Source organism: Larimichthys crocea, chromosome XV (genome assembly GCF_000972845.2).
Source record: "Larimichthys crocea isolate SSNF chromosome XV, L_crocea_2.0, whole genome shotgun sequence".
NCBI classification, from domain to species: domain Eukaryota; kingdom Metazoa; phylum Chordata; class Actinopteri; family Sciaenidae; genus Larimichthys; species Larimichthys crocea.
The window spans coordinates 20,223,280-20,452,882 of NC_040025.1; the positions used below are offsets into that span (position 1 = coordinate 20,223,280).

A 229,603-nucleotide genomic window follows, 5' to 3' on the forward strand; every position below is an offset into this window, starting at 1 on the left:
TTTGTTGTTGTTTTTTAAATTATTATTAGGTGTTACAAATATTTAGACTATTTACTTGTGGCTTTGATGTCTTTAATAACCAACTGTCATGTCCTGCGAGAAATGAATCTAACTATGAATAACAGCTTTAATATTTTCAGATTTAAAATAAAAGCGAGAGATCTGACAACCCATCAAATACCACTGCACTCAGGGGAACCACGCGCGCAGCACGCGCCACGGGGACCAGATGGCTGTCTGTTACCGAGCCTTCAACTCCCCCCTCTCCCCACCCCACCCCACCCCAACATCCAGCTATCGACCCCACCCCCCACACGGCCTTCCTGCTCCACACCAGTACAGCCTAAAAAGCTGATCCTCCCTGTCCCACCGTGGAACTATCCATCTCTCATCCATGCGCGCGCAAACACACACACACACACACACACACACGCACACAAACAAACATACACACACACACACACACACGCACTGCATTGAACAACTATAAACTTTACACGCAGGACACATGATCTCCACGCGGTTTTTAGCGTGGGTACCCCATCTGCATGCTTCTTAGTTGTTAGTGTCCAACTGAAACAAACCACCACCCCCCTCCCGTTTGGAAAGTCCATGTTGCAATTGTCTCCTTCAGCTTGACTCCTGGATATTTTAGCGTCCAAGCTATCATTGGATGCTTGTTTATCAATATTAATATTATATGGTGATGACGAAACAAAGCTTAGTCTGTTGATGGAAGATGAAAGATGTTTGTCTGGAAGAGCAGACTCCGTGACTCCGTCAACAAGGTTTCATTTTGATGAAAGAATATCACGTTGAATATCAAATAGTTGACGCTGGAAAACACACATTGGGAATCTTAAAAAGCACATAGTGCATGTTGACTGAACTTCCCAACATAGAAGCACATACGCAATTACAACACTGCTAAATATATGAAAGCAGTCTGCAGTTAAATTTCTTAGTCTAATACAAGCTTTAAATGTTTTTCTCTCTATACTGCAGTTTGATTATGGCGCAATATGAATGTTTACAACAGTTAACACGGGGTTGCATTTGGGGGCGATTCAGTTGTGTATATTCTGGAGTATCTAATAAAATAATAAATAAAAACTAATAAAATTTGCAGAGTTTAGATGTAAAGGTCAGCATCGTGTGGATGTTGCTGTGCTGATGTAACAAAGACAAACCTTGTCCCTGAAACTGAGAGGCACACTTGCTGCACGCGCCCCTCACCGTCCCGCTGGGATGGAGGGATGATGATGGGGGTGGGTGGGGGTCGGGGTGTACACTTCTCAGTTTTGCTCTTACGGTTAGAGTCCTCTTTTGTCTTTTGGAGCAAATTCGGCGTCGGTAACCCATCTGTGCAGGCCGGATAACAGGGAGCCTTTGTCTGAAAATGTTCCAACACTTCAGGGGAATTAAGAGTCACACTCGGGCTGCGCGGGGATGATGGAGGGGGGAAACAGCAAACAGGACCTCCACCATCACCACCACCACCAGCTGACTTTTGCCGCAGCGTGATGTGTGCTTTGAGAAAACAGACGGCTTCGATGATTTTTCAAGAGTTTCAAACAATGAAGAACCTTATTCAACTCAACTATCAACATATTCTATGTCCACATGTGTCTGTTTCAATGTCCAAAAAAGAAGGTGATATAATGTTTTAAGGCTGTGGTGTTTATCCATTATTCTTCTCAGTATGTATGAACACAATCTTGAGAGCAACACACCAGGCTGTACTGCTCCAACACTGCTCTTGTGGGAGTAAAATAGGTCAAAGTAAGAAAATCCCAGTTACAAAATAGGGAAACCAAACATTCATGTGTGACAGTTTAATTGTCCTTTACGGGAGGCTTCTCTTTGTTTGAACCAAGTCAAAGTTATCACTCTTGATACTTGAATTTGTGTACAATCTTGAGTAATTCATTATGATATGATGAAGTAAATTCAGTTATTTTAGTTATTTAGTCACTTTTTTGTGAGATTTTGTACTCTATCAAAACAAAATGAGAATGTGGTAACTGAAAAGAAATGGGCTTGCAAATACATAGACAACATTTGAACATTGGACAATTAGACAACACTGGAGTTAAAAGAAAGGTCTTCAGTCTCTTACTCTGCCAGAAGGACAGAAGGGTTTCTAATTTGTGGCAGCAAGTGGTGGTTTTACTTGTAGTTGAGTGCAGAGCATCAAACTGGACACAACTCATAAGGTTTAAATAATACGTTAACTTAATCGACAGAGCAACTTGGACTAATGAGAATTCATTTTCTCTTTAACTTAAGTTGCTCTTTGGTTCGTTAATTGAACTTGGTGGTACCCCATCTGTTATGAAATCTTTTACCGGTGATCATTATAACTCACTGCAGTGAAACACCCTTGCCTTGGTTCGAACACATGGCACAGAGCTTTCTCCTGTTAAATCTGTCTCATCAAATTACATTCTTATTAATTAATTAATTGAAAGCTACATACATTTCTGCTCTTGGCAGATGCTGTGATCCAAATTCACGTTCACCAGACTTGATTATTGTCACTGCCTCGTGTTCATCTTCAGATGTTCAGAATTTGGCATGCTCTAATTTTAACTAAAACTAGAAAATGTAACCATATTACACCAATTTTAGCTTCCCTTTATCGGCTCCTTTTTTTGCTTTCAGCTAGCTGCTTATTTTTGATCATCTTCCATCAGGTTGGTCTCAATCTATAGATGAATGGCTGAATGCTGTCCTCTTTCCAGGTATTCATGGTGTAGAGGAGGTCATCTGGCTCAGATCCTATCTGTTGGTAACACCTGAAGTGGCTCAACATCCTCCTGGATCCATGTTTTTCACATAGTAGTTAGGTAGTCTATTCTGTACACACGTCTGTCCATACTCCTCCCTCTCCCTCATTTTTTCTGTTCAATGTGTTTTGGAGGATATTTGTCCTTAATCTGAATCCATGGTCTAAGGACAGAGGGGGAGGTTTCCTGTACAGACTGAAAATCCCCTTGTGACAAATTTGTAATTTGTGGTATCCTCTATAGCAGGGGTGTCAAACTGGTCCACAAAGGGGCCGTGTGGCTGCAGGTTTTAGTTCCAACCAACCAAGAGCACACAGTTTGACCAATCAACTCTCTGAAGACTGAGATCAGTTGATTAAATGAGTCAAGTCTGGTGTGCTGCTGTTTGGTTGGAAGGAAAACCTGCAGCCACACAGCCCCTTTGTGGACCAGTTCGACACCCCTGCTCTATAGTGTCGATCAAGCTCCAAAAAGACTGGATACTACAATTAACACAATGCAACTCAATAGCAGGTTTCATTAGACCCAGCTTGTCTTTTATTGTCTGTTCTTTCCATATCTACAAATTATACTGTAGAATTTCTCCTAAAAACTCAAAGTCTTAGGCTCAAGCAGAGGATCTGGAAAAGCTCTATCCAGAGAAAAATCCTTCAATGACCATGGTAACTAGGGTATGGTTAAGGATAGAAATAGGTTGTGTAGTAAAAGTTTGTGACAAGATACAAACTCCTCCACAAAACTCAGGTGTATTAGCACCCAAACACCTGACTGCTGTGGTCCTGCACGACGTCCACTACATATATTATTGCTATCATTATTGCTATCATATCTCCATTACAGTCTATAGTTAGTTATTGATTTGCTGCTGCTGTGCATCTTTGTCTCTGTCTGTCTCTCTATCTCAATATTTATCTATCTAATCCCCAAATTGTTAGACCATGTAACATGTTTTCTATCAGTTCCACATTAAAAGCATAATGTATATTACGTTTATGTGTACAGCAGTGCACCATGGCATTTTCTGAATGTTCTGAACATTTTCTGAACTGTTTTTTTCTCCTCGGGGTTGAGAAGAGGTTTGTGTTTTTCTCACCTGCAAATTATGGCAATGTCACGTTACATGACTCTTTACACAACGGGTAAAAAAGAAAAGTTAAACTAACAGTCACATGCTCACACACATGACTCTTCTTATTGCCTTTGCACTTTTAACTCTGTTTACCCTGGCGCTCTAAGGTTTATTAAAAATTCTGTTGTCTGGACCTTCATTGTGTTGTGTTGGCCCTTGCTGGATTCATGCAGACACACCCACTCATATCTGATGATGACACCATATTTGAACAGTCATCTTTTTTTTATCAGTGGTTTAAATACATTTTCAATCTACTACATGTATTTTTAAATTACTTGCTATAGTACACTGTTGCCCATAAAGTTGGAATCATTTTGTTTTGAGACACATTCCTCTTTTTATTTCTATTTATACACATAATTGTGGTTTAATTTCACTGTGATATGTTTGAAAGAGATTGTTTAATAAAGTTTTGAACTTTATCTATCAAGAATAAATCACATTGTCACAATTTCATCAGAAGAGCTGAAAATACTTTATTTCACCTTTATGGGCAACAGTTTATATGTATTGCTGGCATTTAATCAATCTTATTTTATCCTCTTGATCTTGTGTCTTGTAATCTTATATAGATAGATTACACTGGGGAACACAATTTTGGTTGAGTTAGGTCTGACAGCTGTTTCTACTCATTTTTGGGTGCGGAATACAAAAATGATCTCAGTTTTTCCTCTATCACGTCAAATTTTTGAACTACAGGACCCTGTTTACTTAAAAAATATGAAAAATACTGTACTTCACATATATGTGCTTGTTTTCACTAAACAAAAATAACAGTCTGTGCAATGATCTTTTTGCTCTCGCCAAACCATGGGGATACCAAATGCCAACTTTTCACGTGTTCCTTTGGTCCACATCCGTAAACTCTCGACATACTGCTTGCACACTTTGTGAGGGGCCCATGGCTTGTCTTGATCACTGAGTTTTACTTTAAAATATGCAAAATATGCTTGTTTGACAAATGCACTGATGTTTGCCCTCTGACTTAGAATGGTGAAACTACCACAAATATAGCAAAAGGAGTCAGGGTTGTTTACGACGAGAAGTAGCAGGAGCAGACATGATCTGGAACAAAGGAAATATATACCTATGTAAATAAAACACTAAGATGGAATAGTTACAAGCTTTGAAAACTACAAAAACAGCATAAAACGGAATAGAACTTACAAAGGTATGCCCATGGTTACAAGGTTAAGAGAAAAGCCAGGACAAATCCTTTTAATTCCTACTATGCTAGCTTTCTGTTTGCAGATATTGATAGTATATTGTGACTGCACAAACAAGTTGCCACGTAGCTGTAGATTAGTCCATTCATAATCAGCTGGCAAGTCTTACTACAGCTAATCAGTGGAGTTTTGCTTATCTGGAGGGTAAGCTGTTGAGAAAAAACTTGACGTGCTAGAAAAAAACTGACTTTTTTGCTTGCCAATTTTAGTTTTAATCAGCATGAAAATTTAACTTTTTTCAAATTGTTCCCCAATGTTATTTTTCTCTATGTGGTGGGCTAAGACTCTCTTTGAAGGAGATTATTTTGACTCAAAATAAGTACATTTAACCTCCATAGGAACAAGGAACATCACAGTGATACTAAGCTCACCCATACACACACATTTAAATCAATCCAATCCAGCCAGAAGCAATTTGGGGTTCAGTATCTTACTCAAGGACACTTTGACTGGACTGGGGGAGCCAGGAATTGAACCCTTAACTTCAATCTACATATAATCAAACATTGAAAGAGTTACTGTTCACTAAAATAATGCCCTCTGGTCATAACAGTTGAGACAGGACTTTATTCTGTTAAAATATCTTTAAGTTAAACTCATACACTGTATGGAACCACAAAGCGGGAGATGACAACTTTAGGAGATATACACTTTTGACTCGTCTGAACATTAGAATGCATTTCTGCACACCATTTGTCTTCCATTACTTCTACTGAAGTTGCAATGACAATAGACCTGTATAAATGGACCATAACTGTGGTTTGTATAGTGACTTGTCCTGCATTATTACTGCCCATTTTCTGAAGAACACCATATCTCTTCTCACATACATTTCCTACCTCACCGGGTGCCACTGGTTTTAGGTCATCTCAGTTTGACAGTCAACTTGGAGAGACATAAAAAATGTGTTTGAGATATAATCCATATTTTATCACTGTTGTTGGTCCATTCAGCAGTTCTCCAACATTCAAGATTTATGTCTTATCTCAAGATAATAAATACAACTACATCATCAGAAAATCATGAATGTTGTGAAAAGAATTATGTAAATTTGACTATTGCATTCAAAAACTTGTGGTTCAAATCCACAATGTTGGACCACCATTAGATGCTCCAATAAGAAGTTGTCAGGAGTCAATGCTCTTGGCTGTATTACCACAGGAGAATAACATCATGTCAAATAAAAATAAATAAGTATTAGGGCACTTATCTCTCTTTCAGGTCTATACAAACGCAAATACAAATGCTGCTTAAAGTTAAGAAATCAAACCCCATGTTATTTATTTTATTTCATTTTTTGGAACAAGTTTACCCTTTGTTAGCCTGTATATCAGTGAACAAAAAATATGAACAAAGTCATATGTCATATGGTGTCGTATGTTTACAAATAATACTATACACTGTATACAAAGATAATAATTTAGAAAGTCGAGTATTAGAATGGTTCATTATTATTCTGTTTGGCCTTGATATGATATAATTATAATTGCTGGAGAATGTTGTTTTCACAGTGCACAGTTCATTTTCTGCTTCCTTCATAGGCTTTTTGATGACAGAGGGAGAAGGACGTAATGCTTCCTTCATAGGCTTTTTGATGACAGAGGGAGAAGGACGTAATTAAGATATGTTTTTTTGTGTGTTTCCTATATGCTATAGGATAAAGAATAAAGACATTAAAAAACAGAAGTATCATTTAGTAACAGTGGTAAATTCAGGATGCAAGATATGACACAAATCCAAGGAAGCCTTGGTGTTATTTGTGGTGTTACACTTGGTATTAAATTGTGAGATTCCAAACATTATTATTGAAAAATCACACAAATGTTGTTGTTTTTTGTTTGTTTTTAGGAAATGTTACATATTGTAGAATCACTGTGTTTGGGTTGTGTCATATTTATCATTTCATCCACAGTTACAGTCATCTCAGTGTGTGTCCCAACCAGCCCAACTTCTTCCCACCACTTTGGCGGCAACTAGAGAGGCGCCTCACATCAGCAACAATGGAGCAGCTGCTCGTCAGCATCAATAGGCTTAGGCTGACCTGTGGCTTTATGCGTTTGCGCGCCTTTTTTATTCCATTCATACAACTGAGATTCCTCTCACGGAGAGTCTTGGGTTCAATGATAAACTTTAGATCCTCAGACCACAAAACCAAAGATCAAACAACACAATCATATTCGTTGAGAGTACATTTATTGAAAAGCTTTTGTCAGCGACAAAACAGTGGAAGTGTCACAAAACATGTTTTTCTTACATAATGTCAATGAACGATAATAATAATAACAATAATCATATTTAACACACAGTGTTTACAGACTATTCTTTTGCACAGACCAAAATACTTTTAAGTCCATTGTGCAAACCTCAAACAAAATAACCCTTGGGGTTTTACAAAAGTGTTGTCTACAACCCATATCTCTGAAACCCCAAAGAGGATTGCATTTAAAAACGTTCATAGACTTCAGTTTCTTTGAGATCTGTGCCCGTGTGCCTTTTGGCATTATACGCAAAATGAGCCAATAGCTGAATTAAATTATCATACAGCAACTCCAAACATTCTCAATGGCTAAAACTACTTTCATTGAAATACAAATAGCATAAATAACATCACAAAATACATAACATGCATGAGATAAATGTCCATGTAATCTACCAAGGTCTCCACATGGCTGCGCTGACAGCCTGTGGGCCTGGCTGCGCTCTGCTGGGAGCCACTGCGCCGCTGCTGATGCCGCGGGACTGGCTCTCCAGTCTGGAGTTGAAGCTGGATTTAAGGCTCTGGAGTCTCTGTTGGATCTGAGGGAAAGTCCTGGAGCTCTGAGCGCAACAGTTCAGGCAGGTTGGGGTGACGGTAGCGGACGTGGACTGCTGTACAAACTCGTTCACCCGCCGACACGCGTCTTGATCCAGGCTCGTTTTGGGAAGCAGAGCGGAGACGCGCTGGAGGCAGGCTTTGTAGCCTTCTTTGTAACTGTCTGCGGAATCTGGAGGGAGAAAATATTTGATTAGTGGCTTGAATTTCATGTGTTGGCTTTAAATTCAAATAAGATAGTTTGTGCAATGTAGTTCAGGAGACGATGCTTACCTTTGACAGGGGTAGAAGGGAGATCTCTGAGGAAACGGACGGTCATTTCCAGAATATCAGCTTTCTCCAGTTTGGAGTAGCGTGCGTTGTCTTTGCCAACCAGAGGAAGAATCAGACTTTTCAAGTGACTGAGACTGTCGTTGATACGAGCACGTCTTCTCTTCTCCAGCAGAGGTTTAAGAGTCTAGAAGAGATGAGGAAAAGTCGTTATTCAGCTGCACTTTTAAAAGTCAAAGCAGAAAAAAAACCCCAGTAACATTAACAGCTTTAGTTTCTCTCTTTCCCTTACCTTTCTCAATTCGTTGGCTTGTTTTCTCTGGGCCACGGTGGACCTGGCAGTGAGAGGCTGGTTGGCCTCAGTAGTGATGCTGGGACTCATTTCGTTTGTTGCTTGTTGTTGTGCTTTTTTTTTAGGGGAGATACTTGCTCTTGGAGCGGCTGAGCTCGAGTGTGCCGCAGAGCTGGAGAGCCTCCTATTTATATGGCTCCAGCGCGTCAGAGGGGAGGGAACACACGCCACTGTGCTGGGGGTTTGACATTAGGGGAGGGTGGGGGGTGATACCTCTGGGAAATGAGAGGAGCTCCTGTCTGGACCATCTGGTCCCACTGGGCGACTGCGTCCACCGCTGGTATGCAGAGTTTCGTCATGATGTGTTTTATTGGGTTTAAAATGTAAAGCTTGAACGTTCATGTAGATCAAGTTACGCACGACAGCCATACACCGATGTTGTTTTGTCCTTCACATAAGCTGCATCAGATCGATGTTGTTTCGCAACTTTCTGTAATAAAGATTGCTTCTTTATTTCGTCTAGCTTTGTCATTAATTAACAATATTTCTATTTATTATCATCTTTATTTACTGCATCCACATTTTCACGGCAGATGGGCGTGAAATCCCCTAAATATCATCTTAGTTTGATGAGATACCAGAAAATTAACAATTAAAAAGTTAGATGAATATAATAATAACATAATATAATCAAAACACGTGCATTCACTCGGTTTATTCGTGACTCATGTATATAGGACTGGACTTGCCTTCGCGCCACAACAAAAGAAACACAGAACCAGATAGTGATTCGGAGGTGACAGGACTAATCTATTCCTACAATTAATAAACCAGATACCCAAGCCACGCTATCTATGGATTAACATCTGCTTATGGACCCTCAGCAGCTTGTTTCCAATATCAACAATACCGTGTTTACCTGGAGCATTGTGGGAGGAGACAGAGTGACGTGAACAACCTGCAACACAAGCAGAGAAGGGTGTCCATCTAGGGCGTACGGATATAGTGTATGAATACTATTCAAGCCATGCAACACACGAGGATGGATAACACGATGAAAGAGAGAGCAATGATTCAGTAAAAGACTGGAGTTATTTTGTGCCACTCTCTAAAATAGTCGGTAAACACATCATGGAATACACCATTGCACATGTTGTAATCGTAAACCAATCATTTTATTTCATCATCTTCGCAGAGTTTCAGTCAACCTCTGCTTAAACCAAACACAGCGCGCTGAGCTGCCAGTAGGATTCACGCGTTCGGCACGCGCCACCACCGCGCAACAGATGGGAAACCCCTCTTTCCGCTCATCGTCCGTCTACACACACACACACACACACACACACACACACCCATCCCCCATCCCTCCACTCTGCTGCTGCTCCCATCAGCATCCCGGCTCCTGCTCCAGTTCTTGTGCCCCCTCACCATCGATGTGCTTCAACTATGTTTTTTGTGTGTGTGTGTGTGTGTGTGTGTGTGTGTTTTGTCTTTTTTGGAGGGAGGGAGGCTTGGTCACAGTTCAAAAACACAATGGCGCAATTGTGCATTATGTTAATACGAATCAAAGCAAGTAGAGACAACACAGCACAATAAAACATTATAAGGAAGTCTTACAACGACGAGTTATATGTTTAAATTTAGAAAAGATTTAAATGGTGATGGAGCCAAATAGCCTACAAGATACATATACAAATTCAGTTGTGCATCGGTTTGTCCTGAATAGCACATTTCAGACATGGCAAATAACTTTTATGCACGGAATTTACGCGGGGAAATGATCAACACACTGAATTATCCATTCATTTTTAAGTTGATTTATTTACAGATATGTAGTTCGACAAGCTTGCATCATTTTTGTAGAGGTAAGGAAGCTCCTCGACTACAAGCTGTCCAGCTTTAGCTGGAGGGTTTCTAACCCTCTTTTCTTCACCAAACATTATAGATGCGTGGTTTTGCACGCGTCCTGCCCCATGGGGCCCCCAAATAACTGCCATCAAGTCCAGTCTGGGAACTGGCCCTTCAAGATAAGACCTAAAAAAAAAAAAAAGTCTAAGAGAGGCTTCGGTTGGGACCTTTTTTGTCGTGGTTTGAGCGTGGGTATCCATCTGTGCAAGCTGAGAGCACAGTGATCCTTTGTTACAGGACTATAGACAAGTGGATTCACAAAGAATTTTACAGCAACTCTATGGGAAAGAGATATGATTAGCGTCTTTGTTTCCTTCCAGTTAAACTACAGACTATTGAACTCAGTGCTGTACTGTTTATGCCAGACTTAAGTCAGATAAAGAAAAGAAAACTTTAAATGTATTATTACATGTCACTGCCCATTACTGATTGTTAAGAATTATTAGAAACAACAACGTCAGCTTTTGTTTTTCCAAAGTATAATCTGGTGCAAAGGTAAAAAGTGTCTTATGTATTCCCAGGAAACATCTTAAACATCTAAATCTTACATTTCTAATAAGTGGCAATTGGGTCGTATAAACGGCATGAGACTGACACGAGCCAAAGCGTTCGGGCAGATGGAGCCTGCGCAGGTTCACTGATGCGTGAAACCAAACGCGTCGACTCGGCTCTCCGCTGTACTCAAGGTGATCGTCTCCACCAGGCTTCCAGACTTTTAGGTTTTCCAGTCTTCAAATCGTGACTGCAGCTGAAAGGATGTCTGGCATCCCAAGCCAAAATCTACGCCAACATTATCAACAACATCATACTGAAGCATCTGACACAGCATCGAGACAAACAAGTTTGAACTTCCTGGTGTTATTAATGCGTAATTAAAGCCTTAAAATACATGTTTCCACCTTAAAACACTTAAAGTGTACACTAGATTTTGAATCATATAATATAATGACATCACTGTTATATTTTTTCTGGAATGCCTAAAGGTGTGGTGTGTTTTAGCTGCAGCTCCCTGTTGTCAATAACTAGGATGGACTTTAAAGTATTTATTTCACAGAGTATCTTTTTCTTCAGTTATCATCTCAAAACTCAGTAAGACACTTGATCTTATGTCAGTGTATTAAAAAGAAGTGTGTGCATCACTGACTCTGAACTGTTTAATTCATTTACTTTTTAAAAAGCTTATTACTACAGGTCTGTGAAAGATAAACTGTTTTAAAACATCTATAGTGTAAAACATTATGATGCAAGTGTATAAATGAATCTAAATGTTGTTATTGTCTGCATGGTTTAATATATCACAATTAGTTTTTCATTTGTGACAGTGTAAGGGGAAACAATGAGAAATATAGAAGTCTTTATAAAGCTTGCAACACACGGTGACTGTAACTAACCAAATCTTAAATTCCTGGTACTAATAATGATTCACAAATACACTGAGGAGCACAATGGTATGTTCTGAAAATAATCATATTGAGATTGATATTTGAAAACCAGTTTTAGATTATAAAGCCAAATTATACAGAGTAACATCCTCTGTATTACTACAGACTTTTGAATCGTTAAATACGTAGTTTGAAAAAATATTAATTGAATTCTTAAAATCATCAAATCGAAACTCTGCATGTGACATTTAGCTGTCAAGTCTCAAGTCACAGACCAAGACTGATGGGTAGACTGAGCTGGTTTTGTTTTACAAACTGTTTGATTTAAAGGTTTTATGTGATAAGACAATTTTCATAACAGAAAAGAGGATAATCAAGCAACAAACAACACTAAGACCAAAAAGATGTGCGTAAAATCAGCATGTCTGGGGTTATTGTTGTCATATTGGTGACAAACTGAACTGATCCAAGTCAACATTTCTGCTCTCATCTCTCCTTACTATCTGTGTGGCATGTACACACAATAGAGAAACTGAAAAGGACTAGAACAAGATGATTTACAACTTTTAATTGTGCAAACAAACGTGTGTTTCCATATTAATGTGTGGACACTTTAAAGGGAAAAAACTTGTTGAAGTCTTGGATTGCAGTTTGATTCAGCTGTATATTGGAGGATAATGTGCAACAGTAACACTCACTGCTGATGTGACACCGAGCTGTTCCCTTAATGAAAGGTGGAATTAGTGAGTTAATCACTAATTCACTCTTTGGTTTAGATATTTTTCCACAGCAGCTAAATTCAGACTGTTCAGACATACAATGACTCTTTACTTTAAGTGTTTTTTCAGTATGATTTTCTCTCCACTCTTACTTTATTGAACTGAACGGAGCATAAACATCTGCTTGGACATGGAATTTTTAATTAGATGGATTGAATTTCCACCAGAAAAATGAGCCTAACCGACTCTTCCATCCCCAATATCAATAGCTTGGCCCGACACTGACAACGGTTTTCTCTTGGTTCTCATGTCTCCACTTTTGTATTCGCTGGACAGCACGAGTTTCCACACAAGCACAAAACAGCACAGACAAAGGAGATAACTATACTAATAACTATTTCCCTTTAGAATCTCTACAGAACTTTTATTCATCATTAATTATTCAAAGGTACAGACTTTCCTGTAAGTTATTGAGCTATAAGATGTATACCATGTCACCACAAGACTGCATGCTGGCCCACACTGCTTAAATCATTCTTCCTTTACAACTACTTAACATGTCAATGTTTTTGTGCACTTACTAGCTCTTTCCATAGATTTCAACCTAATTTTTAACACTCAGACTGTTGATCTGGCAAACTTGAAACCTGTTCTCTATTCATACCGACTGATAACATTACAGGTCGGAAAATAACACTAATGTTACCAAGTTGTTTTTCTAAAGTAAGGGTCATCTTTACAGTGAATAGGAAGTCCCAAACCTGAAAAAGCTTACTGAAGAGACCACAAGCAAAGATTCATTAATTAACACAATAGAAACCAAGAGGAGTATCAATATCAACATAAAGAAAAGAAAAGTGGCTGTGATTTAAGGGATCTTTATACTTCTTTCTCTGGTGACATCTTAAAGGCTTCATGTGTGACTTTGTGTCTCTGATCAAGAGGGGTCAGGTGTAGGTGACTGGTTGACAGTTTTGCTCCATGTGGTGGTGCTTTGTAAGGTGATCACTATCCATGGTGCTGAAGTGGTAGTGGGTGTTTTCAAAACCGTCTGTGGTTCTCGATTCTGGCTCTGAAGTCACCCGTTATGTTTGTCATTGTTTGGATGTTGTTCTCTAGAAGCTCAGGACAACAAATACAGCAAGAAACAGGTGATAACTTTCCTTTTGATTTGTCCAAAATGACATTTTACCTACCTAAAAAATGAAATGGACCTTATCCTGAGGGGAATGCCCTGCAAAACTCAACACTCCAACACCAACACAGCAGATCTAGAATAATCTAAGATGGGTTTCCATATGAAACAATCAAATAAGATACCTGTTTTGCTCATGTGCTGATTATCCTATTCTGAGTGACACAAAACAAATAGTAGTTAAATAGTTTTAGGATAAGACTCTGAAAAATGGATGTAATGAATGAAATGTTTCTAATTTCATGTTTATAATTGAGGTTATAGTGGGGGGTGGTGTTGTACATGATTATATTGACTGAGAGGTGTTTCTAATACAGTATATTTCCCCTTTCATGTATATAAACTTAAAATGTATGTATGTGATGTAAAATGTATCCTCATAACAGTAGAAGTCGTGGCAGGGATGTTGTATTGGATTGCATTTTTTGTATAGAAAGCTATTCCTGTCTGCCATGCTTACATGAGGGCTGTACATTGGGTGCATGTCAATATCTGAAGCTTTAAAGAATAGATACTTTAATATACTTTATATTTTAAAATCTTTAACTGCAAACAGCTAAACAGACACTGGACAGAAGTGTTGAAAGGAGAGATGCCCTTTGTTTGGCTTCAGAGAGGGGGTGGAGGTAGCTATGAAGGAAGTAAAGATCTATAAATATAAATCATTTTACAGTCTAAATAAAAATAAATAAAATAAAAAATAGTGGAATATTAGTTTCATTTTTTTTCCACACAGCATTGTTTTGATGTTTGTTTTGTTCTGTCAAAGCACTGATGAAACATTGTCACTTCTCCCTCTGGGGATGCAAAAAGTAGACCTATCAACATTTGCCAAGAAGCTTCCCACGCCTAAACCAACGCCGTTTTCATAAAGCATCTGAAGCATCTGCTGCACCAGTGACGAAAAATACAAACTTCTCCTGCACGAAGTCCTTTTGACGTCACTAATTATGGCCTGAAATCTGCGACAGCATCCCTACAGGTCACATACGTCACATCCATGAAATCAGACGCTAACAAAAGATCTTATCGATACATTTTATATATATATTCTTTAAATAAAACATTACTAATCAAGCAGCCCAAACAATGCAGAACATTTTACCAGTTTTTGCCCCATATCAATTTGGTATACAGGTCTATACGTTAGAAAGCGTTTAAAGTCGTAAAAATAAATCCAAGTGTTTAAAAAGATATTTCAAATTATTTCAATTCATATTTGATAATCCAAACGTGTTAATAATTCATTTAACATTTAAAATATATAATATAAATCAGGGTCTGTTGTGTCTATTGAACATTGTCGAAGCCAGAGCTGTAGGTTAATACAAACATTCATCATGTACAACTTAATACATGAAAACAACAAATATGCTGTAAAACAGAGACAGAGACGAACATTTCAACACTAACTGTGATTTCATAACTTTCATAACAGACGATTTGTCATTTATTCCGCCTATTGTCACTGTTCCCCTGTTGTTGTTGGGTTTTTTTTTTAAAGTCTATCACAGTGTTGAGTAGCATCGAGTCTGGCGTCGTTTTCTGGGGCGGTGAGCCTCTTTTTGTCTGATTGTACATTGCATAAATCAGAGGGATAACTCAGACAGGATTTGAATATCCGGCCAAGCCTAACCAAGCCAAAAGCCAAGCTGGAAGGCACAGCACACATCTGGTGGCGCACATTTGTTTTGCTCTTCAAAGTTGACAAAGGTAAACTTGTAGCGTCCCATAGGCAGCTCTGACAGACAGACTCCGCGTTCATGCACCTCAATGTGCAGCCAGCAGTCTGTTAATGTTCATGGATCATGCGTAAATGACAAAAACAAAGACAACATACTAAAACCTTTACATATACTGCGGTTTATTTCTTCGTCTTTTCGTAAATAACAGAGGATATTTGTGGATTGGAGCTTGCCACAGCGACAGGAGAGGTATTGGACAAGCGGCTTGTTGGCGGGGTTTTTGAATATTGGATTTCTGACTGAATGCATTGTGCTGGCTTATCAGGGGCACGAGAACAGCACGAGCCAGGCGAACAAAAGCAGCAGATGGCTTTCCTGCTCCGATGAATTATTTTGAAGTTACAGAGACACAGGGGCCATTAAGAGTTGTCCGGAGGGAAATTAAAGAGTAGGGGGGGTTAATCACGAACAAGACATTTACATTAAGATATACTTTATCTCAGCAAAGCCTAATATAATATATTAGAAAATATTATCGAAGTGGTGCACTGTTTAGAAAGTATTACTCATTCTGTTGCTGTAATGTGTGATATATATTTGTAACACATGTTACTATATTTATTTATTTTTTTACCACAAATGACAGTGGAATAAAAGAAGAATAAAGAGGTCACACTGGCCCAAATAGGAAAAGTGGTCCTCAAGTGCTCAATATGTAGTTGAGTAAAGATGTAGAAGATGATGGTGTATTTCAGCCTTTCTGGAAAGAAAGTGATGCATTTAATTACATTTTTAATAGAAAAGGAAACTGACAACAACAAATAAGCAGTTCAATTGCACCTCTACTGCTCCAACTACTCTTGCAAAGAGACTCAATCTTTAAAACAACAACAAATGAAATCAGCCTAAAAAGCAAAAAAAAAAAAGAAAAAAAAAAAGACAAACATCAGATCTGCCTTTATAACACTTAAAATGTTGATATTATTTTACATTTTTATATATTTCTCTCTTTAGGAGTGCAGCTGAGCCAAGCCATAAGAGGAGGGCGTGGCCTGCGTGAGGTGTCCGCCCACAACGTGAACGCGTCTCTGTCATTGAGCCCCAAACCTCGTGTTGGAAAAGGGCGCTCAATACAACTGCAGCCTTCAACCAGCGACGACCTGCAAGCTCTGCTGCGTGGCCTTTAAACGACGAGCATGTGGGACAATCAAATCACATCATGGTATGTTATTTTTAACTTTTATAATGTAATATATTGTAATAATGTTTATTTGATATTATATTTATACCTGTTTGCTATGTGATTATGCACAGTATATAAAGAGGGCTTATTTAACCGCAAGACGTGATTCTCAGTTACTTATCCATACCTATCTCAGTTTGCTGTTTAAATGTGATAAATGTTTATGGTTTTATGTGTAAAATATTTCAGTATTTGCTGTCATTCTATCTGAGCTTTAATAATTTGATGTTAAATGACATCAATAACCAAGGCTGAATTAACTGTAACACGACTGTGACTGTTTGGGATAAATTTACACCTACATATGATCTCTTTTTATATCTATTTTATATTTATTCTGACTTGTGATGCACAGTCAAATAACTGAGGAACTTTCCACGAAATAAACCTTAAGATAATTTACTAAAACTGTAAAATAAAGTCCAGACACAGATAAAAACCTTAAACTTCACATTACCACATTACCAGTAACAGCAGAGTGCTCTAAAGCTTTTTTGACCTTTCACTGTACACACTGCCTTGTTAAAAATGCCTGTCTTGTCAAATTAGTTGTTCTCGCTAATGAGTCTGAGTGTGAGAAAGTCTGACCATAGAAATTCTCACTGCAGCTCACGGATGACTGGGTCGCTGTGGGAGAGACATCAGGCCTGTATGGTAAGTTCAAGATGACAGAAGACATCTAAACTCATGTCTCAAGGCTGTGAGAAAAAGAGGAAGAAGAAGATGTCCAGAAGAAGATGCTAGAACTCAGAAATCAAGAGGAGTTATGTAACTATTAGAAGTATATAACTATAAGTCATGCAGAGAATCAGTCTGCCTTTTGATATATGTACATCAGTCTAAAGCCTGTTTACTGACAGGATATGAAAAAGACTGATGTCTGTCATGTGTATTTTCAACACAACATTCATTCTTGTTAAAAGGTGTTAAATATAAAACAGACAATACTAGAGCTGTTTATGGCCTGAAACAGCTGATAAACCATAGAAAAGGAGGCATGTAAAGTTTAAGATTGTGATATTAAGGGTTGAGAGTGAAAAAGAGGAAATCTAAAAAATATGAGTGAGATCTCTGTTCAGTAAAACGCAAAGCAAACAGGATAAATATCTGCAAAGTAACTAAGAGAGACTTTTAAAAGAACACAGCTGCAGTGTTTATTTACTGGATATAACTATTCACTAATACAAATGTATTGCAATATTAAATATAAAATCCTGGCACAGAGAATGTTTGACAACTGACAGATTTAAGGTGTTTTCCTAATGTTTCAAATGTGATTAGAAAGAAAGAAAGAAAGAAAGAAAGAAAGAAAGAAAGAAAGAAAGAGATAAAGAAAGAAAGAAAGAAAGAAAGAAAGAAAGAAAGAAAGAAAGAAAGAAAGAAAGAAAGAAAGAAAGAAAGTGGATGGGATGATGAATAAAGACGTTTATTCTCTTTGTGTGTGTTGTCTTCTTTCATTTGCTTAATAAAGTTTATTTTGTCTGGTCTCTTCTTTCATAAACAAAGTGTACCGTTTATTATCGATTATGGCGAACAACAGTTTCACCGTTATCCTCTATTTCTATTTTATATGTGATTCATTACTATTGTTATAATAATTATTAGTGTTTTAGCCTGAAGACAGGTCTCTCTCTTTGTGCTTCAACATGCACTGAAGGCATCCTCCCTGCACGCGCCCAGGTTCACTCAGGCGAAAGCAATTAGTTCACGGCACGCGCCAACCAGATGGGCTGCTGTTGAGCTGCGCGAGGAACTGCTCGGTATACCGTAACTTGGTCATAACCATGTTATGTGTTTTTTTTTAACTGTGTGTGTTTTTTATTATTATTATCATTGTGACGTCCTAACATATACATAAATAGAGATTTGAGAATAAAAAGAAACAAGTTATTATTATTATTATTTTCTATTATTATTCTATTATTCTTATTATCCTCATCACATTCTTAACATACAAACTGTAGCTCAACATTTCTAATGGTCACTTACAACACTATAAGGAAGGGTGTAATAATCTATGATAAAATGTAAAGGTTCAGCCATGAAAGCGTTAAATGATCTCAGTAGCAGGCTTGTTTGAAGAGTTTGAACTAAAATTTGTGAGCACATTAGTAAATAGTTAGTAAACTTTTATCATCGACTTTGGAGGTTTTCACTTGACTGTACTGTTTGAATGTGTTTACCAGACAGACAGAGGGTTATAAGCAGCATGAACTTGAGCAGGAAATGCCCTAATTTGAATGTTCCCGCGCAGCAGCAGATGTGACCACACAATAGATGGGGGCCCACGCCTGAATAATTCAGCCCTATTTGAATAACTGTCGCATGTCGGACGCGTGCAAGAAATCTCCCAGCTTTCCCAGGCTTTGCAGGAAAAACCGTTGGCAGCCCCCTTTTCCACTTCAATAGGGATGTATAGCTTCTCATCGCTTGAAGTAGTGGGAGAGTCTTTAACAAACACTGGGAAAAGACTCCAGCTCACCTACACATGATTAAATCCTGTGTTACACCCTTCATTATACTACTGTAAGGCTGCAGCTGCACCAAGGACGACTTCTGGGTTTTATGTCTGGGATTCATTTGCCAAACTGGGCAATGCATAAATAATTTATGAAACATAAAGGACAGTATAGTTTGTAGCAATTAAGTAATTAATACCTAATTTCAAACAGGTTTTTACAAAATGTCAAATCATAGTTATAATTAATTTGTGTCATTACAGATTTTAAACTGGGTCTAAACAAACGGTGAATCTATTTTTTTTACATTATTATTATTATAATTATTATAATTATTATTCCTAAATGCAAAATCATGATGATAATTCAATTAATTATATTAGAAATAAACTCAGTTATATCACTGCTTTCAGAGAGAGAGTCATGTCTAGTCAGATATATTGAAAACAAATAAATAATATTCCTATACTAATAAATAAAAATAAGATGTCTGCTATTATATTGTTTAAAGGACTTATTACATATATGTATTTTTTTTATTTATTTACAGTAGGCCTATCCTTCCTGTAATGTAAGATGTGTATGCAGGATATTCTAGACTATAATGGCATTGATGTAGTCCACTCGACATCGTTTTAGGGAGTTATTATTGTCCACTTCCTTATGGGAATTGTACCTCGTGGGAATTTCCCCTCTCCTCCCCCAAATCAGCGCGCGGTGTCCATGACAGTTGGACCAGTGCAACAGATGGGCTGGAGAGGCACGCGTCGAGCACGAGACTCACCCATTACATTGCACCCCCCTCTCTCCAACCCCACTTCACCACCCCCCCTCTATACTCCACAGCAATCCCACCCACATCAGGCGGAAGCTGCTTGAGCAGAAAACTCAATCAACCTGATCTGACAGTGAGGAGGCAGAAAGTGCTGAACCTATGTGAGGATACAAGTTTTCTGATTATGAAGTTAGCCTCCAAATCATCACGTTAAAATATAAGACGAATATATATTAACCCATAAAACAGACTGAACACAAGCAATATACTGGTTTGAGTTTAATATTTTTACAGGGTTTAAATATTGTGCAATATTGGTGTATTCAAAGCACTAAAGCTGATTCATAAAAAAACATTTTATTACAAGTCACCATTCTGCATATGTATATGTTTAATGTCTTAACGTGCATGAGATATGGGGGGTTAAGAGAAGTTGGTACTGAATGATGACTTGACACCTGAGCACCTCCACAGGTGGAGCGACACCTCAGTGAATATGAAGCTTTCCTGCCACCGTTTGGTGATTAAAAGTATTACAGTGCATCACTATGTCAGGTTCATGGTAATAATCTGTGTTCATCAGGTCTGCTTTCTTATAAAACTCTGAGTAAAATCTGGGTATAAAAGGTTTTAACTCAGTTATTTGACTAAATGAGTGAAGTATTTATGTAATTTACCTCCAGCTGTAAAAAGGCACACTCAGGTCATGTACTGAAGAAAAATTATCTCACAGTGCACAAAGTAGTCCTGCATTCAATGTTTTACTTGAGTAAAAGCAGGCTACATAAGCATTATCCGAAAAGATTCAAAAGTAAAAGTACCCATTATAAAAACAGCCCTATTCATAGCCTATATTACAATTTATTGTCCCATATTAACCCATAAATGTGTAAGCAGTATTTTCCTGTTGTAGCTAGTTGATATATTTTTGAACTGTAAGTGCATAAAATAGAGATGCTGTTAACGTAAATGTTTGTATAAAATTACTTGAGTAAATGTTATTACTTACTTTACACCACTGCAAACATCGCATTGCAATACAAATCTCCCAGAAGTAAATGGTTCCACACGTTTGCAGGATTGATATAGGTCTATTAAGGTTCCATCCCATTTATTGCAGTAGAGCCAACATGCACCACAGCAGCACCCTCTGTTTGACCTGAATGGAACGGGACCTTAATTAGTATCATTGGTAACACCAGTGTTTACCCTACTATTTCATGTCAATACGCCTGAAGTGAAAAGGTCTATTGTTCTGTTTTAAATGTAAATTATATGCATAGAGATTAGAGATGGTTTATTACCACAATCATATTTAATTTTATTAAATAAACACTAAACGTCTACTGGTTAAGAATAAACTTTTCCCATTGTAATACACTATATTATTTATATATATATATATATATATATATTTATTATATTATATGATATTATATTATATTATATTATATTATATTATATTATACAAGAGCAGACAATGATGTAACATGTAAAATGAACTTCTACAGATCAGAGTATGGAGTGACTGGTAGCTGAAGAGGTGTCAGTTCACCTCGTGGGTTGGACATTGCCGAGGTGCCCTTGAGCAAGGCACAGCTCTACGACCTCTCCACATTTGCATGTCTTTAAGCCCTTTGTTTATGTGCGATTGTATTTTAGGCCTATATGTACAAAATATGAATGGGAAAAAAAATCTCCATTGAGAGATCAATAAACAGACAAAAGCAAATTAAAATGAGTGTAAAACTTTTCCAGAAGCTCAGTTTCACAGAAGGCCACCAGATGGACCTCTCCAGTGTTCAGACTGCGCCTGTCCAGTGATGGTGATTTCACTCCCTTATGTAAAATTAATGCAGGTGAGGCTGCATGCAAACAAGACTGGGCGTGTGTCCAAACAGTCCATTCCTGAATTAGTATTTGGCCGGGGGCCTACGCTTGACTGAAACCCACCACCAGAGTTGTATAACTTTCTCTGTAGGACTATACTCGGGAGTTTTAAGTAGCATGTTCGTACGGCCCCTTTAACTTCTGAGCCGATTTCCAGAAAGCAACAACCTGTAACAGGCTCAGCGATCCTCCCCCTGATGGATTATTTAGCAGGTGCTGAGTCCCATGTCGCCATCTGCTATAGGAAGAAAAACGCTGCGGAATATTCTCTGAGGCACATGATACATGTTAGCACACTGGGGTAAACAAACAAGTTAAAGAAAAGTTGTTTACTGGATCATTAAAATTTTTTTAAAAAAGTTTGCATCAGAGCGAGAAGAAGCGGATAACCGAGCCACAGACAACAGGTTAGTTTATCACCCAGGTAACGAATAATGGACTGAGTTTTATTTCAACATGTAAAAATTGCGTATTAAAACGTGAATGAACTGAAACGGATCTTGCTTTGGATCGTTTTTTTTTTGGCTCTGGGAAAAATGTGGAGCGATAATTAAGCTGTCCCATAAAACTGACCCGGGTGACTGTGATGATCTTTGTAAATACAATGCTGACCCTCTCCGCACGGTGAACTGATCGGGCTCAACTCAGGCAACCAGAGGCAGGAGGCGTCCAATCTGCAGCAGTCATGGTGGTGGAGGGTGACAGGACGCTGCTGGCCGCAAGACAAGGAGATGTGCAGACTCTAAAAGTGCAATTAGCGGCAAAAGCGCTTACCGGCGACGTCAAGGACATGATGGGGGCTTCACCGGTCCACCACGCAGCCCGTGCCGGGAAACTAAACTGCCTGCGTTTCCTAGTGGAGGAAGCAGGACTGTCGGGCAACTGCGTGGCGAACAACGGGGCAAGCCCGGCGCATGACGCAGCAGCCACCGGCAACCTGGCCTGCTTACAGTGGCTGCTGACCCAGGGTGGCTGTCAGCCAGAGGTGAGTGACATGAGCTATAGCTGGACACCTTGAACTGTAGCAGACAGTAGTCTAATTCTCTATTTCCTGTGACCTGGCTGCCAATTCTCAGTAGTGTAGCCTATATCTGGCAATCCCTCCCCCACTATGTACCCAATCCCCCCCTAAATGACTGTGCATTCATGCCTTAAACGTTTCCCAACAGCATCTGAAACAACATTTACACCATCATGAAACACTTAACCCATACTAATAAAATTCCATTGGTATAGCAGCTCATTAAGCCAGAGTGAGCCGTGTGGTCTTTTTCATAAAAGAATATAGTTTAAATACATTTAAATGAGGCTTTTACAGTCTTTCTGTGTTGCTGTTTAAAGAGGCACTTTTCACAAGTTAACCACAGTTCAGTTTCAGTTGAACTCGGGGCTAATAAATATGGTTTATGACACCAATAGGTCACTTCCAGTTTCCAGTGTCCTGACTATGAAGTATATGAATAAATATGTAAAGAAAAGAGAGCCTACGATATTCTAACACTCGGAGGAAAATACAGAAATAAAATGTGATTCACAAAACTTCAACATGTGTCATATGAAAGCCATTAGACAATGTTAGGGTATCTTTGAGACTTCATTATGCTGCACTGCCTCAAGTTCCCATGGTAATGAAATATGCAAAACTGGATTTGCAAATGTAATATCTTTTATACAGCACATACAGTAATCATGCAGGCTTCAAACAGATATACATAATGACAGTGCAGTTTGTTATGACAATGAGGAAGCTGTTTGGTAAAAACCTTCATATGATGGATTAAACCTTATGAGCCCTTATGACTTAATTACCTAATTCTCTGCTGGTAGTAAAATGCCAAGTACTCACACCAGGAAAGGAATGTCACAGGCATTTTAAAGAAGTCTTAGTAAAAGCTCTGATATAGTTGCACCACCAATGTGCATACATTTGTCACCATCGTAGTCTGATGTGCCTCTAATTCTAATATTTTACTAAAAAACAATCCAGACATCCATTTTCAATACTTGCTTATACTATGTAGTGTATCCCAGCATGTTCTGGGTGAAAGGCAGAGTACTCCTTGGACAGGTCATTGTAGTAGGAAACTCGTGCACACGTGGAGACGATGCACAGACAACTAGGTCACATTCAACACCTTCTTAGTCTGAGGTAACAGTTTCATTGACTGAGCCACTATTGCCGACCCATATTATGTCTTCTATTACTCGAAAATGATTTAGACTGACACAACAGAAACAGACGTACCAAGTTAATCGGTCACTCCTTCTAACCTCTAGTAATCTGTGATTCTAAATTTGAAAAAACAAGAGTAATAAGAGCTCTATCTTCTATTTACTGTCTCCATTACTTTAGAGGGCAGGCTTGACAGAGCACAGGAGAGTGACAAAGAACGGCCCACGCCACCAACTGACTGATAAGATACTTGGCTGACATTTAGTAAAACCTATCGATTACCACTTGTGGTGCAATCTGCTTGATGGGTGGTCAAAGCTAGTCTCCACTTTTCACCATTGTGACTTTTGCCTTGTGTTGCAGTACTCTGATACCGATTTTATCTGACGTTAATGATGTTCATTTGTGACACTCCACTGCTTCAGACTACAGCTTTAGCCACTTCACTGATAAGCCTCAAGTATTAATACACAGGGATGGACAGACAGAAATACAATTCTTTTTTATTTTATTTTGGTCCCTATCCTGACACAAATATTAAAATGTAACCTTAACTTCATGTCTCTTCGGAGGGATGGATGAAAGAGTGGCAGTCAAAAAACAGATCATAATGCAAATAGTTTAAATACATTTAAATGAGGCTTGATCATAATCTGTTTATTGGACACTTGAGAAATGACCATAATAAATCATTTTCGGCTGTAATATCTGGGACCTTTCAGATTATCTTTTCTTTTTGACTGATTCAGTTTATTACACTGTAGGTTAGAGTGCTTGTTGTAGGTTTCCACAATCAAGGGATATATCTGCACATGAGATAAGCAAGGTATTTACTTTTTCAGACATGCTACTCTTAAGCCCAATTATTCAAGCAAAACATAAACCTATATGTTTATATGACCCTTTGTCTCCCATAGCACAATACGTTCTGTATTTGAGTCCCTTTATCTTAATTTCACTGGTGAATACTACATAGCACATAAGAACAATTCATTGCTAAAATGAGCTCTTGTATAGTGAAACCAGACAGGTTGCTAGCTTCCTAACATCTTCTCTAATCTCTGGATGCCAACTAGTGTTCTAATGTTCTGGTGGGTACAGCCTTCTCAAAACTGAGCTATTAAATGCTAATTTAATAATGTGGAATTAAAATACAATTAAATGGGTAAAATGAAGAGGAGACTTAAATGCAGAACGCCAGATTTCACCTCTCTTCCTCTTGTATTTAATTGACAGCACAGGGACAGTTCTGGTGCCACCGTTCTCCACCTTGCATCCCGCTTCAGCCACCATGAGGTCACTGACTGGCTACTGAAGAGCGGCGAGGTGGATCCTGGGACCTCCACTGATACAGGCGCCCTACCTGTTCACTACGCTGCTGCCAAGGGAGACCTGCCCTCTCTCCGACTGTTACTAGGGCACAGCCCAAAGTAAGAGCTACATGGTTTGGTTGTTACAGCTGCCTGCAAGCTTTCTTAACATCTTGCTGCTGTCTGATAGCGATTTAATTTGGTGCGCAAATCTTTAAAAGCAGGCTAGGTGTCACTGATTTTGTGTCTAGAAATGTGACACAAAGATCAATAGCCATAACTGTAAAGCAGGTTCAACAGAGTTAGGATAAACAGTCCAAATCAGTTTTAAAGTACATTATTAGTTATTTTTAGTAGGATATAAAGCTAAACTTTCATACCTGCTCCAATACCCCCTTCATCTGCAAAGAGTGCAGCGTAAATTTGATTTTAAAAGAGCTTTTAGAGAATGACAAAGCTGCAAACAACTCATTTTACTCTAGTCAGTTTTCTCTGACCGTTTGTAACTGAGACAGGTCGCAGTAGATCCACGGTTCAGATTCAGATTTCAGGTTCTTGGTACTTTAGTAGTCTGACATTGATAAATGATCTAGCAGATTACAAAGGTCAACAAGAATGATCAGAGATTTGGTCAATAGATCAGCTTTGGGCTTGTCTTTTAAGTAGCACAGATGTTGAATTAAGTGAGCGGCAACCTGAACTTTACTTTTTGATACCTGTGGAGTGAGCTAAATACTTTGTGTTCAAATTCCATTTAGAGAAAAAACCTCTAAGTGACTTTAACTTTCCTTAAATACTGCACTCTACCATAACCCCCTCATAATTGTGACACAAGTCTGTACAGCTGCATGAGAGTCATATTAACAATCAAATGTGTGTGTTCCATTTTTACCAACCTTTTAATGTTATTTTTTCAGTTAATCGATTGGTCTATAAAACAACAGAAAACTGTGAAAAAAGCTCATCACAATATCATGTGTGTCATTAAATGTCGTGTTTTGTCTGACAAACAAGTAAAGCAGCAAATATTACATTTAAGAACCTGAACCATCATCAAAAATTTCTATTAATTGATCAATCATAATCATAATCTCTTGTAGGAAAGTGTGTGTATTAAGTCCTTGATTAATATCATGCCTACGCAGTGCATTGTACAGATAACACCCTTCCATATGGACCATTACATGGCAGTGGACACCGGTGAGGCGTTTGAACAACTCAGTTGTCCTTTCTGGGAAGTAGCACTGACACCAACATCACAGAGTGTCTATAAGCAACAATCAGGTCATTTGTAGGTAATATAAAGTAAAAAGAAATGAGGCAGGGTTAGGATCACTGCACTCCCATTTCAGTCACCTTAGTAGGTTTTTCTATAGCAAACACTAGAAAAATAGTTTTTGACTGCAATAAGATGTGTGATCACGATGCAGCCATCTAAGTGCAGATTTGGCAGCATCATTGTCCCCATAACGCCTGTTACGCAACTATGACCAAATGTTTGACATAAATATAACAGTACCATTCAGAGTATTAAGAGAAGAAGTACATTGCTAAAGCTCTTCATTCTGATTCAGTACACACATAGTGTATTATCATCAGATCACTTTTGTATTAGTCCAGGTATACAAAGGGATTTGTGTTTGACATTGCCAAGTGGGTGAGTGGACTAATCGGTTGATTAGCTAGTTATTTGTGATCTACAACCACTCAGTGCCATATGCATAGTATGTGTAATCTGTAATACCACATGTTACTATGGTTTAATGACATAAAACATGCAGCATTTAACTGACACATCCAGCGAATGAACTGGGATGGTCCAGTATCTTTCTCAGGAGTGTCTCAGTAGCATGTCTGTTGACTGATGCCTCCCTACAAAGTGATACGCCATGAATGCTTAATGTTTTTATTTGAGTGATATTTAAATTAATTTAATGGATCTCTGTGGGTAATGTTAAGTTAGCAAGGCTACCGGCCTTGTTTGGTTTGTTTTCATGTCTTAATTATTGATAGCAGCACCTGTCTGGTTATAAAAGAATAAAAAAAGGAAAATATGGAGATAACCGTGAAGCCTATCGATGTTCTTTGTGCTTTGTGTCCACTTCAGCTATCAACAATGCTCACTAACTGCTGCCATAAATAAATACAAACATAATGAATTTATGATTTTGTCTTTAATTGCTTTGACCGTAGCAGGTTGAGCAGCTTGTCTGGGCACTAACCCTGTGCTTTCACCTCCAATATTGTCCGGTTGCACCCCAGACAGGTGCAGAGCTGCTGAAAATTTAATGAGGCTCAGGGACATGGTAGCTCACTGATAGCTGGGCCCCATTCACTCTTCTCCACCACCACTCCCACTGTTGCTGTTTACCACCATCTCCACGGTGACACACAGTAGCGCCAACCAGCGATAAGATAATGAGGAAAACAAATCCGTTTGAATAGACGGGGCTGCTTTCTAGTCACTCGCCTCAGGCATTGTTTAGAATGGTACTTTGCAGGAGAGAGATAGCATTCTTATTTCAGGGTTTATTACAAGCTGCAAATTTGTATCAGTGAATTTTAAGAGGTAACTGGGTAGCACAGAGGTTGTTCTACTTGAAAAACCACAAAGACAACATAACCCCATCTGTTACATCATCACTTTAGTAACTGCCAGCCTATTGACAGTAAAACATAATGAGAGTATTGTTGCACAGAGGTAATAGTACACATGCAACAGGTAGTAAACAGTAAACAAGCAACACCAACCACATATAAAGTCTTTTGTTTGCAGCATTACACTAAACCTACACAACGGCTTAATTTTATTTTCAACACAGCATCTAGAGCAACTACAACCACTGAAGTGTATTCTCAAGTAAAACTATCTATAAAAATATATGTACCTAAAAGCTAGTGCTGAGTTTCATATGCATTTTTATTGTATTGTCATTGCAAATTGGACAAAAGTATTACAAAAGTGAAACACAACAAATGTACTCTCTGGCTGCAGCCTTCTCTTCTCTGCAGTGTTGTACTCATGTAGCGATCACAGTCTTTTTTGTGTAACAATTAGTGCCACACAGATGCGGCTTTGTTTCCCGATATCTTGGTGTTTGTTAGATTTATAAGCCTCCATCTGAATTGGTAGCTCGTTCGCCCGTCCATCCCAGAGAACCAAAACCAACAGGCTCATGTGCTGTGTCTCTGCTGATAGCCTCAGCACACAATAGAGTGAATGAATGGGAGAAAGAGGGTGCAGACAGGTTATGCAATCAATTAGTGCAGATTAAGATCTTTGGCCCAAACAGTTGCGAAGGCTTGACCTCTGCATTAGGGTGGTGTTAGCTGTCTAAATTTCAGCTGGAAACACACAAAGCGGACTCATGGGGAAATCACCAGTCTTATACTTTTCTTTCACTTCTCTTGTATACAGAACAGGAACTTTAACAGGAATATGTACGACATAACTTGAATTATTCATATTGTCCAGCACAAATTAATTTATACTGACATTAATTTCCTCACTCTCAGAGAAGATCTTGTTCTAAAGTGAGGCAGGAGTTTATCCTGTATCCAAGTAACTGATGCAAGACAAAACTTCAGTGCTCACATAGATAAGAAAAGGCAGAAAAGTAAAGACAGCTTTAAATATGAATAAAAACGAAAAAAATTGTGATAAAGATGGCTATTAAGCACTTGGGGTATTTAGCCTTTAAACAGTGATGCTTATTGTGTATCGATGAAGCAGCACTACTCACAAAAAGGTTCAGTTATGATCTGTAAAGCTTTAAGTTGTTAGTTCTTATATTAGGCGGTGGTCACGGTCAGTTTTAAGTTTAGACATAAAGAGCAAGGGGTGAATAGGTGAGGGGAGTTTTTCCCTCAGCCAATGGTTGAGCTGCATTTATGTTTTCTGCACTAATCTTCTTAATAACTTCTTGGTACAAGTGGGGTAAAACCTACTTTCTTTTCTCTTTTACAACAAGAGGTTTAAGCTGAAAACGTGCAATGTAACGTGCCATTCTGAGATGTTTTTGGGCAAAGAGACCACAATATTACCACAGTATTACAACTGTGCTCTTGTATTTTCTATGATTTTTTAAAAATTATTATTTCATTCAAATTCACTAGATAAACTGGCAAAATGCATGGCTATTGAAGGTTGTTTTATCTAGTTTTGATTATGTGTAGCTTGAGTGGTAAATACATACTAACCCCCCCCCCTATAGTGTTCTCCTTGTGTAGGACCATATCAAATGTCACCGTGTGATCCGTACACGTTTGTTGTCTGTGTTTTAATTTTGCTGTCCTCTACTGTTAACAGCTATAGCCTCCAAAAGTAGATATACAGTAAATAAGAGCTGTGTGTAATCAAATTTTAATTTACATTTCTAAATCTAATTTTCACAAAACAAGAAACAGATGTAGCTAAATAAAGCGAATAAATTCTCCCACAACTCTCTTCATTATTTAGACGGGAAAAGCCATTAAAAAGCTAACACAGCTTTATCAGGCAAGAAGACCATTAGTGCAACATCAGTTACTTTGCTAGTAATGAAGACAACCTTGGTCTTTGTTACCGTGTACGTGGAGGGAAGGGAGGGGGCAGTGTACAGGCAATTACTGAGGTAAATTAGTCATCGGAGCTGAACTGGAAATATATCAAATGTCTGCTACTTTAGCGTGTGTTTTTTCTACTTTGAGTGACAAAGTGACTCACAAGGTAGCACCCCTTGTGCCACTTGCTAGCTCTGTCGTCACACAAGGCTAACCTCTTTCTCAGCTCTTTGAAATCTACACCTGTTCTCCAAAAGCACTTCTTTAGTGGAGTGTTCAAGCCGTTTCACTTTGAGAGATGTGACAAAGGCGGCATGTGCTTCGTCAGAATCGAATCCTTACCTTACCCTCAAATACGCTCAACTCTGTCACTCTCACAAAGTTTGTGGTTAGGGTTAATGACAGAAAGTCTCCTACACGGACCCCAATGAGCAGGTGAACTTCAGCCCACTTTGGTTACATTCTTGAATTATTAACTTGTCTGCCCACTTCCTGATGACAGAACCACAGATTACTTCCCCCCCCTTTTATTCTGAAATATTTAAGACATGCTTGTCATTACTTGATTCCCTTGATCATTTGATTGTTGATTCTAAAATGTTTCCTGAAAGACATGTCTCTGTCTTAAACACAGGCATATGTCTTTTCTGGCTCCAGGCCTGATTATTATAAGCAGATACATCAGATACAATATGTGTTGTTATGTTGTTTTAATGTGGGGCCATTAGTCACCAGAGTTTTGGCCTTGAGCCACATCCATTTGAGGGAAAGTCTAGAAGGATCATGTTTGTATCTACAAGATCCACATGTACACTTAAACCCTGCCTCTCATTTCCCTCACCTTCTTCACCTACTCAGCCTGTCTTGGCCACTGACACAACCCTTCGCAAAGCCAGTGGAGTGATAATCCTCTTAGGAGACTCATTGCTCATTTGTCAGTGTCCAAATAAAGCACAACCTTATGGGATTTAGTAGGGGAAGCACTCCCTGACATCCCACATTGAGTGGAAAGATCCAGGACGAGGAGGGTTACAGGCATTGGATGAGCTTTTGCATGAGAGGCGGGGCTAAGGCCCGTTGGAAGTGACAGGGAGCAGGATTTGGCCCAGCGTTACTGCTGTCTGCTCTCAAAATAGCCATGTGACACTGACCAACGGATGTTTTCCTGTCACAGTTACTTTAAACTACATCAAACCTTTTACATAAATAAAAAACACACATTTGTTTCCGTTACACAGCAGAATAAACAATGATTTGAATTCAGTATCTGAAGATGTAGTGGCTAATTATGAATGGATATTTTTAGGAATAAGTTTCTGAATATGATGGTAGAAGTGTCACTTATACAGCACTATAATGAACATAAAAAAGGCTTTCCTCTTTTTATTTTGAAAATATAGTCATCAAATGCCATTAAAATAAAGGTTATAGTGTTTATTTTGAAATACAAAGTCTTGAAACAAAAACGTTAAGACTTGAATCCTTGTGACTTTTTAAATGGGATTTAGGATGTTTTGTTTTTTGAAACTAAAAGGGCAGATTTCACAATAAGCCCAAACTGTAATTATGAATCAAGTGACAGAAGACTGTCTACGCACAACAACAGATGTGTCGTATTTTTAAATGGGGTATATGTCATTGTTTTGCATTCAATTTAAATGCTGTCAATTGTTATTTGAAACCCAAGCTCTCCTCTTTCGCTTATTAGGCCTGATAATGATGGCTGCAAATAATCAGTGTGTTCATTCTACTTAACAAAACTGTATGTATAAATATTAGTTACTCGAGACGATGATTTACCTTACTGTTTGGTTTCCCGACAGTGTTGTCAACTCCCAAACTAAGAATGGTGCCACGCCGCTCTACCTGGCTTGCCAGGAGGGTCAACTGGAGGTCGTCCAGTATCTGGTCAAGGATTGTGGGGCGGATCCGAGCATCAGAGCCAATGACGGGATGACACCTCTACATGCTGCTGCCCAAATGGGCCACAACACAGTCATCGTCTGGCTGGTATGTTAGAATGTCAGGACACTATGAGTCAAATCCTGTAAACAAATACAGAGATATGAATAAGTTGTTATTCCAGTGTTATTTAAAGTATATTTCTTTAGCTGAGTTGGAGCCGGTGACCTCCTCATTAACATCTGTAGAACTTTGTTGCAGGATTTCACTCATTGTCTAAAATCTAAAGTCTTATTGCTTGCTACTTGCTACTTCTACTGCTTTATAACAATTTCTGTTATTTACTCATTCTCCAAAAAGCAGGTTTTATTCATTTCTTTGCAGTTTTACCAGATGACTGTAACTGTGTCATCCTCCTCTGCCCTTTCAGATAAGCTTCACAGAGATCGGCCTGACAGACAGGGACAGTGACGGGGCCACAGCTATGCACTTTGCAGCCAGTCGGGGCCACGCAAAGGTGCTCAGCTGGCTGCTGCTGCACGGCGGAGATATTGTCATGGACACCTGGGGAGGGACCCCGCTTCACGATGCTGCAGAGAACGGTGAACTGGAGGTGTGTGTTTGTTTCTTACTTTATGTGTGTGCCATGCTCACCCCCCATAGATACAGGTAGCATCATAAGTCTTCTTAATTTCCTCTAATAGTTAGCATTCCCCCAATTTAAATGTAGCCTCTCTGACCTGACCCTGACCCTCGTTCTGTTCAGGACTTCTTCTATTTATACATTAACCAGGACTTTACCTTACCCTGCCAGTCTTAGCAACAAAATCATATTAGAGAAGTGAACTTGTGAGAAGTAGGAACTCACGTACACATCATATGATTTAAGGCATCTGAAACACAGTATTATATAACATTATCTGTGTCCATCTGTTATAGTTCATTATATTAAACATATAGTTTTGGTCAAACTAGTCTTTGAATCACATATAGAGCTTTCCAGTTTTGTTATTAGTTTGCCAATTATCTCTCAAACATCAAATATAGTAGAAATGGAACAGAAAAAGCTTTCTGAAGATTTAAAGAAAGATTTACTGTTTGATTTGCACATTTTTAAATCCAATGTTGGCGTGACTTTGTGCACAATGCTGGCTGTCCTGGTCCTTTTTAATAGTACTGGTAATATGAGCAATAGCAGAGACGATGTAGCCGACAGTTATGTAAACGGTATTCATAAAAGTCATGAAGGAGCATTATCATTCTTTCTATAAACACTCTGAGCTGCTACTTTGACTAACGATCCAAGTCTGGTGAGTCAGCTGTTTCAGCTCAACCTTGAATGTAGAGAAAAATACATTTTCGGTCTGATATTTGCATCGCATTAGAAAAGTTTGATATCTTAACTCAAAGGACATTGACTCAAACTCTGACTTACAGGGTGTTCGCCCAGGAAGAGAGAACATTATTAAGAAACTAACTGAAACATGAGTCAATATGACAACACAAAGCTCTCTCAGTCTAAAAGCAACAAGCGTAGTCTGGCTTTCACCTGTAACTTGGAGGTTTTAAGACAGATGTTTCTTTTGATTACTGAACAGAAGTGCTTTGTTTGAGAGAGGAAGAGGACATTTTCCACCAAAAGTGAAGCATCTTAAACATGTTCTCTTTTCACTTTTTTTTTTTTTACATGGTTTCTATAGATTTAATTACCTGCCATGTTTTGTGCAAATTAAATTTATTTCTGACTGATGGAAGCTGATTTTAAGTACAGCAACCACCTTTACTGACACTGTCATTTGATCTATATCTGACCTCTCTGTCTCTCTCATGTCACTCTCCAGTGCTGTCAGATCCTTGTGGTCAATGGGGTAGACCTGGGCATCAGGGACCAGGACGGCTTCACAGCAGCAGACCTGGCTGAATACAACGGCCACTCCCAGTGTGCCAAGTATCTGCGCACTGTGGAGAACATGGTAAGAAATACGGCAGTGCCCAACATGTCTTACTGCCATGCATTTGACCTCTGACCAGTGAGGATCAAAGTATTTTAATCTACACATCTACATCAAAGAAATAAACCATAAGTAGCAAAAAACTGAATTTAAAACTGAATTATTTGTACACCATGAAATGTATCACACACGAATTTGGAGTTTCCTAACTGAATTATGTGCTATTCACTATTTAAAAACTCTTTTTGGGAACCCCACACTCAGACTGGAGTGTGGGGATCCAAAACAGAGAACTGGGACAAACAAATCTGAGGGGTCACAAGGTAATGAAAAGGAATAAAAAGGAAAAATATATATATATTTCTGTTAAACCAAACTATGTTATCGCAGTTTATTTGTGAAATAAAAAAAAGATGTAAGTGTCCATGAAAATATACCTCTTTGGTTGAATTGTTTAATTTACTACATGAAGAGCTGTGAAAGGGTCTTAAGTAGACCTTACCTCATTTTAAGTGTGAGAATGTTTCTGTCAGATCATTAAACAATATCTCAGATACAGCTGGTTTGATTCTGATCAAACTTGGTGACAGATGTCTTACCTTGCAGCATTTATGAATACCGATGGGTCAAATGGGAGCTCTATTACAATCATCACTAGAAAACATACGGTATTTGTGGAATTTGACAGCGTGTGAACTGTTGTCTTGTCTGTCAAACTTCCACTTCCTCCCACTCTGCATGAAATTATGAGTTGTCATGTCTATATACTCTATATATGCTCTATGCTCCATCCAAATTTTGCATAATATTAGCAATTACCTTTAAATTAAATATTCCTGTAATAATTAGTGATTCTAATTATCTTACTGTCTGTCTCATTCTAATTCATCTGTCCCAAATGCAAACTTGCAAAACACATGACTGTGGAAACAGCTGTCTCTGAGCCAACATGTCCCTTGACTGACATCAGTTTATCTCTGCTAATTACTAGAGCTATTCACACATGACATACTGTACAGTGGCCTCTACGGCTTCAACCCACTGAAATCCCCAAGCGGCCAGAGGAATAATAACTCCTCCACACTGAAGTCTCTTCGGAGTGTGGGAAACATATTTCCTCTCTCTTGTACTCGTCCCATTAGGGACATTCGGCCAACTGAGTGCTGCGCTGTGGGAAAAGCAGATGGCTCCAGAGCCTTTCTGATCAGCTGTGAGATGTTTCATTAGTGTGCAGTAATTAAACTCATAATGCTGTTCTCCCCATGTAATCCCTCAGGGACTGCGGGGTAGTGGGATTTAAGAACTGATGAATGAACAAGTACATAATTTATATTAATGGTAATTCATTTATCTGTCTTGTGTAACGACATTGTATCCTTTTACATCTAAATTACATGAGGCAGCAATGTTTTAATAATTTGTGAATACCGAGAAGGAATATATATATATATTTTTTTAAATACATTTTGTTGCTTTTTTATCCACATTTCAACAAAACAAACTGATGCTTGTGTTCGTGATCTGCATCCTTTGACAGAGTGTGGAGCACCGTGTTTTGTCTCGGGATCCTTCAACAGACCTAGAGTACAAGCAGCCGGACTCGGGACTCTCGTCACCAAACACCACCATGCCCCCTACCAGCCAAACGGCACACTTTGACATCGGTTCACCATCCAGCTCCCTGTCAAACTACGACTCAGCCAACTCTAGCCAGTCCAGCACCGGGGAGAAGAGGAGCAGCTTAACAGCATCACGAGGCCCACACACTCAGCTGAACACAGCACACACAGGTCTACTTTTCATTTTAATTGATTCCAAATGATGTCCCATTCTGTTTCTAAATTTCAATTTCAAAGGTCGATGAGTTCAGCAGTTATCTTTCTTTTTGTATCAGCTCACAATGAGAATCCTCGACTGCTGTTTCCTTTACATGCTAAATGTAGCATCTCAACCGTGGTGGAACAATCAGCTACTTACTGAAGTAGAGCTAACATCATGCATCAGTTTGCTTCCTTTTGTTCGATATCACAGGTGCATAGTATACTGATGCTGCACCCTAGTGGTTTGTGTACAGATAGTTTTTGTTTTGGATGGAGAGGTGGGCGATCATTAGAGTAACCTATATTTCTCTTTCATGTTTGAGCTGTGGACTATTAATGCTTTGTCTTGTTAATTTAAAATCAGCATTAAACCTGTGCGAAACTCAGTAAGTCTACATTGAACATGTCTACATGTACTGTGTCACAGGTGCATCAGAGTCAGCCATTTCAGACATGCAGGCATATATGGATATGCTGAACCCAGACATTGGCTCTGATATGCCCAAGAAGAATGAGATACCTGCTGATGTCGACTCCAAGCTCCCGCCACCACCAACCTATCCACCCCCACCTCCTCCACAGTCTCAACCGGTGCCCCCTCCACCCCCGAGCTACCCAGCACCACAGCCACCGAAAGAGCCATCTTCAGCAGAGTTCCTGACAGTGAAAAGCAACTTGCGGCATGTTGAGAATAAGAAGGAGGTAAGTGTCTCTAGAATTCTTTTCTTTTTAAAATTTTCGTTGGATCAGGTCATCAAATGGTTTTACTGCAAAAATAGTTATTTTGATGTCACCCTTTATTATTTGATGTCACCCTTATTTATACTCATCAGACAATGTAGTAATTCCTAGTCTTTCTTATATGGGATCTTGTATGGCACAAGGCATTATATTATGTGCAATTGTAGCTCCCTATATTTTATTAAAACTGCAGCTATCCCACAATTTGAGACAAATAAAGTGTCTCACAGTAGCTGTTGGGGGAGCTTGTGACATGATGACTGATATGGAACAACCCTAAAGAAGAACAAGAAGGTTCTGGTGTTTGGGATAAATTGGCCATTAGCTGCCATTTTCCCTTGTGTCTAATCAGTCGGGCAATTGCTCTTGTGGAACAATGTGCCTTGTCTGGGTGAACACAGTGCTGTTATTGTATTAGCATGGCTAACAAGACTAACAAAGATACTCATTACTGTGGCAGGTCCTCTGGGTTGACACACACAATACTTGTTGTGATGGGTTTGATCTTAATTCCAGTAATTAATCTGGCTTCAGATCACTCAAAAGAAGCGTTTAAAGAGCTGACAAGAAGAAGCAATTATAACCAGCATCAACATTAGCTTCAGTGCTGCTTGTGGTGGTTCAAAATACATTAAAACTCACTGTAAAATTGTTACTCTGATTTAATTGTAACCAAGTTGTTCAGAAAACATTGTAATTACAGCAAAGCTGATCAAAAGAGCTGAAAGAACTTTCACCTCATGAAGAATTTATTCTCCGATTGTTACCATGTCTTTCAGAATGATAACAGCAAAACTGTCCAGTCATATTTTTTGTTTTAATCAGCCTAATTAAAGGTTTTTTAGTGCTGTACTGTTTCATCTAAAAGCAGGAGTGCATTTTAAAGTCAGGGAGCTGCAATCTGTTGTTCAGGAAAAAAGCCAGAAGCTGTATGTGTATATCTGCGATGCAAAGTAAGCTGTTGTTAGTTGGTGTAAAGTCCACAGGTAGTGATAGTGTCCTGTCTCCAGGGTGAGCGCTGTGTGTGTGTGTGTTTGTGTGTGCACGCATGCGCCATCAGCAATACAGGGGAGAGTTTTTAATTAGTGCCACCCCCTCTCCTCTCTCCACCCTGAGCCTGTACCCAGGTGATCAGCCCGGGGCGCGCCCTCATTAACAATTTACCAAAAGCCAGTGCTCAGAACACACACGCACATGCGTACACACACACACGCACACAATTAAGATTAGCGTGTACCATATACATTGGGAAAAACAATCTACCTTGGGCACCATAGTAACAGGGAACAGTAACCCCATCCAGGGACACGGCCAATCAGATGGACCAATCTCACAACCTGTAGTCAGCTTGGTGTCTAGAAAACAGTGTAGGAAAACTTGTTGAATGCATAAGTGCAGTAAGTGTGAGAAGTTTCAGGTTTGTGTTTTTGTTTGTTTGTTACTATAGAGGCCTCCTCTGCTGCTGCTTCTGTTTCTTTCACCTCATTTGTCTGTGTTTGGTTTGACTAAAGGCAAATTTTTCCTGTGGAGCAGCCACGTGAAACATTTGCCTCTCACGTTTTTTTTATTCTTAAAACCTACTGCAGTCCCTCCAGAAAACTCGGACTGTACATCTGCGATTAGTGTATATTTTCTGCCATTTTCTGTGGCTAATTTGGGCCACTGAAGGCTAGAATATTCTAATGCTCCTGAAGCCTGAGAAATTTGAGTGCGGTCAGCCATGTTGAGGGCAGCACCTGGGTCTTTGTGTTTTGCATAAGAGCCACTGGACAGTGTTGGGAGTGGTTGATTTGCGGACTGGTGGTGACATCATTGCCACTGCTGCGGCTGGCCTGATAGGTTATTGATGAGGCCTGTGGGTAAAGTGAGAGGGCAGGTAGAGTGACAGGCGTAGCGCTGAGCGGAGAGGAGGTGACGCTCTGGGTTTGGTGACAGCTATTCTCTGTGCTGCACTGGGCTTTGTGGATGAGGCTCTGTGCGGACTGGAGGAAAGCTGCAGGAGAGGACTCTTAATGCTAAGGTAAGGTGTTTTTAAATCAGAGAGCTTTGTTTTTACCAGAGGCAAAAGATCCTTTGAATTGTTTTGCGTATTTTGGCTTATCAACAGGCTCTTGAGCTGTTATAACTGCTGTGTGGTTAGATATTGAATCTATTGTCTTGTTTTCATTGTGTAATTGTGTTCTTTGCTTTTCTGTTAGATGATGTTGAATAAATAGATGTTGTAAAATATGTATGTGACTTTTTATTAAAATGACAAGCAGCCTACTAGTGTGTGACCTTTTAATAGTCTGAGGCTTTTGTAAAACCACATGCAATGTCAGACCGCAAATAGACCTTTAATAATGCATCCCAAAGCATTAGTCTGTATTAGCAACTAAATAACAATGACTTTATGCTGACAGACAGATCCATATATAATGGGAAGGCTGTCTGTCTGTCTGTTTGTGTACAAATGCTTTGTACATTTGCTATTGTTGGCCCACCTCCCTGGAGGATGACAATCAAACCATCTGTAGTGCTCCCCTGCTCACATTACGCTCCCAACCTGATGAGTGCTCAGGGACCATTTCTTTGACAGCAGACATGAGTCAACAAAACTAAACAGGCTTACAAGAACTCAGAACATGACACCATAATAGTGGAGAGGTCAGGGGTCAGCTGTTGATTTATTCTGCTTGGACATCTGCTTAATGTCTGAGGCTCTCTAAGGTCTGGATTTCATGAAAAGTCATGGTCTCTGTAGGCAGGTAATTCCTGACAGGGAAAAGATTTAATGCAAATTTTTTTAAGCTGAGTACTAAATGCAAATGTGACGCTTTTTGCATTAGGAAAATGTATCCACAGATTCACCTAACAAAGTATTAGTTAGTCATCTACACACCCGCACATCCACTGCAAACATCCAGTTCCTTCTAAATGCATACAGTGAAAACTCACAGAATGACAGGAGTTTGATGTCCTACTTTTACAGCTTTAGTTGTCTGAGATGTCACAATGGAAAGTGAGAGGGCTCAATTGAAAGGGCTAAGTTAGTGACCTCTCACCCTGCTTTGTGGACAGGACGGGGTCTCCTACTCTCTTGATGTAAAAGCTGCATATGTACTCATATGTTTTGTGGCCCTGTGCACTCCTCACGCAAAATATAAATGCTAATGTTTTACTGGAACTGAATAAAAGCCTTGTTCTGTTATTCAAATAAGGCTGCTTTGGTCACACGAGAGAGATAATCTGGCAACAAAAGTGTTACAGTGTGTCTTAGGCACAAATGACATGTTCTTTCCAAAAGCACAATTTGAAAGAAAAAAACATCATTGATTCGGTTGTTGTTTTTTTATGTCAAATAAATACTTATGTTGACAACTATCATTTTAGAATCCTAACCTTAACACATTTATTTGAGTAATTTTTCTTCTTTAGAAATGAATGCCAGATCAATTAACTACCTTAATTTCAGCTAAAACGATAATTTTCATCACTACTAATTTTCCAGATTGTTTTCTTGATTAATTAATTGTTCTCTGTGAAATACCAGAAAATGATGAGAGCTTGTTATGTCCAACACCTTTAAACCGCAAATCTACATCTAAAGTTTATTATCACAAAAGACTTAAAGGTCCTCAAAACAAAAATCTATAATTCTCTTACAAGTTTCTTTCCTGCCTATGGGATAAAGTTTAAAGTATCATTGCTGTGCTAATATAAACTACATTTTAAGAAAAACATGGAAGCTAATGGAAGCTAATGAGTTAAATTAAAAGTATTTCATTGTCATTGTGTCATCTCTTACGCAGCTGACTCCTGGAGAAAGCCACGATAAACTGCGGCGTGTGGATTCAAACAGAAAGTCAAGGAGCTTCAGCAAACAGCCCAGCACTGGGGACTACTACAAGACCCTGGGCAGCGACACAGCCGAGCCCCAAGAGACTAAAAGCATGGCGCCCAACGAGGAGGTAAGCCAGATCTTTGATGTTTACGACAACATCAATATGTTGTAGTGTTGTGACATTTGAATTTCAGGAAATATATAAAATTATCATAAATAAACTTGTGCTGATGACTGAAAGGAACCAGTATTTTAGGTGTAAGGGGTTTATTATGTTTTCCATGGCAGTACATGAGAGCCCACGCATTGAAATATTATGGCTTGTTCCTCCAGGGGACATTAGCTGCCATTGATTCATGTGTATTATAAAAAAAAAATAAACAGGTCATCATGTAACGCTGTGTTTACTGATGGTCATCTGACACCCACTCATAAAAAAATAATAATCTCTTAAAACTATTTGGGTTTGTGTGGGCATCTCAGCCGATGATAAAAGGTTCTATTCAGGTTGAGGTTTATCTGGGTGATGTGTGTCTGCCTTATAGGTTACCACACTGTCTGCATTATTTGCCTGTACATTATGCCACTCAGCATATTACGTAATTCTGTGTCCTCTCGAGCTTTTGTTTGCCAACCGGTGCAAACTGCCACCTCATTTCCATTGCCTCTTGAGTCTCCACCCAATTGTACAAACTGTCCAAGAACTTACAATGGAACGAACTCAGGACTATCCCAGACAACAGAGCATCTTGTTTTGTAATACGTTTTTTTTACGTTTTATGAACTATTTTATGTTAGTGACAGCTTGTTATATCATTATGACTTATTCTATTAATTTTTTCCAATGAAAGAAATAAAGAAATTGAGGAGTTAAACCTGCAAAGAAGTCTGTGAAATAACATAACATAGCATAAATATAGTGGTAAATATGTAAAAGGTTAATTTAGTTCAGGTATCATGTGGGAGAACATAAAAATTGTGATTAATTATATTTCACATTAAGGAATAAAAGCTCACACGTGTACATTGTATTGAGCTATCACAATAGCCATACAAAGTGTCCAAATATTGAGGAAAACTGGAAGAATTTTAAACATACTGTGAATATTTTATTGAGGCTTGATTGGTATCTGAGTAACTGAGTCTGGGTAAGTTATACATGTTGAGTTTACATTTCCCTGAGCTGCCTTTAGTTATTGTTGATCTAATGTGCGACAGTTTTCTTATTAAAGGAGGAGCACAAAGAGTCTGTTAGACTCTCATCAATGTCCCTGGGGACTTGTTCTTATAACCTCATGGGTATCGGCAGTGGTGGTGTTCTGAGTGATACAGGGTACAATCCACATTGAGCCAATTAAGGCCACAGTGGGGCCTCTCCTGGTCTCAGAGGCACCCTAACAGATGGACCGGTGTAATCGATGGCAGCAGCGGCACGTGCTGCCAAGACCCATCTGGACACACCAACTCCCCCCTTAACTCTCTGGGGGGTTTGAAAGTAAAAGGGGGCAACAATGATGAGCACGCGTCTGAAGAATAAAGGAGGGGTGGGGTCGAGTTAAATGTCACGGTCCATTAATTTGCTTCCAGCAGAGTTATGGCACGCTTTCAGGGCGTGTCAGGCACGTGCTTAGGGATGGGGGGTAGGCGTTGGGGTTGAGGCACTATCACTTGCAGTGACAGATGGCTTTTTTCCCCTCAGATTTCCCCCCAGAGATTAGGTCATATTAGCTCTGTTATTAGCAACAGGGTATTATGTCTTTATGAGTTGATTAAAGATGGCAGGGAGCAGAGGGAGGGCACGTCTAATAGGGCTGCTTACATCTGTCACTGTTGACAGTCTCTGTGCAAGCATTCCCTGCTCTTTCAGCCCAGCAAGCTTTAACTGGCATGCCTATACAAGGAGGGGAAATGAATTCACTGTCACTGCTTCATGTTTGATTCTTTCAATTAATTAATTAATAAAGATGTGTTGTGTATATGTTATGGTTTTTATCTTCAAAAGGCAGATGTAATAATTGTTTCATACTTTTTATTTTTGTTATTATCATTTTACATAGAGGTTTTAACAGGATTTTAATTATCGACCTTCAAGTGGTGTTTAAATGTAAATGGGCAATAACATTTCATGAGCCACCTGTCACATCCTTCTTATCAGTGACCAGATATTGGCCAAGAGAGTCGTAACACAGTGTGGTTGCTAGGAGAAACCCTGCAGGGGTGACTACAACAAGCTAACGCATATAAAATATGACTGACTTTTTCTCTGTCTCCATTCAGGGCTCCGTCTTATTGGAGGAGCCTACAGACAGCCCCGCCCACAGCTCTGAGAATGGCACCACAGAAGAATCAGTCGCACCTCCACCTCCTCCACCTCCACCCCCTCTTCCCCCAAGCAACCCAACGCCAACACCCCCTCCGCCTCCTCCACTGCCCCCGGAGACGCCAACCACCCAGAATAACTCAGCCAGTTGCACTTCCACCAACCAGCGACGCCCTTCTTCCTCATCAGGAAGTGAGTGTCTCTTTTTTTTTTCCTGGTCTCCATCCTTTGTTTTCCAACTTTTTCTGGTACTTAAGGTCTCTTAATGGTTCTAAATTAATGGGGGGATTTAGGCTTATAGGCTTTATTGTAGAATTGCTCCTAGAAAGCAGAGCCCATAGTATCAGTGGGTACAATGTAATCTCACTGGGTAAAGATGAGTTGAGTCTGACCCTGGCATCCTAAATAACAGATTATAAATTAATGATGTAGGGCTACCATTACCCTAAGAACTGGTTTAGTGTTCAGCCATTTCCTTAAGTGCCCCTCACTGCTCTGTAAGCTGCTGTCTGACAGTGTACATGTTCTAGTCAGTCTAGTTTTCAGACTGTCCATGGTTCCCATGGGTCTGAAAAGTGCAACATCTCTCTCCAAAATACACAATCTAAGTCCTAAAATTTCGCCTAACAAGATATAAAAATTGAAAAGTTGTTAAATTTGATTAGGCCCAACAATGTCTGACCCAAGTTCAACATTATATATTTACTATCACAATTTCTCACAGGCATGGCTCAAAGGTCTTTACAGAAAGATCTAACCAATTAATAATTAACCACAAGACAAAATTAAGTAAATAATTATATAACAAATATCAAACCTGGAAGCTAATTAATTACAACACACTAGCAGTTTAGTTTAAAAATGGATCCAAGATGGCTGGGCATGCAACAGATGTCAAACAGCAGTAACATGAAGAGTCACAAGAGATAGAACATGACATTTTTTTCTCTTCTGGTAGGAATTAACAATATTATATAATGCTTTTGAGCCCATAGTGTTCTTCTGCTAATATTGCCCAATCATTTTTCTCCCCATTAACTCCTTAATCTGTGTTTCTATTTACATGTTCCTTCTTTCACCTGCTCCATCTCCACCTGTTTCTCTCCGTTTTTGTTTGTTTTGGGTTTTTTTCCCTCTTTTTGCCTGCCATGGTCTGTCCTCTGTCCTCACTGCTGCCCTGTCAAGGCGGGAATAGGTCTGCCTCTCAGGCAAAGGCAGGGGCACCGAAACAAATGAAGAGTAAGTACGGATAGCAAACTAGTCTTTCAGATAAGTTGGTTCAAGCTGTTACACATAATAATAGTAATAATATATATACTAAAATGCCCCAAAACTGATATAGTATTTTAAAATCATAAGATAGCTTCTAAAGTAATCATAAACACTCACAGAAAAATCACTGTGTCACATCGCTAAACTTTAAAAAAAAAAATTTTTTTTACAATATTAAAAATGAACCATTAGAGTAGAAAGTCTTTCTGGTGAACCACAGATAATCATACATTTTTAGGTACTCCATTCCGTAAAAAAATTAATATTAAATATTAAATACTTAATATTTTCATTCCCTTGAAAAATGTATTGCAATACAGTGAAGAGAAACAAAGAAGACAACATACTTTACGAAATACTGAAGCTCATTATCTTAAACAAAGGTTTAAGTGAAGGATCAATTGCAGTATGGCTTCAGCTTTGTGTCGTAGCTGACAAGCATCTCATAGGAGAATACACAGGATGTTGATTTTATAAACCAGCAATAAACATCAACTTCTATTAAGTTGTAAACTATTAGGTACCTTTTTACAATCTGTGTTTTATCTTTACGCTTTGTTCACCAAATATCCAATTGTCTAATCTATTTATGCGCCATGTGCTCCCTAATGGTAGGATAGCAGTAAAAATAAGTTAAAGTGTAGTGTGTGCTCACTAATGGCATAATTTGTGCTTTAACGTTAATCAGGTAATAAACAGGCTGTTTGGTGGTCATAAAGCCACTGACTCATCTAAGAGCTCAAAATGAGTTTACAGCGTAGACATTAGTTGAAACGACGGCAACCAACCAGGTGGCTGATTGAACATGCCATTGCAACAATGTAGATGGTTTTAGGTTCTGTATTGTTTTCTATTGATCAACAGGGGAAGGAGATTATACTTTTTATATTGTGCATGGCAGATCTTTATCTGAAGTGCTAATCTGCAGTGTGGTGATCACTAATGACATGAATTGTTCTACAGTGTTAACTAGGTAATAAACAGGCAGTTTGGTGGTCATAAAATTTAAAGCCACCAACACATCTGAGAGCTCGAGATGAGTTTACAGCTCCAGTGCTCATTGTGACGACAGCAGCACACCAGGTGGCTGATTGAAAATACTGCTACAACATTGTAGACGGTTAAGATGTATTGTCTTCTACTGTTTAACATAATAGATCATACTTTTCATATTACATAAACAGGATATCTCTTGCTCTCTCTCTCTCTCTCTCTCTCTCTCTCTGAAATCCTCTTAAATTGTTAATCCAGAGCAGAAAACCTTTTTGTTCCGTGATGCCCATCATGAGACTATTTGTCAAATGTTCTCTACATGTCACAGCTCCACCCTCCTTTACACTCCACACCCCTAGCCTAAACAGAATATAACGAAAGCACACAACGTTTGACTGTAAAACACAGTGATAGAAAGGTATATTGAAACAGATATGAGTTTTATTTTAGCATTTAAAACGCGTTAGATTGTGGATAATCAGGTGGTCTGGAGCTCTGCAATGAAGATTTGTCAGGAGAAAATGAGTAAAGGTAGGCTGTGTATATGTTGGAAAAATTAGAAATTATACTTTTTTTTGTGAGTAAGAATATTCTTTCACTTCACAACGAGAGTTCTGATAGCACTCATTGCACCTGGCAATGAAGATTTATTGAACAATGTAAACTGTTTAAAGAGCTCTCACATGTCGTAAAAGTGTGTCCGGGATCAGTGGCAGTTTCCTTTTATCCATAGACTGTTCAGAGGCTACAGTTTGAGTGTGTACAACTGCATATTGTATGAGGCTCGGGAGGGGAGGAGGGGGTGTCAGTCACCAGTTTCTTTCTCTGTAATCCACTAAATGTGAGGTGAGACTGAATGCATGTCATGCATGTGTGTATGATTGAATTGTGTGTTAGGTTTGCTGCGGTGAGAACAAGCTGGAGATTGAAGGGTGACTCTGTGTTGTGCGTGTGTGTACAAGCGTGCACATTAGTGTGTTAATTCCTGGTCGGCTTGCCAATGGCTCGCTGTCACTTCCAGTTACTGGTGATTCCTTTAGATTTCCCCCGACTGTGACGATGGGTCTTTAATAGAAAGCTGCTCCCTCCACCCCATAAGAGAGAGATAGTGAGAGGGAGAGCAAGAGAGCGTGAGGAGGGGTGGCAGGCTAGCGAGGTTTTGTGTCCAGCTAGACCATTGTGGTCGACTCAACAGGGAACATTTTTAACGAGAGGACTGTTTTTTTTGTTTTGTTTGTTTTTTAAAATCTAAGTAGAAAATGAGTAATTAATGAGGGACTGAGGATATTTAATTCATTGGAGGTTCAATAAAACAGGTGAGGTAGTTGTTTGCTCTCAGTGTATTTGGGGCAAATTATGTGAGGTTTAAATTTGGTAAAAATGAATTAATGTGTAGCTGCTATAATTGTTAGTTGTACTTTACATTATAACGTTTGATTTGAGGCTTTTTCCAGCCACATCTTAAATCTTTTGTTGCATAGATCAAACTAAAATAACAGCTAAAGTGCTATTGGAGTTTGCAGTTTGAATATATGTTTCTATTTGGTTTACCATTTGTTAATGTTACCTTTTTTAAATGTTTTGAAAAACATTGGTCTCACGAGGAAGCACTACTATGACATTGCAACAATTTCTTTCAATTTGTCTCTCCTTAAAAAGTAAAAACAAAGGTCCTTTGTAATAGCATTACCATTAGAAATCATGTTTGAAGTCTGTCTGAATTTGTTGCATTGTTCTCTATAATCAGATTATGCTCTATGAAAGCTGAATGTATATAATTTACCACAGGCCTGCTTTTTAAAAAAAGTCTAAAGTTCAGCAGTGGCTTAGCAGTGTATATGTCAGGTGACACTCTGAAAGAGATTGTGTGCCTCGTCTCTTTGGGTTCACTGTAGTAAAATAATTATAAATTGCTCCTCCCAATCTTATCCTCGTTGACTGTAAATGTTGCCTAATGTGTTGAATTCTCTTTCGTTTCATGTGCATTGTCTTTGAATGTTTGGCAGCTGGGAATCAAACTGAGTAATCCAAATTGTGTCAAACCATTTCAGAGAGACATTTCCTCTGTAAACCTTGAATAACAAGAGTTATAAATGTGAATGACAATCAAATTAAACAAATCTAAAAAAGTATCAAGCCTATCAATGAAAGACAGCAACTCAGTACACCATAATGACCTCCCATCACTGTCCAACATCCTCCAGGTTAGCATTGTTACCTGACTGATCGGATGAAATATTTAACACTGAAATGCCACCCAACCCTTCTCTTGCCTTCTCTTCTTCAATGTATCTCTCTCACTCTCTGTTTCTCTCTTCCTCTCTTCTATCTTTCTACCCGGTTTCACTTTTCTGCTCCATCCTTTTGTCTCCAGGCACAAAATCTTTCAACATGATGTCCCCCACTGGCGACAACTCGGAGCTGCTGGCAGAGATCAAAGCAGGGAAGAGCCTCAAGCCCACACCTCACAGTAAAGGCTATACCACTGTCTATTCCAGCAGTGGACCCACAGGCAACAATGTAGGCCCAAGTTTTGATAAGTTTGGAAACTGTACAATGTTGGGACAATAGGACACCAGAGCTCTGACCTCAGTGAATAGATCATGTGGACTGCAGTGCCATACTTAGCCACTGTAAAGCTACTATCCTGCAAAATAAAGGGTGACTAGTCGAAAGTGTCAGAATCTGGAAGAAGTGTTGACCATGCGATATGCCATTTCTAAAACATTAGTGGTACTGGTTAAAAAAAATCCACAAGTTATCAGTTTTGTCACATCTCCATTTTCACCTGTCCATCTCTGTCTTTTTTTTTCTCCAGGGAAACACTGCATCTCCACCAGAGACCCGTGCATCCAGCCCACCACCTAAGCCGCCATCCCCTCCACCATCCAATATGTCTGTCACCTCGCCACCCATTACCCCTAGTCCCAGCCCCAGTCCAACTGGCCCTGGACCTGCTAGGACCATGTCAAACTCTACAAGCAATGAGCACCTGCCTACCAACTCTGTTGTCAATGGGAACAGTGGTGGCAGAGCAGGAGCAGAATCGGTGCGGAAGATGAGCCTTGCAGATGTGGAGGCGCTAGTGCCCACTCATGACGAACAGGGGAAAGCGATTCCTGAATGGAAGAGGCAGGTGATGGTGCGAAAGCTTCAAGTCAAGATGCAAGAGGAGGAGGAGCACAAGCGCAAGGTAGGCAAGATGTTCCAAGGTTAGAGAAAGGCCTTGAGGTGTTCTCTTGTCCAAGCTATCCCATTTGTGGTCCCATAATTTTAAAATTCTCTGTAGACTTGATTATATATGGCTTCAGGACCAAATACTAAACACAAAGGGGATAGCTGGTGCTTGTATTTGAGTGTGTTTTTTTGTGATTTGTGATGACGTATAAATGCATTGTTAGTATTCACGTACAACATGAGATTTGCTGCAGTTAATATAAGGTTAAACATTCAATGGGAGTCCAGGCTACAAGTTCATTTAGCATCTATGCTTTCTGGAAATTAAAGTTTAAGGAAAAAGTGGCAGTAAGATCACTTTTTGAGCATTTTTAAATTACATTGCTTGCTTTGCAAACAAGCGTTTCTAAATTTGATTATTTGGCTTTAGAATAAATGACATCTCCCTCTTAGTTTCTCTCTTGATGAATTGTTACTGCAGTGTGGTAATATGTGTGTTTAGACAAGGTATTCATTAGTGATTCAGTCACTGTAGTAATCTGAACGTTTATTAGTCCTGTGTAATACAAGAAGGACTCCATGCAATGTGATTTGATTGATTAAATTTGACTGATTAATCATTTATTGCTATCAAGGATTGCAATCTCCAACAGGTAGAAATTTCTTTCCAATGTCCAACATGTGTTTTGTTTATTGAACTGGCTGCCCGGCCTAATAGTATTTAGCTATGCTGTAGATTTAGTTTCCTTTGTAAATACCACATTGGAAAATACCTTATTAGTAAGCGCATGAATTAAAATGGCATTGGACCTAGCCCGCTCTAAATGTAGACATCTATGTGCTCATTCTAATGCTCACTTTAGTGATTTAGTGCTCACTTTTTTGTTTCCCAATTCATCTGTATGCATGTTTTTTTGTGACGTCATTAATAGAAAGATACTCTTTGGGGTGCAGTGAATTGAATACTTGGCTACAATGACCATCACAACATTAACACACTTGACTAATGGTTTCACAGTGTGGGCTGGTGTTTGATGATGGAGTTTTATGGCTCCAAGTTTTTTACATGCTGATTCAGTGGTGTGATGCCGGCCCATTCACACTACATGTCAACCAAGAATAACAAAAATAGTAATTAAAAAAGGAAAAAACAACTACATTTGTATATCATTTTACTCCTAAAATATATTTTGCACATTTTATTGGCAAAATACTGTCAATACAAATGTGCGCACATTTATTGGCAGTATTTTGCAGTATCAACCTGAATGGCATCTCCTTCAATAAATTGTTTTTCTTATTCTTTTCTTTTTTTTTTCTTTCTTTCTTTTTTGTTTTTGTTTTTTTACTTACAGGCAGATCATGATACGTTAAAGAGTAACTCCACACCGAGTTCCTTAATCCCCCCCAAAAAAAACTTGCTGCACTGACCTCTTTGGGTTGACAGTTTCAACTCTGTTGCACCTCTAACCACAGTCTCCTATCACTGTTGGGTGTGTCTGTCTGTTGCGCTGGTGCCAGTACTCAATAATGAGGTAACACTGCACTGTAGTGCTATGTTACATCATATTTGGGTTGCAGACAGATGAAAAATTCAACAGCTGAATTTCAGTAAAAAGCAGAATTCTCAGCATTTTTATAGTTACTCTTCAAACTAAACAACATAAAAAACTGAAAATAAAAATGGGAGAGAGAAACTGCAAAGAGGGTTGCGCAAATGTAGATGTAAAAGATCTGCAGTGTCAAGTGCCTAAAAAATACAAATGTAGACTTGTTGCAAACCACTTAATATACTAATATTAATTTTGGTATAATAATTAATATAGAGTTTGCTAATTTATTAGAAAAGGACAAAACTTTCTGTTCTCTTTGACTCAAAATTAAAAGTAGAAAGTTCTGTGCTTGTAATGAGGCAGTGCCATTGCACCACTAAATCCATGTAAATCCTGTGTGTCAAGATGGATTTGCACTGAAGCGTGTGTTCAAAACCAGGAACTTCAAGCTGAAGGAATCCTTCCTTCCCTTTCTTCTTGTCTCTTGGTCTCCTTTGACCTCTGATTTAGTTTATGGCCAACGGACACTACCAGCCTCAGGAATGGCACTACTCCCACGCCCACAATGCCATTTTGGGCCCATTTGGTGAACTGATGACAGAGGAGGACCTAAACCGTATTGAGAAGCAAATTGAGAATCTGCAGGTCATGCACAAGGTCTCAGAAGTTGAGAAGGAGCTGGAAGAACTAGAAAGGGAGCTTCACCAGCTTTTACCAGTTTCTGCTGCTCTCAATCGAGGCTATTTCTCCGTCAATCCAAAGCAGGTACATGGCCAAACTGAAGATCTTCCAGCCTGGTGTAGCAAGATTTCTACCCTGCTCAAGAGTATGGCCATTCTTCTTGCTACACTGGGGGGTAAGGAAATAGACATCTTGGATCTTATATGTCCTGGATATTCTCAAGAAGAGGTAAGGAATGGGAGCACAAGTCAGTCACCAGGAGGATCAGTTTACACTGGATTTATTGGACGGTCTCAGTCCTTCTCAACAAGAGAGGATGTGGAGAATGAAATAAAGCAGTGTGGAGTTTCAGTGAAGAACCTCAAGGCCAATTATGAAATTCAGAATCAGTCTCAGTCTACAGATAACAAAGCAAATAAGGTATATAAACGCAAGAGGTCACTCCCTGTGGTAAGTGAGCCCAGTTATCGTCCAGAGACAATTTGCGAGGATGTCCCTTGTCCCACTGCTGAGGTCCCACAGTCCCAAACTAATGGACATTTACCCTCAGTGGAGGAATCAGTCTTACCACTTGTTGAAGAACCAGTTATTGTTGCATCTCATGCTCCTCAGACATATGATGCACCTGCTGAGATAATGGCTCCAACTGATATTGAACAGTTCAACCAGGTTCTTTCTGCAGACCCTATTTTAAATAATGATCAACTAACAAGAAGCCTGGAGGTACAGACAGATCTGAGCTTCGTTCAGGAATGCATTGAAATGAGGAAAGAGAGAATCGTCTTCCTGTTCCTTGAACACTGGCGGAAGTACACTATCTCTGAATCTTATCGGACTAAATATTCTGGCAGGAGAGGAAATCATTTAGACGTAGCGTGGGAGGACTACAACCAATTCACTGCACAGATTGGTGAGGATATGCAGAGTGAAGATGACAAACTCCTACTTTTCATGAAATCAAAGCAAGTAGTTGGGAATCTTATTGGTCACTGGAGGACAATCATGAGTCAAGTGCCCACGCGCCAGATCCGCAGGCTGAGTCGTGCTCAGATGATCTACTGGCCAGAGCACTTCTTGCCACACATAAATGGGTCACCTGTGAATTATGAAAGTCTAACCCTTGACCTCTTCATGCTTGGATACTTCCAGTTGCTAGAAATGAACATGTCTCGCAGTGAGCGCAAATTCCGCCACCTCTTGTGCTATGAGATGTTTGATCGTCTTGGTAGCCATAAATGGGAGGTCATACGGCAGTTTCACAAAGAGGTCATGGAGGAAATTGAAAAAGGGAAGCGAGACTGGGGAGATGGGTTTGAAGACATAAAATTAAAGTATTTTGGAGACTGTAATGAAGGTGGAGGTGTGATGACGGCTTCTCTACATTCCATGTCTCCCGACCTGTCCATTATGCCAATGCAAGAGCCACTCCCTCCCCCACCTTCACATCCTCCACCCCCTCCACCACCAACCCATCCTGCACCCCCACCTCCAAATCAACAGTCTACTTCCCCACCAGCCTCTAAATTAGATGTTTCTCCATCATCACCACCTGCTGCATCCAACAATGGTGTATCTGACAATGGCCACTGTGTGGAGCAGAAAACCCAGAAAGACTCACTGAAGGACAATGCTCAGGGGGATGTAAAAACCAGCGAGGCAGTGGTTTCTAATGGAAGTAGTGAAGCACCAGCAAAAGATGAGACACAACAAGTCACAGCTGAAAGCTCAGGACCAGTGAAAGATGTTCCACCGGTTACTGTTAAAATAATAGAGGAGCCTCATGTTGATAAAGCTCCACCCAGAGATGAATGTGATGAAAATTCAATTAAAGTGATCTATGAGCTAAAAGAGTTCAGCAATGAGGAGATCATCAGATACATCGATCGAAGCTTTATTTTTTGGAAAGAAAAGGAAGCTGAGCTTTTTGATATCTGACAACTTTGCGGACTAAGGATCTACTAAAAGTCCTGTTCACCCATACAACCAAAAACAAAATCCATAAAGCGCAGGATCAGGGAAACTAACCTGCAAAGTGGAGTATGCTGAGAAAGGAAACTAATCTAGTGTGTTAGCTTTTAGGCCATGTCACATAAGAGACTTAACTGCAGCAAAGCAACGAGCATACACTTAGCTGTACTGGACTTTACCATTTGCAAATGTTGAAGTGGATGAAAAGCCTGTGATGTCAAAAGATAGAAAAAATTGCTACATCCATTTCATTTTAAATTGTGTTGAACCAAGAGCCTTTTGAATAGTATGTTTGATTGCCATGGTACACTACTTCTAGAAAAAGAAGTTTTTAAAGAAAAAGATTTGCCATAAAAGTCATGAAGTATGTTTGTTTAGAACATCTTTGTAATAAAGGGCATACCTGGTAAAACTCTGCACACTTTCAGATTGCGTTTTATGTTGAGATAGCCTCAGTGATTTGGTATCTCAGAAGGGCAAGGGATTAATTTCAACATGGAGAAAAAAAAGGTTTATTTTAAGTGATCTTTGTTGTTTGAAACTGAAGACAACGATATTAAGTCTTCAGTGGTTTGCAAGAGTTTAAGGTTGCTTTGTGGTTTACCAATGGCCCTTGTCTTTAGTTCTGTGACCTCATGATTTTGTTTGTACAATGTGTGCCTTTCAGTAAATAATTACAAAGATTAATATGTATGGTAAATCAAAGGTCTGGAGAAATAGCTTGAAGTTTGTCATTTTATTAGTAATTCAGAACTCCAAAATATGCAAATTTTATCATTAAATAAAAGCATTCACTTGATAAAGCTATTACCATAGAAATAAAACATCAAATTATTCGCATGTAGTCTTTTTGTTACTCTATTTATAATTTGTGTTTTTGAGAGAGATAGTTCAACTTTCGGTAATTTAAATTTGTGTTACGTTATTATTTGGTTTCTACATTGCTGTTAAAAATAAAGTTTGTTGACATTTTTGGGATTATATGATTTCAGTAGTTCTTTCCAAAGTCTTTTTACTCAATTGAAACACATGGCCAACAATTATATGAATAGACATCAAGCCAAATTGAAACAGCCGGTATGAAACACCAAACTCCTGAGTGTGTAATCCTCTGCTGCAACACTTATAGCTCTGAAGAACTACACTATCCTCATAGTGTCTCTTCTGTAGCATCAAGATTACCTTCAAATAACCCTCTTAGCACAACCTGCTGTCATGCTATCTGTGGCTTACAGGGGCCATAAGGAGGTTACGTGACTCTTGATCAATTCACAGAGAAGGTAGTCAGCTGATATATTACAGATTACAGTATTTGTTTTACATTTATTCGATGGAAATAGTACAGTAATGTGTGTGGTGTTTTTTAGACCGACATTTAACAACCCTTTTAATCTGCCAACCTTGTACGCTGCACAAGAGCAAGTATTTCCATTTACAATATTGCTTGCACATGTGCATTTGTCAACACAAATCCAGACAATGAATTTTAAATTGATGCTGTAATTCAAAGCCCACTTCAACAGAATTAACTATATAGTGGTTTGTGCATTACTGTCACTGTTGTATGTCCAGGAATTCACGTGGATAGACGTTTCTGCTTTTAATAGTTGATTCAACTATAGGTCAGCTCAGGCATGGAATAGACCCCATATTATAGGTTGGATCTGCATTTCAGACTCAGCCTTTACCCACACAGCCTCAACCAACTAGTAAAAATACAAGTTGTAATTACTAAGGAGCTAATCCTTTAAATTACCACAAATAATTGACAAATTGCCACTAACCACCAGCAAATTATTTCTCTAATATCCTAATAATAAAACGTACACCATAAATGTTTGTGGATACCAAGGTCAACTTGCCTTTTACTCATTTTGGACAGATGAACTTGGCTGAGGATCTTACAACAACCAGACAATTCACACAATCTAACACTGCTAATTCACAAAGTCATAATCCAAAAAGGTGCACAGGCACAATCACTGGTCAAATTTGCCTGTTAAAAATTTGTATTGCAGCTGTTTTTGACCGTAATAGATGCTTGCCAGGATAATACAATAATGGCTATACTCTCCGGCTCACATAGACGTAGTCTGTATTGGTGCAATGGGGGACATGGATCTAATCCCAGGTATTCAGGTTCATCTGGGCTCCTTCCAGTGCTGTAGTCATTTCTCAAAGACAGTTGTGTGGATGGAGAATTTTACTTATTGTATTAAGTGGTATTTTTTTTAGTTCAATGAGCAGGGTGTTACAATGTAAGTCACTGGTAAAGTACTTACACTCATGTAAGTTGGTTTATATAAATGCACTAACTAAACACTACATTGTACATCAACAATATCACATATTAATTTGTGTATGTTCCCTTCCTTCCACATTCAATGGTGTAACAAATGCTCCAAATTCTAAAATCTGCAACACAGTGTAAAGCAGCTACCATTCAGTACTAAAACCTTCTGTAATCAAGTCATTTTCAATCACATGATACAGTGGTTTAACCATATGCAATCTAAAAATATGATGTAGAAAGAAAGTAGGGGATATGACAGCTGTGCCAAACAAACATTTTTCCCAAAACATGACAAAACTATGGTGAGAATCTATCACTGAGCCTACATAAACTATGTTAAAGATAAGAATTAAATCTGTGACTCACTGGTCTTATTTTGGTGTTAGCACAATCCACATTTGACCATGTGAATTAATTCACCAAACCAAATTTGCACATCAAAGCAAATCTATCATCTAATTTTTCTTTGGGTTTTTTTTTTTTATTTCTCTGTAATTCCCAGGGGAATCATTAAAAATTCACTGTGTAGATAATCTTACCTGAATTCATGTTTGCCAGAGCAAGTGAAAAGCTTTAGTAAGAGGAATGCAAAAGGGTAATGTATCTTGTCAAGCGAAGATGAGAAATCCAAGATGGCCGCCCCCCTTCCACCTCCGATTACAGCCTGAAAGAGAGAAAAGGATCCAGTTACTGTTTGTGTGCACTGTCTGATAGAAGGTCCTAAAAACCATGTCCTGTCCATTTAAAATGCTTTATTTTAAAGAAACAGGAGAGGAGTATTGTGAGCTCTGTTTGCTAATGTAAGTACATACATCAGATTACACAGAAAGCCACATGCAGTGTTCAGTCTCTTCAGTGTTCCATGAAGGCTATTGGTCAAGAATTGACATTTGAGAATGTGGATATCGGTTGGACTAATGGGTCGGACTAACGTTTCGTTATAGTTTTTTCTCTATGCTGATGTTCTCCTGCTCTCTATAGCATGTGGAGAGGCTTTATGTGAGACACCTCAATGCCACATTTGAATGAGATTTTCAAAGCAACATGTTTTTAAAAAGTATTACAACCATCTAGAATCTCTAGTTAACTGCAGTAAGCAGGTTTAGTGAATTATCTGGATATCTTTGTTGAGTAAGACCCTGGAAATGCCAAAAATACAACACAAATGAATGTAAGGATTTAAAAACTGAAACGAGCGGGTAATGACTGTTTTATGGTTGTTTTGGATGTTTCTGATGTAATATAGAATTGCGGGATTCAGTTTAATGCATCCAACTTCTATAAAAATGAATCGTGTTTGATATATATTTTCTAATTATTTTAGCTCTATCACTCAGCACTAACTGAGAGAATGGAGGGCTTGAATGTTCAATTACCGATAAAAATGTATCAATGGGTTGATGATGATTGAACCTGTGACGTTACAGGATACTGATCATTTTTCTAATTATATGCTCATGAAGGTGTCCTGCAACAATAAGGACAGTGTCCTAAATGTATTGCATCTTACAAGTAAATTAGGGTTGTTTGGGTGCCGGTTAGCTCAGTGGGTAGAGTTGGGCACTCTTTGTACAGAGGCTCAGTCCTTGCTGCAGTGGCTCAGAGTTTGAATTCAAACTGTGGCCATTTGCTGCATGTCATTTCCCCTCTCTCTCTGTCTTTCTCTCTCCCCAATTTCATTATTCTTCAGCTGCTACTATACAATAAAGGTTCAAAAAGCCCCAAATTATCTTAAAAAAAAAAAAAATTAGGGTTGTCAAGTAGCCAAGTATTTAGCATACTCTAGATCCTGGTCTGTTTGGCATACATATACATTAGACAATTCATGTTTAAAAGACAACATAAATGTTACTATTTGAGAGTAATCTCTTCACTGGGTGAGGCCATGCAAAGCAGGCTAGGAGGACTGCTTTAACAAGTAAAATCCTTTACTGACTCGTATGGGCTCCTATCTCTGTCTCTGTCTCTGTCTCTCCCCTGCCCCTTTGTCCCCATACAGGCTGAGGAGGAGGCTGCACGCCTGGCATCCATGCCAGCGTGGAGGAGAGACATGATGAAAAAGAAAATGGACGAAGAGAGGTGATTCACAAAGCTGTTTTTATTTCAGATTTATTATATCCTGGATTTATTATAGCCTGTGCTCAATGTTTTTGTGTACGACAGTGTGTCTCTTTGCCTAGAAACCCTTCAAAATAGATGTGTAAAGTTATTGCTAAAGTGTACTTTGTTCAAAATAGATGTGTAAAGTTATTGCTAAAGTGTACTTTGTACAATAATCTAGACTTTGAACCAAAATCTAGACTGCATTTAGGCACAGTATCAGTTCAGACGCTTGCCTGCAATTAAATCTGAATTGTCAAAAGGAAATTTTACAACAGGCTGGAAGTGATCCAGAGAATTTAGTTGGCAGCAACAGCATCCAACAGTTCCTGCTGAGTTTTTTGTTGGTTGCAGATTAATGCTGCCTCATCCACAGGTGGGGATCTGGAGGCTGTACATGATGCTGAAGTAAACCTGATTTGCCCTTAAACAATCCTGAGATGCATACAATGGCACAGTATCTTAATAGAAGCGTACATTGTCCACTGTCTACTGTCATTAACAAGTGCATCTCTTTGTGACTAGTGTCTATATAAGCTGTGGCATTCAAACAGGAAAACATTGTCTGTACCATTACACCAGCAGAATGCCCCATTTATTCCAGACAGAAAGGACCCATGGACACAAAAGAAAGTGTATGTTGTTGAACAAGGTGTTCCTGAACTGTACGAGCATTCAGTTTTCAATATGTTTTTCTATTCGTAGTAACCTTGCCTTGAATAATTGATGCAGTCCTCCTGACATCTCTTACCAGTGATTATATTCACTCAAAGAATTCCTGCTTTGCAAAACAAATGCACTGTACAATACAAAGTCTTATTTCTAAAACTGGAACTAACATATCTGGCACAAATACTCACAGTACAGTATGTTTAAAGACAACCAGTGTAACATCTGTTTCCCACTTGTATGTAATGTAACGCAGGCAGTAACTAAATTTTTGGCTTACACAGTTTATTACTGAGATAGTTTGTAAATCAGCTGAGGATGGTAACAATGTTCACAATGGCTTTATTAATTCATTTTAATTTATTGTACTGACACCTAATCAACACAGTTGCTTTGACAACACGTGGACCTGGTTTACATTCAAGATTATTTAATTGTGAGATGCAAAGTTTGTTGTGGACAGAAAGATATCCAATGTATTGTTTTTAATGTTTATCCAAAAGAAAAGATGACAAATATCAGAACCCTCTATAAAACTGTGTGCTACAGTGTTGACCTTTATTGTTTCTTGATTTCTGTATACACTGATTGTTCAACTACAACATCCCTGCTTAATTTTCATTATGTGTATTCTCTTTTTATTTTTACATTGGAAAGATTTATTATAATTTTGGAATAACCGTTGCTGATGTTTAAGAGATTTATATGTTTTCTTCTTGCCCTTATGCTCTCCTGATGTGACAGGGAACAAAAAAGGTAAGACAAAAAATATTTATGGCACACTGTCAACTGTTGTTTACATATCATTGATCTTCTTTAAAATGTGTTAAATGATAAAAAAAAAAAAAAACAAGTCTCCAGAATTTCTCAATTTGACTTGAAAACAATGTTTTCATTAATATGTTTTCCATCTGGTGGACAAAAGCTGTTTATGCAGACGAATCCAAACTCAAAACAACAGAAACAACTCTTGGCCATATGTTTACAAAATGATTATGTGTTAAACTCAGAGTATAATAACTAAAAGTTACTTGTAGTAACTTGTTTTGGTTTTATTGTTGTACATCTACAGGGGGCGCTCTTCTCTGTTGCTCTGTTAGTTTTTAGTTATCCTAGTGAGAATTAATGTGGACAGGTAATCTACTAAAGGAAAGGGCTAAACACACACACATCCATTTACTCCTATAGACAGGCTAACAGACCCCGCACACTCACCTGGCACTTTAAACACTCTCTCTGTGGGCTCAGGTAATGGCGCACACAGCCTGTGTACTCGTAGTATCACCTGACAAACCGTGAAATGAAATGGTTAGCTAACACTGACATGTTTCTGAAGCATAGCTACAGTTAACCAGCCTTTTTGATATTTCTCCCAAACCGTCTTGTAAGGTTCATTTACTCAGGAAAGCGGCGGCCGCTGCACTTTCGACACAAATTACCTTGCGCGTTTTTTCAAATGATTCCCACGTGGCCTGAGCAGCCAATCACACGCGCCGAATATAGTGACGACATAGCACAACTTTTTGACTTTTTACCCTTACTAAACATCTTTCCGCTTTCACTGGAGACATGGTGGCTTTTTGTAGCAACAGGTGTGGAAAGTAACTAAGTATTCAGATTAGACATTAAAACCATCATTTTATAAAATAAAATATATTCTTAAAGAGTTTGCTTTTAATTAGCAGTTCCATCATATAGTGATTTCCACTGTAAACTCCTGACATGGTTAAACTCCATTAGTTATTAGTTAGTTATTCAGTTAAATAACTAACAAAACTAACAACTACTCTGTGCTCCTTTACACCTTTCTCAGCTTATGTCCTCCTCTGTATGTCGCTTTGGATAAAAGTGTCTGCTAAATGCAATGTAATGTAATGTAATGTAAAAAACTAGCTACAACAGTAAAATGCCAATTAAGCACTGATGCATCAGTATAAAATGTAATGTAAGTAATGTCCTATATCATAATTTCTTTAATATTATAAGTACATTTTGTCTGTACTTTTAGCTAAGCAGAATTTTGATGCCTTTTACTTATAATGAAGTGTTTTCATGCTGTTAGCTTTACATAAAGGATGAAAATACTTATTCTATCAAACACATAGCTGGACAAACACAAGTGTAATCGATGTCTTTAAAAACATTCAGTTGACCTTGTTTCAGGGTTCTGGTAATGTACATACTGTCTCAATTGTATGCTGGCTTTACTAGGAGACCTGGTGGAACTGCGTCATTGTTAAAGAAATTTGATCCTGCTATGGCAAGTCAAAATGTCGGCCATGAAAAGCTCTATGAAGGAAGGAAGATAAATGCATAAATACACCATATTGCCAAAAGTATGAGGTCCACTACACCAAAAGTGCCGGAAATATGTTAAGCAATCAATGATGTAGACACACAAAGCCAGATCCATAAAGAAATGTTCTGCCCAATTTGCTTTTGAACAACTAGACTGGTCTGCAGAAGCTCTGGACTCAAACACCTTTGAGATAAAGTGGAACACCAACTAAAGAGTCAGGCCTTATCACTGCACATCGGTGCCTGACGTCAGTGCATTTGTGGCTGAATGGGAGCAAATTCATGCAGCCAGGTTCCATGGTTTTTACAGAAGGGTGGGAGCTGTTATATAGGCCTCCACTCATCTGGATATTTACACCTGAGCCACACCACTTTTGGCAATGAAGTGTAATAATAGAGGAAAAGACACTTAAGAGAATCTAACAGGAGTGCTAAGTGTATCTCTATTGTAACGCCCCTTTTTGTAAACGTGTTTAGTTGGAGATTTGATGACTGCTTCTGATGAAAAATTTTAACTTCTGCTTTGTTTCTTTGTCTACTTTCTTCATGGACCTATCTAGAAAAGCAGAACAGCAGGCCAAACAGGCGAAGGAGATAGAGGAGAAGACAGAGCTGGAACGACTACGGACCCTAGGCTACGATGAGACCAAGCTGGCCCCCTGGCAGCGACAGATCATTCTGAAGAAAGGGGATATAGCCAAACAGTGAACTGGGCCGTCTCCCTCCTCCTCTGCCCCGCAGCACTCCCCACCCTGACACACCCTACCCCAAGGCCTTCACTGAACACCTCCCCCTTCCTTGATTTTGCACCCTGCACTGTACATTGGACAGTGGGGGAGAGCTTGTCTCATCTTAAACCCTGTCTCACTCTTGGGCCTCCATAAACATAGGACCATGTTGTGGTTGCTGCTGTCCACACCGGCTTTGAGGCTCAGCTTGGGTGAAACAACAGTGGTTAAGACCTCCCATTAAAAGTCTCATGGACAGAAACGGCTCGTCTTTTAGTGCTAACAATAGCTGTGACATGCACTGATTCTCCTCACATAAGACATTTGCTGTAACTGCATGTGTCCTTCACTAAATTTAGATTATCTGTAGTTTCTATCTATATGCTTTCCTGGAAATCAATAGAAGCTATCTCACATAGAGGAGTCATTTCCTGTTATATTTCCCCTTTGTTAGCTACACTCACTGTTATGTAATGAATGGAAAAGTAGCTCCGTAACAGTTGTGTCATCTCAAGATGACATGGACATACTCAGCAAAGGCTTATTAAACCCTGAAGCAGCTAATGCACTCTGTATGTAGACATCTTTATCATGCTATATACTTAGTCATGAGATTTTTGTATCAAGCTCATAGAAGCACTTTCCAAAAATGGCTTCATTTGACTGCCAGAGTTGTAACCCTAACACTGCTCAAACCTATCGGTTTCTTTAGACGAACTTATTGTCATTTCTCTGTGGATTTGGAATATTAATATATATCCTATTTTAAATAATGTAAAGATTATGTAGCTGTGCAAATTGAATTTTATTAATAATCGCTGGACAAACTTAAATTTTTTCTATATGTGACTTAAATGTTAAGCTGTTGTGATCATGAATGTGAAATGTTGCGTGCATGTGTAATGTGTATCGAGCATGTTGTGATGTATTATTAAGCACATTTGCCCCCAGGACCCTGGATTTACAGTGAAAAACAAAAGAGAAAAAAAAGCAAAAGTGCTGGGTTTCTATTTGAACATGGCCTTTTCACAACAAAACACGCATATGTGAAGAGCAGCATCTTACACCAGATGTCTCATCTACACACACTTAATATTGCAAAAGTAGAGAAAAGTCATCAGTTTGTCCTGTGTCCTGTTCCGGCCTTTGTCCCACTAACCTGGAGGATAAATCTTTGATGAGCCGATCCCCTTACAGAATTCAGAATGCTCTCTCTGGCAGCCACAAACAGCAGTAACATCTAAAATGTACCATTCTTTAGATAATGCTAGCTGTGTTTTAGTAATCTGCAGCCGCTAGTGTTTAGAGTCCATTTATCTTAAACATTTGGTTAGAAATAAGAGGAACAAGTACTGACACAAATGGCTGGTTGATCGTTATACATTTTATTTTAGATTCATTATAACTTTGGTCTAAACTATTTCCTCCCGTCCCAGGTTTTAAAGCATTACTTGGTTCCATACATTTGTTGGGCATGTGTTCATCGGTTTGGGGCTACATATGTGGGAAATGTGGGAAATGTATGTTGAATGTTTTTGGCAGAACTGAGGAGACACATTTTAAATGTTATCACACCATGAATCAGAGTAACTGACCCTCACAATCATGCCGGATATCTCTTGCTGAGCGTGACACATAAGTATTCCCACATGATGGAAAATATCCTCTGTTTACTGCATTTATGTTGGATGTACATTAATACAAATGTTGGGTATCGAGCTTACTCATCATGTCGTCGTGAAAGACATGGTCCTAGTTGGGGGAATCATTTGGAATTATTATAATTCATTGTCATCGGATGCCATATGATGTTGAAATTGAAAATGATGTAAACGTCATTGCCATTTGATTTTCTATGTTTCAACTCTGTATATAGTGACCCTGTCAGAATTTGTCGTTTCATTGTTTCCACATTGCATTATATTACATGTCTCAGCCTTGCTTGAATAGAATGTTGGCTAATTCATGTATAATTATATTTTCAGACTGTTAAAAATGAAGACAATAAATCTTTAATCACCAAACAATGTTCAGAGTGTGTTTGTGTTGCTTCCAACAGACAATAATATCCACTGCAACAATGTCCTTGAATAAACTGATGTCTAAAATATTAATTGTTTGTTGAGGTCTCCTGATTTTTGAGACCTTAATTCATACTAAGCTTTGAGAAAACTGACATGCCAATTGTGCAAACCAGGTTTTAATCAAATTAAAGTGTAATATCAGAAATATATGTAAAACAATATGCAGGCACACATCACAGTTTGAACAAAAGGTAGGGGAATTTAAAATACAATAAATACAACCAGAATACAACCAATGACAAAAAACATAATAATCATGTTTCATCAAGAAGAATGTACAACTAACTAAAGTGCTACAGACTTTGATACATTTGTAAATTTTTAACTATGTTTTTTTATTTAGCACATATAAAGAGAGAGGCACTTGTGCAATTATACTTGCTCTAGCATGCAGCCATGTCCACTCTGTTCTTATTGTCATGAAATAATTCTTCCTCCTTAATAGGATTTTCCATGATATCTAAACTTGTGCAACATGTAGCACTGGTCAAATACACTTACAACTCAAACCAAAACACCCTGAAATGTTTGGACTTTTGTATATGGACTCTGCAGTACCATGCATCTAAGTGTATGTACTCTAAGTGCAGAGGAGGCTGTAGCGTCTCTTATTAGTCACCAGGTGGCGCCAAAGAACTGCTTGTTGCCAATCAGGTGCAGAGGATGTCAATAAATATCAGAGAGGGAAACGTGGTTGAAATCTGATGGAAGATCAAATAAATTATAAGAGTTTATGTTCGTATATTTGTAAAAAAAAAATACAAAAAAATAAAAAATGATTATAACAACTTAGACAAGCGAAACCCAAAATGTACCTGACGGTTTTTTTTTTCAAGTATATAAGTAAAAACTTGCCGAGTTTGATGTGACCAAGCCAAGTATCAGAAACACATCCGAATGTTCAGCTGCTGTTCTTTTAAAGGTTTGCGAGCCTGTACCTGTTTCAATCATCTAAATTGCCACTTTTCGATGATTGATTGACACTCACCTGTAGTGACGTAGGCAGCTCGGCTTAATGGGCGCCTTGCAAACAGAGGAGGAAGTGAAGAAGTGTGTGACAGAGGAGCGGAGGAGTACAGCTGCACTTCTCAGCGCACAGGACAGCAGAAAGAAAAGTGACGGTCTTTTGACCCGGGATATTATTGAATAAGAAGGCTGGCGGTGTTTGTAAGTTCACCTCACGCAGGTAAGACAGCTGTTGGAGTGCGCTCAGTGTCGGTGTTTGCTGAACTTCGTGTCCCCCCGCTGTTATGAACCATGGGAATGTGAGGCAGACATATTTGCTCCCACCCTAATCCGTCTGTAAGGCAGCGACTAAGCATAAGATATACAAGCAAATCATTAAACAAGCAGTGTGTTTGCAGTGTATATTATAAAACACAGCATGTAAAGCTTATCTCATTTACTGCCTGTTGTGGGTGTCGTTTTAAACCCGTCACTATACAATAATTATAAGAGATAAGCCTGCATAATAACGTGTTTGTGTGCTTGACATAATAACGCAGGTTAGGAGTTTATCATAAGTGTGGATTTGTTTTTCTTGTAGTTTCGGTGGCGCACAGATTTGCTGGTGTGTGTGTGTGTGTGTGTGTGTGTGTGTGTGTGTGTGTGTTTTGCTATTGTGTGGGCAAGTGTAGTGTAGGAGTGCGCGGTGAGTCACGGGTTGAGTCTATGTATATGAGTTTAAAGACCGACACAACTTAGTGCCACCGTCCGACTGACCGAGCTTGTCAGTGGGGAATTGGTTCAAGAGTGAGGCTCCCTTCTTTGATGGAAAGAGCCCCACTGTAGGTCATTTGAGGTATTTTAGACAACGGACACTCATATTACCCCTGCTCTTTATCACATGTCTCCATTTAAGGTGCTGGATTTACTGTCCTGTCTGTAGTTTAAACTTAGTCTCCTGGTTTTGCGTGTAATGACTGTCATTTCTGTCCTTCCTCCTCAGACTCCTCCAATGTTGTAAAAGCCCAGTATATCAGACAGAGGACGCCATGTCTGACAACCAGTCAGACAGCTGCCTGGGCGACCAGGACCCACTAATTCTGGAGAACCGCTTCTCCATAGAACTTCATATATCTGAGCCAGGCGATGATTGCTGCCAGCCACAAAGCTCCCCCACACCCCAATGTGAAACACCCCAGGAAGATGTAGTAGACAGGATGGTGATGCCTCAGCAGGTGGTTCTGAGCACCCAGAGTCCTGCAGCGTTTAAGGCTGGCACCCAACAGCTCATCCCCAAGAATTTAGCTGTGGCTAGCCGGCCAAAGCACCGCCACCACACCACTGTGGTGACCTTCCCAGTGGGACTGGAGAACTCCAATAGTGGGGCTCGGATACGTCATTCAACCCAGGGCCCAGATGTGTCCTGGGAGGATTATGACAGTGATGGAGACGGCTTTGCTTTGAGGAGGAACCGCAGGAACAAGTCGTACAGAGCGGCTGTGACCAGTCTGGATATAGAAGCCATGGCAACGGGACGAGAGGCTGCAGCCACACTGAAACCTGTCAAAGAAGATAGAACACCCAGTCCTGGTCCAGCTCGCAGCCCTAGACGCAAGGTACATAGGCCAAGGGGATTGTTAGTTTATTAAATAGTAATTTATAGTTGCAGTTGCCTAAGGATGTTTTCTAATAGGTTAACTTGACACAGTCAGCAGGGTCACTAGGTTAGGCAGTGATTCCCCTTTAGTCATGCAGGATGATGGTATTTTTCCTATCTTCCAGATCAGTATTCATGTTAAGGAAGTCCTCACTGGGGGGTTTTTACCACCAGACTATTTAAAAAAAATGCTACCTTTAAGGTTTGAAAGAAAGCGAAAGTGCTGAAGAAAGAATGAGATGCCAGGAGATAAAAGATACTGTTGGGCATGTGCTATACATAGTATGTAACTCTGCACTACTGTCTCCTCTCTAGCGCACCCTGGGAAGGAAGAGGAACCAGAAGCAACGTGGGTCATTCAAAGATGGTAGGTTTACTAATGTGTCACTCTGACCACTTCTCTAAATTTGGCAATGGCATTTAATTCCTGGAAAAGTGGTCTTGCATGTCTTGTATATGTGAATGCAGCACACTCCATGGTTTAGAAAAGATCCCTTGAGGCAACAGGAGAGGACTGAACAGGAAATCATTCACTCTGAATGCTCCCAGCATGCTGAATATCAGATGAGTTGAGTCCTGAATGTTAAATTTTGATGCTCTGTCCCTTCAGACTCGACTACTCCTCCAGTTTTAAGGGAAGTGGAGTCACGTGGAGTTGAAAAGGGCTGATTGTAGAGTTGTTTGTTTACCTATAGAGTCAATATTTTACTGCTGCAGCTGCTAAAAAACTGGAAAAACCATTATCTCTTTACCTTACCTTCCGTATGCAAAACCAACACACACTGAAGCTCTGCATTCAAACTTATGTGACGATTGTTGATGTTGGCGCGATCCTCAGCCACACCGCGCCTCTACCAGGAGATCCGTGAGCGAGGCTTGCACTCCACCAATCAGGATGAGATGTTGGATGACTTTGTGGTGGTGGATCCTCCTGTGGAGGACCAGGGCATCGTGGTGAAGAGCTACCGGCCTGCACAGCTCACCTGGAGCCAGCTGCCGCAGGTAAACTTCTATCTGCACTAATATATAGTGTGTAAATTTATTTTAGTCATCAGTTCCTTCAACAGAAAACTCTTGACAGCCAGTTTGTTTGTCTTCTGATAAAATAAGGTCACAGTACATGTTTCCACTGTTGCAAAAACTTCCACACGCCTTGACTGTGTGAAAATGCTGGACATAATTTTTAGCATTTTAAACAAGCTATATCTTCAACAAACAGCAGAATGCAGAGCGTAACAGTTTTTGTTTGTGTCTCTTATAAAGGTGAAGGACACAGATATACTGACAATGATCTCACCTCAGGAGAGAAAGAGACAAGAGGTAACTTTCTGTGTGTGTGTGTACACAGGTATACATCATGTGCACCTGTAAATATTCCTACAGAAACGTCCTTGTTTGCATTTTGAATCAGCATCCTGACTTTTAGTCCAGACAGAATCCTACATTTCCCATAATGCAACTTGAAAACATATTTCCTGTCTCCTTACTGCCTACTTTTTTTAAACTACACACCTCCAGTTTATAATTCAGACTTCCTGTTACTAATTACGTTTCATGCTCAAACCAAAATAGCCCTGATGAAGACATAATGGAAATTAACTCAATGAACTTCAAAAACTTTACATTCATGCTGATTTTCATCCCACACATTGTGTGTCAACAAGTTCAAACTCATTCTCAGAGGTTTTGTCAAAAGATTTTCTAGGAAATGAAGGAAATCACAGAGTAGAAGTAGATGAAATAGGTTGAGCAATAAGGACAATTATGTTATATATGGTTACATTTTGTAACAAAATAACTCATGGAAAACAATAGAACATCTTGGATTGATACCATTTATATACAGAAACACTACCTGAGGGTAGATATTCCCTTTTGTAATGTTTCTTTACTAGCAGTATAAAAACAGTTGTTGTGTCAATACCAAAGGTCCTCCCTGTGTGCACAGCAGTCCCTGAATAAAGCCACACCCTGTCAGTGTGATCACACTGAGTCCATCTCCTGAGCAGGTGCTTATTTCGCTCTTTTGTACCTTCAGTCACCTTTTTGGTTTCGTTTTCACGTGGCAACTGTAATTCTACCTTTTCTAGAGTGTTAAACATTTCTGCTCATGTTTGGAGGTGACTTAAAAGAACTAAAATACTGCTGATTGGACATGCTGTAATATGATTTAAGATTTGACCAGCGAAAAACATTGCCCCGTGTTAGCGCAGGTAGACCAAAGCTTTACAAGGTCCACCAGACTGACTATCGTTTACAATTCTATTACTATGTACTATTCTGTAACATTTTGAGCTTTTATTTGAAATATAAATGTTGCTTGGGGATATTCAGGAAGAGGTGTTCATGGTTTAGCTCAGCCCTTTGGTCCTGTCTGAGTCACCTTTATATGGAATAGGATTGTGGAAGGTGTGTCGTCACCACTTAATAACTCACCTAAGATCCTGAACACAAACATGCAGTTTGACTAAACCCTCCATATCAAAACATTTATACTGTCATACAGTAAAAACTAGTCTGAACACTGCTTTAAATTAACCACTGCTGATATGTCCATTTTGTTTGTCTGCTAGTATATGTTCCTAAAGATTATATGAAGTCCCAGTGGAGTCTAAAACATCATCAGCAAACATCAGATTTTGGTGTCAGTCAATATCAAATGCTTGATTAGATCATTTTGGTTCAATATTTAAGAAGTAGGGAGACATTTGTCATAGAGGAGAGATGCAACAGGAGTCTTAATAGACCAGAATGCAGCATATGTTTTATTTTGTGTTGGAGATATGTCTGTTTCACTTTCTTCATTTTGAAGGGTTAGGGTTAACCCTAACTTCATTACTGCTTCACTGGGTTCTTCTGTGTATGAAACACAGTTGAATACAGAGACCATTTCTCTGGATGTTGTTAAAAGGAATATGGGGAAATGTAGGAAATTATCAAATTCACAAGGTGAAAAAATCTGGATGAAGTAAAGTAAAAACCTTCATGAAAAAGAGTAACAGTTACAGTAAGAGTTACAGTGTGGGTTTTTTCTTGACATGTTGCAAATGTGAATTGCTCCATCACATGTATATGTTTATGTGTGTGTGTGTGGTCATTTGACAGGCCATTTTTGAGATTATGACCTCAGAGCATTCGTACCTGCACAGCCTGGGCATCCTGGTGCGTCACTTCAAGAGCAATGAAGCTCTGAGGAAGACTATGACGGCCACAGAGCACCATCACCTCTTCTCCAACATCTCTGTCATCCAGCGAGTCAGCCAACGGTGGGAACAACACTTTGTTTGTTTGTTTGTGTGTGTGTGTGTGTGTGTGTGCGTGTGTGTGTGTGTGTGTTTGGTGATGGAAAAACTAGCTGTGGGGAAGGTTAATCGCCTCATAATAGGGTCTGAAGATGCTATCAGCATGTGACGCTGTTTAATAGACTGTTTATCTACATTCAGTTAAATCTTTCTTTGCATACTTTACAAGCTGTTTGTTGAACTGTAACTGTAACTCTTTACAGTTTGCGTTGTGTTCCCACTGAGATTTGGTTTCAAGCAGTAAACTGGTTCATTTAAAGTTTCAGATAGAATATTTGCCCTTAGCATGCCTTTTAGTATCCTGTAGGCTCCGACATGTTAAGGCACGCTAACCAAACTGGTTCTGCTGCCTGTTTGCCCTGAGTGGTATTCCCATGTTTTAAGATGATAATGTGCTCAGGAGCAGCCTGTGTTGCTCTGTGTATTGGCTTCTTTAGTTTGAATGAGAATAAATCCACTGTTGGCAGCAAGTGAAGTAGTTTCTGTTTTTACATAAAACCTGATTTGTCAAACGTAGACGGCAGAAGGTGACTCTGAAGCTGCTGTGCGAATCTGACTTACAGTATCTGTGTGTGAAACCTGTGTTTCTTCCTTCCTGGGTTGGGCTGTTTTCCAGGTGTCATTTTACTTCTTTTTGTCAAAAAGGCACTTACTGTAGGGTGTGGCTGAAAGACATTTATGATGTTGATACTGCTAATAATAGAAAGCATTTACAAAGCTTTGGCAGAAGGGATCAAACGGATTTTATAGTACAACTAACAGATTTAGCATTTTACTATCAATCAGTCTGCTCTTTTAAGATTATTTTGAACTTTACATGATGCCTATTTGTTTTTTGAAATGATGTTATGTAAGTACAAAGTGAGATAGAAGCTTACATAATGTGACAATTTAAAGTTTATATTAGATTGTTGTGCGTGTCGGCTTGAGCAGTGAAATGAAAACACTGATAAATTCATCTGTACGCTGATGATCCAAATGTTGTAATCACATACCAACATCCTGAAATGTAAAACCTACAAACTGTTATTAATTTCAGGCTGAACATAGTCTCACATAGCTGTATGCATCCTGATCAGGTAATTGGATGATCAGTCTGTGGGAGGAAAACACCGGTGCTTTCACGTCTTCACTAACCTCCCCCTCTTTCTCCATTTTCAGTTTTTTTGAGGACCTTGAACGGCGTCACTATGACAATCCAGTGATCCGGGACATTAGCGATATTGTTCAGAACCACGCTGCCCACCACTTTGAGCCCTACATCGTGTACTGCTCCAACGAGACCTTCCAGCAGAGGACGCTGCAGAAACTGCTGTGAGTAGCTGCAGTAAACTGAAACAAGCTGTTGAATGTCTGCAGTATAACACGATAGGGTGAGCTGATCCCTTCTGTCTTTTTGTCCATTAGGACCAGCAACGCTGCATTTAAAGAGACCCTGAAGCAAATTGAGGGGAGCAGTGAATGTGGAGGCCTGCCGATGCTATCTTTCCTCATCCTTCCCATGCAGCGAGTCACCAGGCTGCCACTCCTGCTGGATGTCAGTTTAACATTTACTCACAACTTCTTTGGCTCATTTCCCCACAAAAATGAATGTTCACAGTACCTTGTTGGGGATGTAATTCAAGGTTTATTTTTAATTTAACACAGACACATAGCAAGTGAAATACATATTTTAAAACACTTTCTGATGCCAACCCTGTGGTTTCAAAGCCAGCAGGCTGAGATCCACTTTATGTATTGTCCCTGAAGTGTATATAGTCATTCAATGAAGGTTGTTTTTTACCTGATGATTTTATTTAAAGGTCCAGTGTGTGCAATTTAGGAGGCTCTATTTACAGAATAATGACAGAAATTGAATATAATATGCATAACTATGTTTTCTTAGTGTATAATGAGCCTTTTATATTGACACCACGGGTCCTCTTCCACAGATTGCGCCATTTTGAACCACCATGTTTCTACAGTAGCCCAAGACGGACATATTAAACATATAGCTGGAGCGCACTAAATCCTACACAGTGGTTCATAAAGTATACATTAGCCATAATTTTGTTATTCATCCACGCTTGATAAGATGGGCGACACTTATTTACGCACCACAGAGACACGTTATTTGGGTGAAATGAGAAAAATATATAATGTGTATGTATAAATATGTATGTAGAAATCTGAATTTTAGGAACTCCAGATTCATTTTATGGCACGTACAGTGGTGCAGATGGTTGTTTTGCTTGCAGAATAAAAAACTTTTTATTTTGAAAGTTTCTTACCTTTGTTCTCTTCTCACAGACAATCTGCCAGAAAACTCCAGACAAGACAGCGGAGTACTTTGCTGCTGTTTGGGCGCTGCATGCCATCAGCAAGGTAGAGATGTAGTTAACAGCCACTCTATAGCTCCACATATAAGAGCGGACTATGAAGTTGATGTGTTTACAAGGTCATCATTATCGTTACGTCATTGTTGTGATTATTACTTCGACAGTTGGTCGCCAGCTGCAATGATGGAGCTAGGCGGATGGAGAGGACAGAGCAGATGTACACTATCCAGAAACAGATGGATTTTGGTAAAATCAAGGTACGAGCCAGCCATATGTTTCTGCGGAAACACCTTAAAAGGAAAAATACTGTAAATATGTGGATGTGTATGGATTAAAGCAAGGAATGGATGAAAGCATAGGATTTGGAAAGAGCTTTAGACTGATTCCCCTCGTGTAATAATAATGCAGATCCAGAACAGATGAAAATATCTAACATCTAACCCAGTTTTCTAACCTGGACTTGTACCTCTTGTATCTTTGCAGCCGTTTCCTCTGGTGTCATCATCGCGGTGGCTGAAGAAGCGCGGGGAGCTGGCCATCAGCCATGAAGAGCTCAGCATCTGGAGGGCTTTCAGCCAAAGGAGCTACTACCTGTTTCTCTTCAATGACGTACTGATCGTCACCAAGAAGAAAAGGTCAGTTAGACCAAAATACACACAAAGTTTAGTTTGAATCAAGTGTTTACATTGACAGACGTAATTGACACATTTTAATGTCACAAAAATATCAGCAAATATCCTCCAGTATGTCAACAGTCAACATAATCATTATAATTAAGGTTAAATCTAATGGGATCACTTATGTTGCCTTCAGTTTAGTAGCCTGACATTAGAAACAAAGCTAGTGTTTTTAAGCATAATGCCTTTTGAATTTTAAAAGTTAAAGGTTCTTTCGTGGACCATACCATGGGTCCTGGATTATATAATTTTCATCAACTTTGTGAGCTTTTTCCTGGTGACTCCTACGAACACTGAGTAGGCCCAGCTGTTGACAGGCAGGGAACATGAGAAACAGAGGAAAGAGGAGAGTAAGGGGACAGAGAAAGGAGAGAGTATGGATGTGGTGCGTGCATACTTGAGATTCTTCAATCTTGCATTCAGTGTGTCAGCTCAACAGGCTACGGCTTTCTGTTTTGAATTAGGGAGAAACCAAACAATGTCAGCTCAGAGAAAGGAGTTGCCCACAACACTGGAGTCATTTTCAGGGTTGTCAAGTACACACTGTCACCCTTTCACCCATTGTCCAAGTGATGATGTTGAGGAAATGTTATTAGTAGATAATGCTATGAGAAGAATGTGTGTTAAGAGTAGAATTGTAGCTACACTATATTGTGCATTTAAAATCACATAATTTGTGCATATGTTCATGCACATTGGATGAGTTACAAACTGTTTGTCCAGTGAGGAGAGTTTTGTGGTGATGGACTACGCCACTCTGGAGAATGTGGAGGTGGAGATCGGGGAGGATGGAGAAGAACGGATGTCTCCGTCTGCCAAGAACAGCTCCAGCCACCATCTCTCCTTCAGACTGCTGATGAGCAAGAACAGTGAGGGGAGAGCCGAGCATATCTCCCTGGTGGCCGAGTCCAGGTACCGCTCAGTTTTACAAGGTGACATTAGGAACAGTTCAGTCTGGAGGGACTTTTTGCTGACAATCTGATTCTGCTTTGTACATGGAGAAATACAGTCTTAGTAATGAGCATTCATGAATATAGATAATCTGGCCTCTGGGAAACCTGATGCTGCTGTGATTTATTCAAATTCACATTTACTTTTATGGCCTGCAGGGTTTTCCTATAGTAGTAGAAGAGCCAGTCACGATAGTCAGCTCACTGTGGCTATTCCAATGGATTCACTGACTAATACATAGACTATAGAATATGTCCATACGTGGTTGATTATAGTTGTTTTTACGGCTTTTAATGTGAAGTACCTAGCTCACCTGATCACATCACTCGTTCAAGTGAAAGGTAATAGATTTCCGGCATGACTGATTAAAAACAATAAATTAGCAAGTAAAGTAATGACATGAATTTTACTACAAATATGTTTCAAGGACTTTAAAAAAGACAGCCAGTTTTAAATTCCTCCAGTTCTGGAAACCAAATCTGATGTTTTGTGTCTGGCTCCCCCTGCTGACAGAAGTCTTAATGCCAACTTAAAATGTTGCCATTCATTTAGAAGTCATCCCATGTGCAATAAACAACACTGGATTTGGAGTCACATTTAACTCTGCCATTTTGTCTCTCCTGCCAAGGGTGGACCGTGCACGATGGATAGTTGCTCTCACAGAACACAAAGAGGAAGGTGTCTCCACTCCTACAGCTGGTACGTCAGCATGCTTTATTTACCAAGGGAGTCATTCTTTGAAATACACTTGGAGTTAACCCCGAGACCAGATCAGACATGTAATCTCTAAAAGTGGCAACTAATGACAAATCTGTTCTCTTTTATGTGTGAATGATTTGTTTGTCGGTCCACACAAGACAGATGGCTTGCAGTCATTTTCCATTTCAAATGAGTCTGCTACTATTTAAAATGCAATCTTATTCAAATACAGACCTGCATTCTTTTAAACTATTTCCCAATGTTTTCATGATCTATGGGATTTACTAACATTTGACTACAAATGCAACAAATATCTATAATCTATCATTTCAGACAAAACAGATGTTAAGCAATCATTCAAATTCCTGTGCATTGTGCCAGTGTCAGCAGTATATTGGGTATTACACAAAATCAGCTATCTTGATCATACAAATACACGCCCTTGTGATGGTTTTTGTAACTGATTCATTTAAAACAAACCTTCACACAGGCAGCACTCACAGTGGCTGTGCGTAATTAGCAATGTTTTAAGAGTGAGAATGTCTCCGATATTTGATATTACCAAAGGGTGTGCCTTTGATGCATTCCAGGATGTAATGTGACGTGCTCGGTATTCAAACTTTTTAACATGGTTTCTTAATTCTTCACAGTAGGCCATAAACCTGAAACATGAAATGTATGAAAAATATACTATACCTGACATAAAGGCATTGGTTTTTACCTCTTTTGTGTGCTTCAGGTCAGCCACAGTATGAGGCCACCAAAGCCTACATGCCAAAGGAGCCGGATGAACTGGGGCTGCAACAGGCTGAGCTTGTCATCGTCCTGCAGAAAGAGGAAGGTGAGGCCCCGTGTGTGTGTGTGTGCGCTCAGACCAACATCAATCCAGATCTTCATGCTCAATCTTGTGTGCTGTCTTTTACACTTGACATAAAATAATGCTAGACTTCTTATATAGTAACCTAAACTGTGTGCTCTGCCTAGCCTGGTGCTATGGAGAGAGAATGCGAGATGGAGAGAGAGGCTGGTTTCCTGCTAGCTGTGCCACAGAGATCACCAACCCCACCGCCATGGAGAACAACGTGCAACGTATGAAGCGTCTGCGCAAAGAGACCAACGTCTGAGTGACCCTTTAATGGCTGTACAAAATAGAAGAAGCACCTTCTGACAGATTGTGCATGCTCATTAATTTTCTGTTTTTGTTGAGACCGCATTTCCGATGAATCATACTGAACACAGGAAAGCCATTAATCACTGTAGCAATGGTCCAGAAGTCCATTACCAACAGACTGATGTTTAGCAGGATATAATAAGCCTCAGAAATGGCCATTAATGCTGTTTTGGTGTCCCAGTGGTCCAAGATGAATACAGTGAAACCACAAGGTTCAAATCCAGTGTTCGTGTTTCTCTTTAGATTCTCTCAAAACCCATCATTTTAAATTTTAAAGTTAAATCTCAACAAAAATGATTTGTTGCAGAGCATTGTACGTAAAGATGTTTTTGTCCACCTATATGTACAGACATTTGCAATAGCAGGATTTACGGGCCAACAGTGGGCTTTTTAGTCCACCTCTCTTTATTAGTATGAATGTAGATTTAAACCTACTTGCTGAAGCAAATAATGAACCTCATGCAGCCTTGGGTTTAATAAAAGAAAACAGAGGCTACAAAACTTTATATTATCTACATACTCTATAGTATAAGAAGTTGCATGCAAAAAGTGTAGGTGTATTACCTACACTTTGATTTCATGAGTCTTTGTGTCAAATATGCTGTGCAGGGTTTCTTATCCTTGATTTAAAAAAATGTGACCACAGAACTACCAGCTTTGGTAAAACTTGCCATTTTAAATGCAGTTTGACATACTGTTGAATTCGGGTGATAGGTTACTGCATCATACACGTTATATTTGTCTAAATACAAATATATTCATATCTGAATGAAAAGACACCAACTTTATTGTATACCATGTATCAAAGACACTTTCTATGGTTTGAATCATTGTTCAGAGCCCATATACTTGAAAAATAAAGCCAACACTTGAGACATTTCTCCTGGTTTCTGGACTTTTATTTGAGCTTGCATTTTGTTAAAATGTTTGAATACATAAAAAGTTATTTAAAAATGTCAAACTGACCAGATATCAAATTCCATTTTTTCTTTAAAAACCATTTGGTGTAAAAACTTAGGACAGATTTAGAAAAACATTTGCTGTTTCCCCAAAACGTTTTGTAGCTGTCACATAAAAATAATGGAAAAAAAACAGGTCTGCATAGATTCTGCAGGCAATCGGTGGTAATCTGGTCAAATGCATGGTGCAAGCTTGTGACGATCGTCAAGTCAAATCTTTATTGCTCAGATCTTGTTTGATGTTTCTTCTTGTTGACAAAAAAACTGTAAAAACAGAAAGAAAAACAATTAGTCATGCGTTTGTCCACATTCTGCATTTTAAGTCTTTTTGGTTTGGTCATGTTGCACCATGAGTTGCCTGAAAATGTGCAGCATCACCAGCATAGCAGAAAAAGCATCCAAAGTCCAGAGCGGCTGCTCATATGGAAAAGAGACAATAGCGAGTGGGCTCTATGGTGCCAGACAGTTTACTTTATCAAAGCCACTCCATGATCTCATGCTTTCAATCGTCTACTACAGAGTCTAAAGAGTGCAAATCACAAGCATGCGAGCTTTACTGAGAAAACTGAGCAGCTATTACAACTTTAATGTCGTTTCCTAGTATATGCTGTCATCATCCTTGAGTCAGATCTGAATGCAGATATTCGTGCAGCTTAAGTTAATGGAAAGCATCAAGACTGACTCAGATCAGCCATAATTGAGGCTATAAACTCACCCGGACGATGGTAAAAGATGGTAGGTGCCGGTGGGCAGGTTCTTTCCTACTCAGCCCCACCCTGCTGGGCCTCGGGAGCGGACGTCTTCTCTGCAGATGGGTCACCTCCTGTCTTGGCCTCCTTGGTTTCCTGGCCGGGTTTGCCACCAGTCTGTGGGCGTCTGCGGCGGTAGTTGAAGTTGCGACGGGAACGCCGCTGGCGGGGCTGTTGGTTCTGGCCACCTTCGCCGCCCTGATTCTCCTTGTCCTCCTCACCGTCCCGCACCGGTCTGGGACGGGGTGGACCCCTGGTGTGCACAAGCAAAGAGCGGTAAGCAAACGTGATGTACGTCCTAACTTTAAAAAGGTGGCAATATCGTGCAAAGAATACATCAGCCACAGAGATCAGATGCAGTTTTAAAGTTTGACATATGCCAAATTTGGATGCACAGCTACAGTTTGAGGTTAGGCTGCAATAAAAGGAGAGCTTCTCTGGCCAAAACAGGTGGCATTATTTATTTGGGTCCATTTTAAGAGGCAAATTTCAGCTGGTGGGCTATGATCCAGACAACCAGTGCTTTACTCTCCCTTTGCTGCAGCCCTGCGTCAATGAAGCCAACATGCAAACCTTGGTCTGAACCTTGGTCGGAAGCCTCTGTAGTAGTTCTGCCTCGCTGGTCTGTTGCCCTGGTCTGGACCTCCCTGGCTCTCGTCACCCTCACCTCCCTGAAGGTAAACAAATTAAACAACAACAACTGATGTAGCTTTTTCCCGAGCCAACGCGCAGGCAGATAAACTTCAGAACATTTACTCTGCAGTACACAGTCCTCAGTTGTAATCAACTGGCCAACTTGCCATTTTATGTTGAGGATGATTGAAGTGCAACATCAGGTAGCTCCAATATTAGAACATTTGCAAAAATATTGGCAAGGCCCCCGATACACCAAGATCTATTGTTCACAACCACGTGAGCGTTAGAAATGAGAGATTTTAGAGTTGTATATGACATCATCAAGTGACTTGTCATGGGAGTGCTGGGTGCCTGCTTCAGGATAGAAGCCCTGTGACGGCGTACCTCAGTCATCTCTTCGCGTGGTGCGTTGGTGTACGGGGGCCGGCGGCCGTAGCGTCTACGTACAAAGTATGGCGGGTAACGCCGTCTTCCAGGGTAAGTGGGCCTGCGCTGCTGTGGCTGCGAGTCTCCTTCAGGGGCACTCTCTCCCCCATCTCGGCTGCTTTTGTCACGTCCTCCGCTGCCTGGCTCTCCCTCTCCGTCACTCTGGTAGTTCTCTGGATACTCTCCACCACGGGGAGGCCCCCTTCTCCGGGGATAGCGCCTGTAGCGGTTCCGGTCAGCGGCGTACTTACTTCCCTGCACTGCAACGCCTCCTGGGCCGGTGACATTTGCTGCCTCTGCTCCCTGTTCACAGTGGCATTTTTATAAGAAATGTAGTTACCCAGATTTACTATCTAGAGAACATTTAACAGGATGTACGCTTTTAGTAGACGAAAACAAGAACTCACTTAGCGACAAATTGAAAATGAAACTAAACCGGGCTTACCTTCTCTCCTTCGACTACGTCAAACTCCACAGTTTCTCCATCTCCAACACTGCGAAGGTATTTTCTCGGGTTGTTCTTTTTGATAGCTGTCTAAAAACCATGAATAGTTCAGATGTGAGATTTTATATTCATTATTTAAAAAAAAAAATAAAACAAGGATATAATAATACCTACAACTTACCTGGTGTACAAAAACGTCCTCTTTTGTGTCATTCCTAAACAAAAGCAAGAGAAACACTCAGTTAACTGTACTGTGCTGAGCCGCAAAATGCAACGATGAGCAATCTATGCACAGACTGCAACTAAACCAGCAAGTGCAAGGATTAATTACAACAGCATGGAGACCAGCAGACAAATCTTCTGGTCAGCTTTCTAAGCAAATCAGAGCCATAATAGGATTGAGAATGTTCCTTCACACACACACACAGATAATATCAGGGTCTTTAGGCGTGGGGGTGGGGTCCACTTACCTATTGATAAAACCATATCCATTCCTGACGTTGAACCATTTGACTGTACCCAAGACTTTTGTTGCTGCAATGAAACACAATAAAAATGAATTATTAACCAAGTTTTACACTTCCTTTACAATGTCACACTAAAGACTACATACTGCGAGTTTAAACGAAATCCTCAAACCATAAGAAACGGTAAAGGAATCAAATAAACAGATGATGAAAAACCAACCAAGGCCACAGATAATGTGGAAGTTATATTTAACTACCAACTGTCGCTCTTTTTATAGATCCTGATGCTTGGGGATGTCCTGTGCCAGCTGCACTTGGTGTGAGGCATGAACCGAGCGCTTTATGGGGCCAGTACTGCCTCCACTGTTTTTCATTCAGATCTTAAGATCAGTGGTTATCCACATCATCGGCGCTTCTGTCTCATGGCGCTGGTGCAGTGATGCATATTAAATGGTGGTAACAACAGTACGTTTGTGGTGGCTGACAACATTTCAAAGTTCAACTACTACAGACCCACTGCCCCATTTTAAGCCGCACTGCTCAGCGCTTGGACGTTCACACGTGGTAGAGTCGCGCCCGGATACGTTAGCAAGCAAGCAGCGTATTCAATTGGCTTGTTAGCACGGTGGCTAACTGGGTCTGAACCATGTGGTTGGATTAAAGCCAACAGGCGGAAACTGCCGTGGCACATCGAGTTAGATTTATTGTGACTAAACATTGTGTACGACTAAAAGTGTGATTTGGTATCGTGGTTATCAACGAACAAACAATCAAATGGCGAAAGAAATCCGTGGAATCGTTGGGCGGACATTTTGAGTGCCCCCCTCCTCCCTCAGCCATGTAAATAGCAAACGTTAGCTAGGCTAGGCTACTTTAGCTTCGTTAGCCACCGTGCTGCCACCCCTGTTAAGTAGCTAGGCCACAATGCTAGCCCTAAAATTCGAGCAAAATTATACAACCACTGACATTTGTAATATGGTGTACCGTCCATGTGTGATAATTTCGCCAACTACGCTGGGCAGGAGTTTGTGCGTGTGTTACGTCTATTTTAAGAAAAAACTACTAACACGGAACCAGCCTCTTTCGTGTGAACAAAGAGACGGCCAGCGGCTAACATTAGCCTGCTTTCGCGTCGTAGCCGGCTAAGTGGGCAGTGTGAAATAACGTCTCTCACCATGTGTGGTTAATGGTTCAAATATACAGCCAGCGTTAGCGCTCTAACGTCTCAACGTCAACGGTTATTGCCGGGCTGCATACGGTTTTTAAGAAGAGTGGGACTAACGGTCGGGTTGTGGCACAACTTCCAACGGCCGTGCATGTGACGGCCGGCCGGCAACATGGCATTCCGCGGCGGCTGTTGGATTTTAGGAGGCCGATGTACAGGAGATTAACCGGCTAAAACTGGAAACTTACATTTTCCCCATTGTATATTCTCAAACGAAATAAATCAATCAAAACTGTTAATAATTTACAAGCTATTAAAAAAAACAAAAATTACCAGTTGGTGTTAACGTTAAATATGTAACGTTAAAGCTAGCACTGATAATACGAGCCATCTTCTAACTGACATTTTTTTTTTAAATTTATGTCGCTAGCTAACTTTTGGACTAACGGCTCTCTAACGTTACTTGACAACGCTGGGAAATTTATTTTACCTTTGAGTAAAACTTCTTATCGCCAATACCCATATAAATCAACCACTGTTTTAAATCAATATACATGTATACTATACGAAATCGGCAGAAAATAGACATGAGGCATGAAAATGTGTTTTTCCATAAACCACTTTAAAATATATGCTAGTTAAAAGGCAACATTAGACCGTTAAGTGTGGTAACTGAACGATTAATCGAGACAGTGAACGGCTCGTCAACGGCAGCAACCGTCGCTTTTGCGCATCGCCGCTACTATGTCCCAAACCACGTTAGCTAACTTAGCTAACAAGCTCATTTCCAGGCTCACCGATGACCTTCTTATCCCCCGCGGAAGCTGCGGCTGCCGGGCTGGATGGGCTCTCCGCATCGGCAGCAGGCTGCGGCGGTTGTTGTTGTGTCTCGGCCTCGCTGCTCATGGTTACTACTGGTTGGTAATGGCTTCTGCCGGCGGCGGCTCTCTGCTGTGTTTCCCGGTGCTAGATGGTAACCTGGGCCGGCGGTGGTGGGGGCTACTGCCTTCGGGCTCTCTGCTTTCCTCTTTCCGCTCCCGTTGCCGATCGAACTGGGCAGAATGAGAAACTGTGCCGGGGAATGTTCCTGGCAGAAGGCCCGCCCAGCTGGCCCTCTAATTGGTTGACTCTGTAACGGATAACAAAACGCGTTTCTATTGGCTAAGACGACTGCCAATCTTGTTTGAGCGAAGAGGCTGCCAAAAATGATTGGCTAAAGGAGATGTACCTGTCCATTGTCACCGCCCCACTGTGATGTCAAAACCAGACAGATAACCGTGACACTTTTGGACCAGAGTGTCTGCTGGACTGTGACATGTTGGTCTTTTGACGGATTTTAACAAAATGTACAAATACTTGGGAAAAAAAATGCCTGCAATTATTTATTTTTTTGCCATAGTTGCATAAAATGGCGTCATGAATCACAAATCACATTTCACATAAGACACAGCATGACTTTGAGACTATCTTCATTTCATGTTTTTAATATTTGGGAAGAAACAGGTTTTCAGTTCAGTTGACTTATGCAAGTGAACAGCTGATTTTCACTGAGGGGCCCACTAAGATTTAAAATATAACTTGCAAGCTTTGATATTTAACTGTCATTATTTAAATTAGATGCTTGTTTGAGATTTAATGAAAAGCTTGCATGGGTGCCGTTACTACTGAGAAAGTATTAACGTCTGTAGACATTGCACATCTGTAGCCCCAAGCACTGTGGAAATGTATTGAGGGATAACTGACCTAAACTGTTACGAAAGGATTAGGAAAGCCTGAATATTTTATTCACAAACATTAAGTATATTTTATATTTATCGCATTGATACAGTTGCAGTGGTAGTGCCTCTCAAACATACATGTGTGCTGTACAGATTAAGTTCTGACTAGCCTCAGTGTTGTCAGCTTTATGCTGTAACTGAATTCACTTTTCCATGTCAGGATACTGGAAGTAGCTCTACTATTACAGTTGAAATGTGATATTACTTTGTGAAATATTAACCCCCACTGTTTTGATTAAAGGTAACCTCTGTCAAAACGCATTACATCCATGCAGAATAATAACCACAGTGTTTCTTTTAAACACCAGGCATAATATTTGACTGTGTCCTAATATTATTCAGGATAAAATGTTTAACTTTTCTTTGAATTGTTTCTTGGATGAATACATTTATTAAATTAAATTATTAAAAGTATCACAAAAGCTCAAAGAGTGACAGTAAATCTTGATATAATAACATACAATGTTGCTTCTCTTCTCATATCACCCTGTAAACAATAAACTGATTAAATGCTTTTATCATCCTCAGTGAATTCAGAAACTCCACTTCCACAGAGCAGACAGACCCAGACTGAGTGTGAGACAGCCCCACCACAGCCCCCCGCCCATTGTCATGTTAATGCTCCACTGGCACTGTTTATGAGCACTGGCTGATGTGAGAAGAGCTCGCTGTTAATGGCCGAGCCCCGTTCTCCCACACAGATGGGCTTTAGCATTGACCCCAGAAAGCCTCCCCACGAAGAGACCCCCCTCCCCTTTAAAAAAAAAAAAAAAAAAAGCCCTTCTTCCTGCCTCCATAAGAACAGTCTCCATCTGAAAGGATTCTTTTGTGCCAAGGGAACGAGGTCCAAGGCAGAAGAGTGAGAGCGTGGTTGGGGGAGGGGGTCTGGTGGATTGGATTTGTATGGATGGCTCGGATAAGAAGAGGTAGCCATAAGTTCAGCAGAGGATGGCTTGGCACCGAGTGTGCCTTGGAGGACTCGAGCACCACTTCCCTCCTTTGCTCCATGGCAATGGGGCTGAGATTATTACCCACAATCATTTGGTCAAACTATACATCTATGCACAACTCCTCATAAAAAATGTAATCTCTTTCTAAGATAAAGACTCTGAGGGAAACACCCATGTTCAGAAAATATAAGGAGTTGCTACCAAAACAGTGCATATTACACAGGGTACACAGTGTTCTTATTGTAATAGATGCAGTGTTAAAATTTTAAAAAGTAAAAATCACATATAGTTGGTCTACAGACACTGTTAATATTGTAATGAATACATATATTTTGGGAAACAGTAATTCAAATTGACCTTAATGTCAAAACTAATTATACATGCATACTTTAAATAGCATATATACTTTTACTATTGAGGGTTGAGCATATAAGATTTAAACTAAGTACTGACACTAATATAAGTCAACACTGTTTAAAAAAAAACAAAGTTAATTAAAATGCCATTTTAACAGCTGTTTTTAAACAAACAATCTTCCCCAAAGGTTTATAAAAATGTAAAACAATTTATTGATCAGAAATGATACACAATGTGACTGAATTACAAATGAGAAAGTTTTACAAGCCAACCAATTCTTTCTTCTTATATGTCTTTTTATGACAAGACACACAAATTGTCTCTATGTGGACAACATCATCAACAGTGTTGAACATGAAGTGTTCACCGTGTCAGTACCAAAAGCCATCTGAGATGTCATCTTATTTGGGTCTGGATGCAGCATTTGGAATCAGGTGTATAAAAATGGCCAAAATGGTACACAGCTGACCTTTTATAATGTCCTTCAAAGTGCAAAGGCATCCATACAGGGAAAAATATGTGGGTTGATGTTTGCTGAGGGCTATCGAGTAACTGCAAGACACTGCTTCATGTATACAGAGGTGTGTAGTTGTGTAGTTCTCGCATGGTGTTGTGAGCAAGCTGGATCACATCTCTCCACACTGTGCAATGAGGATGGGAAGCTTGGGCTTGTTGTTTGGTCCCGTGGGCACATTCTGTTGGGAGGAAGGAGCACAAATTTAGACCAGAAAACTGAACTTTAAAACAGGCACGTAAACAAACACCCAACATTGGGGATTAAAGCTCAAAATCAATTGTCTAATTACTTCTTACATAAAAAAGAGACTACAACCACTGAAACCGATCATTTAATGTAAATTAATATCACAAGATTATTTTATTTTTTTTACCTCAATTTTTCTCATGATCAGCAAACCATCGACGACTTTACCTGAAACAGTTGTGAAAACGACTATTTAACTCTGGCACATAAACAAACAGTTTTAAATAAATACAAATGTCATTAATATTGTGGACTGTTTGGACTCACCAAAGACAACATGCTTCCCATCTAACCAGTCACATTTAGTGCAGGTAATGAAAAACTGACAACCATTTGTCCCTGGACCACTGTTTGCCTGGGTAAGACACACATTATTGAGAATGAATGGCAGTTTTAAAACTTCTGCTTGTCTGTATTTGTTAGACTTAATTCAATTTGAATTCAATGGATCAATCAAAACCTATTGTTTGTAGAGGTTAGGGTCATTTCACTTTGAATGGATTAATCAAATCTTAATGAAGTTATTATTTTAAACAATATAACAGAAGATATACAAAATGATTGCAGTGCTGATTTGGATGAAGTAAATAGATCTTTTCCTGATTCAACATCCGAGCACTGATCTACATACAGTACATACCATGGACAGGAGACCAGGTGCAGAATGCTTCATTTTGAAGTTTTCGTCTGCAAATGGACCTCTGTAGATGCTGCAGATACCAGTCCCATCACCCTTCACAAAGAGACAAAAAACAAGTACATATCATAGGCCCCACAAACATAGACATATATACATAGACGCCGCATTGAGCACTGAATCGTACATCGACGTCGCCGCCATATTGGATCGGGCAGATCTGCCGGTAAACTAATACAAGGAAATGGACTGAACTTCATAAAGCGCCTTTCTACAAAGTTCTTTAAGTTAATGTCTCTTATACAGCCATTCACACACACACTAATATATCTGGGAAACAAACAGGCACCAAAAACAACGTATGTAACTTTTAAAGTGATGATTATAAATGTTTACTCCTTATGTAAGCACCAAACCAACGTATGTATTTTTCTAATGCTGAGTGTTTACAGCTACTAATGTGTGTAACACTGTTACTGTGATGATAAATATTGAAATATTTATATTTAACATTTAATCTGTGTCTATAATAACCAGATCCTGATATGTAGATGTGACATGAGGGTTTTCTGAATAAAGAACATTACACGTGTACATACATACAACTATATATATATGTGTGTGTGTGTGTGTGTGTGTGTGTGTGTGTATATATATGTTCACGTGTAATGTCTATGCTCACAAAGAAAGAGGAGGCCACGCATTAGTTTGGTAGTTCACCACATGTCCACCAGGAGGAGAAATACTCAAGTATCACCTTGCTCGATTCAAAATTCAACTGCAGTTTGTCAAACATGGTTAGACCAGTTTACACTCATACACACACATACATAGTTTCATAAGTGCTTTAGGGACGATGCATCAGTTACTACAGCAACATTCTATACATACCATTGGCAGCATTATTCCTGCTCAAAACTATCATACATTACCTATAGCCTTATATAATTGTACGTAGTTTTTTTTTATCTGTAACCCTTACCCAACCCCAGAGGAGCAAAAGGAACACCAACAAGACAGACAGGACATTCAAGTACTCACATTTACAAAGTCCCCTCCTTGTATCATAAAGTCTTTGATCACCCTGTCAACAAACAATGAAAGTATATTAGTGCTAAGGGTAAAAGCTGTTCAGTGAGTATCATGCTGATAAATATAAAAAGTATTGACTTTACCAAAAGCTACATTAAAATCAACTTTGATAGCATTCTCTAAAACATTAAGGTGGGTACATAGACACTGTAGTCCCAATAAAACTAATTTATAGGACCCCTGTTGTTAAACCAGGTTATTAGATGGTCCATATGAATAATTGAAAATGAAATAAATAATCTCAGTGATGAAGTTTCAAATGATTAGGGGTATGGCATGTGCCAACATTAGATTGCTACCCTGGATTTCAGTGGTCAACACAATCAGAAAATAAATTAAATAATTTAGTTCTGTGCTCAGAATCATACTTTATTATTTAGTAATTTTATTTCTAATACTATAAATGATAAGAAAAAACAGGGACAGAAACAGCCTGAGTGTCAGGACTGACAGGGGAGGAAAACAGGTAAAAGGTACAATATGTAAGATTGGGCAGAAAACTGATATCTAGTGGTTAAAAATGGACACTGCAGCCCAAATTCAAAACACTGGAGAGTCTTAAATTTCAAGCTAATAGTCACAGTGACCCAGTCAGTCCTCCCAACGGACTCTACGGCTCACTTCCCCCAGGAAAGCAGCCTCCTTCTCAGAGAAGATGTAGGTAGTGTCTTTGGGAACTTTATGAGGGAAATAATTGATAACTGTATACGTGAAAAAGTCAACCTGTCAACAACCTGCCCAGTCCTCCATACCTACTACTCTGTCTACTTTGTCACTTTCCACGATGAACTGTGGGTCAGGATCTCTCTCACAACACAATCTTACAGGATCCATGAGATTAAAAAGACATGGACGATGATGGTGGAGATATTTTTTTGATTTACAGAGGAAATCAGGTGAAATAAAAACAGGTACTCTGGATCCTTTTGGGCTCTAAACGTCACTCCGATGATCCACTAATTTGCATCCATGGCTGTAGTACGTTTCATATCTGGCAACCTGGAGCTTTGGCATGAGCCGCGTGATTACAGTATCAGACCGGATCAAAACACACAGAAACACAAACAGAACACCCAGTCCGTCAAGGCAAATTTCAAAATAAGAAATATACTGACTGTAGTAATTTGTCAAGAAGCTTGTATTTCAGTAGAGCATCTTCCCTTCATCTCTGATGACACATCATATTAATTGTGTAATATAGTAACATCTTACATATTGAACTTTAAATAAAACTCTTAAAAGCTGTAGGAGGGTATGTGCTCCCACCTAATTAAAATGATTAAAAATCATGTGAGTGTAAATCATGCTATCGTGTTGTGTACCTGTGGAATGTGCAACCTTTGAAACCGATAGGGACTCCATCCTTCCTGTAGGACAGAAGTTTGAACAAAATGAAGTTAGTAGTAGAGACAAACATACTGTGATGCACTGCAAGCTCTCATTTCTCTCAACGTGGGCTTGTTTGTTCAACCATTATTTAAAATGTGTGTATGACAGGAAAGCCTTTCATCTTTGCACATGGGAACACCGTGTTCATACATTCAGAGTAATTATCAGCCTCAGTGACTCAGACGCAGATGCACAAGATTCCTTTGGCTTTAGACGTAGATGTAAAGACAGTTGCCTTCTTTTCTTTTATTGCTTTGTGCTTCTTTCAGCAGGGTATAGCTCAACGCCCACTTTGTCACAAGGTGAGGTTGTTTGTTCACAAAGAAACTGGTTTAACTTAATTAAGGTCAACATGTCAACTTTATGGAAGATAGATTGTTTAGTATTAGTAAATGATAATCATTTATCATTAGATCATTTCTATTTACATCGCAGTAAAAGAAGAGCATAGAGATGGCTTTTCTTACTGTACACACACTGCAGCTAAACATTGGAATCACCTCTTATATTGAGGTTTTCCTTCTTTCTTTTAATCATGGTTACTCTACATACATAAAAACAGTCTAATTGAGACACATTTGATACATTTTAGCCCCCCAAAAGAATTCTCAATGTTGCATGACAGGGAAGAATACTGTTGTGACATTTTTAATTCCCTCTTTAATTCTAATTTCTTATTTTAGGTACAAGGAGGCACAGCTGGATCTTACCTTTCCACCCACAGCGATACTTTCTTTGTCATACACATGCACACATGTAAATACCCTTAAGAGACCGGAATATCCATATATATGGCCAAATAATTCAGTTTCTCTAGCAGAAACCTTTGGTGTTTATCAGGTTTCTCTTCATACTTTAAAACTGTTTTTTCATTTGCATGTTACAAAAAACAAGCTGGGAGGAACCCTGGATGCCGCAGTAAGGACTTGACTTTAGTACATGGGGCACCGCTCTACCAAAAATCGGTCAGCTAATCAGATTACCTGTGTGTCTATTAAAACAATGTATGAATGTGTGGCCATTTTACTGTGCAGGGTGGTGGAGAAGTGTTTGTGCACCATCACAGAATTCAGCCCTTCACAGCCTTACCTGAACTCTCCAGTGCAGAACTGCCTGTAAGAGAGGATGTAACTGTAAGTAACATATTTGTAAACTCAACAACAGTCTAATTCATGTATTCAACGTATACACATGTGATGTATGTCATATCTGAACAAATTAAAAATCTATTTAAAAAAGGTACATGTGATAAAATAATCAATCTGTGACGCAGATTTCCTCCTTACCGGAAATTCTCTGCGGTTTTTGGAACTGTATCAGCAAACAGCTCGATTTTCATCCGTCCAATATCCTGACAAGAATTGCGAAAAATTTGTCAGTTTTACACAAAACAAAGAGAAAGACAGAAATGTGTATCGAAAAAAAAGACAAAGAAGACAATGGTTTTCAGCTCTATTGCACAGCTAATTACAGTGAAGACAAACAGGTATTTCTTGGCCTGGATAAACCAGTTGCACTCAACACTGCAAAAGCAGTTTAGCTACTGGCAGTTTAGCTACTTACCTCCTTAATAATACAATGTCACATTAGCTTTTGATTACTGTTAACTTTGCTGAAAAAGTAGACTTTAATCTCAACAATGCAAACAATTTTGTCGCAGTTCTGGTAGCGTTTCCTAGCGGTCAAAGCATGCGTAATAGAAAAATGGAAATGAGAAGACAGCACAATCAACACAATGTCTGTTCAGATGTGTGTTTGGCAGTGTGGACGTCTGTCCATCCAGGACTCCCACAACCCAGACGGGTATGCAAGTGGTCGACTTTTACAACAATGTCTGTGTGTCTGCATCTGTGTGTAAAAAAACAATCTGTGTGTGCTCGTGTAAAGAGCGGTTTGTCTACATGACATCACTGCACAGTTCTCCCTTCACTCCACGCACACACACACACACACACACACACACACAGGACTCACAGCAAACAGGCAGTCAATACAGTATGTTAGTATGTAGTCTCAGGGCAGTAAAATGAAACGCAGAACAAACAACCACAGAACATTTTATCCGCAGACGGTGACGTCCGCTGAAGGTAAGACAGCATCTAACACGTAAAGAAAAAGTTGTCTCCTAAGGCTCTAGTGTCTTGATGAATGTATACTTTTGTTGTGATGCTGGAATAATGTGAACACAGACACAAAAAAAGGTAAGGAAGATGAGATATGGTGTCATGTGCACTAAAGTTGATTTGACACCATAACATTCAACCCTAGATGTAGTTATATGGGATTATAGTATATTGTAATTGTATAGGGATAGGGTACAGGTGAACAAAGCCAGTCATATAGTGTGGGGCGTTTCCATCCCGGTTACCTGTTACAGGACATGCAAATAGACAGAAGAGACACCTCTTGGGCATATAGAGGGGGCTGAAAAAAATACGACACATAAGGCGTGTCACAGCAGTTGTTTGCCTTCACAATAGGAAGGTGGAGGAAGGAAACTACTCCATCTGACAACAGTCACCGACGAGTCTTGATGAAAGGACGCATAGCCTCTAAGTTTCATGACTGAGAAAAAAAAAACTGGACTGGACTTAAACAAGCCTGGACAGAAAGGTACGCTGTGTGCATACACCTTTAGAATTAAACCAAGCTTTCTGACAAAACAATATCACCAGATCTCTAATTAGACCTCTCACTGATATAGTATAGTGTAATAGTTACATTTGGTCTGCCAAGCAAAAAAGTTAGCTGTCTTTCTGAATGGGATTTGATGTTTAGAAACTTTACTTTATGCATGGCCAGCTCAATTTTGTTGACTCATGCATCTACAAGCTTTTTTCTACTTCTTGTAATTAGCCTACTCATTTTAGTCTATCCTTTGTACAGTCCTAACCAATGCTATTTTCTTCCACAGCATTTTACTATAGCACTGGACTGAACTGCTGCAGTAGCATTAACGCTTGTTGAGTCACCAGCGTCTCCAGGACCCGACAGTACTCTCAAAATGATAGCCATCATAGAGCAGTGGGAGGTGGGGGCGTCTGACTGTCATACAGACCACACTGTGAAGTATCTGTTCCTGACACTTGCCAAGTTGGGAATGGACATGATGGTCTTTTACTTATGCTGCCGGAAGCTGTCTACTTCCTTTTTAAACACATGCAGCGTGTCCATCATTTTGGCTGACGCACTGTTGCCGTTTTCTATAACATGTGTGTGGTTTCTTGGGGTTGAGAGGTCTCCTGTGTCACTTTGCTTCATCTTGGCTAATGTCTCGGCGATGTATGCAGCACTGCCTCTGCCCATGATGATCCTGGGTTTAATGGACTACTACTTAAAAGACACCTACCTCTGCAACCAGAGCACTGTCTGCAAATACCTTACAAACGCAGTCTTGACACTGCTGGGGTGGATGCTTGCTGGTATTTATGCCTTTGGTTCTGTTGAAACTGAGCTAAGGGGACTGGAATATATGACGCAGATAATGGCTCTAGGGTGTAAAGTATCGGAGTCAAAAGTGATTTTCTACTTTATTTGGGTGCTTTTAACAGTGTTCATTTGTACTATGCTGCCTTTTTGTCCAAGTATTCCCCAGTGGCTAAAGGAGGCTAACAGGTTATCTGTAGTGGGGGGAGAACTAGAGAACCAGTGGAGGGACATGTCAATCATCTCAGCCAACTGCACAGAGACAAAAAGCTGTAATGAAAAGGATCTGGAGGGGCTCATACACCCGCGACCACCTCTGTGGTTCAGTATAATGCTGGCCTTTAGTGCCTTTTGGATGCCCTACTTTGCCGCGTCTGTGATCTGTGAAATATTCAGCTTTGGAGAACCTGCCTACATCACTGTTAACCTCCTGTGGGTGGAATGCACCAACAGTTTACTGATGGGTGTAGTTTTCTGGACAAAGAGCAGCACGCATGAGCCATACAACCATCTACCAGAAAACGTGTGTTCATGGCATGTATTCTGGTATTTGAGCCAAGGACCACAACAGTGGCAACTTCCGAAAACTGTGCTGAACCCACCAGAAGAGAAGAGGACCCCTGTCTTCTATGTGTAGTGCGAGAAAGTGAAGAAAGACCTGCTTGGATGCCGTGTTTGATTGGGACTGACTTAAAAAGTCTGCGCACAGCGGTGTATTTTACATCTCCATTGGCACAACTGGTTTCTGAGCCAGTTGCCAAGAGACTGTAAATGGACTTCCAAATGTAATTCATGCAGAGTTCTGAAGAAGTTTTTCACTGTCATAAAGATAAGATTGTGCAAATATTTACTGAAATCATTATGTATTGTATTAGGCTACTTTTACTACAGTCTGTTTAATAACTTGGATTTAGCTGTTGCCTGTATTAAAAGGCAATGAAAATGTATTTCCTATAAGTTGTTGTATCATTTTTACAATCACAAGTTTCTGTCTGTGCTATTTTCTCTCTGGTTCTAACGTGCCATGGGCTCAGGTGAAAGAAGGTGGTTGATCTGAATCCAAATCTGATAACAGTTGTTTACTAATGTTACCAGTACTGCCAATCAACTTCAGACCACATCTGAGGAGTCCTAAAGAAGCACACAAGCTAAATGTATTACTAAGGTTCTATAAGTATACTCGTCTTTGTCTGGGAGGCTTGTTACAGAAAGATACATGATATATATCGGGCCTGCTAACTTATGGGTCAATAATGGGAAAGCCAATATATTACTTTTTTCTTCTTTTTTTTTTTTTCCCGAAAGAGACATTATCGGTGAATAATAATTTGTTTAATTCAGGTGCAAAATATTTTATATGCTTTGAGTGCTATGAAAACCAAAGTATGTTTGTGAAGATTTTTTTTTTACATATTTTACTAGAAAAAAATAAATAAATGAACATTTAAAGTGGCCCAATTGTCATTTCTTTGTTTTTCTTGTGTTTCCTTGGACTCCATTTACAGAATGTGGCAGAAATTGTATATATAGCATGCATCGTTTGCAGCATTCTACCCCATACACACGGACACCAAAATCTCTGAAGGGCTGACATTTTCTTAAAGTTGGAAGTGGTATTGTGTGTCCAAAAACTAAACAAGCATTTTAAAGTCAATTTGAAGATTCTTTTGGAAGTTTTAATGGGATTTCAAATTTGATGCATAAAACGTCTGATAGATGTGGAACATTTGAGGGATCCAGGTATTGTGAAGCACGCTGTATACTGCCTAAGTTAATTATTCTACTAATAACAGACAAATATAAACTCTGTTCACATTGTTTGAAATAGTTTTACTATACATTCCACACTTCTGGCCTTATTACATTCATTACATGCACTGAAACATGCTATAAAACAAGTTTAGGAGCTTGTGTCAGTGTTGTGAACGGAGACAAATAAAATGATTTATGTCAAGGCTGTTGCTTACACAGGAACACAACCAGAAGACAAATGGACATGATATGCAACTCTAAGAATGTTGAATTAAATCTTCCTAAGGTTGAACACAGGAACGAGTTAAATATGATTACAGAGCTGTAAAGTTAGTCAGTTAAAATGAATGGGTGAGATTCAGAGCATTAGACACTAAATGTACTGCTCACAGAAAGGTACGTCCAGTGTGGTGTAATATAACTACACTGTAAGTGAAAAACAATGCTTGTAATACAAATTCTATATTTGTATTACAATAAACTTTGTATTTACTATACCTGCTACGTCATATTATATTATATTATATTATATTATATTATATTATATTATATTACGATATTCACTCTAAAGCCAAATCAGCGCGGTACATCAAATAAACCTGAGCTGACAGAAAGCCCTGTTCATTACCAATACCAATACTATAATACTATATAAATATTAATAAACTGTCGGCTCGGGCCACATGAACCATAACACAGAGGCCGCCATTTTACCACTCCTGCCGAAATTTCCGCTAACAGAAGAGGATTTAATCTGCATGTTGTTCATTGTTATGTCCATCAGACGTGTCTGTGTTCAAAGAACGCTGTTTAAAAAGCCCCGACGTGCTTCAATGAATCACAATTTCACAACCAGGACATGATTTTTTTTATGGCGACTTTGCTGAGAGACGTGGGGACGTAAAGTTTACGTTTCTCTACTCACCTGCCCTCCGATCGTTATGTCGAAGAAGACGATGGGGTTGTTGGGATTTGATGACTGGACAGACATTGTGGCACTTCACTCCTCTTTTAAGACTAAATAAATAAGACAGTTCTGAGCTGTGACACGAGAATAGTTTGAATGTCCAGCGTGTGCGCTGTTAGGACCTACGGTGGCTCGGGAGAGACATGTTATGGATCGCGGTTGGAGACAAATAATGCCGAGCGGGAGAAAGCGCGGCCGTAAAGGTTTAGAGACTATGTTAGAGACATCCACAAGGGTGCCGCCTGGTGGTTTTTATCGTTAACATGTGAGACAACAGAAAAAACATTTCCTGATATAAATTCGTAGCCTCGTGAGTACTTCTGCTGTTGCACTAAAGTTATAAAAAGAGTTTTTTTTTTACATACAGCTGTCCATAAACTCAACACAAAGGCTGTACAGTTGTAAAGCAATGATAATGTGGCTTATGGTCTTTTACTTTCCAAAGTTCCAATAATCCTTGCTAATAAGTAACCATTGTTTACAGGCTTTGTATATTCTGTGTATACATAATTATATATTGTGAATATAGCATTTTTATTTATAGACAATGTATGAGTCTTTCCCCACACTGCACACTGTAGAGGAGGCAGCTCTGGACTCAACCCAGATGCAACATCTCACAGACAAAAAAAAATTTTGGTAAGGGTTTTATTTTCACAATAAAACGTAATTTACAATTTAAACAGAATGCAAAGGTGGCTCCACAAAATATAACAAATGTCAAAGAGACTACAAAGATTTGTCAAAGCTGTACTAAAGCACCATGATCAAAAAAAAACAAAAACAAAAAACATTTAGCAATAAAGGTGTCAACAGACTCTAGTGGGTCAGCAGGGAGATAAAACTCGCAAAAGCAACAAGCCTTAAAGAAAAGACAATTCTATGTAAAGTAATATGGTTTCTTGACATTGATGCCATATTCTGTAAGGGCAGGGGTCAGGTCCTCCATAGTTAGAGTGTACTTCTTATCCTATGTAAAGAGAACAGAGAGGGGAAAAAAAGTCATACATTTTCAGATAGAAAACAATCAGAAAAATCACTACATTCATTACATTTAAAGCACATCTTTAAAAAAAGGTTACGTCTGAGGCAACTGGAACTGCGACAAGTCCAGTTGCCCCGGACTTAACCTTTTTTGAAGGAAGATGACCTGGACGACCGGGAACCTACACAGGATTTAAAGCACATGTTAAATATCAGAGCGACACTGACCTTTGTCTTACTCCTTGAGCTTCCTGAGGCAGTGCCCTTCATTTTACAGTACTGCAGAGCATCATTGGCAATGTCTGAGATAAACTTCTGAGAAGCAAGGGAGATCAGGCGGATTCTAAAGAAAAGAAAAAGAAAATCATTGCTGCATCTGTATAGAAAATAAGTAGTGTATACAGCTTTGGGACTTTTAAAAAAATGAAAAAATGAATTAAACCCGTTAGTAGAAGTCAGGCAGACAATTTTTCAGTGTACATTATCATTTACACTCAGTAAACTACATAATCTTATGAGTATTAACTGACTGAAAATTGCTTATCTAAATTCAAACTCTGCCAGTAATTTAAAAAATGTATTATCCACTATTTTACCGCATCAAGCATACCTTTTCACCCCCAAATTATTATAAGCAGAAGGACACATACAGAAATGGTTTCAGGTGTGGTAATGATGATTTGTTTAATAACTAAATTACTGATAGGTTGACTTTATCTCACCATGTCAAATACAATATATAATATAAATATTACCCTCCTCCTACAAGTAATTTTAAGACAAACTAAATAGTCTGGTAAATTAACCATATTTATATAATGCTTTTAATTAAAGGGCTTAACAATGTGCCTCTTACTGACCTATTTAAAAAAAAAAAAAAAAAAAAAACAGTCCACCTGCAACCACTCAGCACTCTGTTCGTGCCTGCCCTGTGAAATGGTGGTTATGCCACTAACGTTTTAATAAATAATAAAACCATTAACAGCACTCTGATTTATGTTGATTGGTTTCATGGAGTATCAGACAGACCCGCTCATATATTGAGGGTAGCCTATAATTCATAGAGTTAGAACTTACATTCTCGGATCAGAGGCCTCAAAGCCAGCCCGGTTGAGGTAGTAGCCTGTAACTGCATCAGGAATCTGAGAGAGAGAAAGAAAGAAAAAAAGAAAGAAGGAAAGAGCAGAATTCAGCTTATGATTAAAACCTACATTTATTTATAAATATGGTTTAAAGCTTCTCGAATAGTGCACATTTATAGACATTTCTGTAAATGTGTCAGTTTAGACATCTTGGCTAATTTTCAACTGCAGCCCAATTTTACTGCTATTGACGCTTTTTGTTTGTGAAGAACATTATTACTGTATGTCTGCTATGAACTGTAGCAAGAACACTGGTACAGCCTCTGACCACTAAAGGAAACCAATAGCAATGTCTAAGAGAACAATGATTCGTCGACTCATCAAGCGTATGAGGGGGAATAATATTTTATTGTTTGTACCAAGGCAAATTATTCAGCAGGACTACTTTGTGGCAATGTTGTTGTTTTTTTCCAGGATTTTTATATCAGATTAGGCACACATGCCAGCTTAGGGTACCTGTAAATACTGCATATAGTAATCTAACTGACAAAACATGACTCACTGTGGGAGTGTAGTCTTCCAGCTGCATGAGAAAATCTGCCAAGGGTGTGGTGGAGACGGCAGGCTTTACATCTCCATTGGTGATGCTTCCAGGAACATAGACGCCGTTGGAGACAGATGTGTCTGCTGATGGTGTCACCATGGCCGCTGAGGCTGAAGCTGTAATACAGATGTTTAGGGTGACTTCATTTAGAAAGAAAGAAACAGAAAATGTATACCTATCTGCATTTCACACAAAAAAACGAGGTGTTTTATACTATTGCCCAAACTAAGGTTGTGCAAAGTCCAAATTCCTCTTGCCAACAGGTGTTACACAAAATATCAGTTCCACACATGACGGTGCGTGAACAATTCATAAAGTACTCGCATATATGTTGTGACAGGCAAACAAATCACCCATCTTCAGCAGAAAAGGTGAGCTGTTCTGCCTCGAAGTAAGAGTTGAGCATCAAAACATGGGACAGACAACATTAGCCCCATGAGTCAAATAACATTACCATTACTCGTGACCGAAGGGATGCTGCTGACGTTGGTTGTTGTATTATCATTCGCGATACAATTGCTCGAAGTTGAGGACGTCGTTGATGACACTCCGGTTGTTACAGACTGGTTAACATTGTCAATATTCATGTTGCTAACGATAGCTAACGCGCTAACCTTAGCCAGCTAACACCGAGAAATGTCCAAATATGCCCCAAAAAGCGCGACTCTATGCTACTTAGCTATACGATAAGTTTCTACAAAACACTGTGTTGTGAAGTAAAGCTACTTTTGTAACTCGGACGGTGGGGAAAAAAAAAAAAAAGCACAGAGTCAGGCGCTCGTTAGCATCAGAAATGTTTGCCGCTACTGTGCAGCGGAAAGCTGAGCTCACGCTGCGGCGCTAATCGCGTCATGTGACCGAGCTGTATGGACCAGCGGAAGTAGCCGAAGATTTCCGAAGACTCTCGAAAGATACGTTTGAATGTCTAACTTCGTTTATCTATATTTGTTTGTTGGTTTGTAGCAGCAGCAGTAGTAGTAGTAGTAGTAGTAGTAGTAGTAGTAGTAGTAGTAGGAGTAGGCAGACAACTGTTTACATATGTAGTAGCGCTACTAAACCGTGTTTTACGCTTTAGCTGCTAATTGCAATAGAAATAGGCAACTAAAATGTTGCCTTCAGGTGCTGTTGTAAATAGCACTGTGTGTAGCGTTAAATGATGATTCACTGGGCTGGCATGCTCGTCAACCAAATGACTAAAGCGCCTTGTTGAGTAGATGATGTCTCTCCATCACGCTTCAGCTGATATCACTTTATCCATTGTTATACGAATACAATGACCTACATGTGACCTCAACGACCCTCATATGGCAACAGCGTGTCCTTAACCCAAACAGGTTTGAATGTACACAACTCTTCACCAGTCTAAAGAAATGATTAAGTGAATGTTTAAGTATCTAAAACGCAAATCCACCTGCCTGGTACTTACACATTTATTACCTGGATTACTGATAGTTCCTATTTTCAAACAAGGAAAAGTTTACGAGCAGCAGTGAATGCGTCAGTAGAGTCTCTCGTGCGCTGTAGAGGGCGTCGCGTGCTTTGCGGCTCGCTCTTTTGTTCGAAGAAGTGAATCACTCGTGTTGTAGTCTTAAGCTCATCAGATGGGTTTGCAGCACTGGTTTGCAGTCGTGTCTGGAGAACATTGAACACAACATTGGACCGACGCGGAAGCGAGACAGACGGACTTGACAGCTGCATGGGACAAAACAGGTACTGAGATTAATAGCCGTGTTATGAACTGACAACTAAACACTTACTCAGCCTCCTCCGGGGCATTGTTTAAGGTGCGTTTACATCTCAGGTTTGTGTCAAAGTTCACAGGGTTCAAGTCCTATAATGGCTCATCGTGTACATGTCATCGTGGTGGGAGCTGGCTGTCGAGGAGAGATTTACTCCCAGTATGCAAACGTCCATCCTGAACGTGTGGAGGTCTGAAGACTCATTTTTGTGGATTGTGTTATTAATTAACTGTGTTGATAAGGATATATTGTGGCACCATAATATCTCTTTTGAGATCATTGACAAGACACCCATAAAAGCACCATGTAAAGGATAATAGAAAGGTTTATGTCAGAGTACAAGCTCATCCTCAAATCCATGTTTTCTGTGACAATATAAGTTTAAAAAAGGGCAGTGAATTAAATAGTTGTGTTTAGCTATTTTGTTAGTTTAGCTGTTTAGTTTCTATTTCCACGACTGGCCATGTATTGAGTTGTTATATCTAATAATAGTCCACTTCATTTACTCAACTTCTCCCTTTCAGGTCGTTGCAGTAGCTGATCCAAGGAAATTTGCTCGTACTAAACTTCAGCAGCAACACAAAATTGTAGATGAAAACATATTTGAAGGTGAGCATGAAAGAAGAAAAAGTGCATTTAACTGTTTATATCGATTTGCTCCATACTAAATTACTGTTTTTTTTTTCAATCTAGACTGGCACAGTATAGTTGAAAGAGAGAAGTTTGCAGACGCTGTGTTAATTTGTACACCAGACCGCCTTCATAAGGTAAACATACAATATCTGTGCTTTCTTATATGTAGTATCAATGTGTGACACTTATTTTTTATTGTTTTCTGTGTACACACCATCATTATTGGTCTATTAAACTGGTTTGTGTTGCACAGGAACCCGCGGTGGCTTTTGCAAAGAAAGGCTATCATGTTCTGCTGGAGAAACCAATGGCAGTGAGTGTTGTGTAAATAAATATTAACCCTCTCAACACTGAGCATGACTTTAATATTGACATGGGTGTCCTCCAGATTGATTTTACAACAACATTTTTGCATGTTAGATTTGTAAATCTGTACTTTGATTAAACATTTTTTTTAAAAACACATCACACTATATATATATTTATTTTTATCACAGTATAACTATTTTGTTTATTTCAAACACATTGCACATGTCAGAAAAAATACTATTTTAATCTGAAGTGCCAGTTTCTCTCTCTCTGTTTCTCTGTGTGACACTCATGCCTTCCTTGCACATTAATGTGTTTTCACGACTTTAGACAACTCCTGAAGACTGCGTGGCGATTGTGGAAGCTTGCATTCAGAGTGGTGTGATGCTATCAGTGGGTCACGTCCTCCGCTATGATCCCGTCATCCACAAGATAAAGGTGAAAATCTTGTGTCCTGCCTTCTATATATGAAAATATTTGATAGTTTCTGACAGTTTGGGGTTTAAAGATGTTTGTTTTGACACGTTTACCTGTAATTGATTTCAATAAGATATTAATAAGGAGTGATAAGGCCATTTTAGTAGTTTTAATTACAACATTGAAATATTTTTTTTTAATTAAACAAATGTAATTGATCTTTTTCCAGGAGCTGATAGATGCTGGAGTCATTGGGGATGTGATCCACATTCAGCATCTCGAGCCAGTAAGAATTCAAATAGAATAAATTAGGGAGAAAATAATACTTCACATCAGTGTGCCGAATGAAACCCATTCATTAAACAGTATGTTTTTTTTAATGCAGGCATAACTGCTAACTGTTAATGATTAGTCCTGTTGACCTCATGTTCCAGGTTGGGTTTTACCACTTTGCTCACTCATTTGTTCGGGGAAACTGGAGGAATGAAGCAGAGAGCTCTTTTGCCCTTTTAGCTAAGTCATGCCATGACATCGACCTAATGCATCACTGGGCTGGGGCACGCAGGTAAACCAACAGACAGCAGTCAATGATCAACTCTGAGCTTGTTTAATGTTAAGAAGCAAGATGCAGTGCTAAAATAAATAAGTTGGTTGGTCAGCTGGTTGATTTGGGTGCATCAATCTGTCAAATGCCTCTATCCAAATGATGCTAGAAGAAACTAGACCCCTCAGCCCGGTGTTTTGTTTCAGGCTAGGTTGTTTTCTATATGTTGTTTTTCCCAAGATTAATCATTTACATTGTTGTTTGTCCTTGGCAGATGTGTGAAAGTGTCATCATTTGGATCTGTCAGCCACTTCACAAAAGAAAACAAGGTATGTAGCATAATACATAATCCTCACTATCACAAAGGAAACCAGTAGCCACTGCAGATATAAACAAATATTTGTATTTTGTTCTGTCGCTTTACAGAAGAATCATTTATACAGCACATTATGATAGCACTTAAATCCTTTTCAACGTGTTTTTGTGTCATATCTGTGCCAATGCTGACATGATAAATCCTGATACCAATTATAAATATAAAATGTGAAATTGTCAGCCAACAGGTGCTGGAAATCGCTGCCTGGATTGTTCAATAGAAAAACACTGTCCGTACTCAGCAAGCAAAATCTACCTGGATAGAGTGAAACAGGTGGATATTTCAACATGTGGTTTTCACCAGTTTTCTTCTTTATTTTACCATCTGTGAACGTAATTTCTCTTTACGTGTGCTAGGGTCACACCGGGTGGCCTGTGTCAGTCATATGTCCAAGCTCGTTCCCAGACATCGAGTCAGTAACTGATGCGCTGAGGACTGGACCATATGGCCGCTGTGTCTATGAGTGTGACAATGATGTCTGCAGTAACCAGGTAAGACAACACTGGCTTTATAACACACTCAAGACTGGCTGTCAGTCTCTATGGTATCTCTCTTACCTATGAAGTTTCCTTTCTGCCTAAATAAAACGTCATCATCATGCCCATCAGGCATGCACCAGTATCCAACATAAGGTCAACATACTGTGTGGCATCACAGGCTGCATTTCCTTGTTGTATGTGTCTGCTGTTCACTGCTCGTACTGCCTCTATCAGAATTCATGTCATTTTCTTAAGTAACATTTCTCTTTTTTTTTTTTTTTACTTTGAGAAGATTTATGCCATTTTCAAATTGTCTTCAATGGTAATTATTTACATTTAGCAACACAACTCTTATGTCCTGTTTATCTGATCTGTTTGCTCAGGTTGTTAACATGGAGTTTGAAGGGGGTTTGACGGCAGCCTTTTCCATGGTGGCATTCACTGAGGAGATTTGCAAGCGAAAAACAACCATCTATGGCAGCAAGGTAAGAAAAAAAAAAGTAAAAATCTTTAAAAATTACTTTAAAGAAAAGAATCACGTTATGATCAAAAATTATGGGCAAGTGTACACTGCAGTATTATGTGCGGCCTCTTTCATATAGCTATCGGCTAATATATATACTGAACTATGTCTTCACAGGGGGAGCTGTCATATAATGGCCATGAGGTACGTGTGTTTGACTTTCTGACCCAGAGATCTACAAAACACACAGCAAACAATAATACCCCCAAGTGCTTTGGCATGAGTGGACATGGTGGAGCAGACTACCACCTTATGGATGCCTTTGTTTCTGCTGTGGCGGTAAGTGCTTACAAATACTTTTCATTTTGTCCATGTATAGTTTCCTGTAGAATATTCACTGTATTTCCATGTTTGGACCTATAGGAGGCACTGACACTAAATTGATTCGATTTTGAAACACTGACTGTGATGGTTGATTTAGTGTGTGTTTGTGTTTTTGTGAGTGTAGAACAATGATCCATCCCTGATCCGCTCGGGTCCTGAGGAGACTCTGCTGAGCCATTTGTTGGTGTTTGAAGCTGAGCGTTCACGACTGGAGAGCAGGGTGGTGTACTGTGGTGACACCAGCCAGAGCTCGACTCAAAGTGACAAGAACCTGACCTCCTCACCTTAAAAATCACTGTGAATAAAGCAGACGATTAAAAACTTCTAGATTCTTGTATGACCAAATCTCATAATGTAATCAATGCTGATAATTCAGTTCATATTGCTCAGGGATGTTAATAATGTCTGTTGTTGTGTGTGTGTGTGACTGAGTGAGAGAATGACCTGTTTAGTTTCTAAATTATTATGATACCAACAACTTGACCATTTATTTATAGCATAATGTGATATTGTTATGACTGTTTGAGTTATGTTCATGTATTTTTTTAATTGCTACTAAAAAGATGGGAATCTGTATAAATTATAAAATTAAATAGTTTTTTCTCATTGTTTGCGCTTAATGTCATCCCACACACAATATGACAGTCAGTGTGCACATACTGTATATCTGACATAGAGCATATCTCAGATATTCACAAATGCTTTTTTGAAATGTTAAGGGCTACTACTGAAACATGGAGAGACTAAGACCTAAATTTAATAGCTATAGGTACCATTGATATTCACAGAAATATATAGTATACAAAGATAGACACTGCTTTTTATTCCATGCAACTTGCTCCCTTTATTAATTCATATTAGAAGCTAAAAAGCTCAGCACAGACTTGTTGTCAGTGTGCAGTAGCTCATAGCAGCTCTAAGGAGCAGCACCGGACGGAAACATCACTCCGGTGTCTTTTTTCTCTGAACCTGAAAAATACATGAAAACATATTTTCATGCCTGTCAGAGCATATCATATTGAAATTAGTGACATAACTTTAACTAGGCAATATCAATATCAATAAAAATTAATCTGTTACATTTAATCTAACAAAAGTTTGATAATAAAATCTGCATGTGGGATACCACAGATTAATGACTTATGTACTGTAAACAGAAACATTTCACCAACTAAAAGTGAAAGTTTTTTCTTTATTTTTCGCTCTGAAGAAATTGAGAAATCTTCAGTCCTACTTACTCTCTTGTTGGCCAGTGTCCGCAGACCCTCTCTACTCACTGGCTCCTTTGCCTCCAGCAGCACTGATGCCACCAAATCTGCCTCATCCCTTTTACTGAAGTATGACAGAAATCATTCATTTATATGTGATTGATCATCTTCTATGTGCATACTTATAAAGATTTAAAAAAAAAAAAGACATACACAGGTGCAGGGATCGCAGCAGCAATGGTCAAGTCAGCAGGTGGGGGGCTTATTCCCAGTAGCTGCCCCGCAATGGTACTGAGACTGTCAATGTCCTGCAGGTGAGAAAGTGTATTAACACGATTTTCATCTCTGCTCACATGTTCTGTTTTAAATTTCTTTTCATAAATGTGAGGCCAGAGGCTAAATACTACTATATGTCTCCATCTGGCATCTGAGCTCACTGTTGTGGTGTTTCATGTCCACATACCCATTCACTAGGCCTTTCCTGTAAGTGAAGATAAGACTGCAGAGCGAGAAGCTCATTGACTTGGTCCTCCACCATTCTGAGGTATGCTTTGATGTTTTCATCCTGGTCTCTGTCAGAGGAATCCAGCTGGTCGCAGGTCACCAAGCTTCCATAGCATATCTGAAGCAATGATTTGACACCTAGTGAAAGTAGATAAGAGAATGTAAATATTTCTACAAAACTGATGTTATTATGTTGTGTTTTATCCCCCACAGATGAACACTGTCTATACTTATTTATGTTAAACTGTTGTTCATGATAGCCATGTCAGGTGCTCTATTTTTTGCTGTTCTGCTGTCAAGACCACAGCTGCAGTTGCTACCCAACAGCAGATATTACAAACAGTTGTGTTATTCTACACCTAATAGGACAAATCAAATTGAACAGAGGGTGAGCTTCAACTGTTTTTACTTTATCACCTGCAAACACAATATACACTTTAAGTACTGTGTTGGGACTAAACATTCACATATATTCTCTCTCTCTCTCTCTCTCTCTCTCTCTCTCTCTCTCTCTCTATATATATATATATATATAATATAATGATATATATATATATACACACACACACACACACACACACACACACACAAAATATATGTAGGTTTACTAGTGAGAAAACAAAAAGGGGGTGTTCTCCACTGTACCTTCTTTAAGTTGATCTAGGAGCTTTTCCATGAAGTCAACACAGTATTGAGTCACTGCCAGCTTTTGCTCGGTGGCTTCTTGTTTGATGGAAACTTTCGTCCGGAGAACCTGATGCTGCTCTAGCTGCTGCTGCTCCTCCGCCAAAAAGGTCTCTCTCTCACTACAAAGCTTTCAGTCGGAGACATAATGTAAGACACCATACAATCCCAATGACAATTTTATTTTCTTATTTACGTCTTTTCCCTTCTCTCAAACACACAGAAAACACCAACCTGAGTGATGTGCTTCCGAATCACCTCGGTTTCACTATGCTGATAGTTGACAAAGTTCAGTAAAGTGTAGTTCTGCTCCTCCCCTGATGTAAAAATAAATATATATGTCAATAGATCGCAACATATTTTCATTGCTGATGAAATGCACAACCTCCATTACCTCAGTAATGTTTAATGGGGACCTACTTTGAATGAAGTTCCTGATCAGTTTGTCCAGGTCGCTGTCCCCTGTCTCTCTGAGGGTTTTGTTGATAACATCCTCAAAATCTTCCAGTCCCAATTCGTTAGACTCCAGAGTCTTGCCCTTCTCCACTACAGAGACAAATATGAAACTGAAATGAAACTCATACATTACAAGACTCTTACTTTACCTATCATACCCAATAGATAAAGCTTGTACGAGAGCTGCTGTACACAAGCAATGATGAATTAACACATTGATAGCTGGGATATATTGTAGGAATATTGTAATATAAAATCCAAACAATTATAGAATTAAGAATTTACTTTAATTCATAATTTATAATATGACTGCTCCTGCCTCAAATTAGTGTTAAAAGGTTGTGTTTTCAGATTAAATAATAAAACATTTTTATCCTCTTTTCAGTGAAGTAACATCTTTTGAACACAAGGTGTCACTAGTTCACTTTGTTAGAGGTCAACAAGCCACCAGCTTGGATTGACAGTGGTGTGATGTGTTCGACAGTCTGTGTAGATGCATAGTGCCACATTTTATTGGAAAGACAAGAGGAAGAATTAATTTAATACACTCAGGTTGCTGAAATTAAAACTATGAAATTGTGACGGTTTTGAGTTTGTTTAGTGTGCCCTGTTTTATTTTGTAGTTTTGGCCTATCTGTGTCTTACATTTCTACTTCCTGCCTTTGTTTTCCCACCAGTTCTTGATTTTGTTCCAGTCTGATTTGTTTCACCTGTGTCGAGTTGTCCTGCCTTTGTTTCCTTTTTTTTATTTTTTTTTTTTTTTATATTCACCTTTTCTGCAGCCCGAGTTCAGGTTGTTGCATCCAATAGTCTTTATATTTAAGAAACCCTGAACGCAGGACTGATGACAGAGTTCTCGTTCCAGGTCGCTGCTTTCTTTGATATAGTGAGCCGTATCCTTTGCATTCTGGTCCTCCAGCATCTTCCGTTTTTCCTTGATCTTCTCTCTAGTTGCAGACATAAACACATATACATATTCTTTCATGCACCTGAAGAATACAAATATGGATATGCAAATCTAATCTCTCAGAATTGTTTACCTGACATTGAAGGTTTCAGTGCATGTAGTCATAAGGTTACAAATATCCTTGCGATTTGCATGCAGTTCCTAAATGAGATAACACAGACTTCACTGTCTACAGTCTCAAGTTATACTTTGTTAATTACCCCCGTAACTGGCCATCCCACATTAAAACATGTCCACTATCAACAGCCAACTCTTGTTGGGAGATAAAACCAACCATTTCCAGTTGAGATTGAATTTGCAGGAAGTGTTTCTTCTCTAACTGCAGTGTCTTCAGCTCCTCCCTCAACTCTCCATTCCTGGCCATCAGCTTATTAAAGCATTCACGACCCTAGAATAAAAACATACCTTAATATTTGTCAACTAGTAACAGGTTTTACATCGGTATGAAGGTCAACTGACAAACCATTTGATAGATATGATGTTGGTGAAAACTTAATTTGACTTTTGACAAACCATGTGCAGTTTGTTTTCTATTAACCGGGTGCTTTTTAGTAATTTGCTGTCATCCGATTGCAAACTGGGGCGTGTCGTTGCCCCACCAGTCTTCTGTCCTACCAACTTCCTCTCCCATTTCGAAATCTGGAAATACAGGCAACAAGTAGGGTCAAATCAGGAGCAATTCACTGTGCTGCATTCTGCAAATGGTCCATGGTAAAACACCCTTCACCTGATCTTTCAAAGATGCTATTTGTGCCTCTTCTGCTTTCAGCTCTTCGTCTATTTTGTCTTTACAGGTCAACATGGCAGAAAGGTCTTGAACAACAGGATCGGTACCAGAGGTGAAACTACTCTGAGAGACTCCAAAACTGCTTAAAAGTACTTCACGTTCATCCAGAAGCCTCTGGATCTCATGTCTGATCACACAGCGACACAAAGTCAAAACATGTAAATGTACAGAGGACATAACAAGTTTACACTTCAGTCAAACATTAAAACAGGGATGCCTTTAAAAGCAACATAAGTCTTAATGTCAGCTACTGTTATTTCATAAAACTTTAACCAGTACTCATGATCTACAAATCAACCTAGAATGCCATCATTTGCTGTGATATTTCTCTTTTTTGCTACCTTCATATCACTGTTTCATATCAAGCATGCACTCAAAACGTCATCAGATCTCTGTACTAACTCGTCTCTGTTGAAGAGGGCTTGGGTTTTCGTAGTGTACGCCCGGTAGGCTCCCTCTTCTCTGCGATACTGCTGCTGCAGTTTGATCAGGTCTGCCTCGGCTGCATTCAAAGTTATCCAGAAAAGGTTATTCAGTTACTGAAGTCATTTGATGCTAAAGGTGAATAGCTTGTTGCTTAACTCACAACAATCCCAAAGTATTTGACTTCTGACAGATCGCCGACTCATGTTGAATTGTAGCCACTGAAAAGTGAAATTATTATCAGATTGATGACTTCTTAAGACAAATGTTGACAGTAACGTACAAAGTCAAAACTACAACTAGGTTAGCTTAAATCTTAACTGACTTTAGCCTAACTAACACAGGTTGTTAGCGACTAACATTAACAAATAGTGCTGCCACAATAACTAACTAAGTTTAGGTTGGCTAGAGTTAGCTCTGAAGCTATTTAAACTAACTGAAAAAGCATGATTAGCATTATTTAAACTACTTAGCATAATTGGTTCCTTATCTTTAGCTAGCTTTATCTCTCTGATTAACTCGACGAAGATAGCTAGATAAAAGTTCAAACAAATTCAACCGTTATAGATAAATAAAAGGCTGTATAAAAACGTATTTACCGTGAATGTTGGGTAAGTAAGATAGCAGGTTTAACTAAGCTAAACTGATGCTCAAACTGCAGCCGTTAGCCGTTACCGTAGCAACGGCAGCGGCGGTCTGCGGGTGGAATGTGTTGTACGGTAACAACGCGCAAATAAAATGTAGATAAATGAATAATTAATTAAGTAAATACTAATTTGTAGTTGTGTAACGTTGGTTACGGATATACCCCTTTTCACAGCAGCCATACTGACATGGCACAGTGTGTAAACACAGGCGTTATCAATAATACCAATTAAGGGCCCGTTCCATTCAGATACAAATTAAGCTCATTTAGCATCTAGGTTGCTCTTAAAGCTGGAAAAATTTACTCAACAGCTAAATCCCATACCGGATTCCCTTAATCCCCACCTGGGATTCCACTGTTGGCCCCATTTAGGGATTGGATTGCGGGTCTAAACTCACTGGAGCACATAATGTCTGCAGGTTTCTTTTAAGAAACATCTGATGCTTACTGTTTTTGCCATCATCATGTTTTTGTGATACAATTTAAACAAGTAACTAAAGATAGGCATGTAATTACTGTAGCTACAGGCAGTCCTCTAAATACAGTATGACTCACATTGCATAAGATAAAATAGCTCTACAGTTTTATAAGGTAATCACCATGGAGGGATGTGTCCCTCTTAATTACCCTCTGAACACAATGTCAACAACAGCGCACACCATTCCTGGACCTTGCAACACATCCAGGATGACTAATTCTGGAGTGTGTCCAAGAGTCCATACTCCCAGATGGATCACATTGTGTTTCTGGTTGGACTGACACACTTATAAGACTACTGTGGAAAGAAGGGTGTGTAGAGAAAACTGACGAAATGATTGAATCACAGAAAAACTTTGACCTCGTGCCAGAATGGGATTACAGCAGTGGTGTGAATAGACACTCCTTCAGGCCAAAGCATCATTTTCCATTTGATGTAATCTGCGCAGTAATTCACTGAGCGGTTTCTGAACAAACCACAGGAATATCGTTTCTGGTAGAATGAAACCTAAATTCATAATGTTAATCTGTCTGTACCCTTTTCAGAGAGATCAAAGAGGAAGCTGCCTTATCCTGTCTTTATGAGAATGATTGGTCCTCAGAACAGGTTAGACACACACACACATACACTCACTCACACACAATGCCAGATAGACTGTCGACGTGCTCCTGAAGACAAGTTTGCAAACTGAGTCAGCAGCTGTATTCTTGAATGACTCAACCAATCCACCACAGAGCCCTTTCGTTTCTCAGTGCCCTGCCCTCTACCCTCCTTCACACACAGGCACGCACTGCCTACGTTTACTCGAGGCCTTACCTCACCACAGCATCACTTCCTACTACTTCATTAGTCTGGAAATAGCCAATAGCAATAAAAAAATAATTTCCAAAGAGGTAATTCAACACAGAAATTAGTATTATTATCTGGATCTAATCTATCTTATTGTTTGTTTTATGAGTTGTTGGGTTTTTTTCACTGTCACATTTTTGCTCGAGGCTCGAGTTTTCCCAGTAATGATATATGATATCGACTAATGAACATGCTGTGGCGAGGGATATGGTGAATTTTCTGCTAGGCTAATAATCCTATGATCCTCCGAGTCATTTACTGCATGAATCAGTCATGTTGCCAGGAAGAGACTCCCACGTCTGCTTTGATTTTTCTCAGACTCTACATGGTTTCGTGCAGTAATATCTGCTGGAGTGCCATTCTAATGACACTCTGTGTTTTTCCTCTCTTACAAGACAGGCATCTATGAACAAGGAAGTGGAGGAGGAAAGCAAAGCGGCGGACCCCGTAAACTGTAAAACATGGTGCAGTCTGGTTCTGTCTGTGACTCAACAGGAAATGATGGAGCGGGAGTAAGTTAGGTGAGAGGAGGAAAGGAAGGAGGGTGGGAGTAAGAGGAGGGATAAATTGAGGGAAAAGGGAAGATTGGCTTTGTCATGTCTCAGGATTTTGAGCTATGTTGTAGGGAAAGACAGGCTAATATGCATCATACCATGGTTTTCTGAGGAAGCATTAAAAGACAGATGGCCTCGTCATCCCTCTCCCCCCTGCTACTCTGCACAAAAGAGTCATGACATGCACACATACAGTAAATAAACATCAGATGGACAACAATATAACCAAAAATGACTGTGTTCCGTTGCCCTCCTGAATGATGACTCTGTATGTTATGTGGTGAGTCAAAAAGACTTTGACCTTAAAATACGATGTGAACATTAGTCAAGCAAATATTGACAGTGCCCAAAATGAGAAACACTCAGTGCCCTGATGGGTAATCTTGTGTTAGTGCCAACATATAATATTTTTCACTCTGATGATATCATGGTTCATGCAAAGAGTTGCTAGCAGGAGAAATCATCATCATCATCATCACAAAAAAAAAAAGTCAGCTTCTCTAGACTAAAGTGAAAAGACTATTTTCTCCCAAAACTCTTAATGAATTGGAGATCAACTTCACAGGGCTGCGGAAGACCTACTGCTGGGCCTGCAGACCCTCTGCCCACATTGAAAGCCTGAAATCATGGGTAGGGAAGCAGCCCAGGCCTCCAGTCCTGCATCCTGGGTAAAGAATCGCTCTTTTCAATGATCTGGTCTCTGCCATTCATTGAAGCTGTCACCGTGAAATCAGATGTCACAGAGTTTAAATCACTTTAATCCTTGCCACTTCCTCAATCACTTCTTTGCTTGCTGACTCTGTTTTGTTTTTCTCTGTTGGTAGCCTGGGAAAAAAAGCGTTTTTCTTTCTTGTCTTTTATAGGGATAGCACCACCACACCACAAAGCTGTGTGTTTGTATGTGTGTGTGTTTTCCACCTCTAATCCAGTACTTTTCATGCAGCTACATTTTATTCACAGGCTGAAATGTTATTTGTGTCATTTAAAAAATGCTAATCAGTTTAAGCGTCAGAATACATTTCACAGAAAGTATTTACATTTGGCCCTCAGTGCAGTTCCTGTGCTACCCAACGGTCAATGACAAAAAAACATCATTCTTCAGCCCGTCCTCCTCTTCCTCTCGGTGGCTGTTGGTTCTTTGATAACTGAGCTGTCTCCTCACGGTATGGGTCAAAGGCCGTGGTGCGAAGCCCACTCAGACATTCGAGGAGCCCAATTCCTTCCTGACGCCTCCGACATGTCAGACCCAACCGCAAATCGATATAAATTAAAAAAGATTAAACGAAGGGTGTGTTTTTCAAATCACATTATACAGACGATAAAGCCTGAATGAACGGTACTGATTCAGAAAGTAACTTTTCTAAACCTCTTTATAATGTATAAAAAATATAGACCATACTGTCTATTTGGCAGTCATCCTTGAAGTAAAAAAACATCATAACATGACTCTTCCATGTCAGGCAGAAGGAAGTCGTGGGTGGTAGAGTTTTAATAAATTATACAGGAGAATTTCATAAGAATTCCGCTCTTTTCACAATTCTGGTAATTACAGTCCAAACTCGATGACGATACCCCTTTTTTTGGCTTTTCTGCCCAACTACAGAGTTTACTCACACACTCCAAAACTCTTGATTTAATAGATAGGAATTTTTATTTCTTGCACATGTAACAGCTGCGGCCAAGACATTTTCACCTGATCATCTGTTTTACATCTAATAAACGCAACTGTGATACAAGTCTTTTTATTTGTTACAACCTCCAACACTGATTCAGGGGAACGACACACTGCGATTAAAAGGAATGTGAAACTCAAACATAGGACAGGTCGACCGTGACTTTGAAAAGCAGCAGGCTCATCTGTCTGCAGTCTGTAGCTGGGCTCTAATTACTATTACATGTTTGTACACAGCTGGTTCCTCTATAAGAGAATTCCCTGTGTCACCATGTCAGCACATCAACCTACACAAATGTATTTACCATAGAACACGTATGTTAACACCTACTTAACTTCATTTCCTATTCCAGCTTGAGACGTTGTTAAGCAAGTGGTGGGCAGACATTTATTTTCTGAGATATTTCTCATTTCAGGGGTTATCTGCTGTTCATAGCATTTTCTGGAGAGACGCGAAACAGATCTGCTCGACCAATTCACCTTTATATTTCAGGAATTATTATCGCAGTTTAATATCAACTTGCACTCGCTTGTTGATTCCTGCTTTACCTTTGATGTTTCTTGTCTTTAATCAAATTGAGCTCATAAAAAAGTCATGAACAGAAGGCCTTGATTTCAGTCCAGCTTTGATGGTCCATCTTTAATTTTGCAGCAGCATGAGGGAGTTCCTTTAGAGCAATCCATCAAATCTTTGAAAAAAAGCACAAAAAAAGGGGAGGGGGAAGGGTGTACAGATGTGGGAGGTGGGCTTCTGACTGCACTGACAGCTGTGAGGGACGAGGTCTCTCAGAGCAGGAAATGACTTGACCTCCCCTGTGGGAGACTAGCCCACCCCGACAACAACCCCCACAGCTTTGAGCATCCTGGGTCACCACAAGCGCCCACAGAGGGCGACGGAGCAACAGCAGAGTGGCAGAAGCGAGAAAGTCTTCTGGTCCAGGTGGCAGAAACTTGAAATTTGGATGGTGCTGTGACACCTCTGCAGAACAAAACACAAGTAAAGGCTAGACTATGGCCTTTTAAGGGCTTGTGAGTGTAAAAGGTTTTGAAATCAAGATGTGTATTGCACGATTACTCCTCCATTTGTTCAGTGCTACGTGATAGCTGGCTGCATCGTTTGATGTCACACTGGAATCACATGTGCTACCAATCATGGCATTGCACAACAGGAAGTTGATCAAACAGGTTATTTGCTGAAAAGTATGAGTATTCCTTTAAGCAAACAAATTACGTTGTTGGGAGAGGAACATTGGATGATTGCTGCAATAGAGGCACGTTGCTGTGTGTTTATTTTGTGGGTTTGTGATTTGCAGTACACTCCTTAATCCATATATGACCCTATGTGGATTTTATTGTATTACAACAGTAGAAGAACTGAACAAGAGCACAGATTTGGGGAAGGTCACAGGGTCATTTTGCATTTCTTTTAAACATTTACGAGGTGGTTATTTATCACTTTATTATATTCACTGTGTGCATTCTCCTAAGAGCTTTTTGGGATTGTTGCTATACGATAAAAAAGATCATTTGGCAGTCTGGAGGAGGACTGTGGTTTGGACTGGTAAAAACAAGAATGGCCTGCACTCACTTCCCTGTTATTTTCTCGTAAATGGACTCCAGTATTGTCCTTCTGCCCCCATCAGAGTGGGTGAAGACAAACACAGACAGTGAAGTCCTATGTGACATGCAGGCTTCAAAACAAGTTTTCTTCCACTACGACTGGGCTGCCAATCTCGTACTTGTTCTTCTCTATCATATTGTACTCACGCCAAAAGCCACCCACACACTCTCCAACTCCCACACAGGTCAGACCAAAATTGTTTACTGCCTTATGAAGGGCAATTTCCCATACACTCATTACACAAGGCAGATAATATTTCTAATTCTGGAGGTCTCAGGGCATTGGTGCTGTTTGACCTATAGAGTCACTTTGGAGGGGAAACATTGATTGCAAAAAAACTGGAAATATTGCTCTCTGATTAATGAACATTCACATGAGTTATCTTGGAAAAAATTAAATGGTGCTAAATTAATTATATAAAAGTATTGAGCGTTGACATTTTCTGCTAGGCTTAGTGCATTTAAATAGTCGTGTCTATCATTGTTTTCCACGGATTGAGTATTTGGTGAGGACACACATTTGGTGGATGATGACAGCTGCACCTGGAGGGAGTTTCTGGCCCATATATTGAAGTGAAAATCCACCAGACTGACAACTTCTTCTTCTCTGCTTTAAACTGTGGAGGAAGTATTCAGATCATTTATCAGTCCAAATCCTGTATGTGAGTAAAAATACAGAAAAGGGTGCAGCAAATTATACTTCAAGAATCAAAAGTAAAAGTAGTAATTATGCTGAATGTTAATGTATTATTATTGCTGATATGTTAATGTACATGGTTGAAAAAGAGCTGAATTGAAGTTTTAGTTAAATCATGAACAATTCATCATGTTTTCTATTGTGTGTAAAGCTGTCGATTGAATACAGTACAATAAAGGGTACTCACAAATGTAAATAATCAAGTAAAGTACAAAGAAAATACATTTTCCAGCACTGCTCGTCCATAAACCACAGGCTACGTTCCTAATGGTGTTTAGTTTCCCCCACAGGTTTGTGTTTTCGGGGTATTTTTTCCCTTTAAGGCGGGCCGGGGTGGAGTTACAGTAACGTGCCCGGGGTGCTGGATGCATTTATAAGGAGATGTGGAAAAGCGCGTCACTCTGACAAAACGAGACTGACCTCCCGGCGTTGTTGACAGAGGAGGGATGTTGCACATGGTTCAGTTTTCACCGGGACTCTGGTTCGTACTGTACTGATAAGATTTTCTCACAGCGGATAGATAGAAACATCTCCGGCTTTAAGTGATGGACACTGCATTTTCATGGTAAGACCTCCTTCCATTTAGGCATGAAAACACCGCGCTGCTTGTTGGAAAAATTAGCTTTAAATGCACTTAAACTGAACTATCGGGGACAGAGTTATTTTTAATGTAAACGGGTGAGTCTGTTTATTTAAAATAACACTTATTAAGCTACACCGGAGTGTGGGAATTTAACGTCAAAAGAATCGCGAGACGCGACCATTACTGAACTTTTTTGTCGTTACTTTGAAAAGTCTTTAAAAGGACCTTTTAGTTTGACTGTCTGCGGACTGATTCAGCTCGTCTATCTGGGTTATAATACGCTGTAAGCAGCGGGACAGACTGTTCTCCTGAACCGCTGCACGGTTCCCTGAAGTCCGCCGAGTGAAGTCCCGTCGAGGCGGGATGGGTGAGTCCTGGACGGCTCGCTCGGCCCTTCTCTGGTCCGCCGCTAGTGGGCGCTGAAGGGAGGCAGCAAGTTAGTTTCTTTGAAGAGTTTGGTTTAATTTAAAATTAATAATTAAATAGCATGAATTCCACTAGCAGCAATTATTATATTGTTTTAAGTAACCATCTATATATTTAGTTTAAATCTTTATGTATGTACTGTATTTATATATATATCTACAGAATATCTGTACATATTCAGGCTTATCCTTATAAATAAACAACATAATATGTATTATACATATTTTGTATTATGTATATTTTCATTTGTAGCAGTATAATTTCAAATGTGCTTGAAATTGTAGTTTTTGATAGCCTAGATAGTTAGACTACTTTAATGTTGAAATTTTAAATAAAATCGTATCGGGCATATGTTGAAAATTGTTAACATAATTTACTTTTAGTATTCAGTTGTTGAATGACAAGATTGTAAATAATTAAATGTTCTCACTCAGCTTACGACAGGCAATCAAAATGGCAAGCTGCATGCATTTGCTGGAGGTGTAAATGTCTGTCCAGCCTATAAATATTGTGAGTTTTTTTTACCCTTTACAGAAATGTTACCAAATTATTAGTAATAATTTGTGAATGGCTAAAGTGATTTATTTCATTTAAAGCAACAAAGTCAAAATAACTGTCTACAGCTGTCACTCACTTACTCATAAAGTGGTACATTTTTTTGCTACGGCCTCCCTGATAACTCCCACACCTGCTGGCTGCGAACAAATGAGAATGAACTTAGCTATAATTTGTCTGAATCAGCATCAGTAAGCCAATATGGCTCTTAACAATCTGAGCAGTGTTTAAGTGATTCATATCATAATGCTTCACGTCCGTTATTGAGTAAACTACAGTGTAGTTCATGAATGAAATGAGCCAATCCCTGAACCTAATGATTCACTGCTGTCGTTCCCACAATCAAGATATATAGAAGATAGTCTAGAATCGATTCACAAAGCGTTATTTCTCACCTACTTATACAAGTCTCTGTACGGTGAAATATGGGGTTGCATAACAAGGCTAGAGTTGAATAAAGAAAGTGAATATAAAGTATAAAAATTCAAAGATAAACAGATTATAAATGTGTTATAGTATATAGAGTAAATAAAGTGCATATTGGTCCAGTGTGTGGTATATATTGGGCAGGTGGGAAGAAAATATATTATAATAAACAGAGTTAGTTTATTAGAGAGAAAACATTTTAGTCATGGATCTAGAATATCAAAATATCCGTTTTTAAAAGATCAGTGTTTTTGCAAGTGACTAATACTGCGTCAGATGTCATCACACCACAAACTGTATTACTTTCCTCGCATGCCACAAGTTTGGATCATGCCACTTTTATCCTGTCAAGTCAAGTGAAAGTTTTAATGAACTGCAAATATCAGACTTGGCCTTGTCACGTCTATAAGGCCCTCACACATTGCATCCATTAAATACATGCAGAACAAACAGTATGTCTGGTTTGTTAGTACTATAACACAGTGAAAGCCTCAGTTACACATTTAGATATCTTTCCTATAATAGACTACAGTTGTTTATTTTGAGTATTTGGTTGAAGAAATGTTTCTCGTGCTACTAATGCCGGAGTTAAGAACTGGTCTTTTAAGTCATATACTACTGCATTTTTTATTAGTATTGTGGCTTACTAATGTTGTGGTGGAAATACTTACAAAGAACTCATCTAGTAAGATTTCTATACAGCCTGTAAAGCTCGTGTTTTACTAGGCCCGTAGAGTTTTCAACAAGTTGTAATTAGGTGTTGGAAAGCACATACTTTATGCCAGCATCCTAATGAAATCATTTGTAAAGGTCCAGTCAGTGAATGGCGTACAGCCTGAAGGAAGCGAGGTGGGAACAGTCAAGGACGACACATCAAGGCTCCTGCATGAGATAAACAAACTGTTTTTTTAGCCTCTGGCTTGTTCTTTCATCAGTGCCAGTACACAGAAACCTCATGCATGGGATTTGAGGCACAGGCTTCATACCTTGGCCATGTCTGCTTGTCTCCATGGCGTATCTTCAGTCTTAACCTCATGGGAGAGTTCACTTGTATTTTCAGGCTTGCTTCACTGCGCACCAAAGTGACACAAAGGCCCATTCATGCCTGAGAGTAGCTCCATTCATGGACGCTGAGTACTTGCTGGTCGAATTCATTATTGTTCAGCGTCTCTTCCATCTCCGAGGCTCACTGGCGGAAATGACGCCACAGTCGGTTGTTTTAAGGATGACATAAATATTCAAATGGACGCATGGGTCACTGTTTTGTTTGTGGTGGGTTTTTTTGGTTGTATTATGTATGCTCCGCATTGTTTGCTTCCCACATCGACTAGACTTTTTAGACATGAAACAAAGCTGGACTTTGAAGATAAGATTGCAGTGTGATAGGAAAATTGAGACCTTGCTTTGCCCTCTGGCCGAGAAGGAGGGGTGGGTTACTAATTAGTGGTTTGCAGGTGAATATAATCATGAAGCATCTTCTACACAAAGTAAAGTAGTTTATTTAAATGTATTAAGAAAACCTGTTGGTGTCGATTTTAGATTTGCATTATTCATTATTATTTGCAATAATGTGGACAGTTCATTGTCCTCAATGTACTGAGCAGCATCCCAACTGGAAGCTGGAAGGAAATGAGTGCTTTGCTTATCGGCAAGAGGACAGCAGCTTGCTGACACCCCTTCATTCTGAAACTTTCATTAACTTTCCCAGATAGGTCAGTTGTAATACAATCATACTGCATATAGTGGAGATTTGCATATCAGAGAGGACTGCACTATTGGCCTTGGCGGAGGTCTGTGCACTCCGAGCGCCCCTTCTAGTTCTTCAGTGTGTTTGTAGGCGCTGAGCTTTGGTGTGCCGTCTCAGTGGTGGAGTGTGTCTGTCAGCATCACAGGAATGCTGCACAATTAGCCCCTGTTGTAAGGGCGGATACTGCACGGTTTCATGGTCACAGAGAGGAAGGAGGGCGAGGAGTGCTGCTGCCCTCCCACATCTGACCCAGAGGTTGTGCAACAGCCTGCACATCAGACAAATGGCTTTAAGCTGAAACCACAAAGAGATACAGATGGCGGCTGCCGGAGCAGACTGAAGTAATTCACTGGGCTTTTGTTTTGATTGTTGTTTCTTAGCGGCTCACCTAAAACAATGCAGTGTATCAGGAATGTAAGTAGTGATTTACTGTAAGAAGTAAACATTCAAGTCAAATGAAACATGAAAAAAATCTCTTGTATACATACAAAACAGTTATATTCCGTTGCAGACTGACCTTTCTCAGAGTGATAAATGTCCAGACAAAGCAACCAGACAAGTAGTAACAGGTCTCTGTGGTGTATTAATAATATAAAGTATTAGATCTATAGGTGATTATACCGTATATGTTTGTGTTTCAATCCTCTAAGTATTTAGTTCTGACCTTTGACCTGTCTGGTTGGATGTATGCATCAGTTGGGTGCGCTGGATGGGGTTGAGTTCCAGATGTGCACTGTTTATATTCCCTTTTTATGGACAGATGAAGGTGTGACTGGAACAAATGAGAAGTGTGGTGCAATGCAAAGGCCAAAGTTTATTTAACATTTTTAAAGCCTAATTCTGACACACCTGTTATGACAGGATGTGACTGTAAAATATAGCTCAGTTTTCTGTTTTTGTCTCTAACAGCTTGTGCTACTACTGAAGCTGTGATGGGTTTGATGGAGCTGACCTGTGTTGGAGCTTTAGACCGATACCAAACAAGAGACCTTGATACTTTTTAAGAACACAGTTTCTGCCACAACATGGCTGGGAGTCAGAACAACTATTGGGGACAGCATGACCTGAACAGGTACGTACCACTCTAAAACCAAAATAAATAAAATGTAGACCAGAATCATGTATTATTATATAATGTGATGATACAAACACTACTTAAAATTTCATTAGACAATTCACGTTAAATATTTGGCATAAAATAATGGATTTTTACTAGTTTTGTCATGTCTGATGTGTGAACATCAAATCTTTAAAATCTTTAGATCTGTTTAAAGGAAATCTAACATAATTAATATTCGAATTGTGTCTGTGGTCAGATTCCAACATGTTCTTTGATAATATAATAATATAATAATATAATAATAATATCAATTTCATTTAAATGGTCCAAAATCATAATTTCATCTTTGCAATCAGTACAACATATACTGTACTATTCTTAGACCCCTGACACTGGAAAGAAACTTTCCAAAAGAGACTGAAATAAAATGTTTTGGGAAAATCTCAGCAAAAACAGGGCGAGAGAGGAGAGAGCTTTCTTCCGGTAAAGACATGCACTAGATGTTATACAGTAGATAGAGTAGATAGTATTAGCGTGAAGGGAAGAGATGTGATGAGAAGATGTTGAGCACCTTACACTGTGGTTATATAACATAAATACACGAAGCAAAGCATATGTTTAAGAACATGAAGAGCATATGTTTTGTTAAAGCACGCCAGGCTTGTTATTTCACATACAATGACTTACTCATTGCAGGTTATGTGCAGAAATGATTTACACACGTATGGATTTCTCAACCTCTCTTGATTTGCAGAATGTGCTTTGGCCTGAGTGCTGACATCGAACACAACCTGACAGAGCTTCAACAGCAGCAAATAGCCAAGGAATTTAACTGTGAGTCTCTTACATGTTTTTTTTTGTTTGTTTTTAAATATAAAATGATTTCATGCTTAGATGCATATGACACTTGTGATGGTTTACATTTGACAGAGGCTCAGTTAATATTTCTTATTATTGTTTTAATATTAACATTATTACTATAAGTGCTGGAATTGTTTTTGAAGATTAATTGTTACTATAACCTGTTTTAGATTGATGTGAATTACACAAATTCACAAATAACTTTAAAACCTTGATATAGAAAAGAACATGGCACACAGTACACATGATTATGAGTTAACTGTGAAATTAGATTCAAACAAACCAAACCAAACATATTTTTTAACACTGACACTGACCGTTTAAAGGGGTATAAATGTTTTGCTACATTAAATCATTAATTTCCCTGATGTTGGTATAATTAGGTTAATTTTTAATCTTGGACTTTGTTTGTGTTGGCTGAACAAACTGCAGTCTAAATCCTGTTTGACTAATAAAACTGCGTGTAGACAGGGTTAAGGTGAGTTTGTCATCACTGAGCTGAGCTGTGTAGCAGAGGAGAGAGCGGGGTGAAGGAGGAGGGGAAGCTATTGCTCCCTGGTCACCAGCTGTTCCTGCAGTCTGGGGCACGTCGGATGTTTCCACAGAGAAGGACATGGGAAGCTCCGTTAAGATTATAGCCTGCCCTACAGATAATGACGATTCCTGTGTTAATCAGGGTGTTGTGGCTGAAGTTTGACGAAAAGGGTGATAGGTTAAGAAGTTGTTTTCAACATGTTTTTACTCCTGTTTCCTGTAAGATACCTCCAGGAGGATAAGAGTTTTTTTTTTTTTTCTAAATAGAGTGGGCAGCCCACTCCCACTGGTACTTTTTCCCTCCTACACCATCACTACATTTGAGTTAAATGTTTTTTTTTCCCCATTGCAAGTTGTTTTCCATGTTTCTTCCTCTGAGAATTGTTTCTGCACTGAAGGAAACAACAGTGATAGCAAAACCTTTTATAACAAACCAGCTGTATCATGGCGCACGGTTCAATTTAGGATTTCGTGAAGAAAGTTGTTTAAACTTGATTCTTTTTCCCTTTCCCAGGCAACATCTCCACCTCCCAGCCTCCTTTCTACTCTGGTAGTTACCGGATAACTTCTGACAACATACAGCAGCCCCATGAGGGGGACCAGGTGGTCCCTTCTTCCCAGAGACGAACAATGTTTGTGGGCCACCAGAGAGAAGCCAAACCCCTGCCGCCTCTGCCTGACCCAGAGGAGTTGATGTCTGATGAGGCCGCCGACAGTGAGGTGGAGTTTTTTACCAGTGACAGACAGCGGCTTTTGCCCAAAAGCTGCCCCAAGGCCATATACAGGGGCATGAACAGAGACTGTGGCCAAGTAAATTATGCCTACCAGGAGAGCTCATTGCGGGTGGAGGGTGCTGGCGGTGGCTCCATTGCTTTCTCTTGGCCAGGCAAAAAGGACAGACCATCAGGTAGAGGAAGCGGGTTTGGAGCCAACATCTGGGCACTAGCTCTCCAGAAAGAAGACCACCAGCATGTGGATTCAGATACTTTGTGTAGCAAACAGCCAGACCAACACCAGTCATCCAGATTCCGGTTTTCCTGTTCAGGTCCTGCTTCCCAGTCTTTCCACAGCAGCACCACAACCTGCCCCACTGACAAGCCACAAATCCCTCCTCGTGTCCCCATCCCACCAAAACCTACTGCTCTTTCAAAGAATGCCAACGAGGAAGATAAGCCTCCCAAAATTCCTCCAAGGGTCCCTTTAGTCCCACCCTGCCCGCCACGTACCCCGAGCCCCAAAAGCCTTCCAATTTATATCAACGGTGTGATGCCTGCCACACAGAGTTTTGCTGCTAACCCCAAATATGTGAGTAAGGCATTACAGAGACAGCAGAGTGAAAGGGCGCCACCTGCAGCTCAATTTTCTCCCTGCATCGTTCCCATTTTGAAGGACGGCAGACAGGCCAGCGCTACACACTACATCCTCCTGCCGCCGGGCCGACCGGCGTACTCAGACAGACGAGAAAGACTCATGAGTGAACCGGCCCAGACGGGAAACAACAGCATCTGGCAGAACAGATAAAAACTCTTGCTTACGTCACTGTCTGAAACTTGATGAGTACAAAACTGTGACTGACATCACGAATAACCACGTGATACACTATTGTACATAGTGAAAACATCTACATGCTACATTCACACATTCATATTGGTGTTATTTCAATAACTGGTGTATTTCAAGATCACTTATGTCACACAACACTGTGAGGTTTCTTTTCTGTTTTTACCTGAACATTTTACCGGTCAGTATTTTTGCGACGTCTCCTTTAGATCAACCTGGAAAACATCATAACATTCCAGTTTCACTAATAATGAACAAATATTTACTATTTTCTGCAGTTTTCACACAGGGAAAGTGTGCCTTCATTCATTAAATTTTAAGTCTGACAGCCATATGCTCATATCACTAAAACAAACTGAGCTAATACTTTATTTCTTACAAGAGAGATAAGCAAATAATTACTGTATGTACAAGCTGGGCTTGTACCAAACTGTTCATGCCATGTACGTTATTTTTTTTATGACAATGCTGCTTGAAGTCTTAAGTATGATATATTGATAGATTTAATGTTTTTGCTGAATCATTCCCACATTAAGATTTATGATAAATATAACAGTGAGCCATGTGGCCGACAGCAACATGACAACAACACAACCAAATCATGAACTACAGTGATATCAAACATTCAGTACTCGTACCCTCTGCAGGCTCTTTGTGCAAGTTCACCTCACCATCAGAAAGTTATACCAATGTACACCCTATCTGCTCATTTCAGGCATATTGTATGCCTGTGTGCACAAAATTTTATTTATTAAAAGTCTGCAGATTATAAACAAACCACAAACTAGAATTCAGAACACAATGAATGAAACCTGCTGTCACATTTAAATTGACAGGTTTTTTTAATACATATGGAAAACACTAGTCATGAATGTTTTCTGATGCATTTAAAGGTTTTACATCAGTCATGTTTGTATACAAAGGAGAAAAGTGTATTTTTAAATGTGGTCAGTTGAAAAACTTTTAATAATTATGACAAATTCTCTTAACTGTATGTGTATTTAGCTTAATGTATACAGTATGGTTTTTAAAAAGTACAGATTGGACCTTTAATGATTCTTTGTTGTGTGTTGTGTTGGCATGGAAATCACGTTATGTTTACACTGTTGAGGTGCAGACCCCGTTTACAACCTTTATTACATCAACAGGTTGGAAGTTCTCATGAAGGTCCTGTGTCGACCCGAGCTAAGGCTGTTCATAATATTGTTTGTGTCAAAAGTAAATCATTGTAAAATTGTGTTTTTAATCTATTTATAGAAATAAAATAACTTATTCCTTCTACAATAGGCTCAATGTCCTTTTCCACACCACAGCTATGATACATACCTTGGAAAGCTTTTTTTATGATTGGTCTGTTCTGATAAGGTTCTCACAAGTCTTTCATTATTTTCTTTTTAGACTGACTTCATCATGAAATTACAGCCTCACATCTTTATTGTTATTCTCTCCCAGAAATCTTTATATGAAAACACAAGCAGAGAAGGGAAGAGACAGAGACTGTTGAGGTGCAAACGTTTACTTACTAAAACAGACTGTAAATGTGTGTCCTGCTGCGGTAAAACAGGTAAAGGGTAGAGGTAAAACATATTGTAATGTAGACAAAATGAAATGGGCACCAACTAGCATTTATTTATTAATAATGTAATATTGGCTTGGCTAGGAGATGTTTTTATTATTATTTTTTTTTTACAATTTTATCTTATTTTACTGGTTTATAAAAAAAACAATTAGCACATTTCTGGAAAATGTTTTATAACCTACACTGAGCAAGTACATATTAACACATTATACTCAAAACAAACTATATAAGAGGTCAGCTTCAGTTTGAAATTACTAGGTTTACTACTAAACATCAGAATTTTCTTTCTGACCATAATCGATCCAAATTGTAGTTGGTGAAACAGCTCAAAATTATATCAAATTGATTATCCTGTTAATATTTGTTGTTTGATTCATCATATTGCTCACGTCTAAGTCCTCTATACCCCAAAGTTTATATTTGACATATTAGGCAGTCAGAAAATGATCCTTAGGAGTCATTTGTCATAGTTTGGTGTGGGAAATAAAGAAAAGCAACAATATTAAAATTCTCTGTTAAAGTGTGAGTTGAAAGGAAACATGCATAAACATTATAAGGAGTTCTGAGACCAATTTTAATGGCGCATCATCAGTCGCTGATGGTGGATTAAAACTGCTCACAAACATATGAGCTGCACGATGACTGATGGACAGAAAATAAAGGCTAGTGATCATTTTCCTTTCCTCGAGGGTGTGATGGTGATAACAGTGGGACAGTGCCTTTGGCGGGAGAGTCTTCAATAATCATTTCTTGTCCATGCTACAATATCTCCTCACACTTCATATTCACAGTTTATTTGCCATCGGAAAACAAATGCAAATGCATTTGGGTATCCTGGTGATTCAGCAGGCTAAAACATACAAACCATACAACTATGGTATTGTACCAAATCATGCTCATGTAACACACGTCTTCAGTCTCTCTTTTCTCTGACCTCCACGTTTATTATTGCTCTCCATTAGAACAATCCAATGAGGCAGAAATGTCACAAACGTAATCTTGGAAAAAACTTACATTGTTTAAGTATCTACCTTCACATGTGTAGGAATTTCCAAACTCCAAAATTTATTAAATTCATCTGTTTTCATTCATTTGTAATCAGTTTTGTGATAAACTTTGTTAGACCATCTAATCAAAATGACATGGCACGAAAAAAAAACAAAAAAACATTAATTCTACTATGAAGTAATTCCTTGTGCTTGCAAAATAAGTTAAAAAATAAACACGTAAAACCTTTACTAATCCCTCCTTTCACCCCCACCCCGCTGTTCCCTCACCCCTGCAGTTCCTTAAGGGCCTTATTGATCTTTGACCTGTGTTCTTCTACAGGCACGGCCCCAGCCGTCTCATCTCCTCGGGCTGAGGTCCTTCGTGCAGCCATCGGGGCTGTCAGAGATGGGATTTTTGACGATCGCTTTACCGCCAGGCCCGGTTGAGCAGTTTGACTTCTGCCAGGCGTTTGCTGATCATAGTGGCAAAGAAAAGGGCGAAGAGAACGCTACTGATCAGCATGTAGTCATAGTCGTCTTTTAGTACATCAAACTGCTTCGAGGGATAGACACGCGTCTGATAGATGTCCAGACCGTATGCCACCACCTTCAAGAAAAAACAATGTCATATTTACATTCATGGCTATTTTAAAGATTTTCAGATCATAATTCAGTAAATAATAATAATAAATCTCTACCCTGCATGTCCAGAACTAATAAAGAATACATAGTTATCATTTTTATACTGTACATAACCACCCACTTATGTATATCCATTCAATATCCATTGCGCTGCACTATTTGTGTATTTGTTTATGATTTATTAAAACACCTATTTTTCACCTACTTGCATGTATATATTAGTTCTGTTTATTCCACCTCAGGTAAGCTTTGCTTTCCTAGCTGTCTTTATATCTTTCCTGTAAACGGTGTACATTAGGGTAATTTAAAACCTGAATCATATTCCTGTGTATGCCTTAACTTGGACAAAAAAGCTGATTCTGAGTCATTAGAATTACGTCATTCTAATCTTTCTCCATGCTAGTGGTTGCCTGGCGCTAGAAATCAAGTTTAGTTAGGAAGATTAGGAAATTAACAAGAAACGCTCACCAGGCAGGTCGACTCCAGTCCAGAGGGGGCGGTGTAAATACCTCGCACTCTTGATACGGTCTGATTGTAGTTGATGAACCACTCAGTACGGATTATCAACTCTGGTGCGTATGGTATCAGGTTCTCTTCACTAGAGAGCAAGTGAACAGGTCAGTCGGAGAGACAAGGAAAAAAAACGTCACTGAGAGGTTTTAGACCAAACCTGACTAAAAGGACTCACCGGCTTTGCTCGGTTACTATTTCTGGCCTGCGGGGGTCAAGGAACATCTTGGGTAGTGACAAAATCCCTCCAGATGGCAAGCCAACTGTGACAAAGAAAATCCAAAGAAACATCTTTAAAAACTGGCTGAACAACATTGAAAACATTGGGTTACTTTCAGATATCTGAAGGGGAAAATGAAATCGTCACACACTGCAGTCCTATGAAGCTGGTCCCGACTGAAACTTACTCAGCAGATGGCGGCTGGTGATGCCCTTCTCAGTCAGTGTGGCCTCCATGGTTGAAATGGAGGAGGGGAAAATGTAAGACTGCTGAAGCACCTGAGGAGCATGTGGCCGATCCAGTGAGCTGAACACGGTGCTGTTGTAGAGCTCCATCCCCTCATACAGTTCAATGACGGAGAACTCGTTCCTGCGAGACTTGGTGCTCCAGTACTCGTACTGCAGAGTCAAACGGGGACACGTGATATCACCTGGCCCTTAAGGCGTAAGCTTCCATTTTTGTCTATCAGTGTGTTCAGTGATTACATTTGTAAGTAAGCTTATGCTGTTATCTTACTGGAACCAAGCAACTAAACAATATAAAATGAGGTTTGTTATTTACATTATCTTAACATTAACACTCACCACCACCCAGTTTTCAGAGTGCACAACATGCACTGGTCCTCTGGCCTTTCTCTGAACGGCCTCGTGGATGATGCGACCAGTCACACCATCAATCAGGAGGATCCCGACAAAGCTTCGCTCCTGATGCAGGTCTGTGCTCTCTGTCACCACAGCCAGTAGATTTGGGTTTAGGTACTGGAAGAAATGGGATGAAACACACTTCAGCATCTTAATAAAGGCTCACTAACACTTCTTAAATAAGAACTTTGATATTGTGGCTCATCTTTTTTCCCACGACAAACAATGACAGCTATGAACTATTTCCTGATTGTCAGATATGTCAGATATATACTATAACGGGTGATATGATGAATCAAACTACAGAGTTTTGTATCATTTGCAGCTATTTACAGTTCTGATATATTGATCTTAATTCTACATAAATATGCCTTGTAATCCATCCAAAAGTCAAAAAGGTTTTTTTTTTCCATCTACAACTTAAAGCAGGATTCTCAGTCCTCAGTGACTTTGATGATAATGTAATGTTCAAATCTAAAATAGTGCCCATCTCCATTTAGAAAAAAGGTTTAATGAATTTATTTACACATATACAGGATCCAATAAAGCACAAACTATTTAAGGGGCAAGTTATTTTGTTATAACAGTTTGGCTGTGATTGAATGAGACAAGAAATGGCAAGCTCATGGGTAAAATTACAATGGCCCTAAAATATGGTTTTAGTTTTCCTCTAAGTCTGGCCAACAGCAAGGTATCTCAACATTTACTGGACAGATGATTGGATATTCTCAGTCCCTATGGAATGATTCCTAATGATTTTGGTGACCCACTTTTCCTCTACTGCCACCCTCAAAAGTTTTTCCTTTTCCACCGCAGACACCAGTATGTTTTTGTCCTGTCACACACACACACACACACACACACACACACACACACACACAAGTCTCTACAATACCCTGACAGGACAAAAAACTATATGCAGGAACTACAGTAAGGAGAGTCCTTGCAGAAGAAAACATTGGTTATTCTTATTCTGCGTCAGTGGTGGAAAGGGGGTATGATTCACTGGGGAAACAGTGACATGCTGGCGTAACGCTATTTCTTGGAAAGATGAGTTTTCAGTCTACATCAGTGGGGGGGGAGTGACTCTGTGCTTTTCAATAACATGGGAACGAGACATGTCGAGACAACACTGACTAAATCCACCATCAATATGAGCAATGGTATGATTTTTAAACTTTCTCAACACTCCAGTGTTAGTAAGGTTTTAGGGGAAGTTATTGTACCTTATAGAGGACACTGCGGTCTCCCATTACTCTGCCCTGAGAGTGCACATGCTCGTTGGGCCTTTTTCCTTTGATCGAGACAATCTTCTGTACCTCGGTCGGGATGACGACCTCCCAGATCAGCTCAGTTGACAAGTCCTGAGCACACAAAAACATCCAGATTCATTCAGTCAGTCATCCTAAGTATCATTTCATGAGAGCCGACTGTAAGAACAGAACACTAAACAGACCTCTGATTATAATGCTCATTCTCAGAATATTTAAAGCATTATGGTGCATATCCATATCCTTTTCACATGAAAAGTATAGTGCTATAGTGATTGATTTCATGTTTTTTTGTCATTGAAACACAGACTAAAATGATAAACAATCAAAATATCAGCTGTTGTTATCTTTGGCCAACTTTTGGCCCTTGAACTAGTTGAGAAGAAGGAGTTTCACTTGCCGTTCGTAGCCTGTAGCCAGAAAGTCTTCCCTGGCTGGAGTCAACAAGATAAAAGAAAATGGATGAGGCCATCTCCTGGAGCTGTTGGAGGACATTCTTTGTAGAGGGAAAAGCAGACACCTGTGGAAGAATAGATGGATACAATTTTTATATGTTGTTTTGGGTTGAGATATATTTCTTATCCAAAAAAACTACTAAATTAAATTGTACATGTTTGTACTGATATAGTATATGTGGACAGAGATACTGAATCAAAGCTATAAAGGAAGAAAAGACTTGAGCACTCGAGTGTTGGCCGGATGGACGTTAACGCAGCAAAAAAAACATTCAGAATGTTGTTCTGGTGGGTAAGAAGGTATACAGCTTGTCACTGACCTTGTACTGGTCATCCACAAGAAGTAAGACCTTGGCATAGTCCTGGTCCATGAGAGGCAGCAAGAGTGACTGAAGTATTGGCTGAGGCAGGGCGGGTGGAGTGATGTGACTCTTCTTTCCAAAAATGGGATTGAATACATGGAGTGTGGCCAGACCTGTGTCCTGAAAATAGAACAGAAAACATGAGAAATGGCAAAAATAAATATGCACCACTTCTACAGTTACACAGGTTAGACCAATGTTTTCCTTTCAAATCCTGCTGTAGGAAAAAAAAAAATCTTTTGCCTTGCTTGTAAGATATGCCTAGTAAAAACGACTCTCTTGAAGCCTTTAATGTGAGGACCAAATTTATCTGCTGGCACAGTAAAGTCATTTTCTTAATTTATGTTTGTCTGACCCACATCATAATGAAATCCACTCCCACACGTGAGGTCGTTAACCATGCAAAGAGAGCTCTTATTATTAGATACCTTGTCTTTGATGAGCAGTGTGCACTGTGGCGGATGAGGGAAGTGAGCAGTGGTCCGTTGTACCATTAATTTGAAGGCTGCATTAGATGGGACGTTGTCCAGGTAGTGCTTCCATAAAATACTGCCGGTCTTGCTATCAATCCCGAAGAGCTTAAGAGAAACAAAAGCAAAGGATAAACTGTACAGGAAAAAGTTTCAGAGACTCCTGCTGCAGTCTATTTATTAGTGTTTTGTTTCACTTTCAGCCTGCCTGACTGTAGACAAAACTAAAGAGAAAATAGTTTGACCACAAGTGTGCAACACAGCTCATCTCTCCCAAAACAATACCAAACAGTAGCTAATTGAGAGGTTAAAACTTTAGTCTCATACCTTCCCAGATGCTGTAACCATAACCATCATCTTCTGTAAGTTGAACTCGTCTCTGGAGAGGTTCTCAATGGTCACTTCATTTTTGACTTGACTGCGAGGCTTCCGTGCGTCATAGAACAGCTTCCAGAGGTGGGCGATCCAGGCCTGCAGCAGGATGAGCTGAGAGGAGAGCCTCTTCATCACCATGGACATCAGGCCGTCTAGATGAGACAGTGAGAACAGAGCTGCTTAATGGCCTTTAGTGGGTTAAATTCACATTTAAGGATGTCATTTGCATCTTATTAGAGGCGTTTCTTGTGGTGGACATTGTGGTATTGGCATTACAGGCAAATCACAGGTGTAGCTTATAACATTAATAAGCTCTGCAGATCACTGTACGTGTAAAAACTAGACTATTGTCAATGGATATTTGTTGAGCAAATCAAGCAATGGAAGGCATGGTGAGTAAAAGAAAGGCCCGGTGGGTTTACAGTCAACAACAGGAGATCCTGATCTTAAGACTCTTTAATCAAGTTTTAATGAAGAAGAGCACAGTTATTACCTTGAATGGCTGAATCCAAGCGCAGCAAATAAAAACAGGACAAAAACAAAAGACAGTGAAGCCAATAGCAACTAAGTGAACATAGAATCAGTTCAGCCATTAGGCCTAATGCAACCGCAAAATGAAAACAAACAAAAAACTACAACGTTGATGAGTAAATGCAGGTCTTGAGCAGTTGAATAAGGGTAAAAGTAAAAGCAACAATTAAGTAGACTTAATTAAAAGTTGTATATTTGTGAAAAATCTCAAAATGATGAGACAAGCTTGACAAATCATCCTTATGATTAGGAATCTGATAGCTGCCTTAAGTTTCTACGCATGCGAGAAAGTTAGCGAACAAAAAGAAGACTAAAAATGATAAATAAATATTGAATATTAATACACGGGAGAGATTAGTACTTAAAAGTTGGAGACTTGAGAGGGGAAAAAAACAAAACACGTAGGGATTCTGGGTTGACATTTACCAGCTTTTTTGCCAAACTCTCCTTCCAGTTCAGCCTGCGTTCCTGTGAGAGGCAGATCCACCATTTCCATTGTCACCACATCTGACAGGGCCTCCTCTCTTGTCCACATTACACGCCCTGGAAAACAAGACTCATTATTGTTCTGTAATCATTCATTCCACTTTCCACACCCTGTGACAGTATGCAGTTTGTGACGATTTCCATGAATTGCACCATGCAACGTTTTTTTTTTCCTTCCCTCATGCTTGTGGAAAGGACAAGATGATGTGTACATTATGAAAACCGAGAGCCTGTTTGTGCTCCACACAGTGGTCAGATGTTGGCAGTATTTATGATGATTAAGAGGTGGAACAGCCAAATGTTATCATGAGGCAACGAATGGCTCAGCAGACTCTTTGCACTTTGGAAAGACGCACTGGATCTCAACAGTTAACACAGAGGCACGTCAATCAAATGTTTCAAGCTTTATCACCTGCTGGTTATTGATGCCAGTTGATTCCCTACAATCCACCGCCTGCAGACACCAGTAAGAATAGCTTGGCCTCCATTTTCACACATAATAAAAAGCAAAAGGTCAAGACATGTGTGTGTTTTTGTGGAATAAGGCCAGATGAAATTCCTAAAGTAATGTCTGCTGATTTTGTCTGTAAATTTAATGACTATGAGCAAGATTTTAAAATGTTCCGACTTTGGCGCCCCTCGGTGGTAGAATAAAAAAAATAATACACCAAGGCAGACTCATGCCAATACTTCACGTAACATTAACCAGTGCACTAGAGCACTCCTTCCAACACAAGCTTCCCGTTTTTGCCATCCATACCTGGCTGTTGTAGGAAAGCGAGTGCGTGGTCTTCAGTCTGCACCATGACCCTGTAGCCAACAGAGTCGTCTTTCTTGAGGAATGCCTGTACATACAGCTGGGTGACAGAATAAAAATAATTATAGATATGAAATAGAACTATAAAATGAAAATAGTGCATGTTTAAAATGAAAAATGATTAACATCCAAATGCTAGCCTGAGAACCTGGTGACAAATGTTGTATTGTTTTATTTGCTCCTACAGATCCGTATGAAAAGAACTGCTTGTAGCTGTACGCTGCTGTATGTTCTCCCTAAACAAACAACCAACTGTATTTAAAAGCTTTTTCTGAGAAGAAATACGTTTTTGTTGTACTTCTGACTTGTGTGTTTAATTTACTGACTATGCTATATCACATGTTTAGGTGCAGGTCTGATTGCATCCAGAGACATTTTGGTCCGCAACCTTTGATAATGTCCTTTGGAAATCAAAAATTACCAGCGAGGCTATCAAAATGCTTCATGTGACCTATTAATGATCCTACTGCATCCTTGTTGACTTGACCAGTCAGATTTCAAACATGCTTATGATAGTCTCACCTTCTCTGGCTTCCCTCCATTAGGATCCAAATTATAAATTAGTGTTGTGTCCAGAAGTCTGCGTCCAGTTTCTGCATTAAAGAGGTTAATACTGCAAGCCTATATGGAAAAAATATATATTTTTACAGTGGTTAAAAAATAAGTTGATACATAAATAATAAATAAATAAATTCAGTCCAGTTTGATTTCCAAGCAGCCACACTAAGAAATGTTTCCCAACTTGACGATTACACATTTCATCTGTTAATCAAAACCAACATGTGATTCACATAAAAGTGCACAAAGACAAAACTAAGACTGTGCTAAACCAGCTGCTACAATGTACCAGAGTTAGTACAAAACCACGTACTGAGGGATTTCACATTGACTCACAGTTTTATTCTTGGGCGACATGACAGCAGCAACAGTCTTCTCTCCAGCTGTAGCAAATGAAGCCAGCATGGCCTGTTAATCAAGAAAAAAAATGTATCATCAACAATTCACCGTTTCTCAAATCAACAATTGTAATATCTCAATATAATACACTGATTTTTTCCCCTTTTGAAATAATAAAAATAATGCATTTTGGAAAATGACAGAGCTTAAAAATAGGGACAAAAAATGTCAAACTTTTTGTCCATTGATATTACCCATCCCTTTGGATCCATAGGCTAACATTTTTGGATGACAAACATTTCAATGGACAGTCAGAATCTGGATCTGGATCATGCAGGAGAGAGAAACAGTTACGTACAGGCTTGAAATCCCTCAGTGTGACAATCTGTCCATTGTTGAGCTGAAGAAGCAGGTACTGTTCAGGTCCGAGCTGAAGGAAGAACTCAGACAGCGGCTGCCGGGCTGGGTTGGGCTGGGTGGACACCAGTACTGGATGGAAGCCGGGGGTGACCTCAAGTCCCAGTGCCTAGAAGGAGATAAATGGTAGTACATTGTGAAAAAAAAATTATGAAAAGCATTTACGCAGAGAAAAAGAAAAGAGAGACAGTTCCACTATATAGGCGGAGAAATGCAGAGAAACAAGAGAGGTTAATATTGGAACGAGAACACAGGAAACACATGGTATTTTTAAATCAAATGAAAAGGTTCTGGTTTATTTTGGTGGGTACCTGCAGGGGGATCTGGGTCATCTCTGACTCCAAATGCAAGTCGAGCATGTAAAGGGATACAGTTGCAGGGTCCATGCATGTCAACATCCCGGGGCCGATCACTGCACAGCTGGTCTGTATGTTGGACAGCCACGGAGCTTCAACTGAGACCTGAAAACAGTATGTTGGACAGCCACGGAGCTTCAACTGAGACCTGAAAACAGCACATGCAAAGTTAGAAATGTGGGATTTTATTAATATATTGCAACATTGATTTAATTTACTTGATGCATTTTGAAGTGTTGTATTTTTCCTCCAAGTATTGTAAATATATATATATATATATATATAAATAATACAACTACAGTATATGCCACACAGCATTTATATACTTTATACTGCTACTATAAATCAGGATTACCTGCTTGATTATCTCTCCGTCCTCCACACTGTAAACAACAATAGTAATGTGGGAATGGGGAACAACTCCCATTGCATACACTTCACCGTTTCCATCAGAATACACAGCCTGGTAATCCACGGTTTCACTGAAGAGATAAAAACAACAAATAGTTATACAAATTGTATAATGCAACCTTGTTCATAAGTAGATATAATGTCAGACATATCTGCTGCTTCAATATCATTTGATTTGATGTATCCTGCTGATGTTTGGATTCATAATTGTTACGCATATATTCATGTTTGATGAGATTTCTAAGTTTCTCTGTGCTCACATTAAATCTGAGTTTAAGGTGTGTACTAAGACAGACTTATATCATTAGTACATAAACACAAATTGTGTTTTATTGTTGATCCAAGAACATAAAAAACATGGTCACTTGCCTTTCTGGTAGATTCTCTATCCATTTTTGATGACCGTTAGAGAGGTAATGGAGAGAGACGACAGTCTTCTTCAGAACAGCCACGTGTTTCACATTGTCTTGTTGTCCAACTAAGCACGCCGACTGGAAACTAAAATGTAAAACAAAAGTGGTTAATATCTGATCAAATTAAAGACCATTCTTTACTTAACAACTGCCAATCAAGGAAGCAATCACCTGCCAGAGTCGAGCAAAATCTCCCAGTTCAAACCACCAACATTTATTTCCCAGGAGCGCAGCAGGCGGCCGTTACCAACCACCAGCACCGCATCTAGGAGACAAAGACAGTTTAATGAATTATCTGCTTTCAATAAAGCGACTGAAAGCTCTGTTAGCTCAACTGTAACAACAAAATCACCTTGTCCGTGTTGGAGGAGAGCATCAATGTTTCCCTCTGGTCCGGTCTTATCCACATGTCGCCAGACTGTAACAGACATTTAATAAATACTAATATAACACCAAAGTACGTCTACTGAGAGGTACAACTGTTCTTAATTACACTATGAGACAAACAAAACACTCACAGAGGTCTCCAGTCCTGGTGTTGAGTGCAGCAAAAACATTACTCTCCGTTGCTAGAAGTACTTTTTTGGATGACTGCGCGTGTGTGTCGAAACTGGAAAACCGAACCTTGCCAACATATTGCTGCCTCCTGTGAATCACAAGACAGAGAACAAGCTGTCAGTAGATACTTCATAATTATGGCTTAATGCCTGCATCAGTACACACAAATCAAATTTAAAATAAATAAAAAATCTGATTTAAAAAAAAATGAAATACTGGTGGATGGTACACTGATTATTATAAGATTGATTACAAAGCAAAGAATCAGTATGAATGACATTTACTATAATTCATTGATCTTACTGAGCCACTGGCTTCCTTGCAGCAAAGAAAACATTGTGAGCAAGATAACAACACTTGCAGTAATCTTGTAAATAATTCATTTGAATATATTCTGGCCTGTTCATTCACACTCCAAACACACCGGGGTCGCAGCCAGTGGCTGTGACAGGTGTTAGCATTAGCACATCCACATTTAAACACAGCTCTAAATAACGCGCGTGTTTTAGGTCATTTCCTATATTCCGCTTACCAGTCAAATTTCCCTACTTGATCCTCAAACACAGCCTCGACAGTGCTGCGTAGTATCATATAATTCAGACACAGCAGAATTAGCTTTGCCATTGCTACAGCAGCTCTGGCTTGCTCTTCAAAGGAAGGAGGAAGTCGGAAGTTGAGTGTTGTTTTTAGTCCAGTGCCAGAGAGGTGCTGCCCCCTGCAGGTAAGCGAGGTTAGAGCACGGCTTCAATAAATGTGATCAGAAACACGTTCGTCTTTCTTCTGTTTACGGAAATGATTTGTATGCAAAGAAATGCTGATTTTATTTGGCCAACTGCCTCTTTAATTTGTTTTATGGTTGCAAAACAAAGTAATAAAACATAAGTCTGAGATTTCACATGAAAATAAGATTGAACATTTTATACTGTCATTGATTTTACGCTTTCTTCCTGAGCTAAATTATATTTTTAATGCTAAGAAATAAAGAAAACTAGATGTTTTGCATGGTTACTGTTCCTGAATCAATCTATCATTATTATTTCATATAAATGTATCCAGTAATACTTGTAGTTGTTACAACCTTGTATCTTGTACAGTGTATATTCAGTATATTTTAGGATATCCCATACTTTGTATTTTATCACATTGTCTCACCACCATGCTGCTCTCTCCAGCTCTGGACACTCTTTACCCCCCATCATAAGGAACATCAACTCACTCTCACAATTCAAGTCTGTACTTAAAACCCACCTGTTTAACATTGCCCTTTCCATCTGATTTAATTGCATTGTCCTATTTTAACCTGTTTTTAATGTTGTATTCTTGTAATTTGATATACTTTTATGGTTCTTTTTGTTTGTTTCTGTTATTTGCTGACTACTCTCATTTAATGTAAGGTGTCCTTGGGTGACAGAAAGGCACCTATGAAATAAAATGTTATTATTATTATTATTATTATTATTATTATATTCTTTTTTTTTACCTAAAATATTCATTGTAGTAGTCATTGTATTGTGTGTTAACCTGTATGTGGCAAATAAACCTGAAACTTGAGTTATCATAAATATGTGACCTATATGATGTATTTAGCAATAATATTTTAATATTTATTATTTGTATCATGGTCACTTTCTTTGCAATATTTCTTACACTATGGTCCCTTTACATTACAATACACTTTTTATATATCATGCCACTTTTATCCTCAGTACTTGTCTGCTTTGAAGGTTTATTGTTTTTCATGTTTTATGTGTAGGTTATAGATATTTGTCTGTTTATTGTGTTTTTTTGTTTGTTTGTTTTGTTTTTTTGCCTTTTTCTACTTTTTTTCTAATTCTGTAGTGTGTGCTACACTTTCCTCTGCTGCTGTAACAAGTACATTTCCCCGTGGTGGGATATCTAATCTAATCTAATCTAATTTGTATTCTTTGTTTATGTCATAAACGCTGTGGAAAGGGGACATTTATTTATTTATGCATCTGTACAAATTAGGGATTGTATGATTGGCGTGTATTGACCCTGGGATTAAAAACTCTCGCAGTGATATGGAGAAGCATGCAGGCTGAGTTGTTGGTTTGCCTGTGAGCCTGTGAGCGCCCCCTGTCATTTACTCTCCGTCTTCTTCCACCAGCTAGTTTTTCTATGGGATTTCAAGATGGCGTCGAGCGGAGGAGATGGGGAACACGAATGGACAGCGGCGGTGCGGCCGCTTTTATCAGCTTCGTACACCGCTTTCGAGACGAAAGAGCTACCTCAGCTTATCGGGTCTATCATCAACAGGTAACCGGTTACATGTCAACGAGTTCCGTGGCTCTGTTTGCTCAAAATGCTGGCCGCGTCCGCCCGAGAGTGAGCTGCCCGGCTAACGCGCTCGCTCAGCTCGGCCGGTTGAGTTCGGTGGGAGACGTTAGCCGCGGAGCTAGCGTTAGCAGCTAGCATGCTACATGAGTTTTAACTGACACTGGCACCGAGTCAGCTGCTGACGTTAGCTCGTATGCTAACGGCTGCTAACTTACTCTAAATGCGATTTAGCCTGTCCCGGCTGGTAACTCGTGAACTGTTTGAAACAAGGCACGACTCACGAACGTCGATGTTTAATATACCTACGCTGCTGTGGGAACATGACTCGATGTCGCGGCGGAAGGTTTAGAAATTTTGCTTCATCATTAGCTAGCTAACACAAACATTAGCCAGAGAGCTAACTGATGGGCCTTCCAAAACGTAACGTTGAAATGTTCCAGCCACAGTCAGCTGACTGAAGTTGGCTAAATTAAATGCTGCTTGTATGCCGAGCTCGTCACATTCACTTTGATCTGGGTATGTCAATGGGACAGTTAATACGTTACAAGGTATCTAGTCTGTTAACGCTATCTGCTGTATGTCTGTGGTTGGACTTAAAGTAGGCGGGGACCTTGTACTCTACTACAGTTTTTTGTGATGAGGCGCTGTCGGTGTCATGTTAAAAAGGACAACTTGATGATATTAATCCTGTAAATAATCGTAATGCTTAAGGTCGTGTTGCAAATCCAACACAGTGCTGTTAAAACCCAGAGGAAGCTGGTGCAATGCCAGGGAGGGGGAACTTGAGTGCATAATTATTTACAGGGACTTTTCATTACCTTCTAGTATATGCATATCTGGCCCTGCAAAGCCCCAACACATACGCCAGCATGGAGTGATTATCAAGTCGGTAGTGCCCACACAGTGGCCGGGTTGTCACTTGACACCCCTGCTCAGTGGTGACATCAGCTGATCCCTTGGGGCGTTCAAGTGAAGAGCTTCCTGCGATGTTTATAGGTTTCATTTTCAACGTTTAGCCTGCAAATGTGAGCAGTAACGATGCTACCAGGCCTGTTAGTTTCATTTTCAAACGAAACGACCGATTGTGCTGGTGTGCATGTTTGTTGTGATCATTTTCACCCTCACTCACCAGTTACAGTTTTAGATGTAAAGTGTCTTTTTTTTTTTCAGTCGCATTCGTTGACCATGCAAGAGTTTGAAATGTCCTGACTATGAGAGTTGGATTATGCTAAGTGAGTGCTGCAGGAGCAGTGTGACACTTGATTTTAACAGAGTTGTTGACTTTACAACTGGAAAGTTCGGTTGTCAGCAGAAACATATGTCAGTGACGTGCATGATGAAATGCAAAGGTTTTATTTACCACATTCCTAGTTTGGAAACAGACAGCAGACCCTACAGACAGTCCAGGCTGATAAATAAGATGAAAACAAACAGGAGCAGGCATAATGTCAGAGACAGGTTTGGGACATTGTATGGAATAAGTCCTAATGGCGGTTTATTGAGAAGGGCAGTTGGTCTGGGCTTGTATCGTTTCCCGACATGTGGGTTGGGTGTTAGTAGGAGTCCTTTATTTCCTTTGTGTTCAGGGGGCAGAAGCCAGCCAATGACTCAATCAGCAGTAGGAACGGTTTGATATTATGTTAGAAAGCAGAGATGTTTGTTTGAATGTAGACGTATTGCTGATTGTGGATGTTTGGAACTGTATGTGGCGTGGCAGAATAAAGTGGTTTTGTAATGTCACTTGAGCAGATTGACATCGTGGAGGCTGCAGAAAGGACTCACTTGTAGAGTTGCACGATACCCACGGTATACATGGTACCAAATCATAACCGTCGCTACTATACTAGAAACTTTACACGACGTTACTACCGTGGATTACTATACTACCGGTGCCAGTCTCCGCTACATAGCGGCCGCCTCTGCTCTCCTCCCGGCTTCTCACTGCATGCTACTCCTTTGTAAACAAACCAACATGGAACCGCAACCGAACTACACAGCTGCTGAATGATTGGCTGTTTGCCTGTTACTGGTGACGTCCAGGGATATGATAGGCTGTTTCCGCACGCTGGGTCCGCCCGTCTGTTAGCTGATTGGCTGTTCGTGTGTTTCTGCCGGCAAGAATTACCTCCGCGAAGACAGCTCCGCTTCGATGGAAACTCGCTTCAAAACAAACAACAAGCTAAAGTTCTGTCTTGCCCAGACACGAGACAACACACTCACCATGGCAGAAGCACCAGGCCCGAGCAGCGAGTCTGCCGTGGCGTCTTCGTCAGTGGCAACACTAATTTTGCTTAAAAAACAAACGTCGTTGTTTCAAACTAACTTGTACAAATACATTGTAGTTTTTAAAAATAATAATAATAAAAAAAGGCTGCAGTATCGCGATAATACCCGGAACCGCAATACTTTGTCTGGTATAGTATCGTGGTTACTCATTTTAGTATCGTGACAACTCTACTCACTTGTATATCACAAGTTAAAAACAAGGTTTCATGTACCTGTGAATGACTTGTGCTAACAACAAGTTGGCCACACAGGTCAGTCTTCAAAACAGACTGCCTTCCTTCTGCCTGGAAGTATGTGATCAGATCACAGACTGGAGAGGCGTCATTTGGCTTGGGTGTCTTGTGCCAGTGCTCAAATGATGATGTAGGACACTGCTGAGGTATATCAACATCAGAGCTGCGTGTTTCCAGGTGTTTTTTAGGACATCGAATAGGCTAGGCTCACTTGCATAATTAACTGCAAACTGGTTTTCCCAGGTGACATACTGCAAATAGCCTAAGAGCAGATCTGTCAGACAGAAAGGACAGCAGCTCAAAGGCTTTGATTTTTACCAGACGGCCACGCACAGTGTACTGACAGCCAGGGCCTGTTTGTGTGACAATAGCACTCATTAATAACAAACTATTATTGTTTGTGAAATGTGAGATAACGCACATGGGTACCCCTCCACAGCAGCCTGTCTGAGAAGGTTTAATTGTTGAATCAGTTACCTATCAGTAAAACAACAGCGACAGACACAAAAATTTGCCACAGCATTTCACTCATCACTTGCTCAACAGTTTAACAATAATGGATTGTGCAGTTTTTTTTTTCTGTATCAGCATGTTTGGAAAAGGGGGTTATCCAACTAAATGTTACAGGTGGTGTTTGTTGTATTGAGTGTTTTTCATGTCGTGGTCTGTCTGTTCTGTCTCTCCTAACTCACCTCCTAACTGTCCTCTCTATTAAGGTGTTTTGTTGTAAATTCATATTTGGTGAAATATTTTGCTTGTCATTTGCAGTGAGTCAGACATCCTTCACCATGACAAACAGTATGAGCCTTTCTACTCATCGTTCGTGGCACTCTCCGCACACTACATCACCACAGTATGTGGTCAAAGTACGTATCTTTTCATTTTCTCTTTATTGTAATTGATAAAGGAATACTACTGCCATTCGGCCAAATTCTTTCAATGTTACAGGCTGTGTTTCTTCCAGCCAGCAAATCATTTTTGCTCTCTCTCTTTAGTACCGAGAAATCAGCTGCTGTCGGTTGCTGCAGCATGCAAAGTACTGATTGAATTCTCGTTGCTACGCTTGGAGAACCCAGATGAGGCATGTGCGGTATCACAGGTGAGAGAAACAAACCACATGCAGTTATAAGCAGATGGTTCATGTATCAGCCACAGATAAAATGTTGTATAAACACAAAAGTTAAATTGAGTCCCTTTTTTATTTTTCTTCAGAAACACCTGATTCTTCTCATAAAGGGACTTTGCACTGGCTGCAGCAGGCTAGATCGCACAGAAATCATAACTTTCACTGCTATGATGAAATCTGCCAAGTTGCCTCAAACCGTGAAGACCCTTTCAGACGGTGAGTGTTCCCTGAGGAATGGACCAAAGTTAAACCGTACTTCAATACTTATGATACGACACCACTCGTAGTGGTGATGATTCATTTATTTTTTAAAAAGACCAACATTCACTGAGTCATTAAAACTGGGAGAGCCAGTCCAAAAAAGCATATTTGGCTGACATTGGCATTCATGCATCCTGAAAGTTGACAGAATAATCCCACAGGCCTTTTTTGCAAAACAAGAAATCTTTAAAGTTTTGTCGTGTGACTGAGGAAATTGTGTCTTTGTTCATTTAATAGTGGAAGATCAGAAGGAGTTGCCCAGTGCTGTGAACCCAGAGCTTCGACAAAAAGAAGTACAAATGAACTTCTTTAATCAACTGACTTCAGTTTTTAACCCTGACCTTACCACCATCTTGGCCTCCCCATCAGCAGCACACATGCAGGCAAGTGTTACAGACCAGCCCTCCAGCTGCTCGCTTTTTTACTTTCCTCAGTAATTGACAGCGACAATAACTTGTTTCCTTTTTTACTCTACGAAATAAACACACTTTCAACCTGTAATTTAACTTACCATACACAAAACAGACGATTGTTATAATCATCTTTGTTGTGACTTGTCACCTCTCTCCAATTGTAGGCTGAGAGCGATTGCGATGACCAAACCACAGATCAAGCTATTCAGGCCAAAATGAAAAATGCCTTTGTCTCTCAGAATGTGTCAAGCTTACAGGAACTTGGTGAGTAGTTGTTCCTTTTGTTGTAGCATTGTGTTGGTTTATTAACCGTTTACAGTTATATGGTACACGTCATAGTTTTGTCCCGGCTGTTTTGTGCTGAAAGCCATTTGAAATCTTTGTTCTTGGCACGTCTAATAAATAAAAAAGCCACCATCAAGTCATATGTATGGTTCAACAGTTGATGAGGATTTTGTATAGAGCAGTAAAATATATTGAGAAATATCAGAGATCCATTTGCCGGTAATGCCAGTAAATATATAAAACGCAGGCAAACCGTGTGCGAAGCAGCTGTCACCTTGCAGCAGTATCCTGCTGGGAATTTAACAAAATCTTGGTTCAGTGCATTTTTCCTTTGACCTTTCCATGCCATACGACAGTGACTGGTGGTATAATTGTACTCTGGCAGGTTGCAGGGATCTTAAAAAATTTTGAGCTCCAAAATCCTTTTTGTAATGTCACATGGTCAGCTACAGTTTTTCTTTTTTGTTCTTTTCCTGTTCTTGAGCAGTATATATATATTTTCCCATCGCTTGTATTCCTAGGTGGGTCTGAGAAGTTGCTACGAGTGTGCCTCAACCTGCCCTACTTTCTGCGCTACATCAACCGTTTCCAGGATGCTGTATCAGCCAACTCTTTCTTTATCATGCCTGCCACAGTGGCTGATGCCACTGCCGTCCGCAATGGGTATTTTCAAAATTTATGCAAAAGATTAAAATGTTCTAATGCAGTGTAATATTGGATTTTGATTTGTTTGCTGTATAATCTGTTTAAGTTTCCTTGTGTATATATATTTTTTCTCCCAAACACTCCATTAACTTTCTATACTTAAACCCATACCCAGATTTCATTCACTGGTGATAGACGTGACCATGGCTTTGGACACACTTTCCCTGCCTGTATTGGAGCCCTTGACACCAGGCAGATTACTGGATATGACTGTGCTGGCTTTGAGCTGTCTCTATGCTGGTAAGTCATAACCCTCTGTTGGTAAAAACTAATTTATACTGTCTATTGTATAACAGTAATAATGGCAATAGGGAGTTAATAAATAAACATCCATATTTTTTATCCGCTTAGGTGTGAGTGTGGCCACTTGCATGGCCATTCTGCAGGTAGGTAGCGGCTTGCAGCTTCGCTCTGCCTCCACTGGGACTAAAGAGGAGGACTACGAAAATGACGCAGCCACGATTGTCCAGAAATGTGTGAGTGTTATAAGTACAACATTTTAATGTATTCCTATTGTATTCTCATATGTGAGTTATGAGACATGATCCTGTGCTACATAGAAACTTTGCATTAGTCAAGAGTGTTTTACTGGTAATGAAATAATGAAAGTTGTGAGATATTTTTGTGTTCTGGCTAGGTTTACATAGAGGTTATAGTTTCATATTTTGACATTACATCAAATCTCTAGAGACTCTAATGCCTTGGTAGCATGGGTACTGTAACAAGATGGAGCTCATTTAAAATGGTACAAAATTTGTGTTTGGAACAGCTGGAGATCTATGAAATGATTGGACAAGCCATCAGCAACTCTCGCAGAGCTGGAGGAGAGGTGAGTACCGGGTTTCAGTGCTATAGTAGAATAGTAAAAGAATAAAAAAAATTTATCTTTTGATATACTTGCTGTGCCACCTCAGAAGGTCACTGTATCATAAAACAAATTCTTGGTTGTGTTTTTCTTTTTCTTTTTTTGCACTACAGCATTATCAGAACTTCCAGCTGCTTGGAGCCTGGTGCCTTCTGAACAGCCTGTACCTGATTCTTAATCTGAGTCCCACTGCCCTGGCGGATAAAGGAAAAGAGAAGGATCCCCTGGCTGCCCTGCGTGTCCGGGATATTGCTGCACGAACCAAGGATGGCGCAGGATCGCCTAAACTTGGTCCTGGCAAAGGGTAATTTTCAAATAACATGAAATAAGTGTCACGGGTATCATTGTGGTTTGATTTTGTCTCTTGAGCTTCATCAGTTTGGAAGGTGTGGTGCAGGTGTTACTGCAATTTAATCTCTGAAGTGTCAACAACAAAGCCTATATTAAAATTAGATTACTCTGGGTACACTGCATATTTTTGATATAAAACACTTGGGTTATTTTTGCATTTAGTAAAAAAGGTCACATTTGAAAAGTGATTTTTGTGCATTAATTATTTTTGTTGTTTTTCTTCAGACACCAAGGGTTTGGAGTTTTGTCCGTGATCCTGGCCAACCACGCCATCAAACTTTTGACTTCGCTTTTCCAGGATCTGCAAGTTGAGGCTCTACACCGGGTAAATGATGTAACAAACCCTTATTTACTTTCTCTTTTCATTTACATTGACAATATTATTACTTATTCAATGCAGCTGTATACATAGCAGTTCTGTGTTATTAATTTCTGTTGAGAAATCTTGAAAATGAAACATTGCAGTAAAACCTGTAACAAATATTGTTAAATGAAAATCCATGTTTTCCTCATCCCAATTCTCCCACTGCTCATACCTGCAGGGTTGGGCGAGTGATGGTCCACCAGCTGAGCTCAACATCATGGCACAGAGCACTTCCATCCAGAGGGTCCAAAGGCTCATCGACTCTGTGCCCCTGACCAATCTACTGTTTACCCTTCTTTCCACTTCCTACAAAAAGGTGCGATCATTATGTATTTAAATGACTGTAATGTTTGTATTTGCATATTATGTTCTATTATTAATGCTGACATTGCAAATGTCAAAAAAGCTGATTTTTTCCACAGTGCTATCTCTAAAGACTTTTGCCGTGTTGTTAAATGAGAGATTTTTTTCTTTCTGAAAAGGTGCAGTTGAAAGACAAAAAGAGCGATCATTTTAAGACTGTCCTTGTTTTCCATCAGGCTTGTGTTCTCCAACGCCAGAGGAAGGGCTCAGTCAGTAGTGACGCCAGTGCTTCAACGGATTCAAACACCTACTATGAGGATGATTTCAGCAGTACAGAGGAGGATAGCAGTCAAGGTACTGGGTTTAAGCAAATTATATCATGACTTCAGAAAGCCTCTTTAAAATCCAAACGTCATGCACTCACATAGCAAGAAAAAAATCATATGTCTGGCTGTTGTCTGGACATAATTTTTACTTTAAAGAAAAACAAAAACGGTGCACATATGCAGTAGTTCTGCACAGCATTGTTAACAACAACTCAAACAGACGTTTTAGGGAGTCTAACAAAAAGAAGACACTGATGTTGGGGCGTTAAGTGAAATACAAATTTTAAAGAGGGTTAATAAAATGATGACCTGGCTACAAATGAACATTAGCATTTTATAGTGCAATGAGTACAAACTAGATATTGATCCAAATATGATCATATTGACAGTATACATTTGAGGGATGCATGACACACAACAAACTGATAATTATTGGTTATTATTGTCTGACCTGAAATGGCATATTTGTGCATCTCTAACAAATTTGATCTAGAAGAATTATAAAATTTTCTGGATAATAGAACTGCAGATGTGATTGAGTCACGCCTATGTGCTCATCACGAATAAATTGACCAACAAGACAATATCTCAAAAGCGTTGTTAATTCCTTCAAGGTATGCCTCAGATTTCCGTCCACGACGTGCGGATACAGAGTCCTGTTTGTGTTTGATCTCTGAGCTAGGGTCAGTGCTGAACTTTATCAGCAAGGCATTGAAACAGGTGTGTTGTCAGTGGATCAGTCAGTCAGGTTGTGGCAGCAGTGAGCAGGGTAAACACATGCACACACACACAGTAATGTAATCACAATTTTTCTCCCTTCATCACACAATGACAGTGTAGTTGACAGTGTCTACTATTTCAGCAGAGAGAAGACAGGAGAGGACAAGTGCAGCTTGTGTCTCAGGTCAGCAGTTTTCTGTCCTCAGGTCAAAGACTTGGTGTCCACTTCACTGTCCTAGATTCATTTTGTTATTGTTTGTCTCACAATTTAGGCTCTGAGCTGTGGCCCTACTAGCTTAGAAAATGACAGAGCCACAGATGTAGATGCTTTGGCAAAACAGCCCCGAGTCTGAAAGGTGCCCGCTGAAATTGACGTGAATTAAATTTTAATGTTTTGTCCAAGAGGTTCATCTGTGGCTCAGTTTGGTTCAAAGGATAATACCAGTGGTGTTGACATGTGGGTATTAAAACCTTAGATTAGAGGTTAATTAGATTAGAGACTTAATTTTGCTTCTCTTGGAGTGTTGAGTAAAAGTTTTCCCCAGGTGTTTTCAAGAGCTTTGTCCTAAAACACAACATAACCCCTTTCTCATCCAGTCTTTGCCTACCTTAATTTAGCAAAGTTGCCACACATCAGATTATAATTTAAGTTATTTTTTAATTTTGTAATTTGTCAATACTGATGTATTTTAAATCACTGTATTGATTTTTGTGATCATATTATCTAACCCTATCTCAGGTCTTGATCACAATGTTCTTGTTTGTCATTGCATTACTGCATCACACGTCTGAAAATGTCCTCACTTCAAAAATAACAGAGTCCATGTCAAAACAGTGGTATTATTCTTGAATACAATAAATTGAAGTTGTGCTTGTAAACTATGGGCTTAAACACACTACGCTACGTCTTGCTGTCACTTGAAAAGTTCTGATGTTTGTATGTTGCATGCAAATGTGAATATCAACTTAAAGTGATATTCTTTTAACACTTCAAAGTTTTTCCTTGTTTTTGTATTTTAATTCGTCCGTAGATCCTTCAACTGGCTACGTCTGCAGTGACGTGCTTTTCCAGTCTAATCACAATGTTAAAATATTTTGATTCATAGCTATTGAAAAAGTAGCCTTGTTGAGCCACCTCTCACAAGGATAGGTGCGTTCATTGTGTTGCCAGTCTGGTGTCAAACTAAAGCAGTGACACTGGTGAGACCAACACCATCTTTTAAAATGCAGTGGAAAAAATCAGATGGGTTTGTTAACAAGGAATGAGCCCCCTGATCTGAACCTCAGTGGTGCTTTTTGACTTCTGTGCTAGTCGTGGACTGTCCATAACACAACGTTTGAGCATGAGGTAGTGGTAGTAGTCATATAATCAGATATGTTGACATACGTCTTATACTAGCAGAGAGGAGTCAATCCAAATGGGTTGTAATGTCTGGCAGAGGCCCATGCTTGCCAGATCTTAACATGTATGCATGATTGGATTTTAATTTGTCAGCTGTACCATGCAGTGTCCCTGTGTGGAAGCATCTGCATTCATTATGTATAAGTTTTTTCTATAACTTGTCTTCTGTCAGTATATAAAACAGAATCAAAGTGGGCCATGATACAATGTTCCATAGTTGAAGGGCAGCACTGAGTTGTGGCCAAAAGGTAAATGCAATGTTTTTTGGCCACCAACGAGAAAATCTGATGGAAAAAAAAAACACCTAAAAGGTGAAGGTCAGTCTTGAAGCACAAGAAGGACACCTTTTGGGCCTCTAAGATGAAGATGCTTTCTGCATATACTTCATTATTGAGTGTAACTAAATATACATTTGGCAGATTTTTCTTTTTGGCATTGGTTCAGAGCAAATTAAGTCATTTACAATATAAAGTCAATGAAAAGGAAGCACATTAAAATTATGTTTTAATGTTTCAGTGACCTTTTCATAAGAGAGAATTTCCACACTGCTGATACTTGGTTGGCTGTGTGACAGAATCAGTGTTGTATAATTACACCAAGATATTATTAAATCCAGTATATATTATTTGTTATATCTGATGCATGATGCCGGTGCATAAAAAAATATATATATATACAGTGCCTGTGACATGTTGATTCTATCATTGCTTTTTGCTGTGGAATAATGCTGCAGTGATGTGTCTGACTTCAGAAGAAGATATTGTACAGCTTCCATCGGAGAGTAACAACACATGTCAACCTGACTTGAGCGTTGTTTGTCTCATTGTTGTCAGTAGCACAATAGCATGTATAAGAACATGCTCACGCACAGGGCGGCTTTGAACTCATCATTGCATGCTATTTAAATGTTCACATTCCTTTTAATAGAATTTATGAAAAGAGCCCAGCTTGGATTAATTCTCAATCTGAAAACAAAGTGCTAACAATAATGGCAGGTTACCTCGTGAAAAGATACTAGCTATGAGAATGTGAAACACTGTTGAGCAGCTTTTAAGCGTTTTTCAGCAATTAGGGTGACAGGGAAGCACTACAGCATGAGTTCTGTCATTATCTTTTCACTATTGTGTATTGGAGAAAAGAAATCAAATTAAATACAATGAATGGGCATTTCTTTATTGTCCTGTATTTTGAGAAAAATATATATAAAAGGAAAATTCTGTAGCATTCTTTAAGTGGATATTCACCAGCAGGATGTCACTATATGTTCACTATTTATTGCAGCCTTTAGCTCTTGTCCACCGCCTGCACAGTGCTGTAGGTGTCGTGCACTAGTTTGAAGCTTTTTACATTTTGCCTTTTGATGACACCACTACCACCCCACAGATATCTTGTAAGACATTTCTCACCTCCACTCAAAGAAATTCATATAAATGACTCGTATCTTTCTGCAGATGATGACAGTGAACCCATCTTGGGGCTATGGTTTGAAGAGACAATTTCACCCACCAAAGACAAAGTTGCTCCCCCACCCCCTCCACCACCCCCACCCCTGGAGACATCTCCCAGACTGAAGAGCCCGAGCAAGCAGAATCCAAGCGAGAATGGAAACATTTTAGCTGGCCGTAAAGACCCAGAACTGGTGAGGACAATTTTTGTGCACCTGACAGCATGATGCATAATCCTGCATTATGTCCAGAGGTGGCACGTGTATAATTGTGTTCTTTGTTCCTATAGTTCCTCAGTTTAGCCTCCAGTATTCTGAACTTCATCACCACCTCAATGCTCAAGTCCAGAAACAACTTCATCCGCAACTACCTGAGCGTGTCTCTTACAGAACAGCACATGGCTACACTAGCCAGCATCATCAAAGACGTAGACAAGGATGTCAAGGGTACGCCTGGAAAAATTCTTTCTTTTGGCTTTTTGGATAGATAATTGCAAAGGTTTAATGCATTTGTTTTTCCTCAGGCTCCTCAGATGAAGTGTTTTCTTTAGCTCTATATCACTTCAACCACACCCTGGTAACATCAGATCTTCCATCCCCAGCCCTGCAGGTAAGAGGAATGCCATAAATCTCTATGATTAACTTTTAATAACGGGCCTGTTATATATGAATCATTTATTTAATGTCACAGACTTATTCTTGTATCTTTTGTCATTCCCAGAACACCCTTCTTCAGCAGTTAGGTGTTGCGCCCTTTTCAGAGGGTCCCTGGCCTCTGTACATTCACCCTCAGTCTTTATCAGTCCTCTCCAGGCTTCTCCTCATATGGCAGCACAAAGCTACTGTGCAAGGAGAACCAGATGTCCCTGAGTGTATGAAAGTCTGGGAAAGGTATGGCAACCGTTGCAGTTATCATCTGGCTCATGAGCACAATGGACTGGTTTAAATTTTCTCTTGATGCTGTCGCCAGAAAGGCCTTGGGCTCACACTGCTGTACCTTTTTTAACTGATGATGGGGGAAAAGTGCTCACAGAAAATGCTCTACTTCCCTTTTACACAATACATGTTAGAGTGAAAAGGAATGGGCATTTGAAGTTGATGAGTATTCCAATATTTACATATTTTATATATATTTTTAAAACATACCAGCATTAATATAGAAAATATAGAATATAGAAAATACAACATAAACATGTAGTAACTTACATGCACACAGTTTGTGTTAAATGCTCTAATTCTATCATAGATTTTTGGGAACGTTGAAGCAACACACAATCCAGAGTTCTGTTCACGGGGAAGACGACCTTAATGTGGAGCACCTCCAGCTCCTGCTGCTCCTTTTCCACAATCTGTCGGAGCGCGGTCGACGCTCAGTCCTGACCCTGGTCACCCAGGCCATCACTGAAGTGGCACAGAGCAGAGACTCCCAGCTGAAAGCAGTGCCCCTCAACCTGGCCCGTCTGTGTCTGGTGTTTGACTACCTGCTGCGCCACTACTCCAAGGCTCCCTTGTACCTTTTTGAGCAGGTTAATTGCATAATCATCATTCTAGTCTTTGGATAAATATAAGTGTGTTTGGTACAGTGATAACAGGAAATTGAGCTTCACTATGCTGTGAAATTATTTATAGGTGCAGTATAACCTCCTCACCCCACCATCCACCGGGCCAAGTTCTGTTCAGGAAGGCGGCAAACGCAGTAGTCTACCACTTTACTATGGATTCAAAGAGGTGGAGGAGAACTGGGCCAAGCACTGTTCAGCAGGTAAGACAAAGAAATTAAGTTTTTTACACTGGCCAGAGCATGACAGTAACTACAAAAAGTCAAAAAGCATGGGCAGTTTTTGGGATTAATCATGGAAATGTGTCAATTTGCATATAACCTCAGCAACTTTCACACATGTATGTTATTGTCTGTGTTCTTATTTCTTATCTGTGAAGAGGATGTGTAATTGGATAAGATGCTACATGAAAAAATAATGCTATATTTTTATACATTTCAACCTTTCATAGATTCAAACGTTCAGCCCAAATTCTACTGCGTTCTGTCCCCTGAGGCATCTGAAGACGATATCAGCAGACTGGACAACAAGGTGAGACAAGGTTGACCTCACATAGTAATTTTTGTTTCACCCCTGTACCTGACTGTAATCAAACATTACTTTTTTTTCTTTCCTGGTAGGTCTTTCCTAAGCTGTTCAATGGAGCAGTTAAATATGATGAACTGTATGCGTGGCTCATCTCACTCCTGGTCGCAGGCTCTGAGTTTGACACCGCAAGAAGACAAGAGAACAAGCCCATCACTCCTATGGTGAGAACACACTACATGAACAAACCATGAACTGTAAACAAGCTCATGGTTCACCTCCATGACTGAGGCTGCACTTTCCTGAATGTGCTTCAAATAAAAGCTTTCCAGTTGTTTGATTTTCAAAGCCTTTTAATGTGAAGCACCATTATGTAGTGCTAAGTTTCAGTTCATAAAAAAACCTGAAATCAGCATGTTTTAGCCATGCGTAACTGTGTGGGGAGCAGAAATCAACGCATGTTTGGTTGTCACCATGCACAGGAGGCCTGCTCCCTTCAATACTACTTCCTGATACTGTGGAGGATCCTGGGTGTTTTACCACCCTCGAAGGCCTACATGGAGCAGCTAAAGAGTGGCTGCAGTGACCCCAGTGAGAGCGACATCCTGCACACACTGCGATGGTCATCACGTCTCAGAGTTTCTACCTATGTGAACTGGATCAAGGTCTGTTGACTTCTGAAAGTCCTATAGAAGTATGATGAAGCCCAAACAAGCAGTTTACTTAAAAATATATATACTTTGTTTTATGGCCAAAGTCAAATGTAATTTTTGATTATTGGACTCAAACAAATCTCTTCTTCACAATTCTTGAATTGTGATTGAATTTCCTTTTCGTTGTGTTTTATTTTGATGTATGTTTATGCCCTTATCATCACTTACAGGAACACTTGGTGAAGCAGGGAATGAAAGCAGACCAGGCCGCTGCTCTGGTTGAGATGACAGCTGCTAAGTGCAGCACTGTGAAATACGATGTGGAGCTAGCAGAGGAGTACATTGCCAGACAGGTAATGATTACAGTATAGTCATTGTTGACCTGTGTATCAATTGCAGTCCAAACTATATTTCTGAACGCAACTGTCACTCTTTAACAACCCGATTCTGTTACAGATTTCCACCTTCTCAAGTGTAGACCCGAACGTCATCCTACCACTTCAGCAGTTACCCTCTCTACAAGCCATCTATACACTGGATGCAGTCATCTCTAAAGTGCAGGTTTCCCTAGATGAGCATTTGTCCAAGGTTGCCATTGAGGCAGACACCCACAAGTCATCTGAGATCACGAAAAACCTTCTGCCTGCCACACTACAACTCACTGATGTTTACACGGCCTTTACAAGGTGAGAACAGGATCAACTTGAATGTGATGATGTACTGAAATAGCTGCCGGTTTATTTATTGTTTTATCATTTGGCTAAAGCAACATAAATGCATGTTATGTTAACTGTTGTCCTGTTTTTCCTTTTTTTGTGAGTCATCTCTGACTTAAGGGTTTTGAACAAAGAGTCAGATTTAAGCTGTAAATCATCTATCTGTTTGTCCTAATTAAATTATTAAACCACGCTTGTCGTGACCAGGTCTTATCTACTGATGAACATCCCAGAGGAAGGAGAGAACAAACTCACAGAGGCCAAGCTCCAAGGTTACGCTGCAGTTCTTTCCATTGGCTCCACCCGCTGCAAGGCCAACACACTGGGTATGTGAAGCTTTATTCAAGAGCAAAATTGTTAAATAGTATATTCACTATAACAACTTTTCTGTACAATCATTGTTTTAACCTGAACTTTTTAATATTCACAGGTCATAGTATTATGCAGAACCTGCCAGCGGCTGTGCAGACAATATGTGAGACCTGGAACAGCATCCACACCAATGAGTTCCCCAACATTGGCTCATGGGTACGTGAATATAGTTGTTGTTTAAAACTCTACCCTATTTAGTTTTGTTGCTTTTATTTTAACAGTGGGCTTGTACTAAGTCATTGACTATGGATTTGCCTTGAAAGATTGTTTCAGGTAAATTTGTATTTATTCAGCCCGGTATCACAAATCACAATTTACCTCAACGTGCTTTACAATCTGTAAAGCTTATAACAATATGTAAATTTAACATTTTTTTTTGTATTACACACTCTTATTTTAATTCTCAGTGCTGACAAGCTTACCATAAAGTTATGCGGCCGCACACTTTGGCTAAGATGTGTTCAGAGCAACAATGTCATTTATTTCATTTTCATCATTAGGTGTAATACACTCTCCTATCTGTGTCTGACTGATTTTTATCATAGACTGTTCATTTGAAATCTTTCAATCTAATCTAAGCTCATTTTACCAGCAAGTATGATACTGATATCCTGGTATTTTTTATTATCTTTATTTATTTTTTATTTAATTTTTTTTTCAGCGAAATGCGTTTGCCAATGATACCATTCCATCAGAGAGCTACATCAGTGCCATCCAAGCAGCTCACCTCGGCACATTGAGTTGTCAGTCCTTGCCTCTGGCCTCGTCTCTGAAACACATCCTGCTCTCTTTGGTTCGCCTCACTGGTGACCTCATTGTGTAAGTGCTTGTCCAGTCCTGTTTAAAATCATGACATGGTGATAAATACAATGTATTCATACACCTGTAATGTTCAAATTAAAATGGCTTCATGTTTGTCTCCTCAGCACAGAGGAGTTGAATCCTTCACAGGTTGTGCGCACTCTGTTGCCTCTCCTCCTGGAGAGCAGCACTGAGAGCGTGGCTGAGATCAGCAGCACCTCACTGGAGCGCATCCTCGGCCCGTCAGAGTCTGACGCCTTCCTAGCCCGCATCTATGAGCGATTAGTGACAGGGTGTTACAACATCATTGCCAATCACTCAGACCCTAACAGGTGTGTGACATGATAAATAATTGAATCTGCATTAAGCATTATATTATTGTTAACATTGAATCAAACACTGTTTAACTGGAAGCCTCAGCTTTTAGCCTAGTTTATCATGTTGTTTTTGTTTACTTGCTTGCATGTTTATTGTGCGGTCTCCTTCGATCTGTTTCTTTTAGTGGTTTGGATGAGTCTGTCCTTGAAGAATGCCTTCAGTACCTTGAAAAACAGCTTGAGAGCAGTCAAGTTCGCAAGGCCATGGAAGAGTTCTTTTCATTCAGGTATCTGCTCATCTGATAACACAGGCAGTACTATTGAACATTATACAGCTACCTCACTTGCGTTGTTTTCTTTTTTTCCAGTGGTGAGCTTGTCCAGATCATGATGGCGACAGCCAATGAAAATCTGTCCGCAAAGTTCTGCAACAGGGTGCTGAAATTCTTCACAAAGCTTTTCCAACTCAGTAAGTTATAGTTTCAATAAAAACAAACAAATTGAAAAAATGAAGAACTGCATTTTGCCTAGATGAGCCTAAATCTCATTGTGATTCTGTCATGCCCCAGCGGAGAAGAGCCCGAACCCGAGCCTGCTGTGTCTGTGTGGCTCGCTGGCCCAGCTGGCCTGTGTGGAGCCCTCTCGTCTGCAGTCCTGGCTGACCCGCATGACAGCCACCCCACCAAAGGACTCAGAGCAGCTGGAAATAGTGCAAGAAAACCGACAGCTTCTGCAGCTGCTCACCACTCATATCGTGCGTGACAACAGCCAGGTGGGCGAAGGAGTGTGCACGGTCCTTCTCAGCACACTCATTCCCATGGCAACTGACATGCTGGCCAATGGTGATGGAACAGGCTTCCCTGAGCTCATGGTGATCATGGCCACTCTTGCCAGCGCAGGACAGGGTGCTGGCCACTTGCAGTTGCACAGGGCAGCAATCGACTGGTTGACTAGATGGTAAGAAATCTGTGTTCACTGGTTTCATTTATATTAGGGAACTGAATATGTTTTTTGTTTTTTTTGGTATCACTGCTAGTCACCCAAAACTGATTGGTAAAAGTACTTACAGATTAATTACCATGGATTGGAAAAAGTTCTTTGCATTGAGTAACCTGACCCCTTAGCCATTATCAAGCAGCCATATGATCTTTCTGAATCTCTAAAATTTCTGAATATTCATTTAAAAATGACTCTATTTTTCTCTGCAGCAAAAAGTATTTAACACAGAAGAATGTTGTGGAAAAAGTGAGCACAAACATATCCCAAGGAAAGGTAAGTTTTATATTTGTCATTATATTCCACCAGTTAATAGAAGTGCCTTATTTTGACTTCATCCAGTAGTAATTCAATTTTACAGACTGACCAGTAATGTGTTTTTATAAAGTAATTGATGTGCACCTGTTTCTCGATTTCAGCACGCCAGCATGCTGGAATGCTCGTGCCACATCATCTCCTATCTGGCTGATGTGATGAATGCCTTGCGGCAAAGCAGTGGCCAAGGCAACTCAGCACTGCTGATGGATGGAGAAGAGAAGGCCATGGAAGTGGACTCGGACTGGGTGGAGGAGCTTGCAGTAGAGGAGGATGATTCCCAGGCAGAGGATTCTGTGAGATGTTATCCCTTTATGTCTATCCTCCCAAAAATGTTTTTTTTTAAATGTGCCGTATGCAGAAAAAAACATAGTTAAAGAGTTAAACCATAAGAAATGAAACACAGCATTCAAAATGAACTTGACATTCCCAGTAGTAGTTGCTCCTTGTTGTTTTGATAATATGCTGCTAAGTAAGTTAGTGTTCTTTTTATTTGATTTATTGAGTTTTTGCTGCATGGGTTGCTAAATGGAACAATACATACTAACACAATTGTCAATGTTTGACAGGATGAAGACTCCCTTTGCAACAAACTCTGCACCTTCACCATAACTCAGAAGGAGTTCATGAACCAGCACTGGTAAACAAACATGTATTGGTCTTTGTGATTTCAGTTTTATTCTTGAATGGTTCTTATAATCATGATCAAGTTAAGGATATTTGTTTTGGTTCAAACTACCTTGCTCTCAGACCTGAAATTAGATTTGGCACACATCAACCTTTTCATAACTCACTATAAAAATTAAAATCTTTGAGTGAAGATCCTACTTCTGTTGGCAGTGTGTTTCTGTTGTGCTAATGTGTTTGATTGCAAATAGTCAAACCAAAGAGTGTTCACTCAATAAAGATTGAACTGCTTCATTTTGATTTCCCACACTAGCTTGCCTTAATGCAGTAAAAGTTTCTCTTTGTAGAGTCTAAACTACACCTGGAAGCACCATCTTGAAGGTTTTTGTTAGGTGAACTCTGGAATGTGTTTATATGAATTTGTTTCTGACATGCATGTCCACAAATGAGCAACATAGTGACATTCTGTCATTACTTAAGTTGTTGAAGTACTATACACAATCTTGTCCTGGTCCTTTTCATTCTGCAGGTACCACTGTCACACCTGTAAGATGGTGGATGGGGTAGGTGTGTGCACAGTGTGCGCCAAGGTCTGTCACAAAGACCATGAGATCTCCTATGCCAAATATGGCTCTTTCTTCTGTGACTGCGGTGCCAAAGAGGATGGCAGCTGCCAGGTGAGACCGAATACCTCAGGTCATCATGGGAAGAGAACAACAGCGGTAACTTTGGCTTGCAAGTCATTCCCCCATTGACTTCCATCCAGTCATTTCATTTGGTCAGGGTTATAGCTAGCCCACACATACGGCCAGAAAATGAGAGAAATCATGTTATGTCTGTCGTCAACATTGTGTTTACAGAAAAGGCCAGCTTTCCCAGATAATCTTACATGATGGATTTTTGAATTTGCATGTGATGATGAACAAACCATCACCACCTACATTACCTTCAGTTTATTTCTGTTTAGTTCTGTGTCAGTCTTGTGATTACAGTGGCTCATAATAGTTTTGTTCAAATGGAACAAAGTGAAAGTATATGCTGTTAGCATGCAGCAAATTCCAATACAATTAATAATTGTTCCAGTGATATCAATCCATGATTTTTGTTTGCCTTTGTAGGCAATTTAGATAGTGTCTCTCCATCCAACACAATCTCTCTGACCATCCCTTTGATTAACTATATACACAAGATGAAGGTGCTAGCAAAGTGATAACAAAAGCAGGTTATCCTAATTGTAAAGACAAACGTTTATTTAATGTGCTGCCATATTCATTTATATATATATACACACATCAAATATCAACAGTGTTGCTGTTCTCACTGTACTATTCTGGTTATTTCATTGACAGGCCTTGGTCAAACGCAGCCCGAGCAGCGGCATGGGCTCCACTCTGAAAGAGTCTTCTGCATTCCAGAGTGAGCTTCGGATGCCTGACAGTGCTATCCGCCACCAGAATGCCTCACCGTCCGACAAGGGCAAGGTCACCATCTGTGATGGCAAACCTGGTGATGAAGACAGACCTAAGAAAAGCAGTGTGTGCAAGAGCATTGAGGGCTGCCAGGAAGAGCTGCTATCACAAGTGGTGAGGAAAAAAAATTATTTAAGTTTGTGTCTCTGTCTTATGTCCTGTCTGCTCAGTAACTTATCATTTCACTTCTTAAAGGTATTTTAAGATTCCTTTTACATGCATTGCACCATACATTGTCTTACTCTAAACTTTTGGCACTTTTTCTCCACAACAGATGGGATCATCCACTGCAGCAGTCATACTGGAGATGCTCATGTTTCTCATGGAAGCCATCCAGACCAACTTCCAACAGGCATCAGCAGTAGGAAGCAGCAGCCGGGCTCAGCAGGCCCTCAATGAACTGCACACTCAGGACAAAACTGTGGAGATGACAGATCAGTTAATGGTAAGAGAACCTGTACAATTTAGAGTGGTTAGAAAAATTGCTTTATTTGTAAATATGTAATCCATATTAGAAAAGACATTATATGTAATAAATTGCTTTTCCTCAGGTGCCCACACTTGGCTCGCAGGAAGGGGCTTTTGAAAATGTGAGGATGAACTACAGTGGGGACCAGGGACAAACTATACGCCAGCTCATTAGCGCGCACGTCTTGCGCCGTGTTGCCATGTGTGTCCTGTCTTCACCCCATGGCCGCCGCCAGCACCTTGCAGTCAGCCATGAAAAGGGAAAGGTAAGCCAGCCAAATCAGATAATTAACACAACTAGAGTGGAGAGTTTTATTTAGATCGTTTTGATACACGAGTCGACCATTATCAAAGAATCAAACAAAGCTGCATTTATGTTAACACTGTATGGCTGTACTTTGGGAACGATTTTCAAATAAATCATATAAATGTATAACTTACATTAATAAACTTAGTATAGTTTATTTCTACATTATTTACTGTGCTTTTCTGTTTTCTTTCATGTTCTGTTTGTTTTTTGTAATTCATTTTCCCTCTCCATCTCCCTCTTGACAGATAACAGTTCTGCAGTTGTCCACTCTCTTGAAACAAGCGGACTCGAGCAAGAGGAAGCTCACATTGACCCGTCTGGCCTCTGCTCCAGTCCCTTTCACTGTTCTCAGTCTCACAGGCAACCCTTGTAATGAAGATTACCTGGCTGTGTGCGGCCTCAAGGTCAGAAAACTGTACTTTATATAAACTTCTTAAACTGAAAACAATACAAACAACAATAAAGTTACTGAGTTACCCTAGATCATAATTCTGGTAGAATTCAGGAATAGTTGATCTCGGAGGCACTTTTTTATAGTAATGGCTGCTAGATAGAATTCGGTATTTGACTGTCTTGTCTTTGTTGTTCTTTCATTTTTTTTCAGGACTGCCATGTGCTAACCTTCAGCAGCACAGGCTCTGTGTCAGACCATCTGGTGCTGCACCCACAACTGGCTACTGGCAACTTCATCATCAAAGCCATCTGGTTACCAGGCTCACAGACTGAACTTGCCATCATCACAGCTGACTTTGTCAAGGTATGTGTAAGAACATAGATGCTTTGTTACAGTGCTGACCTATTATTGGTGATCTGGTCAAATGTTTCTATTATTTGTTGACAGTCACAGGTGCTAAACATTTTACTATAATTACGCGACTGTTTGCATGTTGAACTAATACTTGTCTTTTTCTTTGTGTGTCCCTTGCTAACAGATTTATGACTTGTCAGTGGACGCCCTGAGTCCCATGTACTATTTCCTGCTCCCAAGTTCCAAGATCCGTGATGCTACTTTCCTTTTCAATGAAGAGGGGAAGAACGTTATCGCCATCATGTCTTCAGCAGGTTACATGTACACCCAGCTTATGGATGAATCCAGCAGTGCCCAACATGGCCCTTTCTATGTCACAAATGTACTGGAGATAACCCACGAAGACCTGAAGGTAAGCAGGGCGTATACCTGTGCCATGGAATTATACACACAGAATTGTTGAACAGCAGGAAGTAATATAAATTTCTTTCTGTGTGACTCCAGGATAGCAACGGGCAGGTGGCCGGCGGCGGTGTGTCGGTCTATTACTCCCATGTGCTCCAGATGCTTTTCTTCAGCTACAGCCAGGGAAAGTCCTTCGCTGCCACAGTGAGCCGCAGCACCACCGACGTGCAGAGGCTCTTCCCCATCAATGTCAAAGGGTAACACGTCCTACATACCATATACATGTTTCACTTCTGTGTCGCTGTACTGGAAATGTAATAGGAAGAGCTTACCGTGTCTCATCTCTCTCGCGCTCTTCTGCCCTTTTTAGCTCAAATGGCGGCAGCAGTAAGATGTCGCCTGCTCTGTGCCAGTGGTCTGAGGTCATGAACCACCCAGGACTGGTGTGCTGTGTGCAGCAGACAACAGGCATACCACTGGTCATCATGGTCAAGCCAGATACCTTCCTCATCCAAGAGATTAAAACTCTGCCAGCCAAAGCAAAGGTAAGGGCCACAGACTGTACCGTGTGTGGTAAAATAGTGTTTCTTATCTCTCTCACTGATGTATTGTTTTCCTCATCATGTTTCCAGAACAAACCATGTTCGTGTGACTCACTGGCTTTGATTTCATTACTATTTCTGAAGTTTGACAGTTATTGATTTTCTCTTTTCCTCAGATTCAAGATATGGTAGCTATCAGACATACTGCCAGTAATGAGCAACAGCGTACGACCATGATTCTTCTCTGTGAGGATGGAAGCCTGCGAATCTACATGGCCAATGTGGACAACACCTCTTACTGGCTCCAGCCCTCTCTGCAGCCCAGCTGTGGCATCAGTATCATGAAGCCAGTCCGCAAACGCAAAGCTGCTGCTACGAGTGAGTTTGAGAGCAATATTTTCTTTTAATTAACAATCAAGTAAGTAAGTGGATTCCAACACGAGTGTCATCATGACTAGTTAACCACTGCTGACATTTGAAGGGTGAACCGAACCCACAACTTCAGCTCAAGAATATTTGAATCATCAATCTCAAGGTGCTGTTTTTTTATGTAAACAAATTTAGTGCCTTCTCAGGGATAATTTTTAGTGTACACAGTAGACCAATTGATACAAAAGCATTCCCTCAGAAACAGAAAAGCGAGAACTTGTGTTTGCTAGAAAGGGGGCGGCAGTAGCTCAGTCCATGGGGGCTTGGGAACCGGAGGGTGGCCGGTTCAAGTCCCGCATGGACCATATTTGGTCCATATTTCGCAACAGCTCGCTGGGCGCTTCTCAGGAGGGCTGCCCATCACTCCACCATCTCTCTCCAAAAAATTGAATGTCTATGCCTTGTAGTGCATGTGTGTGTATCTGGGTTAAAATGCATGTAAATAAATAGAGTGTAAAAAGAATTTCCCCGTTCGTGGGATTAATAAAGTATATCTTAAAATTGCTTACTTCCATAGCACATATGCTGTGCCTGGCAAAGTTTCAAGTCTGAATATAATCATTTTACTTTCAGCCACCCGGACCTCGAGTCAGGTGACATTCCCAGTAGACTTCTTTGAGCACAACCAGCAGCTGACAGAGGTGGAGTTTGGAGGCAATGACTTGCTCCAGGTCTACAATGGACAACAGATCAAACACAGGCTTAATTCCACTGGGATGTATGTGGCCAACACAAAGGTACGGACTTTTTAACAAAAGGTGCAAGAGACTGTTGTGCATTCATTTATTTATTTATTTATTTATTTATTTAAATTACTACTCTCAGCCCATGCATGTTTGTTTTATGCTTATTTTCAGTAAAAGCTCAGAGTAAGTTATTGTTGTTGTCAATTGAGTAATGACAACAGCTAAAGAAATATATTGAAATAGTAGTGGTGGTCAAAGGATTGGAACTAATATTAAATGTTGTTTCCTCCTAGCCTGGGGGATTCACTGTGGAAGCAGTGAACAACAACAGCTCAATGGTGATGACAGGCATGCGGGTGCAGGTGGGCACTCAGGCCATTGAGAGGGCACCTTCCTATGTGGAGGTCTTTGGACGCACCATGCAGATAAACCTGACGAGGGCCCGTTGGTTTGATTTCCCCTTCACCAGAGAGGAGGCCCTACAGGCCGACAAGAAGCTGTCCATCTTTAGTAAGAGCAATAATTATATCTGGCTCCTTGTTGTTCAGTGGATCTTTATTGTCACCTGTAGTAATATCCATTTGGAGTCTTTTGCGACTGATTCTTTGAAACAGTGGTAAAATGTAAACAAGTAAACTGCATTTGTTTCTGAACTTGTTGGTCAGCACAGTTTTATTAATGGCCTAATGCGTTTTATGCAATAGCTAACCTCTAAGCTATTGGAGTTTCATTAGGGTTGGTGTTAGTTTATAAACAAAAGATACTTATTTTCTACTGAACTGTTCCTTTAATGGATCATATTAAATTTACTGCTGACTTTTTTAAAACAATTTTCTGATTCAGTTTAATCTTCCTGTTCAATTTTAAAGTTGGAGCATCTGTTGACCCGGCTGGAGTCACCATGCTCGATTCGATCAAGATCTACGGTAAAACCAAGGAGCAGTTTGGCTGGCCTGAGGATCCTCCAGAGGACTTCTCCTCTGCTTCGGTTAACAATGTCTGCAGTCCCAACCTCAACCAGGGCAATGGCACCTCTGATGGAGACATCGCCACCCCAACCACCACCAGTGGCAGTGTACTCGAGAGGTATGGTCTTTCCACTTGAAAGTTCAAGGTCAACACAATTTGTTGGCATTCACACAGCTCAATCCCCTGTAGTTCAGTTAACAGCACTCGTGATTTGATGACATAGTGTGAACATTTCTTTGAATAGCTACCTCTGTCTTTTTAATACCTGAGGCACCCTCAGACCCTTGTCTGCAAATCCCTGTTTTCTAATAATATAGGATTTTCATATGATCTTAGCATAAATGTAAGTACATTGATTCATTTTTGTGGATTTGCTAAAACATTCCTGTGATGATCTTGTCTATAAAAATTCTCAATTTATTTTCAAACTAATGAACTATATCATAAAATGATTAGATGTCATGATGTCAGATGTCAAGAATTATAAATACTTTGGTAGATGTGCGAGAATTCATCCATATCGCCCACTCTTTAACGTACCTTAACCATTCATGAGTCCAGCTATGTAGCAGGAGTTGTTGAGGGCGAGCCTGAAGTTTTAACAGTGGGGATTGGGATCTCTTTAGAGTATTTAGTGCATGGCTATCGTGATGTCATCTTTTCTTGCATGCTTCTCTTATGTTCAACTGAATCATTTAATTTCACTTGTTTCTTTCTGTGATCCTCACACTTTGTTTTTGTTCTTTTTCTTTTGCTCCCAAAAATACAATAAAAAGTTGTGAAACTGAGTCCTTATCAACCTTGGACCGGTTAGTAACTGCCCTTTCTCTGCTTGTTTGTATGGTTTTGTGCACGTGTGCCAGTTTGTGTGTCCATGCCTGAGACTGTGAACATGCCATGCATCATTTCCACACTTGTACATCTACATTTTTTTCCTGACAACACTTATGCTTGCATTCAGTGTTGTTTTTGCATTTAGACCAGCACAGACTGCAGCAGGTTGAGAGTTGCCTGTTTTTTTTCTGTTTGTTTAGTTGATTTAAGGTCAAATCTGCTCAAGAAGCACCGTTGATCTTCTTTCTAATTTTCAGGTTGGTAGTCAGCTCTCTCGAGTCTTTGGAAAGCTGCTTCGCAGTAGGTTCCTCCAGTGAAAAGGTAAAAAGAAAAAACTGATGAAGATTTTAAACATCATGTTTTAAAAAAAATGTTTAAACTTGTTTGCCTTTTTTGGAAGAATTGTTGACTGCATGTCTTTAACTCTGTGTAGGAGAAGAATAAGGTTGCAGCGCTGGAGTTGGCCACTCTACTCCTTTCAATGCCAACCCCTGCAGGTGTGCAGCAGCAGACAAAGGGACTTCTTGCAAGCCTGCACACCAGTCGAACTGCCTACCACAACCATAAGGTAAAAAAAACAAACAGTAATAGTCAGATTAGACCAAAGTTCTAAAATTTCCCATGCGCATGTCCTGCAAACATCTGTATCAATAACACTCTGGTCCTCTGTAAAATCTAATTACTTCTGAGAGGGATAATTAATGAGCCAGAAAAATGGAGAACTACATCACAAATTCTTGCAGTTTACATTGAATTTTGTAGATTACATGAAGCCTGAATTCTTTGTTTACAAGGAACGACAATGGAAATACATTTTGAACTGTTGACCCTTTTATGAAGGAAGTAAGCCAACATGAACATTTGGCATTTTTATTGGAATACTGTGCAGCCAGCAATGCAGCAAAACAGGCATTTATCAACAGAATAATCTGATTAAATGTTTAAATTACACTGCAGTGTGTTCAGCAACTACATCCTCAGACGTGGATAAGGATATTAGAAAATGAATTCTAACCACTAAAGTACCTTTTAGACATTAAATGTTGTGCTCATCCTCGACATCATTAGAGGAACTAATGCAATACTTCCCTGCCCCCTCTCTTATCAGGACCAGTCCTTGCTGAGTAATGCAGTGCAGTGTCTGAATAGCTGCAGTCGTGATGGGAGGGAGCTTGACCCTGATGTCTTCCAGAGGCTCGTTATCACTGCCCGTTCCATTGCGATCATGAGACCCAACAACTTGGTGCATTTCACAGAAACAAAGTCTTTACACCATGACTCTGGTAAGAGGCTATCCTGTTGGTGACAAAAGTTGTCCAGGACTAGCAATTATACTGTGTAAATATGTGGACATTTATACTGTTACATGATTACACTGTGTACTCTCTCTCATCCAAAAAAAAATCATCTGAACAGCTGTTAGTTAGAATGACTTTCAGTGGCTTTGGAGCTAAATAACATAATAGTTTCAGAGAAGACTCATATTTTTCTCTTCTTAACCCAGAAATGACAGAAGATGGACAAAAACATGTGGATGGTGAAAGCTGTAATTTCATCACACAGCTGATGAATAACTTCTGGAAGCTCCATGCTCTAAAACCAAAGAACGCTTTTCTTGCTCCCGCTTGCCTGCCCGGTAAGTAACTTTTGGACCCCAAAAATGTGCAAGTGCATTGACTGCATGCAAAAAAAGTAATGTGATTTATTAGTAATGTGATTGTAAACCAGTGTTCTCACATTTATATGTTATGTAGAACATTTACTCATGATGTATGCTGTCTATAAATACTCTTTTGATTTCTGTACGGCTAGTCGAAAACAGCAAATGTTTTTGTTTTTTTTCTCCTTCTTTTAAGGCCTAACTCACGTGGAAGCCACAGTAAATGCCTTGGTGGACATCATCCATGCGTACTGCACATGTGAACTGGATTACATCAATGTAGCCTCCAAAATCTACATGCAAATGTTACTGTGTCCAGTAAGTGTTGTACTTCTATTGATCCATGAGTCATCCTGAGATTTGCCAAACTCAGCTTTGTTGTTTCCATTGTAACATTTATATTACTGTCTTATTAATACATTTGTTCATACAAGGCGATTTATAATCAAGATTTTGAGGAAACGGCAAATTAATTGACTTATCTGTATCTGTAAGCTGTTACAGTAGTTAAAGGCAGATTGTCATTAGGTAACTGCTCTGTATTTGAACCAATTTCAGGACACGGCTGTGAGCTTTGCTTGTAAGCAGGCTCTGATCAGGGTGCTTCGACCAAGAAACAAACGGCGACATGTGACTCTTCCATCTCCCCCACGCTCCAACACACCCATGGGTAAGTTTGCACAGGCTGTATACAAATGTGTGCGTGAAATGATCATCGAGGCAATTTTGTGGCGTTATTTCAAGACCTTAGGCCAGTTTCTTTTAAAAGGATTTTAGCACACATATTCCATGTCTGCTCCATGTAGTAAACCAAACAATGTCTAAACAAAGATTGTATCACCCTGTGACCACCTGTGGATTCAGTTCTCTTTAAATCACTGGTTGATTTCCTTTATCAGGAGACAAAGATGACGACGACGACGACGATGCAGATGACAAAATGCAGTCGTCGGTGCTGACTGGAGGTGAAGAAGGTAGACAGGAGAGTCAGGAGCAGAGTGAAGTAGACCATGGTGACTTTGAGATGGTGGTGAGCAAAGATGGCTAATTAAGTCCTGAAATAATCAACTTCAAATCTAAACTTTTTTCTCTTTAAATGCATGTTGAAAAATATAAATGAGAACTTTTTGTTTTTCTGTCTCATCAGTCAGAGTCCATGGTCCTGGAGACAGCAGAGAATGTCAACAATGGAAATCCATCTCCCTTGGAGGCTCTGTTGGCTGGAGCTGAGGGTTTCCCCCCCATGCTGGACATTCCTCCTGATGCTGATGATGAAACTATGGTAGAGCTGGCCATCGCTCTCAGCCTTCAGCAGGATCAACAAGGTCAGTAGCAGGAAAATTCAAGATGATCCAATAGTTTTGTGGTAGCCAAGATCGCCTGGCAGGCCCACTCCACATTTAGACACTCTTCCTGTGGTGATGATTATGATGGTGGTATTGGTAGCTGTTCTATAACTTTTGTATAGCTATAACACAAAGGTAAAATAGTTATAGAAACACTCCTAACTAAATAAAAGAACAGTTTTAATAAACCTGCATTATCATAAACATGAATTACCTTTTTATTAATGGCTTTGTTTTTTGATGTTTCACCTTCATATATCAACCAGTTTTGGTATTTGGTTATTATTAACTTTAATTTATGGGCCAAATCTTTTTTTTTTTTTTTAAATATTTTGGGTGAGTGCTGCTAACATACACTCCATATTTTTGACATTTTTAGGCAGTAGCAGCAGCGCTCTTGGCCTTCAGAGCCTTGGCCTTTCTGGCCAGGCCCCAAGCTCCTCTTCACTGGACGCTGGCACGCTTTCAGATACCACTGCATCAGGTAACAAGACTGTCTCCATTGTATCCAGCAGGAAACTAGGTTTTTGTATCTGCAAGGTCACAGTGCCTAATAAATCCTTCACATCAGACGTTAAAATATTTTTTCGATTTGCAACACTTTTTAATTAAAAATGCCCAAATCTTACAGTATGTGTGTGTGTGTGACCATTGATAATTTTCCACATTGAAATTTAACCTAATTTGTGGTCCTAGTTTAGTATTTTTGAAAATGAAGTGGTTGTTTATTCTTTTTTCAGTCTGTCACGTATGCTCAAGTAGGTAGTAATTATATATGATAATACCACAATAAATGACAGATTTAAATGTTTTGACTGTGCTGCATGCTTTATTGCTTTGTTGGTGCACAAGTATGAACTATATATCCTGGCCAGATGACCGTGGTGTATTTACTGTTACAGCTATTGCTATTATTTCAGCCCCGGCATCAGATGATGAGGGCAGCACAGCTGCTACTGATGGCTCCACACTGCGGACCTCCCCAGCTGAGCATGGCGGCAGTGTGGGCTCAGAGAGTGGAGGTTCTGCAATCGACTCTGTAGCGGGAGAGCACAGTGGTGGGTGATCCTGAACACGGCTAAATGCAAAATATTATGTTGTGCCAGCCTGAAGGTTATTCTAATTTAACATGTCATTAGAGGGTAATGAAAGTGAGGTGTCAGCCAATTTGAAAAGCACAACTTAACATTTAACGTATGCAGTGTATTACCATGTTTCCAGTTTGCTTAGTTGAATTTGTGCATGTGTGTGTACAGTGTCAGGGCGCAGTAGTGCATATGGAGACACAACAGTGGAGGGCCACCCCACTGGTCCAGGCAGCGTCAGCTCCAGCACTGGAGCCATCAGCACCACCACAGCCCAGCAGGAAGGCGAAGGTTCAGAGGGAGAAGGAGAGACAGAGGGAGACATCCACACAAGCAACAGGTCAGACAAATGTGAAGCAGGAGATGAGATTAAATCGAAAGCTTCAAGTTTAAGCTCGACTAACAACACACATCTTCCCGTTAAGACATTGTTATCTACAATCCACGACCAAAACCATGGGGAGGAGCAGTAGATTGTCCTTTTAAGCACAATATGGTCAGTTCAGTTGTAGATGTTTAAAAAATGTAATCTTGTTTTTATTTTGTGTTTCTTGTCAGGCTACACATGGTTCGTCTTATGCTTCTGGAGCGCTTGCTCCAGCACCTTTCTCAGCTCCACAAAGTAGGTGGTGTCCAAGCCATCCCATACATGCAGGTTATCCTCATGTTGACCTCTGACCTGGATGGTGAGGATGAAAAGGATAAGGGTGCCTTGGATGACCTGCTTGCACAGCTCATTGCTGAGCTCGGCATGCACAAGAAGGTAAACACAGTCTCCTTATAATGAAGCAGGAGTTAAAGGTGTCATAGTTGTACTTGATTTATTCATCCATGTTATTCCTCTGCAGGACGTGTCCAAGAAGAATGAGCGTAGCTCTATCAATGAAGTTCACCTGGTCATCATGAGACTGCTCAGCGTCTTCATGTCTCGAACCAAGTCTGGCTCCAAATCCTCTTCCGAGGTATATATAATTTTCTGTGACTGAATTTCTCCATGGACAGTTTTTTTTACTTTTTTCATGTTTTTAAAACTAAGTTGCCTGTGTACGCTGTACTACATGCCAGGTGCACCCTCTTTCTCTCTTCCAGTCATCCTCGCTTATTTCAAACGCCACAGCGACTGCCTTGCTCAGCCTCGGTGCTATTGACTACTGTCTCCACGTGCTCAAATCTCTCCTGGAGTTCTGGAAAAGCCAACAGGGTGAAGAAGAGCCGGTGGCCACCAGCCAGCTCCTCCGCCCCCACACAGCCTCCTCTCCCCCAGACATGAGTCCTTTCTTCCTGCGTCAGTATGTCAAGGTAACAGAAAACATCTTTATCTAGGAAACTTGAAAAAGAAAGACTTTTATATGAGGAATGTGAACATGTATTGTATTGTAACTGTGATGCAACTGTGATGCTCTTCTTATTAGGGACATGCTGCTGATGTGTTTGAAGCCTACTCCCAGCTACTGACTGAAATGGTGCTTCGGCTGCCGTATCAGATCAAAAAGATCGCTGACACCAACCCACGTATCCCACCTCCTGTCTTTGACCATTCCTGGTTCTACTATCTATCTGAGGTAAGCGATTGGGTGTATCACTTATTTGATTTTTCTTTTCAACCTGTGTCTGCACAAAAGGCAGAAATACATTAATCTTTTCTTCATTTTCTCCTCAGTATCTGATGATTCAACAGACACCATTTGTCAGGAGGCAAGTCAGAAAACTGTTGCTGTTTATCTGCGGCTCCAAGGAAAAATATCGTCAGCTGCGAGATCTGCACACTCTTGACTCCCATGTGCGCAGCATCAAGAAGCTCCTGGAGGAGCAGGGCATCTTCCTCCGGGCTGGTGTGGTCACAGCCACGTCTGGTTCAGCTCTACAGTATGACACACTCATCAGTCTGGTGAGTGTCCTCTGTTCGATCATTGCGACTTCTTGTACAGAGCTTCATTTTTTATGTGTTGCAGATTCACTGTAAATTATGTTCATTTTATACTCTTTGTTGCTTTGCTTTTGACTTAATCATATATTCCATAGCCCCCATTTCTTCTTCTTCTTTCTTCTTGTTAATGTTATGTTTCTTTAACAGTACTGTCAGCAGCTGTAAAGAGTCTTTGCTTAAATGTAACGTGCTTCTCTTTGTGCAGATGGAACATCTCAAAGCGTGTGCTGAAATTGCTACTCAGAGGACGATCAACTGGCAGAAGTTCTGTATGAAGGATGACTGTAAGTTTCATATCAGCTTTTGTAAATCAAAACATACAAACTTTTGAGGCCAGTTTTGTTAACATTATTGTTTTACTCCTCTTATCCTCTCTTCTCTTCGTTGTCCAGCTGTGTTGTACTTCCTGCTCCAGGTCAGCTTCCTAGTGGATGAGGGTGTTTCCCCTGTGCTTTTGCAACTGCTCTCCTGTGCTTTGTGTGGCAGTAAGGTGCTGGCCAGCTCCTCCTCCTCCTCTTCATCATTCTCAGGAGGGGGCTCCAGTAGTGCTGGACAGACAGGAGCTTCTCAGGCCTCTCAGAGCAAGTCCTCCAGTAAAAAGAGCAAAAAAGAGGACAAGGAGAAAGACAAAGAAGGTGAGGCAATGACAAAGACCTTTGCATATTTCAGACTAATTCTTGTTTAGATGGAGCACATTGAGTGCTGGGATAGGCTTGAGTCCCCCAATGCAGCTGAATGTTAATGGCAATATGCTATATCAAAAATGGCAACATAGTTGCAAGCACCCTAAATGTGTTGTATATTTGTGGTCTGACCACAGGTGATGGAGTTGGCAGCCAGGAGGATCAGCTGTGTATGGCTTTGGTCAGTCAGCTTAACAAGTTTGCAGACAAGGAGACTCTCATCCAGTTCTTGCGTTGCTTCCTGCTGGAATCGAATTCATCTGCTGTGCGCTGGCAAGCCCACTGCTTGGCGCTTCATATCTACAGGTACTGTAGACATCCAACACATTCAGACATACATAAGCAGCTTAGTTTCATCACAAACTCAAAGGACTAGTTTTTAGACTTGGGTGATTAAACATAAAATTGTAGCATTAGTGAACAAACGATGGAAAGAATGTGTGGAATAAAAGCATAAATAAATTATTAAATGGTGAAATCACATGTGAATATCTCTGCAGGAACTCCAGTAAATCTCAGCAGGAGCTGCTCTTGGAACTGACTTGGGCCATCTGGCCTGAGCTGCCTGCATATGGCCGCAAAGCTGCCCAGTTTGTCGACCTGCTTGGCTACTTCTCACTCAAAACCCCTCAGACAGAGAAAAAGGTTTGCTCACAAAGACTGTTTTGTTGCTCTTTCGTGTAAAATAATAATTTGACATACCCAGGCTTAATGATTAAAAAGAAGCCCTGAGCCCTTTCATCATGAAGCAGAACATAGCTGTTGCAATGACAGCTGCAAATCCGCTATAAAATTGTTTCATTATTTCTTTTTTCTGTTCTAGTTGAAGGAGTATTCCCAAAAAGCTGTGGAAATCCTGAGGGCTCAAAACCACATCCTGACAAATCACCCGAACTCCAACATCTACAAGTATGTCAACACAAAGACACAAACATGCCTTGTGGCAAGAGAATGCAATTTCAACTAGTGGACATCAACTATGTAACAATTTGATGGACTGGTGTTTTCTCCTGCAGCACTCTGTCGGGTTTGGTGGAGTTTGATGGATTTTATCTGGAGAGTGACCCCTGCTTGGTGTGCAACAACCCAGAAGTTCCCTTCTCAGTACGTGCAACACAACTTCACAGTCTCTAAACCAAAAAGTACACAAGACGTTTAGCTAATCCAGTTCAAATGAATGTTATTTATAATGCACACCATGTCATGAGAAGAATGTATAAACCGTCTATTTAAACTGAATTTAAACATTGTCTTGTTTGTCCTCCAGAATATAAAACTGTCATCGATTAAAGTGGACACCCGCTACACCACCACACAGCAGGTCGTTAAGCTCATTGGCAGCCACACCATCAGCAAAGTCACAGTGAAGATCGGTGACCTCAAACGCACCAAAATGGTCCGCACCATCAACCTCTACTATAACAACAGGACTGTACAGGCTATTGTGGAGTTGAAGAACAAGTAAGTTTTAATAAAGAGATGATGGACTTTCTCTCTTTCCTGTGGCTACAACAGTTTCACTCTTATTGACTGAAAATGTACTGCCTGTTTTAGGCCTGCTCGTTGGCACAAAGCCAAGAAAGTTCAGCTGACCCCAGGACAGACGGAGGTGAAGATCGACCTTCCTTTACCCATCGTTGCGTCCAACCTGATGATTGAGTTCTCCGATTTTTACGAGAACTACCAGGCCTCCACGGAGACCCTGCAGTGTCCGCGCTGCAGTGCCTCTGTGCCGGCCAACCCAGGGGTGTGTGGCAACTGTGGTGAGAACGTTTATCAGTGCCACAAGTGCAGGTGAGCAGCAGGTTTCCTCTGAAGGTTTAAATGGAAATGACTGGACACATTAGAATTGATAGTGTTTTAAATTGATGCTTGTTTTCTATTAGGTCCATCAACTATGATGAAAAAGACCCTTTCCTGTGCAATGCCTGTGGTTTCTGCAAATATGCCCGATTTGACTTCATGCTATATGCTAAACCATGCTGTGCTGTGGATCCTATCGAGAATGAGGAAGACAGGAAAAAGGTAAGCAGGAAATACAAGTGAACAGTGAAAAAAAAAGTGATTTATCTTTCAGAACAGATCAAATCAAAGCAGAAGTAGTACACCGTCACTTTGCATCTCTTAATCCTTATTGTGTTTTCTTTTCCTGCAGGCTGTGACTAACATCAATACCCTGCTGGACAAAGCTGACCGAGTGTACCACCAACTGATGGGCCACCGGCCCCAACTGGAGAGCCTCCTGTCTAAAGTCAATGAGGCGGCACCAGAAAAGCCACAGGTCAGTCAGTCAAATTGACTGTGCACATGCTATAACCTAAAACAATACGATGCACGGTTTCTACTGATACTTCTTGTATTCTTTAGATTCGTCTTTCCAAAATAATTTTTCAGCAAATGTGAATCTCTTTGATAGCAGTTGACCAGCAGTATTGGTATTGCAGTAATACATCATCTCCTTTTCATAAATCCCTCTAGCAGAACTTTCCAAAGGTATGACTTTTGGTCATTATGGTTGTAAGTAGTGTTTTTGTAGACTTTTGTAGGTTTTCTTGTTTCCCTAGAAATGTAGATTTAAGCCAGTTTTGTCTTATTTCTACAATTTTATCTCATGATACTATTTTTCCTGTCTTGCCCTCAGGATGACAGTGGAGCAGGTGCAGGACTGGGTACATCCTCTGCTAATGTGAACAGATACATTCAGCAGCTGGCTCAAGAATACAGTGGAGACTGCAAGACATCATTTGATGAACTCTCCAAGATTATACAGGTTACAGAGAGAAAGATTACTAATTTCAGAGTAACTGGTATTATTTGACCCCTGCTCACATATATTCTGGCCTTCTCTAATTGTTTACAGAAAGTTCTTGCATCCCGTAAAGAACTCCTGGAGTATGATCTTCAGCAGAGAGAGGCTGCCACCAAGTCATCCCGCAGCAGCAGCAGCCACCAGCCCACCTTCACCGCCAGTCAGTATCGCGCCCTCTCTGTGCTGGGCTGCGGCCACACCTCCTCAACCAAGTGCTATGGCTGTGCCTCAGCCGTCACAGGTCACTGTATCACACTGCTCCGTGCACTGGCCACTAACCCAGCCCTCCGACAGATCCTGGTCCTCCAGGGTCTCATCCGTGAGCTGTTTGAGTACAACTTGCGGCGAGGTACAGCAGCCATGAGGGAGGAGGTGCGCCAGCTGGTCTGTCTCCTCACTAGGTATGCCTATCTACTATCGTGTTGTTTAGTAGAAGAGTTCAATAGATCATTTTAATAACAAATCATGGCTCTTAGCACTGTCAGTTATGGTCAATGGTAAATGTTTCCTTCCGTGTTGTCCTGCTTCAGAGATCATCCAGAAGCCACTCAACAGATGAATGACCTCATTATCGCCAAGGTGTCTGCTGCCCTCAAAGGCCACTGGGCCAATCCTGACCTGGTATGTTCCTCCTACATGTCCTAAGAAACTAAGCAAAAAAGTGTTGACAGAAATATCTACAAAAATATCAGGTTTTTTTTGTTTGAACCTCACATTTTTATCTGAACAGTGGAGCTCCTGGATTGAGCAGTTTGACTTTTTAATTTCAACATGACTTGTTTTCCCAACAGGTTAGTAATCTGCAGTATGAAATGCTGCTGCTAACAGACTCCATTTCAAAAGAGGGAGGGTGCTGGGAGCTACGGTTACGTTGTGGTAAGCCTGATTTCCTCAAGCATTCACAAGATGTTTTTTTCCATGTCCATTATTTTTTTAACTCTTAGATCTTTTAAGAGCATCCGCATATGGGGATTAGTTTCACCAAGTGTTTTTGTCTGGTTAACTAATCTGATTGAATCCTTGCTTTGACATTAACTCCAATTCTTCTTCTGTGCATCAAAATACATCTTATATCAACCATCAGTTGTCTGGCTGTGATTGAGCTGAGAAAGAGACAGTCTGACTTTTTGTCTTGTGTTTTCCTGCCAGCCCTCAGTCTGTTCCTCATGTCAGTGAATATAAAAACACCTGTCGTGGTGGAGAACATCACTCTCATGTGCCTGAGAATCCTGCAAAAGTTGATCAAGCCTCCTGCGCCCACTAGCAAGAAGAACAAGGTAAATGCACTATACTACTGTTCTTGTGATATTCCTTTTAGAGGGTTGTAGGTGGCAGTGGTGTCATGTAGTCCTTAAAGATATGATAAGATGAAGAACTTTTGTCATCTGTAATCTGGACCAAGAACCACTAAAAGCATTTTTTGATGAATTAGAAAAATAATTACGTATTCTATTTTCATTCATTTAAAATACACCAGCTCAGGAAGTTTAAGAATTACACATGCAGTGTCTGTCACTTACCACCTGGTTGTATCACGTTCCCTTATACAGCATGTGTTTGCTTTTGTCTATAGGATGCTGCTATTGAGTCTCTGACCACTGTCAGGCCCTACAGTAATGAAATCCATGCCCAGGCCCAGCTCTGGCTCAAGAAAGACCCCAAAGCATCTTACGAAGCCTGGAAAAAATGTCTTCCAGCAAGAGGTCAGTACTGTGTCTGAACAAATACACAGTATACAAGTGAAGCAGGATGTTCTCCCATTTCTTTCAGTCAATGAAAATTCATGATAATGAGCTTTTTGAATTCATCTTGGTAACCACAGGCCAGGAGGCGGTGTCAAAGCCTCAGGGGAAGGCCGAGTTACGAAAGCAGTACCTGTTGGAGAAGTATGTGTGGAAGTGGAAGCAGTTCATGAGGTCCAGGAAAGGTGAAGGGCTCTTCCCTCGCTTGCTTAAACTGAGCCACAACAACTGGCTGCGACAGGTACAAAGAAAAATAAAAAAGATTTATTTAAAAAACAATTTTGTTGCAAGTATTCTTTTGTGCTCTGCTTGTTGTCCTTTGTAGATCCATTAGTATGTTTTGTTAGAAATAAAGAGGAGCCACTAATCACTAACATTCTATTTGTTGCAGGTACTGTTCACACCTGCCACTCAGGCAGCCAGACAGGCAGCTTGCACTATTGTGGAGGCCCTAACCACAATCCCCAGCCGCAAGCAACAAGTCCTGGACCTGCTCACCAGGTATGAGTCTCACATGATGAACATTAGGGATGCATAAACTATTAATAAATTACTGCTAGAGTTCTCAGTACCAAAAGTGAACATATACAGTATGTTCAAGCTATATGCATGTTACCAATAACTAGAAAATTAGAAAGAAATCGATTGTGGTATTTTCAGACAAATCACATGCTTTTGAACAGACAAACAAATGTCTCAAGCACATGTGCAAAAACTGTTAGAATAATCAAGAAAATGTCTGTTAAACTAATATCAAACAAAGGAAAATGTGTGGGGACTTGCAGTAGGTTTTAGCACTTGGAGCTGAACTGTAGACCTGACTTAAACGACATGTCTGTGTTTCTCTGTCAGTTATCTGGACGAGTTGAGTGTAGCTGGAGAGTGTGCAGTGGAGTACCTGGGTTTGTACCAGAAGCTGATCAAGCCAACACACTGGAAGGTTTACCTGGCAGCCCGTGGAGTCCTGCCCTACATTGGTAACCTGATCACCAAGGTAACGACCCTAAAGTCAAAAGATTATATTTATACAAACTTCATAGAATATCTGTACTGTAAGTGCCACTAGTTTTTTAGTTGAATGAAAATATTTAGATTTTAGAACTTTGTGCTTTTTGTACTTATTTCAAATGTTTTGTATTATGCTTATATTGAATATGCCAGTAGAGGTATTCATATGTTAATATCATACCTTACGTCAATATAGCAAACAAAACTGATGCTCTGTTTAATTCCCTGTCCAGGAAATAGCCAATCTGCTGGCTCTGGAGGAGGCCACACTGAGCACAGACTTGCAGCAAGGCTACGCTCTCAAGAGCTTGACTGGTATGTTAGTACCTGTTGTTTGTTTGACCATGACATTAGACATGACACTGATTCTGAGTATTGTATGGTTTAGGTGAGACTGAACACCATGACAGAATAAATGATAGATGGTTTATATACCATAAGTAATCTTTGGGCTGTTTAATTTTATAATTTATGTGTTTTGTGCCACTGCAGGATTGCTGTCTTCATTCGTGGAGGTGGAGTCCATTAAGCGGCATTTCAAAAGTAGGTTGGTCGGCACGGTTCTCAACGGCTACCTGTGTCTGAGGAAACTGGTGGTGCAGCGCACCAAGCTCATTGATGAGACTCAGGACATGCTGCTGGAGATGCTGGAGGACATGACAACAGGTCTGCACTGACATGAAAATAAATTATGCTTCCACTGCTTCAGTGTGATTTGTTTTCATACTTAACATAAAATAAATGTTTTGATGTTGTTTCCATGTTTTATTACAATACAATTAAGAATTCAACAGCAAGTAATTCAGCAAAGGTCATTGTATATTGTAGATATGTTTAAAACAACATTGTAAATCTTGTTGTGCTGTTCATAGGTACTGAGTCTGAAACCAAAGCCTTCATGGCAGTGTGCATAGAGACTGCAAAGCGGTACAACCTGGACGACTACAGGACACCTGTGTTCATTTTTGAGAGACTGTGCAGCATCATCTATCCTGTGAGTTGCCTTTAGCCTGTTGTATTCTGATTAAGTTGTACAGAATAATGCTCAAAGATTTAGGTGTAGTTCTGAAGTTGCCTTCATCTGAATCTTTTGTTTTACTTCTTGTGTTTAGGAGGAGAATGAGGTGACGGAGTTCTTTGTTACCCTGGAGAAGGATCCTCAGCAGGAGGACTTCCTGCAGGGCCGCATGCCAGGGAACCCCTACAGCAGTAACGAGCCCGGCATTGGGCCTCTAATGAGAGACATCAAGAACAAGATCTGTCAAGATTGCGACCTGGTGGCACTGCTCGAAGACGACAGTGGCATGGAGGTAAAGCTTAGCCGCTACACTTCCATCCACTGCATCCTTACAACCAATTCCTTGTTCTTGTGCTAGCTTTTATCAAATTCTTTACTCTATTTCACAAAATTTAAAAAGTTGGCCTTTTATGAGAAATTAAATTGATGTCACTGTTTTTCTCAGCTTCTGGTGAACAACAAAATCATTAGCTTGGATCTGTCAGTGGCAGAGGTCTACAAGAAGGTCTGGTGCCCTACAAATGAGGTGAGAGTCCTAATGAGCTGGACAATGAAAGATTGACTCATTTAAGAACATGTAGAACATAAAGAATTCATTAGGATTGCTGTTAAATGACAGTATTACTAAGTCAGGGAGCCTGTTGGCTTTTTTTTTCTTCTCCAAGGGTGAGCCAATGAGAATCATCTATCGAATGAGAGGTCTGCTGGGAGATGCCACAGAGGAGTTCATAGAGTCACTGGACTCAACCACAGGTTACATTTACTGTTCATTTACATGATGTTGTCCAATTTTTTGTCCGTTCAGCAGTGTGTAAGCCTGTCGTCTCAAGGACTAGTGCCTGTGTTCAGTTATGAAAGATGAATATGCAATATCTCTTCACAACTAAAAAAACTAATATTTTACCTGACCTTATTTCAGATGAAGAGGAGGATGATGAGGAGGTGTACAAGATGGCAGGAGTCATGGCACAGTGTGGAGGACTGGAGTGTATGCTCAACCGGCTATCTGGAATCAAAGATTTTAAACAAGGAAGACATCTGCTCACTGTAAGCAAACATTTGTTTTGACCAAAAGCCATTTACGATAAATCTTTATTTATTCTATTTATACCTTCAAAGCATACTGAAACATCCATCCCGAATAAATTGATACCTTTATCATTTAAAATGTATTTAGACCCTAAGGAAGACTTTGTCTTATATTTTTGAAATAACAAAGTTTACTCTTTGTCTTGACACAGTAACCGCCTGTGCAGCTGCCATGAATATCAACAGCAGAGCTGCATATTTGACAAATGTGCATCTGTCTCACTTACAGGTTTTGCTTAAGCTGTTCAGTTATTGTGTGAAGGTGAAGATCAACCGGCAGCAACTGGTCAAACCAGAGATGAACACACTCAATGTCATGCTTGGGACTCTAAACCTGGTGAGTGACTGTCTAACATTGTGTTTGTAATCTGATTAGTGGGGAGGAGGGTGCATTACATTTCAGTCAAATTAACCAGGTTTTATAACAGTTTATCAGTTACTTAAATTAGAAAACTCATCTTCATGTGTCTTTTCCTTCAGGCCTTAGTGGCAGAACAGGAGAGTAAGGACAGTGGTGGAGCCTCCATAGCAGAGCAAGTTCTGAGCATCATGGAGATCATCCTGGACGAAGCCAATGCTGAGATTTCAGAAGACAAGGTGAGCATATGAAGTAGATTGACCCTTCTGTTGTTCTAATGTAATCAAAGCTAGAAAAAAATCCATTCGTGTAACTGTTTGATTTGAACATTGACTGGTTTGTCTTTTTCAGGGTAACCTGCTGTTGACAGGAGACAAAGATCAGCTGGTCATGTTGTTAGACCAGATCAACACCCCATTTGTGCGCTCCAACCCCAGTGTGCTGCAGGGTCTGCTGCGCATCATCCCGTACCTGTCGTTTGGTGAGCTGGAGAAGATGAGGATCTTGGTGGAACGCTTCAAACCGTGTTGCAGCTTTGACAAGTGAGTGTCACTCAGCAAATTTTTGAAGTTTTAAATATGTAAAACATTCAGGTCATCAGATTAAATAGATATAAACATTTTGAGTTTTTTATTAAGTCAGGCTGATTATTTGTGACCGTTGTGTGCTGCTCTGTGATCCATATTTCAAAGAGCGTTACAGGTGTTACAGCTTGTGTCGAAGTAGAACTGACCTCTGTGCTTTTTCCCCTAAAGGTACGACGAGGAGCATAGTGCCGATGACAAAGTGTTTTTAGATTGCTTCTGTAAAATCGCAGCTGGAATAAAAAACAACAGCAACGGCCATCAGCTGAAAGACCTTATTCTCCAGAAAGGAATCACACAGAGTGCACTGGACTACATGAAGAAACATATCCCAAATGCCAAAAAGTAGGTCTTCTCACAGCTTCACTTGGCCAAAGATCAAAACCTTTGACTTAAATCTGTGTGCTGGAGTGTTTAAACCATTTTCTTCTTCTGAACTCTCATTAGTCTGGATGCAGATGTCTGGAAGAAGTTCCTCTCCAGACCAGCTCTACCCTTCATCCTCAGATTGCTCCGTGGTTTGGCCACCCAGCATCCCCCCACACAGGTATTCACTATTTGTAATTAAAAACTCCACTGGAGGTGTTTAATGGCCACCAGTAAAAACAGATGACTCTGGACTAAGCAACCAAATACATAGAGGAGAAAATATGATATGAATCATTTAAACCCAACTCACAAACTCTGCATCTACAATTCTACAATAAATCTAATTAACATTACTGGATGCCTTCTTATCTTCTGTCCAGGTGCTGATAGGCACAGATTCAATAACCAACTTGCACAAGCTGGAGCAGGTATCCAGTGACGAAGGCATCGGCACGCTAGCAGAAAACCTTCTGGAGGCTCTGAGAGAGCACAGTGACGTCAACCTGAAGATTGATGCAGCCCGCAGGGAGACCAGAGCTGAGAAGAAGCGTATGGCTATGGCCATGAGACAGAAGGCCCTGGGAACACTGGGCATGACGGTACATCTTCCCTTCTTTTTCTTTACTTTGTTAAAATGCTGTTCATTTGTGTTGCTGCCCCTGTGACTTTGCATCATCAACACAGCCCAGTGTACTGTTGATTTTTGTTTTAATTTGTGGTTTATACATTTGCCTTTCAGACCAATGAGAAGGGTCAGGTGGTGACCAAGACCTCACTGTTGAAGCAGATGGAGGAGTTGATAGAGGAGCCAGGCTTGACCTGCTGTATCTGTAGAGAGGGTTACAAGTTCCAGGTACACGCCTCACACACCTCATCCAGGATTATTAGTGGACTTCATATAGTTTAAGCTATAGTTAAGAGTGTTACCTTTGATTGGATCACATTATATAGTGTTTAAATAATTTAATCCAAGTTAATGATATATTTATTTAATTCACTTTAAAGTATCAGCTGACGACAGGTGGTATTCGGAAATCCTGAATTATGAGTAAGATTTTCAGTCTTCTTGTTTACTGAACTAACATGTCCGTCCTTGTTTCTCTTGTCCTAGCCAACCAAAGTCCTGGGTATTTACACTTTCACGAAACGCGTGGCCTTGGAGGACTTCGAAAACAAGCCTCGCAAGCAGCAGGGCTACAGCACTGTGTCGCACTTTAACATAGTCCACTATGACTGCCATCTGGCAGCTGTCAGGTACCAACAAACACCGTCATGGAGCTGCTGATGAGGACCCTTTAAAAAAATTTCCTGCCGTGACCTCCGCTGTTGTTCTGAGCTTTTTATCTTTCTTTTCCCCGGGGCAGGCTGGCTCGTGGGCGAGAGGAGTGGGATAGTGCTGCTCTCCAGAATGCCAATACCAAGTGCAATGGGCTGCTACCTGTGTGGGGGCCACATGTGCCAGAATCAGCCTTTGCTACGTGCTTAGCGAGGTAAAATCGTGCACCCCCACACACACCGCAAAGGTTTCCTTCATGTTTCACACAGTAGATCATTCCCCATGGGATTTCTCTGTACCACACAGGCACAACACATATCTGCAGGAGTGCACAGGTCAGCGGGAGCCCACGTATCAACTCAACATCCACGACACCAAACTGCTGTTCCTCCGCTTTGCTACCGAACAATCGTTCAGCGTGGACACAGGAGGAGGAGGACGAGAAAGCAACATCCACCTCATCCCCTACATCATCCACACTGTTCTCTACGTCCTCAACACGTATGCTCCATTTTGATATGAAATGTATCTCACCACAGAAATGATTCATGAGACATTGAACCTGTACCAAGTGATGAGATGTACGAATAACTAATGAAAAAAACATCAATCTGGTGTGGCTTGTGTTTTTCTCACCCTCATCCCATCACTATGCTTTGTGAACTCTGTCACTGCAGCACGAGGGCTACGTCCCGGGAGGAGAAGAACCTGCAGAGCTTCCAGGAACAGCCATGTGAGAAATGGGTGGAGAGCTCATACGAGGTTGAAGGACCGCACTATTTCACCATCTTGGGCATGCACATCATGCCGCCTGAACGCTGGAGGACCTCACGAATATACTTCCTACGAAGACTCCTGGTCAACGCACACGCCCGCAAAGTCTCAGCAGTCTGCACCAACAAGTAAGACAGTTTTGTTTTGTTTTACTCAGAAGAGTGTAAAAAGATGAATGATGGCAAATGATTGTATCTTATGTAATGAATGGAGACACCACTGCAAACAAACAATCAACTGTATTTAAAAAAAATACAGTTTATCAAAAAAAAATCTAATTAATCAAGCTCATACATTAACTCTCTTCTTCTCTTTTCTTACCAGACTCACAGATAAAGCACCAAAGGAATATGCAGTCTATCGCTCACCTCTTCTCTTCTGGGGCCTGGTGGATCTCGTCTATGACATGTTCAGGGTAAATGTGTTACAAGTCCCAAAACTGCTGCGCATGTGGATGTCACAAACATCCTTCAGATATCATATAAACCAATAATGGTCTGCGTTTTCAACTAATTTCTAAGCAAAGTCTTTACGAACAGCAACAGGACAGACCTCTGACGTTTGACTTCTATTTTCTTTGAAATCAGCTGGACATACTTTTAGAATCATATGATAAAACGTTTAATTAACAATTTGGAGACTAAAACTCCAACAGTTGATCTCACAGCCTTTTTCCTCTGTCATCTTCTCTTTGGCCGTACAGAAAGTACCCACCAGCAACACAGAGGGGGGCTGGTCCTTCTCGCTGGCAGAATATGTCCGTCACAACGACATGCCCATCTATGAGGCCTCAGAGCGCGTGCTCAGGGCCTTCCAGGATGAGCTCATGCCTGCCGAGTCCTTGTCCGAGTTCTTTGATGTTGTAGGTCAGTATACAGACACACCTGATCAATTTCATCATGCCCAGTTATCAAAATGAAAAGGTGGAAAGGTTCTTTAACAATTCAGAGATTATACTCAAAATCGAAATTAATTTTGGAGAAATCTGCATGGACCCAACTGATGCAGCTCTGCTCAGTCACTGAAACTTGACTTGATGTTTCTCTTCCAGGTCTCCTCTCTGAAATCGCAGACCCAGATCTCTTCCTGCAGGATTTGTTGAACTCTTTGCCCTGATGGACAACTTCAACCCACACCCGTACAACACACAACAGCCCTGCAAAATAACGTTGGGACACCTACCAACTGAAAAAAATAAAAGATTTTCTCTTTTTACACACTTGACACACATGCTCAGACACAGAGTATACACAATGCTTCTTACTCACTTCCTTCCCCCCCATATGACATCTTCAAATTAACTTTAAACTGAAATTATGTGTAGTCTAAAAAAAAAAAAAAAAAAGAAAATCATCCATTTCTGGCAACATCTCTGTAATGTTTAACACAAAAACACAATGCTGTTAAACGGTGGGAGGAACACACTAAAACAGAATTTACGCTCTGTCCCTCTGATTCAGACAAAAGATCTGAGACTCTGCTAATCATTAATCCAGAGATGTTTTGTGTATTTTCTGGTTCACGACTGTTAAACAAGCCTGAAGCTTCACCATCGTCTGTGAAGGCCAAGCAGAGTGTCGCAGAATTGAATTATTCATGTTTAAAAAAAAAAAAAAAAAAGTTTGCTGGTTGATGGAATAACTTGTGAATTCTGTTTTAGGGTGGAAATATTTGTCTTTCAAAGCCCCCCACCCACCCCCCTCTTATATTGGGGTACAATGTTAAGGTAACTAAAAAAATGTTTTGGGATTTGACCCACCACGTGTTGAGAGTGACATTTGATTTTATCTTGTTTTTTTTTTTCCCTTTTTGTTTGTTTGGTTTAAGTTTTTTTTTTTGGATAGGGCTTTTTAAAATGGCAGAAGGTTTCAGCACATGGTCACATGGTTTCGAGCTAATTTGTCCTTTTTTCTGGACTTTGCTGTTTGGTCTCTGCATAGGTTCTAACTGGAATTTGAGTGATGGGCAGAATTTTTTTTTTTTTTTTTTTTTGATTTGTGTGTATGTGTATGTTTTCTTTTATCAATCTCAGAAGCGAAATGAGGAAAAGAACGATGAATAAAAGTTTGTTTTAGTTTTTCCATGAAGCTATGCCTTTGTGACAAAGTGAACTTTGGACTTGTGAAAGATTTCATCAGTTGCAGTGGAATATCAGACCTGTCTAAATTAATAATAAAACAGACCTACATTATATCCTTAAACACTTTTTTTCTTTAATTGTTTTGTCCTTCAGTTTGTTTTCTCAGGCCTTTTTAGTTTCATTTCTCTGACCTCTCATTCATTTAGATTTTGGTTTTCCTCTGAATCACTGGCAACACTCTTGAGTCAATCCTCAGAACAGATTTCTGGAAAGCAAAGTGCCGCTGAGTTTAAACCTCGGCGAATGAACTTTTAAACGTACAAACAGTTAAAACGGCACCCCCTGTACTCGAGAGCTGAATGCATGGTGTGGAGTTCACCCAGTTTATTGTAAATTTGCCTTTTTCCCCGCTGCTACAATGTTCAACTGTTGCTGAATGTCTGCTTTTTGAATTTAGCCTATGATTAATAAAGCCGTAATAATTCCAAATGTGATCCGGGGTGGTAACCTCTTCTGTTCCAGCTGCTGTTTTCTTAATAAAAATGATGCATCATTTTCTAAAACAGCAGGTCTGTGGTTAAAAAGACTCATTGTAAAAATGTCATGTCTAGTGACATGCTTAGAAATACATTGTTTTATTATCTAAGGGTGTATTTTTTTTTATGCATGCAAATTAGATTTACTGTCTGTCTCACTGCTCACCTGTCCAGTTTTCCCAGTCCATAAAAAGAGATGAATAAGAGAACGTACCAAATGAACTGAAACGTTTACACATGCTCTGTCTAAGCTTAAAGACATTTGGGTCGACTATTGTAGAATATTTATAGAAGCTTTCACATGTACTTCTGAGGTGTTGAGACCAGAGAGTTCAGGGACAAGAAGCTGCTCTCTGTATGGATCACATCTGAGGTGCAGCTGTGTAAAGGCCACCAGAGGGTGATATTCATTAAGACACTGGTATGTCAGAGAGAAAACATTGTGAACACCTATTTTCTGTCTTGTGTGATTGATGTAAAAATCAATTAAAACTGATGTTAGGAAATAATTCTCAACTCAAACTGTAAATGATGTGAAAACAATTTGAATATCAGTTTATTTTCAACTACTTTGCATATAAAAGCACACATTGCACATTTCACTTATGGCTTTCGGCAATAAATTTTACACAGAACAACCAAAACTAACATCATTCACAATGTCTTAAACATTTACAGTAAAAAAAAAAAGAAAAAAAGTATGCATTGGCATACACATTTCCCCTTTATACAAAGGAATATGGCTTTTAGACCTCACCAACGTGGTCTTTAAGTGACCAGTTTCAAGGAGTACTAAGACTTAAGGCATGGAATGCACATTTTTAAGGCCCATTTATGGACCAATGACCAAAGATCACAGTGTATATGGTATCAATCTCCCATCTTTTCCACATCCAACAATCCACCGTTTACAGTCCTTTTTCCATCTGAAATGTTTTCCATTCACACTTCTTCTTGACATAGTGCTGTTATGTCCACTACTATAAATCTTGTGGACACACAGTCCTACATGTCCCATCTCATTTCATGTTTTCTTCACGTGTGCGTCCTCTTCTTATTGGCAGCACAGCGGTGCCACGTCCTCAGCGGGTGAGGGAAACAGCCGCATGGCCTCTCTGGAAGATTTGTTGTAGCCGTTATGGAAAATCAAGGCCTTCTTCACCGTGAAGAAGGAGACCGTCTTATCCCACACGTCAGAGCTGGACACCCCAGTGTGGAGTTGGCTCTCCAGTGCCGAGCGGAGCCTCACTGCTCTGTCTGAGCACTTCCTCTCCAAAATCATCATCTTACACATGCTGAGGAGGAAGGAGGAGAAACATCCGATTAATGCTGATGATACATGGGAAAGACACCAGTTTTACATTTAACTGCAGAAATCTACAACTTTAAGAGCTATTTAAAGGGTTAGTCCACACATTTTCTCCCTCAAAATCAAGTCAAGAAAACTAAATCTGCAATAGCACTAAAGAAAAAAATGTTTTTTGATTCTTTGGGTGAACTGATCTTTTAACAGATCCTTTAACTGCTCATCTGCCCCAAAGCCAGATGCTGATAAAACCAAAATACTAAGACATTCTGTGACCCCAGAGTGACACTGAATAAGACAGAAGTTCACAGGAACTAATTGAGCTGAGGATGAGTCTAATTAACTTATTCTACTGATGAGTTTCCTGCATTTGAGCTTACGTTGTGTGCTGATCCCTCATGGTGAATACGCAGTCAGATGAAGTCCAGTCAGTCCAGGTCTAAGTCCGGGTTATGATTTTACCCACTGAGACCTCCCTCCTTTATATACTAATGCCAACTTTCCCATCGATTTTAATGTGATGCTGGTTCTCACAGTGTTTTGGCCAATCACAAAGCAGTGTTATGACAATAGGATGTGAATGAATTAGTTGTTCATGGAGTACAATGGCCCCAATCCAAACAAACAGGTGGGAGGGGCCCTTCACTGGGCTCTTGTCTCTCATCTGATGCGCCACAACGAGGGAGATCTCCTCGTTATTGTATCGACTGGGAGTGATATGTGGTGGGAACATGGAGGGAAAACGTCTGCCTGAAGGAGGAGAAGTATGTCCATTCAACAACACAGTGGGCAGATGTTAAGTCTAAAGCTGGATGCTATCAGACCTGAACTCCAACTTTTTACTCTAAAAACTGTAGCGAATGTAGAATGTGTGCCATTTAAAGATCTGCAAAATGTCAAATCATTGCAGACTTAATCACAGCTGACAATATAATTCTAATCAAATAAAATAGTTAAACTAAGTCTACTATAGTTGTCATAGTTATATAGTATAGTTATATATGTTATTATTTGTTATATTTGTGTCCTTAATGTGAATTTTTTTTTTCCCTGAATTCACTTTTTACTAATTGTTTTTATCACTTATGATTTTTAGGTCCTTTCATTGAGAACCTTTAAAAAAAAACTTCTCCAAACTATCCACAGAGTTTCCCGCCATCCACACACACTCTCCCTTTTCTTCTTATTTAACTTTCTGTCTCTATTTTAGCCTCTCCAATTCTCACGGTGAGCGTCTCCCATGCTTGATTGGCTGACAATAGCGTACGATCCGTCCAGATGGTGTGCCTGGAAGCCCTGTTGACAGCACTGTGTTCCTGGGTGTGTGTGTGTGTGTGTTGGGAGGAGGGGGGGTTGGTCACTCAATCTTTGTTCGATGGGGCACACTTCCTTTGTGCAGCCGGCCTCAGTGTCATTAACACTGAAGTGTGGGAAGCCTGGGACCACAGCGGCTCCCACGTTCCACACAGGCAGGAAGGGAGCGTGTGACTGAGACGTGGCCAGCGGCAAGCAGGTCAGCCAGCTGTGAGTGAGTGAGTGTGTGTGTGTGTGTGTGTGTGTGTGTAGGAGGGAAATTGAACAAGAGTGTGGCTGTTTGTATGAGTGTGTGTGTGTGTGTGTGTGTGTCGGGGGGGTTGCCTGATGTGTGAACGTGCTGGGAGTGTGGAGACTGTTAGGATGTTTACAGTTGAAGCAGTTTACTTCTTTTAACAGTTCATATCAACCATCAAATTAAAGTGGACAGAGTGAACTTCAAAAACAGTCACTACCCAGTTAGTACCAAGGAGATTCAGCTCAACACTTTACTATTATAACGTCGTTTTAAAGCACCTGGAAATATGTTTTCATATAGCTAAATCATTTGCAATTAAGTAAGAGAGATGGGGCAACACACACAAGTCTTCAGATAATGAGACAGGGTGCAAACAAACCAATCCAGATGATCTAAAACACTATCTGGAGGTAAATTTGAAATGTGAGAGCACCGTAATGTCAGTAATAAAGCCTTTTTGCTCAGGAAAACATCTTGTGAAAGAACCAGTGTTGTTCCTCTTTTGATAGACGATGAACTGATTGTCATTCATGCGAAGAAACTGAACAAGAAAACAGGTTTTCTTGGTCTTTAATTAACAGACTACTTTGAGGTGTGGGCCACACATTTTCTTTTCTTCATCAAGTACATTTTATCTGAGTCGCAGAGGAGCTCTTTTTCTATTCAGACTCTGAGACGTCTCAACTGTTGCACACCTCCGTGAGGAAAGTCTGCCGTGTCAAACTGGTGGAAGTGGCTGCATGTTGGCCTTTTCTAAATGCTTGGCCCTCTGTAACACCCACGTGTGCCTGGTGGCGGAGGCACTTTGTGCTCAATTACGTGGCGGTGGAGATGACATGAGACAGCGGCATGCTTCCCTCTGGGGTCACCACTTTCCCATATCAACACAAGCACTGGGTCAGTCTCCCAGCTACACCCCCCCTCCCCCCATCCTGCCTACCCCACCACCCCACCCCGGGCTCTTTCTCTCGCAGTCTATTCCTCCACCTGCTCCCCGGAGACACACTCATTGTCCCCACGGCTATAAACACTTCATTGAGCATGTGGCAGCCCTGCGTTCCTCAAAGCCCTTCCCAGCGCTCTCATTGGCCCAGGGACTGTGAGAAACTCCAACAAGCCCAAGACCCACACATTCATATGGAGATTTGGGTGTATAAATACAGGGCAGAGGCAGAGGAGAAGGCAGCTCAGATTCAACTGGCTCTTCAAACCGAGCAGGAACGCTCTGACTCTACAGCTATGGCACCCACTGTGTTTGGACAAGCAAGCTTTTCTAAGGAACACCTGACTCCAGCTCATAAGGTAAACTTGATTTCTAGAAAGCTGCATAACCTCCTTGTTCAATTGTGTTCATACAACTTTTAAAAACTTTGAGTCTTTATATTAAATGTTTTTTTTCTCTCTCTTTTCCTCAGCTGAGAAAGCCAATGGTGGAGAAACTGCGCAGAGACCGCATAAACACCAGCATCGAGCAGCTGAAATCCCTGCTGGGTCCTGAGTTCCTCAGGCAGCAGCCCGACTCCAAGCAAGAGAAGGCCGACATCTTAGAGATGGCCGTGTCCTATCTGAGAGTCTGGCAGCAGCAGAAGCAGCAGCAGCAGCAGCAGCAGGCCAACATGACCTCCGGCTTGATGACAGCCGGTGATGGCTACTCCCGGTGTGTGCAGGAGGCCGTCAGCTTCCTGTCCCACTGCGAGGTCCAGACTCAGGCCCACAGACGACTACTCAACCACTTCCAGGGTCTGCAGGCGTCCAGCAGGACCAGCCACAGTCCCTCCACCCTCTCCCCTCCTGGCTCTCCGCTCCATCAGGTCAACTCCAGCAAGGGTGTGAGCCAGGCCAATGGTGCTCTGTGGAGGCCCTGGTAGGATGGAGGCAGAAAAAAGAACTACGTCTGTGAACGTCATGGACAGAAAGTTGAAGACTTCACTGAAGTCTGTTTCCTTTTGCTTTGGCAGGAGATTCAATATTGTTGAGTTTTATACTTGTGGTGGTGAAATGGGCACAATGTGCCAGTACTCCTTTGGAGGGAGTGAAATGATTCAGGTTTTACTGAATATGTACACCATGTGTATGCACACTATACACAGTGTTTCCTCTGTGATTGTGTGAATTATTCCTGTTGGGAAAAACATGTCCTGAAAATGTGTTTGTTTTGCAAACATCACTGAATTATCTCGCTGTACACCCACATTGGGTTGAAAATATTTAAGTGTCTGAGACACTGTTTGATCATGTGTTTAAACTACTGTCTATCTTTGATACTGGGTATCACTGACTGATACATTTCATCAGCTTGGTGTTAATGAATCAACAACATCCCATAAATGGATCCCATGGATCCACTTTTACTGTAAATCGTATTATGATTATACTTAATTATGACTATGTGTAACCATTATTTGGCCTATGTGTGAAGGAGTGTTACTGTTGGACTTGTATCTGTTCATAATAGATGTTTTATCTTTAAATTATACCTTTTATAAAGGCATTTTATGTTGACATCAGTCTTTGCTAAAAGAATCTGTTGAATTGCTTCCCTGAGAAGTTTGACTTTGAAAACAATAAATGGAAAACTTCACATGAAGTTTTGAAAACATAAACAATAGTTGTGCTTTTACTTTCTTTTTTTTCAGAAAACACTTGTCAGAGGACAAGTACATATAAAGTGTAGTTTGTGTGTTAAGGCTTACATTTAGTCTTAAATGATTGAATGAATAATCAGGTAATAAAGCAGGTAGTGTTTGTGTTAGGTTTGAATCCAGCTCCATTACGGACTACAGACTTGAGTCCAGTCAGTTTTATTTGCTCAAGGGAACAACGGCACAGAAATCAAGGTTAGATTCTGTTCAGGTAATACCATAAATGAGATACTTAGACAGATAGCTTACTCCAACTCTGCACATTCACTTTGTTGCATTTAGGCTCCACAAGACTTATTTTGGGGGATTGAAGATTGTTTCAATATATAATATTCTCTCTATATACTCAGGTCTTAAGAGGTTCAATATTAGTAAAGCTGAACAGTGGTGCTGCCCATTAAATTTGAAATTATAGTCTATAATATAGTCTATGAGTAAAGGATGTAAATGTGTGTATTAACACACACTGATTTATTTTCAGTGGGGATTATTCATATTGATTCACTAATTCATCTTAGTGGCCTGAATTTACATTTTTTGACTAAAGTGCAGGTGTTTTTTTGTTTTTTTGTAATATACTTTGTTCACAGTATTTCTCACATGGATCATTAAAGTTTCACTTTATCTGACCTTTCTGGTGCACAGGTGTTCGAAAAAACTGAAAAACTGGAGTATGGAGACACCCCCGCAAGTCACATGTCCCACTTTTGTTGTGGTGGTCGTGGCATGCTGTCTAGTGCTTAAATTATGTCTGAAGTGCCACAAAAGTCTTTCACAACTATTTGTGTGTGCAGAAGTTGTGGAGAATGTGGCATGCCTGGGACTTTCTCAGGGTCTAGTTGGCCTGGCCAGATGGTCTGGCTGGAGCTGCCTCCCCTCCCCCTTCAACAGGAGATCAAACACCGTAGCTAATGTGATGTGTAACAAGACACACTTCTATTGTTCCCATCTCGGGGCCAGTGAATAGGCACAGAGTGTGGGAAACGAGAGATACCACACTCACAGAGAGATGGCTGACGGGAAGCCGCTCTGTGCCGCCGCAGGTCTGAGCGATGGCCGAGACTTTATGGCAGGAATTCAGAGCTGCTTGTGGGAGGGGAACTCGTCTTCACACACACTTGTAGACAAAGACCCCCAGCAGCCGTGTAGTGCACACTAACTTTTCAGAGGAGGCACAAATTCACACAAACATGTCGACAATGAAATCAATGGAGAGGACAGATAATAAAGCCAAACATGGATGTGGCTTGACAGGTGCTGCAATAATGACAAGATAGATACAGGCATGATGTTTACTCAGATATACTTAAATATGCAAATTCAGAGCAAGAAAAGTATCCGACGGGGTGCTGTTTCTTACTTTAAATAGATGTGATGCAGGTGCCTTGATAGATAGTGACAAGAACAATATCAACAGGTCACAAACCTGCTCAGAAAGGTCCAGGAGGGACTAATGTACTTACATGTACTTACTTGAGTGCTGTTGTATCACATGAATGGAAGGTGATGCTTCCTTATTCAAACAGTCATCATAAACATGTTGTCCTGTTTTAATGATAATAGAAGGAGCACGTGACCCTTTCATTGCTCTCAAAGTATGAATATCACAAAACTGGTGATACTGTTGGTACTGAATTAACCAACAGGTACCTATTAATGCATTATGAGTTCAACACTCATATAAGGCCCATTTTACTCAATAAGTACTTTTTCTGTGCACTTTACTAGTACTTGTTTGCTTTGCCTGTTGCAGACCTGGGATGGAAACATTGCCAGTGTGTGGATACTCTTTCTTTAACTTTTGCTTGACATATCTGAATGGGGAACTTGGCACGGAGTATTTCTGTTGTGGTATTTCTACTCTGACTTAATTAAAACTTTGAGTACTTCTTTTAGCATTATAGACGGCTGTCTGAAAAGCTTAAATTAAAAGAGTCAACAGAGACTAAAGGCACATAGACTCTCTCTGTGCCAAGCAGCGAAGCCCAGTTGACTTGATTTTTCCCAGATGGACCGAGACACAGACTTTCTGTTTGTCCTGCAACAAAAGATCAATTAACATTCCCAGTGGAGCATTGAGGAGCGGCATGGCTTTTGTAGCTCATTTACCCTGATGTTGAGGACTGGTGGGAAACTGGGGAGACGGGACTACTCACACTGCACCCACAAGGCAGGCTTCACATCTGGGGCCAGCCAGTGATGGAGGCCCTCAGAGGCACACTGCCAGCCCGCTCATAATGCCATTAACTTGACACTAATTTGACACAGTTCATTTACAGCAGGGTCTGCAGACCCTTTGGGGAAGTAAGACAAGAGTTTTTCAGTTTCTCAGTGACTAATATGTGACTAAAAACAACAAGTAATCCAAATGTGATCAGCCCAAATAACTCATGGATTAAATATCCATCATTTCAAATGAAGGACAGTTGCCAGAAATGTTAAGACTGACACTTGTGTTTAGGCCAATTTGGATATTTTGAGATATATTCTTGACTTGTTTCCAGGCCCATGCACATATAATACCTTTCAGCTCATGCAGTTGTTTTTATGACTTTCTTTCTTTCTCTCTTATCAAATACACTGAAGTCATGTGGAAACACGGTTAAAATGTCCTGGCCCGTGGCGTTGGGGGTTGACAACAACCTAAATCAAAAAGTCACGCTGCGCATCATTAGGTGCACACGAGATCACGCTTTACCCGCACCGCACGCGGTCTTCTCGACTCGCGCCGCAGAGAGCGTGCGCCACTTGCCTGCTTTCACACCTGGAATCCTTTGATCCGCGTGTCTGTCTTCACATCACCGCAGTGTTTGGTTCACACCTTTATTCCTGTGAGAATAAAACGCTGCGTTTCTGTTGTCGAGCACGAAGAGAGAAAAAGTGGAACGTGAAGCAGCCAGTATGGGAAAAATGCAACAGGTGGAAAATGAAATATTTCACCTGCAGCCAGGCAATGTCACTCTTTAACACTGACCTGTTTTTTTTGTGTGTGTTAAAGGCAAAAAGTGGTGTTTGATCTAATGCCATTAGAATACCTTACATGTATATTACATTCAAAAACAGACCAATTCTATAAAGTTTGGGAACTCTGTTTGAACTATGCAGAGCCTGGTGTCTCTAATATTATGCTGCAGGGATTTTCTTGACTGCTCACACTGCACATTATTATTGTGACCCTGTGTATTATTTATATGGATCTGAGCTGGTATTCTGTTTTTGACTTGTGTGTTTTGTTTGTTTGTTTGTTTTGCTTTTTATTTCTGTGAACCATAATATGTAACCATCCTTTACCCGTAAAGGTGAAAATTAAAAAAATATATTGTTTAAAAAAAACAACATTGATCTGTTTTGTTTACTGTATGCTTCTCATATTAAACTTAATTTTGACCTAACCGTGATGACTCTAAGATTAAAAAGCAAAACGAAACAAATAACTAAGAAACAACATTTTCGTGTGTCCAAATGCTCCTTGTCTGAGCACCAAAGTGCTTTTAGGAGGAAGGGAGACTGTCTTTGAAGACTAAATGAAAGGCTTCAGCTTATATTGTTTTATTGCAGTCAAGCATTTGGCCCTTAATTGCAGCTACCCCCCCTTTGAAGATATTCACTTTTGTGTGTATAACTTCCCTTCATTTATTTTACTTCTAAAAAATTCAATTCTGACCATCAGTCCGTGATTAATTCTGGGATGACACTGGGTAAAGTGTTAATTACCTGTTGCTTATCTTGGGAAACATGCCTCACACAGATAAATGCTCTGTGAGTTATTGACGTGTCTTCTATTGTTGCGCTGGGAGTCCCACTGGTCAGAGTGTGGGAACCCTAGCCCTGCCTGAGCCACATGGCTTTGTTATGCTAATGCCTCAGTATAAAATGAGGGGCAGCTCCTCCAGAGACATCAGAACTAACACTGCCATCCACAAGAAGCAGCTCACTTCACCTGCACAGACAGACATGGCTCCCTGCACCACCAACTACTCCTCTATTCACCACATTAGGATTTCTGAGAAAGACAACATCAAGGTGAGTACTGGAGAGGATTTTCACTCTTTTGCATCGGCTTGTACAGTACAAATGTTTCATTGTTTATTGCTGAATTTGAATTGTGAGCTCATCTACCTGTCTCTTTTTTCACAGTTGAGGAAACCTGTTGTGGAGAAAATGCGCAGAGATCGCATCAACAGCTGCATCGAGCAGCTCAAGATCATTCTGGAGAAGGAGTTCCACAAACAGGAGCCCAACTCCAAGCTGGAGAAAGCCGACATCCTGGAGATGACTGTGAGCTTCCTGAGGCAGCAGCTGCAGCCGGGCCTCTGTCACAGCGACTTCAACCAAGGCTACTCTCACTGCTGGAGGGACTCTGTGCACTTCCTCTCTGCAGGATCCAACACAGAGACCTCTGTCACTCCTCTGCAGAGCCTTCAGCAGCAGGAGAAGCAGCTCCACCAGACCCAGAGAGCCAGCAGCTCCTCTCCAGTCTGCTCCAGCCTCAGGCCCACCACGTTGCGGGACAGCAGCAACAGCAGCAGCAGAGGCCCCGTGTGGAGGCCTTGGTAGAGACTCTGACACACAGACTCTGAGACCTGAGGGGAGCTACACTCTCCCTCACTATGTAGGAAATATATTTCCAGCCTGCTCATTCATGGTGGGTTTCCTTATTGTCTCATCACATTGATGGACAAGTAGTAAAAGCGAAGGCTCTCACTTATTTGAAGATTGTCCTGCTTTGATCTGATGTTTGCTTTTCCTTTGTGTTTAAAGCTGGCTGATTTGGAGTGATGATATTTTTGTCAAATCTTGTGAAACGACTGTTTACTCCAGTGGAGTTTATCTTTGAACTGCTTGATGTAACAGTATATATATCTGCCATACTGTGTTATACTGACGGCTGCTGTTGAGAATATTTCTCTTCTGTTTTGATTTATCTATGCCAAATTTTATGAATGAGGGTGATGATGGTGATGATGTGTGTTTGTGCGTGTGTGTGTGTTCAAGCGGATGTGCATATTAACATTTTTTAATGGGATGTTGATATTGCTTTTTTTGCTTTCACATTTAGGCTCTTAAAACTCATTTCTAACATTTGTATGACAATTAACAATAAAAAGATACAATCATTAAAAAAGTTTCCAGATTTCCTTTTTCAATGAAGAAGATAAGACATATGTATTGTTATATACAGTATATATATAGAATTAAAAAATGTCACATCATACCGATGACTTTCCTTCTTAGATGAAACAAATGTTCACACTGATGTCTCTTTGGACAGTTTTCATGAAACTTTGTTTAAAACTTTTTTGGAGAAGGTTATGTGATGTTTGGTCCAGGACAAATATCAGGATGTTTCTGTATACATAATAGTCAAAGTTATAAGTTGTGCCCAGAATATGAATACTAGACATTTTCCTCCTTCAGTTTAAGCTTGTCATATTAGAAACAACATTTATTTGAATTCTATTAATCCAAAACTCATTTGATGAAAAAGCATAATTTGTAGTTCATACATCTACACATGGAAATACATGTTTTATCTGTGTTTACCAAAGGATAAAACATCAAATGACTTAAAAAGTTAAACCTTAAAAATTAAACAAACCATCATGTATAACAACACACACATACACACACACAGACACACATACACACACACACACGCACACACACAGACACACACACACACACACACACACACGCACACACAGACACACACACAGACACACACACACAGACACAAACACGCACATATGCAAATACACTAAAAATACTCATATAAAAGTCATATCTTTTAATATACTGTATTGTATATGTACCATATTTAGAATCAAGAGATTACACAACATTTAAAGTAAAAAAATATATTTTATTGAAATCCAATTTTAAGTCATGGTCAACACTTTCTAGTACGTGTTCGACCATCAAAATCTGTTTTTTTAATATACACCATTTACTTGTAATAATTCATGACAATGAAATACACAGCATGCACAAATGACTAGCTGCTGTTTCTTAACATTAAATACTTTGTTCCTTTATTAAAGGAATATTAAATAAGTCACAACATGTTCAGTAAATCACCAGTTGAACTTCACACAATGAATACATTTTCAGTTACATAAAGGAACAAAACACTAATTATAACCTCATTGTGAGGCATGACGATACTGTGATATCATTTGCAGTACAGGGTTGCACATGCATGCTGAATGACCTCCAGTGTGAACTGTGTGATTAAGAGGAAATAATCTCTTACATATTTTCTCATCAATATGATGAAACACTAAAAGCACTCAGTAACAACATGAATGAGCAGGCTGGAAATATATTTCCTACATAGTGAGGGAGAGTGCAGCTCCCCTCAGGTCTCAGAGTCTGTGTGTCAGAGTCTCTACCAAGGCCTCCACACGGGGCCTCTGCTGCTGTTGCTGCTGCTGTTCTGCAGCATGGTGGGCCCGAGGCTGGAGCAGACTGGGGAGGAGTTGCTGGCTCTCTGGGCCTGATGGAGCTGCTTCTCCTGCTTCTGAAGGCTCTGCAGAGGAGTGACAGAGGGCTCTGTGTTGGATCCTGCAGAGATGAAGTGCACAGAGTCCCTTCTGCAGTGAGAGTAGCCCTGGCCCGGCTGCAGCTGCTGCCTCAGGAAGCTCACAGTCATCTCCAGGATGTCGGCTTTCTCCAGCTTGGAGTTGGGCTCCTGTTTGTGGAACTCCTTCTCCAGAATGATCTTGAGCTGCTCGATGCAGCTGTTGATGCGATCTCTGCGCATTTTCTCCACAACAGGTTTCCTTAACTGTGAAAAAAGAGACAGGTAGGTGAGCTCACAATTCAAATTCAGCAATAAACAATGAAACATTTTACTGTACAAGCCGATGCAAAAGCCTGAAAATTCTCTCCAGTACTCACCTTGATGTTGTCTCTCTCAGAGATCCTGATGTGGTGAATAGAGGAGTAGTTGGTGGAGCAGGGAGCCATGTCTGCAGGAGCTTCTTCAGGATAACACTGTGATGTCTCTGGAGGAGCCGCTCTTCATTTTATAGAGGCTCATTAGCATAACAAAGCCATGTGACTGAGGCAGGCAGGGGTTTGTAACAATAGGACACACATCAATAACCCAGAGGTGAAGCTATCACAGGCTGACCAGTAGAGATAAAAACATTCCCAAGATATATATCAGACTGAGAATGATAAGCTGTCAATCTCTCATCAGAGGCTGTTGCTTATCTCACACTCCAGTTACACAGGGGAACAACACCAGTATCTTCTAATGGGCTCCCAGGGAATAATTCAGGATTTAATGCTTAGGTTAAATCCAGGAGAAAGGTTTTGTGTGAGCATGTTATTATAGATTTAATTGCTAGTGTGGAACTGAGACATTTATTCAGTTTTGTATCGGATATATTTTTGTTGCACATTTTGTACCTTCAAAAAGCCTCAAAAACATCATTATAATAATAATGATCTTCTAATGCCACTGTTACAAATGTAGTGTAATTCCAAATGAGATCATTTAACATAACAACTTTTACATTTTCTATTGATGTGAGGACTTTTATGATTAAACACATTATTACTGAAATAAACAATGGATCCCACTCTGCTGAATTAATGGCATCTAGACTGTGATTTGTTGAATTTGGAGCAATAAAGGAGAATTTAAAAATGAGACTAAAATGTTGACTTCAGCAGGTAAATAAGGGATGTTTGAGAAAGCTGGTTCAGGCTTTTGAAACACGTGTGTTTAAACTATTGTGTCATGATAAATATGAATTTTCCTAAATGTAATGGATCAAATAGCTTGTCGGACAAAACTCCTCAGAGCTTCCCCACAACACCTTGTTCTGCTCCTTGGTGTGCTGACTATAAAGCCCCTGCTTGTTCACCCATGGCACACTTCTATTGTTGACCGAGGGTATTAAGCCTTGAGTGGATGGAGAGACTGTGGGAAAACCAAGCTCGGACTCTACTCACACATCTACTGGTCAATACACTGACCTCCCAGCTACAAAAGGCCTTTTCATCTCTCCTCTCAAACAACACCACAGCAGCCCTGTGTGTGTGTGTGTGTGTGTGTGTGTGTGTGTGTGTGTGTGTGTGTGTGTGTGCGTGCGTGCATGTGTGTGTGGTTGCACATACACACACACTTAAGAAAGGCCAATTGTTGCAGTTATTTTATATGCAATGAGATGTCATGTCATGCTGCAATAGTGAAACGTTTTTTTTCTGTGTCCAGCTGCCACTTGTTGTCAAATCTCTGAAAATATGATTTTATCACTTGTTTTGTTGACACAAAGGTGACATTTATAAACTTAAAAACATTACAAACATTGCAAAGACTGTCTTTTTTCTAACATATAAATAAACCTTATTATTATTCCTCAATATTATTACTTTGATTTTACAGACAGCAAAGTTTTTCTATCAGTTATCTCTTCTCTCCTTCCATAATAACATAAAATGGTTTCACATTAGTGGCAATTTTCTTCAGTTTATTTCATTGATTTGTTTTCCAGGAAAATGACAATTCAAGCGTCAGTATTAGTGTGACAATTCCTTATACATCTGCCAGAGGGCACTGTTGATTCTCTCCAACAACAACACACACACATATACACACATATACACATATATACACACGTATACACACATACACACAAACACACACACACACAGCCAGCTTGATTCTTTTCTGTCTTTGCTGATGATGGTTTATAAATAAAAGTCTCATCTTGGAAATATTAAATAAGGATGATTTTAAAAAATGCTGGTGATGGGATGTAACTAAAGATATTAGTGTTGAAAAAACTTCTTTTAAACACTTCAATGGGTCTTTTTCACAACACACTTTTTGAAATGTCATAATAGGAAAAACACAGGTGTAAATAACTAAATGAAGTGTCCTGGTATTGTGCATGTTGGCTCATTGCGTGTGTTTACATGCACACCAGTGCCTTGGTTTTGAGTGTTATTCGAGATATGATGTTTACATGGAACGAAAGAAATCTGGTAATTTATCTCCCTGTAAAATGACTCTTACAGTGTTCAGGTTTCTGTGTGCAGTTTGTGTCTTGTTTATCACCATCAAATAAATGTTTATCAGTTTTCATTTTTAATTATTATAAATAGCCTTAAGATGGATTCAGATGGATTCTACAAATATATATATTCAAAGATAAAGTTTATTTTATTATCCTCTTTATGCATTCAAGAACATTCAAGAATCTAGACTGCTCTACTGACTCCAATCTTCCACGTTAAAGGTGAAAGTCACTCCATGTTCCTAAGCTTCATCATTTGCTCATGGTATACATTTGAATACAATTCTGGAAATGTGCAGTCGTGTTCATTTCCGGCTTCAACACAATAATATAAATTTTGGGCAGGAAGTATCCCCCGAGAAAGGCCAGGACGCTAAAGAGTGTTGCAAACACATATGCAGCCATGGTGAAGGGGCCTCTGCTGATGAAGTAGATAGTGAAGAAGGTCATCCAGGAGATCATGTACACCATGAGACTGAAGGTGATACACTTTGCTTCGTTGTAGTTGGCTGGCAGATCTTTGCCCATGTAGCTGAAAGAGAAGCAGAGGACACTGAGCAATGCTACATAAGCAAGCTCGAGGCCTGCACCAGGTGAGAGGGTGTTACTGCACTCCAACACAATGCTGTCAAAGTAGAAGTCAAGATCCTGGGATGGCTTTGGAGGGTTGATGGCCACACGGATGACAGACATGAGCAAGACAGTGACAGACACAATGAAAATGGTCAACTCTGGCCCGTGGTTTTTAGTCCACTTGTCATAGGCTGGTGGCAGCTTGGATGCAAATTTAAAAATGCAGACGACCTGGAGGGAGCGCACTGTGATGCAGGCCAGGCACACAGTGAAGCTGAAGATGAATAGAGGCTGCTTGAGGATGCAGGCCAAAGGAGACGGCCGGCCAAAGTGGCACAAAGAGCTCATGGCAGCAGCAGTCAGGGCTGCCAGCATCAGGAGGCAGGTGCGGCCTCCGGCAGACTTGGCCACAGGCGTGCTCAGGTTGAGCAGGAGGATTATTGCAGAGCTGGAGGTCATGAGAACACAGCTGGCCAGAAAGAAGAGCAGGGCGATGGAAAGAGGGTTGTCCCAGTGGAGCAGCAGGATGGTCCTGCTTAGACACTGCTCGCTCTCCTCTGGAGACCACTCCTCTGGCAGACAAACCTGGCATACAGTGGGATCTGAAGAAGAGAAACAGCTTAGAAATGAAGAGAAAAAGGTGGATGTAAAAGCCAGAGTCTCTATCTAATTTGATGCTGTTCAAATTAAATATTGGCAAGTCAACGTGATAAAATGTTTAATTGTTCTTATGATCTAGAAAAGAAAACACACACAGACCCATTTCAAAAAGGGCTTTTGCATCCCTTTGGAGTTTGCATCAGGACATAACATGAGTACTCAGCACCACCTACTGGTCAAAATTACACACAACAAATACTGCTGTGATGGAGCGCAGATCCAAGTAGAGCTCAACAGAGTAAAGATGTGTAGAGTAGGGCATTAACCTGCTGTTTATCTGTGATGTTTAAGGTCTTATTTGCTTTCACGATAACCTCCATCATATGCTTCACAAATTCACCTGCACCACCGATAATGCCAACATCCACAATATATAATATATTAAATTTTGAATGGCCTGTTCTAAATATTTTTCTGTTTTACCACTTATATTGAGGAATGTATCAGCAGGACAGGCCTGGCAGTGAAAGCAGCATGTGTGTTGCCCTGTCAGCAGCTTCTTGTGGCCTCTTGGACAAGGAGGAGAGCAGATGGACAGTGGTATCTAGAAACCAAACAAAAAGGTTTGACAAAGATAACAATAACCTTTATTTAAAATGGCTAAATGCAGACATAACAGCAGAGATATGATATAATATCTCTGATATATGATATAATATAGAAACCACAACTTGTCACACAAAAGCACAAACAAACAGCAGCAGAAACATACATCCATATAAAGGTCCAACATGATAAGTTTAGATATGAACTTTTAAAGTTATTTGTAATTCATCTCACTTATGAGCTACAAAGCACTAAAACTTCATTATTTACCAAGAATTAGCCATTACAATTTATGACAGCATAGAAATAAATAAACACCCAATCTGTTTTAGAATAGACATAGACACAATTATTTGCAATTCCTGATTATTATTTATTACTTTCAAAATACATTGACTAGGCAGCTGAACAAACAATTCATTGTGGTTGGGGGAAATGTGTTCAAAAGGTCTTACTTGTTTTGAATAGTCTGCGTTGTGCCATTCAATTTTGTCAGCATCAATTGTGAGTGTAATGGGATCTGGGTTGAAGGTGCCTATGTCTCTAAGAGACCAGCTCTTCCCCCTCCAAACCCAGCAAGTTAAGTCATATCCTGTAGGAGGATCACCATTCATATCAAAGTACACAGAGGTGTTGTCCAGAGTGAAATTCACCTGCTTCAGCCAGAAGAGAATCTGTAGTGTAGAGAAAAATAGAATCAGTGCTGTAACAAAAAGTGACTCTAAGAGATTTTTTTTCTTTACAAAAACACTACTTTACATCTGCTCACCTCCCACGGATGCACCTTCCTCCTTTGGCACTGTCCAGAATCACAGCCAAGTGCGAAATGCAGAGCATGAGCCACGGCATACACCGCCTGATACACGTTGTGGGAGGAGGTGATGTCATGTTTCTCCAAAGGAAAATTCATCCTGGCGAGGCTGTACAGATCTGTGCTTTGTAGACACTCATCATCCTTTCTCATACTAACATCAGAAAATTTATCTGTGTCATTGTGTTGGAGTGAAGCCTCAAATACCTTTCTCTCAAACTCCACAAAACCAGGTATGATTGCAAATTTGTTGGAGACTCCAATCACAGTGCCAATGGTCTGGATCCCAGGTATCCCTGATATAAGAGAAGATGTTGCCCAGTCGTCCGACCCAATCCACACCTTATCTGTGACATTCTGTTCAAGCACATATGGCATCAATTTGCTAAGTTCTGTCTTGCTGGAGAAGACAACAATGGTGTTTACTTTGGTCTTCAATATGTTTTGCACAATGTTCCTCATGGTCTGAACTGTGTCAGGTCCCAAATTAGGGATGACTCCTTGGTAGGCAACACAGATGCCATAGTCTGATGCTTGCTTGTACAGGCTCTGTATCCCATCCCGGCCATAGGCATTGTCGCTGGCTAAAAGAGCGATCCAGGTCCAATTGAAACGAACCAGAATCTGGATCATAGCTGCCACCTGGTTCTTGTCATTAGGAATTGTGCGGTGAAAGCTGGGATAGAGGAGCTTGTTGCTCAGCATTTCGTTAGATGACTGATAAGAGATCTATGAATGTAGCAAGAACATGACTGAGTCTATTTTGTATGTCATGTCTGTGGGAAAAGTAATAATAATAATTCAAGAGCTATGATCAAAACCTTCCGTGGCTTTAACTTACTTGTGGTATAAGATAGGACCCCAGTAAAAAAGCTGGCATGAAAGTCTTGCTGCTGCTGTCCGGCCCAATGACAGCCAATACCCCTTGACTGGTGTTGTAGTTTGGATCTTTGTCTCCCTCTCTTTTAGTGAGGCTGTTATACTCCAGCAGGTCCAGTGTGGCCAGCATAGTTGCGGATATAGAGCAGCTGTCATACAACTGGTAGCCCAGCTTCACTCCTGGTAAAAGACGCTGTTGCCTGGTGCCATTGTTGATTTGTTCCACAGTAAATCTCATGGCTTGCAACATGTGAAATCCGTGTTGGTTGGCTGTTCCTCTAGAAAAGGTCACATGTAAAAGGGAAAATGAATTCACTTGATGATATAAACATAACAATGTTTGGGTTGTTTTTATAGCCTTACAGTAAGATTGTCTCAACTGTCAAGTAAAACTCACGTATTGCATGGAAACAAAGCAGGCAAATGATCACTTTCTTTAACATTGAAGTGGAGAGGAAAGAATCCGGCAAGCATGAAGTCACCCTGCATATGTAGCCCCTGTCCCTTGGAGATGTGATCCAGTTTCCCATCAGCTAACTGCAGCATCAGCCAGCCTGAGTACAGAAACATAACACCAAACATGTCCATACTTTACCTGCACCTCACACACGGCTGCAGTGGAAGCTCAGTGTGGTTTATAAAACAGAGCAGACCCTGTTTATTGAAGTGTGGATTAAATGATGAAGGGATGAAGGAAACGCTTTTGCATCTTTCTGGGTAGTGTTACTTGAGTGAAGATTATTTGCATGTCATATTTGTTTATGTGACTGTAGTTTCCCTGCCATTAAAATGTATTGCTTAAGTGTTACAGGCAATGAAAAAGGACACCAGTGTTTTACCTACTAATTATTGACAGTCTTAAACCTGTAAGACTGATTTTGAGCAGAACTCCATTTTAAAGGACTTTTAATAGCATTCTTGGTCAATGTTTTTGTTTATCTGGTCACTTAAGATTTTAAATATCTTTATGTACAATTTCACTGGATAATGACATGCTGCTTTGATGCTGTCTCTCATCGCTGCAACTTTATTGCACTCATGACACAATGCATAGGTTCAAGACCAAAAACATAAAATCTTGAGAAAAAAAGGTTCTGCACATTTAGGTCAATTTAATCAAAAAGAAAAACTTTTAGACTTTTATCAGGGAAATATTTGATTAAAAGTTCATATTGTAAATAATTTACCTGATCATATACATTTTAAAAGGGACAGTTTTGCACCCTAGACATGACGTTTTAACTTTGTAAAACATTTGTCTATGGACAAACAAAAGATGTTTTGTGAGAAAACAACATTAGATAATTAATAACTTTTATAATTAGTTTTATGACGGCAGTCAGCTCTAACTATTTATGCAACTAATATTACATTTTGAGGAATGGATTAGTCTTTGTTGTCTATTGTTTTTATTCTAACCCATCATGTTTAATAAAAAGCCAACAATGAAAGAAAAGGTCGGACATCATTATAATTAAACATCACACAAATAAGTTTATAGCTTTCTAGAATATTTGAGTCTGAGCCTTTTATTTTCACACTGAGGAATCCGTGACAATTAGAGGCAGCAGTGGTTAAATCAATTTCCCCCCCAGTGTTTCTCGCAGTAGATGATGTCACAGGAGAAAAAGTACAAGGCCACAGTTTTGTGCATGCTCCCTCCCTCTGGCAAGGGTTACTTGGAGACTGAAAAGCTTTTTTTTAATTAATGTTATTAATTATACCTTTGTTTTTGCTACTTAGTTAAAACATCCATTATAAAAAAGGTGTGTGTGCAGCTGTGACTGAATTTGCATTTGGGTTGATATTTGAGGTTCATTTTACTAAAATCCATGTGTTGTGTCAACATACAATTTGCCTGAAAGCTTATCACCTGTGTCCAGGACCCAAAGCCACTGACGGGACGGGAATATTGTGCATTTTGTCAACCACCACATTATGGAGGCAAATGAACATGTAAATTTCTGTGTCAATACAAACACAAGGATTATGCATTGTGCAAGCCTTTTTCAACAGAAAACGTATTTAGTAACAGATTTTGTGATCAGTTCTATTTAGAAATACAAATAGAATAGTTTATTAATACTTACTTTATCTTTAAGAAAGTTGTCATAACATAATGATGTGTCACATTAACTACAACAAATCCAAAGAATTCTACAAATGAACTTTTTCCACAGAGTAAATTTAGACTTTTCACGTGAGAAAAGACATACATGTAACCATTAACACCAGTGATGGTTCCTCTACATTTAATTGCTCCAGTAACACCAATATGCATGACACCATGGCCCTGGAACATCTAAGTGAAATGCAGCTATTATGAATGTTGTTCTTCATATACCTATGCTTTGTTATGACAGGTCAAAGTGTAAAATCCATCTCTGACCACAATGAATGTTTGAAATGCAATAAAATATGTGCTGCAAGATGTTTTTTACAGTTTTACCAACATTTCCGCAGTACTAACCGAACACCAACAAAGAATGGTCGAAAACATGAATAATGTGTTCAAATCATAACCAGGATACTTGTGCACCTGTAAACAGACACTTACTGGGACACAACCATTATTAATGTTATTAGTTTACTTTAAGTAAAAATGTCGCTTGTGGAAGATTTGACTACTGTTTTTATAAATATATTTATTCCATATCTTTGTATCAAGGGATCTGGGTTCAGCTGAATAACAACTAAATGGAGGTGTAATTAGTCACAAATCATGGTAGTCCAAAGAATAACTTCTGTCTGCCATCACTTTACAGGGAAAAAGTAGTTTTCATCTTTGATTAGTATGAATAGTGAGAAATGAGTTCAGATGGATACTACAAATGCATATGCAGACTCAAAGATAAAGTTCAAGAATCTAGACTGTCAGCCTGTGTTGTTCCCATGTTCCTAAGCTTCATCATTTGCTCACGGTATACATTTGAATACAATTCTGGAAATGTGCAGTCGTGTTCATTTCCGGCTTCAACACAATAATATAAATTTTGGGCAGGAAGTATCCTCCAAGAAAGGCCAGGACGCTAAAGAGTGTTGCAAACACATATGCAGCCATGGTGAAGGGGCCTCTGTTGATGAGGTAAAGAGTGAAGAAGGTCATCCAGGAGATCATGTACACCATGAGGCTGAAGGTGACACACTTTGCTTCATTGTAGTTGGCTGGCAGATCTTTGCCCATGTAGCTGAAAGAGAAGCAGAGGACACTGAGCAGTGCTACATAAGCAAGCTCGAGGCCTGCACCAGGTGAGAGGGTGTTACTGCACTCCAACACAATGCTGTCAAAGTAGAAGTCAAGATCCTGGGATGGCTTTGGAGGGTTGATGGCCACACGGATGACAGACATGAGCAAGACAGTGACAGACACAATGAAAATGGTCAACTCTGGCCCGTGGTTTTTAGTCCACTTGTCATAGGCTGGTGGCAGCTTGGATGCAAATTTAAAAATGCAGACGACCTGGAAGGAGTGCACAGTGATGCAGGCCAGGCACACAGTGAAGCTGAAGATGAATAGAGGCTGCTTGAGGATGCAGGCCAAAGGAGACGGCCGGCCAAAGTGGCACAAAGAGCTCATGGCAGCAGCAGTCAGTGCTGCCAGCATCAGGAGGCAGGTGCGGCCTCCGGCAGACTTGGCCACAGGCGTGCTCAGGTTGAGCAGGAGGATTATTGCAGAGCTGGAGGTCATGAGAACACAGCTGGCCAGAAAGAAGAGCAGGGCGATGGAAAGAGGGTTGTCCCAGTCGAGCAGCAGGATGGTCCTGCTTAGACACTGCTCACTCTCCTCTGGAGACCACTCCTCTGGCAGACACACCTGGCATACAGTGGGATCTGAGGAAGAGAAACAGCTTAGAAATGAAGAGAAAAAGGTGGATGTAAAAGCCAGAGTCTCTATCTAATTTGATGCTGTTCAAATTAAATATTGGCAAGTCATCATAATAAGATGTTTAATTGTTCTTATGATCTAGAAAAGAAAAAACACACAGACCCCTTTCAAAAAGGGGTTTTGCATCCCTTTGGTGTTTGCATCAGGACATAACATGAGTACTCAGCACCACCTACTGGTCAAAACCAGACACAACAAATACTGCTGTGATGGAGCGCAGATCCAACTTCACAGGGGAAAGACAGATAGAGTGGGTCATCGGCCTGTTGTTATCTTTGATGTTGTTCGATATCTTTCTATATTGTTTGTATGTGCTTTCATGACAGCCTCTTCACACATTCTGCACCATGCTCATTATGCCAACATCCACAACAATGAACATTACATTTTAAATGGCCCATTCAGTCTCCCATCTTTGTCATGAGCCGACAGATAAGGTTATGATATTCTCTGCATAAATGAATTTTCTATCTGTTTTTTATGAATATTTTTCTATTTGTTGTTTATTTAAGGATTTCTGTATTGTTTTTATTTGCTTTCATAATAACCTCCGTCATATGCTTTACAAATTCACCTGCACCACCAATAATGCCAACATCCACAATATTTAATAAAATTTTCAATGGCCTGTTCTAAATATTTTTCTGTTTTACCACTTATATTGAGGAATGTATCAGCAGGACAGGCCTGGCAGTGAAAGCAGCATGTGTGTTGCCCTGTCGGCAGCTTCTTGTGGCCTCTCGGACAAGGAGGAGAGCAGATGGACAGTGGTATCTAGAAACCAAGACACAGATAAAGATAATAAATGATATGTTTTGATTTAAACTTATAATTAATTTCATTTATGGGGTGTGAAGCACTGAAAGTTCATTGTTTACCAGCACAGTGCCAATAATTAGCTTTTACAAATTGACAATTTATGACAGCATAGAAATAAATAAACACCCAATCTGTTTTAGAATAGACATAGACACAATTATTTGCAATTCCTGATTATTATTTATTACTTTCAAAATACATTGACTAGGCAGCTGAACAAACAATTCATTGTGGTTGGGGGAAATTTGTTCAAAAAGTCTTACTTGTTTTGAATAGTCTGCGTTGTGCCATTCAATTTTATCAGCATCAATTGTGAGTGTAATGGGATCTGGGTTGAAGGTGCCTATGTCTCTGAGAGACCAGCTCTTCCCCCTCCAAGCCCAGCAAGTTAAGTCATATCCTGTAGGAGGATCACCATTCATATCAAAGTACACAGAGGTGTTGTCCAGAGTGAAATTCACCTGCTTCAGCCAGAAGAGAATCTGTAGCGTAGAGAAAAATAGAAACATCAGCGCTGTAACAAATGTAATACTTGCAAAAACACTACTTTACATCTGCTCACCTCCCACGGATGCACCTTCCTCCTTTGGCACTGTCCAGAATCACAGCCAAGTGCAAAATGCAGAGCATGAGCTACGGCATACACCGCCTGATACACGTTGTGGGAGGAGGTGATGTCATGTTTCTCCAAAGGAAAATTCATCCTGGCGAGGCTGTACAGATCTGTGCTTTGTAGACACTCATCATCCTTTCTCATACTAACATCAGAAAATGTATCTGTGTCATTGTGTTGGAGTGAAGCCTCAAATACCTTTCTCTCAAACTCCACAAAACCAGGTATGATTGCAAATTTGATGGAGACTCCAATCACAGTGCCAATGGCCTGGATCCCAGGTATCCCTGATATAAGAGAAGATGCTGCCCAGTCGTCCGACCCAATCCACACCTTATCTGTGACATTCTGTTCAAGCACATATGGCATGAATTTGCTAAGTGGTACCTTGTTGGAGAAGACGACAATGGTGTTTACTTTGGTCTTCAATATGTTTTGCACAATGTTCCTCATGGTCTGAACTGTGTCAGGTCCCAAATTAGGGATGACTCCTTGGTAGGCAACACAGATGCCATAGTCTGATGCTTGCTTGTACAGGCTCTGTATCCCATCCCGGCCATAGGCATTGTCGCTGGCTAAAAGAGCGATCCAGGTCCAATTGAAACGAACCAGAATCTGGATCATAGCTGCCACCTGGTTCTTGTCATTAGGAATTGTGCGGTGAAAGCTGGGATAGAGGAGCTTGTTGCTCAGCATTTCATTAGATGACTGATAAGAGATCTATAAATGTAGCAAGAACATGACTGAGTGTATTTTGTATGTCATGTCTGTGGGAAAAGTAATAATAATAATTCAAGAGCTATGATCAAAACCTTCAATGACTATAACTTACTTGTGGTATAAGATAGGACCCCAGTAAAAAAGCTGGCATGAAAGTCTTGCTGCTGCTGTCTGGCCCAATGACAGCCAATACCCCTTGACTGGTGTTGTAGTTTGGATCTTTGTCTCCCTCTCTTTTAGTGAGGCTGTTATACTCCAGCAGGTCCAGTGTGGCCAGCATAGTTGCGGATATAGAGCAGCTGTCGTACAACTGGTAGCCCAGCTTCACTCCTGGTAAAAGACGCTGTTGCCTGGTGCCATTGTTGATTTGTTCCACAGTAAATCTCATGGCTTGCAACATGTGAAATCCGTGTTGGTTGGCTGTTCCTCTAGAAAAGGTCACATGTAAAAGGGAAAATGAATTCACTTGATGATATAAACATAACAATGTTTGGGTTGTTTTTATAGCCTTACAGTAAGATTGTCTCAACTGTCAAGTAAAACTCACGTATTGCATGGAAACAAAGCGGGCAAATGATCACTTTCTTTAACATTGAAGTGGAGAGGAAAGAATCCAGCGAGCATGAAGTCACCCTGCATATGTAGCCCCTGTCCCTTGGAGATGTGATCCAGTTTCCCATCAGCTAACTGCAGCATCAGCCAGCCTGAGTACAGAAACATAACACCAAACATGTCCATACTTTACCTGCACCTCACACACGGCTGCAGTGGAAGCTCAGTGTGGTTTATAAAACAGAGCAGACCCTGTTTATGAAAGTGTGGATTGTGGTTGGAGGGCTTTAATCCACTTTTGTATCATGTTTCTGGGGAGTGTTGAGTGTTAAGTAAGAATATTTGCATGTCATATTTGTTTATGTGACTGTAGTTTCCCCCATTAAAATAAACTGCATTATGTAGGCCATTCATTCTGCTTTTAGTAACATACAACTGTAAAACAGAGCAAACAGACTGAGTGCAGAGATGTTAACACTGATTCGGTTTATTAAAGCTGAGCAGAATTGTGCTCCTGGTCAATATTTTGGTTATGTGGTCACTTGAAATATCATATATCTTTATGTGCACCTTAATTAATGACATGATGCTGCCTTGATGCTGTCTTTTATCGCCACAACGTCATTGCACTCTCGACACAATGTGCAGGTTCAAGAACACTAAAAACGTCACATCTTGACCTTTTTGCTACTTAGATAAAATGTCTGTCATTAAAAAGGTGTGTGTACAGGCGTGACTGAATTTGCATTTGGGTTGATATTTGAGGTTCATTTGACTAAAAACCCATCTGTTGTGTCAACATGCAATTTGCCCGATAGCTACTCACCTGTCTTCAGGACCCAAAGCCTTTGATGGGACAGGAATATTGTGCATTTAATCAAACACAGTGGATCATGGAGGCAAATGGACATGTAAATTTCTGTGTCAGTACAAACACAAGGATTTGAGTGAAAGTATTATAGATCATGCAACTTTCCCATTTTCAACAGACAAAGTATTTGGTAACAGATTTTATGATCATTTCTATGTAAAATACAAGTAACATAATGATGTGTCGGACTAACAACAACAAATTCAAAATAATTCACAGAAATTCTACAAATTACCTTATTTACAATTTAAATCTGGAGTTTTCATAACAGAAAAGACACAGCACCAGCAACCTCTCCTCTACATTTAATTGTTCCAGTAACACCCGCAGTGGAATGCAGCCATTATTAATGTTGTTATTTTTACTCTGTACTTCTCTAACCACACTGAATGTTTGAAATGAAATGAAATATGTGCCACAGAGATTATATTTCTAGAGTTTGACCAACATTTCTGCAGTTTCAGAAGTATCCTTTTAAAAATATGTACACAGTTTATTTGTTTTTTATTGATCCATTATAAACTACAACTCAAAAGGTGTTATCTTAAGATCGTTTATGGTTGAAATATGATGGGTTTATTGTGATATCATTCTTATTAATTTATTATTTACACTTTTTTTTAACAAACTCCAGTTTCAGGATAAATAACAAAAGATATATCTTTATGTAACAAAAAGTCCAACTATGTCTTAAATTAATAATTCATATTCAAATTAAAGTGCCTTTATAATTCACAATTGTGTATACTGAGTCACTTACCTACCTCATGCCTTGTATATATCGTATGAGTGTGTTGTGTTGTAACATTTGTAACTGCAACAGCTGCAACATGATAATTTCCCTTTGGGGATCAATAAAGTACTCTATGGATATATGTTCCTATGTATCTATCTAAACCACACACAAAAAGTAAATAAATCTGTGTTTGGTACATTATTTCTGTGTTGTGACAACGTTCCTCCACATGTTCAGGTGTTGTTTGGTTCTTCCAATTGATGCTGAGGCTCCTGTTTGTTTCCCACATTCTCATCTCTGCTGCCCATCCCACAAATGCACGTTTTTACAACTGCGGCACCATTTAAAAGGGAAATATTCAGGCTTTCCAATGGTATAAGATTTCTATGTATGTATGTATGTATGTATGTATGTATGTATGTATGTATGTATGTATGTATGTATCTATCTATCTATCTATCTATCTATCTGACTCTGGTTCATTGTAAATAATGTGCATGTCTTGTCACTGTGTATTTTATGTTTTTATGTTTTTATGTTTTTATGTTTTTGTTTCTGTCTCTGGATAAAGGGGATGAAGCCTGGATCTGCTTGCGTCACTCCCGTGCGACGCACATGTCGAGGTGAAAGTGCAAGCTGCCATTTTTTTTCCGCACAAATCTTCCTGACTAGTTTAGACAAGCAAAAGACAAACGGTGAGTTTCACCGTCAGCCTCCGGCGGGTTTATTCCATCTGTTGGAGCACTGAGTACACTTTCTGCACGGACATTACTGCGGCTTTGTTGATTTAAAACTCGGGTTTGAACTCGGGCTCAGCTCGGGGCTGCAGATGGCTGCTTAGCTCTGCTAGCTAGCGTTAGCCGCGTCTGTAAACAAACAGCACAGACAGTGAAGACACGCATGAGAGACGAGCTCACAGCCTGCAGGTTTGTTCAGCGGGTTTGATCAGTGGTTCACTTGACAAAGAGCTAACATAAGGTTGTAAACGGGGCGGAGGTGTGGCGGGCTGCAGGAGGCAGTCTGCTGCTGCTGCTGCTGCATGTCTCTTAAGTTAGCGACACAACTTCAGTTTTGATGACAGTGCGAGTTTCTCCAAACTAGGTCGGAGCTCAGTGGCTTTAGAGTCGGGTCGGGGTCAGTCGGGTTCACGGGGCACGAACACAGACTTGCACACCGGCATGTCGTCCTTCTCCGAGTCGGCCCTGGAGAAGAAGCTGACGGAGCTGAGCAGCTCGCAGCAGAGCGTCCAGACTCTGTCTCTGTGGATCATCCACCACCGCAAACACTCGGGCCTCATCGTCAAAGTGTGGCACAGAGAGCTGAAGAAAGGTGAGCAGAACATCCACAGCTTTTATTATTAATGCGTGTTGTTGATTTTGTGTGTGAGAGAGGCTGTTTGTCTTTCTTGTGTCTTTGGATGGCAAGCTTTGCAACGCTCAACTTGTCCAAGGCTGAGGAAACATCCAGATGTTACACATGATAAGTGGTTATCATGTCTTTAAAGTGTTACTTTAAATCAGTGGTTCTTAACCTTGTTGGAGGTACCGAACCCCACCAGTTTCATATGCTCATTCACCGAACCCTTCTTTAGTAAAAAATAAAATATGATTTTTTTTACAGGTGCACAAAATGAACCGTGCATTAACATCACCTTGTTCAAATAACAAAACCAACACAGTGCATGAACTCACAACAACTTACCTCAGTGTGACTTCTGCTGTTGCCTTTGAGAGACCAGTTCAGATATGCGTGGCTTCACCTTGGCAAGTGCCAGTCTCATGTCATTTTCACAGCAAAGTCTGTTCCTTTTCTTAGTTTTTATGTCCAGCATCCTCAAACGATTGCTCACAAAGATATGTTGTAACAAATGGTATAAAAAATTCCAGGGCGGAGGCTCCACCGAACCCCTGAGACCGACTCACCGAACCCCTAGGGTTCGATCGAACCCATGTTAAGAACCACTGATTTAAGCTCTAGTTTGGCTTCCCATTGGTGAAAATGAGATGAGCAATCAAGTCATATTTGAAAAGCTGTGGCCAGAAAATGTTCGTCACGGTGAGGTGATACTCATACCCACATGGCAGGGCTGCAGCTTACTCTTCTTTTCTTGATTGATTGATTCATTGTTTGGGCCATAAAGTGTCAGAAAATAGTGAAAAATGTTGATCACTGTCTCCCAAAGTGACGTTCTCAAATGTCTTGTTTTGTCCACTACCAAAAGAGATTCAGTTCACTGTCACAGAGGAAACCAGAAAACACTTAAAAAATGACTTAAAAATAGTAAAGGAAAACAATTTAATAGTTGGCGACTAATTGTTGAAACTCTGCTACATGATGATGGGTTGTTTTGATGATGCCAAAAACATGAATTATTACTGAAACTACAGAAAAAATGACCATAAAACAGGTGATGCTGATGAGCCTTGGTTTTATTGATGGTGTGTTTTGTTTGAATGGCTGAAGAAATCTGAGACAGACGGCAGCTCAGAGGTTTTGAACCGAGCTACATCAGGATGGAGTCACTCCACTCTGACTATGGCCTCTGGGAAATGTGTGAAATTAGTTACTACAGTAGAGTAGGCAGGTATGTTGAAGCAAAGTGTTGCATTGCAGTGACCGTCACAGATTGAAATATCATGTTTCATGTGTTGTGCAGCTAAAAGCACCAGGAAGCTGACGTTCCTGTATCTGGCCAACGATGTCATCCAGAACAGCAAGAAGAAAGGACCAGAGTTCACCAAAGACTTTGAGACTGTCCTCGTTGATGCCTGCTCACATGTTGCCAGGTAACTTGTGATGTGACTCACTGTATGCTAAAAATAATGATCTGTGTGTGTGTTTGTGATCGGGCCAGCGTACCACCAGAAGCCTTTTGAGAAATGGTGTCTAAATTTAGTCCTACATAGAAACACGCTTCTGCAAATTTGTTGTACTTTAGTTTCTTGTTCTCAACAGAGAAAACTACTAAAAGGAATAATATTTAAAGGTGAAATTCACCCCAAATCTAAAAATCTATCACAATCTTGTTATATCTGTCCAAGTCAGAACCCCACTGAAGTTTGTTGGGCCTCCAAATGAAAACCAGATTTCGGCTAATTTCTTGTACATTTGTCTCAGGTAGCTAGAAACTTATCACAGGAAAGGAAACAGGAAATATATTGGCAATAAATATTAAATATATGGAGCAATTGTCTGGGGACAAAACACTTTATGATGTACAAGTTTGGAGGAATTTCTTTACACAGCTCTTTGCTGTATATGTTTTGAGCTGTAAAAAAATAAACTTTTCACTGAATTCTTTCTTCTACTTTACTCTGCTGTTCGCCTGCCTCCCTGCAGAGAAGCAGACGAGAACTGTAAAAAGCACATGGAGAGACTGCTGAACATCTGGAAGGAGAGGAGCCTCTACAGAGGCGACTTCATTCAGCAGCTCAAACTGGCCATTGAAGATTCAAACAGCCCCAGGCCCTCAGGTCAGATGACTCTTCAATTTATGTTTGTTTGACTTATACATGGATATGTACAGTATCTCTTATGAGTAGGCAATAAGTAAAACCAGGACTGGGATGCTATTTTTATATCATTAAAAGCAGATAATCTAATAAGTAGGGAAGATAAGTATGACATGTTAAATGAGGTTAATGCATCAATAATAAGTTGTTTCTGAATACTTAATTACCGCTGTGAAATATCAGTAGTGCAGAAACTTTAAGTGTACACTCACCCATAGTATTAACTTCTTGAAACCTTTTCTACTGATCCATATCGCACATTATAGATCTGAATAATAATTTACTGATATTGATAATATGTGGGCGTTTTTCTGTTTTGTGGTCTCTGCAGAAGAGAAGAAGCCTGTGAAACGAAGCTATCAGAAGATCCAGGAAGACGAAGAAGATGAAGACGACGACTACAGAAGCCACAACTCTCCTCGCAACACAGACACCGCTGCAACTCAACTGGTAAGGAAGTTGTTGTTCACTTGAATAGAACAAAATGCCAAAAGTAATCCTCCCTTACGATTCATGTTTCTTCTCCCTGCTCTTTGTTCCTCACCTTTCTTCTCTCCTTTTATTCTCCCACTGTTTTTTCTGTCACATGGTCTCCTTCCTGATCATTTCCTCCCTTCTTGACTCCTGTTAACTTTTCTCTATTGCCTTCAATCATCCTTTGACGCACACTTTTAGACAGAAGAGCTGGTGAAGGCTCTGCAGGATTTGGAGAACGCTGCGTCAGGTGACGCAGCAGTTCGTCAGAAGATCGCCTCGCTGCCGCAAGAAGTCCAGGACGTTTCCCTGCTGGAGAAAATCACCGGTGAGACCTGAACCTGATCAGAAATGACTTTTCTTGGACGATTTATGTGTGTGGTCTTTTTTTCCTCATTATTGAAAAATGCTTCGGTATTATTTATTTGTATTGAAAATAAATGCCATATTCTTTGACCGCAACAACCTGTTTTGGTGCCAATATAGACAAGGATGCAGCAGATAAGCTGTCGAAGACGGTGGATGAAGCTTGTTTGCTGCTGGCAGAGTACAACGGCCGACTGGCTGCAGAGCTGGAGGACCGGAGGCAGCTGGCCCGCATGCTGACTGAATACATCAGCAGCCAGAGGGAGGCACTCATGGAGAGAGAGAAGAAACTCGAGGCAAGGCGCCGCATACACAAACACAAACACAAACACAACAGTGTGGCTCTGTTTCTCCTTTACTTGTTGATGAGTGTTAAGTCACTTTTTTTTTTAATGAATACAATACAACACTTCAGTTTTCCAGAAAGTTTTTAATTAACTGCACACAAAACCATGGTGTGTTTTTTTTTTTTTCTTTCTTTTTTTTCTCCAGTAAGCAAAGTGTTTATTTTTTATTTTTCTGTTTTTAAACTAGCATAAACATTCTCTAATATAGTTGATCAGGCATTCAGCCTTTAATAAAAACTGTAAAGGCCTGAATGTCACACTTTTTGGACATGTGACACAAAATGAATTGTTTAATCCAGTTAGCCTGTATTTTAACACACAACTCAGGACTTGCCATGAGAAACTGTAAACCCAACAGCCTTTACCTTTTGATGTGTCTGAACTGTGATTTTGACTTCAGTTTGACTGAGCCAGCATTAACATGGAGAACCAGAAAATAATAGTCAACCCAATTTGGCACACAGCTTTACTTTAAAATGAGGGATGATTTCTCATATATTAGTAGATTTCAGGTACACCAACTTTCATTTGAGTAAATCTAACTTGACAGAAACTCTGATTGCTCAAACATGTTTCCAGTAAATGGTCAAAATTAAAAAAATTACAGCCAAATTGTAATGCACTTTAATCATCTTTTTAAAGCCACACATTGTGACCGAAGTGTGTTTCAGACATGCAGAATTTCATGATACCTGTCTTTGTAAATAATAGTTCTTTTGCTGTGTCATCTTGTCCTCTGCAGGAGTATAAGCAGAAACTGGCCAGGGTGACGCAGGTTAGGAAAGAGCTAAAGTCCCACATCCAGAGTCTACCTGACCTCTCCCTCCTGCCCAATGTGACCGGGGGTCTGGCCCCGCTCCCCTCGGCCGGAGACCTCTTCTCCACCGACTGAGAGGTCTCTGCCCAGACGAACTGCTCCCCTGCCCCTCCCCACCTAAACCCAGATCCTTGGTTGATTCACAAAATACTTCTAGCTCTGTCTCCGGCCAGAGGACACGTGGTCAAACCTGCAGGACGAGAGGGAGGATGAGCCATCAGAAGGATGGTTTGGTGAGATCGAAACGCTCTGCAGAGAACAGAGACTCTGTCAGCCTGGATTTTTCCAGCACTCGCTCGATAGACAAGGATTCCACTCCACCAGCTTGGAAAGAGATTGTTTCCTGTTTGTTTTTATTTTTTATTTTTAACGCTGGAAATGTCAGTGATCTAGGAGGAGGGGCAGGGTAAAGAAGCAAAGCTTAGACAGACATAGTAAATGTTGTTTGTCAGAACATGTCATTTAAAGTGGTATATTTTGGATTCAGCAAGCAAAGGTGGGCTCTCACAATGCTCAGAGATTGTGACTACACTGTGAAGAGGATGTACCATTTGTTAGTTTTATTTTTTTGCTTTCAGTTTGGGGCTTTTTACCGACATATAGTCTGATAGGTGGTTTTGATGTGTGTGTTACAAACAGAGAAGATTGGGATTGGGATCAGTGCACGTTGCGTTTTGGTTGCCTCACAAACACTCATGGTTGTTACTCAGCACACTCAAATCAGTAACACTGATAGTTTTCATGTCCCTGTTCCTGAGCGTTTGTTTGCGATTCAGCATGCCCGTTTGTTTTCTTGCTTTAATTAGGAAAGATGCTTGAAATTTGGAAAAGATAATGTTTCTAAGTGTGTACTAGACAAGGTTTGAGTTTTACAAAACAAGTCCTGGAAGTCTGAAGAATCAATTAAAGTTTGTTTTTCAATAATAAAAAAAAAATCTGAAACCCTAAAACTATTTTTCTGAGAGCAAAAAAGGCAAGAGGCAAAAAAACTTGGAAAAAAGTGTTAAAATATTATTAATGTGAGTAGAGCTGGGCAATATGGAAATAAAGAAATACCAAGATGAGATGAGACATGAGATTTCTATGTCACAACATGTAAAACCAAAACAGGCTAATGTGAAGTGGACTGGTCATTATAAGCTACCATTTCAAGTGTTAAAGAAAATTGATTCACAACATTAAATTCACACAATGCTAATAAGCTGATAAATAATAATTTATACATATTGCTCAGTCCTACCTGTGTGTAGACACCCAGTGATTAAATATTTTACTAAAAAGTAGCAGCAACATACTCACCTCTGCAGTCCCTTTCTCAGGTTTCTTTTTTAAGATGAGGTGACAAATCCCATTGCAAATCCCTTCATTGAGATATTAACAGGAAGTCAGGAAGTGTGAGTTATTCCCCAAATCATTTTAGTACAACAGTTCTGTCAAGGCCACAACAGTATGTATTATTTGTTTAGCTCACATTTGGTTTTAAGTTGTCTGTATACAGAAAGGATTTGAGAAGTTTTATGATCAAAGGTCAGAGATTTGTACTTGGATCACGGCTCTTACTGCTGGAGTGTTTTCTAAAGTTAATGAAGATTACAGTTGCTATAACTTCTTGTTGATACAAGAAATGCTGCTGCAAATCCTTTTCAGTAAACTCTCAGATCGATTGGTCCGTTGTCTCCTGGCAACATTTTTTAAATGGCTATAAAAAAAAAACCCAGCAGCATCAACAGTGTTTGTTAAACCAAAGGTGTAAACGTAGTCATGACATTGGTGCAGTCACAATTTGGGCCTGTTGACACATTATTTGGTTCAGTCTTAATTAAAATTATATTTCAAAAGCAAATTAAAGACATGTTTAATACAATCACTGTATGCCAGGAAGGATGTCAGCAACATTTTGCCCCATGTGTGCTTCACTGTAGAAATTAGTTAGTTTTCTTACCTACTTGCTGTGTGGTATCTTTCTCTCTGCAGAATCATACTGTACTGCCAGGACTCTGCCAGTAGGGTGGAGTTTTTCTGTAATGAAAGTGATTCAGTGGATGCCAATAAACTGGAACCATTTGAACAAATGCTGTACGTGTATTGTGCATGAAGTCAATGTAACACATCTGACCCACACTATTAGATGTGTTGCTTGTTTTTGTATGTGAATATGAGTTTCTTTTGTTAAACACACATTGACCATAAAACACTAAGGGTGGGTTGGGTGGATTTCTCACCAAGAAAAATTATTAAAGCATAATGTATTTTCAAATAATCTACATCATCTAAAACATGAATTTAGATGTTCCAATATAAATAAATAAATCAAATTAATAATACTATATATACTATAATAATGATTTATTGCCAAAATTATTTTTTAACATTAACAAAAAGTTGTTAGTGCTCTTTAGTGGACAATATGTATCTGCAACACTTTTACCTAATTTGGCATTTCTGCCTTGTAATTTCAAGTTGCTTCTTAGTCTGATGTATATGATAATGCATATATCTGTGATAAGGTAAAACTGGTGATTTATCAGGCATACTGAAGTTGTTTGGGCTCTATTTTTGTCTAACTTCTGTGCTCACGTCTTGGTGTAGGTCAGGCTGGTTTGGATGAGTCCAGGCGACATCATAGAGAACGTAACTTACAATGAACTGGTGAGGTCAAGTAAAGAGTGTCGAGCCAATTTCACAGGGCCGGAAGGCCATTCTTGGCACCCAAACAAATATGTTCTCTCAGTATACTTTCTGTAACCCTTTGACCGTCCTCGACTGCCCACTGCCTTCCTATTGCTGTTGGAGGCTGGACTAATGGACGTACCACCAATGAAATCGAGGCTTACGATACCGTGCAGACTGCTGGTTCAGTGTAGCTGAAAATGACGAGTTCCCAGGCCTACCTTGGCACTGCTATCTTCAATGGATCACTGTACTGTATCGGTGGCTTGATGGTGCTGAATATTTCAACACAGTGGACAAGTTTGACCTGGGGACAAACACTTGGCAGGAGGTGGCACCAATGCATACAAGACGCTGCTATGTCAGCGTAACTGTGTTGGATGAGTTCATATACGCCCTGGAGGTTATGAATGGAGAAGATCGTCTCAAAACGCTGAGCGCCCCACCCAGTAACCAACCAGTGGACATTAATCGAGTCCATGAACGAGAAGAGAAGCGACGCCAGTAGCAAACCTTCCATGGCAGGGTGAGTGTGCTAAAGAGCAGCCTCAGAATAATACAGTTTTCTCTCATTGCTAAAACACAGTTTCTGAAACCTTGCTCCATTGTCTGAAAACATTAAGCAGAAAGCCTCAGCATCAAGCACTATTTACGAAACTGGTTACCTGTGCTCAAAACCAAACACTGAAATCAAAACAAAGCGATCAAATGATATTACTTAAGCAGTCAGTAAACAATACACCAAAAATAGAAGACACATGTAAAACATCTCTCAGGGGGAAGTACATTTTTAATCTCAAAACAAATTTCAGATTTTCCCATCACTGTCTTTTGATGAACGAAAACATGTTCTATGATAGTAGCTCAAAATTGATTAGAAATATAACTCTGCTCTTCTCTTGCAATTTTTTTGTTTTCCTCCTCTTGTACCCTATTTTTACAGTACAAATGTCTATTAAACCAGCTGCATGTCATGTAGTACAGTACATTGCAATTACAAAAATCCGTAGTATAACTGTACCTGTTCTTTCTCTAAATGTTCTTACTATGGTGGCTCAGAAAATCGTCTCAAATTTGAGTTGCACTCAATTGCTTCCCTCATTGTCAGTCCATGGACAGAACATGGTCTATGATGTTGCTTGAAATTCATCTGAATTTCCACTCTTTGTCTTCTTCCCTTCATCCTCCTCTCTTCTTTCTTGTCCTCCTCCTCTCCTCCTCCCCCACCTCGAATCACACTCGTCCTCTCACAGAGTTCTTCTATCAGACTCACAAGATAAATGGTTCAGGCAACTGAGAACTTTGTCAGCCAATGGGTTTAGGGTTTAGCAATTGAGAAAAACTGTAAGACAGCTCTGTGTTAGGGTAGCGAGTGCACAGAGGTTTCCAGTTGAACTAAATAAATCTAGAAACCACATATCAAACACGTTAATGTTTTTGAATACTTGAATGAACTTGGAAAATATTACTTTAAACTTTCCAGGTATACATTGTGGAGGCTTCAGTGGAGATGATGCTTGAGAACAGCCGAAATATACAAACCCACAGACAGACCAGTGGACAAGGATCGCATCCATGAGCAGCAGGCGCAGTGGGATTGGGGTCATCACTATGCAAACCATATCTTTGCAGTAGCACCTGAACACTGCTGACACTCACATAACACAGACACACTGTGAGTTGTTTAGATAGGTTTGAAATAGGGCTAAGATTATTCATTTGATAATATTCACCTTTCATTACAAGACAAATCAGCATCTGACAAGATGGAAATCCATCCTTAAAAACTTTTACATTGAAGCAGTAATGTACTCAGTAAAGTACAATGCAGGGCCGGTTTTAGCTTCCTGTAAGTTAGCAGGAGCAAATTTGATATCTAATAAAGTTGAAGTAATTTTCGAAGCAAATTCACTTGTTCTAGTTCCTCAAGTGTGAGGTTTGCTCTTTGTTTTTTTTTATGTTTGGATCGGATCAGACAAGGATTTTTAGTTTGTAATAAATTTTGCTTTAGGGACTTGTACTGGCCGTTATTCAATATTTTCTGACATTATAGCGACTAAACAATCATGAAAATACTGTTGTTTGCTGTTGTTTACTGTTTTTACGCAATGAATAGATGCGTGTTTGTTTCAGCGTGTGAGACCTGATGCTGCCTTAATGACGACCCTTCAAAGACAATTTTCTTCCGGCCATGAAACGGTCTGATCATTGGAATCAACGTGTGGCTAGGACTGTGGCGAGAATCTTTTGGTCCATGTTCAGAAGTGAATAGCCTATAACTGCTGCACTCAAGGGGATCTTTATCTTCTTTTTAAATAAGAGAGAAAAAATGAATGTAGACAGGATTGGGGGAAGGCTGCCATTTGTAAAGGATTTGTTGGACATCAAAAGAGGGGCATTCATTTGGAATATGCCTTGTAAATTCTGCTACAAAGCCATCCAGGCCAGGAGATTTCATTTTTTGTAGCTGCCTAATTGTCTCTTCTACTTCCGCCATTGTGGTTGGAGCTCCCAGTCTCTCAGTCAGTCAACATACACTTTGGGGTATGTATCTTCTCTAGAGGATTATGGCTATTCCAGACATTGGGCAAGTACTCTGAGGAGTAAAGATTTGAAAAAAATATTTTTAAAAGCTCATTTACCAATTTAGCATCAGAAACTATTGCTGACAATTGTGACCTTTTTCTGGGAATGAGCCTTGGAAAAGCTATGGTTCTGGCCTGATGGACAAGCAATTTGCCCTCCTCATCACCCATTTCAAAATAACTTTGCTTTGATTTTAACAATTGTGCTTCGACCTTGGTTGTTGACAAGAGGTCGAATTCGGCCTGGAGTTTAAACCGCTGAACGAAAAAAAGCAGGGTAGGAGTTGCAGACACACAATAGTTGGTCTGAGGCCAGACCACCTGGTGTATCTGCCTTTTTTAGTTGGGGGTTTGTCACGGCAGGTTGGATATTGTAAAGGTCTAGAGGAGGACCTGTCCAAAACGGGTCCTGAATGAGCTCCTATAATTGGATAGTGACTATCTACATCATAGAGGAAGGAGAGATTGTGGTAACAAATTTTATCATCCCAAGTAGGAGCGTAGCCACTGACTAGGATACTGCAATGTCGAACAGTCTACCAAAACCACTACAAAACACCCATTGGGGTCTTTGAGGATTTTGCGGTTCATAGTTTACTTTGTACCGTTCTACCCATTTCTACCCATTGTATTCCATCCGCAGAAGTCTTTCTGACCATGATTGTTTGAGGCGCCCCATGATTAAGTGTTTTTAAATTTCCTCTCGGCTTCAAATAAAGTGCCTCATTAAGGTTAATGTATTTGTAAGGATTCATCATGTTCCATGATTGGACTTGAAACGGAAATTAGGGTGTACAAAATCAACAGTAAGTAGAGCATCCGCCTCATGTACGAAGGCTCAGCAGTGGCCCGGGTTCGAATCCGACCTGTGGCTTTTCCCGCATGTCATTCCCATCTCTCTCTCCCGCATTCCTATCACTCTTCAGCTGTCTCTATCAAGATAAAAAGCTTAAAAAATGCCAAAAAAAAAACAAACAACAAAAAAAAATTAACAGTTTCCTGTCAAATTGTCTGTCTGTCAAAGTTTGGTAAACTTATAATGTTTATTTAATACATATAGGTGTTAGGGTTTTTATTTGGATTTGGGTTGAGCAGCTATACAAAACACACACATCTATAAGTCTTTCATTTGAAAAAAACATCCTGTGGATGTCGTCATGACAGCGGAAAATTGTGCAATAGTACTAGAATGTTACTATTCTAGTAGCGATGTCATAACAATCCACTTCGTCACAACAGAGTTATCGGACTCAAACCTCACACAAACTGGAGATTTGCTGAACTCGTAGTGAGACACACTTCTGCAGCTCAGATATTAAGGTAGAGGTTCTGATACTGAAGAGCAAAGATGAGTGACAATAGCTCAGTGTATAACGAACTCCGCGCCCTCAGCTTTGTGACGTGGTGATCAGGGTGGACAACCTTGAATTTCCTGCACATAAAGTGATCCTCTGTAACTGCAGCTCATACTTCAGGTGAGTTAATTTTGAGATGTTAATGCTGCAATAAGCAGAAAAACAGGAGAATGGTTAACAAACTGTAAAACACTAAACCCTTAAGTGGCATTAAAAAATCACATCCCATTCTGGGTGTTTCAATTTTCTGGTTTTCTTGATAGCTTCAGAGGCTGCCACACTATTAAAAACAGACTTGCCTGGTGTTAAATTTAAGCATTAAATTTAATTCTGGTTACTAAAACCGTCTTACATTTCTGGAACTGAAGTTGAGTTAAAATAAGTCAATGTGTGCAGCTTTTATTTCATGTGTATTCTTTTAGGTGTTTCATTTTACCTTTTCATATCTGTTCTGAAGTGTAATATAGGGATAAATCTGTTTCATTTTTGATGTGTGCAAATGAAGGACAAACATGGACCACTTTATTTTCAATCCTTTGTTTTTCCTCCTTCCTGGCCCACAGAGCCCTCTTTACCAACTGGTCAACCCCAGACTGCCAGGTCTTTGAAATTCCAATGTGTCATCTGCCATGATCAAGCTCATCATTGAGTTTGCCTACACTGGCTTTGTCCTGTAACACAAGAGAATGTGGAAGACTTTTTATAGCAGAGACCGGTTAAATATAAACAATTTTAAAAGCCTGCAGTGACTTCATAGAGGGGCACCTGGACACAAAGAACTGCATCGGTATCTGCTGGTTCACAGACACCTTTTACAACCCTGAACTGAAGGACAAGGCCCAACTCTTCATGATGAATCACTTTGAGGAGATTGCTGCTACCTCAGAAGAGTTCCTGCTGCTCTCTGCACAACAGCTTGCTAATATCATTGAGAATGACCAACTGAATGTGAAGGAGAGGAAGGTGTTTGAGGCCATCCTCCATTGGATCGCCCACGCACCCGAGGAACGCAGAGAATACATTGATCTGCTTTTGTCCAAAGTAAGTAAGGAATGAACTTAGCTGCCACTACATTAACTTTTGATTTACATACTGTATATAAACAGATAAATGATTTTAAAAAATATTACAGCATAATGTATTTTCAAATAATCTACATCATCTAAAAAAAATATTTTAGACTGTTCAAATATAAATAAATAAATCTAATATAATAATACTATATATACTATAATAATGATTTATTGGCCAAAATTATTTTTTAACATTAACAAAAGTTGTTAGTGCTCTTTAGTGGACAATATATGTATCTGCAACACTTATTACCTAATTTGGCATTTCTGCATTGTAATTTCAAGTTGCTTCAAGTCTGATGTATATGATAATGCAATATATCTGTGATAAGGTAAAACTGGTTGATTATATCAGGCATACTGAAGTATTGTTTGGGCTCTATTTTTGTCTAACTTCTGTGCTCATGTCTTGGTGTAGGTCAGGCTGGTTTGGATGAATCCACTCGACATCATAGAAAACGTAACTTACAATGAACTGGTGAGGTCAAGTAAAGAGTGTCGACCAATTCTCCACAGGGCCAGGAAGGCCATTCTTGGCACCCAAACAAATATGTTCTCTCAGTATACTTTCTGTAACCCTTTGACCCGTCCTCGACTGCCCACTGCCTTCCTATTGGCTGTTGGAGGCTGGACTAATGGACGTACCACCAATGAAATCGAGGCTTACGATATCCGTGCAGACTGCTGGTTCAGTGTAGCTGAAAATGACGAGGTTCCCAGGGCCTACCTTGGCACTGCTATCTTCAATGGATCAATGTACTGTATAGGTGGCTTTGATGGTGCTGAATATTTCAACACAGTGGACAAGTTTGACCTGGGGACAATCACTTGGCAGGAGGTGGCACCAATGCATTCAAGACGCTGCTATGTCAGCGTAACTGTGTTGGATGAGTTCATATACGCCCTAGGAGGTTATAATGGAGAAGATCGTCTCAAAACTGCTGAGCGCTATCAGCCCAGTACCAACCAGTGGACATTAATTGAGTCCATGAATGAGAAGAGGAGCGACGCCAGTTGCACAACCTTCCATGGCAGGGTGAGTGGTGCAAAAGAGCAGCCTCAGAATAATATTAAAAGACAGCTCTGTGTTAGGGTAGCGAGTGCACAGAGGTTTCCAGTTTGAATGTTAAATAAATCTAGAAACCACATATCAAACACTAGGTTAATGTTTTTGAATACTTGAATGAACTTGGAAAATATGACTTTTGAACTTTCCAGGTATACATTTGTGGAGGCTTCAGTGGAGATCAGTGCTTGAGAACAGCTGAATATTACAACCCACAGACAGACCAGTGGACAATGATTGCATCCATGAGCAGCAGGCGCAGTGGGATTGGGGTCATCACCTATGCAAACCATATCTTTGCAGTAAGTAGCTCGAACACTGCTGACACTCACATAACACAGACACACTGTGATGTTGTTAGTATAGGTTTGAAATAGGCTAAGATTTATTCATTTGATAAAATTCACCTTTCATTACAAGACAAATCAGCATCTGACAAGATCCATCCTTAAAAACCTTTACATTGAAGGCAGAAATGTACTCAGTACAGTACACTGTACACTGTAAAGTTAGCAGGAAGCTATTTTGATAATCTAGATAAAGTTGAAGTAATTTTTGAAGCAAATTCACTTGTTCTAGTTCCTCAAGTGTGTGTTTGTTTGTTTTTTATGTTTGGGTCGTTGTTTTAGTTTGTAATAAATTTAGCTTTAGGGAATTGTACTGGCCATTATTCGATATTTTCTGACATTATAGCAGACTAAAAAATCATGAAAATGCTGTTGTTTACTTAATGAAGCACCCTACAAAGGTGCTAAGTTTAATATGAGAAAGAGGAAAAGATGGGAAAATAATTCCTAACATTTCCGATATTACACTTTTTCTCTAATAGATTGGTGGTTTCTCTGGAATCAGTCGTCTGCCCACTGTGGAGGTCTACAACCCTTGCACTGGCACTTGGCACAAAATGCCCTCCATGCTGATGCCTCGTAGTAACTTTGGCATTGCAGTTATTGACGACCGCTTGTTTGTGGTCGGGGGATACCAAGGCTTCACCACCACCTCTGAAGTTGAGTGCTTTGATGTCGAAACTAATGAGTGGTCTACTATCTGTGACATGGAGATCTCACGCAGTGCCTGAGCTGTTGCATAGTGTCTGGACTCCCAAACTGGCCGAGTTTGCTGCCCCTCACTCTCACCTCGCAATGAGGAAGAGGAGGAGGTTGTAGTGGACTGATCAAGCTCCATATAGTTTTGTAAATAAATGTCTCTATGCATAAAATTATTGTTATTCTAGTACTTACAAAGATTTTAATTGGTGTGAAAGCTTGTTTTGAGATCACTAACAAGTTCCCATGACCTTTCAGCTCTTAAATAGTGAATAGTGAAGCAGTATTTCTGTTCTGACATAAACAGCTAATTATGTCCACTGCAGCCCACGACCATACATGATCAAGCCATATTTGATCTAGTTTTTGTTGCACCTTATGTCCAATCTACCTCATTTCCAGTCTGCTAAAAATACAAGATGAAAAACAAAAGGGAGGGAAAGACGCACCAGGCATCACCTGTCCTCAGAGTGATTTACTGACATTGACAGGGGTAAGATAGAGCACCCTGGGGGATTCTCAAACTAGCTGAATCTTTGGAGTAAGCAGACTCGGAGGACTGTGCAAACTTGGAAGTTTGTACATATGCGCATGAGTCTTTTGTGACTGTCCCCTGGGTGGTCCAGTAGGGGATCAGCTGCAATATGGGGTGTCAGGGGCTGAGGGAAGGCAAGATGTACATATACAAACCTCATTAGGAGCCTGACAAATTACTTTCTATTTATGTTTTACTTTACCATAAGTTAACCAAATTCATACAGATTTCTTAGGCAGGTAATCAATACTAAAATGTGTAAAAAACTACAATTTGCTGATACAATATATCTAATTGTAAATGTTGGCTGACCTGCTCCACTGAATTTGTGCATTTTTAGACTGTATCTTCTGCCATTTACCTGTGGTGAAGGGTTTGCATGTTCCAATGATCCTAGGAGCTATGTTTTCGGGGGCTTAATGCCCCAAGGCAATCAGGTGAGGATCCAGACAAAGCGCAGCTCATTATTCCTGATGAAATGTCAACAAAGGAGCAAGTTTCCCTTGCCCAGAGCGGGTCACCCGGCCCCCCCCTGGTGGGGTGGCTCATTGGCGATGCCTGGTGGTTGGGTCTTTAACCATGGGGCCCGGCTGGGCACAGCCGAAAATGTGACATGGGCCCCCCTTCCCATGGGCCATACCATGGGAGGGGTCTCAGGGGAAGTCGGAGAGAGATAGGCGTCAGTCGGAGGCGGGGACCCTGGCGGTTCGACCCCCAGCAGAAGCTGGTTCTGGGGATGTGGAATGTCACCTCTCTGGCGGGGAAGAAGCCTGAGCTGGTGTGCGAGGTTGAGAGGTACCGGCTAGATATAGTCGGGTTCGCCTCGACGCACAGCGTGGGCTCCGGAACCAATTTCCTTGAGAGGGGTTAGACACTGTACACCTCTGGAGTTGCCCCGGCGAGAGGCGCATAGCGGTGGTGGGAATGCTTGTTTCCCCCCGCTCGGCGCCTGTACGTTGGGGGTTACCCCGTGGACGAGAGGGAGCCTCCCTTCGCCTACGGGTGGGGGGGAGGTCCTGACTGTCGTCTGTGTCTATGCACCGAATGGCAGTTCAGAGTACCAACCTTTCGGGAGTCTTTAGAGGGGGTGCGGAGAGCGCTCCTCTGGGGACTCCCTTGTCCTCCGGGGACTTCAGTGCTCACGTGGGCAGTGACAGTGAGACTGAGGGTCGTGATTGGGAGGACGGCCCCCTGATCTTCTGTGTTCGTCATGGATTGTCCATAACGAACACCATGTTCAAGCATAAGGTTGTCCATATGTGTAGTTGGCACCAGGACGCCCTCGGCCACAGTTCAATGATCGACTTTGTGGTCGTGTTGTCGGACTTGCGGCCACATGTCTTGGACACTCAGGTGAATAGAGGGGTGGAGCTGTCAACTGATCACCACCTGGTGGTGAGTTGGCTCCAATGGTGGGGGAGGATGGCGGTCAGACCTGGCAGGCCAAATGTTTCGGTGCGGTTTGCTGGGAACGTCTGGCTGAATCTCCTGTCAGAAAGAGTTTCAACCCCACCTCCGGAGAGCTTCACTCATGTCCCGGGGGAGGCGGGGGACATTGAGTCCGAGTGGACCTTGTTCCGTTCCTCCATTGTCGAGGGGCTGACCGAGCTGTGGCCGTAAGGTGGTCGTGCCTGTCGCGGGCTCCGAACCACGGGTGGCACCAGTGGGTGAGGATGCCGAAGCGTGAAGAAGGAGCCTACAGAACCTTTTTGGCCTGTGGGTCCTGAGCAGCTGACGGGTATCGACATGCCAAGCGGAATGCGGCCTCGGCGGTTGCGGAGGCAAAAACCAGGCGTGGGAGGAGTTCGGTGAGGCCATGGAGGGCTTTCGACGGTTCGAGGAGGTTCTGGACCACCATCCGGCGGCTCAGGCGGGGGAAGCAGTGCACTGTCAACACGGTTCAGTGGGGACGGGGTGCTGCTGACCTCGACTGGGGACGTCTTGGGTTCGGTGGAGGGAATACTTCGAAGACCTCCTCAATCCCACCAGCAGGTCTTCCCTTTGGAGAGCAGAGTCTAGGGACCCCGTGGTGGTCTCTCTGCCCATTCTGGGGCTGAGGTGCTGAGGTAGTCAAAAAACTCTCTGTGGCAGGGCCCCGGGGTGGATGAGTCCGCCGGGAGTTCCTCAAGGCTTTGGATGTTGTGGGCTGTCGTTGGTTGAAACGTCTGTTCCCCTCTTCAAAAAGGAGGACCGGAGGGTGTGCTCCAACAATAGGGGATCACACTCCTCAGCCTCCCTGGGAAGGTCTTTCGGGGGTCCTGGAGAGGAGGGTCCGCAAGATGTCGAACCTTGGATCAGGAGGAGCAGTGTGGTTTTCGTCCTGGTCATGGAACTGTAGACCAGCTCTATACCCTAGCGCGGCCCTGGAGGGTGCATGGAGGTTCGCCCAACCAGTCTACATGTGCTTTGTGGACCTGGAGAAGGTGTCGACTGTGTCCTCGGGGACTCCTGGGGGGGTGCCGGGAGTATGGGGTTACCCATTAATACGGGCTATCCAGACCTGTACTCTCGGTCCAGAGCTTGGTCCGCATTGCGGGCTGTAAGCGGACCTGTTTCCCGTGGGAATTGGACTCCGTCAGGGCTGCCCTTTGTCACGGTTTTCTGTTCATAACCTTTATGAACAGAACTCTAGGCGCAGTGAGGGCATTGAGGGGCTGCGATTCGGTGGCTTCAGGATTGGGTCACTGACGATCTAGTCCTGTTGGCTTCATCAGAGCTCTCCTGGATGGTTTTGCAGCGAGTGCGAAGCGGCTGGGAGAGAATCAGCACCTCCAAACACCTGGTTCTCATCGACCGGGTGAAGTCGGGCGGGATGAGACGCTTCAGTGAAGGGTTTCTCGGGGTCTTGTTCACAGTGGGGAGGATGGACGGGAGATCACCGGTGGATCGGTGCGGCTTCTGCAGTGATGCGGACTCTGCAGGTCCGTCGTGGTGAAGAAGAGTTACCATCGATCTACTTTCTACCCTCACCTATGGTCCAGACTTTGGGTAGTGACCGAAAGAATGAGATCGCAATACAAGTGCCGAAATAGCTCCTCGCAGGGTGGCTGGGCTCTCCCTTAGAGATAGGGTGAGAAGCTCGCCATCCGCGAGGAGCTCAGAGTAGAACTGCTGCTCCTCCGCATCGAGAGGAACCAGTTAAGGTGGCTCGGGCATCTCGTGAGGATGCCTCCTGGACGTCTCCCTGGTGAGATGTTCCAGCACGACCCAGGACAGCTGGAGGGACTATGTCTCTCGGCTGGCCTATAACGCCTTGGGGTCCCCCTGGGAGAGCTAGAAAAGTGGCCGGGGAGAGGGGAGTCTGGGCTTCCCTGCTGAAGCTGCTGCCCCCGCGACCCGAATCCGGATAAGCGGGAGAAGACGGAACGGAACGGAATCTTCTATAATGATATAATAAACATGCACAATTCACACACCACATGTAAACACAACTTTGAGTCCTTGGCCTCACCATGTAGCTATACAGATACAACACAATAATATGTTGCTGGATAAGAGAACAATGTAGTTCTTACAGGTCAAACAAACTATCCAACTCCTCTCAGTCAGTCTCCGATTAGAACTTAATATATATCCTGTGTTTTCAGCAGAGGATTTGAATGAATGAATGATATGCTGTATTTTGTTTCAATATCACCTGCCCATAGTCACGTTCATGCAGGTAGTGTACTTGACACACCCATGTGAATACAAGCTAAAATGTGATAGTAAGGGGAGGTAAAATTAATTTAAACTCATTAAATCGTAAATCCAAATGGGAACTACAGGATGGAGAAGTGTGGATCGGAGTACCTTTACCACCGCTCTGGTTCTTCAACTGGCTGCATTCACTGATTCAACAACAAAAGTTACTGCCTACTGCATTTTAACGGCGTTATACTGGTGGTACTGGAGAAGCAGATGGTAAATAGTTCTTGTAAAAAGTTTGAGAACACTGTTTTAAACTCTATGACTGAGCAAAATCAAAGAAAACACAAATCACCAAATCAGTCGTCTTCTGATGTGAAGAATACAAAAATCATTTGCACAGCTGTCCATTACAAAACTGCTCGCAACAAAAAAAAAAAAAGTGCAATACTTGTAGTCACTTTTACCCTGTCCAAACTTTTTACAATCAGTATTTCAATTGAATATAGTTGTCACACCACACCAAGTTATATACATTTAACATTTCATATATCATACCTATTTTTAGTATGTTTTATATTTTTGCATTTTATATTTCTTCTTTACCTATATAATTTTTTAGTATATTTTACTTTATTATATTATTTTATTTCTATCTGTTACACACAATAAACCGAACTGACCGTTCCTCTGTCCAACACATTCATTGCATTGTTGACCCTGTGTTAACCTGCATATAATAAAATACCTGAAGCTTAAGCTTAAAGTTGCATTTTAAATTGACCACGTAAGTTTCCCAGGACAAATTTTCTCACCAAAATTGAACGGCTCTTAAGGATAACATCCCAGGACTGATTCAGGAAAATCATCATTATGTCTCCTGCTGTACAGTCCTAGTGCTAAACAGGCTCTAATTCTGTCACCTAAGAGTAACTGACCCTAAAATAATAGTGTCATTGATATTACAGTAGCTGCTCATCAGAAAGCTGTGATCACCAGGAATTATATAGACACTAACAAATGATGAGATGATGATATTTGTCCTTGCAGGTACACAACCCACCAAACAATAAACAGCAACCAAGCCTCAAAATCATAATTTAATATAATGTATATATTATGTAATGCAATGATTGTTTTCCAATGTGGCCATCTGTACACATGTAAATCAAAAATCAAAGCTGAAGTCACACACACAGGAAGTCAGACTTCTGTACAGGTCATCCCTTCACAACAACCTTGATGAAGCTCTTGATGTCATTCAGTTTGTCGCTGTCAAAGTTCACCAGCAGCTTGCTGGAGCCAACACGGGTGGGAATGAACTCAATGCTGGCTTTGGCTTCTTGTTTGCGGCCCACAGTTCCGATCCTGCAAGAATCAGATACACAATATACAATGAGCATCATCAGCCAAAAGAGAGGATTTTCTGTTTTTGCTGTATTCTCTATACTTATGTACGGGGAGGCAAAGGTGATTTGGGCATTTGAGTTTCGGTTTTTCTTTGTTTGCAGCTACACATCATAATATACCATCCATTCTCTGCTTATCCACTTATCCGGGTCAGTCACAGTGGCAGGGGTCTAGCAGGGCATTCCAGTCGCCTTTTCCCCTGCAACAAATTCCAGCTCCTCCTGGGGGATCCTAAGTTTTTCTGGCAAGGTGGGCCATGTAGTCCCTCAGCGAGTTCTGCATCTGGTCCCCCTAGTTGGATGTGCAAAGGAAGGCACCAGGGGTCATCCTTATCAGATCGGCGAACCACCTCAGCTGGCTCTTTTGGATGCCAAAAGATGGCTACTCCGTAGCATCCTGAAGTCCGATGAACCAGTAGAACCACTTCATCTAAAAAAGGCAGGGCGGTAATCCCTGAACCGACCACCCTCCTCACCCTGGCTGAGCCTTGAGATTCCATCCATGAAATCACCTGGCTGAACACCATGGTGTCTGTGAATATCCCACACCCCCGCCTGGTGTGTTCACCGTTGGCAACTCTGGAAAAAGTATAGTCAGTGATATGCATGGTAGTGACCCATCTATATCTAGCTGGTAACGCTCTAATTCCCCACACAGCTGCTGGTTCCTTTTTCTGCCCAGCAAAGTTCCACACTACTAGGACCAGTCGGTGATGCTGGGAAAAAGCCACCCAGGCCTCCACCTTTGCCTGCTGCCTGAGCTGAGCAAAGTACTCAACCCCTATGCCCTCCCCATGGGTTATGGGCTCATGGGCCATCACATTCAATTGTTGTACATTAAACACAAGTAAAACCATCACAAAAAACAATAGAAAAAGAAGAAAAAAATAATGATGTACAATCCACTTCTAACAGTCAGAATAAAGTGTGACATATTCTGTGTTATGGGTTTGCCTTCCAGTGAGCTGATCCCCTCTATGGTGAAGCTGCAGTCCCCTAGCATCTCTGCAAGGGGTTCAACATGGTGCAGCTGCTGTCAAGACTTGTTCACCATGGCTTCTCCCACCAACTGCAGAGAGGTTAAACAGGTTAGGACAGGTGGTATAATCTTGTAAAAATGTCAATAATGTCATCATGTACAAAGGAAATGTTAAAATGATCAAATATGCAAAAGACACTTCCCCAGGTGCACAAGAGGGCTCAACATTACCATCCCTATAATAAGGCAACTTATCAACCTACCACAGTGTCAGTTGACCAATCAATACAAAATAAACTAATTATCACAAATTTCTTTTGGGTAACTGTGTGTGTTCTGAGTATTCAATGTCGTCCAAAAAATCCATCATCCATACCTTGATCTCAATATCTGGCTCGTCTAGCACAATAGTCTCTTAGCTTATAGTAATCCTCTTTGTCGATGGCGGTGGCTGTCACCAGATCAGCCTGTCAGAGGTGATCACTGATCCATAAGCTTATACTCCAGTCTTAGGGACAGGTGCTTTTCTGAAAAAACACACATTTGTACATATTATTAAATTATTCAATTTCAGGATGAGAAATGAGATTTTTCATAGAGGTACCTTAAAGATATTAAATGAAGCATAGCTCAGATTACTGTGGTGTGTGCTAAAGGAGCTAACCTTCACCAAGGGCACCTCCATTTTGTCTGAAGTAAATCCACAGCTAGCTCCTCGTTTTTCCATGTAGTCAACAGCTCTGGCAAAGAACAAAGGGATGCAGTTTCCTGTTTCCATGTAGTTGTTAGTCAGGATAGCAGGACACCTCAAAGTCCGAGCCCACGAGCATGTTTTAAGCCAGTTTGATCTAAAAAATGAGAAATTACAATTGTTGTTTTTGTTATTTTTGATGCAGTTTCAGTTTGACTATCAAATATATTTTCTGTTTGTGTACAGATAAGGTGACTTGGCAATGCAGTGGACACCCCCCACAGTCCTGGAGCTGAGAATACTCTGTATTGTTTACTGATTTTGACACTTGTTGATATTTTAATATTCAAATTGGTTGGTGGTTATTAACATTTCTTCTTTTGCTGACAAACTCGGAACAATATGTATTCTTACTTTAACAACTTAACTGAGAGTTATCAGAGTTTATGTCCTTTCCATAGCACATCTTTAATGTTGAACAGTAACAACCTGACAGGGACCCCGGCTCTTCTCCGTGCTTCGTGAGCATGTTTTTTGGTGTTTTTAGCCTTCTCATACACCTTCCTCTCCTCCTCTGAGCCTGAAAACCATTCAGAATCACAGGTTAAGTTTGTGTAAGCTCCGCTGTCAAATACAGCCAGTCTCTATTCAAAACTATCTTTCATTTGAGGGCCTTGAGGTCATCTGTGTCTATATTTTACAGTCTAATTGGGTGCATGTTGGTACTGGTGTCTCGTTATTATAGTAGAAGAAGCATAATGTAGTACCTGCCACACTGACAGACAGGTATTTTTTAAATGGGACTATTTTGGTTTTGGAGTCATGGTATTGTGTGTGGTGTTGTGTTGTCGGGTGTGGTAGTGACTCTGCAGTACCTTCTGGGTACTTGTACTCGTGTTGATGTACGTCGCTCATCTGAACCCACAGCTTTGGTGCTGATGCTTTTTTCCAATAGGGACTCGAGTTGATCCACGGATTATTATTTTTTTCCCAGTTTGACCAGCGTACTCGATTCGATACATGTTGCATTAATCTGTCCCATACAAGACATAAGGTGACATGAAATAATACTGATTATACAAGACATTGCAGCAACAGTGCTATGAAAACAGACATGACAAACAGCAGAGAGAGTTTATTCTTATATACACTTCCTTCAGTACGCACAATCATATCTCTTTAAAAATAACGCATGTGTCAGAACACAAACTGCCATCAGCCTCTGTTGATGGTGGTGAGCTATGATGTGAGTTTTTGTTAAATGTTAACACTAAAAGGTTAAGGAATAACTCACCTCGCAAAAACAAAGGGAGCATCGTATCTTGGTCAGCTCCCCTTCCTAATGGCCCTGCAGTGGGACTTGGTCCACAACGAAACACCATGACAGCATCACAAAATCCAGAGATGAGGATTCCATTTCCGTGTCTGTCCAAAAACCTGTGACTAGTGTCACTAACCTGTTATGCATGGAAGTTCAACTAACCCCAGGGGGTACCTGCCAAAGGATTAAGCTCAATGGAATGATGAAATTAAGTCAGTAATGTGTTTGATTAGTTTGTCATTGCTCTCTAAATGTCTCCCAAAGAAGCATTGAAAAAATCAGTTTACGTCAGTTACACAGTCTTACACTTAGGTGTTGCTCTTGGAGTACAAAACTTTTTGAGTAGTTGGGGAAAAGTTTAAAATCAAAGTTTATCCGCGCTTTTCTCCTGTGGTGTTGGGTCCACTGGTTTGCCCACCCATCAAATTCCTGGCTCTCAAAATCAGGACGGTCATTCCACTTTCCACCCAAACATGGAAGTTCCGGTAAAATTAGACTAC

The 229,603-nt window shown here is 40.2% G+C and overlaps 20 protein-coding genes and 2 long non-coding RNA genes across 41 annotated transcripts; 12 read left to right on the top strand and 10 right to left on the bottom strand.

Moving 5' to 3' along the window:
* Window positions 1–7,337: 7,337 nt before the first annotated feature.
* Window positions 7,338–8,943, bottom strand: hes2.1 (hes family bHLH transcription factor 2, tandem duplicate 1). Its single transcript, XM_010740295.3, has 3 exons — window positions 8,522–8,943; window positions 8,233–8,416; window positions 7,338–8,131 (listed from the first exon to the last, which is right to left on the bottom strand). Exons 1-3 carry the CDS (start codon window positions 8,609–8,611, stop codon window positions 7,797–7,799), a joined length of 609 nt encoding a protein of 202 aa, XP_010738597.1. The 5' UTR covers window positions 8,612–8,943; the 3' UTR covers window positions 7,338–7,796.
* A 12,880-nt stretch (window positions 8,944–21,823) lies between these two features.
* On the top strand, window positions 21,824–62,108 carry espn (espin). Of its 6 annotated transcripts, XM_019256643.2 has the most exons (15): window positions 21,826–22,762; window positions 25,187–25,380; window positions 31,626–31,812; window positions 32,135–32,317; window positions 33,546–33,677; window positions 35,194–35,446; window positions 35,904–36,178; window positions 40,009–40,167; window positions 42,318–42,552; window positions 43,546–43,599; window positions 47,000–47,145; window positions 47,444–47,818; window positions 56,297–56,376; window positions 57,811–57,822; window positions 59,925–62,108. In XM_019256643.2, the coding sequence occupies exons 1-15, from the start codon at window positions 22,463–22,465 to the stop codon at window positions 60,070–60,072; spliced, it is 2,733 nt and encodes a 910-aa protein (XP_019112188.2). In that variant the 5' UTR covers window positions 21,826–22,462; the 3' UTR covers window positions 60,073–62,108. The 6 variants fall into 6 exon arrangements, with proteins under 6 accessions (XP_027144765.1, XP_027144762.1, XP_019112188.2 ...); XM_027288964.1 differs by lacking the exons at window positions 57,811–57,822; window positions 59,925–62,108 and adding an exon at window positions 56,774–57,790 and having other exon boundaries at window positions 21,824–22,762; XM_027288961.1 differs by lacking the exon at window positions 57,811–57,822 and having other exon boundaries at window positions 21,825–22,762.
* LOC113747782 (uncharacterized) lies at window positions 31,740–58,578 on the bottom strand. 2 transcript variants are annotated; one of them, XR_003463889.1, is made up of 4 exons: window positions 58,282–58,578; window positions 54,837–54,961; window positions 33,517–33,663; window positions 31,740–31,847 (listed from the first exon to the last, which is right to left on the bottom strand). It is a non-coding gene; the product is annotated as an uncharacterized LOC113747782 (long non-coding RNA). The 2 variants fall into 2 exon arrangements; XR_003463888.1 differs by lacking the exon at window positions 33,517–33,663.
* LOC113747781 (uncharacterized) lies at window positions 50,166–52,488 on the top strand. Its single transcript, XM_027288966.1, has one exon. It carries the CDS (start codon window positions 50,184–50,186, stop codon window positions 51,969–51,971), a length of 1,788 nt encoding a protein of 595 aa, XP_027144767.1. The 5' UTR covers window positions 50,166–50,183; the 3' UTR covers window positions 51,972–52,488.
* A 1,067-nt stretch (window positions 62,109–63,175) lies between the features above and the next one.
* On the top strand, window positions 63,176–74,857 carry arhgef16 (Rho guanine nucleotide exchange factor (GEF) 16). Its single transcript, XM_010740263.3, has 15 exons — window positions 63,176–63,362; window positions 64,125–64,737; window positions 65,094–65,145; window positions 65,617–65,780; window positions 66,042–66,098; window positions 67,884–68,044; window positions 69,242–69,394; window positions 69,488–69,617; window positions 70,370–70,444; window positions 70,563–70,655; window positions 70,882–71,033; window positions 71,799–71,987; window positions 72,655–72,725; window positions 73,465–73,566; window positions 73,710–74,857. The coding sequence occupies exons 2-15, from the start codon at window positions 64,171–64,173 to the stop codon at window positions 73,847–73,849; spliced, it is 2,106 nt and encodes a 701-aa protein (XP_010738565.2). The 5' UTR covers window positions 63,176–63,362; window positions 64,125–64,170; the 3' UTR covers window positions 73,850–74,857.
* ybx1 (Y box binding protein 1) lies at window positions 74,778–79,793 on the bottom strand. 4 transcript variants are annotated; one of them, XM_010740267.3, is made up of 8 exons: window positions 79,541–79,793; window positions 77,582–77,645; window positions 77,293–77,326; window positions 77,112–77,201; window positions 76,688–76,969; window positions 76,190–76,275; window positions 75,571–75,857; window positions 74,778–75,119 (listed from the first exon to the last, which is right to left on the bottom strand). In XM_010740267.3, exons 1-7 carry the CDS (start codon window positions 79,647–79,649, stop codon window positions 75,617–75,619), a joined length of 906 nt encoding a protein of 301 aa, XP_010738569.1. In that variant the 5' UTR covers window positions 79,650–79,793; the 3' UTR covers window positions 74,778–75,119; window positions 75,571–75,616. The 4 variants fall into 4 exon arrangements, with proteins under 4 accessions (XP_010738569.1, XP_010738568.1, XP_010738567.1 ...); XM_010740266.3 differs by having other exon boundaries at window positions 76,178–76,275; XM_010740265.3 differs by having other exon boundaries at window positions 76,625–76,969.
* Window positions 79,794–82,016: 2,223 nt separating this feature from the next.
* ppih (peptidylprolyl isomerase H (cyclophilin H)) lies at window positions 82,017–92,073 on the bottom strand. The gene is made up of 9 exons (XM_010740268.3): window positions 91,813–92,073; window positions 86,996–87,060; window positions 86,799–86,822; window positions 85,643–85,687; window positions 84,270–84,312; window positions 83,232–83,324; window positions 82,859–82,946; window positions 82,719–82,759; window positions 82,017–82,523 (listed from the first exon to the last, which is right to left on the bottom strand). Exons 1-9 carry the CDS (start codon window positions 91,876–91,878, stop codon window positions 82,455–82,457), a joined length of 534 nt encoding a protein of 177 aa, XP_010738570.1. The 5' UTR covers window positions 91,879–92,073; the 3' UTR covers window positions 82,017–82,454.
* On the top strand, window positions 87,068–91,800 carry LOC109137948 (probable G-protein coupled receptor 160). Its single transcript, XM_019256755.2, has 2 exons — window positions 87,068–88,322; window positions 88,624–91,800. The coding sequence occupies exon 2, from the start codon at window positions 88,714–88,716 to the stop codon at window positions 89,770–89,772; it is 1,059 nt and encodes a 352-aa protein (XP_019112300.1). The 5' UTR covers window positions 87,068–88,322; window positions 88,624–88,713; the 3' UTR covers window positions 89,773–91,800.
* Window positions 92,074–92,486: 413 nt separating the features above from the next.
* taf10 (TAF10 RNA polymerase II, TATA box binding protein (TBP)-associated factor) lies at window positions 92,487–95,276 on the bottom strand. The gene is made up of 5 exons (XM_027288227.1): window positions 94,979–95,276; window positions 94,483–94,640; window positions 93,916–93,980; window positions 93,067–93,181; window positions 92,487–92,824 (listed from the first exon to the last, which is right to left on the bottom strand). The coding sequence occupies exons 1-5, from the start codon at window positions 95,109–95,111 to the stop codon at window positions 92,735–92,737; spliced, it is 561 nt and encodes a 186-aa protein (XP_027144028.1). The 5' UTR covers window positions 95,112–95,276; the 3' UTR covers window positions 92,487–92,734.
* A 229-nt stretch (window positions 95,277–95,505) lies between these two features.
* zgc:154075 (putative oxidoreductase YteT) lies at window positions 95,506–100,474 on the top strand. The gene is made up of 15 exons (XM_027288226.1): window positions 95,506–95,858; window positions 96,138–96,234; window positions 96,339–96,453; window positions 96,788–96,872; window positions 96,957–97,030; window positions 97,150–97,209; window positions 97,536–97,643; window positions 97,852–97,908; window positions 98,057–98,187; window positions 98,441–98,495; window positions 98,723–98,815; window positions 98,899–99,033; window positions 99,405–99,506; window positions 99,662–99,823; window positions 99,993–100,474. The coding sequence occupies exons 2-15, from the start codon at window positions 96,221–96,223 to the stop codon at window positions 100,155–100,157; spliced, it is 1,356 nt and encodes a 451-aa protein (XP_027144027.1). The 5' UTR covers window positions 95,506–95,858; window positions 96,138–96,220; the 3' UTR covers window positions 100,158–100,474.
* A 212-nt stretch (window positions 100,475–100,686) lies between these two features.
* On the bottom strand, window positions 100,687–105,612 carry LOC104926418 (coiled-coil domain-containing protein 114). The gene is made up of 15 exons (XM_027288225.1): window positions 105,497–105,612; window positions 105,061–105,118; window positions 104,877–104,976; window positions 104,415–104,601; window positions 104,201–104,326; window positions 103,962–104,075; window positions 103,761–103,828; window positions 103,492–103,667; window positions 102,685–102,810; window positions 102,499–102,581; window positions 102,226–102,394; window positions 101,540–101,718; window positions 101,290–101,384; window positions 101,107–101,200; window positions 100,687–100,837 (listed from the first exon to the last, which is right to left on the bottom strand). Exons 2-15 carry the CDS (start codon window positions 105,101–105,103, stop codon window positions 100,811–100,813), a joined length of 1,587 nt encoding a protein of 528 aa, XP_027144026.1. The 5' UTR covers window positions 105,104–105,118; window positions 105,497–105,612; the 3' UTR covers window positions 100,687–100,810.
* Window positions 104,922–108,100, top strand: LOC113747682 (uncharacterized). Of its 2 annotated transcripts, XR_003463779.1 has the most exons (4): window positions 104,922–105,035; window positions 106,567–106,627; window positions 107,266–107,391; window positions 107,990–108,100. It is a non-coding gene; the product is annotated as an uncharacterized LOC113747682 (long non-coding RNA). The 2 variants fall into 2 exon arrangements; XR_003463778.1 differs by lacking the exon at window positions 107,990–108,100 and having other exon boundaries at window positions 107,266–107,853.
* Window positions 108,101–111,821: 3,721 nt separating this feature from the next.
* On the top strand, window positions 111,822–120,446 carry errfi1b (ERBB receptor feedback inhibitor 1b). The gene is made up of 4 exons (XM_010740272.3): window positions 111,822–111,978; window positions 116,060–116,222; window positions 116,965–117,044; window positions 118,120–120,446. The coding sequence occupies exons 2-4, from the start codon at window positions 116,176–116,178 to the stop codon at window positions 119,124–119,126; spliced, it is 1,134 nt and encodes a 377-aa protein (XP_010738574.3). The 5' UTR covers window positions 111,822–111,978; window positions 116,060–116,175; the 3' UTR covers window positions 119,127–120,446.
* An 848-nt stretch (window positions 120,447–121,294) lies between these two features.
* On the bottom strand, window positions 121,295–132,274 carry emc1 (ER membrane protein complex subunit 1). 2 transcript variants are annotated; one of them, XM_019256765.2, is made up of 23 exons: window positions 132,098–132,274; window positions 131,526–131,653; window positions 131,360–131,425; window positions 131,179–131,272; window positions 130,964–131,092; window positions 130,539–130,665; window positions 130,139–130,288; window positions 129,769–129,936; window positions 129,408–129,479; window positions 129,036–129,134; window positions 128,457–128,553; window positions 127,637–127,753; window positions 127,173–127,181; window positions 126,632–126,831; window positions 126,263–126,412; window positions 125,793–125,954; window positions 125,418–125,537; window positions 124,973–125,110; window positions 123,690–123,863; window positions 123,293–123,503; window positions 123,064–123,148; window positions 122,844–122,973; window positions 121,295–122,340 (listed from the first exon to the last, which is right to left on the bottom strand). In XM_019256765.2, the coding sequence occupies exons 1-23, from the start codon at window positions 132,187–132,189 to the stop codon at window positions 122,161–122,163; spliced, it is 2,898 nt and encodes a 965-aa protein (XP_019112310.2). In that variant the 5' UTR covers window positions 132,190–132,274; the 3' UTR covers window positions 121,295–122,160. The 2 variants fall into 2 exon arrangements, with proteins under 2 accessions (XP_019112310.2, XP_019112311.2); XM_019256766.2 differs by lacking the exon at window positions 127,173–127,181 and having other exon boundaries at window positions 122,161–122,340.
* Window positions 132,275–133,546: 1,272 nt separating this feature from the next.
* On the top strand, window positions 133,547–178,036 carry ubr4 (ubiquitin protein ligase E3 component n-recognin 4). Of its 7 annotated transcripts, XM_027288244.1 has the most exons (107): window positions 133,547–133,842; window positions 137,151–137,248; window positions 137,378–137,481; window positions 137,595–137,724; window positions 138,007–138,152; window positions 138,347–138,446; window positions 138,989–139,130; window positions 139,288–139,412; window positions 139,524–139,648; window positions 139,942–140,001; window positions 140,151–140,341; window positions 140,614–140,722; window positions 140,931–141,068; window positions 141,292–141,409; window positions 142,064–142,150; window positions 142,244–142,285; window positions 144,955–145,142; window positions 145,238–145,394; window positions 145,472–145,557; window positions 145,669–145,838; window positions 146,194–146,473; window positions 146,577–146,709; window positions 146,958–147,037; window positions 147,127–147,255; window positions 147,514–147,696; window positions 147,915–148,037; window positions 148,141–148,370; window positions 148,608–148,726; window positions 148,831–148,928; window positions 149,434–149,591; window positions 149,699–149,905; window positions 150,076–150,177; window positions 150,259–150,359; window positions 150,460–150,847; window positions 151,099–151,162; window positions 151,306–151,497; window positions 151,771–151,841; window positions 152,358–152,505; window positions 153,178–153,411; window positions 153,572–153,742; window positions 153,849–154,031; window positions 154,321–154,479; window positions 154,680–154,832; window positions 155,008–155,235; window positions 155,328–155,485; window positions 155,599–155,773; window positions 155,947–156,148; window positions 156,773–156,936; window positions 157,179–157,395; window positions 157,755–157,971; window positions 158,631–158,663; window positions 158,946–159,009; window positions 159,122–159,256; window positions 159,797–159,971; window positions 160,193–160,324; window positions 160,545–160,666; window positions 160,907–161,018; window positions 161,248–161,378; window positions 161,496–161,673; window positions 162,074–162,178; window positions 162,597–162,752; window positions 162,951–163,119; window positions 163,338–163,542; window positions 163,628–163,741; window positions 163,845–164,078; window positions 164,192–164,341; window positions 164,440–164,667; window positions 164,912–164,990; window positions 165,099–165,341; window positions 165,527–165,695; window positions 165,890–166,034; window positions 166,213–166,298; window positions 166,406–166,493; window positions 166,657–166,850; window positions 166,944–167,183; window positions 167,276–167,414; window positions 167,545–167,670; window positions 168,031–168,159; window positions 168,250–168,599; window positions 168,729–168,819; window positions 168,990–169,074; window positions 169,348–169,475; window positions 169,772–169,901; window positions 170,021–170,181; window positions 170,332–170,441; window positions 170,793–170,934; window positions 171,182–171,263; window positions 171,441–171,614; window positions 171,821–171,942; window positions 172,061–172,258; window positions 172,412–172,492; window positions 172,632–172,719; window positions 172,886–173,013; window positions 173,285–173,392; window positions 173,536–173,652; window positions 173,765–173,955; window positions 174,169–174,342; window positions 174,445–174,544; window positions 174,747–174,965; window positions 175,106–175,219; window positions 175,478–175,620; window positions 175,731–175,856; window positions 175,949–176,143; window positions 176,320–176,544; window positions 176,741–176,831; window positions 177,120–177,282; window positions 177,468–178,036. In XM_027288244.1, exons 1-107 carry the CDS (start codon window positions 133,718–133,720, stop codon window positions 177,530–177,532), a joined length of 15,690 nt encoding a protein of 5,229 aa, XP_027144045.1. In that variant the 5' UTR covers window positions 133,547–133,717; the 3' UTR covers window positions 177,533–178,036. The 7 variants fall into 7 exon arrangements, with proteins under 7 accessions (XP_027144045.1, XP_027144044.1, XP_027144047.1 ...); XM_027288243.1 differs by lacking the exon at window positions 158,631–158,663 and having other exon boundaries at window positions 152,358–152,550; XM_027288246.1 differs by lacking the exon at window positions 158,631–158,663 and having other exon boundaries at window positions 152,358–152,550; window positions 162,615–162,752; window positions 163,869–164,078.
* Window positions 178,037–183,012: 4,976 nt separating this feature from the next.
* On the top strand, window positions 183,013–184,493 carry LOC104926421 (transcription factor HES-5). Its single transcript, XM_010740276.3, has 2 exons — window positions 183,013–183,192; window positions 183,306–184,493. Exons 1-2 carry the CDS (start codon window positions 183,028–183,030, stop codon window positions 183,756–183,758), a joined length of 618 nt encoding a protein of 205 aa, XP_010738578.3. The 5' UTR covers window positions 183,013–183,027; the 3' UTR covers window positions 183,759–184,493.
* A 3,953-nt stretch (window positions 184,494–188,446) lies between these two features.
* On the top strand, window positions 188,447–189,521 carry her12 (hairy-related 12). Its single transcript, XM_019256681.2, has 2 exons — window positions 188,447–188,555; window positions 188,670–189,521. The coding sequence occupies exons 1-2, from the start codon at window positions 188,487–188,489 to the stop codon at window positions 189,087–189,089; spliced, it is 489 nt and encodes a 162-aa protein (XP_019112226.1). The 5' UTR covers window positions 188,447–188,486; the 3' UTR covers window positions 189,090–189,521.
* Window positions 189,522–190,490: 969 nt separating this feature from the next.
* LOC104926441 (transcription factor HES-5) lies at window positions 190,491–191,645 on the bottom strand. The gene is made up of 2 exons (XM_010740299.3): window positions 191,433–191,645; window positions 190,491–191,319 (listed from the first exon to the last, which is right to left on the bottom strand). Exons 1-2 carry the CDS (start codon window positions 191,499–191,501, stop codon window positions 190,921–190,923), a joined length of 468 nt encoding a protein of 155 aa, XP_010738601.3. The 5' UTR covers window positions 191,502–191,645; the 3' UTR covers window positions 190,491–190,920.
* A 2,171-nt stretch (window positions 191,646–193,816) lies between these two features.
* On the bottom strand, window positions 193,817–197,615 carry LOC109137942 (taste receptor type 1 member 1). Its single transcript, XM_019256699.2, has 6 exons — window positions 197,431–197,615; window positions 196,996–197,311; window positions 196,113–196,883; window positions 195,799–196,017; window positions 195,221–195,341; window positions 193,817–194,739 (listed from the first exon to the last, which is right to left on the bottom strand). Exons 1-6 carry the CDS (start codon window positions 197,613–197,615, stop codon window positions 193,817–193,819), a joined length of 2,535 nt encoding a protein of 844 aa, XP_019112244.2.
* A 2,326-nt stretch (window positions 197,616–199,941) lies between these two features.
* On the bottom strand, window positions 199,942–203,803 carry LOC104926442 (taste receptor type 1 member 1). The gene is made up of 6 exons (XM_027288943.1): window positions 203,619–203,803; window positions 203,184–203,499; window positions 202,301–203,071; window positions 202,002–202,220; window positions 201,573–201,693; window positions 199,942–200,864 (listed from the first exon to the last, which is right to left on the bottom strand). The coding sequence occupies exons 1-6, from the start codon at window positions 203,801–203,803 to the stop codon at window positions 199,942–199,944; spliced, it is 2,535 nt and encodes an 844-aa protein (XP_027144744.1).
* A 2,020-nt stretch (window positions 203,804–205,823) lies between these two features.
* rprd1b (regulation of nuclear pre-mRNA domain containing 1B) lies at window positions 205,824–212,818 on the top strand. Of its 3 annotated transcripts, none has more exons than XM_027288751.1 (8): window positions 205,824–205,925; window positions 206,332–206,559; window positions 207,887–208,016; window positions 208,570–208,703; window positions 209,074–209,192; window positions 209,418–209,544; window positions 209,703–209,878; window positions 210,672–212,818. In XM_027288751.1, the coding sequence occupies exons 2-8, from the start codon at window positions 206,409–206,411 to the stop codon at window positions 210,819–210,821; spliced, it is 987 nt and encodes a 328-aa protein (XP_027144552.1). In that variant the 5' UTR covers window positions 205,824–205,925; window positions 206,332–206,408; the 3' UTR covers window positions 210,822–212,818. The 3 variants fall into 3 exon arrangements, with proteins under 3 accessions (XP_027144552.1, XP_027144551.1, XP_027144550.1); XM_027288750.1 differs by having other exon boundaries at window positions 205,825–206,156; XM_027288749.1 differs by having other exon boundaries at window positions 205,825–206,559.
* Window positions 212,819–217,378: 4,560 nt separating this feature from the next.
* LOC104926443 (kelch-like protein 10) lies at window positions 217,379–220,641 on the top strand (the record flags this gene model as incomplete). Its single annotated transcript, XM_027288559.1, is given in 8 exon segments — window positions 217,379–217,476; window positions 217,920–217,969; window positions 217,972–218,080; window positions 218,082–218,397; window positions 218,848–219,465; window positions 219,648–219,797; window positions 220,325–220,565; window positions 220,568–220,641. Coding segments are annotated over 8 exon segments (1,656 nt in total), but the record flags the coding sequence as incomplete, so codon positions are not given.
* Window positions 220,642–229,603: the final 8,962 nt, after the last annotated feature.

What these genes read in the sequence shown, in the direction of transcription:
- taf10 (XM_027288227.1), bottom strand. Translation starts at nt 95,111, where the DNA reads ATGAATATTGACAATGTTAACCAGTCTGTAACAACCGGAGTGTCATCA. An exon ending in TGGAAGACTACACTCCCACA is followed by an intron (nt 93,981 to 94,482) that starts GTGAGTCATGTT and finishes TCTCTCTCTCAG; the next exon opens with ATTCCTGATGCAGTTACAGG. An exon ending in GAGGCCTCTGATCCGAGAAT is followed by an intron (nt 93,182 to 93,915) that starts GTAAGTTCTAAC and finishes TCTTTTCTTTAG; the next exon opens with AATCCGCCTGATCTCCCTTG.
- rprd1b (XM_027288751.1), top strand. Translation starts at nt 206,409, where the DNA reads ATGTCGTCCTTCTCCGAGTCGGCCCTGGAGAAGAAGCTGACGGAGCTG. An exon ending in GCACAGAGAGCTGAAGAAAG is followed by an intron (nt 206,560 to 207,886) that starts GTGAGCAGAACA and finishes TGTGTTGTGCAG; the next exon opens with CTAAAAGCACCAGGAAGCTG. An exon ending in CCTGCTGGAGAAAATCACCG is followed by an intron (nt 209,545 to 209,702) that starts GTGAGACCTGAA and finishes GTGCCAATATAG; the next exon opens with ACAAGGATGCAGCAGATAAG.
- LOC104926418 (XM_027288225.1), bottom strand. Translation starts at nt 105,103, where the DNA reads ATGAGTCGGCGATCTGTCAGAAGTCAAATACTTTGGGATTGTT. An exon ending in TTCGGAAGCACATCACTCAG is followed by an intron (nt 102,395 to 102,498) that starts GTTGGTGTTTTC and finishes TCCGACTGAAAG; the next exon opens with CTTTGTAGTGAGAGAGAGAC. An exon ending in GGACACTGGCCAACAAGAGA is followed by an intron (nt 100,838 to 101,106) that starts GTAAGTAGGACT and finishes TGTATTTTTCAG; the next exon opens with GTTCAGAGAAAAAAGACACC.
- arhgef16 (XM_010740263.3), top strand. Translation starts at nt 64,171, where the DNA reads ATGTCTGACAACCAGTCAGACAGCTGCCTGGGCGACCAGGACCCACTA. An exon ending in ATCCAGCGAGTCAGCCAACG is followed by an intron (nt 68,045 to 69,241) that starts GTGGGAACAACA and finishes CTCCATTTTCAG; the next exon opens with TTTTTTTGAGGACCTTGAAC. An exon ending in ATCGTCACCAAGAAGAAAAG is followed by an intron (nt 71,034 to 71,798) that starts GTCAGTTAGACC and finishes CTGTTTGTCCAG; the next exon opens with TGAGGAGAGTTTTGTGGTGA.
- LOC104926441 (XM_010740299.3), bottom strand. Translation starts at nt 191,501, where the DNA reads ATGGCTCCCTGCTCCACCAACTACTCCTCTATTCACCACATCAGGATC. An exon ending in CTGAGAGAGACAACATCAAG is followed by an intron (nt 191,320 to 191,432) that starts GTGAGTACTGGA and finishes CTTTTTTCACAG; the next exon opens with TTAAGGAAACCTGTTGTGGA.
- her12 (XM_019256681.2), top strand. Translation starts at nt 188,487, where the DNA reads ATGGCTCCCTGCACCACCAACTACTCCTCTATTCACCACATTAGGATT. An exon ending in CTGAGAAAGACAACATCAAG is followed by an intron (nt 188,556 to 188,669) that starts GTGAGTACTGGA and finishes CTTTTTTCACAG; the next exon opens with TTGAGGAAACCTGTTGTGGA.
- hes2.1 (XM_010740295.3), bottom strand. Translation starts at nt 8,611, where the DNA reads ATGAGTCCCAGCATCACTACTGAGGCCAACCAGCCTCTCACTGCCAGG. An exon ending in AAGCCAACGAATTGAGAAAG is followed by an intron (nt 8,417 to 8,521) that starts GTAAGGGAAAGA and finishes CATCTCTTCTAG; the next exon opens with ACTCTTAAACCTCTGCTGGA. An exon ending in CCCTTCTACCCCTGTCAAAG is followed by an intron (nt 8,132 to 8,232) that starts GTAAGCATCGTC and finishes TTCTCCCTCCAG; the next exon opens with ATTCCGCAGACAGTTACAAA.
- zgc:154075 (XM_027288226.1), top strand. An exon ending in TGCTGGAGAAACCAATGGCA is followed by an intron (nt 97,210 to 97,535) that starts GTGAGTGTTGTG and finishes TCACGACTTTAG; the next exon opens with ACAACTCCTGAAGACTGCGT. An exon ending in ACCTGGATAGAGTGAAACAG is followed by an intron (nt 98,816 to 98,898) that starts GTGGATATTTCA and finishes TACGTGTGCTAG; the next exon opens with GGTCACACCGGGTGGCCTGT.
- ubr4 (XM_027288243.1), top strand. Translation starts at nt 133,718, where the DNA reads ATGGCGTCGAGCGGAGGAGATGGGGAACACGAATGGACAGCGGCGGTG. An exon ending in TTTGAGCTGTCTCTATGCTG is followed by an intron (nt 139,413 to 139,523) that starts GTAAGTCATAAC and finishes TTATCCGCTTAG; the next exon opens with GTGTGAGTGTGGCCACTTGC. An exon ending in CTGCCTACCACAACCATAAG is followed by an intron (nt 159,257 to 159,796) that starts GTAAAAAAAACA and finishes CTCTCTTATCAG; the next exon opens with GACCAGTCCTTGCTGAGTAA.
- espn (XM_019256643.2), top strand. Translation starts at nt 22,463, where the DNA reads ATGGTGGTGGAGGGTGACAGGACGCTGCTGGCCGCAAGACAAGGAGAT. An exon ending in CCCTTCTTCCTCATCAGGAA is followed by an intron (nt 42,553 to 43,545) that starts GTGAGTGTCTCT and finishes TGCCCTGTCAAG; the next exon opens with GCGGGAATAGGTCTGCCTCT. An exon ending in AGGAGGAGCACAAGCGCAAG is followed by an intron (nt 47,819 to 56,296) that starts GTAGGCAAGATG and finishes GTCCCCATACAG; the next exon opens with GCTGAGGAGGAGGCTGCACG.
- LOC109137948 (XM_019256755.2), top strand. Translation starts at nt 88,714, where the DNA reads ATGATAGCCATCATAGAGCAGTGGGAGGTGGGGGCGTCTGACTGTCAT.
- errfi1b (XM_010740272.3), top strand. Translation starts at nt 116,176, where the DNA reads ATGGCTGGGAGTCAGAACAACTATTGGGGACAGCATGACCTGAACAG. An exon ending in GGACAGCATGACCTGAACAG is followed by an intron (nt 116,223 to 116,964) that starts GTACGTACCACT and finishes CTTGATTTGCAG; the next exon opens with AATGTGCTTTGGCCTGAGTG. An exon ending in AATAGCCAAGGAATTTAACT is followed by an intron (nt 117,045 to 118,119) that starts GTGAGTCTCTTA and finishes TCCCTTTCCCAG; the next exon opens with GCAACATCTCCACCTCCCAG.
- ppih (XM_010740268.3), bottom strand. Translation starts at nt 91,878, where the DNA reads ATGTCTGTCCAGTCATCAAATCCCAACAACCCCATCGTCTTCTTCGAC. An exon ending in AAAACCGCAGAGAATTTCCG is followed by an intron (nt 86,823 to 86,995) that starts GTAAGGAGGAAA and finishes CCTCTCTTACAG; the next exon opens with GCAGTTCTGCACTGGAGAGT. An exon ending in TGGGAAGCATGTTGTCTTTG is followed by an intron (nt 82,760 to 82,858) that starts GTGAGTCCAAAC and finishes CAACTGTTTCAG; the next exon opens with GTAAAGTCGTCGATGGTTTG.
- LOC109137942 (XM_019256699.2), bottom strand. Translation starts at nt 197,615, where the DNA reads ATGTTTGGTGTTATGTTTCTGTACTCAGGCTGGCTGATGCTGCAGTTA. An exon ending in GCTTTGTTTCCATGCAATAC is followed by an intron (nt 197,312 to 197,430) that starts GTGAGTTTTACT and finishes GACCTTTTCTAG; the next exon opens with AGGAACAGCCAACCAACACG. An exon ending in GGTCCTATCTTATACCACAA is followed by an intron (nt 196,884 to 196,995) that starts GTAAGTTAAAGC and finishes CTACATTCATAG; the next exon opens with ATCTCTTATCAGTCATCTAA.
- LOC113747781 (XM_027288966.1), top strand. Translation starts at nt 50,184, where the DNA reads ATGGCCATTCTTCTTGCTACACTGGGGGGTAAGGAAATAGACATCTTG.
- LOC104926442 (XM_027288943.1), bottom strand. Translation starts at nt 203,803, where the DNA reads ATGTTTGGTGTTATGTTTCTGTACTCAGGCTGGCTGATGCTGCAGTTA. An exon ending in GGTCCTATCTTATACCACAA is followed by an intron (nt 203,072 to 203,183) that starts GTAAGTTATAGT and finishes CTACATTTATAG; the next exon opens with ATCTCTTATCAGTCATCTAA. An exon ending in GGAAGGTGCATCCGTGGGAG is followed by an intron (nt 202,221 to 202,300) that starts GTGAGCAGATGT and finishes TCTACGCTACAG; the next exon opens with ATTCTCTTCTGGCTGAAGCA.
- LOC104926421 (XM_010740276.3), top strand. Translation starts at nt 183,028, where the DNA reads ATGGAGATTTGGGTGTATAAATACAGGGCAGAGGCAGAGGAGAAGGCA. An exon ending in ACCTGACTCCAGCTCATAAG is followed by an intron (nt 183,193 to 183,305) that starts GTAAACTTGATT and finishes TCTTTTCCTCAG; the next exon opens with CTGAGAAAGCCAATGGTGGA.
- emc1 (XM_019256765.2), bottom strand. Translation starts at nt 132,189, where the DNA reads ATGGCAAAGCTAATTCTGCTGTGTCTGAATTATATGATACTACGCAGC. An exon ending in ATAGAGAATCTACCAGAAAG is followed by an intron (nt 130,666 to 130,963) that starts GCAAGTGACCAT and finishes TTATCTCTTCAG; the next exon opens with TGAAACCGTGGATTACCAGG. An exon ending in CACCAGCCGCCATCTGCTGA is followed by an intron (nt 123,149 to 123,292) that starts GTAAGTTTCAGT and finishes TCTTTGTCACAG; the next exon opens with TTGGCTTGCCATCTGGAGGG.
- ybx1 (XM_010740264.3), bottom strand. Translation starts at nt 79,649, where the DNA reads ATGAGCAGCGAGGCCGAGACACAACAACAACCGCCGCAGCCTGCTGCC. An exon ending in GGGGGATAAGAAGGTCATCG is followed by an intron (nt 77,646 to 79,540) that starts GTGAGCCTGGAA and finishes GTTTCATTGCAG; the next exon opens with CAACAAAAGTCTTGGGTACA. An exon ending in GGATATGGTTTTATCAATAG is followed by an intron (nt 77,327 to 77,581) that starts GTAAGTGGACCC and finishes GCTTTTGTTTAG; the next exon opens with GAATGACACAAAAGAGGACG.